The following is a 282,869-nucleotide window of genomic DNA, read 5'->3' on the forward strand; positions in this document are numbered from 1 at the left end:
TCCAGTCATTCTTCCGGTTTAACTCCCCTCCCCTCCCCTCGCCGCGCACATTCACTTCGGTAATTAGCATTAGCGCACTTTTCCAATTCTTCGCGAACTAAGTTCCATCACTTCAGACTTAAATAGGGTCTATAAACTATAGACTATTCACAGCCCTCTATTTTTTCGATCGATGAGCGCAGTTGGAAAGAACGGTGCGAGAACTGGACGCCGATTCTCTCGCCTTTTTACGATAAAAAAATATAGAGGCTGTGGACAGTCTAGTCTAACTACAATTAATCGGCCTTTGTATTTCGTCAAGGCTCCTTGAAAAGAACTCAAAATAGACTCTTTTTTTATTTCTTTCCCTTATTTAAAACTACCTAAAATATATTCTTTATTTACAAATGGGCGGTTGACCCAATTTTATCATTCATTTCGCAGAAACTACAAAATTCATTTACAATGTAATTTCTTTTCAATAATTGAATTCGTCTGATTACCCAGCCAATTATAAAGTGAAACGAACAGTATCAAAGATACTACTGAATATTACATAAATTCGAAGGCGAGCGCGGCGGCGGAGGGTGTTAGCTCTGATTGGCTAAAAAGTTTGGAAACCAATAAAATGATGCCAGTGATTGATCAAACGTTCGACCGAGTGGGAACGGTAGGACACCTTCCATTGTGTCGAGTGAATTCCACTGGAATTTTTTTAAAAGCAATTATTCTAAACCTCCGATGATGAAAACCACCGCCCTTCGCGCATTTGCTTTACCCATTGAAGTCTATTTCCGTGTAATTTAAACCTCGTCCACGCGAGGATCTGTATACACGCGCACGCGATTGGAACGTAAACAAGAACGTAAAAACAGCCCCAGCGTAACGTATTGTTCGTACTGTCATGAAAACTAGTTCTACTGTTGGATGACGACGCCCAAAGATCGTCCGAGTAAAAAAGCGAGTGGCCAGTCTGCTCGGCCAGAAGCCATGTTCCAATAAGAGGTGCTAATGTTTGACCAGGCTTGGAGAACAGAGCTGAAGTTCCAAATATCAAAGCTGATATAGCTTGTTTACGGTTATGAAGGACAAAATCCTCGTCTACAAGATCACTGATGATCAGATTGAGAAGTTTACATGTTCCTTCTGTGAAGACGCGATTGCTGAAAAACAACAGAAAAAGAAACATTAATTGCTGTACCTTTGACTATTTCCTAGTTCCTGTATGGACACTTCTGATGACCGAGTTCTCATCTTTAACAAAAGGAATTATATGTAGTAACTTTTGCAATTTCTCCTCGCACAACCGGCGCCGTCTCGTATAGCCCTAAATAGTTCAGTTCAGTGATTCTGTTTAGCCTCAAAGCACTAGTATTAGACAAGCTAGAAACTAAAGAACTTTGGGGAAATTTGGAGTACTAAAATAACCCATGAATTTCGTTACTCATAGCTCCGGGCGATCGTGTTTCACCCCTCCCCTTTGTGGGGTGAAGTGAAACACGATCGCCCCTAAAGACGACTGTATGGGAGACTACTCAGTCGGTAGACCAACGGTGATCTAATCCGGAGATCAGGATTCGATTCCCACCGAGATAAAATAATTTTTCTTTGTCTGGTGTGGTCCCTCATTTCCTTTCTTAGGGCTTACGCTCAGAAGGAAATTCACGGGTTATTTTCAGCACTAACTTTCCTCCTTTATTTTCTCATCTCCAGCCTGTATGAGTAGACCGTCAGGATGTTCTTTCGGAAATCTGCGAATCTGATTGGCTCTGATATCTTTGTCTATTCGCTGATTGAACACGATCGTACACACGTTGCTCTTGAAAAGAAAATATTCTTGATTTTCACTTAAGAATACCTGAAAATTGCAGGGGCTGTAATCCTTTAGAGTTTGTAATAATAAAACAATTCAACTGTACTCGCTCTAGGCTTCGCCTCGTTGGCTATTCGCTCGTAGAAATTAGGGCTCGTAGTCTAACTATTAAAAAGACCTGTGTTGAAATCCGCCATTCTACTAGTGAATCGAGGACGACGAGTTCGTCGCCGTACTCTAACTAGAATTCGCTTATATGAAAAGTAAATTTTGTAGTTGAAGCAGAAGGGGGATAACAGTTGGAGTAACACGTGAAATCTCACCTTGCTATGTAAAAACAAAGGAGAATAGGCCAGTTAGGACCAAACATCAACATAATCACACTCAGGCCGAGCTTAACATAGAATAACCACTTGATCACAGAGTACACTCCAAAGCGACGACACAGACCCAAGAAATAAAGGTTGTTGATGTGAGGGGCAACAAAGGACACGCCCAACAAGATGGCGCCTGTCTGGGGAGAAATAGAGTCCCCCAGTAACTTGTCCAGGAACAGTGGGAAGAAGTTGCTATTGAAATGACAGTGAAATACCTGCAAAGAAAAAAGTCAATGAGTTTTTGGATGGCTTCCAAGGGAAAACAACCTGTCCTGTTCTCAGTTTAGTAACTGTTAAAATGCTCCCAAGACAAAATGTCCCGGACAAAACGCCTCATCACAGCTTTTGGAAAATAACTAGTTCACGTAAGAAAACAACTTCCCTCAGGGCAAAAAAAATGGCTGTATTTTTCTCGTTCTTAAAAGTGCTGCGCCAAAGGTTTTACTATTTAAAAACTTTATAAAATTTCCAAGTAAACATCCCAGGGCCATTTTGTCTTGGGGGCGTTTTGACCTAAATCACTGAGTTGGGGCCTGGGGACAGCCAAACAAGTGAAAATTCTAACACATCTCTGTAGGGGCGTCTCAACATTTTTTTCATTCTATTCTTCAATAAAAATTAGCACAAGCACTCCGAAAGATTACGAATTAACGTGCACATACCTGTATTAGGTTCATCAGAGCAAACCAAATAAAGTTTGAATGTGTCATTAGCTGCTTGACAAATATCTTAAGTTCAAGTGTTTGATCAGCTTCTGGTGTGGTAGATTGTATTTCTATCCTGTAGGGAGTAAATTAATTAAAGGTGCTGTTGTCTCAGATGGCATAATTTTTACATACATTTTAATATATTTATAACATAATCTTTATTATATTTAATTTATGACAATAATGTAAATACAGTAGAACTCCGGTAACTCGAACTCTGAAGGGGGGGGGGGGGAAACGAAAAACAGTTGTTAGCGGGGCCCCAGTACGGGGCGAGAAAAAATTTACTATGTTAATTATTGATAGTTTATCGATTTTTCAGCACTTCAGTACACAGTACAGTGCAAATTCAACTTATCTCGTCAAAAACACAAACACTGCCATACATTCTTATGATGAGAGTGAAAAATGGCTGTTAAATATGTGATCTGTTCGTTGTTCTACATGTAGTTAAAACCAAATTGCTGTCAGTAGTGTCAGTTTTACGTGTTTAAATCAATGTTAAATCTGATTAGATGACAAGAGGAGCTAATGGGATTTTTCAATGGGCATCCGTGTCGATCTGCAAGAACCAGAATTCGAGTTGTCGGGGTAAATTTGACCCAAATTTTGATCAAGAGAAACGAAATGTAGTTCGAGTAAGCGAGGTTTTTAAGTAATCGGAGTTCGAGTTAACCGAGTAAAAATGACTGAAAAGTGGGATCAAATTCAAGGGAAATGGAAGTTTGTTCGAGTTAGCAGGGTTGTTTGAGTTATCCGAGTTCGAGTTACAGGGGTTCTACTGTAGGTCTAATCATTGTCATTACAATCAAACTTAACAATAATAATGCAGTAATTAATATGCAGTAACGAACTAAAACTTACCTTTTATCTCCATCAGGAGTATCCACTTTAACTTTCTTTGAGGCAAAATGCCGCCTTAGCAAAACAGAACTGAACAGAAATCCAATCAAAGAAAACAAAGCAAGTAATGTGCAAAATACATGAAATGAGCCCATGTTGTCTCTATCCCAGAATCTGTATGACAGAAACACAGAAAGTGAGCCACATCCACTGAATACGGAGCAGTACCAGTTAAGAGAAGTCCGATCTTCTGATGACAATGCCAGGTCGGCAAGTAATGCCAGGTGGTTCAAGTCAATCATTGTTAAGAAGCCGTCGTACAAACACAGGCACAGAACAAACTGGATTGACGGATGACACCAGCGGAACCAGATGCTTAAGAACGACAATGTGAACAGTGGTCCATATTTCATAAGTGCCCTGTGTAATAAGAACAACATAATTATGATTAATTTATTATTTATTTATTTTTTGAAGCAGGAGGGGAGGGGGTTGGAAAATAAGGGGGCTTATGCTTATAAAAATAATGAGCATTTTTAAGTGTTATATCATGCCTTCATTTAAACCTCATTTCTTTGGTTTTTGAGTACTTCCTACTTGCCACTTCAGAAATGAGAAAAAAAACTGAGAAGAGAAGCCATTTTGTCCACAGCAACAGTCCCACAAATGACTGCGAGACGAGACTCACCCGGTTTTCTTCTTGTTCCTAAGGTATTGAATTGGCAGCAAAAGAAACTTAATTAAAATTTTACTCACTATACATGCGTTTGGTTTACTTACCTGAAACGTTTTTGAACAATTTCTGGCTGGCTAAGACTTGACCTTCAAGAGAAATTATAATATTTTAAAAATAGCTCCATGCATGAATCATAAAATTAAAAATCAGGGTTTAGCTAATTGCACATGTCAGAAATTGTCATTGTTCCCCTGAGCAGCTGTGTAAATTTTATTAACAAGAGGTTTGTTAAACATTTGTTAACCTGAATTTATTCATGTTGCTTCATAAAAAATTATACCCTATATTTTCCCCATAACCTCTAGGAAAATATGGTGTAGGGTTTTTTTTGTAAGCAGGGAAATTATCAGGGGTAGTTCTAAGCAGGCTAAGATCAGCAAGCTTCGATATAAGAAAAATAAATTCTGCAAGCTGCAGGCTGCAATACCATTCATTATTATTCCACTATTGCACCATTTTACCATATTAGGGCAAAAGAATGCACAAAATATGCCACAATATTAAACAGAACAGGGCAAAAATACGGGCGGACAAACTAACGGAATACTGGCCCAAACAAAGTGGAAAAATTAGTGGAATAATAAATTCCTTATTTGATGGTTTAACATACAACGAGCGGGCATTTTGCTCATTGCTCGTATTTCTACGCAAAATATCCGCACGTATTATATGTTAAACCATCGAATAAGGTGTATATTCATTGATACTCCTGGAACATTTTATACATTTAACTTACTGGTTCTTTCCAAGTGCTCTGTGATCACTGAGCCAGCCAAACAGAGGATCATTAAAAGAGTTCCAAATTAGAAATACAGCCTGTGAACAAAATAACAAAAACAAATAATTTATAAATTTTACACGCAAAAGATCACCACTGTTATGTTAAAATTAAGCTTAAGTTTTCAAAACCATCAAGGTTTTTACGACATGCGTTGTTTTGTCTTGTTTGTCACTGCAGCTTGTCTACCTAATACCCTTTAGTCGGTGATTTTGTCATTGTTAGAGACAAAAGCAAGAACAGGGACAAAGTCTGGAAACTGGTAGCTGTCATTGACCACCCTATCAAGGGGGAGATTGAATTGTCAGAGCTGTAAAACTCAGAACAAGCAAAGCCAACCTTGAACAAGCAATTCAACACCTGTTCTTTTTGGGACAAGTGTGTGTCAAAGAGCCAAGTTTAAACCTGCCAACTTTTCCTAAGTCACATGTATGAGATTTTTTTATACATACCGTAATGATTTCGAAATTTACGCCCGGGCGCTTATTTCCTTTTGCCTCCTCCAGGGAGGGCGCTATTAGAGACAGTGCGCTTATTCGGGACAGGGCGCTTATCTAACTTTTTTAGAAACAACCAACATGTGCCCAAAACAAAACTTAACAAATATTAAAATTGGGGGGGGGAACTAACAATACGGACAGAAACTGTAACAGTAATCCCAAATTGTTGGAAAGTTCAGTTATTTTTAAAAGAATTGTTGATTTTATTATTTTTTTATTTTAGTTGTTTTGTGTTGCTTGGTTTCCCTTCCGGTCTTTGTTGTTCCCCCCCCGCAGTAATATATACCTGTACAGTGGAGTGAATGTTCATAAGTTTATCTACTTCACGTCAATGACTTCCGTAGAGACAGTTACCCACGATGACCTTTTCCCACCCACCCGCCCTAAGATTTTTAGTTTTTGCAGTATTTTTTGTTAGCTTTGCCATTGTGCAATTTTTCCCTGTGATACTGGATGTACATGTATGGTGTTTGTTGAGTTTGTAATAAAGGTCAGGTGGCGGTCGGCCTGGCATGGCTACCAGTGGTGTGGCGCCGGTGAGAAGCGACTTCAGTTTAAGGGCCTGATTACATGAGCCGGGCTGGCTCGGTTTGCCGAGATCTCGGCACGTCTTTTAAACGCAACAAAAATTAACTTCGCGATTACATGACAACTGGGCCAGCCCGGATAGCCGAGATCTCGGTATTGCGATGCCGAGATCTCGGCTAGCCGGGCTGAAAATTTTACAAGTACTGTATTTTCTCGATTAAACGCCAGGCCCCGAATAAACGCCGGGTCTCCGAGCTAGAGTGGTAAGTAAGCCTTCCAGGCATTTATTTGAGGTGTAATATGCTTTAGGTATGATGGTCAATTACATTCATGTCACAAATAATGATTTTAAACCCTTCTTTAATAAACATTTTGCTCCAATAAACTGCACCATTCAAATATTAAACGCCGGGTCCATGGAGCCAAGTTTGAAATAAACACCGGGGGCGTTTAATTGAGAAAATACGGTAATCGCGTTTACCGGGCCAGCCCGGCTAAGCGACCTAATACGAAAAAATCAATGCTACTAGACACCTTATAAATAGGATGTAGAGGTAACGTAACCCATCCTGCTGCATAAACGTGCAAAAAATTAACCACCAAATTGTCGGAAAAAGGTGATTAAGATCATTCGTGCTCTGATCATTCATGCTAAAACCGGGCTGAAAGTCTTCTGGCAAACCGGGCGCCCGGTCATGTAATACCGGGCTGAAAGTCATCTCGGCAAACCGAGCCAGCCCGGCTCATGTAATCAGGCCCTAAGAGGTCAAAATGACTTCAAGGTTAATTAGGTTATTTATACCTCTAGTCACAAATAACAACTTTTGAGAGGGCTTTTTATCCATAAGCTTCCATAAATAAAATCCAAACCTCGAAGGAATGAAATCGGATAGTAATGGTTCATTTAACAGGCCGATCGATGTAATTTTTATGAAGTAATCTATTCGAATTGATATTTGTCAAAAAGCTGCCACCAAAACGGTGATTTCTTTTAGCAATTAATCGAAATTAAGCTTAAATGTTTGTTATTGTTTCTGGTCTGACTTTCCAAAAACAAAACTGTGTGTTTATCTGGCAACAAAGCAAGTTACATATGATAAAGACACTCAATTACTTACCTCTCCTAACCAAAAAGAATTGCGATCAATCTTGTAGACAGAAACAAATATGTCCACGTAATACAAGAGGAATACATTGTGAAGAATCGCTATAAAAAGCGACATCGAGCCATACGCCAAACGAACAGCAACACTCTTGTGGTACATTATTTTTCTGTTAAATAACTAAAAATAAATAATAGTTCTTTCCTTCTAAACTGTAAACTACCGGTGCTGGTCGATGTCTTTGCATAAAATTTTCACAACGGGAAGTACGTAAAATCTCTGGAAAAATAAATACCATTCGGTCCGCCTGGTTGCCAGGCCTTCACTGTTCCACAGGTAGCCCAACAGCCGCTGACAGCTGATGGGCGAGGAGTGGGACACCAGAAAATGGCGGGGCGAGGGTTGTGGCGGGCGGGGGAGGGGGGGGGTGCGTTTATCACCCTTCACGATCGAGCTATGGAAATCTGCCTGAAGTGTGGACCGATGGCTCGAACGCAAGTAAGTTTTTTTGTGTTGGATTATTTTGTATCTTTATTTTCTGTATGTTTAACAGCTGGTGTGTTGCCCCATCGGCTTTAGTAGTTAAATACCTTATTAAAGGAAATTAACGCTTGTGTAAATTAAGGTATTTGAAACTAACGCGAATCGAAGGAAAAATTACTTCCCAATGAAGGAAATTAACGCGAAAGAGAGGGTAACATTTCAAAATGAAGGAAATTTACGCGACATACACAAAGAAAAGCACTTGTTGAGACAACAAGAACAAGTTTATTTCAACACTAGACGTACAATCCGAGACGGAAACAAAGTTCGTCATACTAAACCCAAACGTATGGGTTAAACGAAGGATTCTGACTGCTTCGAGCGTCCACCTTGATGAAAAAGAAGATGTAAAGAACGTCTGGACTGTATCGAGAAATTGGGGTCAAAATAATGGAAATTAAGGTCGCGGAAATTAACGCTCCACTTAATTAACGTGCGGAAATTAACGTTAACAAAAATTAACGCGACTTAAATTAACGTGAATTTCCTATAATAAGGTCAGGGGGGGCTGGCAGCTATCTTTGATCTTACCGCTTTTCCGCTTTCGATGATCGCCCCAGTTAGAAATCTGTCAATCATTCGAGAACCGTACGGAGCATGCGCAAAATGCCTTGGCAAAAAAAAAGGAAACATGGCGTCGCGTGTCGAGTTGACTGTAGAAAACGAATTCGCTGTTGGTTATTGCCGTTTACTTCCCGTTATAATTTTTTGTGGCAGTTCTGAGACAATCAAGACTAATGTAATGAAGGATCAGCTCTGTTTTAGGTTAGTAGAGCAGTTAAAAATTTAAATGAGCAAGGAGCGAGTGACATGTTTCGGGACAAGTTTCTGTGTACTGCATGGGCTGAGATTTTCCCAGTCGAGTGTTATCTCATCTTCACGCCTGCACAGCAAAAGAAATTATTTCGACCGCGATTCTCCTTCACTTAACAGAAAATTCAGTAACAGTGTCCTTTATTGGCGTCGAAGTGTTTCACGACTGCCCCTGTCAAGTAGGGTTGACCTGCTAAGCTTTATTAAAGTTTACATTTTATATACAGTACCTGTCTCAAGTTCTGTGTCTTTATTCAAGCTTACACATGTAGTTTGCGTATAAAACATAGAAGATATTTTTTTAGAAATTCATCTACTGATTGAACGTTTATAGTAGCATTTACTTCTAGAACCGAATATTGCATCTAAAGTGCCGAGTTACTTTCGGTTGAAAATCGAATTTCAAAGCATTTTCCATTATGTCCATGCGAATGGGCCCACAGGAGAATAAACGTTTTCTAAGGTAATCTTAAAGAGATATTAAATTTCGATTTTCCTTTTTTTTTCTTTGCCGGTACAAGATCAAGCTGAAGTCAACAAGGCAAAGAAATCCAAAAAGAATAAATTTCTTCACTTAAATTTAAATGTAAAAAATAATAATAATTGCAGAGGGTATGGCTTCAATTACCTAAACTGTGCAATCTGAAGTGCCTTGCTGACACATACAGAAACCATTAATTATGTTTTCACTTTTGGGTAAATATTTTGGTTGAACAGGGTCAGAGGGATCACAATTTAATTACAGCATTTAAAGGTGGTAAAGAAAATGCTTGTCTTATGTACGGGAAACACTTCAGCACTGGAAAAATGATAAATTTGCCCATCAACAATGGAATGTCTGTTGCAAACAAGTACATTGACCTATCATACTTACCGGGTAATTTTGTCTCCCAGGGTTTATTTCACATCTCCAAATGAGCTACTCATGGGGATACACCCGTTGCCGGTAATAAAAAAATTCTACAATATTATTATTGCAATACTGTTTTCCCCCACCCTAAAAATTCTCATCTATCATCTATCACTACTTTCAGGAGACAGTGTAGCCAAGTGGTTTTGGGTACTGGTGTTGTAATTCTAAGATCCCAGGTCAAAATCTTCTATCCAGCAACAAGCTGAATTTGTTCTTGGTTGTCCTGAGATCAAATCCTTGGTCATGCTTTGTAGATAGAGAAGTGGTCTGCCTCCTGCTAGTTGGAATTTGTAACTGTTATGTTCATTTAAAATTTTTGTTTCCCTTGAAGTTAAGGGCATGACCACTGTAAACAACTTTAATTTTACATATTTTTTTTTTACATTTACATCTGAAACTTTTTCCTGGTCAGCAGGAAGATTATTCAACTGGATGCGAGTAGAAATTGATTTTTTCTTTGGACAGGTAGGGCAGTTAAGAATCAACAGGTTAAGTAAGTCTCAATAGGATTTTTAAGTGTCAGATCCCATGCAGTGTCTCAATTATTTCTCTACCAGGGTACACACATGTACATTTGAGGAGAAGATCCTTTTTGTAAAAGCATTTCAAGATAATGCATTGCTAAAAACATTTTAAGCCCCCTCAGAACTCAAGTTTCATTTTTTTCCTCAAGGAAATATATACAGCAAACCGTGGTCACTAAGTTTTAGGTGACTGACCATGACTGGAGCATTGTACAACCAACCAGCCTCCTGCAAGTTTCAATTCTCACCCCACAGGTGTGATAGGCAAAGTCTAAATGCAAGGTTACCCTACCAGCTTTCTCAGTGAGCACCATTATCACGAAGACATGCTCAGTTCAAAAATTTAAATAAAGAAAACTGTTGCAAACATTACCACCTAATCTTACAACATTAATTGAACATGAAAAAATGTCATTGTAACTGGTGCAAAACATAAAATAAAAAATACTGGTAGGCCAATTAAATTTTGATATATTTTATTTCGATAAACTGTATTTCAGTTCCATGTTACTCTAGATATTATATTCTTATTATATTCAAATTCTAACTAGGTTTGAGACCTGATTGGGAAATAAAACAAAATGAGTCATTTCAAACCTTCTGCACTTTCTCAATAACAACTACGGTTTGATCTAAGTCTTACAGAAAAAAAAAATACTGTCCGAAAATGGCTACCCTTACCGTCATGGCGTCTAGTCCATAAATAAAGATCGTTCAGCTTATCCAGTGTATGAAACAATTACTAAAAATATTCTGCTGTGAGATTTCGTTGTCTTCACTGGGATGTAAAAACGCAGTGGTGGTCCCGTTCGCCGATTTGCGGCGTAAATTTCACTTGTGATACTTCTTAAAAATCGAAATTTAGATAAAAAGTGCTTAAACGAACCCCTGGATGTTCGAACGTGGAAACAGTTCTCGAAACGTTTATGAACCTTCGCAAACGACCGTCCGCCATAAACTTCCGCCATCTTTGTTTTCAATTAAACCGGTACTTAGTCCCACTCGGCCATATTTCTTAACTGGGGCGATCATCGAAACTCGTCCCAGACCTCGCTGCCAGCCCCCCCCTGAATAAGGTAAATACAGTAAAAACCCGCGTATAAGAACCTAGAAATTAAGAACCTCCTGGCAGAAATTTGCTTCCTTAATACCCCAAAAGGTTCTTATATGTGGGGTTAAACTATTTTATTTATAATACAATAACTGTATTTATCAAAAAGGATGTCTTTAGAGATCAAGAATTGAATTGCACAGGGAAGCTAAAAAATGCCAGTAAGTACCCAAAAATATAAGAACCTGTTTTGCCAAACTCTAAAAAAGCAGGTTCTTATACGCGGGTTTTTACTGTACCACGACGACGATGATGACGACAATGAAGTCTAGGGTAGGGGGCGGTACACACAAAAAGGGCCCCCTTCTTAGTTAAAATTATGGATCCCCTTAACAAAGAACACTGCAGTAAGTTTATGCAATAGGGAAAGTCACCATGCACCGCTATGGGCAATATTTATATCCAAATTCTTCCATATGTTAGGTAAATTAATGAAGCGATGAAAGAAACTTCATTATCAAGATACAAGTGAAATGCTTTACGTTAAAATTTCACGTAGTCTGTTTAGTCCTCCCTGTCGGTAAACACAAGGGTAAATACAGTATGTAAAGTTTCGTTTCAGTTTGCCACGCGAATAAAAAGAGTATCCAAGGTATAATCAATTGCATAATTGTCGAGACACTTCTCTGTATTACCGCCTTTGAAATCGCTTTTTGTAAAAGCAGAAAACACTATCCTCAAACTTTCATGTTGTTCCAAACAGTTTACCCCAGGACGAAACCAATACTGATTAGAGGTCATAAGAGGGATGGCGAATCGTAAGTAATATATTTCTGCCGCAAGACTCAAAATTGCGCAAAAACCGCGATAGTGTCTCAAGGCTTTTTGCAAGTGCTTGTAGGTTGTCGAGGTGCTCGCTATTCCTGGTGTGGTACATGTAAAATAGCTGCTAACACGAACATTAACGTAAATGATCGATTAAGCGCCGCTACTCGAATAAGCACCGCGCCGCTAATTTGGGCGTTTACAAAGAGACTGTGAAACTGTTCATAATACATCTTTTATTTGAATAGGAACACTTTCACAAAGAGACTGAAAACCTGTGTTGAAATAATTTTATATTAACTTGTGCATACCTAGTACGCGCCCTGCTCTCTATATTCCCCTAGGAGGTCATGATTCCCCTCAGTGTTTTCTAGCCTGCATTGCCGACGAACTAAACCCTGGTCTATCGATGATTTTTTGACACGTCCGGCTGCAACGCAGGCTAAGTGTTTTACCGTTAGTTAAATAATAAGCGCCAGTCTTTAACAGGGAAAAATAAATAAGAGCCGCGGCGCCAAATCGATCAATTACGGTAAACTTGAACCTTTCTCGTCTTAGTCAACGTTGCACTTCGTCAGTAAAAGGCGGGAAAGAGGAATGGTGGGGCATGATTCTTACACTGCCGACACGCTAAGGATATGTTCAGGGACACTTTGCAGCAACAGATAGCAGGGACAAAAACACATGTACACACACAAGAAAATGTAGCTGGATATGATGAGCGATACTACTCATAAGAAGTCACACGAGGGCACTTGTCGCTGCATCTTGTCCCTGCTTCATTTTTTTGTGTCTACGTGTTGCAATTTTGTCCGTGCTACATGTCGCTGCGATGTCCCTTCGTGTTCTGGCAACTCCTTCTTTACGAGTGCAACAGGCCCAGAACTCCACGCGCACCGCGATCCAACCAGTTAGGGACGCCTGGATTTTAGTCAGGCACCGTATCGAAACCGCATGCCGCTCCAAGGTTCCATTGTGCAAAAACTGGCCTGCGTCGAGGATTTTGTGGCACGTCCGGCTGCAACGCAGGCTAACAAAAACAGGCCGCCTTTAAAGTGTTTCGGACAGGTTTTACACCAAAAAAGGGAAACAACTTGCTTCCTACACCAAGACATATTCACAGATCATGCAAAGGGTCTGGAAAGATTAATAACCAGCATCATAAGTTTTTGTCATTTGTCTTCGTCAGAACTAGCCTCATACGACACCAGGGATGGTTTTCTGTCCGTTGTAGACCTGCTCCTTTGGTCCCATAACCCGAGGGATTTTGAGGTCTCTCTTTCACGGCCAGCTTCACTACGTCCAGCTTTAGAATTGCTTACAAAAGCTGCTGCAGAATTTTTATTCTTAAAAATAAAACTTTCCTTGAAATGCCTTGCTCCTTTCTGCTCAGTTTCGTGGCTACGTATCCTTTCCAAATTACTTCTGTTATCGCTAGTTGTATTAATTCTACCACCAAGGCTAACGTCTGTTTTACTTGCGCAGTAATCAGCGCTTGTTTCACTTTGTTTCGCTTGTTTCTGACGAAACTCGACATCTTTTCCACTGTTTTCTCTGATCCTCTTTAGCATGCCTTCAAGTGATTTTTCGTGAAAGGAGGACACGGCACAACTTCCTTTCGGTGAGGACTGCTTCCGTTTGGATACATCGTCACCTTCTCGTCTGTATAATTCGCATTCACTAGTCTTCCTTTTCTTTGGACTTAAATGTATATCATGGCCGACACGCTCTCTACTTTTTTTACGTCCAACCCTTTCTCGTTCTCTCTCCCTCTCAACGCTCGGACTTCGCGATGACGATGAACGACTAGAAGAGAACCTCTTCATTTTTCGCTTTACGCAGTTATCCTTCGCTCTTCCACGCGTTGGGCTACAATTCTCAGTTTTTTTCTCGTCATTTTCCTCCGAAGACTTGCTCTTTTTGCGACTTCGATGTAGTTTTGTCTCTTTCTGCAGCAAACCTGCACGAACAGGACTTTCTCGGCCACTGTTATTCTCATGATCTGGTTTGGAATTGCTGCCCTGTTTTTTAGTTTCGTTTTGACCAGTTGCAGTACTTTCCACCCATTCTTCGCTGTCAGTAGATCGTACCGAGGAATCACTTTCGCTTGAAGATTCGCTTGAACTACGAGATGAGCTGGACGAGCGTCTTGAACGGCGGCGAGATTTCGACGTGGGTTTCTTTTTCTTCTTCTTGAGATTTTTAACCTTCTTCTTTTTCTTCCTACAAATAAAAAAGAGACATTTAGTAAGAACTGAAATTAAAACGCCTGCCAAAAAAAGAAGTCGAGAGGGTGTTGAATTAGGAACGATCAAAATCACATGAACGTCCTCAGAACTAATCGATAGGTTTCAATTCCACATAAACAAATCTCGGTCTTACTGTAAATTGAATTATTTTGTATTTTCATCTCTACAACTAACACTCGTGCTAGTGCATCGGTCAAATCCAAAATTACCCATCACCCACCCCGCTGGGGGGCAAACCCCCGGGTATTTGACTTATTTGAAAAATTTTGGTCAAATTCCCCACTATGTTGGCCGTTGACACGGTCAAATGTACAACTGGTTTGGGAATCACAGAGCGTCAAATAACCCACTTTCTATTTTTTTTTTAGGGAAAATGTCAAATTCCCGACCAATCCGACCTAGTTCCACGTCAACTTCCCCAATCTACGGAGCTTACCTCGGATTATGCCTAGAGAAAGGATGGGTTCTTGGTTTTGACTGATACGTAAGTGCTGCAACCAATCCCATGCAAAACTACAAGCAATAAGGTGGATTTCCACTGACGCGTAATTTTTTAGGTGCGTTTATGTACGTGAAAAAAAAAATAGAGACAATGTATGAACGATTTGCGACCACGTTTATGCAAGTCGTTCATACATTGTCTCTAAATTTTTTCACGCACGCAAACGCACGTAAGAAATTACGCGTCAGTGGAAATCCTCCTAATAGATAGACATTTAGTTCACGTGACGTTTCCCGCGCTTGCAACACGTGGAATCTGATCGGTTAATTTCACGCATTGAACTTAAACTCGTCATACCTGTTTTTCTTCTTCTGTTTCTTCTTTGCCTGACTTTGTTCCTCCAGTATCAGTTCTCTCACGTGACTGAATCTGCTCTTGAGCCCCTTGTCAACCTTTGTAGCGGCCTGTGCTTTCCTCTGGCACCACAGAATAAACAAATGGAACAAGGGAGGGGTGGGACCATAGTTTTAATATCCAGGCCAATATCGATAAAGGAAAAATTCAAACAGGGGGAAAATACATGGTGTATAAACCACCGGTTTTGATTTATGTCAGAAAATGATTGGGAACGAAATGAAGATTTAATACAAGTAGCCAAGTGTTGCCACAAGAATTAAGATAAACATGAATGAGGATGATTAACGAGAATGTCAAAATGGGGCAAAAAGCAACAGAAAAGAAACAAAAGGGGGGGGACGAAAGGCATGTAAAATGTCGTGAAGAGAATTATTTGCAATATTTTGAATTAGTTCAAAATATGATAAAAATAATCCAAATTTAATGCATTGAAGGGCAAGGCAGACAGATTTAAGGAAAGAGCGAAAAAAGGCATTACAATGAAACATATGAACCAAGAAATATATAACCAGCAAATAAATATACAAACACGTAAGTAAATAATAATAAATAACAACGACAAGAAATAGTTTCATATGTGGTTTTATTCCAAATCAAAATAGACAGGAAAGCCAAAAAAGAAAACATTCAAACCACACATCAAAGTGACCACAAAATCCAACGATGAAATTCCATTCACATGTCCAAATGTTCAACAACACAGCAAATGACACATGTTATTTCATCCAACAGTTGAATGGTGGAGCAAGACAGCCAGGCATGAAAGAAAAAGAACAAAAAAGAACCGCATTAGCAAGAAAAGAAAAATATCATGATTGATGAATGTAAGATGTTAACGTAGAACTGACCTATTAAACTCCGAAGGGACTTACGTGGCGGGATCATGAAAGTCGTTAAGCCCCTATGTTAACAAACATATTCTCCCTAATGGTCTCCACACATTTCCTTCAGTAGTAGTTGGGAGAATTTGATGACATATTCACATTATCATTCGTCAGGTAGTCTTTAGGTACCAATTGTTTCGACTTGGTCATGTACTAACAAAACTTAACAAGTTGATGTTTGAACCAGAATACAAGAATCCTCCTGTGCGTATTGGGATTCAGGGGGGAGTGGGGTGGGGGATTTCCTTACGGTTCGTGCGTTTTGATTTCAGGGGGACTAGGTTCGGGTATGGGTGGTTGCATTGATTTGAAATCAAAGGCAAGACACTTCATTCTTACAGTGCCCCTCTCCACCAAGTTGATCCACAATGGGCTAGCAACCCATCCAGGGAGAGCAGAAATATTTTTAGCTAACCTATCCTACAGAAACCGGATTTCAATACCGGCAATGATCACTCATCTGGCGTCTTCGAACCTTAGGAAATGATAAGATTACTTAGTTTCCTTTCAGAATGAACATTGGTAACAAGTGACCCACCTGTTCATTAAGTTTCAGTTGTTGCTGAAGTTTATCCAGATGCTCTTTAGCAGTTTGCTGATTGTTATCAAGCCCCAATGCTTCTTTGAAACTCTGCACAGCTTCAGTTAAAAGGCTTTCTTTTTCTTGTCTGAAAATCAAATACACCAATGAGAATAAATTTGTTACAGCTGTTATAACGCCAGGCTTCTTCCCATTTACAAAACATCTTTCATGAAAAATCACTGAAAAGTCGAAAAAGAACAGAAACATCCAAGAAGTCAACATCTATATTTGTAAGCCGATTTCAGTAGGCCAACAAACGTTTTTAACAAACAACATGCAAAATAATGAGCTAACAACACAATGCCCCAGTCAGCACTCAAACCTGGGTCGCTTGATCTTGATTGCACCCCACTACTGCATCTTCAACTAGGGGTATGTTATGATGCATTTTCAAACTCACACCACAGCTAAGAGTCCAGTTTCACATTTAGAAAGAGTAAATCAATATCTACTGACTGTATTCCGTGTTCCACTAGCGTGGCCGTGAGATACTTCTTGGCATTTCTGTGGCTTGGACAAATTGCCAGAGCATCGTGAAAGTCTTTGATGGCAATGGAAAGCTGGTCTTGGTTAGCGCAGCTAGAAGGTAAAACGAAGAAAGTAAATAATGAAATGCATGACCCTCGGTGGGTCTTTGTTATAGTAATGGAACTAACCGATTGACCCAAAAGAAGTATTTCTTATGTAAGACTGTGAAACGTCCAACCAACACGGGTCTTATTTCTTTTCAAGGCCTTTTAAGAAGGGGGGGGGGGGTGGTTAATGGTGAGGAGGTTTTCTATGAATAGGGAAACGTCACGACTGCTTAATATTTATTGCAGTTTCTACTGTAAAAACGCATTTTTACTTCAAAATGATTGTTTTCTTGTCTAGAAATTGTCTTGCCTTACTACGTAGGTAAGGTGGGCACTAATCATTAAAGAGGGGGCCTAATTACAACATTGAAGGCATAATTATTTGAAGTTCTAACAGGGACAGGGGCCCTAAAATATATGGGGACATAATTGAACTTTGACGAAACTTAAAACTATTCTCTGGACTGACAATTAATTGAAAACTGCACTATACACTCATGGGTTCACTGATTAACAACTCACAGAGCTCCTCGTGCTACAAGCGCCTCAACATTTTCACCATCAATCTGCAGTGCATGCTTAAAGTACTTCATGGCTGGGTCATAATTTCCTGCTTTAAAATGTTCCACTCCTCTGGCAGTGCTGAAAAAAGAAAGTGCAGAACTTTAAACCAACTAGAACTTCTTAAAAAAATAACTTGTGAAATGCAGAATAACAAACTTCAGGGTGTTAATTGCTCCCCAGACTTGATCTGTGTCAAGAAACAACATTATCTAGATTTGAGCTTCTAGGAACAGATTATGCCCAGGGTCAAAATATTCCTGCATATTTTTGAAGTCTTGAAGTGGATAATGTAGTACATTCTGTTTAATTTATTGAGTTTGCTTTGATCTTGCAAAAGAGTTGCTTTGCACAGATTTTAAACATATTGTTTTCATAGTAGTTTTCATAACCTTTTTCCAATATTGTTTGATTGCTTTATTTGTATTTTAAATTGAAAATCAGCTAAATATTTACAAATGTAATAAAGTTTGTTCTTACGTTTCCATTGACCATTTAGCAGATTGTTGTTTCCTCAGTACATCTGCATATTCACCTTCAGGACATTCATACCTACATGCAAAAACATTGGTGTACAATAACTTGCACTCAAGACATAAAACACAAAAAACACATTTGTTAACTTGGTAATCTACATAACAGTACAGTACTTTGTAATCACAGAACTGAAGTGAAGTAGATAGGATGACAACAAGGCCTACGTCGCTAACACCTTAGCTAGGGACCAGGTGATCGGGGACAATGATGAAAATTTCTTACATCTTACACAACTGACACTAAAACAAGTGATCACGTTATCATGAGACAATCTGAAAATAACAAATATGTTTCTTTGAAAATTGACCCTACTAAACACTTAGACAAGTCATCAAATGATCATTTGACAGTCACTCAATCAACAACCTTCTTTGCCTTTTGTGTCACTATAACCTGCAGAGGTGGTCTAGCAAGATCTAATACAGGGCTCAAAATAATGGTCGGTCAACGGACAATGTCCGCTCAATATGGCAATTTGTCCGGACAAAGTTTGGGTTTGCCGGTCATTTTGACCGGTCACATACATGGCTTTTAAAATAATAATTGATGAACATTACTGATACCAATTTATATTTTAAGCATTTACTTAGTTCTAACGAAAACAACATCGGAGATGTTCAAATTTTGTCTCAGTTAATTAACTTTTTTTTTTCCAGTTAATTAACTTGTCGCTATCACATCTTACACATGTACATGGGTATTAAGAAGTTTATGAATAAATAGCAGGTCTAGCTAGGTCTTTTTTTTTACCATACGAACGAACAAAATTCAACAAACAGCAAAAACAAGTGCTAAATTAAAATTACTATAATTGTTATTATTTTGACCAGTTAGAAACGACACGTGACCGAGCTTAAAGATGAATTACAGTCCGTACTGCGCAATCTCGGCTGCAATGTTTATGTGAGCCTCACAAACAAAGCAAAACTAAAAATTACGTGACAAACTTACCTGTTTCTTCATTATTAACGCCAGATATCCTTGCAGAACAAATAATAACAAGTAGAAGAACCTTGACGCTATTTCAAACCGACGTTTCAGCTCATCGGAAGTTCTTGAACGAAGCGAACTGTAATGGCGGACTAAAAAACTTCATGTATGCTGTCACCGAAGTGTAACGTTTCAACGATTTCAAAACAAAAACGTAAACAAACCCCGAGTCTGCGCAGTACGGACTGGAAATCAGCTTTAAATCGGTTTGGCCGGTTATTTTGAGCCCTCTAATATCATTTGATAAGTACCCTGCAAGCATAGTATTGGCCTTTTAATGAACGTAGAATGTTCCAGAACCTAAAGAATTATCACTTGATTGTTGATAATAATTTATTATAAGTATCCAAAGCAAACACAAATATAATACCATATTAAAGAAATGACTGATAAATACCATATTTAAGAAATGACAGAGACAAAACGCCATGTCAATGACATGATGGTACCTTTGGAAGCTTCTCAATAATGAACAAGGAGCAGATGTGTCCACACCGAGCAAGTCTGTGAGTGTATCAATATTCCTTGGATTGTTAAATCCCTTGTGCTTACTTAGATGTTCTTCAAAACTCAGACCTTCTGGATTACTCTGTAACCTGGTGAAACAAAAAGCAAATTACATTTTTCACTTTTATTAAGCAATTATGAGATGAAATAAATATTTTGTCAGTGGGTTGCAAATAATCAATTATTTCCCAATGCTCAAGACAGGTCTAAGCAAATGAATGATCTGCAATACATTTAATAGCTCATGATATTTTGTGTTTAAAACTTTGTTGCACATAATGCAAGCCTTGATTGGCTGCGTAACCAGTTTAGATCAGCTTTTGTGAGCATAAGCTTGTGACTAGCTTCTTAATAAAGACTTCTACTACTACTACTACTTACTACTACTAATTATGATCCCTGGTAAAACTCTTTGCAAGATCTTCAAAAATCTTTAAAGATCTTTAGAGATTGTTGAAGACAAGATCTTAGGAGGTTCCTGTCAAAGTCCCTTTCGAAGTTCAGGGCTGTAACTAGCAAGAGGCAAGATGAGGCACTTGCCTTGTCTAGATTTTTACCCAAAATTAAAAACACAATATGTTTTGTTGGGAAAATAATCCTCAGTTGAACAAAATTGCTTTTTTCTCAAAAATATCTCACGAAAAATGTCTCTGAAAGAGTTTTAGAGCTTCTAGATTTAAATATTTTCTGGAGGGCATGCCCGCTGAGCCCCTTAGCAAGATTTTGCCTTGTCTATGGTATATGTCTGGTTACGGCCCTGAAGATCCTTTCAAGGATCCCTCCAACCCCTGGGAGAAGGGCTTCAAAAAGCTTCTACGGTATTTTACTAAAGCCCGGGAGGGGTATGGGAACAGCGGGGAAGGGAGATGAAACTTCTGACCCCCCTGTCCCTCCCTCCACCTCAAATTTTGAGAAATCAATTAATTGTGTTTGTATTTTTTTTTAAAAAAACTATTGTTTTTAATCTAGACAAACATGCAACAAACCTCTTGAAAACTGTATCTGGATCCTCAATAATACCCTAAATAAAAGTAAAAAATAAGGACGTCGAAAATTGTTTGAAACAAAATGTTTACTGCAATTATTATACCGGTAACTTACATGTTTACAAAACAAATTTCATTAGATAGACATAGGCACATTTTTATCAAAAAAATCACAGCAGTCAGTAAAGAGACCAAAATATTAAAAAATATATATATTTATTATAATCATGGGGATCTTACTAGTCTAGTGGTTTCACTGCAGGTGCCACAAGTCGCAACAACAAGAGCTTGCTTAGTTCTAATAATTAAGTTAAGTTTAACAATAGTCAATGTATTTACCAGATGCAAGTGTTTATGTTCTTCAGGCAGTCTTGATTGTTTTAATGAAATGGAAACTCTGTTCTCTTGTAAATTCACACCTACGATCACCCCTAAACAGGAAGATAAATACATGAATTATACATTGTATCCATTTATTATAATACCAAAACTGAGAAAATTCTTGCACACTAATTGGTCGAAAGTTATGGTTGACGAGAGTATAGACCATGAAGATGATGTAACCTGTAATGCAAGCAAGGCAAATTTCAGAAAACTTGAAATGCTAAAGACAGCCGCACACTAGTCTAGCTGAGCTATTCCCCACATGTGCCTGCTTGCTAAGCCATTTACTCACTGCACATTTCACCGCTAACAGTGAGGAAGCGCTTAGCAAGTTTGATTCGGAATCCGCCATGTTGAATCATGTGAGCATTCTGTGTGTGCTTATTGGTCAGTTGATATTTCTGGTGAGCAAGTAGCTCACGTCGCCCACACACGCTGAGGATTCTTCCTCTTGAGGCAAAAAATATCAAGCACAATAGATTTTTTCCTAAAGGCCTTGCGAGGTAAATTCTCACGAAAAATGTCCACACACAAGAGAAATCTGCTTCAGCAAATGGGCACGCAAGGCAGTTAGCTCTGTTAGCAATGTCACAGACAATGCATCTTGAATTAAATTCTTGGCAATTTTTTTCAAGTTTGGAGCTATGTGCATGTGACTTTGCACTGATATTCCAACTAATTCACCGGTAAATTGTCTGTGTTATGGAAATCTCTTGTGCCAAGACACAGCATGAGTGATTAAGTGAGTGATTAAGAGGTGAATCTATGTACAGCAACATTACAAGGAAGGCACATCAGTCCATTACCTCTTATAACATCACCAACCACATAAGTATCAGCTGGATCTTTGTATTCCTTGGATATTTCTGAACTGTCCAACTCAGATAACTTACACAGGGCCTACAGGAGAGAGAGAACGAGCAAGTACCATTTGGTACAACTCTTGCCGCATACAGTCCACACAAGAGAATAACATAAAGGACAATTTGCAATTGACCTGCTTTTAACTAGCTTTTAATACATTGAAAACACATTAAATAATTCCCAGTTTATAAGGTATTCTATCTAACAATAAGTACTTTGCTGCCTGATAGTTACTGTTAGACATTAATTCAGAACATCTTTTTTGACTCTTGACTTGGAGTAAACATGTTTCATCATTAGAGGGGGGGGGGTGATACAACTTCTTTCAACTCTGGCAACGTTTTGTTTTCTGAACAGTTTCTATACCAGGCATTTCCGAAGATTCACTGAATAGATTGTTGTTTGAAGGCCATTCAAATATTTTCGATCATTTTTTAGCTAGTAAATAATAAAGATGGTAAATTTCAAGCTCGGTGATAAATAGTGAATAATTTCTTCACTATTTATCATCGAGCTTGAAATTTACCATCTTTATTATTTACTACACATTTGATGATTTCGACATTGCTGATCCTAGCAGTATGCAGGACGCGTGTCACATAATTATCAACCTAGTAAATGGCCCAGCTCACAACAAGTCTCTCGTAGCTCAGTTGGTTAGAGCGCCCAACCGGTATTCTGGGAGGCCATGGGTTCGATTCCTGTCGGGGACTCAGATTTTTTCTTTGTCCCACGCTCGTGTCATGTTGAATAATTTCTTCACTATTTTATTTAGCTTTTCCGAAGATAAACAAAGTTTCCGAAGATTTCCAAAGAAGTTTCAAAGATTTTTTAACTCACTCATGAGACGCGGCACTCACGATATTTTCGGCAACAAAACATGAGGGGCAGGGTGGCTGAGCCCCTCCAAATTTTCGTTTGGAGGGGGGGTTGCAATCCCCCCCCTGCCCTTCTGCTCCGCCATTCACATAAATGCTATAACAAACCTTACACCAGTTTCCTTACCTGTATATCAAGATCAGTGAAGTCTCTATTGCATCCAAACTCCAGCATAGTCAGTGTCACAATGATACAATATGGTCTTTTGAAGGCCACTCTTCCAACTACAATATCTCCTTCCTTTAAACACTGCACAACAAAATACATGTAAAAATGTGGTCATCTAAAGATTTTTTTTTCGTTCAACTTGTCTTGTAATTTAGTTGCTTGTATTTACAACAAATCCTGATTAAATGAACATGTCTCACATCATCTTCATTGCAGTAGGTGTTGAACAAGGTAGAACCAATTTTTATATCAACTTTTATATCAACTTTTATTTTTATATCATCAAAGAGCAGTCCATGTTTGCGACAAAAACTCTAAGATCGCGCAACACGCGAACACGTTTGGCGATGATATGGATTTCAATCATGCAGCGGTGGTGGACAAGTCAGGCGATTACCACAAGAGGCTTTTCCTAGAAGCGTGGCATTCGCAGAGGGACCAGAATGCGGGAAATGAACACATAGACATCCCTGATGTATATAAGTCACTTAGTACACAATGTTCATAGTCTCGCGCAACGTTCGCGTGTATTTGTATTAGTCACTCGCGCGCGCGTACAATGTGAAACCGTTAAAAAGCCGTTTTATGCCATGATAACAACCGAAGAAGACCGAAGATTCTCGGTCAAAATGTCTTGAGCACATTATGAGCGTTGTTTACGCTCAAATAAGTCAGCGTCAGAATTTATAAAGAGTATTAATGTCAACTCCTGACTGTAATTTTGGTATTTTTCGTTTATATCAACTTATAGGGGTGTTACACTAAGCAACATTTTGTTGACTTGTCTCACAACAGCACAACAAAACTGCAAGGAAAGTTGCAAAAAACATTGAATTGACCAATGCTGCATGTAGATGACTCCATTATAATCAAGATTTATGGTACAGAATATTAACATACTGGGGAAAGTGAAAAAAAGTTCCCCCAAAAAACTTGTTGGTCATCTGTCGGCCAACTGTTGTTTGTTTGTTGGCGGCCTGTTGGTTGTTTGTCAGCTGACAGGTTTTGGTTAAAACAGAGGCCAACTGTCAACCAACAGATCAGGGCTGCAGGCAGGGGGTGGGATGGGTGGATGCACCCCCTCAAAGGCCACAAAGGTCCACCTAATTGAGGAGTGAAGGTTAAATTACTTTCAGAATGCGGGAAGTTTGGACTTTAACAACTTTCTTGGGAAAGAATACCCCCATAATCCTCTTAATGCTTTAGCACGCCTTTGCCGCTTGCACCAACCCATGCGAAAACCTGCCTACAGCCCTGCAAGTGGCCAACAAGTGGTAAGATGTTGGTAATATGATAACATTTACCTACATTTCTACTTTTCATCATTTTATTTTTACATTCTGTGTTGGGGTTTTTTGCTTTATTTCACAGAAAAATTTCTGTTTTGGGAAAAAGTCAGTGACCTTTTGGTAACCTATCGGTAACCTGTCACAATTATTACCACATATTGTTTTACGTTTATTTATTATTATCTCAATTGTCTACAGTAACTACCTTAAACAACTGTTTCCTTCGGACGTGTAAAGGCACCTCCATCAATGTTTCAAGTGGAGGTGTATCAGCATAAAGATCTAACACTAAAATACACAAACAATTTGTTAAAATGTGGTATGATGGATGCCATTGAGGGAGAATTCCTCTGGTACCATGGAAAACTTTACCTGTATATAAAACTTACATTACCACAAACATCCCAATAAAGAAATACATGTAATTATCTACAAAAAGTAGAGGTTTTGCAAGTCAATAACTAAAGCTGAGTTGATGATTCTTCATATTCTTGTCTCCTTTTTCCTTGAAAATACATTGATGTAGGAAGGAGAAATTAAATGTAATCACTCTTGGTCACTAAGCGGTTGTTGTTTGTTCATATGTACCTTCTTGGTTTGAATGCATTCCATAGTCTATTCCTCTTCTTAACTTCTTCTTTCCTTCCATTGAGAACAACAAGTCTGCTTTGGATGCAATAAACTTTCTGACTTTCTGGTGGAAATCATTGTCTTGTTCACTAGATCTGTGCAGAGCATAAACACAATTCATATAATTTTATAAAATTATGTTTACTATAATAAGTTATGGGTAAGAGAAATATTCTGAAGAGTTGTCAGAAAGTTTTGAAGTACATACACGAGGCAGCTTTACTTTTGAAGTATGTAGGTGACTGATTTGCCATCTTTTAGAATCCAGAGCATATTCCGGCAGAGTAGCTGGCCAAAAAACATGAAGTAGGTGGTGGTTTTTGCCAGCTACCCACTATTTTTGACAACCCTGACCTGGGCTCATGGTTAGTACCGGTATGTTGGACTCCAGATCAAAAGGACCATTTAAGTACAAATCCTTCTGGAATAATTAAGTTGTTTCCATGGACAAGACACTTTACTCTCACACTGTGTCTCTCCACGCAGGAGTATAAATGGGTACTCTGGTGAATTTTTTTAGCAACCTAGCAGAAATTAATGCTACAGGGATAACTTATTCATTCACAGCACGCATGTATTGTATATATCCCATTTTGCAATACACTAAGCAGTATTACCTACTTCCGGCACTCAATCACATAAAAATATGATTCGATTGTTTTGACCTTATTGCTAATTAAAAGTTCTGTACATTATTTTGTATGCAAGCAAAATAACTACAGTGCTGCTATAGTGTTTTATAGTCTGATTTACCGTTTTATTCCTTGCTGATTATGTGAGGAAACTATCTCTCTTTCCTTTTCAGATGTCTGATGTATTCCACTCATTGCCCCTAAAAATTGACTTGCTTCTTCTGTAGAACAGCTTGCCTGTAAGAAATTAATTTAATCAAACCATCTTTTTGCAAATGAACAAAAAAAAAAACATCCCTGGCACAAACCAAAGGAAAATGAAATTGTACATGTTGCCAAAACTTGGCAAGAGAATGTTGAATACTACCTGCCACTTAATGACAAAAATCAGAGACATCTCAAGGGGTATAACTTTTTATTGGTTTAACATTATTTCAAAAATGTTTTTGGTTCTGATATCCATGTATTGAGGTTCTTTCAGAAATGGTTGTTAAAAATATGATAATACAAAACAAAACGTTTTTGGCACAAAATGAATGATGACCAATGACATAATTTTTCTGCCAAAAATGAAAAAAAAAATTGAAGGAAGCAAACAGTAAATGTTTGGAGAATGTTGAGTTCGGTACTAATGCAAAACGTCAGTTTCTCTGCATCAAAACTGAAAAAATAGACTGACTGAGGCCCAAAACATACCAAAAAATCCCTAGTGTGCTAAGCTATAAGTACATGTAGATTCCTAAATATTTTATACTTACTTGAAGCCTATTTGTAAAGTAATTCATGGCCAAATGCCCCTCTGTACTGGGATGAAGGAAGTCTGTTGCTGAACCTTCTCCATCACCTTGTTCATCTTTAGTCAAAGTTATCAGCGATGGACCATGGTATGCTACTGACTGCACAAACCGATCAATAAATGTCCTTTTGTTTACGTCTGCAAGCAAGAAATATAAACACATGTGCCGGTAGCAAGTACTAAATCTACTTGAAAATAAAATACGATGATGTGGGACTGAGTATGGCGGAGTGAAGACGTGCATTTTACGAGCTCCTGGCTTCTCCGTCTTCTCTCGTGCGCTCTTTGCTTCTGTATGGAATTTTCGTCTCTCTTTAAAAGAAAAAGCCGAGGAAGCAGAAGTCCAACAAATATCGAGACTGTATCGCCTGAATCAAAGCGATTAAGAGAAGAAGAAGAATCAGTTTTACAAGACCTCGCGCCAGTCGTCATTTCTCCTTCAAGCAGCGATCCAGGCGACGAAGTCCTGTCTGCACTCAACATGGCAGACAAACTCGGGTCAAAAATGGACGAGATCCTCGTTAAGTTAAACCAACTAGACAGTATTGGTTGCCAAATAAAGTCGCTTCATGAATCGATGGATAGAATTAACCGAACTGTAAAAGGTTTAGAGAGCGAGTTTAACCGCTTAAAACAAGAGGTTACCGACGCGGCTCAGGAAACAAATAGCCTCAAAGACAGCGTCAAATTCCTTAATGACGAGGTTGAAGATGGGAAAATGAAACTCCAAGATTCTGACAAAAACACGCAGTTAGAATTGGAGAAATTACGCCTGCAACTACTAGATTACGAAATTTATGACCGTCGCGAAAACCTACGATTCTACGGCATTCCCGAGAGCGATGCGGACGAATCCACAGAAGATATCCTTATGGACTTCCTCGAGAGGAATCTAAACATGGAAAACGCTCGCTCCATCGAATTTCAACGCGTACATCGCATTGGGAAAAAGTCCATGTCCAACGAAAGCAAGCCGCGTGTCATAATAGCGCGTTTTCTACGCTTTAAAGATCGCGAAGCTGTCTTCGCTTGCCGACGCCACATTGATAAGGAGTCAGGTTATGGTATCGGTCCGGATTTCCCAAAAAAAAGTCTTCGATATGAGAAGGAAGCTAACCCCCCAAATGGAAGTAGCCCGATCACAGGGAAAGAGAGCCGCTTTCAGCAGATCTGAACCATACAAACTTGTTATAGACGGTAAAGAAATAATGTAGACTCTACATATATCTAAATTCCATTACCTATGCGCGGTATTTAGTTATATTTACTCATATGAAGCAGGATCATTACGAATGAACGCGACAGGGTTGGCTATGGAGTCAGGAAAAGGTTAGTGTAGCTTTTTCCCCTTTTCCTCAGGCTTTTGACTCGACACTTACAGTAGCTTTTTTTTTTCTGTTTATTTACCGTATTCGATACGCGCACTTTAAATGATTATTGTTGTTTCTCATAGAAGCGTTAGGAGCTCGCAAATTTGCATATTCTTTGCTTGTAACAATTAGGTGACACTTGGTCTCATTCACTCGTAGCATTCAACAGTCTTTTTCACACTGGCTACGTTTTTATTTTTTTCTTTTATGTTTCGTTTCGTGTGTGTTATTATGTCGACAAAACCACCGACCAATCAGAAACAAGGTATTAACGGGGTGACACAAGCATGTCTAACTGTAATTAACAACCAGTATCGTGATAAAGGAAAACAATGCAAATAACCTACAATTAAAAGCTCTCTCTCTCAATGTCCGTGGCATTCGCACTTTCGCAAAGAGAAAAGGAATTTTCAATTGGCTGACTAAACAAAATGCAGATATTTGCTTTCTTCAAGAGACATATAGTACCAAAGATATAGAAAATCAATGGAAATCGCAATGGCGCGGTGATTTCTTCTTCGCTCACGGCTCTCCTCATAGTCGTGGGGTCGCCATACTCATACGGAATACGTTTGATTTCGAACTTAAATCAGTTAAGTCGGACGAGGAAGGAAGATTTCTTCTTTTGGAGGTCATTATTCAAGACGTTCCTTTTTTGTTGTTAAATATATACGCACCAAATACGACAACTCAGCAATCTCAATTTTTTGAAAAACTATCCGATCTTATCGAAGAGGATCACTTCAAAGAATGCAAAATTTTACTCGGTGGAGATTTCAACGTGACTCTAAATCCCTCTCTCGACGGCTTAGGTGGGAATCCGACTCTTGAAGAGTCCGTTAAACGTTTAGATGACACGCTATTGGAGAATGAGTTGACTGATATTTGGCGAATTCGAAACCCCGCTCGTAGGAGTTTTACTTGGAGACAAAAATCTCCCTTTATCCAAAGACGACTAGACTACTGGTTCATCAGTGACCAATTGCAAGATGACGTAGCCACAGTCGACATTGTGCCTGCTATTAAAACCGACCACTCAGCGGTCGTTCTTGTAATAGATAGCATAGGCGAACAAAAACACGGCCCGTCCTTTTGGAAACTAAATAATAGCCTTCTAGAGGACAATAAATATGTCCTTATGATGCGTGAAAAGTTTCGAGAATGGAAGGCGGAAATTGAGTTCTGCAACGACCCGAGAATAGTGTGGGATTGGATTAAACACAAGGCTCGCCAAGAAACTATCTCTTTTAGTAAGCAAAGAGCTCGCCAGAGAAGAGACACCATAAAAATAATTGAGACCAAATTAAGGAAATGCGATGAAGCAGTAGCTGCGTCTCCAACAAGAGAAAATATTGAGAATTTAGAAAGGGTAAAATTGGAATACGAAAACGAATACAATTACATCATAACAGGCTCAATTATTCGTTCACGTGCCACATGGTACGAGAAAGGTGAAAGGAATACAAAGTATTTCTTGAACCTAGAAAACAATAAAAAGAAAAAGAGCTCTGTAAGAAAGCTGTTACGGAAAAATGGAAAAGAGACCACAGACCCCAACACAATTGCGGACGAAATTTTTTCTTTCTATTCTGACCTATATGCTGAAAAAGCTGACGATACTGTCGACCTGTCGACATGCCCTTTCCTAAACTCTGCGTACATTCCCAAATTATCACCGGAAATGCGCGACACGTGCGAGGGCGAACTAACGTATGCCAAGTGTTTTAATGTTCTCTCTTCTTTTAAAAACAACAAAACGCCAGGAAACGATGGTTTGTCTGTGGAATTTTATAAAGTGTTTTGGCCTGAAATCGGGCGGAACTTGGTGGATTCCCTAAACTTTTCCTACCGTCATGGTGAACTCTCTACAACTCAGAAAGAAGCTGTAATCACTCTTATTGAGAAGAAAAACCGAGATAGGAGGCTGATTAAGAACTGGAGGCCAATCTCCTTAGTGAACGTCGACGTCAAGATCGGCTCAAAGGCGATCTCTAAAAGACTGGAGAAAGTCCTCCCCCACATTATTCACTATGATCAAAACGCATTCGTCAAGGGTCGGACTATTTTCGATGCAGTCCGTACTATCAATGATGTTATTGATTTCACAAAACTAAAAAGCTACAGAGGTATTCTGACTGCTATAGACTTTGAAAAAGCTTTTGATTCGCTTAATTGGGACTTTCTTTTTAAAATCTTTAGAAACCTTTGGCTTCGGAAAATCTTTTATTGCCTGGATAAAAACATTTTATAATAACACATCGAGTTGTGTAATCAATAACGGTTTTGTCACTTCCTCCTTTCAACTCAAGCGGGGTGTTCGCCAGGGAGACCCACTTTCCCCATTTCTTTTTATTATCGCTCTTGAGACCTTGGCAGTCAACATCCGCAATAATAAACAGATAAAGGGTATATCCGTCGATGGAAACGAATTAAAACTAACAATTTTTGCGGACGATATGACATCGTTTGTTCGTGACAGAGCCTCTTTCTTTGTTCTCATGAACACTGTCAAGCTTTTCGGCAGATACGCTGGTTTAAAAATGAACCACGAAAAAACTGAAATCCTTCCACTAGGTAATATGGTGCTACACCCCCAGGATTTCGGTGTGGAAGAGATTAAAGACGTTGTTAAGATTCTCGGTGTCTGTTTTACTAACGACCACCTATTGTTTGATAAAAGAAACTTCGAGTCAATTGAAAAAAGTGTCAAAGAATTTCTGCAAGGTTGGAGTTGGAGAGGCCTCACAATTATCGGCAGAATACAAGTAATCAAATCGTTCGTTATTCCAAAAATCCTATACCGCGCAGCTTTGGTTTCTTGTAAAAAAGATTTTATTAAAAAACTAAATTCGCTCATCTACACGTTCGTATGGAAAGGTAAAGATAAAATAAAACGAACGGCGCTTATTAATCCAGTTGAGAAAGGAGGTCTAAACATGCCTGATATCGGGTCAATGATCTCTGCACAGAGAATAATATGTATAAAAAGATATTTAGATCCGTACACCGCAGGCTGGAAATTTTTTTTAGATACGTATCTTAAAAGGGTGGGAGGCAAATTCCTATTTCATTGCAATTTTGACTTTGAAAGGCTATCGGTAGTTACTCCGATCTTCTATAAGGAATGTCTAATCCTATGGTCCTCTATGAATAAAACAGATCCCTCTACACTGGAAGAAATTTCTAATGAAGTAATATGGAACAACAAGTACATCTGTATTGAAGGTAAATCTGTCTTCAGCGCCAAAATACGTGAACATGGTTTATATAAAGTTGGCGAGCTCTACGACTGTGCGGGGGAGCTTGTGTTTAAAAAAGAACCTTTGCGATCGGCTCTTTCACCCATAGACACTTTCTTACTGTTTAGTATATACAAGGCTCTTCCATTACATTGGCGAAATACTTTATACGCAAACAGAGGTCTTATACCTTTTCACACACATCCACTAAATCTCTCCACTTTTCATATCAAAATTAACAACGAAGAAAACGAAGTAGAAAAATTGCAATCAAAATCTTTGTATAGCAGCCTGATCTCTAAAATTGTACATGCGCCCACTGCCATAAAGAAATACGAAGATCTTTTTAATACCGAGTCTTTTCAATTAAACTGGAAAGACATATTCCTTTTACCATTCCAAGTAACCTTGAGTACAAAACTACGCGAATTTCAGTACAAAATATTAAATAGGATTCTCTACACAAACAAGTCGCTTCATAAATTCAAAATAGTCGACTCCCCATTATGTTACCTATGTAAAGCGGACATAGAAACTATAGAACACTTCTTTTTCTATTGTCCACGAGTTAGGATGTTCTGGAATGAAGTTGTGAACTTGTTTAGAGACCAATTAAAAGTCTCTAAGGACTTCGAGATCACAGATGTTTTATTTGGAATAAGTAATAAAGAAACTCACAGTTCTTTGATGAACTATATCATTCTTGAAGGCAAATATCTCCTGTATCTTTTCAAATTAAATGACAAATTTTTATCACCAAGACTTTTATTACAACGTATTAAGAATACTTACAAACTGGAACGTTTCATTGCGAGAGAGAACAATAATCTAAATTACCATTTTACGAAGCGGGAGCCTCTGCTCCCTCTATTATCACCTTAGGTTTAATGTCTAATTAAATCCTTTTTAATTGTCACCCTTTCTTTTTCTTTTTCTTATTCTTATTGTAGTAAATTAACCAAAAATTACCTGTATCTGTACCCGCTGTCGGAGGCAGTTTGTTTGTTTTTGTTTTTGTTTTTTTGTTTTTTATTTGGTCCTTTCAATTTGTACTAAGTTTAAGTCACGTTGTGCAAGGCTTGTTTAATATTGTAATTCGTTTGTGTCTGTAGCATTGTCATTAGGTTCTTGTATGTATTATTGTCATTGTAATTTCTAAAAAAAAAAATAAAATACAAAAAAAAAAAAAATAAAATAAAATACCGGTAATATTAAAGTGCCTATGAAGTAAAAATTAATTAATGCTTATTTGAAAGACTTTTACAAATAAAGAAGAATGGAATTTACCGTTTTGAAAAATCTTCTTTCATTCAGGAGATATTCACGTTTTTGTGTTACGCAAATGAGGAAAGTGATGACGTCATAAATTGTTCCACAGAAAGATAGATTACAAAACCAAGGATATCGCAGAAAATATAAAGGTTTTATTTCTGAGACTTGGCATCAGTAGTGATCTTCCTTAAGGATGCAAGATGGCTCATACTATGATGTAACCATGGCAACACTCTTGGTTCCAGGCTCTTTCTGTCATAAACCAAATATCTCACTTTGCAACCCTTTAAAGTGGGACAGAGGATCCAGCTTGGAACACACATAATGCCCTATTATCCTAACTCTCCTCATTAGCTTGTTGGGAGTGGATCATCCTTGATTAAGCAAAAACTGGGGATATCATTATTAATTAAAATAGGTATTTGCAGCAAAACTGTTGCCATGGCAACGGCACGACAGGTGTCATTTTGTGTTTTTTGTGGTGTACATTAATCGTGCCAAGTTTAAAGAACACAGCTCAAATATTCCAAGAGATATTCTTGATTCAATGCTTCATCGTTTTAAGGAACAATTAATGACGTCATCACTTTCCTCATTTGCATAATATAAAAATAGGTCACCAAGGGTGACATGAGTCTAATGCCGTATGGCATAGTGATACAGATTGCGCGGTTTTCGTAAGCCGGTTAAAATTGGTTACGGAGGTTTGTGTTCGGGAGTTTAATTTAAAATGCTTATAGCAAGCTAGGGGCATCGTGGATGATTATGGATGAAAACGAAACAGTCTTAAATGTTATATGCTTCACAAAATTTAAAGTATGAACAGGAGTTGATGTTACTTCTTCCGTATTGTCCGTAAGAGCAGAAACGATTAAACATTTGGACAAGATTGCGTGACGATTTACAAAAAGCATGTTCATTACAGCAAGGGTTGAAGAACTTCACATCGTTTTCTTTCAGATTTTTCACCATTTTGATGATGACTCTTGAAACAGATTTTGCAATAAAAGCACTTGAAATAGTGACTGTTACTCCATTGTACTGTAAGCACTTAGTGACAGATTTTCCTAAAAACGGGTGTAAATGCTCACGTCAATATAATGATGACCTTTTGAACGCTGGAAACTAGGCAATTATTATCGAGCTACCATACACAGGAGCGAAGACTGTTTATCATGATGTACACATTTCGAGAATCATCACTTCCATATCAATGTAACCATTTTATGATTTTTCTAGCTGTAAGAAGAACTTAAGATCTCTGAGAGTCGTTAAATCATGAAATTCGATTTCAGTGTATGGCAAAGGCCGGGACAGTGTAATACTGCAAAGCGGCCAAACAAACGCATTTTGATTTAGTCGCGTAACTTGATTTACATTTATCCATGTACATCTTTTATTTTTGAAGGTTTTTGTTTGCACTGTAAAGAAAAAAATTGGTCAAAATTCGAATGACTTAAATACAAAAACCGAGGTAAAGTTTTCTATTTTTTAAAACAAAATAAATATTTGGTCGCATTGTGTAAATAAACGCGAGTCGCCGTCGAAATATTTTTTTCTCAAAGACGTCTTGCTTTTTAAGCAAGACGAAAACACAAGTGCTTAACTGAACTGAAAACGAAGATTTATTTTCACAAAAAGCTTACAAATGTCTTAACTGGAAAATTATTTCGTCCTGTTCAAGTGTTGAATAATCGTGACTTGAGAAAGAACTTTTAATTATGCGTGGGAACACGTGTCGCTGATTGGCTGTTTTTAATTGAAACTAATCGTGCGTGTCCGTACGGAGTCCGTTCTTGCAGCTGATCATTGTTTTCTACATTACAGCGAACGATTATCGATCCCGAACCATTCCCTTGGGATTGCTAACAGCTTTTTTCATATAACAAAGAGTCTAATGCGCATGCGCAAAGCGCACGCAAGCATTAGACTCAAAAACGTAAATATCTCTAAAACGAAAAAAGGTATTGCAAAAAGGAAAACGCCATTCTTCTTTATTTTTAAAAGCCTTTAAAATAAACAGCAATTATTTTTTACTTCATAGGCACTTTAAATATGGAAGCATTGTAAAGGCAAGTTCATAAGGGCCATTTCCATTTTATATCCACTCCCACCGCCGCCCCATCCCCACCCCCCCCCATAAGTAAAGTAAAAAAATTCCCCACTTTAGAAAAGTGCTGACCTGATACCTCCCTTTGAAATAAGCCAATTTTTTTTAACCCCGTGGATAAGAAAAAAGCCAACTTTATCCCTAACCCTTTCAAAAAAATATTATAAAGATTAAAGAAAGCTGATGGAATGACTTCCAAAACCCCTTCAGAAAATCTCATCAACGGGAGGGGGGATATATATACTAGTTATGCAATGGTTTCCAGTGGCATACCGTGAAATATCCCATTTATGAGTGGGATATGAGTGGGATATTCTAGGTATGAATTCATATGTTTGTACATCGGATGATAATTTGAATGATTCCATAGCTATCACAATTTGGAAACACGAGGACCACACATAAGCTTACGTACAATTGCAACGCTTATTATAAGACAGTGTATAAGAGTACGAAAATTACTCTGAGCTTCCTTTTAGTATTGGGAAGATTAACAACCTAAAGCATTATTATAATAATGAACACCAAAGCAGAAAAGTAAACAATTTACGGACTTACCCATCTTCAGGCGATCTCTTCAAACTTTTCAGATTTCATATTGCTGCCTGCAATAATGTTGGCCAGCAGTCTAGTTTGCAACAAACACACGTCATGTAATTAAACCTGAATGTCTTGAATGTCTTCAGGGTATGACTTTCAAAACCAAAATGTTATTTTCCGAAAATAATCCAGCGTTTTTCGAGGATTGACCAAACGCATGGCAGTTCTAATGTATGTGTTGCAACACCTGAAGTTCGGACGAGTCCACAACTACCAACTAACAAAACAGAGGGAAATTCCGTTGAAGACTAAACGACGTACTCAGCTTACTAGTACTCGCCCCAAGCCCTCGCTCAAGATTGCTTTGCATCGGTCATCAACCAATATCAACTTTGTGGTCATGGAAGTTGGCGTCTGTTTTCCAATTATCTAAAGAGGGCATTACAGTGACCTTCAGTTTACAAACTGAGGATGGTTTTAACTTAGCTAGAAGTTATTATGTCTGCCAAGTTGTTGTCGTCCCTTGTTCAGACTAAATCAATCGAGTTGGTTTTGGCGCCCATCGCTGCACAGGTTTGTTGGCTTAGCTACCTAGTAGTTTGACAGAATTTGTTTGCTGCATGATATAGCTTTGATTTAAAAGTTTTGAATGGTTCTTAATGTCAGCTTGTACTCAAAATCAGAGCTTCCCTTGTATTAAGGGGAAAACCGTACTAGCCATAGAGCATATATACCTGCCGTATCCAATCGAACGTTCGGTAATCGAACCCAATCGAACACCAATCGTTCGATTGGGTTCAGTAATCGAATATAATCGAACTCACAATAAAAATTTGGTCAATCGAACAAAATCGAATGTGCGATTACCAGTCAGTGTAAAACGCAGACTGCAGACTGGGGGTAAAATGCAGACTGCAGATAAACTGATTGTAAACCAGGGGTAAAATGCAGACTGAGGGTAAAGTAACAAAAGACTAGTCACAAAGCCTTTTTCCCCGCCGGCTCCAAAGTTCAAAGGAATGTAGGTACGTCAGACAACGTTTTGCATGAGCTGATTAGTCCTGTGAGTTTTACTTATCAAGAGACAGATTCCAAACAAAAACAAATCAGATTGTGTTCAATTGTGTTTGATTGTTTTGAAAATCGAACTCACAGCAAAATAGATGTTCGATAACCGAACACATTCAAACAATTGGTGTTCGATTGGGTTCAATTGATTTTTGGTTTCATTTTGTTCGATTGGATATGCAGAGTATATAGTAGGTACGGTATATGTTTATATATCTAACACTGCCTCATCTTGACAATACTGAGTTTGAGCCCAAAGGCATGTCAACAGCTTCTCTAGGTAGATCATTGGGACCATTTCACTTTATATCCACACCACCTCCCTTAGATGAAGAAAGTCAAAATATCCCCCCGTCAAAGAAAAACATAGGCACGCTAAGCGTGCAGGAGTTATTTTTTCAATTTATGGGGTGGCTTGGGATGAGACTGGGTGATTGTCCTGTTGGGATGGTTTATATCATGGGTTGAGCTATTTGTGTATGGCAGCCCACGGAGTCACTTTTTTGCACAAAATTTGCTTGCAAACAAAATAATTTTTACGTGCACTTTGATACATCAGAACTGTTTTATTCAATATGTAAATTTCCATCATTTAATTGAAAAACAAGAACTAATTTAATAAGCAAAATGTCACGAAATGGCACGTTCTTATTCTGTTTAAAGTGGTTATTTTGTTTGCTAGCTTAGCAACCGTAACATGATACTTTTGTTTGTTACAGAATACTTTTGGCTTTTTGCCAAACACTGTAACATGATACTATTGTTTTTCTCACTTTTGTAACATGATACCTTTGTTTTTTTTAAACGAACGTTACACGATACTTTTGTTTTTCTCGAAAAAGCCATGTCTCCATTTAACACTCTCAATAGTCATTGAACGAAAAGTAATAAATGAAGTAATAAACGAATCAAATCAAAAACCGCTCTCTTTCGGGAAAGTACATTAAAGCGCAGTACACTTGGAGTATTTGTTTCCTGTCAGAACTGTTCATCAAAGATTTTGGTTCATTCACAATGTAAATTTTATTCAACAAACAAAAACTAATTGAGTTATCAAATTGTTGTGGAATGGCACGCTCTTATTCTGTTTTTGCTATCGAGCGTAGTTGCTTTTAACATCAAAGTTAATACTTATACCGGTTCATTAAATGTTTGAACGAGATATTTTAAAGGTATAAACACAAATGCCACTTCTGAATTGGTGAATTGAGCAAGACGCTCAAGAGACTAATTAAATTAATTGCGGTTTACAGTAATATTTAGGAATCTAAAGAAGATTCCTTTCCATTTCTTCGACTCTTTGTAAATATACCCACAGTATTAACATCATAATGACAACATTATTCTTTAAATCTGCTGTGTGCAAAAGCTTCATGTAATTTTTACCACGGCCAGGAAAGCTAGCCTCTTCAAATCAATTAATGCTCAAATAAGACGAATAACAATTTTATGTTGGGCCTTTTGCTGACGGCGTGTGCGTGGTAAGTAGACGAGCGTTACGAAAAACATGTTTTTAATCCAGGGTTAATTCACAACTCACCAATGATTCCGCCTCCTACAAGTCTAAAATCTTTGAACAAAATCACTCACTACAACTGTGTCAGATTGCTTCCCTTTTATAAACTACAATTTGATTGGTTCTGATAGTACCTGAAATCTGATTGGTGTGACAAAAAAACATACTTCACTGACTGAATGACTGACTGACTGACTGACTACAAGGCCCATCACGCCGACTAAGAGCTATTTTTGAAAAAATTAATCAAAAATCAAAGTGCTGACATGATACCACTCTGGAATAAACCAATTTTCCATATAGGTATTCTCAAAAGAAAAAAAAACTTGCTTCCAAACCCCCTCAGAAATATTCCAAAGGTCAAAGAAAGCCAACATGGCAGTCTTTCAGAAATGACCTTTGAAGCTTATTTATAGCGGGCAGGGGGAGGGGGTATATAAGTAGTCAGAGTGGTCCCTGGTCTGACCACTCTGGGAAACAATAATAGGTTGTCAAAGGATCATAGGATGTAAGCAGACATGGTAAGCTCCTCAGCTTTGGGCCCATAAATCATATAATCCTGATGGAAGGTCATAAGAAATTCAAAGGATAGAACTGAGTGTGTGATGACTGATGTCTGTTTTCCAAGGTTAATTGTTTTCTTAATTTAATTATTTCAAGGTATCACAACTGATTTTACTGAATGAGGCAGCACAGAGGGATGGTGTTCCATTGCCTGACTTGGTTTCCAGTGCCCAGCAGATCAGAGAGGCCATCAAGAGCCTGGTACTGGCTGGCCAGAAGTTGGTCTCTGAAACTCCAGATAATGTAATCAAAGTATTGCATTTCTAATTATACTGTAAAGATGCATTGTTTCATAAAAATTTTATGAAGAACAAACTGGCAAATTTAACCTTATGTTTTAGGACTTGAAGTCAGAAATGCCGCCAGCATGCGATATGCTAACAGATGCAGGGAATTGTCTGTTGATGGCAACTCATCAGCTAAAACAGCAGCCATTCTCAAACAAAGTGAGGTACAACCTGGTTGACTCAGCCAGAAATATTCTGGAAGGAACCATGAAGGTATTAAATTCAGTTATTTACTTCTAACATGTTTAAAAATACTATTTGTTTTGGAGGTTTTTTGAGGAATTGCATCTTGTATTCCAGACTTTGTATATCTGCCTGAAGATCATATTGCAAATCTTTGAGGATTTTTATCACAATTCCTCCCAGATCTTTACTGACTTGTACAAAGATTTTTTTGGGGGAGAGGGGCTTAATTAGACTTGTTTATAATAATTATTAGCAAAATTATCTGATTTTCATTTGATGAACTTTTAATTATTGCCTACATGTAGGTCTTGCTTGTTTATGATGAAGCAGAAGTTCGTAAGATTGTAAGGGCAGCTCGCTGGGTTATGGACAGACTTGGTTTAGTGGAAGCTGTTACATCTCCGAGGGGATTGGTTGTGAGTTTTAAGGTACTAATAAAAGTTATTTATAATAATTGGCTTTTTCTTGCAAATTGTAACCTGTGCTTGAAATTTCAAATAGACAATAGGCCATTAATAAGGAACATTCAAGTTATTAATAAATTCCATTGATGATCAAACCGGTTTCCTCTCACATTTTTTATATTGAAAACCCCTTTTTAAGCAACTTTTTTTTTTTTTTTTTTTTATTAATTTATTTATTGCAACACAAAGAACACTACTTACAACACAACATACACACTACTTACAATGCTACTTACAATGCATTACTTATTACATTGTTTCTTCACCTACTAAGGTTACAGTGTACTTACAAAATTCAGTTTTTACTAATACAACTGGATCTTAATACTAACTCTATATATTTTTAATTAAGCAACTTGCCCATGCAATTTCACTTCAGATATTTTGATTTTGCACCTTTTTTTCCAATTGAATGTTCTTTCAATTAAACTTACTATACATAGACAATTGTCTTTTGCTACTGTTCAACTGTAACATAGTTTTACATTGAATAAGATGTTACAGAAAACATGTATTTTTACTTCAGGGCTTCACAGAATCTTTGATGCTCTTAGCAAGCTTGTGCAACAAGAGGCAAAAAGTATGTGCATTTTTAAATTATTTTTTCAAAAACTAAGTGAATGTGTTTATCTTGCAAAATGATGTAAGATGTGTATTGCAAGCAACATTTACTGAATGTGTTGTTATATCCAAAACCCACACAGAAGGCTTCTTGGTTTGAATCCCCCCCCCTTTCTTTGAAAACTCCAGTTAAGCCACATACATTCCTTTGAAAATTTTGGCTTTTGAGACCCCACCACTCCAGAATATCCAATGACCTTCCATGGGGTGGATATGGATATTTTCTGGAACTGCACTATATAACTAAGGTAGTATTTGCAAGCTTCATAAATTTGTGAGTTCGACTCACCAGATACCTGAATCAAATCAACAGTAATTATGTTCACTACAGTATGTTACAACTCACTCATCTATACAAACATCATAAAATTTACTTCCCCAAGAAAAGGTTATTACACGTACATTGAGATTTTAGACTACTGTCCAGATCTACTCCGGCCTGTGATTTCCACTTCAATGCTTGTTACCAATATCCTGGAATGATGTCACTAGTCCCAGTCTCCACTTCACTCACTATCAGTCATGTGAAAAAATAATCCTGATTTTAAAAATTTATGGACAAATGTGGGTTTTAACCAAAAACAAAATTTGTTGTATTCTTTTGCTCAGTATTATAAAAAGATTTAATCACGCTAAAGAACATTTGGGTGGTTTTAGGCACTTTAATAAAAGGCTAGCAGCTCAACATTGTTGTCTTCACTTTGAGTTGTTAATTCTAATGTATATATACAGGAGCTTAGTAATCCTCGTCAGAGAGACAGGCTTTTGTCAGCAATGATGATTTTAAAGAAGTCTATAGGATTATTATCAACATCCATGCAGACATATCTAAATAACCCAGCCAATCTCCAGGCAAAGGTACGTAACACAGTTACCTAATCAATAATGGGAAAAACTGTACTGTTAAAACAATTGAACAGTCAAAAAATAAAAGAAACAGATCCATAATAGAGGGGGACAGGGGACATTGTGGTGTGTGAACACCCCATAACCATGACCGTAAAAAAATTGGCAAATACCCACAATACCTCGACAAAACTTTAGGTAATGTCATAGTAAACCAATATAGGTGGTGATTCTGTCGTTGCGAGGGCAAAAGGAGAGGCAAAAACAAGTGGCGGGATAATAAAAACAATGACACAACATTTAACTTGTTGTTAAAACGGTCAAATTGTAGATTAAATTGAACTAGTGACAATCATTCAAAAATTAAATAGAACCACTTACAATCATTAACTCATGTGACAGAATAACCCTATTTCAGCTTGTTTTCAAAAGGACCAGATACCCCAAAAGTGGTTGGAAAAACATATTTATTTAATAGTTTTATACTGACTTCTGTCAGCCAAAACACTCGGAAGATGCATCTCTCAAGTTTGGAGAATACCGCAATACTGCAATTCAAGTTAAAATTACAGAATACAGCATGAAAAATTGGCTAATAGCCCAAAACATAATTATACAGTAGTGTCCATAAGATCAAGGTGTCTTCATAAACTGAGTTAGAGTTTATTATGTATTTTGGTCTTGCTACCAGGAAAAAGTGAGTGAACTATCTTTGGTACAATAATGAGGCCTAGGTGTCAGGTGTTGATAAAATTAATAGATTTGACACAACACTATTGTCACAATCTATCTTTTGCTGAGAGTTATTTACTGTGAATCACATATCAACAGCCAAGGGTAATTTTGTTTTCATTGCAGGCAAGTCGTGACTATGTAGTTGGTCAAATCATGTTGGCTTGTACTGAAATTATCAAAATAGTAGAAGCCCGAGAAGATCTGGATCAGAGTGTTGATGAGCCTGGTTACATGGCTGCTACGTTGGAGAAGGTACAAGAAATTTAAAAGGATTGTGAAATGAAACTTGTGATAGTGGAACGCTTATATAATGAGCTCCTTTTGTTTATTAATAGTTTTTTTTTTCAGACAAGTCTGCTTGTTGCGTTTTCAAAGGTTGTACCCCCTCCCCCTCCCCCTTTCCTCCAAAGTACTCTGAAGCAGTCCCAAAGCAGTGCTTCCATTAGAAAAAAACCTGAGCAGCTAGGATTATGTTGTTCCAGAATTCATAATACCCATACTCCTCCCATGGAGGGTTCTTTGTTTTCAATCCAGTTAAACACCATGCTTCCTTAAAAAATTTGGCTTTTGAGACCCCACCTCCACCCCCTTGGATTTCCAATGACCTTCCGTGGGGTGGGTATGGATATTGTCTGGAACTGCACATTGACTTGCCAGCAGCTTCAATCTATGTGTTGTTTTCCAACAAAAATTAAAATTAATTATTGAAAATAAATAAACCTGGGTAATAAATTAGACAAAATGAGACAGTTCTCTGTCAAACTGTTCTCAAAAGAGTTTTTGATCTTTTGCTCTCCTCTGAATTCCCAGATTACTCTTCAGAGTAGGAAAGAAGACTGTAGCTCCTGAAATGAACTCTGTATCAAAGAAGGAACCAATCGTATTTACAAACAATAATAAAGAAATAATAATTATATAAAAATGTTTTTGATAGGCCCACAAGCAGTTGTCTCCTCGCAGTAGACTTGGAGCTGGTAATGAGCTTGACTGTTACCTGGATGCTATTGTGCGTAGCAGCATGGGCGTGGCCAACAGCTGTGAAGGAGGAAGAAGGGAACGTATCATACAGGCATGCCAGAGTGTGAGTGATTACCATATAATTGATATAGTAATACAGTGTACTTGTCAAATGATGTTTTTCAGTTTTTGGGTTAGCAGATTAGGAAGTACTCTGTATGAGGTAAGGGTATTTTTGGGAGAAAGGGTAATCTGTTATCCAGGACCCATTTGTTTTAAGGGTGGATAACGCTATCCAGTGGATAAGTGTTGACAAAACTAACTACGCTATCCTTTGGATAGTGATTTATCTAGTGATAGTGTTATCCAACCATTGAGCAACTGGGGCCAGTGGGATAGCAAATGCATGTTGCATTTTTTTAATACTATAAACTGATTGTTATTTTTGTTGTATTTGTTTGTTGTTTTTGTTAATTATATTGTATCATTGAAGGTTCTTCAAGTGAGAAATGAGCTTGCTGAGCTGCAGAAAAACTCTCTTGCAAACCCCTTGTCACAAAGAGCAAGGTGAGGTGGCTCTGTTGTTCTCTCTTTTTGTTTACATGCATGTTGTACAATTCTCCATGAAAGGAAAAGGAACAGGTCCTTTGTGCAACCCTGTCGTGTGACCATGTTGATCACAAAAAGGTGGTCGTGGCTGCTGCTGATGTTTAATAGTTAGCCTGCATAGCAGACTTGAAAAGATGGGGGAAGGGGGGAGGGGAGTCAGGAGCCCCCCTCCTCCATTTTCTCTCCATGAATTCTCTAATCCTCCCTCCGTCCCCTTTTACACCTGCTGTACAGGCTATTTAAAAGTGGATTTTGAGAAGTTAGGAAGATTTGTATGGAAACAAGTTTAAAAGATGTTATGCTAAATTTATATCTTTTGAACTCGCAGAATTTTTAATCTTTATACACTAACATGTACCTTGACAATGGCGTCAAGAAACATTGGTTTATATATTTTTACATAAAAACTTACAATCACTTAAAGTAATTCTCCCCCTTAATCATCAGTGGTCGTAATCGCTAACCTTATTATTAATGTTGCCGCACTCCATTTTTGGCACTTATTTCATACTACCTCCATTTTCATATATAGACACGGTCACTTAACAGCATTCTGCAAAGGACCAATTGGTATTCAGGTCATCAATGATATCAAAAATTGTTAAGCTGTGCTCATTCCAGTCTGTATATCAACAGACATGAACTTGACCTGGCATCAGAAAGGTTATCAGTCGAGCTCAAGAAACTTGATCGTCATGTGTCCACTGCTGTCATAGACCACATAACCACAGTGTTTGCTGATGCTGAGCTCCCAGTACATAACATGATACAAGCAGCCACAGCGTCGCTCTTGGTAAGACTTTAAAATTGCATTTGAACTAAAGAGGCTATTGTCATCTAGTCTACATATGTATGTAAATTTAAACAGCCATCAATAATATGAACATTTTATTTCTAACCAAAAATTCTTGGATTTGTTTTGCCTACAATGACATAGATTTTTTCTTATGGGAAGATACAGAAAACAATACTACCGGTATCTATTTTCTTTTAATTTAATAATTCTTGGTGTAAAAATGCCAATGGTATTGTTTGCTGTAGGATATGAGTGTACAAAGTCAAGAACATGCCATGATTAGGTTGAAGGGAAAAGCTGAGGAATTCCAGAAGCATGCTGCAAGGCTAGCAGAAGTGGCTAGACAGTCGGCTGCTATTTCAGCTGATGCCAGACGTAAGTGATAATTACTTACTTAATATGTGACACAAAAGATCCAAAGACCGTAGCCAAAGTCTCCAGATTGACAAAAGTGGAGATATACAAGCAGTTATTAACAAGATACCGGTATTTAACAATTATTCTGCGAAATCGCGCGGAATATCGCCTGATACTTAGCCGACGAGGCCGTAGGCCGAGTTGGCTAAAATCAGACGATATTCCGCAAGATTGAGCAGGATAATTGTTTTATTATTCAACAAATTGCCAACAAAACACTTTTTGCAGAAAGAAAAACTATAATTATGCAGCGCTTTACAAGATTTCGGACGAATCTTCACAACCTACATATATCGCAGGATATCTGTTATGTACGGATGACAGATATCGTTAACATTTTGACCATATATGGGCAGCGCGCGCATGTGTTGAATAATAAATACAAATATTAAGTTCTTAATCCTCTATTAACTGGTGTAATATTGAGCCCACTAAGAGAGCAGATAAGGAAGTATTATGTCTTGACAGTGTGCTCACCATCATCTACTTTCATCACAGAATGATTTGTTTTAAGTTCAAATATGCTTACATCTTCATGTAGTTAATCATAAAATAGTTGTTTTATTTTGTGGACACTGATGACCCAATTCTGCAGAAAACAGAACTTTCCACAAAGCTCTGCCCGCATTTCCGAGCTTATATCCTGCTTTCCGTAACATGAAGTGAGTCAGGGAGTATTATAGCCCCCTCGGATGGGATGCTAGTCAATGGTAGGTCATGTCCCAGTATTTGATTCACCTCAACCCATCTTTACACTTGGGTGGAGAGATGATTGTGAGAGTAAAGTGTCGTGCCCAAGAAAACAACACATTGACCCTGGTCGGAACCAGACCAATACATGTAATTGGTTAATCCATGGTCCATTTGCACCAACTAATAAGTCACCATGCAACCCGCCAATTTTTCTTGACATATTTTCCTTGGTCGTGGACAGGAGTACAAGCTATCAACAACACAGCTAGTGATGTAGAGAAGCTTGCTCCACAACTGGTGTCTGCAGCTGTAAGAGTGCGGCAATCTCCCAAGGATCCAGGCTGTACAGAGCATCTGGGACAGCTGAGAAGAGACTGGGCAGCAAAGATTCATGCTCTTACTGCAGTGGTTGATGACATCACAGACTTTAATGACTTTGTGCTGATGACTGGTATGTGTATACTGTTCATTTAATTACCAGCTTCATTAAATAAACATCAGTGAAATACCAGGAAATCTTTCGCGCGAAAAAAATCATATCTTCACACGTGAAAATAACATGTTATTTTCACATGTGAAGATATCGATTTCGAAACATTTTCTGACAAGTTTGCCCTGTTTCAATGCTGAATGAGCCAAAGTAAATCGATATTAAATCGAAACATCTTCGGATCTTCCTCAGCAATCTTCGGCAATCTTCGAATATCTTCGGAAATTTTCGGAAAAGTTTGGAAAATGTTCGGAATCATTCGTACGACCTTCGGGCAACATTTTGCAAATCTTCGGAAAACTTCGGAAAATGTCGGCAATCTTCGGAAAATCGTCAAAACCATCGTCATTAGTAGGTTTATATAATAAACAGAATATTACATGGTTGTTGGAGATATGAAATTTATCTTCTCGTGTTCAAATCGATATCCCACTCGTTCGCTGCGCTCACTCATGAGATATCGATTTGAACACTTGAAGATAAATTTCATATCTCCGCGCAACCATGTAATATCCTCTATGTATCCAACAGTGCTCGAGACTATCTTTTCAGCTGACTAGCCCAGTGACTAGTGACAGCTTTGATTTTACTGACTTTACAATGTACTAACCAAAACAAGTTTTTACTACCTTATTGTTACTTATTTTCGTGGGAACTTAATTTCGCGAAAATGGAACGGGAAAATTTCGCGAGACTTAATTTTCGCGATTTGGCCAAAAAATATGTAATTAACATAAAAAATACAATAGAAATCGTTTAAAACTAATTTTCGCGGGTCTTTAATTTCGCGATTTTTCAAAAAGTCGCGAAAATCGCGAAAAATGAGTCCCGCGAAAATAAGTAACAATAAGGTAGCCAGAATTGTCAAAGCTGTACATAACTTATAATTGACAGACAGCAGTTGCAGTCGTTCATTGCTTTCATGATGGAAAAGGTCTAAAAAAAGTCATTTGCTTGCTTTTTGGTGGTTTCAGCATGTTGCTTTTAGCTTGCTTTTCAAGGCAAAGATAGATTCTTTGTCAACAGTGTACATGGTTGTACATGTTCTCAAACTTGGTTTCCATTGGTAGTTTCCTTCTATATTGTACTAGGATGCCTGAAATTTTCACTTGCTAAAATGGCTAGTGAAAGCCCAAAACATACTAGCCAAGTTTGTGGCAAGTTGGCTATCATTAATCTTGAGCCCTGATTTCCAAGTAAGACTTGAGGCAGTTCCTGAAAATGATGGACCTGTCTTGCCTCTGTGACTTTTGGGTTAACTAAGCTGTCAAAAAGTTTAATGATGTGTGCACTGACTAAATAATGTTTCACCTTTTAGACTTTAACATCCAAGAAGATATTACTTGTTGCCGTGAAGCATTACAGCAGCAAGATATTCAGAAGGTTTCCCGCACCTCCCTCAGAATGATAGGCCGAGCAAGAAGAGTAGCCATGGTTACCAAGAAGGAGATGAATGCGACTGCTGACCCAATGTACAAAGGAAACTTACAATCAGCATGTGGCCAGCTGGAGTCAGGTGTGTTCAGTGAATTCCCCTTCCCCCACCCCCTCTCTCCCAAGGAAAAGCTACTTTTCCCACACAGCACTAATGTTCGAGCCCTGCTCTAAGATAGACACCTGAAGTTGGCCCACAGCTGTAAACCTGACAGTCAAGAGATATTGGAGAAGCACTTTTTTGTTTAAAACACTTTAGAGAGGTAAAAAAGCTAAAGTCTGCATACAAGCCTAGTGGCCCATCAGGTTATCCCGGTTTCTGTAGCATGAAGCAATGGATGGGATGCTAGTCCATCCCAGGGTTACCCCCCAGCATTAAATTTTCCTGACCCTTTTATACACCTGGATGAAGACACGCACTAAGAATGTAGTGCCCCGGCCAGGGCTCAAACGGGCGCCAGCACACTAACCATAAGGCCACCGTGCCCCTCCCCCCAAAAAAAAACTTTATAGAGGATATTATATTTATATTATTATATGAAGCACAGTGCCAGAGGGGCAATGACCAACTAACCTTATTAATTTTTCGTTGTTTTGACTATTTGCAGTTGGTTTTCAAAAATTAATAAGCCATTGTCTTTTCTGGATGCCCCCTTTGTACATGTAGCATACCTTGTAATAATTAGTTTAGTTTTAGTAATGGTTTAATTTCTTTTCTTCTTTATTTGTAGTCCTCCCAGCTCTAGTTCAGAGTGTAGAAGGAACCTTGGTAAATATGGCAGATGTTGAACAACATAGCAAGCTTTCTGAGAATTCTGAACTGCTTGGAGACAAAGTTAAGATGATAAAATTAGCATTAAAACGTCCTGCGGGAATCAACATAGGTTTGTTTTGATACATGTACTTTGTTTTTTCAAGCTCAGTCTGGGGTCGTTATGTCATGTTCAAAGTAACCAATAGCCAAGGATAACACCATCGTGGGTTAACTTCAATGGGATCCTGCTGCCTTTTCATTGGTTATACTTTCTCCATACTATGAGATAAATAACGGTATTTTTCAATGCAGATTTAACTGATTATGGCAGTGAGGATGCTGCTAACAAAGCCTTGGATACAAGTGGCAACATGCTGGATTTGTTTGAGATTTTAAGGGGACGTAACCCTGCTGCAGGTAACATGAAAAAGTTTTGTCTCATCTTGCTTTCACAAATAACGTTCATTATTTTATTTTCCACAGATACATATTCATAATGTCATCATCTCATCTCATCTTCTCGTGCCAGAAGGCGAATAAGGCTGTCATGTTTTCAATCCAACATTCTCTGTTCTGTACCGCCGCTTTGGCTACACTCCAACTCTTCCACCTCGCTTTATTTCTTTCTCAATAGTCCTCCAAATGATCTTTGGTCTCCCTGTGGCCCCTTTGACCTTCTGATAAGGTGCTTACCAAACAGATCTCAGCCTCTAGGACGGGAATGTCATTGGGGAATAACAACTGGAAATTTGTTTGGAACTTTACAAGGATCTACCATAGAATCACCCTTGTTTCCCAGACTGAAATAAAAATGTTGCATGCATGCACTTCACTTGTTTATTTATTATTTATTTTTTTTGCTGTTATTTTCTGCAGTTAGTGACACAGTGTCAGTTGGTGAATCAGTGGATTTAGCAGAGCTTGCTAGTGAACCTGTTAAAGTAACTGCTTTGGAACCCTATGAACTGTATGAAGAAGAAGTAAGTGGAACATCCAGTGTTAAAAATATCACCAGTTTGTCTCTTAAAGTCTTTCTCAAGACTATTCTCACCCGAATGATCCTAGAGAAACCAGTTTTTGGTCTCTTGTCGACAACATTCAGGCATCCTTTCATAATTGGGCTTTCAACTCTTTCTAAGCCAATCAAAGAGGTGGCAACTACAGATGAACAGTATGTTGCTGTTTCAAATTACAATATTGCAGTAATGAAAAACCAATGTAAAGATATCCAAAAAATGAAACAAAAATGAGTAACCAACTATAAATTAGTCATTTATTCTTAGCTCTATTTATTTCTGGAAATATCTTTTACTCAAACTGACAAAGAAATTCTTGTATTTTTTTAGTGTTATTTTTACGTTTCTTTTTATGTCATGCCCTCGCATAATTTGTTACTTTTTCTGTTCTAATAAGTATCTACTATATATTGATCGATTTCGTCATCCTTATGTATTAAAAAACCCTGTGTGTTTTATTGCAAAAATTAGATTTAAATTTTAATCAATGGTTAAAGCCCCTTCTTTTTAGATAGCTACAATCCCGGACAAAACGGTTGAGACACTTTGCTAATTTTCACCAATTTTGGTACTACAGCTCATGTTTGTCAATCCCCCCTTTTATGGAAACAAAGCCTGGTGAATTGCAAACCCCATAAAACAACATTGAGTGGGGGGAGAGGGAGATAACATGTTTTTAACAAGCTTGCCAGTCAAGACATTCGCGAAAAATCTGTGAAATGCGTTTGTCTCAACTGGTTTTGTCCGGGATTGTAGCATGTTATCTGTATTGAAACATCAATTTCAGATTGAACCAGAGCCAAAACCTGTCCGCAGCAAGTTGCCAAGAGATACAAAGACATGGGACACCTCACAGGAAAGATCTCAGCTGAGTCGCAGCACTGACTCTGAAGACCTGCTCTTCAACTTCTCAGAAGATGATGAAATGGATAGAATCAACAGAAAAGCTCTACTCGGTACAGTGTTTTAAAATTACCTATATTAGTATATACCACATAAGTGAATAGTGCTTTTTTCGCACGTTGATTGGTAGGGAAGGAATGTTGCGTGACGACACTAAAAACGGCTGCGAGGGAGACTAGTTGATTGGTTAACTCAGAGGTAATTAGCAAAGTACTATTCACCTCCACTTCGGTGAATAATTGTTAATTATTGATGACAGGAGAATCTTCAGTTTTACCATGCTTGAGAAAGGCAATTTAGAACGTTGAGAAACTTCTCTATACAGGCTCCAAAACCTTGACTTTGTATTTTCTGTTGATAATTGTGGTAAAGTTGTATCTTTTGCAAGACTTCATAACAGGTGTATCTTTTATTCTCATATCCTTCTTAGCTATTTTTTTCTCTAAGCGTAGAAAGAAGTTTGCCAAATTCTTTAATTTTAATTTTGTCAGTTTGCCTTTTCTAAAGTCACACATGGGAAATCACTGGGACATTGTCTAACGAATGAATGTTTTGAGTTTCGTAAGGTCGTCTTACTAACGCTTTAAATGTTGAACAATTCAAGTGTTTTCATTCAACTATTTCCAGGGATAACCGAGAGGCACAGGGACGAGGCTCCACTATCAGCAGGTATTGTCCGCCCCATCAAACCGTCACAGACCTCCCGTGTACCAGTTTCCAGACTCCTGAATGCAGTGAAGGCCAGGGACTTTGATTTGGCTGAGGTGGAACTAAGAAAAGTGCAAACAAGAGCCTCTGCATTGAGGACACTAGCTAGCTCGTCTGCGGATAAATCACGGAATTCGGAAGGAGTAAGGTACGTAACAAGATGTGTAGGTAACATAATAAGTTATATATCATACTAGCGTCTTACATTTTCAATACATTACCGCTATTGGAACGATATTTAAACTTATTCACCAAGCATAGCAGACTATACCCAATCAAAGAGTAGATTGGCAAATCAGTTGCAAAATCAAGAGATAAATTGATTGGTTTGTGTGATTTTTCTCGCGCTTTTCAACGGTTACTTTAAGTTTTGATAGATTGGCTTATCGTGCAATGTATGGCTGTGACTTGGTGATGATAAAGTAACAATTAGTTTTTTTAAAACTGTTGTGACGCGTGTTGGGACCGGGGGGGGGGGAGTAAACCACTTAGCTGCAATGTAATTATCAACTTTAATAAAGTCGGCATATCTCCTTCCATAGAGAAGATGAAATGCTGACCTTTTTCGGGGCAAAATAGTTGATTCTGGATCGCGTGTCTCTTCATATAGTGGAGCAGTGAGATATGCTAATAGTAGAAATATGTCAAAGAAAAAAATGAAAAAAAATAATTTCTTTCAATTTTTTATCTATAACATGATTCATAGAAAAGTCACTGTGTTTTTATTCTAGGCTTGTTCGAGTGTCTGCAGGTGAAATTGAAAAACTCACACCACTTATCATACAAGCCACACGTGACTTCAGGTCTAACCCACGTGATTTGGTTGCTGTTGAACGCCTGCAGACCATTGGTCGAGAATGGGCCTCTAAAGTACACGTGCTGTCTGGAGCTGTTGATACAATAGTGATGCCCTGGTCAGCGGCTGCGTCTAAACTGGCTCTTGCTGCTACTTCAGGGGACGCAGAGGAGTTGAGAAAACAGGTAGGATGGTTTGTGATGGATGGAATCCCTTTTATAGCTGCTGTATCGAAGATTACAAAAGAAACGCTACAATCCAGCCCGTAATTCCTTGGGACACTCATTTTAACAATAGTAACGTGACATTTCGTTACGAATTCTCAGAAATGGAGGACCCCCTGCCTCCAAACCAATGTTGCAAAATAGACGACAACGGAAGGGATTTTTCAAGGTACACAACATTGTAACGGGGCAGGGGGGTTTCCAGTTTCAAGTGTAAAAATCGGCAAGTGTCCGAAGATTTGCGCCTTGGATTGTAGGCTTAGCTTTTTCTGAGCCCGCAGCTCTCAGCAAGAATAGTGCTAAGTAACATAAAAAAAAAACAGAAACTTCTCCAGGTGCTTAACAAGGCTTTTCCAAGTACAGCGATCGTTGCTCTGTTTTCCTGCAGGTCAGCAGGTCGCCCTTAATCATTGTCAGAGTTTTCAGTAAATAATCATAATCATCATCATCATTATCATAAACTTAATTTAAGTGGCAAAATCTTCTGAAATGATAAAGCACGTGTCGTAATGTCCAGATCAGCCATGATGGACGAGCTAGAGCTTTACTTACTCAATGCAAAACCAGCACAAACATAATGTTTTTCTCTTTAGGTGGACAATATAAACAAGCATGTCCTACGCCTCAGGCAGCTGGCTGTAGCAGCAAAAGCCGCGGGAGATGCTGAAGACTACGCTATGGATGCTGGGAATGAAGGTGAAGCGCCTGCACGTGACCCTGCCTCACTTCAGCGTGTTGAACAAGTTCATATGACGTCAGTGGATATTGACAGAATGACACCTCAACTGATTACAGCTGCTCAGGTAAAAAGCTCTGATTCAAGCCAGGAGCTAGATCGAGTTTGTTGTTGGCTCTCTTTCGCGCGCGCCTTGCACAGACAGTTTTTTCGTGGTATTCCAGTTTTCCTCCCTCCTAAGAAATCAACTTTCCTAAATTCCGAGTTGCAAAAAAGATGGCTATTATAGGATATATACGACCCTAGTAATCCAATGCGGAACTATCGTTTCTAGAAAAAAAATCACTACTTGCATTAAAAAAGTAATGTAGTTCAACAAAATAGCTTTTGATCTTATATTATAAACTATTCTTGTTGCACAGGAATTAAGATAATGAAAGAAATTAAAGATTTCGCTTCATGCGTACATATTAAAACAGCATTACCAAAAAACGTGTTTTTTACGGCATTCAAATAAAAATATCTCAATGTAGAATTTTAAACTTTTTTAATCGTGATATTTTGTACACAACCGTATGATATTTAAATTAAAGCATTAAAAAAGGGGTTACCGTGCTCTTTTAGAAGAAAACGACCATTTATTTCCCTGCCGAAATTGGCAAAAAGGAAATCCCGTACTGTTCTTGCGCGCGCTAAAGGACCCGAAAACTTATGCGCAGCAAGGATGAGCAATGCAATTCAGAGGAACCACCGTAAATGCGGTAATTTACTTATTTGTTTCTTTGTTATTTACTTATTTATTTGCCCCTGCAGGCTTTATCAAGAGATCCTTCAGACATTGCTAATGTTGAACGGCTAGAACTCCGCAGAAGGGACTGGGCCTCAAAGGTTCACAGTCTGGTATTTGCAGTCGATGACGTCACTGTAGGCACATCTGCGCCTGTCGAACAACTGGCATCTGTTGCCTTGGCAGGAGAACAGCATGCTTTGCAAGAAAACTCCCGGATGTTAACGTCATATGCGAGAACTCTGAAAGGAATGGTTGATGCGGCAATAGCGGGGTGAGTAGCTGAGAAATGATAACAGATAAAGTATTACCAGAAATGGATTATGTACTTCTGGTATTACTCAATACAGCGATACTCAGTGCCAAATATAATGTTTTTATAACCGATTTTCGCCGTAAAAATAATTCCTTTATGGCGAATTTCTATCATAAGCAAAATGTTACTACGAGAGTCCCTGCCGTCGTGGAGAATGTGTCATTTCTAAGGATTGCGTGACGTAGAAATGATGTGGTCAGAAATTACTATTTTTACCGCACAATAGAGAGGCTCTTGTATTCCCATAGATTTCCTTGGGGCTATTTTAGTTTTTAGCGAGAAATATTAGTCATTGATGTCTTCTGTTCACTCCACAATTTTGAAGGGAGTGTCAGTCTACTGTTCGTATTTATCTTGCGTCTGCTACCCGAAGTCTATTAGACAAGGAACACGCTTGCATACATTTTTCGGTCACATCTCAAGTAGAGTAGTTTTAATGTTTTGTTTTTTTTTCTTATCTGGCTTGTAAAATATTTACACTGCCATTCTTAGTCTAGTTCAGATCCGACGAGTACTTACACTGTTATTCATGAAGCGTATGTATTAAGATGTGTCAGGATTTTTTGCAATCAGTTATGGCGGCCTTAACAGATGAATGACTTACTAGCTCATCCTAAAAAGCTATTTCACACTGAATGGTTTATGGTAGTGTAGCATTAAGTAGTAAACTTCAACGACATCATGCCTCGCCCTGCTGGAAGCTAAGATTTGTTTTCCTGAGACCCTTACTGTTGAATGTTTAGGGAAAAGAACTTTAAACAGTATCTTATGTAGAGAGAATCACTAGCTTTCTGTACCCTCCGCCACCGGCATGCCTTATCACCAAAATACTGTGGTCTCTTTTTTTAATTACAATTGTTTTCGTTTCATATATTTATTAACGTCTCTCTTTTGTTTTAGTTGTAATGATCCAAAGAAAGTCAGCCTTGCCAAGGCAACTGTAAACTCTGTTGAGAAAGTAACCGCTGACCTTCAAGACACGGCTCGCTCGGTATCCGAGATGGCATTACGAGAAAACAAAACCCTAGAGCAGAGCTTGTCATACATGGGGGTGGTGGAGAGGATGAATTTGCTTCAGAGGGAATGGGCCACTAAGGTAATGCCGGAAAACAGAAGTGTTACGAGCTGCAAATAAGCGGTGAAAATAGACTTTTCTTAAAAGCATTTGCTCAGATCTATCAAAGGTCAGAAAATCTCTCTTGTTCGGCTTTAATCGGCTCAAAATCAGATTTTCTCCAAACTTCAGGTCCATTTGCTGACTGCTCTCATAGACGACCTTACCGCTGAAGCATCAGCTCCAGTGGATCGCCTCGCGGGCGCAGCGCTTGCTGTAAGTAAAGCAGATCTTGGCGAGAGAATACAACAACAGAGCAACTTTGAGATGCAAGCGGACGAACTGAAGGCACGTGTGGCACGCGTCAGGACGCACGCCAGTAAGGCTGTGGAGAATTCACGGCACGCGAGTAAAGTCAGGACTGTGCGCGTGACTGGTGACTTCATTGATAGGCTGACACCGCAAGTTATTGCCGCGGCACGTGCACTGGCAGGTGAGATAAGTTCATGTCTGTCGTGTAGTTAACAGAGTAACGCGGTAATGCTGTTAACAGTCATGCACTAGAACATGTTGATAGACAGAAAGAAAGTGGCGTTCTAACCATGCTCCTGACTTTGCCTATTGACACATTATGCCATAAATTGATCCACATTCGATGAATTTATTTGAGTTTTTGGCACCAAATTGCTTATTGAAGGCATAAATTTTTCTTCAACCCTTAATGTGATTTGATTGACCACCCCTAGCACTTTTCGAGTTTTTCTTTTCACCAAGACAGAATTGCCTAGCGCTACAAGAAATCTGATGTAGAAACAAATAATGAGAATTTGTTACCAACAGGGCTTGAAGAGTTAAATATCGCTCTCTCCCTCTCTCTCTCTCCCTCTCTCTCTCTCTCTGCAAAATGTAATTTCTGACGTTTGAATGAATGAATTAGTCAGAAATTAATATTCATACGGCACGATTGAGAGGTTCGTGGGTTGTTATGGGATGTCTAGCTATATATAGGAATTTTAGGCGGGAGATATAGGTCATTCTACGTCGTCAGTCCTCGTCTTCGCTTGTTTATTTTTTTCTTGTTACCTTCGTCTTAAGTTCATCATAGCATACATTTTGCATCAGATGACTGACTGACGCTTGTCCTCAATAAACTCTTCACATTGAATGTCTCGTGTTAGTGTATGGACTGTCAGAATTATTAATTTTTCGCATCTGTGACCATGTAGTGGACGGTTTATCGTTTGCAAAACTTTGGTGGCGATTTATCCTTAGCCAGAACTCATGTTTCTTGTGGATGATCTTTCAGACAATCCAGATCAGCCAACTGTGGAACATTTTCAGATGTTAAGGCGTCAGTGGGCATCCAAGGCACAACTGTCTGATGGCTACACTTGATGAACTGCCTGATGCTGACCCCGCAGCTGTACAAGGTAAAGTAGTAGGGAGCTTTAGCAATGACGACGGCGACGCCGGGGACAACGCTGGTGCAAAATGAATTTATATTTTACTCGAGAATTTTGCAATTTCCAGAGGCATTCAGTGTATCTTTGTTTAGGAACTAGCCCAAGCTGAATTGTAAAAAAAGGGGTCCTCCCCAAATAGAAATATGGAAATTTAGCTGCCTTTGTTCACGTTCTCCAAAATACGCAGAACTCGGTCATTTCACTTTGTTGTTTCACAGAGAACGGCCAAGAAATGTACCAGGATTTAAACCGCACGTGCAGAGTTATTATTTTGCTCGTTAAATCTTTTGTTTGGTGGCGTTCTCGTCCACGTTGCCTTCGTGGTTTGCTAAAGCTTCCTTGTATCGTGTATGACGCGCGCGAATAAACACGCGCACGCTCCTCGCGCGGGAGATGCCGACTGGAAAGTTGTATTACATGTTTAACCCAAATTGGTGAAAGACTAGAGATGTTTTGTATTGGGTCGAAGCTAGCGTTGCTCTTAAACTGTGGACCACAAATGGACGCCAAAATGTTTTGTCCTGGTTTGTCCGTTCACTAGTCTAAAACTGGACATTGGCGCTTCTGTTGAAATAAGCTTGTTCATCCATCTCTAAATTACTATGTTTAGAGAGGAAGCCACATCAGCTCTAGTAGCTGATAAACTTTCTCAAACGTTTTGGAGCCGTTTGAGGCTAAATAAAGGATTTACCGTGAGCAAGAAATTAGACAACATTATTCTCTATTTTTTCAGATGTGTTTCAGGATTTATTAGGCATACCACATCTAGACGCCTCGCAGAGCTTTGAGTCCCTAAACGAAGAAGAAAAAGAAGCTATCGCGGGCTCAACCCGTGGGCCGCCGTCAGTACAACCCCCTCCCCTCTCAGGATGACAGTATACAACGATCCTCCTCCCCCTCGAGAACTTTTCCATCAGCAGTGGGTCGGTCGTCAGAGATAAGTTCGTACTTTGATGACATGGCATTAACTAATGTATGTAAAATTTTTAATGCTCTTTAAGGCAATGTAGTGGTTTTATTGATCAAGCTTTCTACTCTCCTTGTTGTTAGTTTCCAATACTTTTAAATATGCTCTTGATACTGTTGGGTTTATAGATAGTGATCCTTTTTACCGGTTAAACTTTTTAAATCGCAAATTACACTCTTCGTTATGCCTTTTGATTTTGTGTCGTTTTTTTCCCACGGAAAACATTATGATATTAGTACTTTTGCTTGTGTTGTAAAAAGCGTAATATGTAAAATTAAAAATACGGTTAGCTGAAAAGTGTAAACCTTTCTATGCCCTCTGGTATAAAACTGTCTTTGCGAAAAGCACTAGGAAAAATACAATAGGGGAAATCGAGAATTGTGTACGGGGAGAAGGTAACTCTGCTTTCACGAAATTGGCTCGAGCCCCGGACGCCCACGTCCCGGATGCGCAACCAGAGAAGGCATAAAAGGTTTATTCGCAAGTAATTAAGTCATCAAAACGTCAGTTTGTTCCTTAGTTTTTTTAAATAATGATTGTGGAAAAGCTAGCCTTTGAAAACCCTTGCTAGTTAAACTACGGCTTAGTACAACAACAGTACTGAAAGACTGACTTTTTTTCTTCCGAAATAGAGAACGGATTCCCTGGAGAGATCATTTTCATTTTCCGACACCGAAAGTGCTCCAGAGGCTCGTCGTCTGCGAGGGCCTTGGGGATCAGCTAGTGAATCGGACCTCATGAGAAAGGCCCTGGTTGATGAGCTCCATCAACGCTTTTCCTCGGCCGAGTCCCTCGACAGGGCTAGAATTGCGGCTCGTTCTCCCCATCACCGACAAAAAGCTGCGAGTATCTCGGGGCTTACTCGCGGTGAGCCCGAGTGGAAATCAACATCAATTGAGGAACTGAGGGCGAGAAAAAGCTCCAAGTCCATTGAGGTAAACTGAATTTCCTGAAGCTTTGATGACGTATTAAGTATAGTGAAAGAGTAAAACAATATATCCTAGCATTGCTGGGGTTTATTGTAAGGTTGTAATATCTGAAGTAGGAAAACAAACCTGTTCCACTTCTGAAGATTGGAGGAGCCAGTCTCAAGGACTAGAACCAGTTGAAGCCCTTAGGACTGAAACGGCTAAGAGTGTTGCTACTCCCCCCTGGATGGGATGTTAGTCCATCGCAGGGTTACCCTCTGGCATCTATCAAGTTAGTCTTTGTTGCCCATTCATGCACCTGGTTGGAGAAAGACGCTATGAGATTTCAGTGTCTTGCCCCCGGCCAGGGCTCGAACCAGGACCTCTCGATCCGGAGTGCACTAACTATTAGGTCATCACGCCTCCTACAGTTCTGAAATATTATATCACAGTTACTAAGAGAGCTTATGAACCATCTTTTGATTCAGCTCGCCGCTCAACTACTGCAAGAAGAAACAGACAAATGGGAAGAAGAGAACAATTCAATCGTCATGGTGGCTAAGGAAATGGCTCAACAAATGCTTCAGATCGCCAAGTTAGCTCGAGGACGAAACCGACTTCAGGTAATATGGGTGGGGTGGATCATTCATGCAACCAAACAGGGGGCGATGGGTCATTGTCAGTTCTTGGGACGCGATGGCGCAAGCTAAAATGGTTACCAAGGCATGTATTATGTGCCCATAGGTGTTATGTTTTGCTGTATAATAATCCTTGTCATTGGCACCTATCCTGATTTCTTTAGAGTTTCTGTCATTTTCCCAGCTCTGTTCGCAAAATCATTCATTATTTATAAATTTGAGTGTATTCTCGATTTTTTTTTAGGAGCGAATAGTCAACGACTTGTAGCCGAGTTGACTATCTCTCGTGAAAGAAAAACATTGTAATTGTGTAGTGCTCTCTATTAAAGTATTGTTCTCGTCTTTGACAGAATAAAATGGAAATGATAAACACAGCAAAAGCTATCGCCTCCAACGCCAAATTTATCCTCAAGTTTGCTCACGTCATTGCTGAACAGAGTGTTGACGAAAGGTAAGGCAGTAAAATGAGCGACCTCAACTTTTCGTTTCTCTTTTATATTCAGTTGAATGCATTTTACAGTAGGTTATCTTTCTGTTGTTTCTTTTGTTCAGAAGTAAAAGTGACTTGCTGTACTACGCGGAATACCTGCCAACCATCAGTACACAGCTGAAAATCATATCGTCTGTTAAAGCAGCGACTCCCTCGGACATTTCGGTAAGTTGAACATGGTTGAAATGTCTTCTTCTACTTTTCATAAAACTGTCATGCGCAGACCCTAGAAAAGTGAAAATTCTCACACAACAGTAGAGCAAAGAACAACCTCGTCCCCAGGGCTATCCGGGGACGAGGTTGAGAACAAAGAATGTACCGCAATAACAGCGCATGCGTGCGTATCTAAATACTGCCCCCCAACCTCGTACCCCAGAGCTCCTGTCTTGCACGTGACTGACGGCGACAACCAGCGCAAAGAGAAGAGCCGGGCGAAAGCGTCTCCCAATCTTGTACCCAGATAAGAGTCTTCGTTCCTCTTGTCCGGTGGCTGTGAAACAAGCGAACCTTAGAAAATCCTGTTTGGAAATCCGAAAATACCGGACTTCCGGCTGAATTGCTCATGTCTAGCTTTCAAAGACATGGCTCAACAAGATCCTTCGATGTTTTTTACTTCCGGGTATTTTTATTGTTTTTGAAACCAATTCAATATTAATCCAGCAACGGGACTCTCGAGAGTCGCTTGTTTAGTCATAGCTTATCATCTTAGAATTTAAGTATTTATGTAAATTAGGATTTTTGTTTTTTTTAATTTTATATATTTTTCTTTTTTTTAGCTTGTGCAGTAAGTAGCGAAGACTCGGTGTATTAGATTGATTGTCCTATCTGTAGTTCTAGGGAAGATATGTTAAAACTGATCTGTTTCTTTGCTGTCCATTGCAGGCGGACGCAATGCTCGTGAAAAATGCACAAAATCTTATGCAAGCTGTTGTGAAAACTCTAAAAGCAGCCGAGGCCGCGTGTGTGAAGGTAACCTGACGTTTTGACTAAAACGTTATTATTTTTGTTTCACTGAGAAAAGAATCCTAATAAATCCAATGTTTCTTGCATCCTTTAAGGGTCTCCGTCCACCCGAGCAAGATGCCTCGTCCGATCACACGGAAGCCGCTGACCTCGCCTTTCAGTGGAAAAAGAAACTCAGAAGGCAGCGTGCAATCGAGGCTCTAACAGCATCACGTGATCAGCTGGGCCTGCGCAGACGAGAGAAAACCAGTTCCACCCCTTCTTTGGTGGATATTGTGCACGTGTAATACAAAATCCTGTTTTTCTATGTAAAGTGTCGGCTATCGAACCCGCGCTGTTTGTTATATCTGATAGTTATGGCCAGATTAACACCAGCGACGAGTTAATCCATCTGGTGGAAAAATTTGCCCCCCAATATTCTAGTATGTCGTATTGAGCCACTAGGGGGGGGGGGGGTTTCTTGTAAATTAAACATGTAAATAGGTTTGCTAAGAGTAAGTTTACAATAAAATCAGTCCCTTCCACAGCTGTATTCCTCTTCATTGTTTTGGTGAGTCAAAAAGACTGTCCATTAAACATTTGTTCTGTGCCAACGTCGAGCGTCTTTAATGCGGACATCAAAAGGACAGCAAAGTGTGTCGGTTTTATGGAGGTGCCCGTATTACAGAGGTAGAGTTTATATGAATTTTGGTCTCTTTTGAACCGAGTCAACTACGCGTATTAGGGAGGTGTTCCTAGGGGATTTTACTGCCATGTAAGTAACGATACTGTCACGTGCTGCAAAATATAAATGCAAAGCTATTGAGTCAAACAAATCAAGAATACTACAGGTTGTAGAAAGTTACAAGATAGTCTACGCCTCAGGCGGCCATTCTGATGTCGTGTGGCGCAAAACTCCGAAATTCAAAATGTTATTTCTTAAAGACGGCGGATGCTACCGAGCTGAAAACCTTCAAGAAGATGTATATTTTGGACATCTGATAACCAGTGAAGGATTAAAAATCATAGGTCTCGCAATTCTGGGTTTTTTTTATGACGTCACGTGAAAACCAAGAATAATCCCCCTCATATCCCCACTCCGAAACGTTTGCATTCTTCCGAGCCGATCTGCATCTATTGAATATAATATGTTTGCCTAGTTTAATGTTTCAAAACTCTTGAATATTGAGTAATGAATGTTTCAAAAAAAAATTTCGAGGTTTCTTTTTTTCGCGCAACCTAAGACAAAAGAAACAGCGTGAGTGTAAAGACATGTCACGCGATCACGTGACGTTATCTCGTGACATACGCGGGCGCTATAAACATGGCTACCGCTCAAGCTGACGGTGAAGAAACTTCTGCTCTTTTTCAGCGGCTGAGAAAGGAAGCCAAATGCCCTCTGTGTTCCAAAACAATTGAAGAACCAAAAGTTCTACGTTGTCAGCATTCTTTTTGTCTAAACTGTCTTAACAAAAGGACGATGGAGGCGGAAAAAGACAACAAATCGCATATCAACTGCGTAGTTTGCAACTCGTCTGTCAAGATTCCCAGTGAAGGAACATTTGAGGATCTTCCTACTTCTATTTATCTTAATAGACTGGGGGAAATCGTGTCGCTGGGAGTTGCCAAATCTGGCACACAGATCTGTTGGAACTGCAACCAGAGCAAAACTTTACTGAGTTACTGCTTTCAGTGCGAGCACTTCTTGTGTGAAATCTGTCAAGCTGAGCACAAACGTCACAGATCCACTCGAGCTCATCGCATTGTACTGATCCATGACTTAAAAGAACAGGATTTTGATGATATTATCAACAGTACCGTTATGTGTCGACAGAAAGATCACGACAAGCAACCAGTGAAGTATTTTTGCCACGACTGTAATGTTTGTATATGTAATCTGTGTGTTGATGAACTTCACAACACACACAACATCGAAGGAGTCGATCGTGCCTCTGAGCAAAGCAAATTGAACATAATGGGTACTGTACAGCAGCTTAAAACACGATTAGCTGAATGCGAAGCAGAGGTGAAAAGACGAGAAAAGGGTGCTGCTACAGTAAAATTGGATATCTCGGAAATTCAAAAAGAACTTCACAAGAATGTAGAAGAAGCAATTCTAGAATTGAAGTTATATGAACAGGAAGCCCTGGCCAAGTTAGATAACCTTGGAAATGAACAGCAAATTGCATTTGCAGCACAGCAAGAAAAGCAGGCATCACGTTTAGCCGTGTTAACAGATTTTGTTACATATGGGGAAAAGGTACTACAAAGTAATTTGCCTCTTCCGGTTCTGCAAGAACACATTACCTTTGCAGAGCAGTATCAGCAAGCTATAACAGATGTTAAAGATGATGACAGTTTTAAACCACCTGAAATTAACTTTGTTCCAAATGAGGATTTTGCTGAAATAATTAAGAAATTTGGCTTGGGTGAAATTGTAGTTCGTTCCACCGACCCTTCAAAATCTTTCCTTGATGACGATTTCTTAACAGAAGCCAAGGTTGGTAATGAGATTTGCTTTACAATCGTCACAAGAGATCAGAAGGGAGAAGGATTTTACTGTGCAGATAATAAAGTTATAGTCAGTGTTTACAGTCCTACAGGGAAGCAGTTACAAAGAGAGATTGAAGACAGTAAGGATGGGAGATACAAAGTGACCTATACACCACAAATTTGTGGCCAACACATTATAGTAGTTGGAATCAATGGTGAACCATTAGCTGGCAGTCCTTGGACAGTAGAAGTTACTTCATCTAAGTAACTCCTTGAGTCATCTTAGTCTTTGAAATTCAAAATGACACGTGAATATGAAGCCCTGGATTTCTAAGGTAAAAAGAAATAACATTTGTTTATCCTCGGTAACTGATTTAGTACAAGTGCTAATGGGGCTGAGCATTCAAACTTTAGAAACAAATATTTCAAATTAAATATAACAAGTTTAAAAACCCCAACTGGCAGGAGGCAAACCAGTTGGCTATTTACAAGTATGGCCAAGGAGTTGAACTCATGTCCAGGGACCACAAAGCATTTTTCCATTTTTGGGGGGGGGTTTTTTGTTTTGTTTTTGGGGGTTTTAGACTTTTTTTTTTGGGGTCTACCGTGAAACAACTCCTGGTAGTGGTCAGAATGGGACTTGAACCTAGGACCTCTGGAATTTCAAGTCCAGCACCCTAACCACTCGGCCACGCTGCCTCCTCAGCATGAATAAGAATAAGTCAGAGTCATCTAGACTTGAGAGATAAGAGCTGCATGAGGTTTTTCCTCAACTCTCAGCTAACATACCATAATGATTCAATTTTTTAGTGTCTTCCAGTCCAAAAGCATCCCCTTTCTAATAAGCACCGGCCCCTCCCTATGGGATTTTTTTTTTTTAATGAGCTATAATCCTTGGGGGGAAGGGGGCGAAAAATTAACAGTGAGGTTTAACACAAGGAGTTTGTCACTGAGCACTATTCCTTTAAGTGTCCCAGGGACTTTTGCCTAGGAAGCTCCTCTACACCAGTAAGCGCCCCTTTTACATAATAGCCACTATTCCCATATGTGCACGCTTTTCTGTTTAAATACATACAGCCACATCCTTGAGATAATCCATGGTATTTCTTCCTTCTGAACTGCTCTAATATCACTGCATTATGAAAGAACTGGGCTTCTAAATGTCTAAACCCACTTATATTTTACACCGTTCAGATCTTTTTGTGTTAAAAAGAAGTACATGCTCAGTCCCTTGAGCTCCAAAAATAAGATTAGCACTCTGGCTGTTAAAATTATTGAATTTTTATGATAAGACATTGACTTGGGAGACAGTTATTAAGAACAGTCCAAGCAGGTTCAAACTCAACAAGAGTGTACAAAAACAATTATTTTTTTTAATGGCAGCATCTACAATAGTGCATATCCATAGGTGTTACTGAGGTTCTGAATAATTCAAATTTTTACTGGTATAATTTGGACTATTCCTCAGGAACCTGTAATTTATTATGTAGCCAACAGCAAACCGAAATAAATCATAGTTTGGGATGCTAGTCCATCGCAGGGTTATCCCCCGGCGTTGTATTTCGCCTGTACCCGTTTATACACCTGGGTGAAGAGAGGCAAATCAAGAGAAAAGTGCCCAAGAACACAAGTGCCCAGGCCAGGGCTCGAACCTGAATCATTCAATCCTGAGTCTGGTGCACTACCCATTAGGCACCAGGCTTCCCACTTGTTATGCATATTTTACCATGTGATAAATGGAGGCAACACTTCTTTGTAAAAAATTATACAATTTTGAGATTCTAAAATAGGAAGGGATTGGGTAGGCCTGTGCCCCTCCACTTTTTGTTTGAACAAGTTAATAGATTTTCCAAATTTTTTGACTGCAACCAATCGCTTTCTTGCCCTAAAATCCATGAGATTAATGTAGAAATAGGTATTGCAAAATTCAAGTGGCAAAGCTGTGAGCTGTGTGGGCGTCAGTACCAGTGCTTGTACTGGCACCCATGCAAGTCATGGCTGAGTGGAGAGGGGCACTGTGTCTTGTCCAAGAAAACAACACAGTTACCCTGCCTAGGGCTCTTACACGGACCTCTTGATCTGGAGTCCAGCACACTTACCACTTGGCTACCCCCCGTCCCTCATATTACAGGGACAATCCATAAAGTTCATCATTAGTTACCTTAAAAAAGGGCATCATGAAAACTCCAAAACATTGGATTTTTATCTCCATCTTTGCTTGTATATATTCGAGCTTTAAATGTAGGTATGTAGATGATCAAAAATTGTTTTGCTTAAATTAACAGAATGGTATTGCTTACCGGTAGTTTTTAACAGCATTTAACAATAAAAAATAATTAAAATTATTATTGTCCTTATTTGGCATTTATGATTCTTTTATAAAGAATATGAAACCTGGTCTATGAGACAGCATTCCAGTTCTGTAATCCAGTTGAATGGTCCACTCCTTCAAGCTTAAAATAGCATTTCTGAGGTTCTGAAAATTAAAATTTTCCCGGGGGAGCATGCCCCCCGACCCCTCTAATTTGCCATGTACGGAGAGAACAGCATCAGCTCAATCCTATCAACTATTTGGTTGCAAACACACCTGACCCACACTAACAATCGCGTCCCATCAGTAAAAAGTTAATCAAAAGCACAAACAGTATTATTATTTTCACTTTAAACTGCAATTTTGTCTGATATTCTAAAGTTTAGCTGTGATAAGTTTTAGCTGTCATCTTTTTTGTTGACATTTTTAGTCCTTGGATCCCTTGAGCGATTGTTTATGTGTGATGAGATTATAAAAACATTATTAAACACGAGTTGCAATTTGGTTGTTGATGATGACCTTCAAACTATCGAGAGAGTAAAAGAAACTATGAAACAGAAAACAGGCCTTTCAATTTTCACAACACTTCGCTTTTTTCTCGTGTCATAGGAAAAAGTCGAAGAAGCAAGAAAGATCTACAAAGGTATACAGATCTACAAAGAATTACCTTTTAAAATAATTTTATTTTAAAAAATAGGTTGTTTCCAACTTTCCAAAAAATCTGTCCAGAACTAAGCCACGCAGAAAACATGTCTTTAGACAGAGCTATTTTATAAAAGGTTAATAAAAACAAATTGGAAAGCAATAGTTAAGTAACACAAAGAAGCAAAAAAATTTACAGTTCTGTGACGGGCTTCCTCATCCGTAGTTAACATGATTAAAACTGCTGACTCCCTACAATGACAAATCTACCCCAATTTTAAAGGCCAAAGTGGTTTTAACTACTCATTCAAAAACTAAAAAACAATAAAAAAAAATAGAGAGAGTAGAGGTTAAGCCGTTCTCAAAGATTCCCTTTCACAGATGCGAAATGACAGCAACACCTGTGAACAAAAGTCTACAAAACCACTAAACGTGTCAGGGCAACTCGATAAAAAAAAAACCTTTGGTTGTCAAAAGTCGTTTACTTTTATTTCGCATTTCTGTAGTTGGCAAATTACATATTTGAACACCTTATCCTACAGTGTATGGTAAACATGCCAGAAAAAAGTAAATAAAACTAAGCCTTTGTTGACAGTACATGTAGTCGTTTACTTGTATGTCACACATCTGTAGAACGCATATGGCATGTTTAAATACCTCCTGACACAGTCTATGATAAACATGCCAGGGAACTCAATGAAAAAACCTCTAGTCGACAATAGTCGTCTACCTGTGTTTCCCGGGGAGTTTACACGTCTGTCCAGCACCACTGAGCACTAGTGTTTGACAAACAGGTGAAACCCTGACTCACACCTGTAACAAAATACGAACACTACAGCAGACAGTGCATTGATTCAGGAGAAAAAATACACCACCTTTAAAACTGCTTTTAATAGCTAAACCATTCGTCAGTATTGTAGACAAATATATCTAAGAATAATCGACTATTTACAATACTAATCGTTAAAAACGCACAATGAAGCAAACTGGCGACAAGCATAGGCGTACGAGGCGGGGGGGCGAGGGGGGCTGCAGCCCCCCCAGTGCCAAAATTTTTCGGGCAAAATGCATAGAATTCGGGCAATAAGTCTAGAGAAAAAAATAGAAAATAAGCCAAAAAGTCGAGTCAATATTACGTTCAAAACGAATTTCATCAACAGGAAAAGTATTGGAAATATACCGAACTTTGTGATTCAAAAGTCCAAATTTCTCATTCATCTGCTTTCGTTTCCTCTCGCAAATTGCTATAATCATGTTCGATTTTTCTCGCAAATTCTGCGTGACCCCCTAGTTAGATTCAGTTGCAATAAGCTTTTCCATAGCTTGAGCATTTGCACACGGTGGATTTAGTGCAAGACCTTGAAACAAAGCTGTTATAAATGTGATGAAGCTAATGCTTTCGACTCAGATGTTTAGTTCTCAAGGCTAGCTTAAAACTTTGAACGAAATTATTTAAAACCAATCATCCCTGAATGTTTTACACGATTTTCTATTACTTTCAAATGATGGGGAGGGGAACAATGTAAATTGGCTCCCTAAAATTAATTTAATTTCTGCTGAACTAAAATGAATAAATAAAATATTTCCGAAAAAGGATTCAGTGTATTGACACCTTCGGACGACGCCACGGAATTAATAAAAGAACTTAAAGCAAGCAGGCGAAGTTTGTACACAACTATTTCAATGCACGTTTTATTTTCTATTTTATAAGCCTCTTTTTCGGCTTTCAACCCATGCCATTTTTTTCGGGCAAAAAGGTCTCCGCCCCCCCAAGACCGAAGGTGCCCGTACGCCTATGGCGACAAGCGTGAACTACGAATAGTCCCTTATTTTTTAAGGGTTCAAAACGATGTCGAGTGGGGGCACACGACTGTGCGCGAAAATCGCCTCGCACAAGGAGACGCTCGCTAGGGTGCCCCGCCCACCCAACTAACCTGAAAAAAAGGAAGAACTGCTCTTACTCCAACAAAATTGCAAAATAGCACATTTTTGACAAAAATGTCACCTATCAAACCAGTAGCACAAGTGTAAGGTGCACCTGACATCTTCGAACAACTGAGCCTATTTTTTGACAGGAGGACATCAACCACATGTCGCGCCTTGGACATCACGTGTCATATGACGATTGACTGACTACACACGGTTTTAGCTATAAAGATCACTTGTTAAGTGCTTTATATAGTTTGCTGCAAAGGCGTGAGAATGAAATCCATACTGTTTCTTCTGTTCCTTGGCTGTGTGTTGTATTTGCAGCCAGTGGCTTCAGAGTATGTCCGTGGATGTTACTACACCAACTGGTCCCAGTATCGACCCAAAGGAGGAACGTTCTGGCCTGAAGATATCGATCCCTTCCTCTGCACCCATATACTGTTCTCCTTTGCGAAAGTCAGCCGAACGACTCACACATTGGAGATCTACGAAGACAACGACCACGACTTGTATAACAGAATCAACGCACTAAAGAAAGTCAACCCAAAGCTTAAAACCCAGATTGCTGTTGGTGGATGGGCCCATGAAGAAAAGGACAGCCCGTTCTCCAAGATGGTGGCGACGAAAGAGAAACGTGCGATCTTCATCAAGTCAACCATTGACACCTTGAGGAAGTTTGGATTCGATGGTTTGGATCTTGACTGGGAGTACCCTGGAACGCGTGGTGGCTCTCCAAAAAGTGACAAAGGACGGTTCACTCTCCTCTGCAATGAACTGAGAGATGCATATGAGGCCGAAGCCAAGGCTTCTGGAAAGGAACGCTTGCTGTTAACGGCAGCAGTTGCAGCTGGACTTTGGACTATCAAGGACGCCTACGACATTGCCGCCATTGCCAAACCCCTGGACTGGATCAACTTGATGACATATGACCTTCACGGTACGTGGGAATACAAGACCGGACATCACACTGCTATGGGACCAGAAGGCGACAAGCTCACGCTTCCATTCGCTGTCTGGTACTGGATGAACAACAGAGACACCTGGGAGAAGCCGGGCATCAGGGAAGGAATGCCAGCCAATAAGATCGTCCTCGGCCTGGGCACATACGGTCGCTCGTTTGGTTTAGCAAGCCCAGCGACGAATGGTCTTGACGCAGCACGTGATTACCAATACACTCCCAAAGGAAAGTACACAGGCGCTGAGGGCTTTCTGGCGTATTATGAGATCTGCAAGAGGGGTCTGACGGTTGTGGAAAAGAACAAAGCCATGGCTCCATACGGTTACAAGGACAAAGATTGGGTAGGATTCGACAACCCAAAGAGTTTAATTTACAAGATCGATAACGTAGTCAAGAAGAATTCCCTCCGTGGTGTCATGTTCTGGGCCATTGACTTGGACGACTTCTCTGGACAGCACTGCGGACAAGGCAAGTACCCGCTAATGAATGCCGTAAAGGACTACCTCACAACAGGAGTGCAGCCAACATTCACCCCAGGGACCCAGCCCCCGGTTACAGACGGCCCAGTTACTACTACTGCTAAGCCAGTTGTGACTACTGCTAAGCCGGTGGTGACGACCACGGCTCCTCCAAATCCGACGACCGGCGGTGGAGGTGGTGGATCTGGGGGCTGCAAAGCGACAGGTGCGTGGACAGGGAATGCCAACATGGATGCATGGTGCGTTAGTAATTGTGCGCTTGGCAACTGCCCTGCTGACATATGCGTCTGTTAGGGGATTCAATGTGCCTGACTATGTCAAGTTTAATGTCTGGTGTTTTACAGCTGTAGAGAAGTGAAATACTCAGTCATAATAAAATGAAAGTGTTAAGGCAATAAAGCGTTGTTTAAACTCTTTTAGGGCGCTTTGCATTTGTAAGAACTGGCCGGCCAGACCGTTAAATTCGAGAATTGAATTCCGTTGATAGTCAGATATGTACCATCAAGCCAGTCAACATATAAATATTATACATTGTTATGGTGGATTTGTGGATAATCTCGCGAAAAGGCCCATTTCACATTTAAAACCACTAGACTGACCGGCCAGTTCTGACAAATTGAAAGCGCCCTTAATTTCTCTTCTGTTCTTCCTGCCTATTCATCACTTACTGAAAGAAATTCCAAAGCCGTTTACCTACCCAGCATTCCATAAATACATATTTGCTGTGAAGAATTATATTTTAAAAATATGTTTAACCTCCTGTTGGTCTTTCTTTGTCATACCTGCAATGGTCCACATTTTGCCGCATTTTGAGAAGAACTCCGCAGATCACAGTTAAATCAATAGAAGCCCAAAAGATGTATTGTCCAACCGAGAACTTGAGTCATAAGTGTTAAAACTTCTTACAGTACACTCGCTTTGATCGACCCTGCACCTTTTTTAAGGATCCAACATTTCACCTACAATAGGTCTCCGGAGTTTCTCGTAGCAAAACATTTCAACTCCGCCTCCCACTCAGTGAACGACATCACGAACAGTAGCCTCAAAAAATAGCATGACGATGAAAAAATTAAAAAAATTCATGAAAGTGAGCGTGAAGCTGAGCACGTTAGACGCTTAGACCTTGCGAAAAGAGCGAAGAGTTTTTCAATTTTTTTTTTCTTATTTTTATTTTAAGTACCAGGCTTCACACGAGCGTAGTTTCACATAATTAATGTTTTCTCCCTCCGGGGCAGACTTGGTAATAAAAGCTGATGGTAGTTGTGAAAACGAGCATGCACTAAAACCTACTCAGTGGAAAAAATAAATAGCATAATCTTATTTGGCTTTTCATGATCATCTTACTTATCAAACACTACTATTAACAGTTCTGTCCCTCAAAGAGACTGGAATGTTGTCAAAATTTCTAGAGTAGTTAAAATGAGAATTATAAAAAGCTGATTTCAGGACTTAGAAAGCACTAGAATCATATTCATTTAACATTATGTGCTCGATTTTCTTCTTTTTGCAATATTTAGTTTGCTTTGGAGTAACTGATTTAGTAATATTTTGCTGTTACTTAGGAAACTGTAACGAAATCATCGTTCTGTGGAAGGCTTGCTTGATAAATTAGAACTGCTCAGTGAGCTCAGATATTTCCAAATAGGATCTATGGATCTATTGTATTATATACTGTACAAATAGGATAAACAAATCTACGCCAATTTGAAAGCCTTCACTGGTTTCAAAAACTATTAGAAGAACTGAAAACTGTTTCAAATAGGTAGTAAAATGTACACTTACTCGCGATATCATGACAGCAACACCTGTAGACAAAAATCAACAAAATGACCAAAGATGTCAGGAAAACTCAATAAAAAAACTTGAGTTGACAGGAGCAGTTTACACTTGTAGTATACAAATGGCATGTTTTTGAGCGTCTTATCCTACAATGTATGACAGTCATGCCAGGAGAACTGAATAAACAAGACTTTTTGACAGAAGCCCTCTTTCTACATTGCGCAAATCTGTAGCACAATTTTGACATGTTAAAAAACAAAACCAATGGTTTTTGACAAGCATGCCTGGAAATCTCAATGAAAAACGTTTGTTGACAGTAGGTGGCCGTTTTCTTGCATTTCCCTCATCTGTAGTGCACATATGACAAATGCATGACAAGTATCCCAGTCGTGTTTGGTAAACATGCCATGAAAACTCAATACAAAAGCTTTTGTTGACAGTTATCCGTAGTACGTTTATGGCATGTTTAAACACCTTGTTCTTCTGTGTTTTGCAAACAGGTGACACTCTCGCTTACACCTGTAACAAAATACACAGTGCATAGTGCATCGGATCAAGGACGAAACTACATCACTGTTAAACAGTTAAACGATTTCTCAATAAAGTAGAAAACAATCAAATTCAGTCAAGATGCTACACTTGCGCGAAAGAAAGTAGCACAGTAATATTTGACCTAACTGTCGCGTATCAAACCAGTATTTCACAGACGTGAAATGTGGACACGGCATGCTTGAACAACTGAGCCTACTTTTTGACAGAAGAACAACAACCACGTCTCACGCCTTAGATAACATAGAAACATCACGAGTCATGTGACAACAGTTGACTACACGCGCGGTTTTAGCAATAAAGATCACCACAGTTGAAGTGCCTGTTTTAGTTTGCAGTGAGGACATAGCGGCGCAACTATGAAATCCATACTGCTTCTTGTCTTCCTTGGCTGTGTGCTGTATTTGCAGCCAGTGGCTTCAGAGTATGTCCGTGGATGTTACTACACCAACTGGTCCCAGTATCGACCCAAAGGAGGAACGTTCTGGCCTGAAGACATCGATCCTTTCCTCTGCACGCATATACTGTTCTCCTTTGCAAAAGTCAGCCGAACGACTCACACATTGGAGATCTACGAAGACAACGACCACGAGTTGTATACAAGAATCAATGCGCTAAAGAAAGTCAACCCAAAGCTCAAAACTCAGATTGCTGTTGGTGGATGGACCCATGAAGAAAAGGACAGCCCGTTCTCCAAGATGGTAGCGACGAAAGAGAAACGTGCGATCTTCATCAAGTCAACCATTGACATCCTGAGAAAATTTGGTTTCGATGGTTTGGATCTTGACTGGGAGTACCCAGGCATGCGTGGTGGCTCTCCAAAAAGTGACAAAGGACGGTTCACTCTTCTCTGCCAGGAACTGAGAGCTGCATATGAGGCCGAAGCAAAGGCTTCTGGAAAGGAGCGTTTGCTGTTAACTGCAGCAGTCGCAGCTGGACTTTGGACTATCAAAGGGGCCTACGACATTGCCGCCATTGCCAAACCCCTTGACTGGATTAACTTGATGACATATGATCTTCACGGTACGTGGGAATACAAGACCGGACATCACACTGCTATGGGACCGGAAGGCGACAAGCTCACCCTTCCCTTCGCTGTCTGGTACTGGATGAACAACAGAGACACCTGGGAGAAGCCAGGCATCAGGGAAGGAATGCCAGCCAATAAGATCGTCCTCGGCCTGGGCACATACGGTCGCGCGTTTGGTTTAGCAAGCCCAGCGACGAATGGTCTTGACGCAGCACGTGATTACCAATACACTCCCAAAGGAAAGTACACAGGCGCTGAGGGCTTTCTGGCGTATTATGAGATCTGCAATAGGGGTCTGACGGTTGTAGAAAAGAACAAAGCCATGGCTCCATACGGTTACAAGGATAAAGATTGGGTAGGATTCGACAACCCAAAGAGTTTAATATACAAGATCGATAACGTTGTGAAGAAGAATTCCCTCCGTGGTGTCATGTTTTGGGCCATTGACTTGGACGACTTCTCCGGACAGCATTGTGGACAAGGCAAGTACCCGCTGATGAACGCCGTAAAGAAGTACCTCACATCTGGAGTGCAGCCCCCTCCGCCTCCGGTGAGCACTCCACCGCCTCCAGTGACCACACAAGCTCCACCACCTCCTGTGACCACACAAGCTCCACCGCCTCCTGTGACCACACAAGCCCCTCCACCTCCCCCCGTTACTACACAACCACCACCTCCACCTGTCACTACTCAAGCTCCACCAGTTCCTCCGACCACAGGGGGAGGCACGGGAGGAAACTGCGTTGCTACTGGCGCTTGGACCGGCAATGCTGGGATGGATGCCTGGTGTGTGTCGAATTGCGCCCTTGGTAATTGCCCGGCAACACATTGCAAGTGCACCTAGCTAGAGACACAGCAGATTGTGCTTACATTTCAAGCTAAAAGTGTATTTCATTCTATTAATTGACCAATAAATGTGATTATCATCACAAAAGAGTTTGATATTCTTGACAAACAGGGCTTTGTTTCTTTGGTAGCGTGGGGAGCGAGCAAATATTAAACCTATAATCTAATAAAGTATTTGGCACATTGAATTTTATTTCTCAGCTAAAAAACGATTATTGGAGACTCTATATATATTCCCTGGGCCATCACACTTGTCTATGATATCATTGCTAAAATGGGACTCCCCAGGCGGATTCTACCATAACATATGTATGAAGACTATGGATTTCTGTATTTTTGTCCAAACTTTACTCCCATAAAGTTTATGCTCATAAGACAAGGTACTTTTAACTATCAATTCTTTGGGAATGTTGGCTACCTCTCAGTATGCCGTATTGGTGTCAATTTGTTGTTTTAAGCATAAGTAATCGACTGCCATTGCAAATGACACATCGCAGTTGCCATAAATTCGCGCCATTTTTGTATATGCCCTCTTCTAGTAACCATCCAAAAACTATCAGCCAATCAAAATACCGGAAACTTTGTGTTATTTTCGTTATTTATACACGAGTCCCTTGTTAAGCAACTATTAAAACAATATATATTTTTTACAATTTCTGAAATGTCCAACCTGCACCCAATCATTCTCTTGAAAAGCGGTACTTCTAAAATAAGTCCTTTTAGCACTGCAAATTGGTTTTCTAATATGGTCCAGGGCTATTAAAGGTTGCTTTTTATCAGCCTCCATAGAAACGATACATTTCTGACATCATGCAAAAGCGAACTAAAGAAAAAACTCGACGTTTCGGTGTCTTCTTAACGCCATTGCCAATATAACTTCTATATAAAATAATTTCGAGACTTCAAAATAGCGTCCTCAAAATTTTTATAATATGGCCGAATGCGATATCACAAAAATACTTTGAGACTGAATAAACGTTTAGGCTAACAGAACATGAAAGAACTGCTTTTCAACGGTCTACCAAATTATTAGTGGGATAAAGAATGAAGCAAAAGCAAACCCTCCTGTATTTCATATGCTCAATTGCACCTTTTCTGCAAACTGTCACTTCCATATCTAGAAGCGCATTTTTGTAAAACATCTTTGTTTTATTTACGTAGCCAACTGACATTAGACGGCGAAACGTCAACCATTATTTCAAACTATTACACGAGTTTTTTCAGCTGTTTTACAGGTGAACCAAGGCAGCCAGCAGATCCAACATGCATCTAGACATTTGACAACCTTATCACTCTTGTTGTCGACATATGTAAACATCCCTTATCTTTAAAAAATAGGTTGTGGCTTTGACTGAATCACAGACCCGTCTACCTTAGCCGAGTCAAAATGAATCGTGTTTTACTCCTTCTGTTCCTTGGCTGTGTGCTGTATTTCCAGTCGGCGACTTCTGAGTATGTCAGAGTGTGCTATTACACCAACTGGTCCCAGTATCGACCCAAAGGAGCAACGTTCTGGCCTGAAGACATCGATCCTTTCCTCTGTACTCATGTGATTCACTCATTTGCCAAAGTCAGCCGCACCACACATAAAATGGAAAAATATGAAGAAAACGATCATGACCTTTACAATAGAATCAACGCGCTAAAGAAAGTCAACCCAAAACTCAAAACCCAGATTGCTGTTGGTGGTTGGACCCATGAAGAAAAGGACAGCCCGTTCTCCAAGATGGTGGCGACGAAAGAGAAACGTGCCATCTTCATAAAGTCGGCCATTGACACTTTGAGGCAGTTTGGATTCGATGGTTTGGATCTAGACTGGGAGTACCCAGGCATGCGTGGTGGATCTCCAAAAAGTGACAAAGGACGGTTCACTCTTCTCTGCAATGAACTGAGAGAGGCATTTGAGGCCGAAGCCAAGGCTTCTGGGAAGGAACGCTTGCTGTTAACCGCAGCAGTGGCAGCTGGACTTTGGACTATCAAAGGAGCGTACGACATCGAGGGGATCTCCAAGCCACTGGACTGGATCAATGTCATGACGTACGACCTTCACGGTACGTGGGAATCAAAAACCGGTCACCACACCGCTATGGGACCTGAAGGTGACAAGCTCACGCTTCCATTTGCAATCTGGTACTGGATGAACAACAGAGACACCTGGGAGAAGCCGGGTATCAGGAATGGAATGCCAGCCAACAAGATCGTCCTCGGCTTAGGGACATACGGACGGGCATTTGGCCTTGCAAACCCAGGAAACAATGGCCTAGGAGTTGGCCGAGACTACACGTACACACCCAAGGGAAAGTACACTGGTGCTGAAGGGTTCCTGGCGTACTTTGAGATTTGCAAAATGGGTCTTACTGTGGTGGAAAACAACGCAGCCAAGGCGCCATATGGCTATAAAGGAAAGGACTGGGTAGGATATGATAATCCCAAGAGTCTGATTTACAAGATCGATAACGTAGTGAAGAAGAATTCCCTCCGTGGTGTCATGTACTGGGCCATTGACCTGGACGACTTCTCCGGAGAGCACTGCGGACAAGGCAAGTACCCACTGATGAACGCCGTTAAGGACTACCTCACAACAGGAGTGCAGCCAACATTTTCCCCAGGGACCCAACCCCCGGTGACAGACGGCCCAGTCACTAACCCCCCTAAGCCGGTGACGACCACGGCTCCTCCAAATCCGACTACCGGCGGTGGAGGTGGTGGATCCGGAGGCTGCAAGGCGACAGGCGCGTGGACAGGGAATGCCAACATGGATGCATGGTGCGTTAGTAATTGTGCGGTTGGCAACTGCCCTGCCAGCATGTGTGTCTGTTAGAGGACTACACATGCCTGACTGTATGTAGTTTAGTATTCTATGCTTCGAAATTGCAGAGAAGTGATGTATACAGTCATAATAAAACAAAAGCGTGAAGGAAAATTAAGCGTTGTTACTCTCTCTTCTGTCTTCCCGATATACCATTAAATTCCGCTAATAAGTGCCAGGCTTAATTTTGTTCAGTCTAAAGGCTCTTTGGACTTGCAGACAAATGTATGAAAAAGTTATCATGGAAAAGTATAGAAAAGTAACTTCTCATGCAGTCTTCATCCCTCAAATTTTAAAGATAAAAATCATTACTTAATATCTTATATAAGTTTAAGATTCCTAAATAATCGGGGGTGGAATAGCAATTATCGGAACTGTCTTATTCATTATTCCTTCACATTTTTCACGACTTTTACATTATTCATTTTTAGACTTTTCTTGTTATTCATTATTCCCTATTGCCTAAATTAAGTGTCCCTTCATTTTGTATGGGATGGGGGTGAAATTTGATTGACAGTGCCTGAACTACATTTGTCCTACTTCGTTATCAGATATTTTTACCCTGCTACTTTCGAATTTCTACTTTTTATATGTCCGCTCCCCCCCTCCCCCCCAAAAAAATGACAACGTATCAAGCTTTATTTCGAATATCAGACAAAATTGCAGTTTAAAGTGATAACAAAAATACTGTTGTGTATTGATGGGACGTGATTGTTCCTATATGCCGCCCCTGGGTGTACTGAAAACAATTTTATAAATTATGGACCTGCAGAAGTCTATATTAAAGCGCATTTGAATCGAAGATAAACTGTGCAGTTGTGTAGTCCTGCTTCTCACAGCTCAGAATCATTTGAAAAGCAACTGAGAAATTACATGAAAAATACGACGAGGGCCTTTAAGTTTTAAATTCTCTCACACTACACTCGCTTTAAACGACAATCTCTCTTACATCAAAACTCATAAATAAGGCTTTTTCTAATTCCCTAAATGAATCTGTAGCTCTATAAACATATCTCGTATACTTTTTCGTACATCACGGCCGATGGTTAAATTAAAGGTTGAGCTGGGGATGGGCGAGGTTGGATTTCTTTTTCGTTCATAGTTACGGTTTTGCGCGACCATTTTTTCTTCTCGCTTTTCTCCTTCTCCGGAAGGTATTAATAACGTGTGGAAGGAGAATAGAGTTAAGACAAAGTTTCAATCACAAAGGGAAAGCGCTCGTATAAATTAATAAGAGAAACGAAAAGGGCTATGGGGACGAGAATGTACCCCTCCTTGTAACCCTTCCCTACCCGACCGTGAAGATTTTCAGAGCCCCGAGACTGGGACAGCTCTTGCAACACAATAGGATCCAGTCCTCTTTCAATAATTTCCAATATGGCGGCCAGTGCGGCTCAAACACGTGTGAAAGAAGAAGTGGAAAGATCGATAGAAAAACTTGAAAGAGAACAACTTAGAGGACTTCAGGTTAGTTATTAGTCAACTACTGCATGTGGCCGGTAAAAAGTAGTGAAGAAACGAGCTCTTGTTTGCTATATGCAGCATTAACAACATTCTGTGCCCACACGAATATCGTTCCTGGCTTTTATGCTGTTTATGGCAAAGAAATTTGATTGCTGCGTTGACTTGAGTGGGAGCAACTAAAAATGGCAACTATAATAATGATTTAAGTAAAGGACAGAGGAGGCTCTCTAATATCAAATTTGTTGGACCCAATTGAAATAGCATGTTAATGCACAGGGTCCCCAAGTTCATTATATTGGGTATAAGCGTTGCCATTGGACATCTATGCCAACTCTCCCGGATTATCCGGGAGTCTCCCGAATACAGGCCAAATCTCCCGGTCTCCCGTTCTCCCGTCGTCAAATCTCCCGGATACGAAGGAAAGTTCTTAAAAATGCATATTTTGGCCAAATCTGGGAGAAATTTCTAAAATATTTGACGCATTTTTGTGGATGACTCAGTGAAGCTCTATTTTTTGTGCCATTTTGGAGGTTGAGAAGAGGTATTTTCTCGCAAAATTGGTGGTCTCCCGGATCACGATTTTTTTAGGTTGGCATCTCTGAGAGGATCACAACTATCTAAAGTTTTTTAAAGTACGTTTACAAGTGGTATGCGTGTTACTATTTTGTTCATTAATAATGTGAGAACCCAATCAGGCATTGCATGGAGTTCAGTCAATAAAATGAAAGAAAAATATATACTACTCACCTTCTCTGTTCTCTGTTGTGCTTTTGAAGCATTCAATGTATTAGTTGGATTTTGTTACCTTCATAAGATGAAGTCACTTTGAAAAATAGGACAGGTAATCCCTTATTATCCTGGAGGGGTTCTCGACATGATGTGGCTAAGTTTTTGTAAATTTGGGCATATGAGCCTATCCTGTTTAAGACAGAAAGGGGTGAAATTTTTACCCTGTTCAAGACAAAAAAGCCTGAAAACCATCCCCTGTCAGGCCGCAAGTCCCCATTAAGCCCTTATAAGGGAGTTCCCCACTCCCAGGCTTATTATCTGGCCAAAAACAGGAATGCATTGCTGGACAGGGTGCGATTTTAGGGTCTTTCATCTTGATGTTCAATGTTTATTATATGGCTATAGCTTGTAATATAACACACTGCAATATTGACTTGTAGTTGAGGCAAGATTTTTTCATAATGCCCATGGTGTTAATGCCAGACTGGCAGGCAACAGCGTTTCAATAAGACCCTGATAATAAACCTTGTATTAACTGTCTCTAGTTTGTAGGATAATGAATTTCTTTTTTGAGATAACAGAGCCGGCTTTGTGGAGTCGCATTTAAATTATAACACTTGCGTAAATCATTCTCGTGTGGTGAAATTGGGATGCCTGTGGTGGGTGCAAGCAGAAGGGATGACATGTGAACTTTGCATCAAAACACTACTCCAGAATATTTAGTTGCAAAAATAAATTTTATTGATACGAAACAGTAAAAAAGCCAGTGTTAATATGAAAGTAACGATTTATTCACAAGAAACAAGAATGTGACAGTGTCACTGTATTTGCAAGCATTTTTGATTGAATAATTAGGATAAAAACTCTTGGATTGCTTCAGCAAGTATTTGCCAAAACTACATTTGCTTCCTAGCCCAACCGATTTTCCACTGTGCTGGGGGCCTGGGGTGGCTTTAGCCCCCCAATATTTACGAAAAAATAAAGACTTACTAAGGGAAGAGTTCCTTAAGCCCCCTACTTCAAGTCACTAGTCGGCCTCCCATCCTCCCCCCCCCCCCCAATTGGAAAAATACTTCGCAGTCCCTGGCAAAGTGATCTCTGGTTTTGGATCTCCTTTTAAAACTCAAACCAGTTTTCATACTTAACTATTCTTTCATTTCTTTTCAACAGGCCAAATCTCACTTGTGCGCTGCCAAATGTTGTGAGAATTTAAATGCCAGTAAAGAAGAAGTTCAACAGTGCATGAACAAGTGTTTTGTACCAATTCAGCAAATTCAAGAGTATCTTGGTAAAGAACTAACTGGATTTCAGGTAATATTTTCACTTCTCTTGAAGTAGAAGAATTAGAGAATGGGATTGCATAATGTTAGGAAGGGCCTAAAGGGGTAAAATGGGAACTGGGGTTTGCCTATTTTTTCACTGGGGAAATGGGATTTTGGAAATGGGATTTATACCCCCCTCCCTCTCCCTCCTGCCATCTGTGGTGGCCTAATGGTTGTGCCCGCAGAATGAGCAGTTCAGGTTCTAGCACTGGCCTGGCACTGCATTGTGTCCTTAGGCAAAACACTTTACTCTCATAGTGCCTTTCTCCACCAAGGTGTATGAGTGGGTACCGGCAAGTTTACTGCAGGGGTTGGGGAGTGGGGTTACCCTGAAATGGACTAGCATCCCATCCAGGGGGCGTAGAAATACTCCTAGCCACTTAATGCTACAGAAACTGGGGATAAGCTCCGGCTGATGAGCCACTTGGCTTGACAGCAGGCTTTACCTTACCCCTCTCCCCCCCCCCCCATCATGATTTTTTTTTTTTTTTTTTTTTCCCTTAGTTAATACACCAAGGGAAGTAAAAAAACTGTTGCAGATACCCCATTCCAGACCATTTTACCATCAAACTGTGTTTCATTTGGTAATATTTTAGGGTTCTTTTACTGCTTAGAGATAGGCAAAATCTTCATCAACTGAAGTTAGTCTTTCTCATCTTGCAACATACTTTTTTTGGTAATGTCAGCCTATGACCAACTGGTCCACAAATGCATAACAAAAACCTATATGCCCAGGGGGGTACTCCGACTTGTAAATGACGAGGATGATCGAATGGAGGCAAAACTCAGGACTCAAAAAAATCCCTAAGTCTTTTGACAATACCAAAAAAATCCCTGGACCAAAAATAACCTCCCAAAAAATCCCTTGTCAAATTACCCCTAAATTGCCAGGAGGGGCAATAATATAACACAAAGAACGCTCGTTTTGTTTAAATACACCATAAATACGCCAAGGCCGCGCCAAGGCACTTTAGTTCGTCTTTAATACCCAAAAAAATCCCCTATCTAAATCAAGTCACCCCAAAAAATACTTGCCAAATTTTCCAACCCAAAAAAATCCCGGAATCGGAATTTCAAACCCAAAAAAATCCTTCGATCATTCCCGTCACTTAAAATCCCGAGTACCCCCCTGGGCCTATATGGGACCAACAAAAGAACTGAAATTGTTTGTTTGTGTTTAGGACCGACTTGGTCGCTGTGCTCAACAATGCCAAGACAAGATTCAAGACAATGTCGACCCAAATACAACTCAGTCAGAGCTCACAAAGTATCAAGGCCAACTGGACTCGTGTGTTGATCAGTGCTGTAAAACACATTTGGAACTTGTTCCTAAAATGTTTGAGAGGATGAGGAAAGTATTGTCACAAGTACAGGAACCAAGCCCAAGATAGCCTTGCAATGATAGTTAGGACAAATGTAATTTTATTAATACTTAATACGCGAACACTGATTTTGACGCTATTTATAAATACTTCATCAACTTTAACAAGGTCTCAAGAATGAACAAGCAGATAACCTGATCATCCCATAAGAACCACCATTAATTAAAAGCTAATTTCTTCCCAAGAAAGCTTTTACAAATTGTTAGCAAAAGAGCAAAGAGTATTCGGCTGATGCTGAACATGGGATAATTTTAAAGGGTTGGAAAAGACTTCAGAACAATATTGAGCTAATATTGATGACAAAAGACTTGCTGTGGTGATGTGTTATTTATATCAACTCTCTTGTTATGGTCAATAAAATTGTTTTTTACAAAAGAAAGTAAATTTGTTTGGCTACTTTTCATTTGATGAGTTTTTGTGGCCAGTCAGTGAAAATTTTTTCTGTTCAGTGAAAAGTCAGGGAATTTTTTTATTGCTCAGTACCATGTGATTGTCAGTTTGTCTGTACATTAACAGTAAACAGTAGTATTCCTGAACCTTTGCACCCTGAGCTAAATGGTTACCTTGCCAACTAGGAAACCTTTGCAGAAACAAAACAAAAATACATAATTTTAAGATACATTGTTTTAGAGTGCAGGCCTCGGTTGTTCAAAGGGTGAATAAGGCTATCCACCAGATACGTGTTGACAAAACATTCTACCCTATCTACTGGATAGCATTTATCTGGTGGAAGCATAATCCACCCTTTGAACAACTGGGGACAGGTGTGTATCTAACTTACATTTCATCATTAAAACAAAGAAAATTGCCAATTCTTCTACCAGTTAGTTTACTAGCCACCCTCCCTATTGTACTTCTTATTGTACGTCTTGACAAAAGCTAGTGATAGTAACAGCTGATTTTGTGATACGTATAACTGGAGTACAATGTAGGTACAAAAACTTGTGTTGCTACAATTTGAAGATCGTTTAAAAAAATGATTATAAGACATTCTGTGTTGAGAGTGAGTTTTTTTGTTCCTCGCATCCGCATATTTTAATGTGGTTATAACTCCCCACAAACTACATATCCTTACATGTGTTTAAACTAGAGAGTGTAATATGAATGAGGTTGACGATGTTTCTTCTCCCAGAGGATTAAACAGAAGCTCTGGGATTTGGCCGTTCTCTTCTTCATCGCCTGATTCCTCAAGGAACTCGAAATCAACGCCCTCACAGGTGATCTCACTTATCGGCCCCTCTCCATAACGCTCCAGGACCTCTTCTGACGTTGCAGTGACAGAATACGTGACGTCACTCTGCAGTGTGATCCCGCTAGGAAACAAAATGTCGTGAATATCGCTATCGTTGTGGTGTTTAACAAGATCTGCATGATGCGTTATCAAGACCGAGCCATTGTTGTCACGCAATTCAACTTTAACAAGTTGTGTTGTTGATTGCGTGACGGCTGTGAAGAGCGCCACTCCTGTGATGCTGATTGGCTGTTTAACCTTGAATTTTACCATGGATTGTTGTGGCGTGACAGCTTTCCACTTTGGGCGCAGCGCGGTGGACTCAAAACGAGGGCAGCGGAAGGGTGCATCTTGCGCAGGCTCGGCGCGTGGCTCAGTTGGAAATCTTATGTTACATGACCGGAAGTTAGAATTGTAGCCGATATACATGTTAGCAACTTCTTCATGACTCAGAAAAGACGATTGGGCCACGTCTTCAGTGAATTCCTTCATACTCATCAACGCGAAAACGAATAGAGTAGAATACATCCCCCAAAACACTGCGCTTGTTCTCAACTGTCAGTGGAATTGACAAACGCTGACATTCTCGCCCCGCCCACTTCACAGCCGCACGAAAAAGTACCGTCTCCTTGGCAACAAGCGTGTCACGTTTTAAAAAGGCGGTAAGCGTGCCGTGATCGATTTCAACGAATTGGTCATCCTCGGCTATTTGCGAGGCGTATTGGTCTATGATTGTCCAACATTGTTTTTCCAAGCCTTTGCTAACCCCAAGCAGACAACAGTGATTTAACACAGGCAGAGTGTTATCTGCATTCAAGTTGTTCAGGATGAACTCAGTGCAGATCTCCGCCAGACTTGGAATGAGGTATTTCCGGGCCAAGAACAAGACCTCTGGAGCGTTATCTGTGGTCAGCTGCACTTCATCATAATACATGAACCGGAGCATCTCCAGAAATGACTCAGGCTCGCACTCGGACATTTCAATCTAGAAAAGAAAAGAAAACTGAGAAATGACAGCCAGTTGAGAGATGTGCCTGACAAACTTTAAGAACGCCAGTTGACCGGTACCCTGGGTAGTTGACCGGGAAATGAATAGCTTCACTCAGAAACTGAACTGTGAATTTTTCAGAGATAGATTCATCTTTATTCAAATAAAAATTGGCATTGGTTTAGGACCTTGTAAAAATTCGTAATTAGCCATCTATCTAAATTTTGATTAGTTCGTTGAAGCGGACGTCAGACAAAAACCAGGACCGGGTTGTTCAAAAGCTGATAACCACTAACCCAGGACTAAAAGTTAATCAATGGTTCACTTTCTCTTGTTTAGTTATTTTATTGCTTATGTTTTGTGTATGTTTGAGATAAGCCACGTGAAAACTGGAGGACAGAAAATATAAACAAAAAACCTCAATAAAACGTAAAAAAAAACACTGAAATCAAAAGTCACGCAAATCCTGGATTTACTTAATAGCGCTTTGAACAACCCTAGCCTACTCGGGTTCCCAGGCTGTTTCCCGCCTTTAGACCGGCGAACTATAAGACGGAGCAGCATTAGCAGACGACGACTACTGCTTTTTACGTCGTGAACCGAATCACATGACGAAAAGAAGTTCATAACATTATGTGTCGCACATACCCGCCACGTGATGCATGTGTCACGTCGCGGTGTACTGGGGAGAGTAGTATTGAGGGGATTTTTAAACCTGTTTTACCTGTTCTTTACCGGTCAGCTCAGTCTGAAGTGCACCAAATGCGTAGAAAAGCGACGAAAAGACAGGACTACTAATTGCCAATATATAGCGGTGTGCAGGGATAGATGTCTTCTCTTTTCTGCCCACAAGGAAGCGCACATCGCTAAATAGCTCACGATTAAACATGTACTTGTTTCTATCACGAAGCGAGTTGCAGTTAGTCTGCCACTGGTCATCCTCTCCCGTGTAGCGCAGGCTCGCGCGGAGAGCCAGCTTGCTTCCGTATGAGTCCGTCCTGGAATTCAGGCGCGATTCGACTGGACAGTCCAGTTTTGCATCCTGCCTGAAATCCAGTTTGTTGTGTGGATGCACGTCCATGCCAATGTCACCCATCTGTGATAAGCGTTACAAAAAGAAAATTACATTTTTATCTTCAGAATAAGATCCTGAGCATAGAAGTCACCTAACTCCTGTGTCATATATGAATCTTGTAAATGACCTAGTTCGCCACGAGTCTCCTGAAGATCAGTTGTTAAATCGCCCGCTTGGTGAATTTTATGTTCTATTTTTTTTTCATTTTTCCATGCTGATGACAAGTTACTTACAACAACTAAGTTACCAATTAACGGGAAAAAGGTAGGCACGGCAGGGTATATCCCAAACTCAGGAGAACTCATTTTTTATTTAAGTGTTTTATCACAGCGTGTAATCTTTCACTCATACAAGGAATTGAATTATTTACCCTTTATTTATAAATTTTTATTTCTCAAGGAACAAGCCATACGAAAAAAAAACACAACAAAAACAAAAAAAAAAATTCAGGAAATTCAGTCTTAGACCTAGTTAATGCCCGTTCAGCCGTTGGGAAGTTTTTTAGGACATGAAAGTGTAAAAAAGGAAAAAAAAACTTGACTCAACAGGAAAACCAGCGTATTTATCAATAGTGAGTCGTACAAAGTTACTCTGTTTCGATAATGAACGTAACAGGTTCTTTATTTTCAACTACACGAGGGCTTTGTTCAAATGTATCTACTTATTGATCGAAAACTGAAAACAGCGTTGTTACCTGTAGTACCTACCACGGATAAATGAAGGGAAAAGTCAAAGAAAAGTTTCTATCTAAACTTGGCCTTTTTTACAGGTTAGCGGAGATTTTCCCTGGATTTGGTATTTTCGGTAGACGTTTATTTCCATTCAAGCAGTAGAGATTTTAAATTTTTCTAACATGCAGGGTATGAAAGTAGGGTTTATTTTGTTTTATCTAATTAGCACCTGTTTGCTGGCTTCTGAAAAGATCTCGAAATTTAATTGGAAAGAAAATCATCTAAGGAAAACAATTTCAAGCATACGACCTTTATACAGATCTTTTTTAGTTTAGCCTGCGAATACAGCCGCCTCTTATTACGTAGCGGGAGCGAATGAGAGGCGGCTGTATTCGCAGGCTATTTGGTCCTATTTTGAGTCAAACCTTTGCGTATTTCAAGTTTGAAAGCATTGACAAAAGATTTCCCCAAATTAATTGCTAATTCATTTTAAATGTGCTAAAGAAGACAATAAGTCTGCGAGATTGAATTTCGCGAAGTAAGGAGAGAAGTTTCTGTAGTTTCTTTAAGATAAGGATCCAAATCTGACACGGACTTGTGGAGAAATTTGTGTTATTAAAGGAATAAAAAACTAGCCACACCCTACTAAAATAGAGACGAAAAGCCAAAGAAATGGTCCTGCAGAGAGCCACTACAAATTTGCTTAACTGTTTTTATTCAAGTATCTTTAAGTACAACACGATTTTCTTTGTACTTGATTATTTCGCGAATGTTTCGCGACATCTATTTTCGATTTTTTCGCGATTTCTGGTACAATGTAATTGTAAAAATTTATGTGTTGCGAATAAAGGTAGCTTATTAAATGAAAGAAATATTGAACAAACCCTCCAAAGTCGTGAAAATTAAGTGTCGCTTAATTTCATTCTTCCAAAATAACGAAATTTAGTTGTCGCGAATATTTGGTAGATAACTTGACAGTAAATAACGTGAAATAAGGACTTCTAACTTACCTTAGCTTGGTTCAATTGATAAGCAAGCCAAAATCATCTCCCCTGTAGTATATGTAGGTGTGATTTCATTGATGTTGAGTACCTTAATTACAGATATGATGTTTACAAAACTACTGATATCATATCTGCTAATTCATTTATAACAAGTTAGCAAGGAAAAACCAATAAAATTTTATCAGCGACAAAGTAGCGTCCTTGATTTACCACAATTAAACAAAATCTCCAAAACATGGTACTAGGTTATTCAAAGTATTCTATTTGCCAAAGAAAAACAAACAAAAAATAATAAAACACGATACACTGTAACTAACTATGCTAAAACGTGAAAACAGCGCGCTTTTTTCTCGTGGCAATTCTTAATATGAAATAGAAAAAAAACTAAAAGGTTGTTGAATTGAAAGCAACACATTGACACTTACAATGCATTTGCTTTCTGATTAAAAATAAAAAACTCCAAATGAATTTGTGGACAAAAAAGTCGGTGCAAATTTGGTAAGCAAAATGCTTGGTTGTAAGTTCTCCCTCGCCTAGTACCTGTACGGCTTTCTCTCTATCATCGGAGACCCGGGGACAGTTAGTGGGGGCAGGGGAAAGCCTATACGGGCGAAAAAATCGGCGTTGACTTTACGGTCAATTAATTTCAGACCATATGACCCGAAATGGTTTGTCCGCGGCGAAATGTAAAGGCCCGTGAGAACAACGCAAAGTTCCTACAACATGCGATAAATATGCAATATTGAACAGAACAATTGAACAAAAAAAAAGTTACAACGCTTATAAATTACGTTTACAATTTCACTTTATCATGACGGATTTAAAGCATAGATTATTAAAGTACATACAGTCAGGCACAAACGCATCAGCAAGAGTGAAAGGCAGTTGCCAAGTCTTTAGTATGCAGCACACCACGCATGTATGTAAGCATTCCCAGCCCATGTACCTATGCCCTTGCAGGGCACGGATCTTTTAGAAAGTGAGTTAGTGACTGGTTGTGTCTGTCACCAGGGTTGGGTCTCTGGGGGAAATGTTGGCTGCGTTCCGTTAATGAGATGCTTCTTTACGGCGTTCATCAGCGGGTACTTGCCTTGCCCACAATACTGTCCAGAGAAGTCGTCCAGGTCAAAGGACCAAAACATGACACCAAGGAGAGAATTCTTCTTCACCACGTGATCGATCTTGTAAATCAAACTCTTTGGGTTGTCGAATCCTACCCAATCTTTATCCTTGTAACCGTATGGAGCCATGGCTTTGTTCTTGTCCACTACCGTCAGTTCCCTTTTGCAGATCTCATAGTACGCTAGCAAGCCCACAGCACCTAAGATTTTCCCTGTGGGTGTATAGTGGAAATCACGTGGCGCGCCAAGACCATGCTTAGATGGGTCTGCTAAACCAAACGCGCGTCCGTATGTGGCCAGGCCGAGGACGATCTTATTGGCTGGCATTCCTTCCCTGATGCCTGGCTTCTCCCAGGTGTCTCGGTTGTTCATCCAGTACCAGACAGCGTAGGGAACGGTTCGCATGTCGCCTTCAGGTCCCATAGCCGTGTGATGTCCGGTCTTGTTTTCAAATAGACCGTGAAGATCATATGTCATCAAGTTGATCCAGTCCAGGGGTTTGGCAAGGGCAGCAATGTCGTAGGCATCCTTGATAGTCTTGCTTACAGCTGCCACTGCTGCAGTTAACAACAAGCGTTCCTTCCCAGAAGCCTTGGCTTCAGCCTCAAATGCAGCCCTCAGTTCATTGCAGAGATCGGCGAACCGATATTTGTCGCTCTTGGGTGAACCACCGCGCGTGCCTGGGTACTCCCAGTCTAGATCCAAACCATCGAATCCAAACTTCCTCAAAGTGTCAATGGCTGACTTGATGAAGATCGCACGAGTTTCTTTCGTCGCCACCATCTTGGAGAACGGGCTATCTTTGTCCTCTTCGGCCCATCCACCAACAGTAATCTGGGTTTTGAGCTTTGGGTTGATTTTCTTTAGCGCGTTGATTCTTCTATACAAGTCGTAATCGTTTTTTTCTTTGATATCCATTTTGTGAGTCGTACGATTGACCAGCGCAAAGGAGAACAACACATGAGTACAGAGGAAAGGATCGATGTCTTCAGGCAAGAATGTAGCTCCTTTGGCTCGATGTTGAGACCAATCGGTGTAGTAACATCCACGGACATACTCTGAAGCCGCCGGCTGAAAATACAGCAAACAGCCAAGAAAAAGAAGAAACAATATTAATCGCATAGTTTCCCTACGTCTACCTTCGCAAGAAGCACGAAACTGAAGTTCGAAACAAGTTAAACATTAAACGTGCGTAGTCATTTTTCACGTGACTCGTTATGTCTGTTTACATAAAGTTTCCGTACTGAGCTCTATAAATTTTTGTGTAACATTTTAATGGATAACTCAAATACGGAGTACCACACATACCTGAGGCTCGGAAAAGTAGCTTATATCTTAATCTTTTATAACACATCAAACTCTTAACTTTTTTAATCAATGGTATTTGGCTTAACGTTTCCTTGGCGTGACAGTGACAGTGAAAAAAGCTACACCTCTTCGTGATGACTGATGGAGCGGGTCATGTATGTTATGTCACGCCAAGAGAGGATGCTTCAACGATCAGTCTGCACGTGTGATTTGAGGATCTTCATCCCTATCCCTATTATAAACCGATCGTGTTTACACTGACGTCTCAGTTCATTGAAAATTTCCCCCGTGTGGGGCGAGCAATGGCCGAGTAAGACGTCTTTTTGATCGGTCCGCCTTTCTGGCACTTAACTTCAAATTTGAACCTGGAGTCTATGGCCGCATATCTTAAAAAGACTTTAGACAAAAGAAGAAATAGAATCTCTTCGTCTGATGAATCGAGCACTTCACCAGAGGCGAAAAAGTCGAGGAGCGGAAACACAGATTTGAGCGAGCAGAGCGAGGAAGACGACCATGATGAAATCTTCGCGGCCCTAAGCATGGCAGAGGGACTGCAAGAAACACTTAAGGAAATCAACCAAAAGCTCAAAAAGCTAGACGACTTAGATAAAATACAAGAGGCTGTCAATGGCGTTCAGAAGTCCTTGCAAAATTTGGAGCTGAGAATAACGAGTCTCGAAAACTCTCAAGCGACTGCAAGCCGAGACATCGAAAACTTAAAGACGAGCACGAACGCCGCCGCTAAGAAGCATCTTGAGTTTACAGAGAGCCTTAAAAACCAGCAGAAAGAAACCAAACAGGCCTTTGCAAATCTACAGAAGGAGAATGAAGTTTTTCAAGCCAAGCTTACCGAGCTGGAGGATAAAAATTTGTATTTAGAGGCTTATTCAAGACGCGAAAATCTGAAATTTGAGAATATTGTAGAAGAATATGACGGCCGCGAGGAAACAGAATCAGTCCTTCGCGATTTCCTCGAAACAGAACTTGGCTTGGAAGATGCAAGCACTGTTGAGATACAGAGAGTGCACCGCCTGGGAAAGAAGAACGACGACAAGCCCAGACCGATCATAGCACGGTTTTTGAGATACAAGGACTGTGAGCGAATACTCTCTCGAGGCAATCGCTTAAGAGGAAGCGACTTCAAGATGTACCAAGACCTTCCTTACGAGATAGTCGCCAGAAGGAGGAAGCAAATGGATACTTTTAAGAAGGCAAGAAAGAACAACATCCCGGCTTCTTTCAGCAAGGCGCAACCAGATAAACTGTTTATCCGAGGAAAATTCTGGCCATCTGGTAAGATTCTGGAACTTTAAAACTGAAATGCTAATGACTATTTGTTGATGCTTTTTTGTCTTGCATTGAGCAACTCTACTAAATCGCAGACAGTAACAGCTAAATTTATTTCTACTTGCAATCGCCATCCCCGCCATCTAGGATCTGTTCTTTAATATTTTCTTTTTCTTACTTATTTAAAAACAGAAGGCGACCGTCTTTTTGCCATCCCTTAGTAGTTTTCATAACACCAATCGGACTATTCTATTTGCATGTTCCCAACCAAAAAATTGTTTTACTCGTTTGTAAGTGTTTGTTTGCCTATTCTTTTGGTCCTTTGTTTATTTAAATTCTATACATTTTATCTTGCCAAACATGTAACACCAACGTACAGTCATCTCATTGTGGGGGTAGCAAGGCGTGAAGGAATTTCTATGAAAAACATCCTAAATGAATCAATATGGCTTTGACAATAGCCTCTTTGAATGTCAGGGGGCTTAGAGATAATGTGAAACGAAGGGAGGTGTTTAATTGGCTACGAACAAAAAACTTTTCAATTTATATGCTACAAGAAGTTCATTGTACCGAAAACACTAATTCTATGTGGTCTGCTGAATGGGGGTACCAAACCATTTTTAGCACTTATGAGAGCAATAAAGCAGGAGTATGCATCCTTTTTAATAATAACTTTAATTTACAAATTCAAAAACAATACATCGACCCTTTAGGGCGCTTCATTGTTTGCGATATAAAAGCAAATGAAAAACTTTTAACGTTGGCTAACATCTACGCCCCGAACGACGATAACCCAGCGTTCTTTTCTGATTTTTTCGACCATCTTGCTGACTTCAAAAGCGAGGAAATTGTTATAGGAGGAGACTTTAACCTCGTCCTAGATCTAGAAAAGGACAAAAGCGGTGGTCTTCCAAAAACGCACCAAAACAGTGTAAAAATTATCCACGAATTTTCTGAGAATCTTGATTTAGTGGACGCATGGCGGTTATTGCACCCCGAAACCAATAGATACACTTGGAGACAACGGCACCCTAAAGTTCAATGCAGGTTGGACTTTTTCTTGGTAAGCCAAAGTATTGCTAACTCGACAACTCACGCCGAAATATCTCCCGGATATAAATCAGATCACTCTATGATTACTTTAAAGATATCAATACATTCAAACCCTAGGGGACCGGGCTTCTGGAAGCTTAATACATCCTTTTTGACTGAAACGACTTATGTAAATCAAATAAAAGCAACTATTAAAGAAACACTTGACGAATATAGTGAAGATAACTCGGTCAGCCCTACACTTCTCTGGGAAATGGTTAAATTAAAAGTGCGTGAAAAATCTCTTTTATATGCCAAGACTAAAAAGAAACAAACAAAGGAACGGGAAATTGACCTAGAACAATCAATCGCCAAATTAGAGGAGGAAGCCGACAAAAGAAATTTAGATGACGCTCAAACTTCACACATCGAGGAAGAAATTGATAAACAAAAGCGTGAACTTGAGAAAATAATTGAAGAGCGCACTAAAGGTGCAATATTGAGATCAAAAACGAAGTGGTATAACGAAGGAGAGAAGAATACTAAATACTTTTTAAATCTAGAAAAACGACACTATAAACAAAGTGCAATAAGCCAAATCAAAATAAGCGAAAACCAATTCGTTACTTCAAACGAAGAAATTGGAAATGAGTGTGTATCTTTCTTTAAGAGTCTTTATGAATCCAGATGTATGGCAGATGAATTGCTTGATACATCTGTCTTCTTTGACGGTGAAAACGATACAATCCTTACAGATCATGAAAGGGAAGCGTGCGAAGGTCCAGTTACCAAAAAAGAGTGCCTAGATGCTCTTAAAACCATGGAATCAGAGAAAACCCCCGGTACGGATGGCTTGCCAGCCGAGTTTTACAAAATGTTTTGGAATGACATATCCACCACTCTTATCAATGCATTAAACTTTGCCTACGATACAGGTCAACTCTCAATCACCCAGAGAAGGGGAATTATTAAACTTATCCCAAAGAAGGACGCAGAGCCTTATCTAATCAAGAACTGGAGACCACTAACTCTACTAAATTGCGACTATAAACTAGCGGCTAAGGCAATTGCTAATCGCATAAAAAAGTACCTCCCGAACGTAATTAACAACGATCAGACAGGCTTTATCAAAGGCAGATTCATTGGTGAAAACATCCGACTAATCGACAGTATCATTCGCTATGCAAAAGAAAAAAATATACCAGGATTATTACTGTTTCTTGACTTTGAAAAAGCTTTTGATACAGTTGAATGGCCTTTCATCAGGAAAACTCTAGAATATTTCGGTTTCGGCACTGGTATGATAAAATGGTTAAACCTCTTCTACCAATCTTCTGAAAGCTGTGTTTTAAACAATGGCTGGGCGAGTGATTTTTTTCAAATTCAAAGAGGCGTTCGGCAGGGGTGTCCCCTTTCGCCTTATCTGTTCGTTTTATCAGCTGAAGTGTTAGCCAAAGCAATTCGCAAAAATATAAATATTAAAGGAATCCTAGTAAAAAATAAAGAAATTAAGTTAAGTCAATACGCGGACGACACAACTTTAGTCCTAAATGGGTCAAGAGAATCTTTACTAAATTGTCTTCAAACTCTGGATGATTTCTACAAAGTCTCCGGTTTGAAACTAAACGACAAAAAAACGGAAGCTCTATGGATCGGATCAAAATGTGGTAGCTCTGAAATATCACTTCCTGGAAGAAACTTTAAGTGGCCAAAAAACAAAGTAAAAGCTCTTGGTGTTTGGCTTTCAATTGACGCGAAAGAAACCGCGGCTTTGAACTACAATGAAAAATTAGAAAAGGTAAGGACTGTCTTAAGCTGCTGGAAATATCGCAGACTCACATTAATGGGCAAAATAACAGTCCTGAAGAGTCTTGTTGCCTCTCAACTCGTTTATGTATTATCGCCTTTACCTTCAAATGAGAAAGTCATCAAAGAAGTAAACAAACTTTTCTTCTCATTCCTTTGGAATGGAAAACCAGATAGAATCAAACGAAATGTTATCATTAATGACTACCCAAGCGGAGGCCTCAGAATGATCGATATTGAAAGTTTTAGCAAATCCCTGAAAGCCTCGTGGGTTAAAAAATATTTAGATGAAGAAAATCATGGTAAATGGAAACTTTTTTTTGATGTGGAGCTAGACAAAAGTGGAGGTCCAATAGTCCTTAAGGGCAATCTCAACACGAAAGACATAAAGAAATTTCAAATTAAGGATACTTTTATCAAAGAAGTACTGACAATCTGGTCGGATGTTAATTTTGAAGATGAAATTAAATCTGAGAATCAGTTCCTTAACCAAAACTTATGGCACAATTCAGTGATCAGAATTGATGACCGTCCTGTCTTTTACCCTGAATGTTATCATAAAGGTATCACAAAGGTGAAACATTTGAAAGATGGCTCAAATAATTTCTTATCCTATTTTGAACTACAGACAAAATTCAGTCTTAAAATTTGTCCTCTCAGATACTATGGACTCATATCGGCCCTTAAACTGCTCTGGGACGCACACAAAAACAACCTTATTATGACAGTCTCCGAATACGAAACCTTTTCGGAAACGTTAATAAAATCGCAACGAACAAGCCCACCAGTGTATCAGAAACTGATATCCAAAAAATCTACGCTTTCTTCCCAATCTCAACGGAAATGGTTTGAAGACTGTAATACAGAAGAAACAAAATGCATTAAATGGAGCGATGCCTATCAATTAGCCTTTAAATGCACCAAAAGCACAAAACTTATTGAGTTCCAATTCAAACTTTTACATAGGCGAATATCAACTAATGAATTCTTAACAAAAATTGGAGTACAAGATGACCCAAACTGCTCTTTCTGCAAAGAAGAACCAGAAAAATTAAAGCATCTCTTCTGGTCGTGCTCCAAGGTGACCTCCTTTTGGAACTCCTTAACCGAACTGCTAAAATTATCTAAAATATTTCCAGAACACTACACAGTAAACATCTCTGTCGCCTTAGGATTGATACCGGACTGCTCAAAAAATCATCGCCAAATTAATTTCTGCTTTCTACTTGCCAGACACTTTATTTGGATTTGTAAAAATAAAACAAGACCTCCTAAAATAGAAAGTTTTCTACTTTATCTTAAATCGATTTATGCCGTTGAACAAAGAACAGATGACACAACCAACAAAAAGTGGGATTTGCTGGAAAGCCTTTTAAAGAAGAAATAAAATAAATGAATAAAAACTAATCTCTTTATCTTCACCCTCCCTAGTCGAATATACACAATATATTAGGCTCTAAGATCCTCTGAACAGGTAATTCCTTCAACGCCCTTCAAGCCCCTCTCAATGACTGACAGAAACAGTTAAAATTTTTTGAAAAAAATGTCGGTAAGATAAAAATGGCGCAATTTGATTTAGTTTTTATAAGTTACCATTTTTATTTTCATTATCTTTAATAAGCCAAAAGTAGTTGTAGTTTCTTTGCAAATGTATTAAAAGAGATAAATTGTATTGCGCTGTTATAAGTATAAATATTAAATTTTAAGAAATTGAGTATTGTATTGTAAGTAGTGTGTTGTAAACAATTTAATTGTCATGTAGGTAGTGTAAGCAGTGTATTGTACTGTAAGTAGAGTAAGCTTTGTATAGTAAGTAATGCGTAAAGCCTTGTATAGTAAGTAATTAGTAGCGAACATGTCACCTTGTAAGAACGTTCTGTGTGTGTTTTGCAATTAAAAAAAAAAAAAAAAAAAAAAAAAAAAAAACATCCACGGACATACTCTGAAGCCGCCGGCTGAAAATACAGCAAACAGCCAAGAAAAAGAAGAAACAATATTAATCGCATAGTTTCCCTACGTCTACCTTCGCAAGAAGCACGAAACTGAAGTTCGAAACAAGTTAAACATTAAACGTGCGTAGTCATTTTTCACGTGACTCGTTATGTCTGTTTACATAAAGTTTCCGTACTGAGCTCTATAAATTTTTGTGTAACATTTTAATGGATAACTCAAATACGGAGTACCACACATACCTGAGGCTCGGAAAAGTAGCTTATATCTTAATCTTTTATAACACATCAAACTCTTAACTTTTTTAATCAATGGTATTTGGCTTAACGTTTCCTTGGCGTGACAGTGACAGTGAAAAAAGCTACACCTCTTCGTGATGACTGATGGAGCGGGTCATGTATGTTATGTCACGCCAAGAGAGGATGCTTCAACGATCAGTCTGCACGTGTGATTTGAGGATCTTCATCCCTATCCCTATTATAAACCGATCGTGTTTACACTGACGTCTCAGTTCATTGAAAATTTCCCCCTGGAAAAAATGTAAGGTGCTTTTCAGACTCTTCTCTTGATCGCGCTTCGCGCTCTCTCCTCGCACCTCGCGCTTCGCGCTCGAACTCCCCTTCTCCTTTCCCTTTGAACGCCGGCCACGCAGGCTAGTAATACTACCCAGCGATGTATGGGATAAACGAGGGTCGTATAACTTGTCCTTTTACTTGCCGCAACAAATCACATTTCGCGTAGTGACAAACGCATGTCAAACTATTTATTTTGGAAGAAACACGATCGCCGTTACCGGAACATTGTGCGCCATATATCAACAAGTATCGTGCTAAAACCAAAAACGCCATTTTGTCCATTATTGAAATTGGGCGCGCGCGGCAAGGGGTGGGGTAGGGGGGGGGGGGGATTTGAAGTCGGTCGCGGGCTCTGTGTGGATGTCCAGTTTTTTGCTGCTCTTTGTAATTTCTGCATGGAAAATTTCGTTATTTTATTTTATTTTTTTATAAATTTGGAACAAAGTAGAAATGAATTCAGTGGATTCAGTGGCTACGGTAGAAAAAGGGAGTGGGTCTTCAGCTTTGGTCTGAAAATGGGTCATAGATTTTGTCATGTTAGTAAACAAAAACATCTCTTCTTATCGGTTTGTTTCATCTTCAAACAAAAAAGAGAGAAACAAAAGTAACAAAGAAATATTATGCCATATGAGATCAAAGCGATTTGAGAAGCAAAGTCTGGATTTGAAAAGCAGGGCAATACACGTACACCCGTACCAAAACATTCAAGGGAGTACCCCGGCCCCCCTGACTGACCCGAGAGTTTTGCTAGTTTTCGCTGAGTGTTTGCCTATCCCGGTGTTTTTAAATTACTTATTTTCTAGAAAGTTCTCGCAATGCCAGAGATCAACAACTTCAACATGTACAACTGCTGCTCTCAGCAAAACATTTTTTCTCCTCTGCAAAACCGCCACGTTTGCTTACAGTTGCGCAGTGGAAAATGGAAAGTGCTTGTTGCTGTGTCATCGTGGAAACAATTACGTCACCTATATTTCTAAACCAATCAGAGAAAAGATTAGAACGGTGGACAACAAATATGGCGGACGTTTTTTTAGTCAAACACGCGTTGAAGTTCAAAGGCAATTTAGTTTAGGTTTGCAAATAGGAAGGGAGCCTCGGTCTCTTTTCCTAATGTACCAAAAACCTAATCATGCTCCTGTAGAAGAATGAACAGACTTGGTGCTTCGGCAGCTTTGAAATTTGCGGCGTTTATGGCAGCGTTGGTTTCGCTTGAAGGGAATGAAAAATCGGACAGAAATACTAGTGGTTTGTCCGCTCGGAGTAGCTCCTGGTAAATAGAAAAAGCTTTTAAAACGAGTCAGAAACTTTTATTATTGTTATTAAATCGTCTATACACGGGCTTTTGTAGTTCCCTTGTGCTTGTAAGTACGTTGGATGGTCAATTGAGCGCGTTGGATACACAAGAAAATGGAAAGTTATTATGGAGTTTACCAGCGTTTCACGGACCTCTTCTGTCGTCCAGTCTCAGTTCTGTTCAGGTAAGCTTACTTTAAATAGAACTTTTTTATAACAGCTCTCTAAGAATAATTGTTAATGTGGGTGAATGGCATTTTTGACGTAGGCGTTTGTCGATAAAGGTAAGCTTAGGGCCTGATTACATGAGCCGGGCTGGCCCGGTTAGCCGGGCTGGCTCGGTTTGCCGAGATCTCGGCACGTCTGTTAAACGCAACAAAAATCAACTTCGCGATTACATGACAACCGGGCCAGCCCGGTTAGCCGAGATCCCGGTATCGCGATGCCGGGATCTCGGCTAGCCGGGCTGAAAATTTTCCATGTAATCGCGTTCACCGGGCCAGCCCGGCTAAGCGGGCCAGCATTAAATTTCTCTTCTGAGCACAATATCCGACGAAAAAATCAATGCTGCTCCTTCTAAATAGAATGTAGAGGTAAAGTAACCCATCCAGCTGCAAAAGTGCAAAACATTTAACCACCAAATTGCCGGAAAAAGGTGATTAAGATCGATCATTCGTGCTCTGATCATTCAGTTTCTTGCTGAAACCGGGCTGAAAGTCATCTCGGCAAACCGGGCCAGCCCGGCTAACCGGGCTCATGTAATACCGGGCTGAAAGTCATCTCGGCAAACCGAGCCAGCCCGGCTAACCGGGCCAGCCCGGCTCATGTAATCAGGCCCTTAAAGTTACTGTATGAATTGAAAATAACATGTGGGAATCCCCGATCGAAGTGTTCGCGGGGAGTATTTTCTTTATATTATTTTTTTTATAAAAACAATATATTTATTACGTATACTAAAAAGCAAACGAAAACACAAACAAATTATGCCGAGCTTTTTTTGTTGTGATTAGTGACAAAACGTGCTAGAATGCATATATGATGGTATATGGTACATGTATACCCTGGGGTGGTCAATCGATCAAAGTGACAGGAAAACAATCAATTTATCAAAATGGTAATAATTGCTGCTGCAGTGAGTGAGCCTGAAGTGAACGAAAGAGGCCACCCTCTAATCGGCAAAGGATTACTTAATAGGGCCTGCAATCGCTTTTCTTACGAAACACAAGGAATTGTGGTTGGCGGTAAGATCAAAGGTGCAAGGAATTGTGGTTATGTGTGAATGGAAGAATCAGCATGTGCAATGTAGTTTAATGTGATCCTCAGGCTAATGCAATTGGAATAATGGCGGAAGATGCGGACAAAGCTCTCATGTGCATGCTGCTTCTTTTCATTTCTGCGTTTATGCTTTAAGTTCTTGTTACGCTGATTGTAAAATCCACACTTCAAATTATACGTGTGCAACAATGGCAAAATGATCCTTTATCACAAGAGGAATAATGAATGGAGACCTGAGGAAATGATTTCTAACGTTAGCTGAATGCTTTGCATTTTAATGTAGTGCACATTGATTTTAAAGACCAGGAAGTTTTGGCAATAAAATAATGTGCAAAGGAATTCTTATTTTGGGCAAGTTGGAGTCGTTATCTGCTACCCTAAAGGCCTTTTTCAATAACCCCCTTCATCTGCCAAAAATAAAGTCCAAAACACGTTGAGTGAGAGATAAAATACACAAGCCGGACAGGGAAATCCACTAGCCTAAGTCTGTCAGACAGGACTCTCCTTGAATGCTGAATTAATAAGTACTTTCATTTCCATTTGTGTTGATTTTAGATTAACCACTGTGCATTAAATAGCAGAAACAATAGTAATGGGGTCATTCTAACAGAGAAAATGTAAGATATTACATATTCTTTTATGTTTTTTTCTCTGACCATGGGAAAACATTGTGTTTGTACAGATGGCAAAGCATGTGGGTTTGATCCCATCATTAGACGGTGGATTGTACCAAGTCAATGGAGACAAAGTTGAGGTATAATGAAATAAAGGTTTAATGAGTATGGGCTTAAATTTTACAGTCAATGGACATGTTATGTTACATAAAACAAAATTTAAATTTGTTTTATTAGTGTATGTTAGCAGTAGATGAGGAGATCAGTTTATTAGAATATATGTTTAATGTTATATCAGCCAAAAAATAATAATTATCTTTAGCAGTTGAAATCACACACCTCCGAGGCCTTTTTGAGGGGAAGGTCAGGTCAATTTAACATGCGCATTTTTAGTTGTTTTTTTTGTTGTTGAGCTCTTTGCCATATTTGACCCTCCCAGCTATTTTAAAGTTTTGATTTTTGTTTGTACAGTCAGCTTGTACTGTAAACGTAGCTTGTTGATATTAACCTTGTACATGTACATGTAGCTTCTGGTGGCGTGTACGGCGTACGGGCACCTTCAGACCTAGGGGGGCGGAGACCTTACTGCCCGAAAAAAAAAATGACATGCGTTTAAAGCCGAATTAAGAGGCATATAAAACGGACAACAAAATGTTCATTGAAATAATTGTGTACAAACTTTGCCTACTTGCTTAAGGGAAACGATAGTTTTTTAATTAATTTCGTGGCATTGCCCGAATATGTCAATGCACTGAATCATTTTTCTTCGGAAATATTTTATTTATTCACTCTAGTTAAAAAAATTTAAGGTATTTTTGGGGAGCCAATTTACATTGTTTTTCCTCCACTTGAAAGATATACAAAAGCGTGTGAGACATTCAGGAGTAAATGAGTTAAAACATTTCGTCAAAAGTTTTGAGCTAGTCCTTAGAACGTTAACTTTACATTTGAGTCAAAAGCATTAGCTTCATCGCATTTGTAACAACTTTGATTCAAGGTCTTACACTGGATCCACCGTGCGCAAACACTCAGGCTGTTGAAAATCCTAACTTCTGGTCGCCCTCGCCAATTTCCTACTCACTTCAAAATGATTGTAACTAAAACAAACTTAAGGGGTCAGGCAGAATTTGCGAATTTGCGAGAAAAATCGAGAGGAAACAAAAGTAGATGACTTTTGAACCACAAAGTTCCGTATATTTCCAATACTTTTTCGTTGATGTAACTCGTTTTGAACATACTGTTGAGATTTGTCGGCTTATTTTCTATTTTTTTTTCCCTAGGCTTGTTGCCCGAATTCTAAGCATTTTGCCCGAAAAATTTTGGCACTGGGGGGGCTGCAGCCCCCCTCGCCCCCCCACCTCGTACGCCTATGGGCGTGTAGAAGGACAATTACATTTATTTTAGGACAAGTATTTTTTCTGTCTGCTATAATTTAATACCTTAGCCAAAAATAAAATTAACCATGTTAGACAGAATTCCTGCAGCCTGAGTTCTTGTATGTAACGTTTTTTTTTTTATTGTTTGTTCCCTTAGCCTATTCCTTTCTCTGCTGACACACTCCTTGGCTCATTCTTCAAGCTCCCTGATGGTTCAATTTTAGTTGGTGGCAAAGAAGCCACCACCTGTGGTCTTAATCCATATTCTGGAAAGGTCAGTAATTTTTTTGTATGCAATTTATGAATTACATGTACATCACTCAATCGTATTGACCATTTACTTGCTGTAACTGAGTAAAAAGAGCTGTTTGACAAAATTGTAGTCCTGTGGTCATGGTGTGAGTAATATACATGTGGAAAAATTGGGTACTTAAAAAATAATATTTTTATTTCAAGCCCTTTTCATTATTCAACAGACAGCAGTAGGGGAATTTAAACATAATCAACTGGCAAGTTGGGCCTGAGGCTTTCATGTTATTTTATATCGTACTGTCATAAAAGAACAAGAACTGACAACAATGGGGAGGATAGGCTATTGAAGTCTGCCATTGTTAATACCCCAGTCACGTTTGTTTTTTACAGTTACGGTACATCTGTTCTGCTGACGGCTGTCAATTAACAGAGCCTGATGAACATCATGTCCAAGACAGTGATGTTCTTGTGCTCAAAAGAACACAACAGACGATCCGTGCTGTAGATCAGAGAACAGGAGTTGAAAGGTACATGCTTGGTCAACTTGAGGTGCCTTACACAATGTAATTCAATGAAAAATATAGTCCTCCCTTTTTTTCCACGGTTACTAATGGCACAGTTACTTTCAATTTATAATATCTACTTGTAAGTTTAACAAACAAAAGTTAATTTTCCATTTTTTGAATTTGTAATGATGAGGAAGTCAAAGTTTACTGAATCAGACGTAATTAAGGATCTTCTGTGTCTGTACATTAATTCATGAATACCTCTTCCCTCAGGTGGAATTTCTCTGTTGGGCAACATGACCTGAGTTTCTTAGAAGCCGTCTTGGAAGAGAATGGCAATGGCCGCTGCACTATTGAAGAAGACATGGTATTTACAGAATGGAGTCTGCGTGTGTCCATTCCTAATGGTGTTGTAGCAGCAGTCAACACTCATGGTGCATCTGAAACAGAAGTTGTGTTATGGAGTCACCAGTTTGATTCACCAATAGCTGCAGTTTGGAGGTTAAATGAAGGTCTTGTTCAGCCAGTATCACTACTTACTAAGGATGTGATGCCGGAATTAACTCACTCTTCCACCCAAGAAGCATTTCCTCAGGGGCCAGTTATGTACATAGGTTAGAAACTATTTTATGATACATTTAAGTCAATTTAATTGTGGGTGTTACATTATGGTGTAGAGTATTCTTGGACTGGATTTAACTTGCAATGGACGTTAATGCAAAGAACATCATAAAAATGCTTCAGGCTCAATCATCAATCACGACATTTGGATTGGAAAAGATTTCCTGCATTAGCGTTCATTTAAAGCTACAATCTTTGACAAAAGTAGTTGACACATTGACTTCGCCCTGCTGTTTTTATATGGCAAATTTACCACTAGTTTTTAAATTTCATGACTGTCTGCTAAAATACCCCCCTCTCCCCATCCAATGCCGGAAAATTGTAGCAAAGGGCTCCTAGAAACAAATTACAGCATTGATAGGGGGAAGGGGGGGGGTTGAAAAGTGGGGCAACAGGATGAAATAAGTCCAATTAACAATAAAATAGGGCCTAAATTGATTATATGTCAACACTTTTGTCAATGATTGTAGTTGCAGTCCAATACAGAGAATATGAATGTGAAATTTTGGTCTTTTTGATGTTTTCTTCTTTATTGTAGTCTAGAACAGCTGTAAAAGTGTTTTTCTTGATTTAGAAAAGTGTAATGGTCTGAGATACCTCAGAGCAGTCTTGACTCAGGGATGCAACTGATGGCATTAATTAACAAATCAATAAATTAATTAACCTGCACCACTGAGTAGGATTAAAACATCAACATTGTTTCAGTGTGAAAGCTTCCACAGTAATAAAGTTATTACAGCTAACTGGTATGAAATTGTATTTCTCTGATGTTCCAGGAAAACATAAAGGTCAAGTTTACATTCAAACCTCAGAACCATTAAACCCTGCTCAGGAAAATGTGGCAGCTAGAATTAGTGATATAAGTGGTAATGCTGTGGCACAGAGACCAAGGCAGGTAACATGGAGACCATACTTAACGAGCTCACCATCACGGACACCCACTGTAGTCACAAAAGACTTGGCTGTATGGAATCCTATGGACTATCCATTTGGTAAGCTTCATGATGTGTTGCAGTACATGTACATTGTGTATTCCAAGTGAAATATTTTGTCAATGAGTAAGTAGCAGACTTACTATTTTGGAAATTTCATTTCCAACACATCATCTTGTTGATATTTTATGCCCAGGCCAAACAAGGATAGTAGATTAGAATTGACTCTCATGAGAGTTTTGCTTATTTTTAATCATCGATAATTGTTATTCACTTAGCCCAAACAAGAATAAAAGTCGTCGATAGTTGAGAGTCCAGCAAGAGTGACACATAATTTCATTGCACGACAAGCCAGCAATGTAACTTGTGTGTAAACAAACATGATGTACATGTATAGTTAGCCAATAAAAAATTAAAATGCATCCCATGCATGGCAAGTCCATACCTTGAATAAGTTGATGAGACAGAAAACCTCATCATGGGTCCATGTTTTATTCATGCTGTGAGTCATTCATGATGATGACAAGTCGTTTGAGTATATTTGAGGACGTTTACGGCAACTCTCTCAAAATGTGGGCCAAACAAGAGAAAACTCTCTTCCACCATCATGAAAAATTTGAGCACATTCAAAGTTGATGAGAGTACTTGAGAGTTTCATACCAAAGGAAAGCAAGAGTCTAAACTCTCATTAACTCTCATCCTTTATTGCAAATTACCCATACTGTTGGCCTAGGAAGTCTCCCATGTAAAAATAACAGGGGTGCTTGTTGGAAAAGTTTGAAAACATTAATTCAAGTACCAGAATCTTATTTGATGTGCATGCTGACTGAAAAATACATGTAGTTCCTGTGGTACCTTTAGTTAATAATATCCCAGAAGGTACCAGCATGATGGTTATTTAATTCTTACAGAGATCATTTAATTTTGAAATTTTTGTTTCTTAAGTTGTGCCAATCTGCAAATTTCCCCCCTAAAAGGTATGACAAGCATGCCTGTTACAGCTTTTAAATGTGAGTCCCTCTGGGACTGTAGGCAATAAATAATTATAATTGTGATTTGTTAATTTGTAGACAATGGTTATTACTTGTATGGTGAGGTGATGCCAGTGATTCCGCCACATAACAAAGATAAACAAGTGCTTCCAGTGGATTCTGAAGATGTTTTGATCGGAGATAAGAACAATGCTTCACGTACAATTGTGGACAAGGCTGAGTCCCCAATATGGTGGTAAGAATCATCAGTAAACTAATTGGTTTACATGTTGTTGAATAGTAAAAAAAGTCAAGTCAAGTCAAGTAGCAACATAAGAGACAAATTCAAATTTTCTTGGGAAAAGGTTGATAAAATTGTATCATAACTGGAACTTTCAACTCTTGGTCTCCATTTTTAATCCAATTCCTTTTCTTTTTTCAGTAAACATATCAAATTTAGGGTGGGCCATATAAAGGGTGGGAAAAGCTGTGCTCTTAGAATAATTGCAGGGTGCCCAATTGCAAAGGGTCTTATGAAACAAATCTTGGGTTCCCAGCTCTTAAAAGCTTCTGTGGTAGCAAAGTTATACAAGTCACCCAAAGACAAAAGTAACTCGCCTATGGCACCCGGGCATTGTTAGAGCACAGCTCCAGTTGTTCAAAGAGTGCATAACACTATCCACCAGTCCCCGGTTGTTCGCTATCCAGCGGATAAGTGTTAGTAACACATACTACGCTATCCACCAGATAGCAATTTATCCAGTGGATAGCGTTATCCAGCTTTCGAACAACCAGGGCCAGATAAATTGCTATCCAGTGAATAAGTGTTAACAAAACACACTATGCTATCGACTGGATAGTGATTTATCTTGTGGATAGTGTTTTCCATCTTTGAACAACTGGTGCCTGGTGGGTGGTGGCCTAGCCCGGGTTTTGTTTATACCCACTGATATGCCTTTTGTCCCTGCAGGCATGGTGTTGTATTGGTGACAGTTGCTGTAGCTGTTGTGGTACAGTTCATGATTCATTTCTTCCGTAAACAAGACAAAAGAAATGTAAGTATGCTTTGTGTTTGGATTGGGATTTTTCTGAAGAGTTTGCCATGTACATGTTCAGGACTAAGTGTTTGATTAAGAAATTATTGTACCTGAATTTTTTGCTGCTTTCATTTCAGCCTGAAGCAATAATGCAATACCAGAGAATTCCTTCAAATACATTAACGGCAACTGCCTCTACAGCATCATTAGAGACAATTAAGGTAAAGTGGGTTGAATGTCTGTACATGCATGTGTATAGGGCATTTCCACAGTTACGGACGTTACATTCAGAGTCATTTTTGAAACTTTAATCTAGCACAGGCAAAGAATAGAAAGAGGTTGTCCAATGTTACATTGATTATCATGTTTGTGCCTACTAACGCATTAATTGAGTTATAAAAGTTTTCCACTTGACTGGCCTATATGTTAAAATAGAGCAAAATACACACCGTTACGGACGTTACATAAAAAACAACCACATGAGCAAGAGCACTGGTATTAATGGAAAATTCCTGTGAAGTGTCAGGGTTTATTGCATGAACTGCTCCAAATATTTGAAGTATAGTAGTTGTGTAAACCAAAAAGCTTCATTTCATTTAAACTCACTTTCGCAGTTATACAATGCTATGTGAACTTTAACGTTACGGATGTTACAGCCAATGTTACGGACGTTACACTGTGTGATTTATTATATTATTTTGTATTGTTGGCCACATTTTTTTTGGACATAAAAGTTCAAATTGGCTCGTATTTAACATTTTATAAATCAAACTGGTTGGTACTTTATGTTAAAGCTGTGAAATGTCCCAACACAGTATGAAGGACACTACATGCATTTTACATAAAGTACTCAGCCTTAAACATGAGCATGCTCAAACTATCATAGGCCCACAGACATATACTGGACTCCAGTGAGTATAATCCATTCCTTCTCTAAAACACTGCTTTCTTTGAGAATTCACATAACCAAAATTGCCTTTAACTGTGGCAGAAACAGTCCAAAATCACAAGCTTCAAAAATTGTAACGTCCGTAACGTAACGTCCGTAACAAAGTTTTGTTACCATTTTTTGGAAAATGTTGCAGTTTTTCAGGGACCACTTTTTACCAAAGTGTTTCTAAAGAATATTTAGCTTTGTGGCAGAAATATCTTTGAAATCTTTTAAATGGTTGTTTCAAGAATGGAAAAAGATTGTGTAAACGTTACGGACGTTACGTAACGTCCGTAACAAAATTTACTTTGTTAATAACTTTTTTTAAAAAAAGTTCAGGGTGAAATTTATATTTTTTATGTATTAACTCCTTCGAGGTATTTCTTCTGATATAACTGTTTGCAGACACGAATCATTTCCAAATTTTATAAAGCAAGCTAAAAAATTTGTCTCTCACCTATTGTTTATTATTAAAAAATAAACACTTACTTTGGAGACCCCCCATGAATGCGTTGCTATCACAAGCGAACTGAAACTTATTTTTCTATGTACTATAACTTGTCAACAATATAGTGCAGGGTATGATTTTATGTCCAATCACTTTTTAAAAATCTGGATTTTTCACATTCTCACATGGAATTGCCCATAATACAAGTGTGCAGTTTCTCTTCTTATAAGTTGACATCACTATTATTGCAAGGATGCAATACAAAGTTTTAAGTTCTTTATTCTGCTTGATGGATTAGGGAATTGCTGCAAAAATAGTAACAGACTGTAATTATTGACTGTATGAATGGAGTCAGTCTGATCTGTATATTAAAATTCCTTTGTTAGCAAGTCAAATACATACATGTAGTCTGACTCCACTCATGTAAAACTCATTAGGCATAACATAGTCTTTTATTAATTACTTACATTTGTACTGTTTGGATTAATTATAACTTAGCTCACACTTGTTCTTTATAATGATATTCACCCAACATCAAAACACTATCTGACAGTTTTTATAGGCTTGAAATACATTACAACAGTCTTTTGTCCTAGAGTTTTTACAGCTAACTGTCTAAAAAAGTTGTTTCTTATTTAAAATAATTGATTTTGCTAAATAATGGCATTTGTTCTGTCTGACCGTGTTGTTTTGTCTTTTCAGGAACCCTCCACACCGACCACACCTGATTCTCTATCACTATCAAACTCTTTTGTCTCGAGGTAAATAACTAAACCTCACAACTATTGTAACATTTTGCAATCCTTTTATGTGCATTTCTACAGAAATGAGTTGTAAACATGTTGAACTATAATGGAATGTTCACTGAAACTTTTTTTAGACAACATTGAAATGGGGGAGGGGGCAAACAAAGAATTATAATCTTTTATGGTACAATATTGAATAAAGGGGGAAGAACTCTAAGTAGCCTATTTATTTCAAGAGTTTCAACAATTTTGCAAAGCATTGTACCTACTTTACATGTCTACTGGATCAAATACATACTGGTAAATTAAAGTTAAAAATGATGCTTCATTTGACAGATATTTAACAGACTTTGAACATGAACTGTGCCTTGGAAAAGGTGGCTTTGGTCTGGTGTTTCAAGCTAAGAACAAAGTGGATGACTGTAAATATGCCATCAAAAGAATCCGCTTACCAAACTGGTAGGAGTAGTTTATATATACCGCTACATGTACTGCTATTTAACTGATCTTGGGGTCCCTTTAATTAAAAGACTTTTTCACAGATGCAGAATTACAATTTGTATGTGTATTAATACCTGTAACTGAATGAAATGTTGCTCTAAATTTATTTTACCTTAACTTAAGGTACACTTAATTGTAATAACGTTGTCGTTATAGAAAAAGAAAAAAAGGTAAATAGGAATTAATTAGCATAGTTTCATAACTGGTAGCATTTAAAATTTTAGTTTTTATGCGCACATTTGAGTCCACTTTTTTATGCTGTTACAAGATAAATTGATTCATTCATATGAGGCCATTTGTACAAATAAATTTCATGTATGCACTTAATTTATTCCTTTTTGACTTTCTCACGTTTTTCTGTGACAACCTTATTGCAATGAGGTGTATGTTTGGGATATCTGATGCCTCAAAAGAATGAAGATTTAATAGTGAAAAAATTATTAAATTTATTAAAGGACTGCAGTAGCAAATGATGATACAGTAATTGTATTAAAACAAAACATTTTGGATACAAAAAAATGTTGACCAGTGTCTGCATAATAATATCATTATGCTCACTGAAGGAATTGTTTTTGGTATCTTTGTTCTAAGTGATGAAGCTTTAGAAAAAGTGAAGCGTGAAGTTAAGGCATTAGCAAAGCTTGAACATCCTGGCATAGTACGGTATTACAACTCATGGTTTGAAGCACCGCCTGTTGGCTGGCAAGATGAACTTGATGCAAAAATGTATGAGCAAGGGTAAGAAAGATTCCTCTTTATAAAGTTAACTTTTATTTGGTGAATAAAATAATTATTATAATTGCATTTTGACAGGACCTTTTCTGTTGTTACAGTTGAATGTATGTATTTTCTGGCAAGTATAATAATATTTATGGTGCAGTTAGGTTGTTTTATTTCAACTAACTGGAGATTTTTTCTAACTACGTAATTTTTCGACTATAAAGGGCAGCCTTGAGCCAAGTGGCGCATACTGCCGAAGCTTATCCCGGTTTCGATGGCATTAAGCGGCTAGGAATAATTATACTTCCCCTTGGATGGGATGCTAATCCATCACAGGGTACCCCCCAGCATTATTTCTCTGGTACCCATTTATACACCTGGGTGAAGAGAGGCAAGTGCTTTGAGAGTAAAGTGTCTTGCCCAAGAACACAACACAGTGACCCCAGCCAGGGCTCGAACCCGGAACGTCTGCTCTGGAGTCTTGCACACTAACCATTAGGCCACTGTGCCTGCCAATTTTTCAACTACAATCTTTGACAAAAGTAGTTGACACATTGACTTCGCTCTGCGGTTTTTATGACAAATTTAACACTAGTTTTTAAATTTCATGACTGTCTGCTAAAATACCCCCCTCCCCCAATCCAATGTTGTAAAATGGTAGCAAAGGACTCCTAGAAACAAACTACAACATTGATTGGGGGGAGAGGGGTTGGAATGGTGGGGCAAAAGGATGAAATTGGTCCATATAACAATAAAAAAGGGCGTAAATTGACAATGGGTCAACACTTTTGTCAATGATTGTAGGTGATTCTTATTTCAACTAGTAACAAGACATTGATTTAATAAGTTATTTTTGGTAATTTGTTATTGTTTGTATTTATGTTTAAGGTCATTTTGTGGGTTGCCATCAGAAGTACCATCATTTGGTTCAGGGATTGTAATGAATGCACCGCCTACTGACAGACTGAACAAGTTAAACGGTGAGACTTTCAATGACAGTAATTTATGTGAATGCTTCATTATGTTCATAGAAATGTGATGATCACAAGAGACGGGCGGACTGATGTCATTAGACAAGTTGCTGAATGTCTCCTATCTGACTTTTAAATCTCAAATCAATTTGCTTAATTGGTTTCTTCCAGTAGATGCCAACACACTAACTGCCATGAAATGTTTCTAATTTACAGGTTTAGAACAGGAGAAGTTTGGCAAAAGAAGGAAAAAATCAAGTAGCAGCCGATCCAGACATTCCTCTCGTAACTCTAATCTGGGTGAAGACTGTGAAAGAATAAATGGAGAGATAATTGATATACATCAGTTAGAGAATGAAGCATTTTTAGATGGACATGAAATCAGTGACTCTTTTAGCATAGAATTTGCTTCATCAAGCAATAAAGGGTTGAAATTACCCAAAAATGGATTTTACGTCAATAATGTGGAAGACAGTGCATCTAACAGCGTCATCTTTAGACATTCAGACTCAAGTGAAAGCAAGGTTGGTGTGAGATTTGTATGCAATGATATCTAAAGGGCCCATTAAGCGGTTTTAGTTAACCACATTTGAAGGGTTTGTTGCAACAAGGGCAGGAGTGATTTTGGACTATAAAGAACATTGACAAAACAACTCCAAATTTCACATGTGGGTTTATTTACCTATGTGAAACATTCAGTTGTATTGTATTTATTTTCCCTGTTTAAATTTAACATGTGCAGAAAGCTCAGCTTTTCAAGTCGGCATTTTTTGAAGATTCTTTGTTCTATTTTTAACAAAGAAACTACTAAAGATGCCGACTGGAAAAACTTAGTTTTTTGCATATGTTATTTCTCTGAAAGAGAGCAAAAGCCAGCGAAAATAAATTCATTACAATGTTTCACTTATGTCAACAAACCCACACACAAATTTTGGAGTTGTTTTGGCAATGTTCATTTCAAGCCCAAATCACTTTCACCCTTTCTGCACCAAGCCCTTAAATTTATTTCAGTTACAGATGTCGCGTTTAGTGATACACAGACTGTTGCCCATTTTTTGGGAGGATAAATGGGGTGCACAAGCATATCTTCTAGTTACTTGACAGTGTGACTTAGTTTGGTTAAAGAAGTAAAATCGTTTAGCCGTATATAAAATATGGTGTATTGTTTGTCTCTAGGATGTCAGTATCAGCAACATTGGATCATTGTCATTATCTACGAACACAGACAAGTCTAGGTCCAGAGAAAGTGGTTCATCAGATGAACTGTGCCTCACATCTTCACATCACTCTTTATTATCAAGTATGTTTAACATTCATTGCTCTTTAATGCAAACAAACTTACCACATTTTCTTGAACGAGGCAATATTATTGTAAGTTATTTTTCCTCCAATTGAAGTAAAACACTGATGGTTATTTACATATGGAATTGGGGTTTATTATTTTGACTGTTTCCCATTTTTTCTTGTCATGAAGTTTAAATAAGTTTTATAGCAGAAGAAAATAATTTAAAAGATCTAGAATTTTGTTGTTGTTGCTGTATGCTTCTATTTAAAGGAATTGTTTGTTGATTTGTTTTAGGAGAAAAACACAAATGCCAGAATAAGAATTGTAATGCTGATAAGCTGTCAGCTCCACTGTACCTGTTTATTCAGATGCAGCTATGTCAGCGAGAGAGCTTGAAGGACTGGTTGAAAACGAATCATGAAAGAAACCATGTCCTTTGCCTAACAGTCTTTGAAGAGGTAATTACCGCTGACGGTGTACTGTTAAATATTCAGTCTTGTTCTAATCACAATGTCTTATATTTCCATTATTTTATGTGCAAGTTTGACCAGTGGTGGTTTAATCTATGACAAAAGTTAATTATTTTGTTGAATATTTATAATTACAGATTCTTTGTGCAGTTGAGTACTTTCATGGCAGAGGGCTTATGCACAGAGATTTAAAGGTAAATGCAGTTACTGTTATTCAGTAAAATTTCAGGTCTGTGTCTTAATAGTACATCACCATGGATGTAAACACTAAGTGCAGTAGTGTTACCATATACGGTATAGTAGAACTCTGTTATTTATTAATCCTTCTGACAACAGGGATGTAGCTAAGAAAACGCTAAATCGACTCATCAACAAGCCCAGCTGGCTTTTCTGGCCTTGGCAGGTCTAAAAGTTTACTTAAGACTTTTTTTCATGTGAAATTTAAGCCATCGGTTGAATTAGATGTCAGCCAGCCCTTAGTGACATCCCTGCGACAATGGACACAAAATCTGTTCATTGGTAACATAGGATGCGCCATATTAAAGAGGTTCTAAAATAAAGAAAATGGTGACTGAGATTTTATTCTGGCCAAAACAAAGTGGCTTTAATAACATGGTGGCCATACTAACAAAGTCAATAAGGTCAACAAGGTCAATAATTCAACTGTAGCGTTAAGCTCTAGCATTAATATTTTTTACACACCGATTGTGCAGTTAACAGTAATTCAGTGACTGACTGAAATATTTCTTTCTTCTGTCTCATGATGCAGCCATCCAACATTTTCTTTTCTTTGGATGGATCAGTAAAAGTTGGTGATTTTGGACTGGTGACAGCTCACACATCGGAAAATAACATAGACACACCCATCAAAGGTATAACTCAGTGGTTTTCCACAGCCCTTTAACCCAAATATTGACATAAAAAATTAACTCTCCTTGTCCGCGTAGATTTCTCAGAGTATCAGATTTTTGCCTTTTAAATTATTTAAATTGGATCCAAATTGCTTAACTAATATTATTGTAATCGGTTTTAATTGCAGCCTTCCTTGATTTGTTTTTGTGTACAGTATAAATTATGTAAAATTTTGTGGTTATTCACTTACAGTGTATTGCTTGATAGTGGTGATAACGATAAGCAGCAGCACTTTTTGATATTACTTTGATTTTATTGTGGCTAGGTTCTCTAACAGATGACAAAACTCACACCAGTCAAGTTGGAACACAGTTGTACATGAGTCCAGAACAGGTGATTATTGTACATGTACAGGTTAGGTTAAACTTTAACCCGTCTATACTTGCTTCAGATTGTTGGTTGAATCTTGCGTAATTGTCTATTTTGATCCGCTATCTTCCATAGTAATAACTCAAGTGCCTTCCTGAATTACCCACCCTCTCCTCCAGGGATCAGCTTAAAAACCTAGTTAATAATCTCTTTTTCTCTTGACAAATCTTTCAGATGGAGGGAAAAGCATACTCACACAAAGTAGATATCTTTTCACTTGGATTGATCTTTTTTGAAATGTTTTGTCCATTTGGTACACAAATGGAGAGGATAAAGGTGAGAAAAGCAAAGTAAATAGAGAATTCTGATAATAATATTGGTGCTCTGTTGTAATGGTTTCTTTGGTCAATATTAGTGGAGCTCCACAGTGACACGAACGGCTGCAGAGCGGAGCCCCATAACCAAACAAAAACCACAGAAATAGAAAAACCATGAACTTGAGTTTTCATGGTCATCATGGGTAGCGACATGGCTCACAAGCACATCCGTCTTTACGTATGTTGCGCACTCCATAAATAGGTTAACCCTAAACTCTTTGATACTGGGCATCCACATTATGGTCAATTGACAGCAGTCAGTCAATACAAGGTGTCTGCTGACCAGTGTCAGTGAACATGTCGTGGGCTCAGGTGCATAACTCATTGAGGTCAAGTGTTTTTTTTTAAGTTGACCACTGACCAGAAATGTTTTTCTATTGGATCATGGGCGCAAGTCCTAATTTGGTTTCCTCTCTATGGTCAGTGAATTCAGATATTTAAATAAAGGGCAAAGAATACATGTACCGGGGAGCTCCATTTTTAGGCTTGGCTAAATTTATTTAATAATAGTAAGATGAGTAGTTCAGGCTTGTGTTTGCTACTTTTAAGGTCATGTGTGATGTCAAGCAGAGGATAATTCCAAGTTACTTTGAAGCAAAGATGCCACTGCAGGTATGTGCTGTATAAACTTGCCAAAAACCTTGTTTTGATTTGTTTGTTATTATTGGTACTGCTGGCCTGTTAGGCAACCCTGACAAAAAGCTGGTGGCTAACCTGCAATGGTCTAGTATCCAATGCAAACCTGGAGTAACATGCAATACTCCTAGTTGCGTCATGTTACGGAAACAATCTGGCAGTGTGCACTAGTTTCCCTGTATCTTACTAGCATTGCATCTAGCTGATTGTAGAAATAAAATTGTAAAATTAATTAATATTGTGAATTTTCTGGCAATACAATCAAGTTGAATCAAGAAGCCATGCAATCATTGAACTAGTTTTGTATTGTACAAGCTCTCTGTTTTGTAGTAGTGACACTCACACAAAATAATTCTCTCCTTATGTGTCCTTGTCATTCTAATAAAACAGTTTAACTAGTAATACGTGACTCGCAGGGCCTCGCGAAGCTCTGGGTTATTGTTGCCTAGTAACGGACAAAATACAGCAGACAGAATACAAACAGAAACTGAAGAACAACGAACTGCACGATTACAGAGACTTCGACAAAATACCGCGGACAGAATACAAACAGCAACTGAACAACAACGAACTGCACGATTACAGAGACTTCGACAAAATACCGCGGACAGAATACAAACCGAAACTGAACAACGAACTGCACGATTACAGAGACTTCGACAAAATGCCGCGGATAGAATACAAACAGAAGCTGAAGACACAAGAATACAGAGATTACAATTACTGAGACAAAATTATACAGACAGACTTTTAGTAGAATCAACTGAACAGCTACAGGATAGATTACAATTAAGAAGGGAAAGTGATGCAGCGCGCTTACAATTAGAATCGGAGGAGGAGAGAAATATTCGATTACAGTCTGCTCGAGAAAATAGTGCCACGCGTAGACAACAACAACAATTACAGCAACAGGAACTAAACAGAGATGATTATCTTTCCAATGGATGGAGAAATCGCGATCAGCCTTAACATCAGCAACAATGGGTTCAGAACGAAATGGCAAATTTTCATACAACAATGAACAGTTTTCAACATCAGCAGTTTATAGCTTAAATAGGCGTTGAGGGAGTATTATGTGGAAATCAGTGTTATTTTAATCCGAAAAGAAAAACGATAAAAATGAAAGGCTCAGGATTCGCCCCACAAAAAAAAAAATAAGAAAAAAAAAAAAAAAAACCCTAGCCGGATTCGAACCCCCGCCCTCAGTCCCGAAGATCTGATTTGAAGTTCGACGCCTTACACCATTAGGCCAGCAGCACGCGGCCGTGTGACGTCATTTCCGCCAGACACCAAGCTCACAAATATATATATATATATATATGACCGTAAACTCCACACGAGATTTCATCCCGCCTGAGCTCTTTGAGGGACAAAATTATACACCCCGCTACGCTCGGCCTTCGGCCTCGCTTCGCGAGGAAATTAAAGTCAATTGCTATTGCAAAATGCGCAAATCTCATGCAACATTCAGGCTTTTGGGCCACCTTTAAGTAACTACTATTTTAGCCTGCATTGTCGATAACTTGTCTTTGAATATTTATCTTTCAGTCAGAACTGGTACGATGGCTTTTGTCAGCCACTCCCAAGGCAAGACCAAATGCCACAGAACTAAAGAACAGTGGCCTCCTTAAAAACATCAAGGAAAAGGTTTCTGAAAACTTCACTCACAAAAGATAACAGAAAGAATGAACTTTTAAATTTTCAAAAAACTGTCAAGGAAAAGAGGGGACAAGGATGTATTACAGGAGATGTCAACCAAAATTCATTTTACAAGCAGGGTTTACAGGGGTTGTTTCTGTCTGTGAGTGTCACAATAATGACTGTATTGTTAGAGATACATAGGAATGCAGGACTGTTATGTTGGAGCATTCATCATTTACAGCTTGCTAGCTGCTATGTTCTGCCAGGGGTAAATTTTTGATATGAAATCTAGATGTAACAGTATTTTATTAGCAAAAAAAAATAACTTTTATTGGATCTGAATTAATCTTGAGGGAGGGTGATAGAGTGGTTTAGTATCTACTGTAAAAGCTCTATTAGTACCCCCTCTCCCAATAAGCCCTCCTCTGGCAGTTCAACATTCTAACAACCCCCCCCCCCCTCTTTTCAAGATGGTCAGTCATGACAATTTGGACAAATTTTAATAGTGTTACTATTATTTTTATGAAAGTGTGTTTCTGATCAGCGCCAGAATATTAAAAAAAGTCCTTTTTTATTTTTTTGTTTAGTTTGAAATAAGCCCTGCCCCCCCCCCCCCCCCTCTCTCTCTAATAAGCTCCCTCTATCCCTTTCTCTTAAGGCTCCCTTCAGAGGTCTTGAAATTAACCCCCCCCCCCCCAGGGGTTTAATAGAGCTTTTACAGTATTTGTGTTATATCAGGAGGTATAATTATTTTGAAATGAGATTCTTTTTACTTGGCAGTGGTTACTTATTCGGGTAATATTATTCTGGACTTTACAAGTCAGAAATTTTTCTCTTTTGTAATACTTGTTGCTCACTACAGATGTGGTGTATGTAAACCATATTTTTCTATTCTAAAACAAAGGAATGTAGATAGAATTGTATATAAAACATGTATTTATTACAAATGGAATAAAGGTGTACAAAATCTGAAATATTCATTTCATGTGTGCATAACTCTAGAGACAGCTGTTGTACAACTTTTGTAATACCCTCAGTATAAAATTAGATTGCTCAATAATACAACATGTACTCAAGCATGCATAAGATGTGATCCAGCCACACTAAATATGTCACTGTCAGCAATCCTCAGGAGTTAAACTCTCCATTGTTTTAATACACTTTTTACATTGTTCCACTGTTTCATTTAGAGTGTCCACCATTTCTGGACTGAACATGGTGACTACGTCAACATTTAGCAGATGGCAACATACTGTTAAGAAAAAATTCCAAAAAAAAAAAAAAAGATTATGAACCAACCATGCTATCACCACTTAATCATCTTTTATACTGCTTTGTACTAACCACTTGCTGATGTAACTGTGTCCTTGATGGATGCCAGGGTCTTTTCAATCTCTCCCATCCTAGTTATCATGTTTTCATAAGTGTCTGGACACCCTGAAAAAAAGATGCACACTTTAATTTTGTTTTTTCTTTGGCATTACGGTAGAATGAACATTAAGACATAAGAACATTGGGATCAGAGGTATATTTCAAGAGAAATAAGTGTATCATAATATTAAAGCCTAATTTGCAAGTTCACAGAGAGATCATGTTAATATGGTCACCCTGGAGCAAAGCCATTATTTTAAAAATATCAACTTCAATGGCCAAACCTGTAGTAGCCAGGTGAATTCCTGAAACCTGGCAGCCCCACATTAATCTGAGCAAAAAGTTGCTTTTAAAAATGCTGGTCAAAATAAATAAATAAATAAATAATAAAATGGGGTCACCAAGCTGTTTTTTCAGCAATAAGGATTTAAAACTAAAATAAAGTGTATTTCAACAGGTTAGACTGTTGCTATGGTTATCTGGTAAAACAAGATGTCAACAGCTTGTTTACCAATGATTTGCCATTTCTGTAATAGCAAAATACTGATAGAGTGGCAGTACAAATCCATCAAAGTATAACTGCTGGAAATTGTTGGAGTACAGCAGTCATTTGCATTACTTACCACTCTTATCACCCGTTTCACTTTGCTCATCATTGTTCATGGTGATGTTCTATAATATGCAAATTCAGAATAAGTTAATGGAGTGTTTTATTTCATGCTTTGTGTTTCTAAGGTTATGAGACCCGGGGGGGGGGCCCCCACTGAGATTGATATTCGTTATATAGTGGATGTTGGCAAGCCATAAATTAATTGTCAAACGTATTGCAGAAATCCACACCAAAAACAGTATGTGTATTCTCTCTTCTACTTCACTGTTGCAATGGACCATTAAGAATTTGGTTCTGTGCTTGTGTACAAGCAAAATGATTGCTTTATCAAAATAACTAAAAAAATTAAAAACGCACTTTTCTACACTTTGATGTAAAATAGTTCTCTCGAAACTTGCTATTTCCTCTTGCTTACACCCAAATGTTAGCCGTCCTTTGTTCTCAGCGCAAACCTTGTGTGCAATGGTGGTGGTGGTGGGGGGGGGGGGGGGAGACTGACATTCAGGCTTTTCTTCCGTAGCATCTTCCTAAGAGCTCTGTCTCATTTCACACGTACCAACAGAAACATATTTAAAGTGCTTACATGCCACAGTGCTGGTGGTGATCCGCTTGTATTACTGAAGGCTTGTGTTGTGCTACTGAGGAAATCGAGACATTCTTTCAGATTTTACCAAATTTAAAAAACTAAACCTAATCTTATTGAATGAGTCGACACATGATCTGCACAAGAAGTATAAAGACCAGCGACCATGTAAAATGAAGTTGAATTTTTTTGAAAAAGTGTTAAGGATCTAAAGAATATTCATGAATATTACTTTAATAAACTTTTTCCGTTTTCACGAATTTAATGGCAGATGTTTTGTTGGAGACATAAAAGCTTACTCTAGTCAAAATAAAATCTCGTAAAATATAATTTGGCCTGTTACATTAGTACGAATATTAACATGGTTACAAAAAAACTCGACAAAATATTCTTTTATCTTCTTTAAAACAGAATAACGTTCAATGAGCATTTTTATTTTGAATGGTTCATTAAAGTCCACAACATTTAGTGTCTATTAGAATATTACCACGAATCTTGGACCTCGCCAAACATCTGGTCGCGGAGAAAATCCGTGTCGCTTCGTACTACTTGACTAGAAAACTGAAAAGAAAAACAAAAGCGACAGATTACGATTTCCCTTGCTGAAAAAAAAGAAAGATAAATTAGTGACATCTGTTATTCAGAGGAAAATTTAATCTGCTAACACACGGCATTAAAATATTCCGAAACAACCTGCTCTAGATTGTGAATATTTAATGAGAAGGTTTGAAAACTTGCCAAAATTATCGCTTTTTATTTTGAAGTGCTTGTCAATTTATGCATTTTTTGAAGAAACGGATATTGATTACTTATACTAAAAATTCTAAATTAACTTTCTTACAAAATTTGTACTTTTTCCTGCTTTTCAGCAATACAGAATAAAAGTACTAAAAACGTACAGGAAAAATTTCTAGGACGCTATGTTTGAGATCTTCAAGATATTTTACACAAAAATTCACAAAATACAAGCTTATCGCCACTGGATAATAAAATCGAAGCGTTAATAAGCATTTTCCTTTCTCTACAGTTATAAGTTAAGCTAACGTATATTTTAATATTCCGAATGTTTGACTGAAATGTACTTTTCTGTTAAGAACGTACTAAGGAATACTATCGGATAACTAAGCTTATAACTTGAGTTAAAAAGCGCTTGTGTACCTGTGAACAGACACCTGTACCATGTCCGTAGTTCTCGCCGATGTCATTCGTTTGCATATTTAGCGTATATAAAATAAACTATCGTCCCTAAGACGAGTATTACTAGAAGAATTGTTGATGCCAACAGAAGCTTTAAACGTTTTGGAAGCGGAGGTGTAAGCTGGTGAACAATTATTTGTCTTTCTATCCTTTCTCTTGAACATTCGGCCTCCTCTATCAATGTTTCGGCCATCGTAGACACTTCGCTTGTCACACGCGTTGTAAGCGCGGGAAAAATGCTGACATAAATTATAACAAAGACGTTCATTGGTCAATCCCCTGTCCGACAAGTTTATTCAAATACGCTATTTTTTCATTGGTACATGAAAAAAAAAAAACAAAATTGGCGAGTCAAAACATATTGTTCTTTATTCTTTAAAACCATATTTTGACGACTTCTGTGATTTAAAACTGAACAGATCCACAGCAAATAGAATCTATTTGTTTTGTTTATGCAATAACGGTCATAAAGAAGACAAAGCAAGGGCTCTACCGGTGAAAATCGACAAACACCGCCTTCAAAAAATCGTCTGAATATTTTCTTTAGAATCAGTACTAACGATATTTGGCGGTATGTTTCCCATACATTTTCTTACTGTGGGCCCGAGTTTTGAAAAACTTTTCTGATCCCGCGCAATCCCGCGCGGGAGTCACACAACGCAGTGACGTCATCTGTCTGTCTGATAGATGACAAGCTCAAGCTCAACCACTCACAACGTGCACAATAGCTCAGTTATGCAGAGTCACAAGTTAGCTCCGTTTTACGCACTTTTCATCCCCAATGTGTGTGATGCCGACAGCATTTTCTTACAGTGATCTACAGTTTGTCAACATTGTGTATTACCACTCAAACGCACGACAGCAGATTTAGCAAAAAATTTGCTTTGCACACGGTTTTGCGAGTTGACACAATCACAGATGAAAAGGTAGTTTAGTAGTTTTAAACTCTAAAAACATTCTTAAAGTTCTTTTTTTCCCGCTCTCCTCGAAAAAAATAAATAGAGAATGTGGATGTTGGGCGTTGTTCTACACGGGTATTATTTTTGTCCTAAAAACAGGACGAGAGTAAAACACCCCTATACCCAAACATGGGCCAAGTATCCCCCCCGGAATAAATCACCCTGAATTAAAGACCAAAAACCATGAAAAAGACATGATTTTAATACACTAAGCAAATGATAACGACTATTTCTTTCTCAGTGTAGACCGCTAACAGTCCACTTTTCACCCAAACCTTACGAAACGGGAAGCGAAAATTAGCAAATTAAAATATTTTGTAAAGGTCGCCCATAACATGCGCTTACCACAATACCGGTAAGATAATGAACAAATTTTATTTTATGATTTCCGGTAGACAAGGAGAATAATAATTTTATTTCTCCGTCGTGACAAGGAAGTCAACAGTGTTTTAAACGAACCTACCACAAGCGTCAAACAATGTGAATATAATTTTGTCTCACGGTGTACAGTTTTTGGACGCTCTTTCCGGTCCGGTTCCCGACCGGCTGGTGATATTTTCGGAAAATACAGTGGGATACCCTTATTCCCCTTATACCCCCCTCCCCAACCGTCACTACCTAAACCACCCGACCCCAACCCGACCCCCGACGATGACGGGCTGTGCCCAGTCTCCGCTCTGAAATAAATTTCCATCGAACACGCAAGATGGCGGCTTCTCAGGGGCGAGATCTGAAAAGGTTTATGGAATTTGGACGAAAAATAATCGGAGTGGGTAGAAACTTTAGGTTAGGTTTGTCTAGGTGCTTTGCAGATCAGACAGTGCTTGTTGTAAACATTGTTTCATGTAAATTTCTTTTGTATCACAGTGTTCCTTTTCTTGGCTAATTTAGGCCCCATGGATCGCCCCAACAGCCCCCTCCAGCTCAAGACCCTTTGATTTTCCTCAAGCCTTCATCAACATATCTTAGCCCAGGAGGAAAAATAAAGGTAACTTGGTAACTTTATAGATGAGTTTGCGCTTAACTCCGCTATTAATAGAAAGATATGCAAATACGGCAAAAATTATTGCCCACTGCACGGTCAGTTTAGATTGTTCTTTGCAACAGTCAGTGAAAATTGTTGTCTGGCCCAAATAAAAACTAAAAGTGAGAGTATTTTGTGGTTTTCATAGGTGGTAACCATGGTATTCAGACTGTGCATGACCATTACAAAAGCTTGCTATTCCTCCCCCCCCCCCCCCAGTGCCGTAGCAAGGGGAGGGGCTGGGGGGCCCGTGCCCCCTAGCGGCTCGCACCTCCAGCGCTCGCGTACCCCCCCCCCCCCACTTATTTTACCTTTGCTACGGCACTGCCCCCAACTTATTTTTTGGAGTTGCCCTTAACAATTTCCATGTATCAGAAATTCAGAATCCATCAGATACACCTGAGTAGTGAGAGGTCCCAGGGGGGGAGTCCCACATCAGACAGGCTGGGATGCTCATCGGAAAATTTGAATTAAACCCCTAAAGGAGACCAATCTGGTCCCCCCCCCCCCCGGGTGAAAGGTACTGTATGATCAAAGTGCCTTGTCAAAGAACTCAACACAAGGACCTCAGCAGGCTTTAACCCAGACTTTTGGATATCAATTGCGATTAATTAATATACACATTTTTGCTGTTATGTTTGGAAGCTGCGTAATATGATGACATTACTTCAAAACATTTTATCAACAGATTCCTGTAGGCCGTGAACAGATTTATCATGAAGTAGAACTTGGTGTTGTGATTGGTAAAACAGGGATGTCCATTTCAGAGTCGCAGGCCATGGATTATGTTGGTGGATACACTTTGGCTTTAGACATGACTGATCTTGATCTTATCCTTGAAAAAGTAAGTGTAGAGATACCAGTCTAAAAAAATGAAAATGCAAGTAAATGAATCCAATTTTGTGTTAAGGAATCTCTTCTGGATAAAAAAATGGAGTAAAAAATAAAGCTCTGCCAATTAAGCCACAAATGTGTAAAATATCTAAAAACTTACCCCAAAGTTGGCTAAAATAAATGTGAAAACACACAAGCACTTACAGGTGAAGTGCTTTAGTAAAGTAAACCCTTTTGAAGCCTAGTGGTTTAACAAGCCAGCATGGAGCATAAATAGGCTGTAGCATTACAGATTACAGTTATCCACTGGCATGCATTTCATTTTTGTTACAAAAAGGAATCCAGCATTCCTGTTTACAGTTTTAAAGGTAGCAATGAAGAAACAAAATTTACCTATTTTAATTTTTTGGATGTATAATTTTAGTTAGTTTCTGCTAACTAGGGCTACGGCTATTTATTTTCAGGATAAAGAAAAGAAACTGCCTTATCCCTGGGCACTTGCCAAAGGTTTTGACACAGCAACACCTGTCGGTGATTTCATACCCAAATCAGAGATTTCAGACCCTAACAATGTGCGTCTATGGTCCAAAATTGATGGTGAAATGAAGCAAGATGGAAACACGCAGGATATGATTTACAAGATTCCTCATTTAATAAGTTTTGTTAGTCAGTACATGACGCTAGAGGAAGGTGATTTGATCTTAACAGGAACTCCTGAGGGGAACTGCGCAGTTCAAAAAGGCCAGACAATAGTTTGTGGTCTGGGTGATAAAATGGAGATGACATTCCCTGTCTTGTAGGTACCCCCTAAACTGATACTTGTTTTAAGATTCACGGGGACATCAGCATAATGGGGTGGGGAATGGTGGGGACAGATGTCTCCCTTTACAAAGTTTTACTTTCCTTTTTCTTTAGTTTCATTTCAGCTCGTTAGCTGTTGCTGGACAAGACAGTTAGATTAAGAGTTTTTCAAGTATGAGGATCTTGGGGAGGGGTGGTTGAGGGCTGCTATTTTGGTAAAAAAAACCTACCCCCCCCCCCCCACTCTCTCTGGAACTTTCAACTTTGCATCTTGGCAAACGGTTACTTAGAATTATCAAGAATAAAATGTTTGGAAAATGCTTTTGTCTCTCAGTGTTTTATTTCTTATTACTTCATGGTTTCTCAGAGTGTCCCAAGTCTCCAAACATTGTGACTTAAATATAATTTAACAACAAAATATGAGCCTATCTCAAGTTATAATTTATATAGAAACTGAAAACAATAAAGTAAATTATCACATTGGAGTCAGGCAATTCAAGCCATCACTGAACAGTTTGAAATCTGATAGAGAGCTGTGCATTCCCCTTGAATGTCTCTTATTTGAATAAATCAGGCAGAAAAATAATCCAGCTCCATAATTATAGTCTTGTATCTTATTTGCTTGTATAATATGTTACAGGCAAAAACAAAACAGAAAAACAAGGTAAGGATGTGTTGCTGGAACCAGAGCAAGAATTGAACAGCATTTCCTTTTTTGCAATTATGGTTGTTTCAGGACTAAAATTATGTGCCAAAAAGTCACTGCAGTATATTGAAGGCTAAATTCAGTAAAAATCCCAGGGGGGGTACTCCGGGATCCAAGTGACGGGGATGTGCGAAGGATTTTTTTGAGATCGAAATTTTCGATTCCGGGATTTTTTTGGGTAGGAGAATTTGGCAGGTATTTTTTGGGGGGACTTGATTTAAATAGGGGATTTTTTGGGTTTTAAAATCAAACTTGGAAAGTGCCTTGGCGCGGCCTTAGCAATTTAGGGGTAATTTGACTAGGGATTTTTTTGGGCTTTTTTTTTGGTCCAGGGATTTTTTTGGGTAATGTCGGGGGACTTAGGGATTTTTGCCTCCTTTCGATCATCCCCGTCACTTTGATCCCGGAGTACCCCCCCCCCCTGGGGTAAAAATACAGCCTTGTCAGACAGTTCCCCATTAATTTTGCATTTTATTTGATAAGAATTTGAATCTTAAACATTTGCTTAATGTACTAAGTGGTAAGGAAGTCTATGTACCAAGTTAAGTTTTCTAGCTTTAATATGCAGAATATGCCAAAAACTGTTCTCTCTCAATAAAATTAATATTCCAGATCAAAAACTATGGACCCATGACTTGCATATGGCTTTCTGGACCACTAGAGAGAGATTGATAAAACTCAACTTCATGTCAAAAACCAATACATAACCAGCGGAACGTATATGAACACCTGTGTGGCACCTATAACCAAGCAAAACCTTTGAAGAATCTGTTCGGCAGTTTCGTCAAGAGAATATTCATATTCTCCTGGTTGGGTCTGTATAATTTTAAATTTTACCAGGAATTAAATTTATTTATTGTTTCTCTATGCAATTTTTTCTTTTAATATTCTCGTCATTTTTTTCAGAATTTTCTTTCATTCCTACTAAAAATTTCTCCTCTGCGGCCCCCCCCCCCCCCCCCGAATCCGACCGGTCTGCAATCTAAGACGAATTCTGATTGGTCAATCAAATCTCTCGAAAACAAAATGGCGGCCATGGCTGCTCCTTCGCGCGAACTCCGAAGATTTGTGGAGTTTGGGCGGAAAATAGTTGCAGTTGGAAGAAATTACAGGTATGGAAGCACATATTTAGAATTTTAAAACAAAGAATTCCAAGGCGCAGGGAAGTGAAGTGTTGATTTATTATTTAATTATTTGTCAGAGATCACGCTGCAGAGCTTGGAAATCCTGTCCCGAAAAGTCCATTGATCTTCTTTAAACCGCCATCTAGTTACCTTCAGCAAGGAGGAAAAATCAAGGTATCTTAAATTAATAAAATACAGCTGAATCCCTTTAAGGGGAATCGAAAGGGCTCGAATTATCGTGGGTATCGGGATTCAAGTGCCAGCGCCCTTCGATCTAGCTTGTGTACGAGTTGAGAAATGTGGATTACAGACTTTTATTATATAGAATGCAGTGCTTTAGCGAGTGGTAGCAAATCGAGAAAAATGGTATCCACACATGCGTGGATATCAATGGTATCCACACATGTGTGGATATCATTTTTGACCAATCATCTCACAGTTTGCCACGTTTCATAGCTCAATGAGCCAAAGTTAATCGATATTAAGTCGAAACATCTTTGGATCTTCCTCGGCAATCTTCGGTTAGCTTCGTAAATCTTCGGAAATTTTCGGAAAATATTGGGAAACATTCGTACGACCTTCAGACAACATTTTGAAAATCTTCGGAAAATCGCCAAAAACATCGTAATTAGTTGGTCTATATAATAAACAGAATATTACATGGTTGCTTGGAGATATGAAATTTATCTTCTCGTGTTCAAAACTGATATCTCACGAGTGAGCTGCGCTCACTCGTGAGATATAGATTTGAACACTCGAAGATAAATTTCATATCTCCGCGCAACCATGTAATATCCTCTATATCTTAAACCCCTAGGTTAGCTTTAAAGCTTACTGTCCTTCGTTCTCGAAGAAAAGAGACAGGTGCATTTGATAGTGTCTTCCTAAATACAATTTACTCTCAGTTCCTCTCACCATTTTACAGAATCGATACAGCCGAAACTAAAAGTAACTTTTACCAGTGTTAAATAGTTAGTAATTTAATGAAACAGAACCACCAGGATAAAATATGACACGCTTCGAGACTACTTTGTGAAGACATTTCGCTTTGAATTGTTTTATTTCTTTCACAGTGCGAGTTACACAGTGTGAGCGGCAAAGTCTGTAAATATGACACGAAACTTGACCTTTGTATTTTTGCGGTCAGATCAATTATCCCATCCTCTAAAATTAATTTTTATATGAATACAAAACAGTAAATAATACATAAGATAGGTAGATTTTTTCGAGCATAAACTGTAGCCAAAGTGAGCAAAACTAAAACACATTGAATAAATCAGATCGAAATACGCGCTATCTACGATATTCCTTTTAAAGTAACAAAAGACACTCGACTTGCTATCTTCCAATTCAAAATTATTCACCATATTTTACCAACCAATTCAACCCTTTACAGAGATAAAATCAAGGACCATGATAAATGCCACCTATGCACGCAAACGCAAACCCTGAGACATCTTTTTGTCTCTTGTCCGAATGTACAGACTTTCTGGAATACGTTTGCTACGTGGTGGAACGTCAAAAATGACGATTCCATTGAGCTACACGAGAAAAACATTATCTATGGTTTTACAACTAACTTTCCTTTACGACTTGGCTTAAACCTCTGTGTACTCATTGCTAAATATTATATCTACACTGCCTCGAGAGATGAACAACACTACCACTTCGAAACCTTTCCAGCCCTTCTAAAAGATAAAATATCTATCGAAAAAAGCAGCTCAAAGTCTCTAAGGCTTTTTTTTAGGTGAAATTTTGTAAGGCACTTTATTTTATCTATTTATTTTATTTTATTATTATCTTTCTGCTTCCTTTTGTCCGTAATTAGTCTTTGTACTCGTCACGAAGTTTTTTTGTTTACCTCGCTTTTTCTGTTTTGTCTACTTATTCTCCTTAAATGTATAGCTTTTGCATCTGTTAATAATGTAATGTTTGAAAGGACAGGAATTTTAGCTGATAAAGAATTAACATAAGCAAGCACTGTAAATAAGTACCGTATTGTTTTTAAAGCTCAGACACATTGTACATGTATGTAGCTGTTTTTTTTTTTCTTTTTTTGTTTGCAATAAACTATTAAAAAAAAAAAAAAAAAAAAAAAAAAGAAAGAAATTTTTGTAGTCAATACATGAAATATTCACTATGCGTTTACTTCTCTCAACGGGTGGTTTTTCAATTGCCCAGGCTGGATTTTTTATATGTTACAGTACCATAATAGTACTTGACGCCGATCTATTTTTTATTCCAAATTTCGATGTACCAGGACATGATTTTTGCCACCAAAGTTACCCTTGTTTCAAGTGTTTACCAAAGTGCTCAAAATACCAATTTTCGGGCTTTCAAAAAGATCTGTTTAATTGCATCGTTTAGGTTTCTGTGTAGTATATTGGATGCCCTACATACCTGCCAAAGATAAATTTCATACGTTCAACCTTCTTTCCGTACGAGTGTTTTGAATACCCACAAAAATTCGACAAAATTTTATGGCGACAGGGACGCGAAAACGGCTTTTCACCTTTTGCCTATTTTCTCAAATATAAAAACCCTTCGAAAATTTTAAATGTCATTTTTGTAAATAGTTCACCAAAGGGTTTCTTTTGACTGAATATGAAGAAATGCGAATGAGCAGTTTTGAAATTTTTTTCTCGAAAATTACAGTCGGTAGCACTTTACCTTGTGAAATAAAAATTTTAATAAATGCAGAGATTACACCTAATATATTTAATTAATTTACCTGTCTTACTCAAGCCTGATTGTATAAGTAATTAATTATTGTTAAGAACATGTTATTCTCCTTTCTCTAGCTTCCTTGTGGCTGTGACCAGCTTCATCATGAAGTGGAACTTGGTGTCGTGATTGGTAAAACAGGAGTGTCCATTGCTGAATCGAATGCAATGGATCATGTTGGTGGATATGCTCTTGCACTTGACATGACTGCTAGAGATATTCAAAGTAAAGCCAAGCAACTCGGCTACCCATGGACTTTTGCTAAAGGTTTTGACACTGCACTGCCCATCAGCAAATTTATCCCAAAGGCTGAGATTCCAGATCCTAACAATGTTTGTCTTTGGCTGAAGGTTGACGGCAAATTGAAACAAGATGGAAATACTCGCGATCTGATCTTCAAGATTCCTTATCTTATAAGTTATATTAGTCAGAGTATGACGCTTGAGGAAGGGGATTTAATCTTGACAGGGACCCCAGAGGGGGTCTCGTCAGTGAAGCCAGGGCAAACTATAGTTTGTGGTCTTGATGATAAAATTGAGATGACATTTCCTGTTGTACTATAGAAAGACAGGGCATCAAAGTATATCTCAGTAAGTAAACATGCTGTTTTTTGAAATTTTTGTAGAAATAAAGTTAGAACATACTAGTCTACATTAAGGTATCAGTTTACCCCAAAATTGACCATTTTAAAGAAAAATATATTTTGGTATTTACGGGTAGATCTCATTAAGACCTTTCATTAAAAAAAAAGAGCATGGAAAAAGATTGACTCTAGACAAAGTTATGAACGAAAAACTTTTCTTGCCATTAATTATTTGATATTGATAGCTGTCAACAGGTTGTCTAAAGAAGCGCGGTGATCTACCGTTGCGTGATTATCACAGTTCTTGGTTTTCGACAGGTGCTTTGGCTGTTTTTCGCTGGCAAAATGCATAGTTTGTCAGACGTGAAAGAAGAAACATTTTCCCATTCCTTTCTCATGTTCAAACAGAATGCTGCAACAACGGGAAAAGACTAAAGATTTGGCTGTTGCACTAGTAGATAGCGAGTCAGCGAATTATTTTTCGCCACTTGAAGCGGTAACGCCACAACCCGGCATCATGACCAGTTCCTCGGCGTACTTTAGGACCTTAAGGATGCTTGCGACTCCATGTGCTTGTTGTTTTAGATTTAACATTTCTAAAACTGTTACACTGGGACGAAAATTGTTATAAAGCGAGCGGTAGAAATAAAATTATGCAACAGACTGTTTCTGACCAGGAGTAACATTTTGACATTCATTCTATCGCTCAACGCGTGATCATTTTCACACGTCTTGTGTAATTAATCTCATTAAAGCAGAAGTACGCCCCAAAATACATTTTCTTTTGTATCTTGTAAACAAATTTTCGAAGAGAGAGGTGCACATTTTAAGTTCGTTTTCAATGGGGTTTCAACAAATTTGGCAAGAATGTTGCACGATAATTGAGCAACAAAACTGTGTCGGCAAATTTTAACTTTTTTCCTCTTTCAAAAGTTATGGCTGTTTTAACGCAGAGAATACCTAGTTGTTGCTTACACTCTGAAAGTTTAACTACGTGTCAAAATCAAACCAGACAAGTAAAATCAATATTCCCCACTTTTCCCACTCAAATTTATCCGGAATATTTTTACTAAAAATAAATATATCTCCGTAATCTACAATTCCTAAGCTTTCAGAAAATATATACTTTGCTGGGGTTTGCATTAATTACCAGACGGTAAGTCAGCTCCAACGCATGATGGTCATTTGGGGTACACTGATACCTTAAGTTGCAATATAGCAATTTTAAAACTTAATTTAAATTCATAGTTTAACTTATTTTTAATATTGTTATAAGATATGCTGGTTCTACATAACAGAATTAAAACAGGATTTTGATGGAAATGACCCTTCATATGTTACTACACTGAGTCAAACGTCTGTTAGTGGACATATCTCTTAATATTTTGAGCACATTTAAATCTAACAAACACTGTATCTATCTATTTACACTGTAGTTATCAACCATTATACAATGACACCTTTCTTGAATAAGATCTCAAGAATTCCTTTTTGACTGATTGATTGATTCTGTTAACAAATTTATGATCTCAGAATCAATCAATCAGTCAATCCATCAATAGAATTTACAGTTGAAGCACTTTTGAGTAATCAACTTGGGAATTAAAAAAAATGGTTGAAAAAAGAGCATAATATTATAACAGTTAGTTTCTACTACTAAGTAAAAAAACGACAGGTCAAATACCTGTCAATAGGTATAATATCTACTACGCACACCACTAAACTGTGGAATAGGCCCAAATTTTGATGTCGCTGCCCTGCCCACTTTCTTCTACTTCCCTGCCTACTTTTGTCTGTGAATTCCAACCATCGCCTTGTTGCATATAATTAGTAGCTTGCTGTTACATCACGATGGTTGTTAAGCAAAGAGTCGAATAAACGGTGGGTTGAAGAGAAACTCAATAAAAGCTCAGTTAAACCAAGTGCTTGTCTTTTTCTTTAAGTGGTCGTGTCAAGTTTTGGCGCTAATTTTATGTTTTGGTGTGGAAAAAAGATGAATTTAACCAAGATTATTTTTCAAGGCAGTTCAAACAAACGGGCATAAACAATAGTGTCGGCAAGGAGGTGCAGCACGTGAGCCACAGTAATGTCTGGAATTTGTCAACAAAAGTGTGGGGCAGCAAGGCAAAAATTTAGTCCCATTCCACACATCGGTGGCGCACAAAGTATGAACTTAATGCCCTAGTGGCCCATATACTGCTTTTAACACGGGTAGGTACAAAACATGGGGTAGGCCATGTGGCCTAGGCCAAGGCCCGACTCCCGGCTTATGTAACTACTAATGGCTGCATGATTGACCAGACTATTTCCACCGCGACAATTTTTTCGGTGGCAGTGCGTTAAAAATGTCCAATTAGGATTACATTAATAATATTTTGTCACATCGTGACGAACCATCCGCACTTGTAGAATGTTGTTGATAATAAAAAAATTATCTAAATAAAAAACGTTCCCAGTGCGGATTTACATTTTATAAACAATGTTAAGAATCATCTTATGGCATGATAAACAAACAAAGATCGAAACCCACCAGTGACAAAGTTCAGAAGGTCATGCTAGCAGGCTAATTGATTGGTGGATTTTGATCCTTGTTTGTTTAGTGTGTTGAAGACGACGGCATAAAATTTATTTAGCCAGTTAAAACTTGCGTGATCTCTCATGCAAAACGTTGTCTTAAACCAATTTCACTACAAACCATGCATGCAACGCTTGGCATTCAGATGGAACATGTTTTCCATGACATGATCACGTTTATGAAGAGCCGAAGCCGTACAGTTAGCAGTGCAATCAAGGATCTCTGCTAAATAATATTCTGTTGTTATATAGTAATGCAGTCTCATTATTGTAGTTTGCAGAACACACAAATTATAAATGAACCTTTTACAAATCCAGGTCAGTTCACGTCTGAACAACAAACAAACACCACTTTGTCACTGGTGGGTTTCGATCCTTGTTTGTTATTGTGTCATAAGACGATTCCTAACATTGTTTATAAAATGTAAATCCGTACTGAAAACACGGTTTTTATTTAGATAAATTTTCTATTATCACCAACACTCTACAAGTGCGGATGGTTTGTCGTGACATGACAAATTTAGTCCAAATTGGACATTTTAAACACACTGCCGAAAAAATTTGTCCAGATGGAAATAGTCAACAAAATAAACATAAATGCATTTTTCTAATACAGTGGAACCCCGCTTTACGGACACCCTGGTATTACGGACAGTTTCGTTGGTCCCGACGAAAACCTCATACATTTTCTCTTAAATTAACCCGCTTAATACGGACACCCGTTAATACGGACAACGGACACTTCTCCGTGTCCCCAATGACAAACTCTTATACATTGTTAACCCCGCTATACAGACACTGGTTATCTCTGCACTGTCAATTTTCATTGTCGCGATTATTTGCTAACTTTACCCTGGTCAAATAATGACAGAATTCGACGAGTTAAAACGATTTTATTACAAAGAGTAGCTTAAAAGCGTGACTTGCAAAGGTTTTGTCGGTCCACCTGGTTGTGTCGCAAGCTAACAGCGTCCGTGCAAAGTTAAATTACCGACTCTTTCAGAAAATACTTTTTAAGAACGGTTACGGTTAGTTTCAGTTACAAAGGAAACTTTATAGAACACGTTCGGTTGCTGTTGAAAATTATGCGTTTTATTTCTTGTATATCGATAAAACGTGTGTCCGTGACTTTTTTCTGAGACCCCCGCTTAATACGGACACCCCGTTAATACGGACAATTTGGCATGTCCCCTTGGTGTCCGTATTAACGGGGTTCCACTGTAAGTCATGCAGCCATTACACTAGTAGTGACATAAGCAGGAAGTCGGGAAACTAAATTTTCTTTTAAATGGTAAATTTAAAAATCTATATGTTTGTGAAATTATTATTTTTGTTCATTTTAGAAAATTAACCACCTCTAGGCCATGGGATAGGCCATGTGGCCCCAGGGGGGGGGGGGTACTCAGGATTTCAAGTGACGGGTATGATAGAAGGATTTTTTGGGGTTAGAAATTTTCAATTTCAGGATTTTTTTGGGTAGGAAAATGTAATATGTATTTTTTTGGGTTGGCTTGATTTAAGTAGAAAAATGGGATATGAGAAACAATTTTAAGATTAATGAAAGTGCCTTGGCTGCGAAATAAGTCAAACAAACATGTTTTTCTAATGTTTTTCTTTGTGTTATATCATTTCCCCTTTCTGGAAATGTAAGGGTCGAAAATTGATTATTTTGGGGGTTAATTTTTGGTCCAGGGATTTTTTTGGGTTTTGTTGGAAGCCCTAGGGATTTTTTTGGGTCTTGATTTTTGCCCCCATTCGATCATCCCCGTCACTTGAAATCCTAAGTACCCCTCCTGGGAAATATGTGACCAAGGCCATGGCCTACCCCACATTTTATACCTACCCCTATCTGAAGCAGCTATACTGCTCTCAAGTTATCAATGCTCTCAGAAAATTATGTTCCTTTCCACAAAGACAGGACAAATACGCATTATTTATTTAGGGGTGCCACTAACAGCTACTAACACAATGTCAGGCATTATGACCAAAACAGTACTTAAGGACCATTCACTTTTTATGGGGTGAGGGGGGGGGGGGGGCTGGGCTGGTGGGATTTGATAGTCACTGTTATATAAAATGGCCCCCCTTCTTCATCCGAAATTTTTACCTGGCCCCCCTTGAAATCCATTTTTTTGTTTTCGATGACCCCCCTCCCTCCCCAAAAAATAATCAACTGAAATTAAAATTTATCAAGCCTTTTGATTAAAGAGTGTATCAGTTGACCAGTTATAATAATAGGCAAACTTCATGCCCAAAGATAGAAGTAGGGGGGTCCAGGGGCATGCTCTACTGGGAAAATTTGAATTTTTAGAACTTCAGGCATTCTGGCAAGATTTTTAACTATTACAGATGGCCATATTACAACACTTTTATTTAAAGTATAATTAATCTTGACTCCCCCTTACAGACCATACATTTTTGGCTAGCCCCTCCTTTGAAGCCATATTTTTTTCATGCCCCACCCCCCCCCCCTCAAATCCCACCAGCCCCCCTACCTCATGAAATATGAATGGTCCCTTAAAGCTTTGTTGCTATTTTTTAAGTCATGTCACTATAGCTTTATGCAAATTGTTTTAACAATAGATCACAAAGTTAACACAGATGTCCAGTCCAGAGTGTCTTGCCTTGGTGTAATCGGAACAGTGCTGTTCTCATTTAGCTTCAACTCCCTCACCAAGCTCGATGTTTGCTGCTTTATTCATCTCCACTAAAACATCTGCTATATTTTTGCCATTTTCACGATCTCCTGAAATGGTCACTAACTCATACTTCCCTTTAAACTCTAGGCTACGATCCATAATCTCTTTGAGTTTGCGGGTAAACAGCACCACCTTAAAATTCAGTAAAAAAAAACTGTTCCAGTATTGAAGCATTTGGTCACGAATCACTCACGCGGCTCAGTCACAAATGTATTGCTCAAGTTGCATAGGTTATGTAAATTTGTGTTAAACGAAATGCAAATGATGTTTTCCTAAACAAGATGATGTTGAGTAATACTTTCTTGTCTAAGTTCAAAAAGCAAATTTTGAAAAGTTTAGAACAGGGGTGCAATATTTCTACTGTAGGTATGTGATGGAGATACCATTTTCAATAGAACTGGTATTTGGAAGGGTTACTTTTCTGTCAAAAATTGTATATAATGGGGTATCAGGGTTTGGACTTTGGGGCAGAGCCTAAAATTTTATTGAGTGTCTGAAATAGGGTTACTGGTACTAGGGAAAATCCTATATTTTGGTCTGAATAGGGTAAGGGTCAGAAAGTGTGCCGCATACACCCCTATACCTGCCAACTTTTTCTGGGTCAAAGGCGTGAGATTTTTATCCTGAGAATACGACCATGTCCGAAGTTTTCCGAAGATGTCAGAAATATCCCGAAGACGTTCCCAACATATCCCGATCCCAGTGCGTGGACATGTTTTGCTAAACAGGACCTCGTTCACAATGCTTTTCTTGTCAAAACTCTGAGACTGTGGGGAAAGTATCCTCATTCACTCATTTTGCATAGAGTTTTTGTTTCTCGCATTGGTTTGAGTTCACATATTTTTGGAAAGTGTGCCAGTTATGGTTGTAATAACTCACATTTTATAACAGCCGTGACAAAATTGGTGTGTAAGCGTGAGTTAGCATGAGATCGAAGTTTTCAACTCGCATGTGTGAGACTCACGCCTAAGGCGTGAGAGTTGGCAGGTATACACCCCACCTAAAGTTTTGGAGAGTACCCTTCAAGAAACCCACTTGAAGAAACTAACTTGTAAAAATATATACCCAGTTCACTGCTCAAGCTAGCAGACCCTGAGATCACACACTGTCTTGCAAGGGAGGGAGGGACCATTCAAGCATTCAGTTTCTTGAATTGAAAGAATTAGGGTAAATGTCTGGTTAAAGGAATAACAGAACGTACGTATTACCTGATGATCCCGCTCTTGACGAGACAAACAAGCATCTTTATGCATAGACATGTCATACAGGGACATTAGAGGAGTAGCATACTCCAACACAAAATGGTATTCATCTATCCCTCCATCTGGGCGGGGCATCTCGACCCGATGTACTGCGTGTTTGTAAGGTCGCGCCTTTATCCCACCCCTACTAATTTTACACTCTGGGAGATGGCCAGCGAATTTCACCCTGAACTACCCTGCTATCCGCGTCCTCGATGTCATTATACGTGTAGCAGGTTTTTGGCAGCAGGATGAAAAGCTTGTGCTTTGTAATTTTAAAACGGAATTTTTCCGACTTTGCGATCTGTTCTTCAAGCCATGGGAGCACCAACTTCAGGTAGTCAAAATAGAAGTTCCAAGCCAGTCCGTCAGCAACATTCTTGTTTTCTCTTTCGTTTATCTCCGATATTTCTACAGGAGAAACTCCGCGAAGACCGACAAGAAACAGCAACTGTGGAACCAAGAAACAGTTCAGAGAGAACAGGATAGCGTAGTTTTGGTGAGAGAAAGCTTCGTAATGTTCATACAAAGCGTAACACACGATCAGGGTAAAACCAACGGCGACATGACGGCCATACCCGAAAGCGAATGTAGTATTGAAAACGTGCTTCCAGTTTCCTTGATAAACACGACCACATCAGCTATGCTGCAAAACATTTATCGTGTATAAATAAAAGCTTTTATTATTATTATTATTATTATATCTCGTCTCCTTGTGCCGAATCTCTTCAGCTACCAGACACGTTCTCCGCACTAGCTCCCCTAGCTCTCCAATGACTACATTTAGTGTAAGGAGGGCCCCTGCATGGACCAGATCAAAGGCTCTTCGAGCAACCTCATGGTAATTTGGTAATTCGATGAAGTGCCGACCTTCGCATTTTTTTCTAAATAAGTGTCCAATAAAGTAATTCAATCTCATTTTATTTGCGTTTGAATGTTTTATTTTTCCACATGAGTTGCGTCATTGATGGCTCGTGCTCTCAGGTTTCGTAGCGCTATTCAGTTTTCACCACAAAAATATTTACCGGTTATTGTATTACCTTTGATCCTTTTTAGCGTTAAGTAAATTTGTTTTGTGAATATCTATACTTTTCTGTCAGCACGTATAGCGTTATTTTTGAGCAGCGGATAAAATTCGAGAGAAAGATACGCCCAAGCACTTCGTGTTTCTGCTCGACTCAAAAAGATGAAAAACAGATGACGTGACACGGGGTGACGTCACGCGAAACAGAAACGTGCTGTGGATTCAAGCTGTGGATGTGGTGCAACACGTCACATGGCGAGCGTAATAATTTTTTACCGTAACTACGTGTAACTCACAGCTGCTATCAGTAATGTCACAATTTCACTTAATTTGCCTTTCAATGTTTTCTTGCGTGAATGGGTCATTGATAGTTTTTTTTCTTCAAATAAGCGTTCAATAATGTGCCTTTGAATGTTTTATTTTTCCATGGGAATTGTGTCATTGATGGTTCGTGCTCTCAGGTTTCGTAGCGCGAATTCTATTTCATCACAAAAGTGTAACCTTTTATCCATTTAGCATTAGGTAAATTTGTTTTGTGGATATGTTTACTTTTCTGTCAGCACGTATAGCGTTATTTTGAGCAGCGAATAAAACTTGAGAAAGATGCGCGTTTCTGCACGACTCAAAAAGATGAAAAACGGATGACGTGACACGAAGATAATGTGACGCGAAACAAAATCGTGCAGCATGAATGTTGTGTTTACAATAAAGACGCGGTAACTGCATGTAGCTTATAGCTGCTATCAGTTATGTCACAATCTCACTTCATTTGCGTTTGAATGTTTTCTTAGGTGAATGGGTCATTGATAGAGTATGCTCTACGGCTTCGTAGAGCGAATTCTATTCTCTTTTATCACCAGAGGATAAGTGTAATTGATCCTCTTTCGATTTGTTTTGTAAAAAATTCAACCTTGTTCCCTGAAAGAGAGAGACCCTGGGAATGAGGTTATAGGATAATTTGTTTTTGATGGACATGTGCTGAATGGCGTTTTAAACAACCTTTCTGTCAGCACGTTAATGCATGAATTAATTGCGGTTTAATATCAGAATGGAGTGACGGAAACACGTCACTTCAAGTTCGCGAATCATCACTACACCTCATTACCATTCGGTAAAAATGAACTCCTTCTTTCTCCCTCACCGAGAACACAAATACAAGCCCAGAAATAATGACCACAAATACGGAAGCGTACGTTGCAGCTCTTCCGCGAGGCTTGGAAAGTGGCCCAAATCCATTGTTTTCGTGTTGAGCTACGGTAGTAGTTTCAGAGAGCTGACCAGCCATTGTAGATAACAAAATAACTTTTGAAAAGTAAAGCCGCCTAATCGCTTAATGCTGCGGGGAATACGGAGCTTGAAATTGGCGAATCTGCGCCAACCAAAACGCATCTATTCTTTGAATATGCGAAGCTATTAGGGGAATCCCCTAGCTCATTGGTGTTTTGTGATTGGTCACAAGCTACGTAATTTACATCCCGGGATTTGTTCCACACACGCACGCTTCGCGATATGCTTTAACAGCAATTTTCACTTTACCTCTTGGTAAATTAAAAATCCGCTAGCAAGAACCTTACATATATAAAGAACCTGTTAGGCTAAAATTTGCCAGTTAAACCCCCTCTTTATAATAATTTAGCCTTAATATTTTCTAAAATTGATTTAGGGAAATTCACGTGGTCCGTTATGCAACTATCAAATTATGTTAAGCCCAAGGGGGGGGGGGGGGGGTGTCGGGCTAACCACGGGAATTTGATCGTTAGGTCGGTCCCCAGGGTGGGGATTTTGATTGTATGTGATGTCCCCAGGGTAGGGATTTTGGTGGTATGTGATCCCCTGCAACAAGGTTTGAAGGACATCTGACCACATTCCCTTGCTCCTGGGTGGGGATTTTCCCAATTGTTTTGTCTCGGGGGTGGGGAATTTGGCTTTTTTTAAAGAAAATGTCAAAATCCCCACCCCATGCCCGCCGCCCCACCCTCCCCCCGGGCTAGACATTGATAAGTGCATTTTAGTCATATTTTTTACATAAACACTTATTTGGTATGCAAATTTCATATATGAGGACAAGGCTGAATTATACCACTAAAAGTTCTATTAGCAACAATTTTAATTTTCTCAGAAAATAACAAATTATTCCTATTATTGAACCTAACTCTCTAGGCTAAATTTGTGCTAATTTCCATTTAGGTAAGAACCTGTATAGGCCCACTTGAAAATATGCAGGTTCTCATTTGCAGGTTTTTACAGCAGCCACGTTATCCTTCAATACCTCTGCCTCAAGGTTTTGGGGCCTTTTTAGACCCCTGCAAGACAGGTCACAACTTGACGAGGGGGATCAGACTCAAGAGTGTGTAGTTCCATAAATTATCCATACCTATTGTTCTGATCCATCTCGCTTAAGATGACCCCGAAAGCGTCCCGAGCTTTGAAGAAGGTCCGAAGCGATTCACCAGCAGTGTAACCGTTAAACTAGATTTATTATTTGGTGAAAAAGAAAGCTTTTACAACACTAGCGAGTGAAAATTCCGACTACCTCGTGTAGCTAGTACAGACCATAATATATGCTAAGAGCACTGTCCAATAGAAAAGCGAGAAAAAGTCACGTGCGTAAACAAGGCACAAAGAGTAACGCAATAAGTCACGTAACAAGGGTAAACTGAAAAATACTGAAATAATGTAGTAAAAATGGGACAGCACACTCCTCGCCTGATATTATTTAAGGAAATATCACTAGAGTTGTAGGTAACAACAGTTCTGAATCAACAGTTTAAAGTGCTGAAATCAATGTCATGTCCAATATGTGAAGCACTAACTGCTTGAAGATCAAAGTCATATCCAAAATGTGAAGCACTAACTGCTTGAAGATCAATGTCATATCCAAAATGTGAAGCACTGTTCAAAGTTCATCCAATGGTGGTTCTCATCTTCTTGAAATCGTCCTCACTCCTCAGTAATATGACCTCAGTCACTGGTCTTGTGCAGCTCTTCCTTGATCCATCCTTGGCTGTCAGCAATTCAATCTTTCGCACCTTTCCATCCGCACTGGTGAAGGTTTTGGTGATCCGAGCAATTGGCCAGCTGTTCCTTGGAAGATCTTTGCAGCGGAGGAGTACAAGGTCACCCTCTTCAAGGTTCTTTGTCTCATGTTCCCACTTCCTTCTTGGCTGGAGTGTAGGGAGGAACTCTTTTCGCCATCGGTGCCAGAACACATTGGCCAGATGCTGTACTTGTCGCCACTGCTTACTGTGTAGGTCTGCACAGCTGAAGTTTCCTGGTGTAGCCTTCAAGCTTTGGGTCTTCTGTGTCAGCAGGATGGCAGGCGTTAGGACCTCTGGCATTTCGGGATCAGTTGGGACTGGAACAAGAGGTCTTGCATTTACAATGGCAGTAACTTCCGCCATAAGCGTTGAGAGGACTTCGTGAGAGAGACGCTTGGGTTCAATTTCAGCAAGCATTGCATCCAGGATTCGACGAGTCACTCGTATCATCCGTTCCCAGACTCCACCAACATGAGATGAGTGGGGAGCATTGAAGATCCAATCACAGCCCTCCGAAGGTAAGTAGGACTGAATAGCGTCATCCATTTCATTGAGTGAAGCTTGGAGTTCGTTGTATGCTCCAACGAAGTTGGTACCGCAGTCAGAACGGAGCTGTACCACTGGTCCTCGCAAAGCTAAGAATCGTCGCAGTGCATTGATAAAGCTTGAAGAGTCCATGGACTCTAAGCTCAATGTGGATGGCTCTTGTTGTCAGGCAGGTAAAGAGTACGGCCCAACGCTTGCTGTAAGCGACTCCACCTCTTGTGCGTCTGGCACTCACTAGCCAAGGACCAAAGACGTCAAGGCCGACAAAGCTAAATGGAGGGGCAGGAGTTAGTCGGTCAACAGTTAGATTGGCCATTTTCTGAATTTGCTGTCTTCCCCGCAATTTCTTGCATTTAATGCAACTGTTGATGACGCTGTTGATGAGGCGTTTTCCACCGAGGATCCATAGGCCATGACTCCTAATAGCGCCAAGGGTGAAGTGACGACCTTGATGCTGAACTCTAGCATGATAGTAGCGGACTATGAGAGTTGTTGCATGATGCGAGCTCGGCAGGATTAAAGGGTGACGTTCTTCGAACTTCAGGTCTGCATGTTCAAGGCGACCGCCAACTCTTAAGAGCCCCTCTGCATCAATGATTGGGCTGAGTTTCTTGAGCGTACTAGTGGAAGGTAACTTTTCAGAATTCTGAAGGAGCTTTAACTCTTCGCCATAAGCCTCTAATTGCACGTTCTTGATAATGATTGATTGGGCTTGTTTGAAGGTCTGTACTGTAAGCAATGTTCTCGGTGCCGCATGGTCACCTTCTTCTGCGGGTGCCTGCCTTTTCCGTGAACGGGCAAGTATAATGAGCCTTGCGATTGCTTTCAAGAGTGTGAACCACTGTGAAAACCTGGAGAATCTTGCTGATCCGAGACATTTGCTTGGCTCTAATCGAGTAGTCAGCACCTTTACTTCGGGGCGAACCTCGGGGTCGTCCTGTTTAGCTTCTGAGGCTAAGCTGCTAACTGGCATGTCGGCGGCCACGTGCTTGTTATGGAGAAAGGCGGGACCAGTATGCCAGATGCTTTCAGAGAGGTTTTGCGTATCCACAGGGTAGCGAGATCGGCAGGGTTCAGCTGCGACGGTACGTAGTGCCACTGGTTTGGAAGGGTGGATCTTATTATTCTCTGTACCCGATTGCTGACGTAGACGTAGAATCGCCTGGTTTCGTTGCTGATATACCCAAGAACAACCCGGCTATCTGAATAGTAGATGATGGCCTGTGGTTCCAAGTCAAGCTCTTCAATAACCAGCTCCGCGACCTCAACTCCCAATACCGCAGCACACAGCTCCAGGCGAGGCGTAGTTGTGGCATGAGTTGGAGCTAACTTCGCTTTCCCCAAGACGAATGAGACCTGGACGTGTCCGTCATCATGAATAGATTTTAGGTAAGAAACTGCTCCGATGGCTTCGTTCGAAGCATCACAGAAGGTGTGGAGCTCCACACGGTTAGCTGCATAAAGTGGCTTTGACGAGTAAGCACGAGGAACTCTGATCTGATCTAGGGCAAGGAGGCTCTGGCGCCAAAGTTCCCAGGCCGGCCTCCGTTCTTCAGGAAGAGGTGCATCCCAATCTCCCAGTTGTGCATTGCGGAGGTCAGCTGACATAGACCGAAGAAGAAATTTTCCCCTGATGGTCACCGGCGCTGCTAAACCCAGAGGATCATACAGACTGTTAATGGTCGACAAGACGCCACGTCTTGAAAATGGCTTGTTCTCTGAAGAGACTTTCAGGGTGAAAGCATCTAATGTTAAGTCCCAGAATACACCGAGAGAGCGCTGGACAGGGACGTTGTCCTTGGAGAAATCCAGATTGCGGATGTCGGTGGCTTGGTCTTCGTCTGGAAAGGCCTGTGTTACCTCTGGGTGACTTGAAGCGATCTTGTGCAAGCACAAGTTGGCTGTAGCTAGCATGGCTCGTGTTCGCTTTAGCAGGTCTATGGCTTTGGCTGGAGTGGCAACAGATTTTAGGGCATCATCCACATAGAAGTTCTTGTCTACAAGTTCCTTGGCATCTGATCCGAACTTGGACTCCCCTACCTCAGCCGTTTTTCGAAGACCATAAGTGGCGACCGCAGGGGACGATGTGTTTCCAAAAACGTGCACCCTCATTCTGTATTCCGTCAGGGACTTGGCTGGGTCATTGTCTTGATACCAGAAGAACCTGAGAAGATCTCTGTGTCTCTCGTCGACGAGAAAAGAGTGGAACATCTGTTCGATGTCTGCCATGAAGGCGACTGGGTCCTGGCGAAACCGTATAAGGACACCTAATAAACCATTGTTAAGATCGGGTCCCGAAAGCAGCAGCTTGTTTAGGGACACCTTTCCTGACTCGGCCGCGGAATCGAAGACCACCCTGATCTTCCCTGGCTTCTGCGGGTGGTACACACCAAAATGCGGGAGATACCACTGCGTAGTAGGCTGCTTTGGGCCGGTTACTGGTGCAATCTCAGCATGGCCGCTGTCGAGAAGCCTTTGCATGAACGTGAAGTAGTGTTCCTTCATAGTTGGTTTCTTATCCAAGAGGCGACGTGTCGATTTCATTCGTTTCAACGCATTCTCTCTGCTGTCTGGGAGGTGCTGTGTTTCCTCACGGAGCGGAAGGGGCGCTGTCCAGCTGCCTGATTCACGATCCTTGACCATGCCTTCATCCATAATCTTCAGGAATTTGCGATCCTCTATAGAGGTGCCCGGCTTGTTGTCATCTCTTGTGCGCGCAAACACATTGGTTCCTAAACTGTCCTCGAACCGTTCGCCAATAAATTGTCCCTTTTTCTGATTGGTGGCTGAAGGTGTGTCATCCAGAGCTGTTTCACATTTAACATACAAAAGGCTGGGGCATGGTTCCATAAATGAGGGCCGGCCATTACCAAGAACATGGGTCTTGAAGGTGGCAATCTCGCTTGGTCTGTGTGCGCCATTCAAACATGCATTCCCGATCACAACCCAACCCAGGTCCAGCCGTTGTGCCCATGGAGCATCCCTTGGTCCATTGCGGACCTTGTGCAGAGGGGTTGCATCCCTACCGATGAGGAGCAGGATGTCAGCTTCCATGTCTATGTTGGGAATCTTGTGGGCAATCCCCCTGAGATGGGGATGATATCTTGCAGCTTCGGGGGTAGGGATTTCATCCCTGTTGTTTGGAATGGCATCACACTCAATGATAGGTGGTAGATTATGGTGTTTGCTACCATCCACAGATTCTACGACCAGGTCCATGGCTCTTCTGCCCTTGGCTTGTGTCGTCCCTGAGCAAGTCCTAAGTGTGTACTGAGTAGCATCACCTCCCAAGTTGAGCAGTTCAAAGAATCTTGATGTACCAAGAGAGCAGTTACTTTGGTCATCGATGATCACATACGCCTTGATCTTGTTGCCAGGGTGATCTCTTGAGTAAACGTTTGCGAGGCACATCTTAGAGCAGGATTTGCTTCCGCTTGTGCTGCCACACACCTCGGTACATGTGGTCGTGAAGTTGCTGGCCTCCTCGCCATGAAGCTGGATGTCTCCTTGCTCTCTAGTCTGAGTTACTGGGTTGTTCGGAGAGTCTGGATGGAGTGCTGATGTGTGTCTGTCACTCTGGCATTCACTGCATTTTATAACAGCTGTACAGTCTTTGGCACGATGGTTAGAAGAAGCTACACAGCGGAAACAGACACCATGTTGACTCAACAGGTTTTTTCTCTCATCCAAAGTCTTTGATCTGAAGACTCGACACTTGCTGAGGGCATGATGTGACCGATGAATGAAGCACCATTTCCGAGTATCGGGAGCAGAGGAAGGTTGACCGCTTGAGTTATTAGCATCTTCAGAAAGTTCAGTCTTTTGCACTGTGAAGCCTTCACCTGGGTTTGGAGGTTTAGGTGGCTTGAAGGGAATTCTTGAGGAGCGAAGGTTTCTTGTATCCAGGTTCTCTATCGCTAAGTAAGGGTCGTTTCTTTCCTGCGATATCTCTTGGATGAACTTAGCGAATTCACTGAATGGCGGATAGTCTGCAGCTTTCTGAACTTTGTATCGATAAGCGTGACGTTGCCATCTTCCTTGAAGGTCACCTGGAAGCTTAACGAGTAAAGGTTTTAGGAACGCCGGTTCATCAAGGACTTTCAGACCACTAAGTCCTCCATCATTCTTTGCACATTCCAGTTCAAGCAGCAAATCTCCAAGCTCCTGTAGTCCTTTATTATCCCTGGAATTGATTTTCGGAAACATTGTCAGTTTGTTAAGGTGCATTTGAGTTACGACCGCATTTGAACCAAATCGCTCACTTGATTTCTTCCAAGCTTCCTTTAGGCCCTCTTCAGGATTCTCAACATAGGCGTTTCGCAGGCGTTGAACTAGTCTCTTTGACTGGTTGGTGGTATTTTCGATCAACAGAATTAATGTTTCGCTCGCGGTAATTTCTACGTCTCTGACCATATTTTCGAACGACGCCTTCCAGGTTCGAAAGTTCTCAGGTTTGTTGTCGAACTTTTCGATCTTATTAGCCACGAGTTCTTGCCTTGCCATAAATTGGATATAGGATTCCACGTGCTTAATAGCCTTAGGTGGATCGGCGTTTCCAATATGAAGTGGACTGAACTCTCTAACTTTACGATTTGACTTCTCATCATTGGTTTGTTCCTCCTTGGGATCCGCGTTGGGAGCTTTCTTCATCCATGTGTGCCTTGATGAAATCCCGTACACGCTGGGATGGGTCCATGAGTGGCAAATCTGGTTTCTGAGATTGATCGGCAAAGGTGGGAACGAGTTCCTCGTTCATCGCGTTCGCTTTTGCCAGTGCCACGGCTGCCTCTTGTTCCAGGCGCAAACACGCGATCCGCGCTTCTTCCTCGCGTTTCTTTCGGGCGAAGGCCATTTCTTCCTCTCCATTTCTTCCTCTCTTTTCTTTTTCTCTTCTTGCTCTACCAGGAGGGCCGACTGGGCCTCGATTTCGGCCATTTTCCTTTCCATTTCTGCCTTTTTTTGGGCTGCCACAGCTTCGGCTCTGGCTTGCGCTCGTATCGCAGTGGATGACACAGAGGAGACGCGACTAACACGTGATGACCCAGAGCGAGCCGATTGCACTTCTTGTAGAATGTCATTCTTACGATCTATGCCTTCATTTATTGCACCTTGAACGAGTTCGCGGCGAGTTTTCATCATCTCTTCGACGGTTTTACGTTCCCTTTGACACTCGGGAGCGTTGGAGTGGCTTGTAAAATCCATCAGAGATACCCACACAAGTTGATATTCGCCGAAAATGCATGGAACGCAACTCGCTTATTGCTGAGCGAATCCTGTCCACCGAATCCGGAGTTTGACGGAGTTTAGAGATCGCTGCCGCCGTATCAACCCACATTTTCTCCAGCTTTTCCTTATCGGAGTTATATCTGCTTTCTGACAGCTTCAGAGTAGGCTTAATAGTACGTTTTGGTCGAGTATCACCATCCGTAGTTACTTCGTGAGGCGGGCAAGTCGAGCCCGGGGTAGTCAATCGATAATATCGATAATCGATAGCATTCGATAACAATCGATAAAAATCGATTAATTTTTTCAAAAATCGATAAAAAATTGATAAAAGATTTCGTTGTGAGTAATCGATAATTATCGATTTTTCAATTAGGGCTATCGATTTTATCGAAACTAAATTATCGTACCAAAGAAAAGGAAAAAGAGAAAATTTAGATGACATCCTCGAAGCCGAGAAGTCGGACAAGGAAAAATAATTTACGTTTGCGTTTGTAATCCCCGATCAAACAATAAAATCAGTAATAAAATCATGATGCAGTTTCTTTTGTCTCTCGTACAGTGCTTGTCAACAGATTATTTCATTGCCGCTTAACATTCAAGGAGTTACAATCAAACGCTCCAACAACGGAAACAGGATGATTTTTATCGATTCAATAGCGATCGAAGAATCCGATAAAATCGATAAAATTAACACTTTGTCGGCGTGTGAGTATCGATTTTTATCGATTGACCGATACAATCGATATCGTTTAAAATCAATTAATCGATAGATATCGATTTATCGATTGATTTTCCGATATCAATTTTTATCGATTGACTACCCCGGGAGTCGAGGGATTCTCTGGGTCCGTAGGGAGAAATTCCCCGTCTTCCACGAGAGCCAATGCGTAATTATCTTTTTCACTGTTCTGATCCATCTCGCTTGAGATGACCCCGAAAGCGTCCCGAGCTTTGAAGAAGGTCCGAAGCGATTCACCAGCAGTGTAACCGTTAAACTAGACTTATTATTTGGTGAAAAAGAAAGCTTTTACAACACTAGCGAGTGAAGTTCCGACTACCTCGTGTAGCTAGTACAGACCATAATATATGCTAAGAGCACTGTCCAATAGAAAAGCGAGAAAAAGTCACGTGCGTAAACAAGGCACAAAGAGTAACGCAATAAGTCACGTAACAAGGGTAAACTGAAAAATACTGAAATTATCTTAGTTTTTTAATTAGTGTCACCAATTAGTTTGTAAAACGCTAGAACGATTGACACTTAAATAAAGTTTACTACTACGTAACTACTACTACTACTGCTGCTGCTGCTGCTAGTACTTAACTATATAGCTACATCAGAGTATAAGCACAACTACTGTTCAAATGATTCAAAACTTCAACGTTTACTAAAAAAAAATTAATGTACTCTGGTGTCAAATTATCGACCACGTGTGTGATGTGAATAAATAAGGGTAATCCCGGATGTAGGTTGTGGCCTGATTTAGTTGTCACGTTTGGTCTTTCAACATCTTACAAGTAAACATAAAACAGCCATTCAGACTGAAAGGTGAACTCATTTGACTTATTCTCAAGCGAAATTACCCGGGAAAATTATTATCATGCTGTTCTGCACTATCCTTTGAGTCTCTGAGTTATCCTTCTTGTTTATGTTTTTTCCAATTAATACAAACTTTACAGTAGTTTGTTCTGGCCTCAGTGTTGTCTAATGTCACCCCTTCTGTCTGGTTCCAGAAAGTGTCCATACTGCCCCCACAGAAGGGATATTTGCAAATTTATGGGGGTGGGATATGACTTTGCCTTCTGGCTCGTCACACAATCTTCATTGGGAAGGAAAGATTGTCTGAGTAGGAGGCTAGAGGGCTCTCAAAGGCCAAAAACTATAAGGAAATGTATGAAGCTTATTGGAATTTCCAGAGGGGTGGGGGATCTTAGGAAAAATCCCTGCTGTGGGGTATAGGTGTGCTGTCCCATTTTTACTACATTAAAATTAAAATTATGTGCCAATTGATACCCTTAATTATTCTAAATAAAACTCTAGTTAAAAACATGTCAACTTTCGTTAATTTGAATTTCAATTTAAAGACTTATATAAATTTCAGGTCACGCAATACTTTTGTTGGTTTGAATTTCAGTTAGACATTGAAACAGCAAACGTGATACTTTCCCTTCTGTGCAAAGGAATGTAACATGACACTGTTGTTTTTGTCGAAAACGAATGTAACTTAATTGATACATTTTTGGCAAACAGGGCGACATCAATGAACTATAAAAAGGTCCGACAGGAACTATATAAAAAGTGCTGAAATGTCTCATAATTTTTGAGAAACGTTTTGGGAAAAACACCACATTAGCACTTAGAAATGACTGTTAATTTTCCGTCAGGCATCACACATTATTGCATCATGCGATTCTGGGTAAACAAAGGAAGCATGCGGTCTCACTATGTTTATCCTGGGTATATCTGCTTTGTTTTGCAAATTACTGATTCACAAATTACCATTTTGCAATTTAATACCATTTCGAAAAATTACCGTTTAGTAAATTACCATTTCGCAAATTACTGTTTGGCAATTAAATTACCATTCGTTTCGTTTCCTTTCGCAAATTACCAGAAAATAAAATCTTCATACCTAATAACCCATTCATTGCCTTAATTGCTATACACACTTGTTTCTTACTCAACATTAAAACATTAAGTAAAATGAAATTGTTTGGTATAGATCAGTTTATTGATGGTCAGCATACCTAATTGGCATCTAACCTATTAATAATTAAAGATGAAAACCAAGATGTTACAGATATTAATATTTTATTTTAAGATTTTCATTTGACATCTGGTTGTCACTCAGTTGTCACTCAGTCAAGTAAGACCAAGCCTCATAATATCAACAAGAAACTTCAAGCAGTTTATAACCGTGCAGTTAATGTTGACATGATCTCTTTTAGTTCTTTGGCTAGAAAGGCACGGCACCGCACAGTAAAAACTCTTTAGAAAAGCAGTCACTTGAGAAACACACAAGTGTTTGTGTGAGTCACGGAGTTTGCGTGACATTGAATTTCTTCGCCGCGTCATCTCTTGCTTTTAATTAACCACATGCCTGGCGGAATATACTAAAACCCGAAACAACGAAACGAAACCACCGAAACGAAACGACCGAAACCACCGAAACGAGCGAAACGAAACCGCCGAAACAACCGAAACGAAACAAAATCACCGAAACAAGCAAAACTTCAAGATTTTCGCCACTTACCGTACTATACACCCCGTTTAGCCTACTATACACTCTGATTAGCCTACTATAAATCCCGGTTAGCCTACTATACACTCCTGTTAGCCTACTACACACTCCGGTTAGCCTACGTTTCACTTAGGTTAGCCTACTATGCACTCCGGTTAGCCTGTTTACGGTTAGCTCTCAATAATTGTAATGGGTTTTGCTTGTTTCGGTGATTTCGTCTCGTTTCGCTCGTTTCGGCCGTTTCGGTTGTTTCGGCGGTTTCGTTTCGGTCGTTTCGGTGGTTTCGCTCGTTTCGGTCATTTCGTTTCGGTGGTTTCGTTTCGTTGTTTCGGGTTTTAGTACATGCCATGCCTGGCCAGATAAATTCCTGCTTACGCATGCAAATCAATTTATTTTGTTCCGAATGTTCAATAAAATAAACCCAAACAAGTCAATGAATAGCATTAAAAAGAAGTCCATTTCACGCCAAAATAAAGAGTAGACTAAGGTCATGATGCGTTGTATTTCTCCGTTTAGCATCCTCCGACGAGCTTTTACAAGTATAAAGCAGAGCATATATACCTGACTGCGTGATTCAGCAGGTAATTCCCCTGGCGCGATGACGTGTATCCCGTGCCTTGACCCATTCTTGCTGAGCTTGCAATTTTCGTTTCATTTCCCAAAATAAACTGGAATATCCAGAAAACAAGTCGTTGTTTTGCAATATTCAACATATTCTCGGTAAATTGCACAACTTAATTGTACTCGCTCCGAGCCAAACGCTTGAATAACACAAAAATAAATATTTCACACAAAGTAGCGCAGAGTATTCGTAAACAGAGAGCATAGTATTCATGTTAAACAATTGATTGCAAGTATTAACATCAAATCTTGCTTGACCGTGATCAAGTAGCCGGCTTGGCCGCGTGGGTCTGGAACGATTTAGCGACAAAACAAGAAAATAAAACGACAAAACGCCGGCCAGATTATGAACCGGCTGCGCGCGATTAATAATTGTGTGGTTCCAGAAAATATCCCCCCACGGAAGGGATTTGCCCTATGACCCCCCCACCCCTCTGGAAATTCCAATTTAGCTTCATACATTGCTTTAAAGTTTTGGGTCTTTGTGACCCCCCTTCTCCCCGGAATTTCCAATCCCTGCTTCTGTGGGGGGAGTATCAATATATTTTCTGGAACCACACATTATTATCCGAGTATATCTATAGGAGAAATGCATTCAGTTAAATATATTCACCTGATTGCTGAACCATGCTGATCTCAGAATAAAATCATACCAATTAATTTCTACTATATTTCCCGACGGGATCACCACCTTGTAGTGGTGGGGTGGCTTGAGTGCCTCTATGACCCCTAGAGCTATGCCGGCGGGAGTTCTAAACTCCTGGTAGGGCCACCCATGCCGGACAGGTCGAAGGGTAGAGGCCTGACAAAGAGTGATCCCCTGGCCTTCCTGGTTGGAGGTTGGGCGTAGGGCTAGCAACCCTACCCCGCAAAAAAGTCATATATTGCTACAGAAACCGAAACCAGTTTAGTAGATGTGGATCGAAGTGGGGCAGAACGTCCCTCGAGGACAAGAATGAAGCCTTTGGGTCAAACCTAACTGGGCACCCAAAAGCCGATCAACCTGCTCCAACTGAAGTCCAAAACAAGGATTGGCTGTTGGGATGTGAGGACTCTTTTCCAGGCAAGCAAACTCGCCCAGCTGGCAAGCGAACTAAGGAGATACAGAATAGCTGTGCTTGGTGTAGCAGAGGTGAGGTGGAATACCTTTGGAGAAATTGGCTCTCAAGGCAGCTCTCTCTAAACACCAAGCTCAGGATATTTTCCACCAATGTCAAGTCTGTTCTTCTTTATGGTTGTGAGACCTGGCGTTCAACTAAGGCCCTTCACCCACAGGGAAAGAGGAAAGTTGGACGACCAAGGAACAATTGAAAGCGATCCATGCTGCAGGAGTTGGAAGGAGTAGGCTACTCCTGGGAAAGAGCCAAAGCACTAGCAAAGAACCGTGTACGCTGGAGGAAACTGGTGGGCGCCCTATGCTCCCAAGGGGGTGAAAAGAAACAATGATGATGATTTATTAATAAAGGAAGACCAGCCAAATACCGAGATAGGATAATATGCGAGCCAGTGAGGCATGCGAGCCAGAAATCCCAAATCCCAATAAAAGGCTAACCGCAAGCTATACCTAAACTAACTGTAGGCTAACCAGAGTGCTATGTAGGCTAACCAATGTGTTATTTAGGCTAACCTGAATGGCTCGCATGACTCCCATGACTCGCGAGCCATGCAAGCCAGAAATCCCTAATCCCAATAAAAGGCGAACCACAAGCTACCTAAGCCAACTGTAGGCTAACCCGAGCGCTCTGTAGGCTATCCGAAGTGCTATTTAGGCTAACCGGAATGGCTCGCATGGCTTGCTGACTCGCAGATTATCCGGACCCCCAAATATACCTATCTAAAGGCCTAACCAGTTAACATGGAGGAAGGGTTGCGCCGGCTAACCGAGTTACCCAGGGAAGGGGGGGGGTGTGCTCCTATAAATTTCGGATAGGGGTGTGCCGCCAAGGTTCTTAAACCCTTACCCTATTTAAGGATAAAGAAAGTGAAAATTGATACCCTTTGTAAGGCCCCAAACCGAAAAATGACACCATATTCAAGGGAAGGAGAAGCGTTCCGTTACGACCCAAATAGCGGCTAACCGCGCACGGCCAAACAAAAATCTGTATAAAAATCGCTTTACTAATACTTGAATGGGTAGTTCAGTTTTAAGATACCTTTTTTTCGTTTATCTGGGCGTTTATTAAAGCTGATGGAATATAGGTACCCTATCTAAGGATCACACCATGAATAAAATGCTAAAAGGACCAAACATAATACCCTATTTATGGACCGAGAACCTCAAAAACCATACCCTATCGGTCTGCACATACCTATATAGGCCATATATGGGAGTACCCCCCCCCCCCCCCCGGCCGCGTTACCAGGCTAGAAGGGATGAAACGTAGCCCGCGTTTACATGCCGAATTAACAGCCCTAATCTTCCCGAGTTAAGACAGCGTCATTGAAGCGTGTCACAGTGTGGGAAAACCATGAAGCTCGCCAGAATGATTGAAAAAATTTTACTTTTTACTGAATAATCAAGGCTAGCCTGGTGACAGTACAAGCACCTTCGGACCTGGGGGACGAAGACCTTAATTATTGCCTGAATAAGAAAATGATCTGCGCTGAAAACCAAATAAAGAGGCATATGGACAAATAGTTGTGTACAAACATTGCTTGCTTGCGGTTAAAGGAAATGATAGATCTTTAGTTTATTTTGAGGTGTTGTCCAAAGATGACAGTGCACTGTATCCTTTCTCTTTCTAAATCATGTCACTGTTAAGGTTAAACAAACAATTTTTTGGTCTAGCTAGATCAAGTGGTGTGGAACAGTGCTGTTTTGTTAATTCTCTCAGTTGGCATCAACTCATTCGTTCAGCTCCATTGTAGCAGCATTGTGCATCCCAACCAAAACATCTGCTATTTTGTTACTCTCATTTCCTGAAATAGGCACTAACTCATACTTTCCTTTACAATCAGGGCAACCATCCAGAATTTCTCTCAGTTTTCTGATAAACAGAACCACCTTTTAAGAACAATGGAAAAAGTTTCAGTTAGTTCACCATGAATTAATATCATTTGATGGCAAGTTTATTATTTGATGGCAATTTTTTCCTTCTCTGCATCTTTGCAAAGCTGCGAGGTTACATTACAACTGCCCATGTTTATAATTACTCAGCATGCACACCAAAAGTTGATGATTAAAAGTGCACGAGTGTGAAATGGCATTGTCAATGTCTGCTTAGGTTAAATCCAAATCATCCATGGTTCAATCCGCTAATCCACTACAGTTACTACCTTGTCAGTAATTTTGTCACTGCTATTTTTTATTAAAATAACCAGATATATATGGAATGAATTGCTTATATCAATAATTATTATGTTAAAGAAGAGTGTAGCGGTAATAGTATAAAACACAATGTGCAGTTCCAGAAAATATTCAAACCCATCCCAAGGAAGGTCATTGGAAATTTTGAGGGGGTGGTGGTCTCAAAAGCCAAAATTTTTAAAGGAAAGTATAGATCTTGACTGGAATTTCCAGAGGGGGTTGGGAAGCAAAAAACCTTCTGTGGGAGGGATATGGATATTTTTTGGAACAACACAATCTTGTTCTATTGCTTGACTGGGGAAAAACCATAGGTTGCATTTTTTTGTTAGTGTGTTTCTTAAAAAAACACATTGGCAAAATGTTGCATATTTTTTATTAATTTCTTCCCATTCCTATGTGCACCACCTTGGGAATCCTGCTTCCCACACCCCTCCTGCCCCTATTTCTCTCAGGCTTCCTGTCCCCCTCCAATTTCTTTGAAGTACAGGGCAGTGATCAGTTGAGATACCAAACAATTTACCTGATGATCCCGTTCCTGACGACTCAAAGAAGCTTCTTTATGCTCAGACATATCGTACAAGGACATCAGAGGGGTAGCATACTCCAGCACAAAATGGTATTCATCTATCCCTCCATCTGGGCGGGGCATTTCCACCCGGTGTACCGCGTGCTTGTAAGATCTTGCCTTTATCCCACCCCTGTTAATTTTACACTCTGGGAGGTTGCCGGCCCATTTCACCCTGCTATCCGCTTTCACTATGTCATCATACGTGTAGCAGGTTTTTGGAAGCAAGATGAAAAGCTTGTGCTTTGTAATTTTATAACGGAATTCCTTCGATTCTCCGATCTGACCTTCAAGTCTTGGCAGCACCAGCTTCAAGTAGCCAAAGTAGTAGCTCCAAGCCAGTCCGTCAGCAACATTTTTGTTTTCTCTTTCGTTTATCTCCGATGTTTCTACAGGAGAAAGTTCGCGAAGACCGACAAGGAACAGCAACTGCGGAACCATGAAACAGTTCAGTGAAAACAGGATAGCGTAGTTTCGGTGAGAGAAAGCTTCGTTATGTTCGTACAAAGCGTAGCACACGATCAAAGCGGAACCAATAGCGACAACTGAGATACAACCGCCATATCCGAAAGCGAAAGCGGAATTGAAAACGTGCTTCCAGTTTCCTTGATATCTCGTCTTCTTGTGTTGAATCTCTTCAGCCACTAGGCACAATCTCCGCACTAGCTCCCCAAAGAGTACACTTAGGGTTAGCAGGGCCGCTGAAAAGACCAGAAAATGAATTCCTTCGTTGCTTTCTTTATCCTTCACTGAGGACAAAAGTAGAAGCCCAGAAATAACGACCACAACTATCGAAGCGTAAGTTGCCCATTTTCCGCGAGGCTTAGAAAATGGACCAAATCCATTGTTTTCTTGTTGAGCTACGATAGTTTCACCGAGCTGATCAGCCATTGTAGACAAACAAATATCTTTTGAAAGGTAAAGCTGCCCGACCGAGAGCTGTGGAGCTTGAAATGAGCGAATCTTTGTCAACCAGAACGCGTTAATTAATATTCTTGGAATAGGCGAGGCTGTTAGGGGAATCCCCTGCTTCGTGAACTGTGATTGGCCACAAGTTTGTATTACGTCATTTATTGATACTGGGATTTATCCCACACGCTTCGCAAAGTGCTTGAACAGCAATTTTCACTTTCCCCTCCAGGAAAATCGCCACGTGATCCGTGTAATGGTTTCTAAACAGGTAGTACATCAAAAAGTGTAGCATGCCCGGGGGGGACTCCCTATAATGGCCCGCCCGAAAGGGGTATCTAAAGGGTAGAGATTTCACAAGTTGAGGTATATGAAAGGGTAGGAAATTCTGTCATTAAGATATTAAAACTCCTTTAAATTAAATATTTCGAACAGACGCAACTTATGGCTGCATCGTCTTAATTTACTAACCGCTACATAAATTAAAAAATGTCAAGAAAACGTCCTGTTTTAAGTATATGTTGTGTCGTGGAGGTATATGAAAAGGGTACCTTTTTCAATAAAAGGTGTACGAAAGGGGTGCCTTTGCTGTCAAAATGGTATACTAAAGGGGTAAGGGGAGCGGAGCCTCCCCGTATAAAACTATTTTGAGTGCCCCCCAGGGGGGGGAGTAGCATGTCCACTGCGCAATTGAGAGGCGGCTGAAATTCAGGCTAGTCCAGATCGGCATTGCAGTCCTTGGGGATTTGGCTGCCCATTCCTCCCCCGTCCCCGCTTATCCCCAACTCATACCTCACCTCGAGGACCCCTGCAAGACAGGTCAAAATTATCAGACTCAAGGGGGTGGGATGGGTGGGTGACAGCACTGAGGCCAGGGCAAACTACAGGGTTTACCTTAAGGTGTAAAAACTTGTGAAATTTGTCCTTTTTTCAAGCTACTGTCTTCCTGCTTCATATTGTTTCAAAGTTCTTTGTTGTCTTGGTCGTTCTTTGTTTTATGTCACTTGTGAGTTTCACAGGTTTTTACACCGAGTTGGGGATAGTAGAAAGAGTGACATTTTCTGTTGCACTATAGAAATGAACAAGAAGGAAAGAAGACTGCATCTCCGAGAGCTTTAAGTTTAATTTCACAACAGGAAGTAACTTGGTAAATATATTTTCTAATAGTAATGTTCTAAACTTATATTGGTAAAATTTTATATCTATATAGATCAACTTATTTGTGACATACTTTATTTTGGTCTCTTTTAAAACAGATCATATTTCCACCAAAACCTATTTTCCCTTTCTGTATAAATTAAAGGCTATCTTTCAATCTGTCTCAAGCTAATAGGTTTGTATTGTATTCTATTGTGTTGATTTATAAATGTGAAAATTATGTCTCATATCAGAAAGCCATGCCCCTTGTCGTCACTCGTGTGATCAAATAACATGTCTAATCAATAAAACAAACTACCGGTAATTTCCATTCTCACTGAGTTTATGTGTTGTTACAGAAAAAATCAAATGATTTTTGAGCCTCCCACCCCAGGCCCCCTGGAGACTCCAGTTCAACCTCTGATCATGAGGCTGTCTCTTCTTTTCCTCTCTTCCTGCAGAATCAAGGTTATAGCTAAGCTTCATTTTTGGGATTGGACTACCCTTTAGAATTTCACTATTAACTCATTTTTCTGTAGCATATATAAAGTGACTTATTGCTTACTGGCTTCTTCTAGTGGTGCCACTAATAGCTACCAACACAATGTCAGGCATTATGGCCAAAACACTACTTACAGCCCGGGGAGGGGGGGGGGGGCACCTTGTATATTTTTGGGTGGGGGTGTGCTGCTGGGACTCTGAAACCCTTAACCTATACCAGACCATCTTCAGCTGGTTTTGCAACCCTATACTAGACTAGACACCGAAAATCCCTACCCTATTCCAGACTTGCTTCTTTTAAAAACTGCATCACTATAAGTGTTGTTAATGGAAAACCATCTGTTAACAAACGTTGTCACAATGATTTTATTCACGTCTACGGAAGCCTCTTTCTCTTCCAAGTTCCTATTCCTATTCTTCATACCACTGATCAGTTTCTCAGCAAATGATACCCTATTCTAGACCAAAACTCTCTGATTTCTATACCCTATCCCAGACTAAACTTCTTGAAAACCAATACCCTTCCCAGTGACACATACCTACAGATAGATAGATAAAACTTTATTTTAACACGATAATATAAAAGCTAAAAGCTTGTGGGGTCGTGTATTTAAATTTAATTATGCTAAGATTAAATTACAATTAAAATATCTAAAATTACAATTCTTATATTTACAGTAAAATTAATTATTTAATTATATTAATTACAAACTAGAACTGTTACTATACTAGATGCATGATTACAATAAACTAACTAAAAACTAATTATATATAAAATCACTGTGTCTGTGGCGGGTTGTTGAAGCCGACAGGGCGTTAAAATTAAAATCTTTAAAATATACTCTATTTACAACATGCTTTTAAGTCCCCCAGGCTTACAGCTTTGTTGCTATTTTCTAAATCATGTCACTATATAGCTTATGCAAATTGTTTTAACAACAGATTACAAAGTTAACATTGATGTCCAGTCCAGAGTGTCTTGCCTTGGTGTAATCAGAACAGTGCTGTTCTCATTCAGCTTCAACCCCCTCACCAAGCTCTATGTTTGCTGCTTTATTCATCTCCACTAAAACATCTGCTATATTTTTGCCATTTTCACGATCTCCTGAAATAGTCACTAACTCATACTTCCCTTTACACTCTGGGCTATGATCCAAAATCTCTTTGAGTTTGCGGGTAAACAGCACCACCTTAAAATTCAGTAAAAAAAGTTCCAGTATTGAAGCATTTGGTAACAAATATTACTCGCGCGGCTGAGTCACAAATGTATTGCTCATGCAAGTTGCATAGGTTATGTAAATTTGTGTTAAACGAAATTCAAATGAGGTTTTCGTAAACAAGATGATGTCAAGTAATACTTTCTTCAAAAAGCAAATTTTTACAGAGAAATTGTTAATTGTGTTGTTCCAGAAAATATCTATACCCCCTATACAGAAGGGTTTTTCGTTTGAACCCTCCCTCCTTTAAAAATTTTCGGTTTTGTGACTAAACACCTGATCCTTGGGATGGGTTTGCAGTAGAAATGTATGGGAGGCTTCACATGAAACGGAAGCCTTTTCAGGTTGCAGGTGTATAACGTAGTAATTTTATGAGTTAAATGTAGGAAAGGGTACAAGAAAAATGTCAATCAAATAGATATTTAAAAGGGTCTCTCAGAATATTTTGAACGGATGCACCTAAAACCTGATAATCAAGTGAAAAGTTTAGAATAGGTTAAGTTAGACTTGCCCCAAGTCGCTCGTTTTTTCTTTGCATCTATAGTTACTTAAATAAAAAATAAATAAAAATAAAAATAAATAAAATCGCTTTGAAATCAAGCGCGAAAGACCGCTGGAGTTAAATTGCGCGCGTGAGATCGCACGGAATTCATTTCTGTGAACGCGTGCGCAAAGGAAAACAAATGACACTTGCCGAGGAATGGCTCGGAACGAGCGACTTGTGTCACTTGCAGGAAATCGATTCTAGCTGATGTTTTCCCCGCGGAAATATTGCATCATTTTGTGTGCATTGAGTTGGTTTCTTTTATTGTGTTGACGTCAGTTTCGTGCGCCGCGTGCAGTCGACGCGCGCTGTGCGCTCGTCACGCAATCTTAACCCCACATTGAGAAGTAAATTTTCGTTTGGATATTACCAAAAGCCGCTTCTCCTCACGTTATTCTTTACCTTACGGCTACACGTGCCATTTCTAACGACTAAATTTCCAGTAAAACAGTTGCTGTTTTTTTTTTTCTAATGGCGATGCATTAACTTCTGAACAGAAGCAAAAACTTTTAGTGTTTACTGCTTCCACCGGAAAAAAATTTCACAACAGGCTACAAAAACACTTGTAAATATCACTTCACACCTGTATTGAATGTTGCAATTCTAAATTGTGCAACTCAGCAGAAATAATCAATTGTCACGAAATGAGTTCCCTTTGGTTAACTATTAGCAACGTTTTAGTGTGTGAAAGACTTGTACCAGCTAGTACAAATTTGCGTTGTTAATCGTTTTAGGTTAAATTAGTATTAGCGCCTAAAGACTTGTACCAGTACAAATTGCGTTCTTAATCGTTTTAAACATTGCTGCCTTCGAGCGCTGAACCCCTCACATTCTTAATTGGTGATGTCACGTAAGATGTGGGCTACTCACGTTTTTAATTGTTATATAACGTTTGTAAATTCGACAAGCCACGTTTTTTCTACAAGAACGGAAGTGCTGAAGCACAACTATAGAGTGACACTCTCCTCCTTTTGCTTGTAAACAAGCAAAAAAGTCGAAAAAATCCGTTACTAAGAATCTAACATTTACCCTCTTTATAAGAACCTTTTAAGCCTGAAATTTGGAAGCGGGTTCTTATTTAATGGTATTTCTTATTTTCGGCCTGAGAACCGAGATAACAACAGATATAACAACAAGACATCGAGGGAAGTTGATTTTATTGTCAAAATATCATTCTATTTAGCTATAAATTCAAAAGCGTTTTCTCCCATACAAACTTTTATGTAACACAACACCTCCATATGCCACCAGGCGAGAGTCACCTTTTGTGGCTGCGAAGGAGACTAGAGCTTGGGCCGCCTGTGGTAGAAGCCCAGAAATAATGACCACGACTTTCGCAGCGTAAGTTGCAGCTTTTCCGCGAGGCTTAGAAAATGGTCCAAATCCATTGTTTTCTTGTTGAATCACAGTAGTTTCACCGAGCTAATCAGCCATTGTAGACAAACAAATATCTTTTGAAAGGTAAAGCTGCCCGACCGAGTGCTACGGAGCTTGAAATGAGCGAATCTGCGCCAACCAGGACGTGTTATTCTTAGAGTAGGCGAGGCTTGTTAGGGGAATTCCCCAACTAAGTGAACTGTGATTGGCCACAAGTTTGTATGTACGTGACGTCATTTATATATGCTGGGATTCATCCCACACGTTTCGTAAAGTGCTTGAACAGCAATTTTCACTTTCCCCTCCTAGGCAAATCGCCACGTTACCCTAGCTTTACGTGTAATAATGGTTTCTTAACAGGAAGTACATCAAAAAGTGTAACATGTCCACTGCGCTATTGAGAGGCGGCTGAAATTCAAGCATTGCAGTCCTTGGAGATTTGGCCGCTCATTCCTCCTCGCCACCCCCCGCTTCTCCCCAACTCGTACCTCCGCCTTCAGGACCCCTGCAAGGCAGGTCAAATCAGACTTAAGGGTGTGGGGTGGGTGGGTGACAGCACTGAGTCAAGGCTAAGGCATACTACAGGGCTTATACCTAGGTGTAAAAACTCATGAAATCTTTCTTTATTTGAAGCTACTGTTTTCCTACCCTATATTGTTTTGAAGTTCTTTGTTGCAATTGTCTTGGTCGTTCTTTGTTTTGCGTCACTTGTGAGTTTCACAGGTTTTTACACCGAGGATGAGTCCTATAGAACTAGAAATAAACAAGAAGGAAAGAAGACTGCATCTCTGAGAGAGCTTTAAGTTTAATTTCACAACAGTAATAACTTGGTAAATATATTTTCTAATAATTTGTAATGTTCTAACTTAAATTACTATATATTACTACTATGTTTCATAGATCAACTTATTTGTGACATAATTTACTTGTATCCCCTTAAAAAACTTGTAGTCTCTAAAACAAATCAGATATCCACCAAAACCTATTTTTTTCTCTGATGTCTCAAACTAACAGCATCATAAATGTGAAAATTATGTCTTTCATACCAGACAGCCATACAAAACCGACTAAATTTCAGTCTCACTGAGATCCTATTATGTGTTGTTCCAGAATAATTATCAATTCACTTTATAATTTGGATCCTCCCCCCCCCCATGGAAACTCTCTGGGATCAAGGTTATTGTCAAGTTTCATTGTTTTGGATTGAACTCCCCCCCCCCCCCCCCCATGGCTCATATTTAAGTTTCTTGCCATATATGCTCTTGTTTCCTTTCTCAACAAATTGAAATGAAATTGGTTGGAAAAATAAGGGCTGCCGGAGGGTTCCTGTTTTCCAGTTTTATTTCTCTTTGTTCCCATGTTCCCAAGAAGGTGTGGCCAAGTTCCCTTGTTCAGTTAAGTGATGATCAACATTGCCATCTAACCTTAATAATTAAAGATGAAAATTTAAGAGTTCCAAGATGTTGGAAAACTTGAAAGGGCAAAATAGTCTAAAAAATGATTCTGAAATTTCCTGAGCAAATCACTCAAAAGCCAAAAAATGTAGTACACTCAAACATTTTCCATTTTTCATCTCAGTTGTTGCTCAGTCAACCTTGTGAGCGATCATCTCGGGAATTCGAAAAAATCATTAAAAAGAGTATAACATTATACCAATAAGTTTCTACTACTAATTAAGTAAAGAAAAGACAGGTCATATACCTGTCAATAGGTAAAAATTTTTATGAGCTTTAATGCCCTAGTCAAAGACTGACATAGGACTCCTGGACTCCAACCTGACTAAAAGCCTGTTCCTTGCCCAAGCTAACTATCTTAGCAACTATATCTCTCCAGTTATCAACGCTCTCACTGAAATGATGCCCCTTTCCACAATGATAGGACAAATACCCATTATTTATTTAGGAGTGCCACTAATGGCTTAACTAACACAATGTCTAGCATTATGCATATGGCCAAAACAGTACTTATACAGCTTTGTTGCCATTTTCTAAAATAATCATGTCACTATAGCTTATGCAAATTGTTTTAACAATAACACAGATGTCCAGTCCAGAGTGTCTTGCCTTGGTGTAATCAGCCAGTGCTGCTCTCATTCAGCTTCAATTTCCTCACCAAGCTCTATGTTAGCTGCTTTATCCATCTCCACTAAAACATCTGCTATATTTTTGCCATTTTCACAATCTCCTGAAATAGTCACTAACTCATACTTCCCTTTACACTCTGGGCTACGATCCAGAATCTCATTGAGTTTGCGGATAAACAGCACCACCTAATAATTCAGTAAAAAAAAAACTATTTCAGCATTGACACATTTGGTCACACATTTGTACACAGGTGTATAGTTTTATTGTGTTTTTTTTTTTTTTTTTTTTTCGAATTTTTCTAGAAATATAGGGGGGGGGGGCTCCACATGAAATTGAAACCTTTTTCAGGTTGCAGGTGTATAAAAGAGTAGTGATTTTAAAAGGTAGGTGAAAAATGTCAATCATATGTAGATATTTGAAAGGAGAGCCCGGCCAGCGCCCCCCCTTTCCCCCCCCCCCGGCTCTCAGAATATCTTGAACAGATGCTCCTAACTATTCCCTGATACTCAAGTGAAAAGTGTAGAATAGGTTAAATGGATGGGATGCTAGTCCGTCGCAAGTTTACCCCCAGCAGTAAATCTACCGGAACACATTTATACGCCTGGGTGGAGAGAGGCACTATGAGAGTCACAACGCAGTGCCCCGGCCAGGGCTTGAATCCAGACCGCTTAAACCAGGAGTCCAGTGCACTAACCATTAGGCGACCACACCTCCTGAAAAGTTTAGAATAGGGATGCACTATTTCTACTGTAGGTATGTGATAGGAATGCCATTTTTCATAGAAGGTACCATATATATTTGAAAGGGTTACTTTTCTAAAAAAATTGTATAATAGGGTTTGGACCTTGAGGCAGAGCCTCCATCTAAAATTTTGGTGAGTGTCTGAAATAGGGTTACTAGGGAAAATCCCATATTTTGGTCTGAATAGGGTACTGGGGTCCTGGTGAGGGTCAGAAAGCGTGCCACATACACCCCTCCTAAAGTTTTGGAAAGTACCCATCATGGAACCCACTTCAAGAAACTAGCTAGTAAAAATATATACCCAGTTCACTGCTCAAGCTAGCAGACCCTGAGACCACACACTGTTTTGCATCACATCCCTGTTGCCATACCCCTATCAGGAGTCAGGGGGTGGGGCATACTTCAGTTGAAATTAAGAGTGGACCGAAATGGACCCAAGCATTTCTTGAAAGGTAGGTAAATGTCTCGTTCAAGGAATTACAGAACGTATTCAGGTACCTGATGATCCAGCTCTTGACGGCTTAAACATGCATCATTATGTACAGACATGTCATACAAGGACATTAGAGGGGTGGCATACTCCAGCACGAAGTGGTATTCATCTATCTTTCCGTCAGGGCGGGGCATCTCCACCCGGTGTACTGCGTGCTTGTAAGGTCGTTCTTTTATCCCACCTCTGCTTTTTTTATATTCGGGGAGATGACCGGCAAATTTCACCCTGCTATCCGCGTCCACGATGTCATCATACGTGTAGCAGGTTTTTGGAAGCAGGATGAAAAGCTTGTGCCTTGTAATCTTAAAACGGAATTGCTCCGACTTTCCGATCTGTTCTTCGAGTTTTGGAAGCACCAGCTTCAAGTAGCCAAAATAGTAGCTCCAAGCCAGTCCGTCGGCAACATTCTTGTTTTCTCTTTCGTTTATCTCCGATGCTTCTACAGGAGAGAGTTCGCGAAGACCGACAAGAAACAGCAACTGCGGAACCAAGAAACAGTTTATTGAAAGCAAGACGGCCAAATCCGTGCGAGAATAAAATTCGTACTGTTCGTACAAAGCGTAGCACACGATCACAATGAAGACAACGGCAACGGCGAAAACTAAGATACAAGGGCCAGACCGTCCGAAAGTGAAAGCGGACTTGAAAGCGTACTTCCAGTTTCCTCGATACCGCTTTTCCTTGTGTCGAATCTCTTCAGCCACAAGGCACAATCTTCGTATTAGCTCCCCAAGGACTAAACTTAGTGTAAGGAGGGCTGCTGCAAAGACCAGAAAACCAAAACCAGAGCAGAACATAATTATAAGCCCGGAAATAATGACCACAAACCCCGAAGCAAAAGATGCAGCTTTTCCACGAGGGTCAAAAATTGGACCGAATCCGTTGTTTTCTTGTTGAGCCACGTTGAATTCACGATGCTGTTCAGCCATTGTAAACAAAATTTATCAGTTGGAAGTATTAAAAGCTGCTTGTCTGAACGATACTTTGCTAGAAATGAGCAAATCTGCGGCCAACCAGAACTCGTCTTGCATAAAATAGGCAAGGCTGTTGGGGGAATCCCCTAATTACTATACCAAAGTTCATTGGTCAGAGGCTACATAATCGATTTATCCCTTTCTTTGCAAAATGCTTGAGCAGCAATTTTCACTTTCGACTAGCTTTCCCCAAAACAAACCCTTCTTTCGCTTTCAATTTTAAATGGTTCCAAACAGGAAGGACAGCAGTTGGATGAGCATGCCCAAGGTGCGTTTTATGATTGGTGTCAGATGAGGTAACTCATCCGGGTACCTTCAGAAAATGCACCTTTAATTTGGCGCTAAAAATGTTTTTCGCATGTGCATTGTACGCGCCATGTTGACGGTTCCGGCAGATGGAAAATTATGGAAAATAGCGAGCATGAAACTGCCGTTGACGTTATAGTTATAAGCGACGACGAAGATTCTCAAGACAGCCATCCTTTTAATGGCTACAGAGTCGAGGAAAACAATTTTAAAAACCCTGTGATTGTCATTGAAGAAGATGACAATGTAAACGAACTTGATGGACAGCTGCCGGTTCGGCTTGCAGATGCTAACAAACCTGTAGAAAATTGTGAGGTTTCGAGCTCAGCTAAACGGGTATCCAGTCCACTGGATAAGTTTAAAATATCTAAACATGGTATTAAGGAACTAAAAGCTATGGTGAGGCTGAAAAAGTTGGATTTGAAGCCGCTCAACAAGCAAACAAAGACGGTCAAAGCTATGGTGGAGAATGAGAAATGTGACAAACTACATGCGACTAGTTTAACGGAAGACAGTGTTTTACATGTAAAGGTAAGAAAAATAAATAAACTTGAGTAATGCGTTCAAGAATATGAACACCCTTTGACAGTTAAGAGTGCTTAAAAATAGTGATCGCTATTTTTATGCATAAATGGCCTGCAGATTTTGCAGTTTAGCCTGCCATACTGTCATGGAAGCGGTTCATGATTTAAAAACAGAAGCATACATTACAGCTCACTCAGCTAACATTAAATGGGTACTTGCATAACTGGGCCCCTGTTTAAAGGGTGGATAACGCTATCCACCGGACAAATCGCAATCCAGTGGATAAGTGTTAACAAAACATACTGCGCTATCCACTAGCCTCCTACACAGACGTTGTTAGGCACTTACCCGGGGGCACTTAGGCCCGGTTCAGAGGCCGAACTTTTCATGAGCCAAACCTAATGCTGTAAATTAATTACATGAAAAGTTCAGCATTTGTGTGCAAGATTGGAGATTGTTTTCCATCAGACGTATCAGGATCGCCCATTGAAAGGCTTATTTATAGGTTTGACATCTGAATCAACAAGTGTACTTTTGTTAATTGGGTTGGTCCAAATTCGAATTAAGTTTGGCGTCTGAACTGGGCCTTAGGGCTCCTTATGCACTTCTCCCCGTGACAAGCCCTGAAAACATCTACATAGCGAGGCTAGCATTATCCATCTTTTGAACAACTGGGGCCGGGCTGATAGGTACAAAAAAGGTGGCCTTTGTATTGGACAAAAGTGGTAGGGTGTTTACGCAACCATTATATTGTAACCTGGACCACTTTAATAGACAGCTGGAACATTCACAATTGAAAACAATGCTTTCAGCTTTAGTTTTGTAGATGAAAATAATTTATTGTTCAAAGTACAAAACAAGCTAAGAACATCTCAGCTTAATACCACATTGGGCGTTTCCAGGAAATATCTATACCCTCCCCAAGGAAGCTAAACTGGACATGCCTGGGTTTGTGCCATTGTCCTCTCAGAGTTCCTACCCCATTTGGTCTATTTTGCTGTTATACATTTTGAAAATATGACTCCAATTTAGCAACAGTGTTAAAATATGACCCTAATGGTGCCTGTCCAGTTGCTTAATTGCAACCCAATCCAATGGCACATCCCATTAGGCTATGAAATTTCTTGGAAGTAGCACGGCTCCCTAGGTAAAAGCCAATTGAAAGTGTAACTTGAGGACATACACGCTAATTGTTTATATGTATTCTTACTGCGCATGATTTTAATGCCACAAGGTCACCCCTTGTTGTATATCAAGCTCATGTACTTGGAAGAAACTGGGTACAGTCAACTCCCACTATTACTGACACCTTCGAAACCAGGATTTGGTGTCCACAATTGAGAAAGTCTGTAGTAGCGGGAGTTATTTTAGGTAATTCTTATATTCGCTGAGACTTTTAACTCCTGTCCCTTATAACAGGGTGTCTGCAATAGCAAGGTGTCTGCAAGGCGGGAGTTGACTGTTATTACTATCCTGGTGCCTGCTCCAATAACTTTGCATGAATTGACTTCAGTTTTTCCTATGATAGATCACTATCTCGGCCCATTTTCTACATTTTTAAAGCAACAGACCTGTTAAAAAAAGATTTGACCAAGACAGTTAGTCTCTAGTGATTTATCTTTAATATTTTAAACTTAAAACCTCCAAGACCATACTGGGTCATGAGTGCCAATTTTCAAAATTGGGGTATTTTGTACATGCTTTAGCTCTGAAATGAAGCCGGTGACGGCCATTGTTTCGCATCTATGAGTTGTTACTCGTTATATGGCGATAGAAAAAAAAGTAGTATGAGAAAAATGTATGAAGTAGAGCGTTTTTGTGTGAATGTCCTTAAGGAAAGTGTAATGTTGGACTGAAACTTCCAGAGGGGTTCAAACCAAAACTTTGTGTGGGAGGGCTGTGGATGTTTTTTTTGGAATAACACAAAAAATTTTGTTAGCCATTTTCTGAAATGTTGGGGGCTGTTATTGTCTAAGTAGCTTCCGTTATAATAGTGGCAGTGTAAAATAGGGCCTCCCTTGCTTTTACTCATCATTAGCTAGATAATATCTGATTGATATTATCACTTTTTAGGTCAAGACCGAAAAAGATGACGAGTCCAAGGAGTTCAGTGGACAATCCCAGACTCCAGGAATGGGGATTTTTGAGCTGGTTGAAAAAAAGTACAACCCTGAACAACTGAACACAAAAGCTGTGTTAGCCAATAAGACATTGAATGATTCAAATAATCGTCAAAAGAACCTCTCTCAAGAATCGACTTCCAGCAAGAAACGGTCGAAACATAAACCACCATCATCGCCGTCACTGAAACAGAGTAAACTTAGTATAGATAGTTTCTCACCCAAGAAAAGGCCCATGTTACATTCAAGCCTGAGGCAAGAACAGGCTCTACATTATACTGCTCCCCTTTACTGTAAAGTTCCTTTGCGAAAATCAGAACTTGTTGCAAAAGGCACACAGGAAGAGAGTATTAGCAAAACTTTCACTGAAAGCCAAGTTAATACAGTTCAAGCCTTAAAGGAGGAGAATTTCCATAAATCAGTCTTGGCTGCTCTTACCAGTTTTATGACCCATCGTCGCAAGCCTCCCCCAAATCTTTTGTTCTATTTGCTCAATAGTATTCTTCTGACAAAGCAGAGTAGCTGTGGTACAGAGTGTTTTAGAATTATGCGACAAATTCAAGTGTTGCATCCTGTTGTGGCGATGCAGATGATGGGACAGACAATCACGTGGGAATTTGTCTCAATGGTGGCAAAACTGTCAGGATGTACACAGGATAGTATGGGATGTGGTAGCCTTCAACAAAATGCAGCAATGGCCTTGTCTTTCCTTGTCAGTGTTATGGAGGAGGAAGCACAGAAAAAGAAGTTTAGCCTTGTGAAAACAAGTGCACACAGGCTTCTATCTGCAGACAGGCGGTCTAATCACATTCATGATGTCATTCAGTGGATTGGTGTGTCTTTAAAACAACACAGAGAAGAGAAATTAGTACAAAGCTGTGGACACAATGTCTGCCCTTTGTATCTGCTACAGAGAATGCTTGTGTTGTCACTGCTGGTCAGTGAGCGACCGGAGGACAGTGCATCTAGAATAGCAAATGAGCTGGTTATGGTCTATGTGGAATTGCAATCCATTAAGCACAAATCTCTTCTCCTTCAGTCTGTTCAGTCACATCTGTTGAAGACAAAGCTGATTGAAGTCATTGTGAGTAACTGTTGTCCTTCTGATGACAAGCTGGAGGTCGAGGGAATATCTAGAGTAGGGTTGAGAGACATTGTCTTCACAGACTTCAAGCGTTACCCACCTGGACATTCTTTATCTGACCCTGACAACAGCCTGTCTTGTGACAGTGTTGATATCACCACAAATTGTGAAGAGTTTATTACGCTATTGGCATATTTGTTGCAAAGCTTCATCTTCTGCGGCAAAAGTTCTCTCATGAAAAACCTTTCAAATCGAATGTTGTCACTGGATGATGTTGAAGTTTTAAATGAGATTGATGATGAATTATTGTTGCTGAGGGCACGACTTGAGTCGTTGTGTGGTGCTTCACCCCTCTCCCGAAGAAGCTACGAGTTGTTGGACTTAATGTCTTCACTAAAAAGCTAAAAAGGGTCCTGAAAGGGGTGAAGGGGGGGGGGGGGGGATAAATCTAATTTCCCAGCACAAATTTTTCTCAAATCACATTTTCCAGCCTTTGTTTTCCGATTATTTGTTTGTGATTTGCATTCCCAGTAACCCAAATCTCATTTTCCCAGTTAAAAAAATTGGCAATTCCCAGTTCCCATTATACCCCTTCAAACCCCTCGCTGAAAGGAGAAGAGCATCAAAACATGTAGCCTGCATAGCTGGCAGGATTCACGCCTGAGCGCTTTGTTTATGGTGAATGGCAGAGAGAGGGAGCCACCGAGCCACAAGAGAATTGGGGAGGAGTCGAGTTCCACTCACGGCTACACTGCTTGCGGATCATCGCTCACAAATGTGGCTTCCCCAAATGTGGCTTTTTTTTTCTCACCCCGCGCCAATCCAGCCAGCTACGCAGGCTACACAACATGAAGCCCTGTAGTTTGGTTAGAAAATTAGAATCCAACAGTTTTCAGGTTCCCTGTACTTGTGGTCCAGTTGGTGTATCAAATATCGGTTAAGCGTTAAATAATATAAATCAAATAGAAGTTTAATATATATCAATGAATTGTTTAGATTATTTACATATCAGATGGTATTTTTATAGCAGTTTACATCCCAAGGGGGACTCTCAAATAATAGTGTGCAGGGGTGCTTGTACTTTTCAGGGGTTAAAATCCATGGATTGGCACCAACTGTAATGTACAATTTACAGTCATGCAATTTGCCCATGCATTTTCCACTAAACTGTCACTTATAAATGTTTCAAATAATCAAAATCCTGCACAATCAAGCTAAAAGTTAAGACTAACTGAAAAGTTAAGCTTTGTATGTCATGAATGTGTAGAAATTTTATAATAGATATCCACCTAGTTTACTGCCTCATAATTTGGTTTAACACTGCTGTTTTATAATGTTTCCTTGCAAAACTCTTGCATATTTATACTTCAAACTCCTTTAAGGCAGCAAAAAATGGAATTTGAGCCATACCCACAAAACAAGAGTTTGAAGAAAAGAACACGCCTGCAGAAAAATGTCTTGCTGTGGATGTTGAATTAAATATTCAATAAGTAACTTGTATAGTTTATTGTTTAGGTCAGTATTGACATGTTGTGTTTGTGACCTTCAGAACAAGGTCTTATAATTTGATAAAAAATGTCAGCTGCTAAGCTTGTGATCATGTTCTTCAGTATAGAACATGATCATGGACAAAATATATTTTATATTGGAGTTGATGTTAATAGAAACTGAATGAAATCTTCATGTAAAGAATCATACTATTTTTTTGAAAGTTTATTTAAGAGATTTGTACATAACAGAATGTGTACAGTTTTTGCAAAAAAAAATTAAAAGAAACATTGCTGTAGCTGTCTGAATTTCTTTGTTGTTAAAATGTCAGCCAACCAGCTGTTGGGTCACTTGCAACATGTGGGATCTTAGAATTATTTTTAGATTTGCCTTGACTTGCATAATCATTGCACATGGAACCAAACACATTGATTGTCGTATAGCTCACCATAAGTGCTAGGGCTAAACCCATTGGCAAGGTATGCCAAAGGACTACAGCCCTGGTACCACCTGTGACATCGCTTTTTGTTGTTCCAATGACTTAAGTTAGTTTTTTGGCACTTTTCATCAAAATGAAAGTCAGTTAATTTAACTATGGCATTTAATCAAAGTGAACCTAAAAATAATACTTTGATTACTTCTCACATTATTTTTTTTGTTTGCTGCCCAATCAGGAGGCAGCATTCAGGGTGCTGTTTGGAAATGGTGTGGTTAAGACTCTTTTCCCAAGGGCTCTTCGCGTTTACTCCATTTTTTCTTTCCCGACTTTTTCCCTGTAGTTTTACCTTTCCCTAGACTTGCACCAAGTCGCTTGTTTAATGTTAATAGAGTTACTTGTGTAAGTTTGCTTTGAAATCGCGAGCCAGTGACGCCCACTGTGCATAGGCACGAAGCATACTGAATTACACACACTGAACATCGAGGAATGGCTGGTTCTGTCACGATTCTCTGCCATTTTGTTTTTCATGCCTGAATGCACCCTCCGTTTTCATAATCAGCGGTCTCCTGCGAAATTAGCAAGCGACTGAGAGAAGTCTAACCTTTCCCTTGCCCCCACTAACTACCCCTGGGTCTCTGAGGATGGGATGATAGTAAACAAGAGTTGAACTCTCTTTAGTAAAATTTAATCATACAGTCGAAGCTCTCGTAAGCGGACACCCTCGGGACGCGAAAAAAGTGTCCGTAACTGGAGCTGGCCGCACGAGAATGGTTCTCATAAGCGGCCACTAGAGGGTAAGGGATAAATGGCCGCGTACAGGAGCTTGCCGTAAGTGTAAGTGGTGTTTCGAAATGTAACCGGACGTGGATGACGACAAACAAACATGAAATATGTTACTGTAAGATCATTGTGACTCATTGTGACGAACGGCGATGTAAAGTTGATTGGTAAGAACAAGATACAGAGGTTGTTTATAGGATTTTCTTTGGGGTGTCCGCTTACGGGAGCTCAAAAACAAAGAAAAAGTCTAACTCGTTATCTCTGAAAGTGTCCGCGGCCGCTTACGGGAATGTCCGCTTACGAGAATGTAAAAATACAGAGTTTGTATGGGAGTTAAAAACGGGGTTTCAAACCAGGTGGCCGTAAGTAGAGCTGTCCGCTTACGAGAGTGTCCGTTAAGAGAGCTTCGACTGTAATTTAAAATGTTTAACATTTGTATTGATTTCTTTCGGGAATCTTCATACTCGAAGTACAAAAAACAGCTTAAAGACAAAATGGCATTTGACCAGTTTTACATTTAATTTAATTTATTAACTATTTAAATTACATGCATTATATTCAATGTCAAATACTTTTTCATTGGAAATGTTGAAAGTTCCAAATATCACATTTACATGCATTTAAAAATAGCAGATATTTCAAAGGAAACTGAACTCAAGCCTCTTAAAAGTTAAAAATCTTATAACTTTCTGTAGTCATATTTTCAATGTGAAATACATTTACAACATAAGATGCTAGTACTAGACAATAACATGACTTTGTCAGATGTATTGCTTTTTTTCAGCCTGCAAGCATGATTGTTGCTGAAAAATTTAGAGCATATACATCCTGACAAACTCATTTTATAAGTACAATTTTATTATTATTAATATGCATTTAGGCTGCAAACAACAGTCGGTCATCAGACATTGGCCGACCAAAATTGTCCAACTAAATCCCAAGTTTGGTCGGACAAGATGTCTGGACAATTTTTTGATCGTAAATCATTTTACGGCAATGATGAATAAAAATCTGTCCGACCAGAATTTTGTTTTGTCCAACCAAGATGGTGTCTTAGTAGGACACATGTCCTTTCAAGTTAAAAAAATTATTTGCAGCCCTGTGCATTACCTAACATCAGGATAAAAAGAATTTACTTGAGAAATCTAAACCAAAATATATCAAAAAATATCCTGAAATGAAAACTACAAGGGTTTGCAAAGGAGCAAATTGTTATTTTGTTAAAACATAGGAGAGCTTTTATTAATTATTTGACCATTTTTTACAATATATTTTTTTTGTCCTTTCCTGTTGCAACTTAAATACCGTAATGATTCGATTTAGCGCCCTCCTTCCAATAAGCGCCCCCTTCCGAATAAGCGCCCCCCTTCGAATGTGTTTTTGTCAATAAGCGCCCCTATTCCAATAAGCGCCCCCATTCTAATAAGCGTCCCCATTCTTACAAGCGCCCCTATTCTTATAAGCGCCCCTATTGTGGATAAATGCCCCTACTGAAGTCATTGGCGTCGAATAGATAAACTCATGAACATTCACCGTACTGTACAGGTATATATTTACTGCTAAAATGAACAATTCTTTTAAAAGTAACTGAACTTTCAACAATTTGCTACTGTTACAGGTTCTGTTATTGTTACTTATTTTAATATTTATTTAAGTTTTGTTTTGAACATTTGGTTGTTTCTCAAAAAATGAAATAAGCGCCCTGTCCCGAATAAGCGCCCTGTCTCGAATAGGCGCCCTCTCTTGAGGTACCAAAAGTAAATAAGCGCCCCGGGCGCTAAATCGAATCATTACGGTAAAGGTAAATTATTCTATCTGTGAAAAATACACTCTTGAGGCATGTACGTTGACTCTGGCTAGAATTTTTTTAAGTTATTTGTAAATTATTGAATCATATTATCTTGAGTACACAATGAGTGAATGACACATGTTATATCTGGGTCAGACAGACGTCTGTGGACCAATTATTGAATACACACCTTGAACAAGTCAAGGATGGCTGCAAACCATGCAGGATGAAAGTGTCTCCATGAAACTAATTTGAAAATTAAGAAGAATTACTTTTATTAGAGTCACTATTTAGATAGGAATCTACAGCTTTCCATAGTGCAGTGATGTTGCCAGCTCCAAATCCTGTCGCTCCACACCGCTGTATCACCTCAAGAAAGAACGTATCTTTATCAAACAAGGGTCTTGTAAACACCTGCATTAGATACCTAACGAAAGACAAAGCAAAAATTAATGTGTTACAAATCAATCAATCAATAAGTAAAAAAAAATCCTTATTTCAGTTCTGATTATAGTGTAACAATAATTTGCAATGCTTGTTTGCTTGTTTCTCCGAAATAAGCAAAAATAAATATGTTTTTGTAAAAAGGTGTCGACCATATGTCTTGAGCTTACTAAGAAACAAAATACTGTATTGCAGTTAACAATTTTTGGGAAAGTATACTCTGTTTGACATTTGGACCGCTCAAACAAAACAATTACAAATTCATAGGTGTGGAGGATTCAACATGGGGGAGGGGGGGTCCCATATGAAAGGGAAGGGGGTGCTTGTCATCTCATGTAGGGTTGTAATTTGAGGATTTTGGTCTTATTTATGGTGTACAGGACAGAACACCAACATTTTAGTCATCAAGGTCTTGTTTAGGATTGCAAATAAAGAAACAGAAAAACATTGTCATGCTGTGCTTGTGGCCTTGACTGATCAAGCATGAAAACAGTCCTTTCTTAGGGACAAAAAAAAGCTCAAGCCACATCATAGATTTTCCATCAAGTATCCCTGTCCTTTTCATATGACAGCCCCCACTCCCCTGGACCATATATTACAATAGATAATCCATTACATGCATTATCTATTTTTTAAGCAGAGGGTTCCAGGATACATTTCTTCAAAGACCTAATGCTAAGAATGGTTATGACCAAAAGGAAATTTGAACTCACTTTGTGTTGTCTTGTTTTGACATATTATCTTGATTCTGCACAGAACACTCAGTCTTTTCTGAACTGAAGCTCTCAGCATCTAACAGAATGCCATTTTCCTTGAGAGACTCCACACACTCGCCAACATCTTTTATTTCCTGTAGTTTGCTTTTCTATAAGAAGAGAACTTTTCATTAAGCATGTGTTATTTTTAACATATTACTGGTAATCTAATTTTCTTAATAATAATTATCAACTTAATAAAGCTTCGAAAACCAGGCGAGGATGGAAAAACCAATGCAATGTGAGAGTGAGTAGTCTTGTCCAAGATCACAACACAGGGAGCCCAGCCAGGCTAAAACCTGGGCCACCAGATCCAAAGTACAGCACAGTAAGGCCACTTTGCCTCCCACCCATCAAGATTAAAAGTTAAATTTAATGATCTGAACTACTTACAACTTACCTCTGAATAATAAGTAGAAGGAGGATTGATAAATGTGACACCATTGTCCTTTAATGTAGCTACAGCTTCAGTTATGTTCGACGTATGTAACCCTATGTGTTGTATACCTGGTCCCCCATGCTCTGTTAAGAATGTCTGTACCTGGTTAGGGCCTGAAAAAAAAGATTTAATATAGCAATAAGCATTTAACATAAAAAAGGGGAAGCTACAAGCCATGTGGCCCACACTTCTGGAGCTTATCCCCGTTTCCGTACTAGCATTAAGCAGCTAGGAATATTTCTACTCCCTCCTGAATGGGATGCTAGTCCATCGCAGGGTTCCCCCAGCATTATGTCACTAATACCCATTTATACACCTGGGTGGAGACAGGCACTATGGGAGTAAAGTGTCTTGCCCAAGAACACAGTGACCCTGGCCAGTGCCCGAACTGTAACTCGAACCATAATATAAATTAGTTTATAACCAATTCAGAAAGTGATAATCACCAATTCCCTCCTCTTCTTTCGTGTACACCAAGGGAATTTTTTTGGTACAAACTTCGCACTGAATCGAGTCTTGTACAAACCACTGGGCAGAAGTCATTGACATTTTTCTGGTTAAAGAGTTTCAATCATTAAGGGAGAGGAGGCATGGGGCCAGCACAACTTTTAAAAATTACCAAGTAACTGATTTCAACAACAAGTCAATTGAGTGGTGAATCTAAGGAATGTTCCCTTCCCACTTTATCCCTGAAAAATAAGTTCCAAAGCCCTATCCTTACCTTTACTGGAGCATGAAAACCACACCCCATGCCTTTCTTTGAGTACCTCTTATCCTTGATCTGGTGGTCTGGAATGTCAGATCACCAGAATACCCCCAAACAGTGAGGTTTAGGGTCAGCATTTTTTGCAGGTTAGCTTAGAGGGTGTTCTCAACTGCTGTATTGTGTTCTGAATATTGTCTCTTAGTACAAGCGATCTTATAATGGCAATTTGCCTACACACCCACATACCGTAGAATTCCGGTTATAAGCCCCCCCGCTTAGAAGCCCCCCCCGGTTATAGGCCCATCTACCTGGAAACAAAAAAAAACATCCGATTATAAGCCCCCCCGGATATAAGCCCCCTCTGCCGGATGACAGTACTGAACAAGGCTAAATTTTGCTTTATTATGCGTTTTCAACTTAAAAACGTATTTCGATCAACACTCCCGAGACTCGTTTCGAAACGTTTTTTTCATTCCGCTTATAAGCCCTCCCGGATATAAGCCCCTCCACTTATAAGCCCACCCAAAATCCCTTACGAAGTTGTATAAGCCCAGGGCTTATAACCGGAATTCTACGATATACATATACTATCATAAGACAGACAATTGGCCATTCCGAGGTTGCGCAGGGAACTGGGACGAGTTTTAAATTTCAAGCAATCAATAATCTGACACCATCACAAGAAAGAACCCGCAAGATTGGTTATTTGACCAAGTTTGATGCTTTTAGGATGAACAGAGACAAAGTTTTGGGCCTTGAAAAAAAATTAATGCCCACGCAGCAAAAACCGGTTTAATCCGGATTGACCAGCCCAAACTTTGGGGCTGCGACGACTTCAAAGAACTTACACGATTTATGCAGAGCCTCTTTCTACTTCCCAAATCTCAACCACAGGGAAGTTAAAAGAGGCTCTGCTCGCAGGGTGCCTTGAGTGACCAACTGTTGGCTACTAACCTTGCCCTGGGAGGGGTTCAGCAAAAACAAACTTAACCCCACCACCTGGCTCATCAGTGTTCATTGTCAGCTCTGACTCAGAGCAGAACCAGTACTGCATTGCTGTTAGCTTCATTCCAATGCTAGCACCTTGTATAGAGCTCTGCACAATAAAACCGTCCGCGCTTTCATCAGAGCTTATATTGAATCTTGTGAACCCAAAACACTGTTCATACCACTTCATAATGGCCTGGGAAGTTCCTAGAGGACATGCGAACGTGATGTGATCAAAATGTGTCAAAATACGATCACTGAGAACTGTTTTGTGACCAAGTGAGTTCGTTGAGGTTACATAACCTGACTCATGTAACGCCATCTTGTTGTCACTTGCATGAAATCCAGGCAAAAACACTCCTTTATAACCAGATGCATTTAACAATGTATGGACAACGTTTCCGATAGGAGTTCCGATAACCGCAGACTCCACTTCTCCATTGCTATCAGCAAATGTTTCTGGCTCTCTGATTATTTTTCCATTATTTCTTTTCACGATGTCGACCGCTTTTCCGACATCTTTGACTTCGAGCGCGACATTGAACACCGTATCCCTCTCCGCAGCGCCTTCGGACAGCACAAATTTTATGGCATCCCGGTTCAGAGTGACTCGATCTGGAAGAGAAGAACGAGCAAGCAATCTGAATCCAAACTTTCCACAGAACTGGTTCAGAGTTTGCTGTAGATTCTGACAAAGTACTTCAACATGATGCAAACGAACCACCATCTTTCCCCTCACATGGCAAACTAGATCCAGGTTCTGCTCTCTTCTCTCTCTGTGATCAAAGTCCGAGCTACTGGACGGCCCCCGGGGGGGGGGGGGCTCACTAATGCTACCGACGGGCGGGTTGACGGGGATGCTCGTCGTGCCTTGTAGAGGTTGAATATCATGTTTCTATCGCTGACAGTGTTCTGTTTTAAAATTTCACTCTTTTCTGACTGGTGTCTCCGTTACATTTATACATGAATCGTCCAGCACCGTCGAGAGCGAAGGCGAAGGCTTGCCGATCAGGGGGGATATCGCCGGGGTAGCCGCCCCCGAGCACACCCGCTTATGGTTTGCGGTGTATGCTGGGAAAGGAACACTCGCCAAGAAGATTCCCCGGTCTTTTCTGACGCCGGTTGCGTTGCAAGTTGTGAAATCAGTGAAACAGTTCCACGTGTAATTACCAGGTAAGAACGAAAAGATTTACAGTATCTTATCGACGTATTTTTACCCTGATATATATGTTTTTAAATAAAGGAAGTTGATTTCAAGAGCAATACAACACCGAATCAAAGAACTTTGAGAGCTCTGTACCGCCACGCAGAACCGAAAATTCAATTCGTACAAGCTAATTTCAGGTTCGTTTGAGAGTGTGTTACGCTTATATTTCTTGGCCCGAAGAAACGTTTTGAACTGACAAAGAGGTAATTGAATGCTTTCGTTTAAAAGACTGGTAGCGATCTGTGATATTACCAAGTACCAAGTACTGTAGAATCAAAAGTTAATACTGTACGTGTAGACTTGTAATCGAGTCCTTTTCTCAAGTAAAATTTCAACACATAGGCGTGTGTGTTGCAATATAAGATTCTTATTTATGTAGTATAGAACGACGCCACAGTGTAACCCCGATCGACACAACAAACAAATAATTATTCAAACACTGAATTGAAATCCTTAATTTATGGAATCGGTAAATTACTAGCAAAGAGATGATTGGCAATATTGCCAACAATATGGGTATTGAAGTGAGGCAACGTATTGTATTGTAATTAAAAGCATGCATAATAATCAGTTACAATCTCTGCTAGTTGTAAGCCCATCTAAAACCCATTACAAAGTTGTTTGTGCTCAGGGGCTTGCAATCAGCATTTCGTGTTTTTTACAAAGAAACTCTAAGAGCATGTCAACTTTTGTTTCAAGAAAATGCAAAATCAGGTAAAACCTGAATAATTGAGAGAAAGACTGGTTTCTCTCACATGATTTCCTTGCACAATTCTTTAAATTACATATTTTGCATAACAGAATGGGTAATAGCTAGAACATAACAAAGTTAAAAAATTTCTAAAGTTCAAGATTGTTTGTTTTACATTTAACAATAGTCACAAATATTTTTTTTCTTTCAACCAGAAACATGGAAACTCCCAGATTGGAAGGTGGAAGGATTAATTTGGACGCTCCCCGTTTTGTCCAGACAACATTTCTTGGACGTGCCAAGCACTTTTTCACCGTCACTGACCCAAGGAATATTTTACGCACAGCAAAAGAACTAGATGATGCAAAAGATCTTCTAATAAAGTACAGGTATGATAGGGTTCCTACGGGTCCTGGAAAGTCCTGGAATTTAATTGTGGCACTTTCCAGGACGGCGCAGTGGCCTAATGGTTAGCGTGCTTGACTCCGAGTCGAACAGCCTGGGTTCGAGGCCTGGCCTGGCCGTTTCCTTGTGTCTTTGGGCAAGACACTTAACTCTCACAGTGCCTCTCTCCACCCAGGTGTATAAATGGGTACCGACGAATTTACTGCTGGGGGTTACCCTGCGACGGACTAGCATCCCATCCGGGGGGGAGAAGCAATTCTCCCAGTCGCTTAATGCTACGGAAACCGGGATAAGCTCCGGCTGTATGGGCCACTTGGCTCGGACACAGACTTTATTTTACCTTCCAGGACTGGAAAGTCCTGGAAAAAGACTACCGGTCCAGGAAAGTTCTGGAAATCCATTAAACTCAAGTAACAACTGAATTCTTAGAACTTACATTATAAGAAAGGTATAGCAGACAGTAAGGAGAAATAATATTGAGATCTTGGGAGTGCCAGAAAGGCTAGGGTTAATGTGAATTTTGGAGTCCTGGAAAAATCAAACTGAGTCCTTGAAAAGTACTGGAAAAATTAATTGTTTGTGAAAAAGGGTATGAACAAGCATATTGTTACATATATTGGCTTTCTTTACTTAATAGAACTGCAAACTGTTAACTGTTCAGCTACTAAACTAGAAACCTGGAATTAATTGAGCAGCTACAGTGGAATCCCAGTATCTTGAACTCTCCATTTCTTAAAGCTCTCGATTTCTCGAACCAATTTTTGTTTCCCTTTGAGCCTCAAGAAATCAGAATTCCACTGTTAGTCATGTCATTATTTTTTGTAAACAGAAAGAAGCAAGAACCCTCAGGAATCACTGATGAACAAGTATGGAAAGCCAAAAAGGTGTATGAATCAGCATTCCATCCTGACACAGGGGAAAAAATGTTCCTTATTGGCCGCATGTCTGCACAAGTACCGATGAACATGTCGATATGTGGCTGTATGTTGACATTTTACAAGTTAGTATCTGATATTCAATATTCCCATGTTATTTTATATTCTCAACTGTGGTTTATACAATGTACAGTATGGTGCCTTCGATAATTAACTCCAGAGATATAAACTACGGTAGTTGCTCAAGCAGATTCTAGTACAGCCCGTGTAAAAAACCAACCGGGATCTTGGCGGGATCTTGCCGGGATCCCGGCGGGGATCCCGGCGGGACGGGACCGGGAATCTTGGCGGGATTATGGCCGCCGGGATCCCGCCTCCCGGCAGGAATCCCGCCAGGATTCCTGCCGGGAATAAAAATCCCGGCGGCCATAATCCCGGCAGGATCCCGGCGGGATGCCGGCCGGGATTCCTGGCGGGAAACGAATTCCCGGCGGCCATAATCCCGCCAAGATTCCCGGCGAATTATCTTGCCGAGAATCTCGCCAAGATCTTGGCCTGAAGAGAAATTCCCCGCTGCCAAAATCTTGACAAGATTCATGGCAAGGATCCCGGCAAGAATTTTGGTTACCGACAATTTCTTTTCTCGAAGAGATTCATGGCAGGAATTCTGGCATTTATCTACAGCGTAGATCAGATACTGACAAACTAATTAAAACCATAGTAAACATATCTTGGCGTTTCGCATACCGGCAAAACAAACACACTGGTTCTGTATCAAAACAACATCATTTATTTACAGAAGCTTACAGAAAAAGATGGCCACAGTTTTGCTACCAAGCACATATATTTCTCAATGGTTGCACAAGTCGGAGAGAGCGAGCTTTAGTTCACAAGCAAATAAGCGAATATTCTTCTGTAAAATGTTTTGAACGAGACAACAAATACATAAAGGCAACTAACCTTTACCTTGTGCTCAAGCGAAGGAAGGTGCAATGATGTGAACTACCAAACGAGCGAACTATCTTTCGATCATCTGCGAACAAACCGCCGAAGACGAAGGAGCATTCTTTCCCGAAGCTTTTTAAATAACAATACAATATTTAAGCATAAGTTTACGTCTCAAGCATCAACAGGTACAACTTCGCATTAAATGGCCCGTACTCAAAATGTCTATCTCCTTCCACTGTTCGAAGTTCAACAAGTCCATTGACGAATCCCACAAGATGGCAACCTGTCGCTCGAATTAACAGCAAATTCCAGCAGTTTCCACAGAAGAGCTCTTCCCTGAAGTAAGGTCTATTCTAAACTCAAGTTCATAACAAAAGCAGCCAAAAAACACATTTTTCCAGCCCTGGTTGTAAAGAGCAAACACAGAAACACTCCATCCTGCAACTGAAAATAAAATTTTTCTCTTCCCGAGGGTGGCGTGTACAATGTCCCACGTGACCTAAGGCAGCCAATCGAAACGCTCAGTTCACGACACCTTGCGGGAAAAGGCGGGAATATTCTTCGCTATCTGGGTGGTCTTCGGGAAGGTAAATAAATCTCTTTCATATCCTCTTCGGAGCCACAATTAAAATAGCATCTAGATGTTTTTTCAAGGCAAAAAGCGCAATTACAGCGGATTCCCGAGTGTATTTGCAATTGGAAGAAAAAGGCCGACAGAAATTTGCCACTGGCTTTTGTCATTGGATTACTCAAAGGTATTAATTAAGGTTCCTCAAAGGTAAGAAAAGAAAGAAAGAGTTAAAAAAACTTGAAAAACAGACCGCGGATCAATAAAAATTCTTATCTTTTAATTTATCTTCACTTATTATCACGCGCCTCTTTGTCGCGCCAGTTCGTCTAGACTGATAAACTGTTAATCCTCCTGGGAATTACCTCCGCGGCTCACCGTCACGTATTATATTTTTTTCGACATTTTAAAAATCAAACTGGTTTAATTACTACCGTCATTAGTACTTTAAGTTTATTTCATCAATACACGCCATGACTTGCATTCCGACCACAGCATAATACTATTTGTGAGAATTTAAGAGAATTTCAAAGCGTCGACTTTTCCCGGTGAGAACTGAGAAGTGAGTTGAATCTCGCCGGGAACGCTACCGAGATTTATTCACGCTGTGAAAAATTTGCCGTGTTTTTTTTTTTTCTTGCCGGGATCTTGGCGAGAATATAATTCCCGGTAAGATTCTTGCCGGGATCCGTGGCGGGAAATTCTACCCAGGCGGGATCCTGGCGGGAAGTCTGTTTTCTTGGCGGGATCCCGGTCTCGGCAAGATTCTTGGCGGGATCCCGACGTGCCGGGAATTTTTTCCCGGTCGGGATCCCGGCGGGATATCGTCATCTTGGCGGGATCTCGGCGGGATCTTGACGGGATCCCGGTTCGTGGCGGGATCCCCGCCGGGATCCCGCCGGGATCCCGGTGTCTTTTTTACACGGGTAGGGAGCCTGGTTATACTTTTATTTAATAAATGATTTGTCATAGGCCAGGTAAATCTTTGGTTTCATAGCTCCTGCTCATGAAATGAATTTATAAATATTAATAATAAGCATTAAATGACTAAGGGCCTGTTTACACGGAGGGAGGGTAACCCTCCTAGAAGCAGGGTTACCCTGCTTCTAGAATCCCTGGAGGCACATTCAAGTTGTTTTGAGAAATCAAAAAATAAAACAAGACAAAGAACAAAAAAATGCCACACTACAAATAATTATATTAGAGAAGTGTCAGTAACCTGCAAATAGGCTGGAACAAATAGATAACCCCAGTGGAACAAATAGGGCAACAAAAAATCATCAAGCTTCGCTCGCTGTTCTTGGCTTGCTTGATTCTCCTTTTGCTCGCTTTGCTCTTTGTCCCACTGGGGAGGGGGGACGGTTTGCAGGCTAAAGTGTCTGGAATTTTCATGACTTTTCTTTACATACAGTACACTACCACTCTAAGATAAGTAGAACCTAATCATGGTCAGTACAAAGAAGAAGATCTTGATCCAAGTAACGTTTTTTATTTTTTTTTTATTTTTTTATATTTCATTTGTTCAGGAGTACATCAGCTGTGCTATTCTGGCAGTGGATTAATCAGTCATTTAATGCTGTAGTTAACTACACAAACAGAAGTGGAGACTCTCTTATTACAAATAAGTAGGTGTTACGTTTTGCTTGACTGTCATGAAACCCTATATTTAAAATGAGAACCCTTTTATAAAGAATTATTTATCTGTAAAATGATTATTAATTTTAGTGTAGATAAAGGTAATAAAATTATTACTACATACCTCATTCAATTTGTCATTTCTAGAAAAAGCAACATGTTGGTTTCTAACTAGGTGGGCACATCAGAACCTTACTAGTAATTACGGCATATTTCTCCCAGACTATAGTCCCATTTTCATTGCTGAAGCAGACTTGGTGTTTACATCCAAGTAAATAACCCGTTCAGTAGGCCATTTATGAGTTGTCTTTTGCCTCTATTTCATAACAAGCTCTGTGCATAACCTTTCACATTAATACAACGTTAACTTTTACTGAAAGGTTCATTTTCACACAAACCAATTTTTACCACGCTTTAGGACTTGTTTTTTTAAACTGAGCAAAAAGGCAACTTGAAAATGGACCATTTAAAACAAATTGCCAAAAACATGGTTTGGATCAATCAATCAATTAGTCAATTAATCAAACAATAAAATAATTAATTAATTATTAATCAATCAATCAATCTACATTTCTTTTGTATGAATCAATAAACACGGTTAGCATCAATCAATCTGTCAGCCAGTCATTTAAAAGTAGAGCTGATAAAAACTGATAGCATTGATAACTTTAACTTGAAGAGGTAAAGTAGAACCACTGGCTGTGACTGGTGCAGGTGACTTAAAGATGATTTCCAGTCCGTACTGCGCAGACTCAGGGTTTGTTTTCATTTTTGTTTTGAATTCGTTGAAACGTTACACTTCAGTGATAGCGTACATGAAGTTTTTTAGTTCGCCATTACGGATCGTTTCGTTTAAGAATTCACGATGAGCTAAAACGTCCGTTTGAAATACCGTTGAGCTTCTTTTACTCGTTATTATTGTTTTGCAAGGATATCTGGCGATAATAATGAAGAAAAAGGTAAGTTTTGTCCCGGAATTTTTATTTTTGCTAGTAAGCATTCTTCTGTTTGTGAGACTCACAAACATTGCAGGCGGAGATTGCGCAGTACGGACTGGAAATCATCTTTAAGGACATCAACATGTGTGCCCTCCTGATCAATACATAACATTCATCAAGTAACAATGCATTACAATTAACTAGGAGATACTGTAGAATGCTGATTTCTCAAATCCTCGGTTTCTCAAAAGTCCTGATTTCTCGAACCCATTTTCATCTCCCTGGAAAGTACTTCTCTGTAATTTTACCCCCAATTTTTCGAACCTCCTAATTTTTTGAAGCAAATTTCGTTTCCCTTAGAGGTTCAAGAAATCGGGCTTCTACTGTATTATCTTGGAATTCTCAGAAAATGCATGATAATCAGTAAGGTGAATGAATACTTAAATCTCCTCTTGTAACAGACAACTGTGGACAGGCTATGCATTTGCCACAACAGGAGCTGTTGCTGTTGCTTTGGGATTAAACCACTTAACAAAGGTAATGTTCTGATCCATCTCGCTTAGAGATGACCCTGAAAGCATCCTGAGCTTTGAAGCTCTTCACCAGCAGTATAACTGATAAATTTGGATTTATTTTTTTCTGAAAAAGAAAGCTTTCAACACTTGCCAGGGAAAATTCCGACAGCCTTGTGCAGCTTGTACAGACTGTAATATAAGCTGAGAGCACTGTCCAAACGAAAAGCGAAGAAAAGTCACCTGGGGAAACAAGGCACAACGAGTAATGCAATAGGTCACGTTACAAGGGTAAACTGAAAAAAATACTGAAGTGATGCTATCAATAAATATAAATATGGGACAGCACAGTTAAAGGGTGCTTGTGCGTGCTCAGTAAAAAGGTTTGCTGCTGTAGTTGCTGTGCACAGCTAACATAGTATTTTTCCAGATTGTTGAAATCAACTAGACTAAACTTAACAGACATTAGGTGACTGTCAAGTTAATTAATAAGGTATATTTTTGTAACTATTAATATTGTGATTGTTTAATTTTCACAGTCAGCACCACCCCTGATTGGAAGATATGTTCCATTTGCTGCTGTTGCTGCAGCTAACTGTGTCAACATCCCTCTCATGCGACAAACGTATGTGATTACTCAGCATCTTTTTTTTATATTTATATTATCCTTTGAAATGGATAAGTGTCCATCATAAATCAATTTAGGAAGAGAAAACTTGGCATCCAAAATCCTTGCCTTACCTCAGAGGCAATACCTTGAACAAATCTGATATCCTGCCTTTGTTGCTGATAATTCAGTCTAAGTTCTTGACTATGCTCCTAGAGGATTTCACTGAACATTTACTTGACAATTAATTTAAAGATCGAAACCTGGATGAGTTGTGTTCTGACTGTTTGGTTAGAGATATCATAATATTATTGTTAATGTTATGTTTAACTGATTAAAACAGAGAGTTGATGAGGGGAATTCCAGTAACAGATGAAGATGGAAATAGAATTGGGGAATCAAAGGTTTGGATCATTTTAAACTGTCTTTTGGCTTTCATAAACTATTTAATATATTCAGGCACTTGTAGATGTGTGTTGAACAAGATACGTCGATACACTGAATTGCTGTTTACGTTCTTATTTGCTATGCTCAAACGAACGTAAATTTTCTTCTTAAATACTACAAAAAATACACACCAAAGGAATGATGGTTGGATGCTCAGGCAATCCAACCTACGCAAGACATCACGAAGTAAAAAAATATAAGATCTTACCACGAAAAGGCTAAATTGCTAGTTGGTTAGTTCTTGTGTTCTTCTTTTCGACCGACAATTAATTCTCTTTTCATACTTCTGACAAGCAAGCTCTTCCGACTCGTATACCTGTAGAGCCAACCACTCGTCTCGTCCACTCCATCGGACTTCTGACGGTTTACCCAGGCTGATCTCTATCTGAGCGAACGTTTTAACTCGAGCAGCTTATAATTTCTATGAATTTAAACTACAAGGCTTCATTGTCGATTTTCGACTTTCCTCCAAATTCTAACTTGTCTATCCGAACTGGGACGACAGGTAATTCTTGAACAGGGAGAACACTTGATTGACTAACTCTGGATTTGAAGACTCTTGCTGCAACCGTAAGATTACTCAAAACTTCGGGTTTACAACTTCAATGTCAGCATGGAATGTGAGAGCGAGAGAACTAAACAACTCTGGACAGTCTATAAATACCTAATCAAACCAAATCAGGGATACCCAAGGGACACGCCCAAGCAGCGTGTCATACACAGCAAAATTAATAACCAAAAACCTGTTAATGAACTGTATTGACCACATAATCAGTAGAAAAGACATATATTGTACATATCCATGTCACCCACTGGCACAAGTAAATATCTTTTTATTAGTTCATTACAAAATCAGGGTCGTAACCAGGTATATTGTTTCATCGCTGATCCCAAATTTTTGCTCTACATTTTGATTCCTGGTCCCCAAAATGTACCAACATTTGATCCCTGATTCCATTCTGATCCCATCTGATTGGCTGATCCGGATCCCATGATCCCATATACCTGGTTACGACCCTGACAAAATGGCTGTTTTGTAATGGAGATTACCGTACATTGTTAACTGTGTTAGAATACATTACTTGGTAAATCAACTTGTACTTGAATGTTAATTAGAGAGTGGGGCTGTGTTGAGCAGGGACATCAATCATAAAATTTGAGGGATTTCAATCACAGTGGAAAAAAGAAACTGAAACATTCTAGTACTACACTCCAATTAAAAGCAGTCAGTGTTTCTTTGATAGCTGAACACCTTACCTTGTTGTGATTCAGTTAAATGTAGTTCTCAAATATATTGACCAATTCAGGCATGGCAAATCTCTTAGTCTGTTCTTGACCTCATCACAGTACTGACTCTTAATTAATTCACACTTGGTAATGTTTCAGGCGGCAGCCAGGAAAGCCATTGCAAGTGTTGTTTTTTCCAGAATAGTCATGGCCGCTCCAGGAATGTGTGAGTATATTTACATGTATTACATTTTAATTACTGCACAACCCATTTTCTTAATTGTTTCTTGTAAGTAGTGACTATAACAGTTTGCTAACATGCAGTTAACCAGTAGTCAGTCATCAAAAACTTGACAATCGTCCAAAAAATAATGTCAGTTCACATACAGCTGATTATAACTTGGTATTGAAATTGCAGAATGTTAACCTTGTGTTTGTTTTTGCCAATCTCTTCCATCCAGCCATCCCACCAATATTAATGAACTATCTGGATAAAAAGCCCTTCATGAAGGTAAGCTTTATTTTTTTTTTTGTTTTTTTGTTTTGTTTCAAGCACTATTTAAAATAACCTTATTATAGTAATAACAACACCTAAATGTACAATTGAAGGTGCGTACGTAAAAATGGCCGCTTGAATTTCTGGCTAAATCGAACATCATCAAAACAGCTCCAAATTTTACATGCAGGTTTGTTTATGTGTGCTTAACACTGTCCTGTGTTTCATTTCGCTGGTATTTTCGTCGTTTCTCAGAAATAATGTATGCAAAAAAGGCATTTTGCAAGCTTATGTTCTCCCAGTCAGCTAGCAGTCTGAGTTTTCAATGCATCGCGTGTACATCTTTCCCTGCAGGGTTTTCTAAGCGTCTACGGAAGGCAAGAAACCATTTTACAAGCATGTCCTTGACTTGCTGCCGCCATGTTTTTTTGTTGATTTGAGTAGAGTAGGACTGGATACTGCATTGTGACGTAAGGTCACAAGTTAGAGACGGAAGAGTTTGAATTGAGCAAAATGGCGCCTTTGAAAATAAAACGTAGAAGTTTATAGTTTTAGCTCAAGTGCGGCTGCCAGGTGGTTGAAGGACATCATTAAGTCTGAATACCTGTAAGTTTACAGCATCGCTCGAAGAACTGAGGGATGTTCCTGCCTTTGTTTTGTACAACAGCACTCTTTAGCGCTTCAGAAGAACGTTGCACAAACCAAGGTAGTTTTGAGCCTTGAGCCTGGTAGCATAAAAGCCTAAAACAAAAGTTTCTTGCCGGGAATAAAAAAAAACGTTTCGAAACGAGCCATGCGAGTGTTGATCAAAATATGTTTTTAAGAGTGACTTTTACGAACGGCCGAGCAAGAATTTGATTTCGTGGCAGAAATTGGAAAATCGATTTTTCTTTGTGTTTTGCTCATTATTAGCTTTAAGGTAGATAAAAAACCTGAGGTACATAGTTTGTTTTCCCTAGAGGTCTTCTAATTTTAAGAAAACAAAGAAATCGATTTCGGTGGTCGAAGTCACAAATTTCCTAAATTTTAAACCTGAAATTAGCTATTATGAACACTCCTCGCGTTCGCTTACAAAACCACGCAGAGAAATTTGCTCACTTCCTATCAACATAAAAACTCTTTTTCTTTCGCTAGAATATAATTTCAGGGCTTTAGCGCAACTCTTCCAACTGAAAAAAATGAACTGACGAGGAATGCTTTTTACGATAACAAAAATTTGAATGAACTAGTAATTTTCAACGGCAGTATTTAGCATGTGGTATAACTTCAAATTTTTTCAATTCTCGCTCAAACATGCATACAGATATTCTTATTAAACATACCTGAGAATTGGCTTGGGTTATTGGGAAGATTCTCACTTAGAGGGCATCAAACTTCGGCAAATTTTCACAGCATGGCTGAAAACTGTGCAAATACTTCTAATTGCCAAAGGCCACGATAATGAATGTTTTTATCCCAAATGCTCGTGTTTCAGTTTCAGTTCGAAGAGTTTTGCTTAAGCCCTGAAATTATATTCTAGCGAATGAAAAAGAGTTTGTCTGTTAATAGAAAGCATCCAAAAGTCTCAATGTGGCTTTGTTTGTGAACGCGACAAGAGTTTACGGTAGCGAATTTCGGGTTGAAAATTGTGTCATTTTGAGGCTCCGATCACAAAACTGACTTTCTTTTTTTCTCAAAATTAAAGGACTTCTGGGGGAAACAAAATACAACAGGTTTCTTATCTACCTAAAAGCTATTAACAAGCAAAAAATGAAGGAATTTGATTTTCAAAATTTCTGCCGCTGCAAGCGCGGTTTTTATTTAAAGTTCTTCTTAAACCGCATAATAAAGCAACATGAAGCCCTGCTCAGTATTGTCATCTGGCAGAGGGGCCTTATATCCGGGAGGGCTTAACCAGAATTTACTCATTATTTTTTGTTATATTTATAGCGGTGGCCAATTTTAGCTTCTCCAATCCAAGTTGCCTTAGTAGGACTGTGGTAAGTATACATGTAATTATATTTTACACGAACAAGCAGTGCAGCATGCCTGGCAAAAGTGACAAGTTTAAATCTCTGGAAAAGCTTAGTCAGGATTTTTTTTCTCAAGCTGTAGTCAGCTTGCTGAATTCCCATTCTAGGAGTATGATTTTACTATGGTGCTGAGTCTAGGGAAAGAAAAAAAACTGCTTGTAGAAAGTGTTTTGCATTGTGCTTCTATTTAGTGTACAAAACATTTGCACTAACCTTGTCAGTGACTTACATAACTTATGAAACTTTTGTACTGTTCAGTTTATAACCACAGGATAGTTTCTTGTAGGAGATTTCAGGATAATTATATGATCAAGATAAATAATACCTTATTATAGGAAAATTTTCTGATGCCACTTTATTAAGAGAGTAATAAAGCATCTGAAAGAAATGGAGTCACTGTTAGGAATTTGAGTTTTCTACTTAACATGTATTGGAAATATGTTAACCTCGGCACAAATCTTAATTTTGCATTATATTTTTACCTGAACACAAAAGTTTAGTGTTGTAAAATTTCTATATGACAAACTACATGGTTAACTTACAATTATAATTTACAATGTGAAAACCATTATGATGGCAGCTGTCAATGCTCTCCTATTGAACTGTTACTAACAAATTGTTTTTGTTTTTGTGTTTTGTTTTTAAGCTTGGTGTTTGCGACCCCTTTATGTTGTGCAATCTTTCCACAAAAAAGGTTGGTGTCATAGACAAAATGTGAATTTAAAAAAAGATAATAGATCAAAGGAAGAGTAATGACACTTAATGTTTAGTGTTAGTGAAGGAAACAGAATAAAATTAATGTCATTCATGAATGATAAAAGCAAGATTGATAAACATTTTCTTCTCTTCATTTCATTTATAAAATATGCTTCAGAAAGTTCTTTCGTCGAAGCAATAAAAGAATTAGATAAACTTCGGTAATCTTTTCTTGACATTCTGCTGTCTTTGTTATTCTTTGAACGCACGATTTTGGAGTTAACTCTGCTATCAAGGCTTACAGAGCAAGGCAGGAGGCCGAACTGAAAGGAGAGAGACCAATACATCGACCAAAAGGATGGAGGAGAAATGAGAGAGAAACAGAGAAATCTAAAAAGAGAGAGGACTGGTACAAGAAAGGTGGAAACGAAGCGGTTATATTCGTGCCTGCGACACCTGGATCGCAGCTGCAGAAGGAGTACCAGAGAGAAATCAGAGACCAGGGTTATAGGATAAAGGTGGTAGAAAAGACAGGTACTACACTGAAGGAAGTGCTACAGAGGTCCGATCCGTTCAAACGGCAAAGGTGTGGGAGAGAAGACTGCCTGGTTTGCAAACAAGCTGGGAAAGGCCCATGTAATGCACACGGCGTAACATACAAGATTGAATGTCAGGGATGCAAAGATAAGTACATTGGTTCAAGACAGCCAGAAATGCCTATACGAGAGGCACAGAGCACGCAGGGGGTTTAGAGAACCAAGACGAGAAATCAGCATTATGGAGACATTGCGTAGAAAAACATGAAAAGGAACGGCAAGAATTCAAAATGTCCGTGACTGGGTTGTATGGTAATGATGCCATGTTAAGACAAATCGCAGAGAGCGTGAAAATCAACCGAGTGACAAAGGGATCCCTCATCAACACGAAGAAGGAGTGGAATTATGTAAAACTCCCCAGAGTAGTGCTTGACGAAGGAGAATTGTGATGTGGCACTCTGTGTGAGGTCTTACATGAAGTCGGTGGACTGTCCAAGACACTTGGTGTATCATACACTGAGTACCAAAAACATCTAGAATCCAAGATGGCGGAACATGCCTGACAAGGCTGAGATTTCAGCGAAATTTATAGCAGTAAACAAAGATATTTTTAATATTTTAACTCCAAAATCGTGCGTTCAAAGAATAACAAAGACAGAGAATGTCAAGAAAAGATTACCGAAATTTATAAAATACAAATTAAAGAATTAAAAGAACAAAATTCTTCCTTGCAAAAAATTTATAATTGTATCTCGGACATTGCTGTTGGAAATGGGGTAAACAGTAATTATTCTTTTAATTATAATACTTATTATCAAGATGCTTTCTAATTCGTTAAAACATGAGATTCTGTATAATAAAGGCGTTGTTGTTTTCTCTTTCCCTATTGTAGCTCCATAGCGGTCTCAAAACTTGAACCTGAACTTCAAGAACTCATCAAGCAGAGAGGTGGAGCTCCAATGAAATATGTGTACTTCAACAAGGGACTTTGAAGCCTCATTTTTTAGAATGATATTTATTAATAATGAATGAAGAATTTGTATGATGCGCATGTCAGGTTCAGCACCGCCTGACAGAACTAATGAATGTATTTTGCATGCACTATATTGCAATTGCAAAGCAGTTTTCTTCTCTGTGATCTATAGTTATTGTTTTATCCCAACTTCAAATTTAAAGGGGCTATGTCACTCTGAATTGAGTCATTTTTTATAATGTATGAAAACATTTATTCAAATTGAAGGAAACTTAAAAGAAAGAGAAACACTTAATACCGAGGGAGATTCAATAACACCAATAAGTGGAAACAGTTAACTTAGAAGACAGAAAACTAAAAAGAACGGATAGCTACAAAAAGGGAAGGTTGAGATGAATTGTAGTTGACAAACTTGAAAAATTTAGGCTAAACTTTTCAAAATGTGCACCCGTGACATAGCTCCTTTTATGTCTTTATTAAAATGTCACTGGCATTAATTTATCATGTCATACAAGGTGGTACTGCCTAGTGTGTGACCCTCTGCATGAAAGCTATTGAGAAGTACTCTAATTTGGTGACGAGATCTTACAAATTTTACCACTGAAGCTCCAAAGAACAATTCAAAACAAAATTTGTTTTCATTCAGATTAAATGGCTCTCACAGGAAGGTACGTACTTCAAAATAATAATTATATCATTAAAAAATCAGCACCAGCACAGGTTTTAAATATACCTCTGTGAATGGTAGAATTGTTTTTATTGTCTTATTATGCATGTAACTGACTTTTAACACACACTGGCCATTAAGATCACATTGATGAATTCAATTAATTAATTGATTGATTGATTGATTTTACATAATTTGTATTTAACATTTTTAACTTATTGACTGAAATAAGATATTTTTCCATGTATCAGTGTTGAGCACTGAGAATTTAAAATAATTTTCTTAGTATTGTACGAGTGTACCGATTTCTAAAAATTTCAATGTAAAGTGTAGGAAGTGAAATCACCCAGGGGCTGGGAGGGTTAGGAATATATATTTTCTTCAAAGTTAATTGTTAGCATATCATTTGGGTGGTGGGTGACAGTTTTTATATCGTTAGATCCTGTGTTAGGTTGAAATAATCTACAATCAGGGTTTCTTCTTCCAGGAATGTGGGAGGAGTTGTGCAAAGTACAAACCTGATGTAGCAAACAGAACATTGTTCAACTGGATACATCAAATTTTCCACAAAGATTTCATTTTATCAAAGTTATTCCCTTACAGTGACTGCAGTGAGATAGTGTCACAAATTAGCACGGAAAAGTATTACGTTACCTTGCATTATAGTATGCCTTAATTTATAGACATAGTTGAATTAAGTGCTTCAGTCAATGTTTTTGTAGCATCTGCGAAGTAAATTTGCAGCAAACATTTTCAATGATACTGACTAGTGGGTTAGTTATAGCCGATCGTTTGTGTTATTAAATACAGCTGAGGGTTCACCATATGTGTTCGTTTATTCAGTCAGTCTATAGAAACAAAGACTGTCTGTAGATAAGGCTTAGTTCTTCAAGGTTTGTCTGTTATATCCAAGTTTGTTGTGTCAGGGTTGCACTGTGTAAAGCTCTTCCTCTGGGTGAATGCTAAGGTCTATACGAACATGATGAGTTCCTTGCAACTGAGTGTCTTTTAATAAAGGAGCTAAAAAACCTTACTGTATTGTTTACTGGACATGGTTAAGGCTTTTTTAACACTTAATTAATTATTTTTATTAATTAGCCCCTTAACCAGTCATTGCTTGCAAGCCTTGAAACTGTGTTTAAGTCCAGAATTTGAATGATTGAGCCTTGCACACCAAATATGAGAGCTGAAGACTATTTCTAGTGGAAATTTATCAGAAATAAGCCCCCAGGGAGAGGGTCCAGGGAGGATAATAAAAGCTTTCACCGTAGTTCTCGTCGTCATACAGTCATAAGAACCTCGTTATAGCGAAGTCCTCGATATAACGAACGATATTCTCCGCCCCGTTGATAGTAAAACATATGGAAAAGAACCTCGATATAACGAAACCTCGTTATAGCGAACATATTTTGCCAGTCTCTTGGCCCTCCGTTATATCGACGTTCCACTGTATAACCCCAGGGGTGGTACTCGGGATTTCAAGTGAGGGGGATGATCGAAGGATATTTTGGGGTTCGAAATTTTCTACTCTGGGATTTTTTTGGGTAGGAAAATTTGGCAAGTATTCTGTTGATTGAAGTAGGGATTTTTGGGGGTATTACAAACAATCTAAACATTCGTAGTAGTGCCTTGGCTGCGTAGTTCTGGGAATAAAGTACAAACAAAAGTGTTTTGCTGTTGATTTTTGGAGGGTTAATTTTTGGTCTAGGCATTTTTTTAGACTTTGTTGGAAACCCTAGGGATTTTTTTGGGTCTTGATTTTTGCCCCCATTCGATCATCCCCGTCACTTGAAATCCGAAGTACCCCCTGGGCATATAACCAGAAAACCCAAACGTAATCTTGTTTTTCCTTCTTACAGAAAAACAGCACTTTAGTGTTTAAATTTATTTGAGACTATATACCCCGCGAGACGTATAATATGCTTGTTTACTTGGCAAAGTAGTCTCAAAAATAATAAATAACGCCTCCGAGTAACAAGAAACGAACATTTGTGTTTGTCCGCGTTGACAAAATATATTCAAACCGTAATGAAGACTCAAAATTTCAGTTTGTTTGGAAAATGAAAACTCTCGGATACCTACAAGGCACGAAACTTTGTATTTGCTCATCTTGACAAATAGATTCAAACTGTTATAGAAAATTAAGAAAACAAGTCTCAAAATTTCATTTTTTTGGAAAATGAAAACTCTCGGTGCCTTTTACTTTTTAAAGCAAACAGTATAAAATAAACTTGGCAATAGAGATCACTTTTTGCAGGGAATACAAGCTGGACTGCAATATTTTATTTCAACGTTGGCGTGGTGAGTACAGATTAAAAATTGTATGCTAGTTCAGTAAATACTGAACTTTACCAGTTTAACTAAATAGGCTCGTGTCATAGCATTTTTGACCATTGTTCAACTAAAAGCAGGATCCTGCTTAAGGTCGCGCGGGACCCTTGCTCATCAATAAATTCATTAGCCAAATTTCTTGACGGAGTGCTATCTTGTAAAGCTTTAATTCACTACATTTTGAACATTGATTCCTCTAAAATTTAACAAGGATATTCGGGGATGATGGAATTATATCATGATTGTCCTTATACTGAGAGGTGATCGTTGTCTGTGATGTTACAAGCCCTTAAAAGTTTAACTGCAGATAATGCGATTTTGTGTCCAAGTTTTCAGCTAGCACAGCGCACCGAATTAAATGATTATATAGCCTAGTGATAAATCATAACCCCTTTTGTGCTATGGCTAGAACGAAATTTTCGATTTCAAAAACTGCTACAAGTTAATGGCTTCTAAGAGAGCAAAAATGTGAAATCTAAACTTTGAAACGTGCTATCTTCATTTTGAGAAGGAAATTTAAAAATTCGCTCTAGTCATAGCACAATAGAGTACATCAAGTTAATGTTCCTCGCGAATCAACTCTTGAAATTCTATATCGGCGGAGAAAACTTGGACACAAAATTGCAGGTTTAGAGGCTTCCGAAGACCTTCCGAATCAATGTTTACAACAACGTGTGATATAATTATTCAAAGCTGTGAATCTAATTATGATAATTCCCTATGTTCCAGCGCACGTGGCACAAAGCTGAGAACAATTACTAGTAATTACTTGTACAAAAGAGTTTAAAAACAAACATTCTCATGAATATTTCGTTTGTTGTCGGCTTCAGTCGTCCGGCAGTTCGTGCATACTCTTTAAATAAATACATACTAATGACTGCAAGGGTCCTGCGCGACCTTAATGATATCATGCCATGAAGTTAGCTGTTGTAAGTGACAAGTGAAATGCTGCTCTGTAGTTTAGAAAGAAGCTTACGATAACTTATTCACCTATGCGACATGAATGGTCACTATCGTCCCTTACTCCAACGTTTAACAAAGTTCTAACCCTGGTTCCAACTTACTCATGAATTTATCGAAGTAAATTGGTCGACTGCAATGAACACTGCTACTGCATGTTACCTGGTTTTCGCTCATTTGACTAGCAACAAACTCTAACCGATGGGTTATCAACAAATCACTCCCCGTCAGGTATAGCCCGCGTAGCTGGCGTGATGCGCGACCGAGTGCGAGTGCTTTGTTTACGGCGGACGGCGGAGTTAAGGAGGAGTCGACTTGAAAGCTGGCGTGATGCGCGACCGAATGCGAGTGCTTTGTTTAAATCGCGGCTGCGCCACTCGCCAATCGCGACTTTGCTGCTCACGTACGCGGGCTTCCCCCGCGATTTTTCTCGCGCCGCGCTAATCCCGCCAGCTACGCAGGCTACGTCAGGTATTAAATAGTCACGTTTAAAAAGACCGCCAAGGTATTCACTCTCTCACTGGAATAAGATATTTATATTGAAAAAGAGGATCACATCAACTGAATTTGTCGAACTCCACGCCGAGCCCCACGAAAGCGAAATGAATGTTCATTACTTTCTGCTCTGATTTGTCATAGTTACTAGAATGCACGTGAGTATCATCCATATGCAGAAATTTATGGAAATTTTTGCGACTCAGACGCGCACGTGTGAGTCATTTTCTAATTGTAAATTCAGTTTAGAAAACGTTATACAGATTGTAGATAATCTGAAGAAATCTAAATAATAATCTTAACACAACCTTGTCAGTACCAAAAGAATATGAAGTTTTGCCAGTACATACATAGTGCTGCATTATTTTATTTTAAATTTTGGTTACTCCTGTAAATCAAAACATTACCCAACAAAACTCGAAAGAACCCTGTAATTAACCTTCAAACACGTTTTTTGTAGTCTTTCTTCGTTTTTACAATCTCTTGTTTTAAATCACAAGATGGAAAGAAGGTAATGGGCAGATTTGAAATTCTGATTTTCGATAATTTGCCCAACCTCGCCTTTCCTGAGTCTGAGTGTTTCTTCGTAATTTATTTATTTATTATTAATGCTATAAAAGCATAACGTAATGCTGCATAACTCTACAACATTACTCTGTTTATTTTTTAGTTACAAGTCTTACAGAGAAAGGAGTCATGAACAGCAAAGAAGAAATTATACAAGCCATAGCTATAGGCTTAGTTGTTGCCACTTTCCTTCTCAACACCGGTCATGCTTCAAAAGCCATCGACTTATGCAAGGAATGCTTGGTTTTGATAAATATTAGGGCAGTGACTAAAGAAAAACAGTTTGGGAACTTAATTTACGGAGGAATCTATAGAACAATGTTCATTGCGTACCGTCGTATCCGCGATAACAAAAATTCGATGACATATGGCATGAAGCTTCTTGCCTTTTACCGCCAGTGTGGTATAACATACCATGAAGGGAAGCTGAGCATAGCTCTGGCACAGATATATTGGATACAAAATAAGTATGTTGAGGCTAGAGAACTTTGCGAGAAAGCAATCACTATTCTGAGAGAAACTGACGACAGAGAAGGAGAAGCAAACGCTTATGGGAACCTAGGAACTGTGTTTCAATCTCTTGGTGAATATGCCAAAGCTAAAGAACATTATGAGAGAGCACTCGCGATCAGAATGGAAATTGGTGACAGAAAAGGAGAAGCAGCGGTTTACGGAAACCTTGGGACTGTGTTTCAATCCCTCGGTGAATATGTCAAAGCTAAAGAATATCATGAGAAAGCCCTAGCGATCAGAATGGAAATTGGTGACAGAGAAGGAGAAGCAGCGGTTTACGGAAACCTTGGGACTGTGTTTCAATCCCTCGGTGAATACGTCAAAGCTAAAGAATATCTTGAGAAAGCCCTGGCGATCAGAAGGGAAATTGGTGACAGAAGAGGAGAAGCAGCAGATTACCAAAACCTGGGAACTGTGTTTCGAACTCTCGGTGAATATGTCAAAGCTAAAGAATATCTAGAGAAAGCTCTCACAATCAGAATGGAAATTGGTGACAGAGCAGGAGAGGCAGCAGTTTACGGAAACCTAGGGACTGTATTTCACTCTCTCAGTGAATATGTCAAAGCTAAAGAATGTTGCGAGAAAGCACTCGTGATGTTTATTAAAACTGGTGACAGAGAAGGAGAAGCAGCAGCTTACGGAAACCTAGGGACTGTGTCTCAGTCTCTTGGTGAATATGTCAAAGCTAAAGAATGTTATGAGAAAGCGCTTGCGATTAAAATTAAAACTGGTGAAAAGGCAGGCGAAGCAGCATTCTACGGAAAGCTAGGAACTGTGTTTAAATTTATAGGAAAATATAGAAAGAGTAAAGAATATCTTGATAAAGCACTCGCGATCAGTATTGAAATTGGCGACAGAAAGGGGGAAGCAACATGTTACCGTAACCTGGGAACTGTGTTTCAATCGCTTGGTGATAATGTTAAGGCTAAAGAATATTATGAGAAAGCACTAGTGATCGCAGTCAAAATTGGTGACAGAGGAGGAGAAGCAGCAAATTGCGAAAGATTAGGAGCCGTGTTTCAATCTCTTGGTGAATATGTCATGGCTGAAGAATATCTTGAGAAGGCACTGTTAATAAGTAAAGAAATTAGAAATGGCGAAATTGAGTTTTTATGCTATTGTTTTCTTACATTGACAAATTTATCACAAGGAAAGTTTGACGAAGCTTTTTTCTGTCTGTTTCGAAGTATTGAAAGATGCGAAGAATTGCGAGGGTTTAATGCAGACAATGATCACATTAAGATATCATTTGCAGACATGCATGTTTTTCCCTATCAGAGGCTCAGTAGATTGCTTTGTGACACTGGAAATCCTAACAATGCTCTTTATGTCGTGGAACTGGGACGGGCTAGAGCTCTAGCAGACTTGATGACAACTCCGTACTCTGCAGAAAAACTCATATCAGCTAACCCACAATCGTGGACTGGCATTGAAAATGTTATGAAGAAAAAAGGTAACTGCACTTGTCTATACATTTCTTATCATGCTCATAAAGTGTTCCTGTGGGTTCTCAAGACAAGCGGAGTCATTCATTTCCGACCAATAACAGTGGATGAGCACACTCTTCACACCAGATTAGCACAGCCCGCTACAAATGTGGATGAGTTTTTTGCTATCATGGCTAAAAGCTTCCGCACCTTTGGAATTTTGCCTGAGGAGGTATTCGATGATCGATCTTTGATTGAAATTGAGCCAGAACCTGATTCTCCTCAGGAAGAGAACCTCGCAGCTTTGCGACAAGGAAAGAATAAGGATGATCCCATACCGAGTCTAACTTTGTTCCACAAAATGCTCATCGCTCCTGTGTCCGATTTACTTGAGGATCCTGAAATCATCATTGTTCCTGATCGCAACTTGTACCGTGTTCCATTTCCAGCTTTACTCGATGAAAGTGGGAAGTATTTATCAGAGACTTTCAGGATCCGCATCGTCCCTTCTTTGACGACTCTTAAGCTCATTCAGGACAGTCCTACAGACTATCACAGTCAGACTGGTGCACTGATAGTGGGTGATCCTGAAGTTGGTAAAGTGTTTTACAAGGGACGTCTCAAGAACTTCATACCACTGCCTGGTGCAAGAAAGGAAGCAGAGATGATTGGACGGCTGCTGGATGTTCAACCTTTGTTAGGACAGCACGCAACGAAGCAGGCGGTAATTCAAAGGATAAACTCAGTGAGTCTGATACATTTTGCTGCACATGGTGATGCTGAAAGAGGAGAAATTGCCCTTGCCCCTTTAGATTCTTCTACAGGGATTCCACAGGAAGACGACTGCCTTTTGAAAATGTCTGATATTTCACAAATTCAACTGCGGGCTAAACTCGTGGTACTAAGCTGTTGCCACAGTGGCCGTGGACAGATTAGAGCGGAGGGAGTTGTTGGAATTGCTCGAGCATTCTTAGGATCCGGTGCGCGCTCAGTGTTGGTGGCACTGTGGGCCCTAGAAGACAGTGCGACAGAGCAGTTCATGAGTCGTTTCTACGAGCACCTTATTCGTGAGAAAACTGCCAGTGAGTCTGTTCATGAAGCCATGAAATGGATGCGATGTAACGGCTATTCTGATGTGAGGCAGTGGGCACCCTTCATGCTGATTGGAGATAACGTGAACTTTATGTTTGGAAAATAAAATAAAAATATTTTTAAAATAGCGAAGAAACATTTTTGGACCATTTTCCAATCCCAATAACAAGTAACAAAGTCAGAATTAAGATTTTACTGTGTCCTGCCATCTAACCCTACAAATCTGTCGGTTTTGAATTTCTATTGTTCGGAGGATTTTCTTTTACCAAAATACTTTTTGGTAGTTTGGGTGAAACTTGCACTATGTAGGGCCTAAAATATACTCTTTGTGAGGTAAGCAGCTCGCCTTTTTTATAATCTGCTTTAATACTTAAAATTTTGCTATTTTGGCTTAAAAAATTGAAGTGGTTTATTTCAAAAGATTTTTTCTATTTGAAAATAACTGCAACAAACAAAGATAGCCTTTTCAAGCTGAGTAGATAACTTATCTTTTTTCTGAGCCTTCTGATATTGAATTATGTTTGTGCTGGAATTCAAGTCTGAAAATGAAGAACTGTGGAATAACAGGCTTGACCTTACTGGTTTTTTATTATTTTATTAAAATGTAAGAATGCCCTAAAGGAAGTTTGTTGGAAAGTGTTTTTAAAACAGTTTTTAATCATTTCCTTAGTTTCCAATTTGCCTTGATGTAAACAGGTGAGAACTCTATACAGCACAGTGTAAAATAGCTAAGACATTCTTGATTTCCATTTACGTACATTAAAGAAATTGTAAACGCCAAAGCGTGCACCATTGAGTAATGGATGCACACGAAAGGTTGCACGAAGGAAACGGTTAGAGTCGCTCGAGACCAGCCTAGTCCCTTGGCGTTCTCGGCTCGGTCAAACCTGGACCCTATTGTGAGCCATGTCGTCACCGAGAAAACGCCCGCTGCCGTCCCAGACTTCGCGCGGACTACAGGACAAGAGAGAACGCCTAGGGACTAGGCTGGCTCGAGATGGTACTCTAGCTTCTTAGCTTCTTAGTAGAAAGTGAATAAAGTAGAAGAAACTCGTGCAGTGGCCTTAATTCATTTATAGTGATCAAATGTTACAGTATAATTAAAGAAAGTTAATGAAATGAAAATGATGTATTTTTTTTGTTGTTGTTTGTAAACGATTTTTGAGTTTTCCCTCGCGAGAATATAAATATAAACTTAAACACAGGGTTAGACGCTCATACGAAAGGGACGGGAAGGTTCGTCGTCGTTATCAGGGGTGTGAAATGCGGATTTTGGAATCACGTAGGATCTTCAGGCCGGAAGACCAATGTTTTTACCCATCAATTAAGGTATGGTTGGACAGGGAGAAATAAAAAAGGCATCATACCGAGTTGGTGGTTAAGATGGATAGACAGGAAGTCTTTAGATTTTCTTGCAGAGCAGGAACTCGGACCGGATCAACTTGAATTGCTTATTTCCATCCCACTGAACAAGAATAGCAACTACTGTTGAACCTCCATGCGAGACCACCTCCCGGGAGCCTCCACGGTTACTATTGGTAACTCCAAAAGGTGATCGAAAGTCGCATTAATGAGATTGTTGTAGTTCATACGAGAAATTGGCTGAGCTTTTGTTTCGGTTGTAAAAAAGCAGCAGTAGTCGTTATTGGGCGGACATAAGGAGGGGCTTACAGCAGTAATTCAAGGGGCGTTAAAATTATTTATTTTCCATTAGCCCAGTGAGTAACATTTTATTAACTACAAGCTAAACTACAGTAGCCTGAAAACACTTTTTTAAAAATTTATTGTAGGCAAGGAAACCAAGGTGCAGAGGCTGTACTTTGAGAATTGGGAATTGCACCAAATGTAATATGCTGAACTTTGGAGCTGTGAAAACACGGGATACCCACTCTCGTACTTTACAATCACTGTGCTTGGGTAGGTCTGGGTAGCAGTCTGCAGTGCAATGGCACCTTGAGAATGAAATGTCAGGTTCTATTATTAGTTAACATTATTACATTATTAGTTCATCTGAAGATTCCTTTCTGTCGTTTCCATTTTTCAACGTCGTAAAAGTAAATAAAATTGATATCACCATAAAATCTACAAAGCTGGCAAAAGCAGACGGTATCTTCATTTGTAGTTTCATGCAACCTACGGTAACAAAAAGAGTTGAAACTTTTATACTGACGACATACCCCTACAACAGAGATCCCTGTTACAGTCGTGTAAAAATCAATTAAAAAAACAGAGCAAAAACAAATCCAAAATCCATTTTTTGGTTTTTGTGTTCTTTTGGGAAAGCCGGAATCCGGATTACAATGCATTTTTTTCAGTGTGCCGTGCCGATAGAGCAAAGACTTGTCTCGCAACATTGTTGCATTGCAAGTTGAAATGCTTTGTTGCCCGTATTACTACTATACCTCGCGTTCAACTTGTCTCGCAACAAATTTCGGTGATGCAAGTTGAAAAAAATTGTTGCAAAAAGTAAAACTCGGTTTTAGTTTGTGCAACATGTTGCTGCAACTTGCAACACCGAAATTTCTTGCCAGACAAGTTGCACAAAAATGTCAGTTGCCCGTATTACCGGGCCTTTAGTCTAGAATTGAGTGCGTGCGAGAAGAGAGCAAAATGACATTTTTTAAGGGAAGCGTAAATGTCAGAATGTCTACGTGGTCATTTCCTGGGTATCTTTGGGAATAACACGCTTACAAAGAGTGTTTTAAGTTAATTTCTCGCTCTGTTTTCAAAATCCATGTGTTATCGTGTTGATATACATGTTGCGCGATCTTCGAATGAGAATCAAAAGTGCCCTAACGTGCCCCCGCGCGCGCTGACAATGCGCGCGGCTGTTTAAATAAAGATACGCGCGTACAGGCAAGCTGTCGCCAGCCAACACATAAAAACGGTCAAATGAGGTTATTGCGCGCTTGGCTAATGATCTTTCCTTGGTAAGTTTGTTGTTATGCTTTATAGAGACTGGTTTATTTAAGAATAGTACATCATATATATCATATCAATTAGAGATGCTTTATAAACGAGGATGGTGTTAATAATTGATGTATTTTGACTCGTGGTCACTGACGGTCACGTGCGTACCAGTTAAGATACAATCGGCATTTTCGGTTGGAAATCTTTCTTATCCACAGAAAACCGATGTGCTTAATGCAAGTTTGACTTTCCTTGCGTAACGTTAGTATGCAGTTGTTAAAAATGAAAAATCTTGGAAATACTGAACAATGGGCTAATAACTTTACAGGATAATTATACAATCTCGCATCTTTTGTGACACTTGCACTAAACTAAAGAAGGCAGAGGTACAGTAAAAACCTGCGAGTCAGAAGTTAAGATTTAAGAACCTGTTAGGCTAAAATTTGCCAATTAGATATCCGTGATTTTTATAAGAACCTATTTAAAATTGATTTAAAATGTTTACTTTTGGGAAATAAGTTTGGACAAAGCATTACTGTGTCTGTATGTTATGTCATATTCTAAATGATTAGTGCTTCATTTTAACATAAGCACTTATGTGATATGCAAATGTTATACAAGAAATGGGCCGAATACACCATTAAACGTTCCATTAGCATCAATGTAAATTTTCTTTAGAAGATAAGAACCTATTAAGGACCTGAATAGCCTAAATTTGTGTTAACTACCATTTATACAAGAACCTGTTTAGGCTAACCTGAAAAAAAGTAGGTTCTTACTCGCGGGTTTTTACGGTATCTGTGGAAACACTATTACATGTAAGCATATAATAATACACAAAATAAAATAACAAGAATAGAAAGTTCTTTCAACAGATATTTATTCAAATTTTGGAAAACTTTGGAAAACTCACTGCGCTCTCTCGTTTGCTTACCAAAGTTTTGCACTCATGAATAAAAATGCCTACAAAGCACTTTTTATTAAGTAATCTATATTTACGTTTCTTTTATTCCACAATTCTTCTTTTTCTTCCACATTTCGTCTTGTTTTATCAGGATTAGCAAGATGCGCCTGGCCCTTTTGGCACTTTGCTTGATATCCCGGATGTATTTATGTTTGGCCGCCAGCCTGAAATGCAAGCCTTATGAAATGCCGGTGAACGGCCATGCTCTCAAAGATCACACATTTCAAACATCAGTGGTGCAAGACCAGACTGAGTGTCAAGTGCTCTGTGATAACGTACTTACATGCCAGAGCTATAACTACTTCATACCGGGAAACATCTGTGAATTAAATAACAGAACTAAAGAAGCAAGGCCTGACAGTTTTGTCCCAGATGACGATAGATTCTATGTGAAAAACTGGCCCAACAGAGGTGAGGGTAACAATACTACCTAAGGTGACCCTTGATTTCATTCACGATTATAACAGTCTAAAATTCGACAACTATTTCATTATTACATTCACGGATGTGGAAAGAATACTTAAGGTGGCTCTTCACTTCCATGCCTTTTTTTTGTATTTTCTCTCTACAGTCTCGTGACATACTTAAGCCTGGTTTACACGAGCAATTTTTATGTGACAACTTTTATTTGCTCGTGTAGGCGAGAAAAATTGGTCAATTTTTATGTGACAAATAAAAGTTGTCACATACGGAAATTGCTCGTGTACACGACTCGTGGCATAAAATGTGGCAAATATTGCGTCAGCATATGTGGTCCCCAATCTCCCAAACTACCACCAGGGTGCTCCCACTGAGCACTGTGCGTGCGTATCTCTGTGCGTATCTCTGCTGTCCAAGGTCATTACTGGCGCACTAAACTTTGGATTGCTGACAAATAATTGTTGTTTCATCTACATGATCGAATACATTTATCACATAAAAATTGTCACATAAAAATTGCCCGTGTAAACCGGGCTTTAAGTATCACACGTGTGCAAAAAATATTGAAAGTGGTTGTTTAAACGTTGTGTAAAAAAAACGTTGCGATAGACTAGCGTCGGTCTGTGAAAATAAAACGCCCAGTGCTTTTTCAACTTATGATATTTTCTGTATATTTTTTGCTATCGGACAGTACCTCTTGGCTCCATTCACCAGATGCCTGCCGACTCGTGTTTGGAGATCGACGCCAGCGAAAATGGCAGAGCGGCGGTCAGCGGCAAGTACTGGCTGAAAATCAATCAATCGGAACCCTTTCAGGTAAAGATATTTGAACTAAAAATTCCATAAGTTACAATAAACAACAATAGGCATTCTATCCTGTGAGAAACTCTGCTTCAAGATTATCAAGCCCTGAGAAATTCCAATTTACCTGATAATTCTAGAGCTAAAATCCAATCAAATGTACTCAGGCAACAAAAGACGTAAAGTTGATTTTATCAACTAGTATATACCTAAATGGTAGAAGGGCTGCCAAAGGGGAAGAACGATTTAGTTGTATGCTTGCAGTAACTGATTTAGTTAAGGCCCCTAGCAAAAATATGGTATTATGCCGAGATAAAACAAAAGAGACAAAAACAAAAACAAATAAAACGAAAATACAAAAAGTTAAGAAACTATTTACAATTTTACATCAAATAACGCTAGCGGACTTAAACGCAAAACCTTCAGCGTTCTCGAGTTCAGATATCGCCATGACTTTCAGTTTTGATTCTCCTCAACTAGCTAAATTGCAAAATTCAGTCGGGTCGAAGTTGTGAACTTTGTATCGAAATTGACAATTTGATTCGCTAACTCGCAACGTAATTGGAAACTCGTAACAAACTTCAAATTCCCCCCAATAATTACATATTTCGATGTATTTATCTTAAAAAGGGGTTTTAGGACAACCCCGGTCAAAAATGATAATGAGAGTAATGGCGCCAAGATGACACCGAAAAGTTGTTCCGTTTTTAGTTAACTGTATTTCTAAGTTTAATGCTATATATTAATTGTGCCTTTAAAAAGTTCCATAGAAACAAGTAGTGGGAATATCGTCACATGTTTCAAAGGGGAATGTTCTGATGAGAAAGATGACGATTATGAAGTCATTGCGTTACGCAATGAATGAATGAATGAATAACTTTATTATCGTGTCTAAAAAATGTTTAGCTGAGGGGAAAAGTCCCCTCTACTAATTGTGGACACCTGACTAAGAAAAAACTTTAAAAAAAATTAAACCTATCATTGTACAACTAGCAGACGTGAGCGAAAGCAGACGTTTCAGGTGGTTGTTTCTCTCGTGAAAACAGTTGCTTTTCCCACTCGCTTACATCTGCAATGACCCAAGAGAAGGCGAATTTCCTTCCTTTAAAAATTGAAATGCAAAGCATTCATCTAACGTTAGAAATCATTTCCTTTGGTCTCCATTCGTGATTCGTTATTCCTGGGTGACGAAGGTTCATTTTGCCGATGTCGCACGCGCGGCAGGTGGACCGTTTAGTTTCCTGTATTGCAGAATGAGCTGTGGCTTCTTCAATCAGCACAACAAGGACTTAACGCATAAACGCAGTTATGAAAAGAAGAAGGACGCACATCCGAGCTTCGTCTGCATCTTCCGCCATTATTCACAAAGCATTAGCACAAAGATCACATTGAACTCCACTGCGCATCCTGAATCTTCCATTCGCGCATAACCTCAATTCCTTGCGCCTTTGATGTGCATCCTAAATCTTCCGTTGGCGCATAACCACAATTCCTTGCGTCTTTGATCTTTCCGCCGACCACAATATTGCGTTTTGAAGAAAAAACGCGATTGCAAGCCCCATAAAGTAATCCTTTTACCGATCAGAGAGCTGCCTCGCTCGTTCGCTTCAGGCTCACTTCGCTGCGGCAGCAATAAAACAACCGTAGCGAGCTTCGAAAAGCTGATGTTTGTTTCTTGTCTCCAACGAAAAAATAAGGCTTGAAACGTCTGCTATTCCAATTTTTCCCCTGTGTCAATTACCAGTTGTTAAAGGTCAAATGAACAGAAATTTCGATTTTTGTTATTTTTGCCCATGTGTTTATTAAGAGGCAAATAAACATATCCCAAAGTTTCAAAGTAATCGGACATTGGATCGCAGAGATATTGCAAGTTGAAAAATGCTCTTTTTAGGCCTTCATAATCGTAGAGTGCTCGGGAAAATTGTCAGAAAATTCTCGGAAATAAAAGCTTGTGACGTCACAATTGGTGTTTTTGAAGACAGACGACCGCAGACCGCACCTTAAAATTTAAATAAATGTGTTTAGTGACATTTCAAGCAGTTATTTCGTTCTGTTCGGCCGTTTTTCAGTCTGTATCAAAACAAGGTCACCTCCAGCCTCACTTCCATTCAAAGGCCAGGTCACTAAGCAGACAACTGTAAAATTGTCTATTCTGCGCTTTTTCGACAACGTGGTTTTTTTACCTGGGGTTGACGCTTTCTTTAAATATTGAGCGGGAGCTAGTTTTTAAAGCGATAAATAAGCAGAATACGTCCGGAAAGTTGCGAGATTCTCAAGAAAAATATAAATTCATTTTCCACCAGACGTTGGTGCGGTCTGCGGAATCGTCTGCGGTCGTCTTCAAAAACACCAATTATGACGTCATAAACTCGTTCCATTCCTTCCATTTCAGTGCGCAGTCATTCAAAAACGTTTTTGTGAAGCCTTCGGAAATCTTCGTATTTTTTGCTGTAATTAACGCTTTAAGGCTAAGAAAGCAAATTTTTTTTCTTAATTTTACTCAATAATGGATAGTTTTAGCGTTTGGTTGGTTAAAGTAGCATTTTGAAATTTCTGTTCATTTGACCTTTTATCACTAAGTGCAGGATCATAGTCTCTTTAGAACCTAATAACTTTTTTTCAACTAAAGGCAGGGTTTGTAAAAAAACTCTCACATTTTAAATTTAGGTCACCTGACTCTTGCTAACCCCCGGAGGTGCGGGGGGGGGGGGGGGGGAATGGGAAGGAGGTGGATGCCTAACTTTTTGCGCAATTTTGAAAAGAGGATTAACTGTATGCTGGATCTTTCAGTAGCTGTTAGTTTATTTCTCGCAAAAATTTGATATGTCAACTATGTGTCCATGATTTTGACGCTGCCATAGCAACCTTATTATCACATGCTGGTTTGGCACGCAAATGTTGTTTGAGCAAAGTTCGCGTGTTATCACGTGCTAACAAAGTAAACAAATTAAAATCGCAAAGGATATTCGGAGTTTGAATAGCCAATCAGTGCGCGCCCAAAACGCTATGCACTGTTTTAGTAAATACTAAATGAAACTATTTTGCACATCAGGTATATTGTGACATGACAACAGCTGACAGTAAAGGATGGATTCTTATCGCCGGGTTTTCAAACAGCGATACTGAAAACTGGATGAATGACTCTGGCTACTGGTGGTATGACAAGACTGAAGCTGCTGGAAAAACAACTGATCCATTGAACAACGCTGATATGATATCGCCAGCGTTTTGGCTGGCCAGCGGCAACGAGTTGAAGATTACGCGCAGTGACGACTCCCAGCACACGCCTTTGCTGCAGACCACAAGTGACTGTCTGGGTGGACAGACATTCCGCTCCAAGATGACAAGCTATGGTGACTTCAGGCTTGGTGCAGTTGGAGCCGAAAGCGATTGTATGGGGAATTGCATAGTACAGTATGCCGGGCAGTACAATGAAACTACAGGTTTCCAACGGGCGACATGTAATGGGGCAATGCAAAGCTTCAATTACATCGGGTTTTGGTGTAGGTTTTTATGGAGTGGCTCTGTGATGATGATTGGTGGAGGTGGGAATGAGTGTGAACAGGCTGGTCACGGAATTGGTGTAACGACCTCTAGAACCAATTATTTTGTGACAACAGATGGAAGACCCGAGAGTGACTTCAATAACTATCATTGGAATCGCGATCCTTCTAAAGACTACGCTTTGAACCTATGGATTCGTGGACAGCATAAATAGTTTAACTCTCTTCGGACATCGAGTGTATTAATGTTGCTATGACCTAAAGTTTTTTCAGTAGAATTCTGTAAAAGCGCAACGTAGCTAGTTCTTCATGTCGAAAATCCCGATGTTGCTTATTTTAACATTCAAGAAGCCTTGTTTCCTTAGATTAGTCTTCTGATTTTTAGGGTAGATTAAGACGGATTTTGTCTATTAAGTTAGACCGGCTTAAGGGTCTAAAAGACCCATTCCAAGTGTACCTTTTCGACACTATAATAAAGTTTATTATTATTATTTTTTAGTGTACAATCGTCGGCAACGTTAATTAAGCAAGCAATCATGAATATAATCTGATGATATTATTATTTATTGTTTTTGAAGTAACATACGGTTACTTCAAAAACTTTTATTTTTGAACAAGGAAGTTGATCTAGTAGAAACTGTATCTGCAACGAATTAACAAGTAGACTACAAGCCCGAGTTTTCTATGAGCGAACAGTCAACGAGGTGCAGCGGAGTTAACTATCGCTCATGGAAAACGAGGGCGTGTAGTCTAATTGTTTTAGTAGATACCCAGTCTAAAACCTACAGTTTTATGCACTTTTTAGCCAAAAAAAAACAAGAATTATTGTGCTTTTAAAGAGCAACGCGCACACGATCGTGTTCTATTAACAATTTGAACACAAAGTTGAGTATTTGATTATGAGCTCGAGAAATGGCGCGCGCAGTCTTAATTGTGAATTTAACATTTCAGTTGTGTACTCACGCTTATCAGTTCATTTAGTGACTTTGACGTTTTAACGGTGAATTTGATTTCTTGAACCACCCAATAACAGCCTGCTACCTCCTCTCTGGCGCCAATTTCAATATTGATCGCGAGTGCTTTATCAAGATATTCTTTACTTTTTCTATATTCTGCAAGACATCCAAATACAATTCCTAAGAAAATTGTATTAGATCGTGCGGAATTTGGAAGAAACACCTCTCTTTGAACAACAACAGAATAAATTCATTCGAAATGCGAGGTTTACAAAGCGATTAGAAGTTGGAAAGCAAATGTTCCTGACTTTGCGACCAAATTTCTTCTAACCTTATGAACGAAACACGCTGAAACTCGGCACAAACTTTTGCAATATCCTGTTCTAGCTGCAGCTTTAAAAAAATGCGAAACAATTCGACAAATTTTTTGCAATTTGTAATAACGTTATTTTCTTTGATATTTTCAAAAATTCGGCTGAAAACCATCCATCTTTGGCTGAAACGGTTCCCAGGTTCCGAGTTCCCAGCGAAAAGAACTTACAATCAAAAGAATTAGTATTCTTGCACTGAAAACATGATTTCAACCAAAAATGACATGTCCACAGATGGATGTAGATATCCACGGCACAAAGGTGGTTAAATGACTTTTGGGGAAATTTTTATTTATTTATTTTTTGCTTTTTTATTAAGTGCTGCGGAGTAGCGTATCGTTGTTGTACATTTTTCTTTAATTTGAACTTCGTCTAGCATAAAAGACGGAGTTGAAAAGTGCCACGTTGCTGATGGTTCTTTTAGAGAGTTTACTGTGTATTCGTGGAAAGCCAGGCGAAGTAACATGGCTTTAGGCTCGTTGGTAAAAAAGAAACTAAAGTTATTTGAAGTTTACGAGTAGTGATTCCAAAAAATTGGAAATACTGTTTGTTAATATTTCGTGAAACGTGAACTGCAGTCATTTTTGAAGAAAGAAATGGCCGCGGTCTGAACGATCCGCTTCACTGCTTCGGGCGAAGCTGTGCAAAAATCTGTATTATTTTTTTAATATTTAGTTTAATATTTATATATTTTTCATTTTATTTTAATTTTTTATCACATTTTTTTTATTTTATTTTTATTTTATTTTATTTTTTTTTTTTTTACAGACTCCGCATTTTCGGACTCCGCACTCCGCACTCCGCACTCCGCGTTTTCGGAACCATCCATCTTTATTGACTGTTAACATTTGATGTATATACACGATCTTTTCAACTTTTACACACAAGATTAAGGTGACATCAGCCTCAAAACTGGCTGGTACTGGGTTATTACAAGTATCACATTTATGCGGCGGTCAAGACAAACGCATAACACAACAGTTTTTAAAGGCAAAATAAAGATGTCGCTCGTTCAGGAAATCTACGGAGTGGATTTTCCTGTAAGTTGTTGTGAGTAAAAACTTCAACTGTTTGGCAACGTTTTGGGGTATAATTAAATTCACCGTGGCATTTTAAAAATAATTGCATTTTATTAAAAACGAAGGCTTCCGAAAATCGCTCAGAACTTAAACAAATCGCGTTTGATCGCCATAGAAATTTATCATTTTATATAATTTAAGGATTTTTCTTTTAGATTCTCAAAAATCTAAGCAATTGCTTCACGTTTTCCCGTTTTAAAACGTGCTTAAAAAAGGGAACTGTCAGCCTCATAAATACCCGCGGGCCACCTTAATGTATATATATTTCAGTTCAAAATGCATAACTATACTTAATTAAACTGGGCTCCTGTAAGGATTCAGTATAAAAGGCATACAATACAAGGATAGTTGTACTCACCACGCCAACGTTGAAACGTACGCCAACGTATTCCCTCATATTCCCTGCAAAGGCAAAAATGCCAAGATGAGTGTCACAGTAGTGAAGGAAGGGAGTGTGAAGATTTGGAAGAAGAGGAGAAAAAGTGGGCAAAAAAATGATGTGAGCCCCAACGGTAAGGAAATTTGGGCGGGGGGGGGGGGGAAGGGGGGTTCTTTCTCCAGCTATACATCCACGATCTGGTGGCTATATAGTGTAAGCTTAGACATGTAAGTCAAACCACTAACGAACTATGCCATCCCCTGACTACAATTACACTTCTGAAACATTTTTATAGTGGTATTTGTGAAAACAAGATCGTGGATTCAACGACTTGTGCCGACGAAGATATTCGGACATCTCGCTCGCGGAGAGGACTGGCCCAAGTATTTGGTCCACTCCAAATATGGTATGTCTCGGAATGTATTTTAACCCCTCGCCGTTCCTTCGATCTTTCCTTTCTTGAACGGTCGTCGAGGTTGGAGTGGAAAACGAACATTGTTTTCCTCGCTAAACGTCATGCGATTATAATTAGCTGAAAATTGATTTATAATTTGAAAGATTTAGTTACCTTATTCGCTTGTCGCTTTTTAGTTCGTTGATTTCGCTTTTATCGCAAACAATGCTTCGTTTCTGCGCTCGTCCTCTGAACAGAAACCTGTTCCGTGCGACGAGGCTGTATTCTGCTCCAGCCGCTTCGACCGGCCACAAACTCACACCCGAAGACATTTTCAAGCGAGAAGACACTTATGGAGCTCACAACTATCACCCATTGCCTGCAGCTTTGGCAAAAGGCAAAGGAACTTTCGTTTGGGATGTGACGGGCAAACGATATTTCGACTTTCTCGCAGCCTACTCGGCCGTAAACCAAGGACATTGTCATCCGAGAATTGTGAAAACACTCCAAGAACAAGCAGAAATCTTGACGCTGACTTCCCGAGCGTTTTACAACGATGTTTTGGGCGAGTATGAGGAATTCGCTACAAAGCTGTTTGGCTATGACAAACTTTTGCCAATGAACACAGGAGTGGAAGGTGGTGAAACTGCATGCAAATTGGCGCGAAAATGGGGATATCAAGTCAAGGGCATTCCAGACAACAGAGCCAAAATTGTCTTCGCTGAGGATAATTTTTGGGGAAGGACTCTAGCTGCTGTTTCGTCTTCGTCTGACCCTGATTGTTATGGGGAATATGGTCCTTACATGCCAGGGTTTGAGCTTATTCCATACAATGACCTTGCTGCGTTGGAGGTGAGTGTTTATTGTTATTGAGGATCCACAGACAATGGCTTCACGCCACGTGTTTTTTACCACCGTGCAATGCCAATAATTATATAAATATCAAAGCTTGTAGGACCAGTTTTCTTTTCCACTGAATATACTGACCGACCTCTTCCAGTTCTATCTTCATATCAGAGTTAATTTAGATTATTTTTGTTCAAAAGGCTATCAGTATCAATGGCTTTCCCTGGGGACTCCTTGGTCGACCAGGGGGATTAAAACGATGATGAAATCTGTGTTTTTCCCCAGGGGTAGGGGACTCCAGTGATACAATCCCTAAATCTCCAATAATAATATAAATGAATTCCCTTTCCCCTCTTTTTCAAACTTATTTTTGGTTTTATATTTTCATCACTTTTCCAGGTTTGTTTTAGCCTGCGTGGCAGGCGTAAAAAGGGGAGGGAAAGGGAGAGGGGAAAAGGAGGGAAAGAGGGAACGCCTGCCGTAAGAACCCGGTATTTTGCATAACGCCCACCAATTTCCCGTAATCCAATTTAGTAACTGTCAGTTAACTGTTAGTACGTTAACCAATCAGAACGCATCGCGCGCTTCTTAGACACGCAGGAATTTCTGTTTCCCGGGACTCCGGAAGCGCGAGTATTTTTGTGCAAAGTAGAAAATCTCACCTCGGGACAGCCATGATTGAGGGTAAAAATGTCCGTAACTCCGAAGAAGAAAAGGAAAACGAATTCAATGATCGCTGTCGATTCTGTGCTGTGGTATTTGAAAGTCCATCAGGTTCGAGAGTGTCGTTACGAAATCTACAAGGCAAGAGAGTCCAGGAACAGTTCTGGCAGATTGCAGTCTTCAATTGGATTTCCGTTACTTAAATGCCAAAGTTTGTCCAAAACAAAGGACTGTAATTGATGTGATAAACTCTTGGGGTGTCAATTAAATTTTAGGGTTCCTGGGGGGGGGGGAGGGGGTGTTAAATAGATATAAGGCATTTATATTAGAGAAAGGCATTTCTTTCACTTTAACTGTAACAATGTCGACAAAACTTAGGCACATAGTTTGCTTGTGGAGTAAGATAGAAAACAGAGTGTTGGGTAGGAGTCTTATCTATTCTGTGCTAATGCAAAGCCCGGAGATTGCATTCATAAGCTACAAAGAGTTATGTATTTGAGTTCAAATGTAGAGTTTCAAGCTTGCCTTCTCCCCCTTGCTTTTGTTATCCATCCTCGTGCTAACTGAGTGGCATTGTTACTGTGTTATTGTAGAAAGCCATCAGTGATCCAAACGCATGTGCATTCATGGTTGAACCAATTCAAGGAGAAGCTGGAGTGATGATTCCTGATGATGGATACTTAAGAGGTGTCAGGGAACTCTGTTCCAAATACAATGTGAGTGCCGTGCTGCAGTTTAATTTACTCAAGTTGATCAGAGGATAGGGTCAGTTGATTATGAGTTTTGAAATATAATGTTGATATGAGTAAAGCTATAAAGCTGTGTCATAAAGATATGTGTCGTAAAAATATGAAGCTAAGTGCATGACCACTATAAACACCTTTAATTTTTTTTTTTAATTCACATAATATTTTGAAAAACCAGCGCAAGAACTTTGACCCTGCACTGGTCACCAGTGTTGTTCTAAAAAAGTCTAGTACAGTACCGCTCAATTTTAAGTTACCACCGTCTCGCGAGAAACGAGACTCGTCTTGCGAGACGTGTCTCGTTTCTCTCGAGACGAGTCTTGTTTCTCGCGAGTGCACTGCAAGTACCAAAGTTTCGCCTTCTGTTGCATTTGTTTCACTTTCAAGTGAGACTTCACCGACATTCCCTTTTTGTGTGGATAAAGCAGGATAAAATTTTGCACGTGAATCGGTGGCAGCACGCTTGTCTTTACATGTTTAGAGTTTTTACTTCTTCGTGGCTATAACTTCGTTGTGTACTTAACTAGAAGGTATTTTTCTTTAACCTAAATGATCTATACATGTAATTACAGCAAAACATCTTGACTGGGTGCAACCAAAAACGTATTTCCAAGCGAAAGTGAATCAAGCTAGCCATGATAGTTTCACTTCGCCGATCGATCGATCCGGGGCACTCGCTCCGAGCGCTTGCTTAACATTTGTCTGAATTGTTGACGGCACGCACGTCTTGAAATGTTTTACAGATCTATCAAATGACTCATTCGTGTGTTCAACAAAAAAATATTTGTTTTGTTTTTTTCACCTAAACAAGTCATAGTTTACAGCAAAACGTTTTGTCTGGGTACATGAAACAACTTATCGTTCATAAAACTTGCAATGTTTACTTTTACACAAAATATGTATGAACTCGTTGCTACAAACGACAAACGATAGGATTTAACCCTCGCAGCTTCAAGATACACAGGTTTGTATGCCGAATAAAAGGGATATCTCAATGAAACTGTTTCCTATTTGTTTTTTTAAATGTTCAAGTGAAACTAATAGGCCAAAATAATTACATGTAAAGCATTATAAGTTTACTGTTATTCGTATGTTGTTGTGAAAGAGTGAAACTGCCCGGTAGTTGGGCTTGGAAAATATAACACATATTTATATGCAAATGTACTGAGTTTACTGAAGCAAAACGTAAAGAAAATCAAAACCCGCTTTCATAACATACGTTTTATTTAAGACTTAAGTTATATTCCACGAGTTACTAGAAAAATGTTTTGATGCTTGACAGTATGCAAAGGTCGAGCGCTTTTAATTTGAGGTCGAAGATAAATTACCTGTTGGAATCCGCTGTCGACTTGTTCCTGCAAACTAGCTCTCTCACTGGAAAAATAGCGAACATCTTTTCTCTTTCAGTTTGTAAACTCTCTTCATTCAACATTTTTCTCTTTCCAAGAAAAAACTTTTGATTCATAAGCTTCAAATCAATAGCTCCCTGCGTCTTGTTTGCCGTGCAGCATATCAAAGTTTCATGGTTTCACGACATCTCGGGCTTCAAGTTACAGGAGAAATAATCCCATGCGCCAAGCGATAGTTTTGAGTCAATTCGAGTGAACTTTTTAAAGGCAGAGCATTTTACTGTTTCAATAAACTTTCTACACCTTGTAAAACCCAAGATATTACTTGTTTTGAAATTGTGCCGAGACGCTTGATCAAAATGCAAATCAACACGGCCGACAAATTGTCGCACATGAGCTCTCCTCTACTAACTATAGTGAGCCGAATTTGCAGACGGTCACGTAACTATTTCTTTAAACAGTCACGGTTCTTTTTCCGCTTTTTAGCCATCTTTGCTTTTATAACATTCAATTATCGATACGCGTTTTATCCAGAAATGTTTTTTAGCTTGATAGTACGTAAATATCAAGCGGTTTTGATTTGAGTTTGAAGACATTTCCCATGGGGAATACACTGTCGGATGTGAGATTGTGAGAAAACATTTTCCCTACCTTCCGACATTTCAAACGTTTGATCTGTTGAATCGGAAATTTTGCAAGGTTTACAGTTTCGATTGAATATGTTACAGATAACTTTCGCTTCGACGGCACGGCGGCGGCCAGCAACATTCTGTCGGAAGATAATATTTACACAAGAATGTTTGTTGTTCTTAAAGAAATCTTATCTGCAAATGTGAAAGAAACCTTGCGGACCGTATACACAAACTTTATAGTTGTTCAACGATTTACATCATAGTTACATGAACGAAAACTTGTTGTTGAAAAAAAAACATGTTTCGAGCCCAAGCAAAGTCAATGCCGGAGAAGACTCTCACGAGAAACGAGACGCGTCTCGTGAGAAACGAGACGAGAGGTGGAAACTTGCATTTGAGCGGTACTGTACTTTGGTTACTTACAGTAATGGCTTGACAGGATTGTTTTTCCACCCTTGTGGGCTATTACAAATTGCCTTATCTGAATTTGTTGTAAGCTTTTTTTACACATTGTAGACCAAAAGTTAGTTGGTTGCAATCAGTATTTGTTATATAGAATTCTTGCACATTTCTCAAGTGGAACCTTTGCTTGTGTAACATTTTGTTACTTGGTTATAAGAATCTTGACTTAAATGCAGTGTTAAAAACCATCAGTAGCTAAGGAATTGAAGCTTACCTAGGTTGCATTTTATTTTTTTGCTTGACAGGTTCTTTTCATAGCTGATGAAGTACAAACTGGTCTTGGAAGAACCGGGAGGTAAGTTACCTTATTGTTACTTTTTTTCGCGGGCACTTAATTTCGCGAAAATGGAACAGGAATATTTCGCGGGACTTAAATTTCGCGATTTGGCCAAAAAATATGTTTAAAGGAACTTAATTTCACGAAAATTGTCAAAATACTGGTCTGCATTAACGAACAGTTAGTCTCAAATTTGGCACAACTGATTTGCATTTTTCACAGCAACAGTTTCCAATGACACTGAACAAAACCATATCAATACGAAACAGTTTGACATGTTCCTTTGTAACAAAAGTAGAGCTAGTTTGAAGATAATTATGTAGTAAACTGATGGCAGTGTTGATTAATCATAACAAATTATATTGAAGGGTATAAAAATTTGCGTTGTTATTTTTCGCGAGAACCTTTTTTCGCGGGTCTTTAATTTCGCGATTTTTTGAAAATCGCGAAAATAAAGTCCCGCGAAAATAAGTAACAATAAGGTATTTACTGTACACCCTACCCTGCGTACCCTATTCATAGACTGGACAGTGTTTTGTGAGTGCCTAGGGTCTGACACAACTGGCAGGCTCAAACCATCAGCCTCTGTTATTTCACAGTTGTCAAAGCAGTCATTTGGTCCCTTGAATTAAGGGGGAGGGGATAATTTCTAAATATAATTTTATATACCTTGCATAACTTACAAAGAAATACAGATCCATCCATTTTAGCTATTCAGCAAGAGCTAGACAGCTCACTTAATCTGCCTGTTGTTTTTTAGGCGTTTGTGTGTCGACCATGAAAATGTCAGACCAGACTTGGTCATTCTTGGAAAAGCCCTATCTGGTGGTGTATACCCGGTAAGTTGCACGCTTTTGAATTTTGCTATCTGTTTACTCAAGACCTTTGAAGTTCATTTTCTTCTCCCCCTGTTTTGATTTGTGTTATTGTCAGTGATATAGAGAGGAATCGTATCCTGAACTTCTTCAATTTGCTTTCAGGTTTCAGCAGTTCTCTGTGATGATGAAGTTATGCTTACTATCAAACCAGGGCAGGTAATGGAATATATGTTTGGAAGATTTTACCCAAGGTTTTGTTGCATTTTTTTTTGAATACCTTGGAAGCATTAGCTGAAGGCATTGTTTTGTTTCTTTTCAGCATGGCTCAACATATGGTGGAAATCCACTTGGATGCAAAGTCGCTATAACTGCTTTGAAAGTAAGACACTACAATAGGCTAGTTTTGAATTGTGCTGCACTGATCACAAACAAAAGAATTAGGTCATGGTTCAGGGGTATTATTTGAATTTTCTTTTGTTTTATTCCCCTTAACCTCGACTTTGATCCTTTATTTGGGATCAGTACAGCGTAAGGCTTTAAAGATGATTGTTTCTTAAAAATATTGATTGTGTTTCTCTTGTGGTTGTCTTTTGATACTGTAATTGGCTGCACCTTTTGCTCTGCCTATGCCTGGTTTTGTGGAGATGCTGGGAAGCTGATGACTGCCTGCTTGGGCTGGTTCAACTTAGATGCAGAAATAAGAGCTTTTTATCAACAGTTTTTGCTTGCACTCAGTTTAAGATTATTTTCAGTGTGAAAGGTATATTGAATGCTTCATCGTGAGTGCGCGCATATGTTATTTACGCACAAGTTGGTGAAGTAACAGAAAGTTTCAAGGTAAACGTTGGAATTATAATATTGTAAAAAAAAGCGTTAATTTAGTTACGCCAAGATATGGCTTGTGTGCGAAACGCCACCAATCAGCCTTGAATGAAAACTTCGACTTGATACGTCTCACACGTCAAAAAACATGATACGCGGCTTCTGATTGGATGTATCATTTTTCTTCCCTAGTAAAAAAAGACCCGGAATTCCGGTGGAATCCCGCCGGAATTCCAGCCCGGACTTGCCTGGAATTCCAGGCGGAATCCGGGCGGATTCCAGGTGGAATCCAGCGGAATTATTGCCGGCATTCCGCTGGTATTCCGGCGGAATTCCGGACTATTCCAGCTGGAATTCCGTGATAATTCCGGCCGGAATTCCACCGGAATTATTGCCGGCATTCCACCGGAATACCGGACAATTCCAGCTGGAATTCCCATGATAATTCCGGCCGGAATTATTGCCGGCATTCCGCCGGAATTCCAGACTTTTCCAGCTGGAATTCCAGTTAAAATTCAGCCCGGTATTCCGCCGGAATTCTGGACTATAGTCCGGACGGAATTACAGGTGAATTTTGGGCCAAAGCTTTTCCGACTGGAGTTTTGCCGGAATACCGCCGGAATTAGCAAGTAGCACTACTGATTTTCTTTTTTGAACTGGAGCAGTGAAAACATGGATTTTTTGAATAGAAAAACAGCCTTACAATGTTTACTCTATACTCTCAATGTACTTATAAATGCAAATAATATTTTGCACACGGTGAAATGAATGCAACAAAATAAAAACATTTTTAATCAAAAACAAACATGCACAACAAGTAACTTTCGACCTTTTTTATTTACTAACAACTATTCTTATGTCTCTACAGTTACATGTACAAATTAAGTGAATCTGACTTGAGATAGAAAGTTGAAAGATAGATACACTTATTCTTGGTTGTGGTTAACATGCGAATAAAACAAGATCAAATAATAAAACGATGCGATATTCAATGTCTTCGATCGCATGACCAACTGTTTTCGCTCGCGATTGTAATCGACGTGTTCATTTAATTTGTATACATGTACACAAACTGTTTAAGATTGCTTACCTCTCAGTTAATCGATCGTAGGTTGTTTCATTTCTTGTGGTAATAAAATTATTGCTGAACACAGTATAGTTACTGATGAGACCACTTCATTTCACGCAGAATTGAACGCAGACAACTGTTTCAAACATCGAAACATTTCAGCACAAAGAGACGGCGTCGCTTCGCATTTTCCAAGTCGATGCAAAGATCGGTCGTTGGCTTGTTTCAAATTCATTTCTTGAGGTAATGAAATAGTTATTAGCTGAACACAATTGCTGACGGGACCACTTCATTCACGCGAACAACTGTTTCAAACATCGAAACATTTCAGGACAGAGACGGCGTCGCTTCGCATTCCACTCCGATGTAAAGACGTCAGGTAATTACATTGTTTACAACGCTGTAGAGAATCTTTTTTTCCGGCAGCAGAAAGGAAGGAGTTTATCTATATAAACTACACATTAGTGATTACATGAAGAAACAGGAGAGACGATTCCCGCTTAAAGAAACGGTCAAGTATAAAACGTTCAGGTCTCATTACAGGCGGAAAACTAAACACGTTTTTCAAAGTTGACCAATTAGATTAAAACGTCTCATATGTCAGAGATCACGTTTCAGTTTGTGTTGTCACGAAAATCCAACCGGGGAGATGCAGAATTTTCATGGCTTGTTTGGAAATATGTCTTTGAAAACAAACATTTTCTTTATATCAAGGATTTCTACTATCCAGGATTATACTGACACTAACAAACTGATTTAATTTCTGGAGTGGATTAATTTACTAAGATCACACTTTCAAGGAGCAAATGCAAGAAACTGCAGACAGCGGCAGACTTCGCCCACAAAATATGGACGTAAATGGAATATTACTAAATTTTAAAAAGCTGCTGATATTTATAAATGAAGCAAGAAACTTAAGAATGAGTGACATAACCTGTTTACAAGGGCAATGAGCGGTAAGTGTGTGCTGTAGTCTCAACCCAACTCTTGATTTAGATTTGGCGCGCGCAGAAAGAACGGCGAGCTGTCACTGAATATTATTTAAGATTATGAAGATCTTACAAAAGGATTTCTTGGATTTACTATTTCTCCATCGCAGAAGAACTTATAAACTACTGAAAACAGGACATAACTTTGTGGCTCGGTGGTTTGATTCGGTGAAAAGTCGAGTCTATACACCGAATGCAAATATGGCGGACGACTCGGTCGTCACCTGGATCGAGCTGCATGAAAGCGAGGCTAGTGAGGCTTCGGTGTTTTGTTTTGACAATGTTTTGCACCTACGAGTTGCTGTGGTTCTGAATGCCACGATAAGTGATAGAAGTGTTCACCGTTTCCTCTAAGGGAAAAAGTGGATCAATGCAATTCATTGAGACAAAAGAAAGAAGTTCACGATCGCCGCGGGAACTATTGAGGTTTTGTTCGCTACATTTCAGGTTAGAAGATCTTAGAAAAATCGTTTAAAGGCCAAGCTTATGTGGTGTCTGGTGGTGTTCAAGCACGAGTTGCATGGCCAGTACCTTCCCCAAAGTAAAGAAAAGCTCTACTTCCAATACAAACTTTGTTCAAAAGAGGTTGTTTATGTCCGGCTTTGTTCGCGTCCGATATACTCGCACGGAATCGTACGAAACAAATACTAATCAAGTGAATGAAATTCAACTGCCCCGTAGTTAAAGCTAGTGAAAGTATTGAGCCAAATAAGAATGACTTGGAGCTAAATGTGATCGCTTACACATTTTCTAAGATCTTCTAACCTGAAATGTAATGAACTTTATAAAGTTCCTTCGGCGATCGTGAAAGTCGTGAACTCCTTTCCTTCGCGATCGCCTGATTTCCCCTTAGAGGTGAAAGGGGAAACTCACAAAAGACTTTCTTTTCTGTGGAAGATTCTTTTCCCTCTATGTAGCATTAACGAACCCAAAAAATCGTAGGAAGGCCGAGATCGACCACGAAGCAAGGCTTTTCTGGGGAAGCTTGTCAAAACAAAACATCAAGGCCTAACTAGCCTCGCTCTCATGCGACTCGTGCCAGGCACCGACCGAGTGGTCCGCCATATTTGCATTCGGTGTATTGTTTACTGTGTTTGCATGACCGCTGTGAGTGACGTGCATTTTTAGTCGATCAAGATTGGAGTACAATTGAATTCTTGTTCGATTGGAATAGACTGAGCTTCTTTAATCTGAAGTTTCTTTTAAGGAAAGGTTATCCACTGTTAACCACCTTTGAGCCGTGGAGCTACCACACACTCGTTCAATAAACTAGCCTGCTTCAATTGACTGATAAGCTGCCAAGCCACAAGAATATGTTTTTATCTCTTTTTATTTACATTTTATAAACGTTGAACTCAAGTGGCCACTGTACTGAGACAAATATAAATAAATGTGTTTTATTCTTTGTACCTGTTTGTACTGCTGACTGTATTTTAGCAAAGACATTAAGTCTTCAATTTTTTTTCGAGACTTATGCAATAATTGTACAGACGAAAAAAATTGTGTAGATTCTGATTGTCAGAAGCTCTATTATTTGGCCTATCGTTTTGATTGAACTCTCACTCGTAATGATTTTTGGGAAAATCATGGCATTGGGTGCAGCCATGAAATACAAAATCTCCATATAAATCCAGCGGACTCAGAATTCCAGATTCCACTTGCCCGGTATTCCACTGGACTCCGGAATCCCTTACCTGGAATTCCACTGGACCCCGCACTCCGGACCTGGCATTCCACCGGACTTTGGAATTCCGGGTTCCACTTACCCGGAATTCCACTGGACTCCGCACTCCGGACCTGGCATTCCACCGGACTCCGGAATTCCGGGTTCCACTTACCCGGAATTCCACCGGATTCCACCTGGAATCCTCTCCGGACCTGGAATTCCGCTGGAATTCCACCGGAATTCCAGGCTCTTTTTTACTAGGGTTACACCTGAAAAAAGCGATACCCGTCATTTGATTGGTTTACATCGGTTTGCGAACAAAAATTTACTTAGCGGCTTTTCAGTGAGTAAATCTCAGTAAGTTTTTATAATGGTGATTATTTGTTTGATATATTTAGCAGATGTTATGTTCTTATAGGTTTTAGAAGAAGAGAAGCTGGCTGAACATGCTGCAAGACTTGGAGAAATCATGGTTCCTGAATTAAAGAAGTTAAACCCAGCTGTTGTCAAGACTGCTCGAGGAAAAGGACTGATGAATGCTATAGAGATTAAACCCACAGATGGTAAGAATCAAAACATTTAATGTTTACTTTTGGAAATGTTTTGGAATGTGCTGTCCACTTCTAGGCTAACTCACAACTTATCCAGTCAAAACAGCTTAAATGTAAGGGCAGTTTCAATAGGCCATATTTGTATTCTTGGGAATGGACTGAAACTAACTACCTTGCATTCATATAATGTAGTTACAATCTGCACCCTTTGCATTTTTCTGTTTCTCAACAATGTTTAAATTTGCATTACAGTTCTTCCGGTCACAAATGAAAGAAGCAATTTATAAAGTTTAATAAATGAAGGCCTAAGCGCAAGAAACGCACTTTGTGTTTTGGCCAAATTAAAAAAATGTCACAAACGACTCCAAATTTCGCATGCAAGTTCGTTTACGTGTGCTTAACATTGATCTGTATTCAAATTCGCTGAATCTAGCTTCGTTTTTTAGAAATTACGTATGCAAAGAACAAAGGCGTTTTGCAAAGCTTACGTTCTCCACAGTCAGCCAGCAGCATGAGTTTTTCGACACATCGCGTGTAAATCTTTCCTTCTAGCGTTATTTAACTGTCCGGGGAGGTTGAAAAACGTGTCAGAGCCATGCTTTTTAGTTCCTTAGCCACCATTTTGAGGATTCGCTTTACGAAAAGGACTGGATAACACATTGTGACGCGATGTCACCTGATAGGTGTCACGTGAGAGGAAAGAGAGAAAAAAAAATGGCCGTTTGTTCCTGAAAATCATTTGAAGCCTTTGGTTAGTTTTAGCGTAAGTGCGGCTGCCAGGTGGTTGAAGGACATCATTAAGTCTGAATACCCGTAAGTTTACAGCATCGCTCGAAGAACTGAGTGATGTTTCTGCCTTTGTTTTGTACAACAGCGCTGTTTAGCGCTTCGGAAAAAACGTTGCAAACAAGGTAGTTTTGAGCCTGGCCGCACAGAGAGTCTAAAACAAGAGGTTTCTTGCCGGGAACTTCGTCAACGCGAGTTTTACAGGGTCCGCTTGGGTTCTGCCGCGACAAAGTTGCCGAGAAGTGACCTGGTTTTAGACTTTAAAAAATTCTTTATATGTTCCCCAGGGGACGTTCCCTCGCAAAATTATTTTCTGTGTCTCATTAAATATTCATCAATCAATAAATCAATCAATCGATTCGTGCCTTAGTTTATCTTGTTTTCGCGGGATTTTGTAGATGTGTGATGATGTAAGGAGTGGAGATAGAAGTGAGAGCAAGCCGGCGGCACTCAACTGAAAGCAAAACTAGTATAATGTGACAACACGAGCAAGCGTATTCAATCAACAATCAGTCTTTATTTCACTTTCACCTCGGCAAATTACAGCTAACGGTAACACTAAACAGAGTAAAATAGTCTTGCCCGAAACAACAAAAACTAGCTAACCGCAAGCAGACTGCAGAAAAGCTAGCTGCAAGCAAACTGGCGTGAAAGCTTAGTTGCATTAAAAGCGCGATCTATAAAAGGTTGAGGCTGACTCTGATCCTAAACTTAACTTGAAACGGCTTAACTCCCTAATCCCTTGGGGTTAGTGTTAAACTTTATTTTATTTTATTTATTTTTTTTTTTTTTTGCGTTAGGGCTAGGCTTTTGCGTTAGGGCTAAGTCTGTAACCCTAAAAATTTAGCTGACTTCATCGTCTTGAGAAACAAAAGGTTTCCTTTGTTTATCGTTTGTAAAAGAAAAGTCAAAAGACGCCGCACAAGCAAAAACCTTGTCTTTTTGCATGTGTTATTTTTCGAAAACGAAGGAAAGACCAGCAAAACTAAATACAGGGCAGTGTTGAGCACACGTAAACGAACTTGCGTGCGAAATTTGGAGTTGTTTGTGAGAATTTTCAATTTGGCCAAAACACAAAGTGCGTTTCTTGCGCTTACGCCTTCAAATGATATTTAAATTGAAAAAACGAATAGCAGTTGAGATATTTATGAAGGATTGCATCAATCTTTGATGTTTATATGAGCGCTACAGTTCAGTGAATTAGATTATGATTCAGTTAATAAACTCTCAAAATTGAAATAAAAGAAATAAAAGTGCTCTTGATAAATGGAATCAGCCATCTTTTAAAAGCAACGCACTTTGAGCCATTGTGACTGTTACAAAGTAAACTTAGAAACAAAATCTAGTAATTTAAAACTAGATCTGCTCTGTGATTATGCTTAACTTTTGTTCATTTGTTTTAGAATTTGATGCTTGGAAAGTGTGTTTGAAACTGAAGGAAAATGGTCTGTTAGCCAAGCCCACCCACGATCATATCATCCGCTTTACACCACCCCTAGTTATCACAGAAGAGCAGCTCCATGAATCCCTGGGAATAATCAAGGACACCATTGAGTCATTTGTTTGAGCCTGATGTCTGTTGTGTAACTTAAAGAAGGGGTGCTAAAATCACAGTGACCTTTTTAAATGTAGAGGATTTCTTTTTTTTAACATAACTGTGCAACAGTGAGAATAAGGGTATTTTCTCAGTGATGCCATCACCAGTGACATTAAACACAAGGTTCGAAAGTCAGCAGTACCAGCGTGATAATTAAACAGTGATTCTCACGACACCATGTAATACTCTAAATTAGTGAATTGTTTTAAGCCTGCTTTTTCCTATCAAAACTTCAATGAAAAAAAACCCTGGATTGTTTAGTTTTTCTTTCTGTACATATCCTGTACAGAATTTCTCATGCTAAGAACTTAAACTTTCTATGACATTGTGGTTATCAGTCTGTGAGGTCCCAGTTGTTCAGTAAGTGTTAGTGAAACCAACAACACTGTCCAGTGAATAGTGATTTATTCAATGGATAGCGTTATTCATCTTTTGAACAAGTGGGGCCAGGCGGTAACAGGCCAACTCGAAAGAAATTAAGCAGGATATAAACAATCGATCTTTTAATTTGTGTTTTTTTTTGTGTGTGTGTGTGTGTGTACTTAAGGCTTTAAGCCCTAAGAGTCATCGATCCTTTTCGCGCCATTGGACGCATAAGGCCTCTTTAAGCCCTAAGAGTGATAGCATCAAATTTCTCCTCATACATGTAACAACAACACCACCTTTAGGTAGATTCTGTCTGTATAAGATACTAAACTGTATATGAGCCAAGACTAGTATCTGCTTTAAAAATGTGCTTATCCTCGTGGCTGATACTTTACACTGATAAAGGATATTTCACCTCTACCATTCTACACAGTCAGCATATAGGAGGTAATTTGGATGCTTTTTTTGATTTGAGGTAAATGCCAATGAATTACTACTTGCAGTTGATGTGACAGACGTAACTAAAGAAGGGAATACACAATCACAACACTCATTTCATATCGTGTACTAACAACTAACGACTCACATTCACATAAATAATGATCATAGTCACTATAGTAACTATCATTAAACACAAAAGCAACACTTGCACATTTCACTACAGCCTTCATGTATGGTCGACTCTCAACTTGTGTTGATAGACGTGGGCTTTACAGAGAAAGGTCAAAAAGGAAGAAGACAAAGAAGAAGAAACAACTCTCTGTGGTTGATAACCTTGAGCTAGGTTTCCCCAGGGAGCCATTTTACAGGGTAGGGGCACAATCATTCATGCGACATTGAACACGACATAGAAAGTATAACAGAAACTTGGACGATGTCTTACATTTAGATGACATTTTTATATTTGTCTTGCCAACTTAACCAGACAGGAATGTTTAGACTTGCCAGATGTTAGGAAACCAAACTATTTGCTGCTTTTCTCTGCAAGCACTACCATGTCGGAACGTGCATTTAACCATAAAAAGCTCTCAGTACTAACAAATTAATGTAACAGTAGTTAATGACAGACTGAGTCACTTGACAGTGATACTGTGTAAACTTCCAACGAAGCTGTGTTTTGGTGCAGACCCCACAATGCCCACCAGCTTCAAAGTGGAATTTAATAATGATGATGATGACGAAGAAGATGATGATGATGAAAATGGAGTTTTTAGTGGTTGATAGCTGCTTATCCCATTGGAACTTCATGCTTCTTGTTCCAAAGATGCGCGCCATGATTTGGACCACAAGGAGTGCTTAGACGGACAGATGACAAGATACACAAACAAGACAGTTGGGTCCATCATGTGTGTTTAAATGTGGTATTGGTGCATTGGATGTATTTTGTTAGAAACTTGATTGTTGCCTCTGAGAGGTCAAATGAAAACGAGAATACAAATTTATCTCATTGAACAACAGCTTTCAAAAAGCATTTGATCATTGGATTGTGTTGAGTTACGTGTTTCATATGTTTGTTTGTAAGTGGATGGACCTATTGACTGAAGTGAAGTACGAAAGTACATAAACCAGAACAAAACTGTGTACTGTCAGTCGTGGAAAAACTTGTGCTATCCAGTGCTATGGAAACAAGAGGCTTCCTTTGGAAAGATGATTTACAACAGGATGGAAAACCCACAGGTTACAAGAGTTAGCAGCAGTGTAACTTGCAGTTTAAAAGGAACATGGGCAAGGCTGCTCGGGCAAGGCTGTTAGATGAACATACTTAGGACTTAAAACATGAACAAGGACAGAAACCAGATCAGCAATCAAAACCAGGAGATTGTCTTCCCAACATATTCATACATGTACATCTGTAGAAAGTGTGATCTATCCCAAAAATGGATTCTAAAGTGGAGTTGTGAAAATACCTCCTTTCATTTGTGTTCTTGGACTGTAACATTCAGTTTGACAGAAATAGATGTTTAAATCAGAAAAAAAGAAAAAAAAGTCGCCTCCAAAAACGACAGTGACTGAGAAAACAGTATACAGTAAAAATAAAGACGATGACCGTTTTGCTATCAACGAGAAGTAGTCAACAAGATGACAGAAAGATGCAACTAAAGAAAAAATACATTAAACGACAGGGATGGGGGGAGGAGGCATAAACGGAAACCACAGCTCTCTTGATAGGAGTGGCAGTGGCATCAGCAACAGCAGCAGCAGCAAGCAACAGCAACAACCCAATTATAATAATAATAATATACAAGGTGTAAAGTTGGAAGCCAAAACAGGATTTCCTCTACACCTGCCGACAGACAGACAGAAATGACAAAACATTGACATTCTAACCTTGATGTGGAATGGAATAAAGCAAACGTGAACAGCCAAAAATGTAACATGCAGAAGGAAGCCTTACAAAGCAAGAATCACAAGTGCATGTAAGAAACAGCACAAACACAACACCGGGAACAGTACAATACAGTTAAGAAATACGACGACGCACTGTTTGTTGTGGACAATAACAAAATAACCTACTAACAACACGACTTGACGGCAGTGGATGTGGTATGTACACAGAAAAGCAGCAAACAGTCAATTGAGACTTGCACCTAGTGCAACTGATGGTATTACGAAAAAAGTAGATTAGTGCAATAACAGTTAAGTGCGCTCTTTAGAAGTGGCAAGAAAAAAGTTAAAAATGCATCAAAGTGTAGAGACATCTTCCTGGACAGACGAGACTCGACAGAAAACATTAATTGACCAGTGACTTAGTATGTCAACTTCAAGTAGTTTAATAGACTTCAATGGGTAGTTATTTACTCAACAATGGTGTGGCGAAATATCCTTTGGCTTGTAAACTCGTCCAAGTAAGTTTAGGATCTGTACAATAACAACACTAAATGGGATTTTTATCTGATAGAATAGGAGTTGTGCTAAAACTAAGCCCCACATTTCTGTTTAATTTATGATAACCTTGTGTAGCTATGTAGTATATTTGCATTCAGTATCTAATGCACACGAGAAGACTGTATTTCAAAAGCTCACTGTCACACCCACCCTGGTGAGAACATTGTTGTAATGATGTCTGGGGAAAGCACACAAGGCTGATTATCGTTTTAAATTTTTATTTATAGCTTTTGTTTGTTTACATTATTTTTTGTTGTGTAGAACGCCAGTAAGGGAAATAATATTAAAAGGACTGTCTGAAACCGAGGAATATGTTCTCCTTTCTTTATCTCTTTCACTATTAGAATAATTTTGTTCCTTGAGTCTGCTCCTTGACGAAACAAGAAAACTCTTGAATGTTCTGTTGCTGGATCGATTTTATTAGTTGGTTCCATAACTAAGCAAAAAAAGTTTTTGGAGGTAAAATACCAGGCACGTGCACAACCGAAAATAGGTCGCTTGTAGACTGCTTATAAAGGGGAATGATGACTCTGGGAACGAGATTGCTGTTTGCCTGAAATGTAAGTCGTGTTCGGCTTGTCAGAATCGATGTTTTGTTGTGAACTTGTTATGAGTACTTTTTATCATGTCTCTGAAAGCAAGGTCGCGTGATACCCTTTCTTTCTGCTATGTTGGCTTGTGGGGCTTGTTTTTGCCGCTGGCTTACATTGACCTTTATTTTTTGTAGGGGGGTGTTGGGGGATGGGAGATGGCAATCATTAAAATACAATTCTTTTCAGTGTTGTTGTCTGTGCAAACAATGTTTCAGACAGCATCTTGCTGCAGACAATGTTTTTTGAAGTCTGCAAACAATTTATTTGGGCTTTTTTTTGCTTCTGCAAACAGTTTCTGCAGGATTTTTGAACCCCCCCCCCCCCCCCCCCCTCTCCAAAAAATGATGGATTACTTGTCACTGATTTTATACGTCATCACAAACGGGAAACAATGTGACTTCATTTGCATGTTGTACCCACAAAAAGACCCAAAGTGAATGGGCTCCTTCTTTAGGTACGCCACACAGATGACCTAAACAAAAGAAAGATAAGATAAGAAACAAAACTGTTCCAAAATAAAGTTGAATCCCGATAGCTCGAACCTTCAAGGGAAATCAAAGACGGTTCCAATTATCTGTACAATAAGTCAGAAAATGACCTGAAGGGGAATCGAAGAAGGCTCAAATGGGCGGGAGGATCGCGTTATTGAGGGTACGAGTTATCGGGATTCAACTGTACAAAGAATCACAAACAAAGGTAAAACAATGTGACTTCATTTGCATGTTGTACCAAAAGAAAGACCCTGAATGATCCGAAAGTTGAAGCATCTTCTGAACTTCCACGGAAATCTTCGGCAAATTTCGTTCCTCTTCGGAAATGTTCGAAATGGTTAATGGTTAATTAATGGTTTTAATATTTTTAACACTTTTTAGGTGCCTATTATCATATTATACTAGTATACATATTTATTGTATTATACATATTTACATTTTTACATAGATAATTATATAAATTTTTTTCCTTTTAGACAATTTCGCGTTCCCGCACACATTTTAACGAGCGCTTGCGCTCCTAGGTGTCGCGTGGGTATATTAAGTATTGTATTGTATTGTCGTATGGCCTTCGAATATATAACACCTTGACAATCTTTGGAAATCTTCGGTCTAGAAATTGCAAAAAGTTGTTCGAAAGGAAAAAAATGCTCAAAAGTTGCTGAGCACGATCGGGAAAGACCTAGAGATGGGGGGTTGGGGGGGGGGGGGGGGGGAGGACTGGTTGTTCTCCTGTTTGAAAAAGAATTGTGTAGGAATTTTTGTGGGGTAATTGTCCAACCAACACCCCGATCCCCCCCTTTGTGCACCAAACTCGGCTCAAAACAAGGAGTAGTAACAAAGCCCTTCCCTCGTCAATATTGTTAGCTATAAACTGAAAGCGGAATTTTTAATGGTTACTTTTAGGAAATAATCCAAAATCGCAAGTGTTTTGACAATAAATGAGATGCGCAAATGTTACTCATGGAGTGCCCTCGGTCAGTTGCCCGGTGTTACCACCACGAGGGCTAAGTGAATTTTGTAACAATGCCGCTTGTTTATTCTGACGACAGAGGTGTGCAAATTATGCAAAGAACTGCATAAATTACGTCGGCAATGTACTGAAAGAGCGCGTCCGTCATATGTTTGGTAGCCATGTCTATCTTTTGTTGTGGAAGTTGTTTAGGATTTCGCCGAATACTCGACATACGGTGACGATAAAAGGTTGAAGGTGAGATTCAATCGAAGAAGTGTGAAGTTAGATTGTTTAAAATGACGCAAACTGGGGACTCACAACGGAAAGAACAACTGAAGGAATTTCAACGAAATGCGCATCGTTTACTATCGGACGATGACCGCACTTATTTACATTATACGCTTAAAGAATACCAGACTTATAAGTCAGTGGAAAAGTTGATGCTTGCATTAAAATCGTGCTTGGATGATCCACGAAAGAAAGACCTCCTTGCTGACATTCGGAACCTCATTCCGTCAGCGCATTTGAGCAAGTTTGATAGTTTAGCTCCGTACAACGAAATGGCACATCCGTTCAAACCACCAAATCAAGTGTCCACGAATCGGAAGACTCAGAGTTTACCTCACAGTTACAAGAACAGTGAGCTACGAGCTCTTTCAAGAGGCTCTTCACCGGACCATGATGCTTCGTTTAGAGTTATAAGTCTAACCAGAACTTCTCCGGAGGAATCTTTGGGTTTCAAAATAAAAGGCGGTCGGGAGAGTGATAGTGCGGTTTGCATCTCTGAAGTGGACGAGAATTCATCCGCTGCAAAACAGGGTCTCAAAGTGGGAGATCAGTTAATTGAGGTTAATGGAATAGATTTCGAGAAAATAACCCAAAGCTCAGCGGAAAACCTACTTGGGACGCTGAATAAAATGAAACTGGTTGTCAAGTCGGATAACGCCGTGCCAGAATTGGATGACTCCTGGTAGGTTTCAAAAATCAAAAACTTAATTTAACTGATTGATTGAAATTGTCACAGTTATCTAACCTTGTGTTAATTTATCCTACTTCATTAGTTTCTTCACATTTTTAAACAGATTTTGTAGGGTATATTTACGCTAAAAACAATTTCAATGGCCCAAAAGGAACTATATGCACGCGTGCTTGTGTTTTGTTGTTTATCCGCTCGTGACATCTACTTAAAGTTTCAATTGTTAATGCAGTCCACGGGAGTTAAATTTTCATGTCGAAAAAGTTGGATACGTTTAATGTTGGAAACCGCAAATACAAACATGGTTTTATACGGCTTAAAACATGGTTTTATGGGATAAACATCGGCAGGTTTCGGCAATTTGCCGCGCTGTTTGCTTGCACTTGTAGCACTTTAAAATATTGGGATATTTGTTGTTGCAAACTTTCACTGGGAATATGTACTTTGTTCTTATATTTAGGCTCATAAATGTTTAGGCGTTTAGAAGTCCAAAATGAATTCAATTCGCACTGAATACCAATTCACAGTCTTGGGCTGTAATGGCAGCATTTGCCATGGATTAAATGATGGCTCCGTGACAGTATTTTAACCGTGTTTCCCTTTCCTTTGTGTACACGATGGCGTTCTCGTCGAATGACTTCATTTCGACCTGACGCCAGCGTTCACGACCTTTGGTATCAACAACTATGGAAAGGAAAAAAAAATTCATTCTGTTCAAATACGTTGAAGATTAGTTTTCTTCTGTAAAACACCTCCAGTGATCTGTTTATGCCTCATAAAACAATGTCTATATTGTAGTTGAGTATTACCTGCAGCTATTTATTTGAACATGTTGCGTGCTTCTTGATTCTACACTTGAATGCTTGTCGGAGTTTTATAACGTGTACAAAGTCATGCTTTTCGTGTGTGTAACAAGTCCGTTTTAGACCGAAATAATTATTTAATCCTGCCAAAATTCTCGGTTGCTTCTCTCTGGCCTTCATCCACAATTCTTTTATGTAGGATTTGAGAATCGACCAAAAGTTGAAGAATATTTAATTTTTTTTAGATTGTACAGATGTTGCTGGCAGTTTTATGAATTGTGTATTGATTGCCATTTCCTTTGAAAGAGCAAAGATTATTTCTTCTCTCTAACTTGACTTCAGGGGAAAACAGTTATACACCTGTGGCGACCCTGAAAAACAAATTAACAAAACGTAATTAAGATAATGATAGTTGTGGTGACAAGGATAAATTATGTTCACTTGTAATAAATTAATGATCCGGAGAAGACACAACAGCACTTGATAAGAACAGGTGGCGCTCATGTAAACTGATATGTTGCCATGGTTACACTATGATCACCACCTTAATTTTGGACATTAGATTACTATAAATATAGCGAGACAGCTGGTTAGGATGCATTATTTTGAAAGCACCATGTGTGAATTAAAATAGATGGAAGCAATTCTTCCCCACCCCCCTGAAATATTTGTGATATGTTTACGAGTCTTCTATTCAGCCAAGTACAGTGTAGATGTGTGATAGTCATACTGTACATTTTTTATGTAGACATGGTCTTTTCAAATTAGTACGCTGAGGAATATTCCGATTAAGACAGAATTGCTGAATTAATGACTTATTCATAAATAAATTTTGTAGAAGCCTCTGTAAAATGTCATGAGCATTCAAATATTCTTTTTATAGCATCTTAGATAAACTCAACTCATTTATATGCCACTCAACTTCGCATCAAGGTTATAATGCTTAGTAACTAAGAACAGGCAGACACATAATTGTTGTCCTATATTAGGGTCTCATTGAAGAGTATTTTGTTCTTGAATCTCTGCCCTGAAGAAAACAAAGATGTTTAGGAGACTTGATACAGTGTCACATTCTATTATGTATGAATCTGTACTGAACAGTAAGATTTAGTACAGCTGTGAGGTTAATGGAAATTGATATTGATTTTTTCCCTTTTAGGGGTCATAGGAATGGTAAAGTTGTTCTGAATGGAATTGCTGAAAATGACAGTCTGCAAGTAGGTGTTAAAAACTGTATGAATCTTTTATTCTATTTTCTTGAATGAAGTAAAACATGCCTGAGGGCCATGGTGAGAGACTATAGCAGAATAAAAGAAACTATGTTCTCCTGTGGCCAGCCATGCAGCCTTCATTGGTTCTGAAGTACAGTAGCAACACTCACATTTCATTCTTCACTGCCATGCCCCTAAAATCAATTCTTCACTCAAAATTGCTTTTGTGTGTTATTCATATCACAAGGTTATATATAAAATTAGTAGTTGATGCATATGTCAAATGAATGCACATTTTCCAATGTTTTCTTTACCTTTCTTTATCAGGCAAGCAGCGGCAGTGGCAGTGGTAGTATCGCTCTCCAACATAATTCTCATTTGCTGAACAGTGTCGATACGAGGAAAGTTAACCTTCAAGTGCAGTCAACAGCAAATGGTTTTATTGGGTTTAACCTTCGTGGTGGAAGTGAATATGGCTTGGGCCTATATGTATCTGGGTAAGAACAACAAATATAGCATTTAATCTAAAGATTTATTCACCTTGGATACCAGTTAATTTATTTCTTGGTAGTCTACACTGTCTATCATTCTGTGTGTTATAATTTCTCAGTCATACTCTGATGCCGGATATTTCAGTGAGAATTAAATATTTTTAGGCAATATTTTCTCAACTCATTTATTTATCACCTCAACAGAGGACATAGGAGACGAGGCTATTACCCTGCTACATTAAAGTAATCTCTGTGTTGTTGTCTTTGTTTAGCGTTGATGCTGGATCATTGGCAGAAGAAGCAGGGTTTAAAATTGGTGATCAAATCATGGAAGTCAATGGGAAGAACTTTGAAAACATCAAACACAAGGAAGCTGTTGAATTTATCAAATCACAAAATCATATTATGGTTACACTGAAGGTAACTATATTCTTCATTGAACCTTTTTATGTAAGCCGTAAGCTAAAAAATTACTTCTGATGCCTGCGCGAGGAACTCTGAAGAAAATTCCTATAATAATTTGACTGTTTTAGAAGTACAGGAATAACAACAAGAGAGAAGAATGAAAGTAGTATTATTTCAAGCAAAACTGAAAGTGTTTAAAAAGAAATTAGTGTTTTGACTTGAATGTCCATATATACTGGTATATCTATTGGTTATTATAAGTATTGAAGACGAATGACAGCCCATGATTTCTGTAGTGATGTCAGAAGAGAATTGCCCCCCTTCCCGATATGACATGCACATGTATGCTAGCCCATCTCAGGTTACATCCCAGCCTTCTTCTGGCATTTCATTACATTCCCCTAACAATTTTGCACTTTCTTATCATTACAGTCACAGTATAAGGAAAAAGAACTATAATAGTGAAGAGTTTTGTTTAGTAACATAATAAAAGGGGGGGGGGGAGCTTTGGCAATGACGATGGCAACGCCGAGGACAACGCCTGGTGCAAAATGAATTTATATTTTACTATAGAATCTCGCGATTATCCAGAGGTTTTCAGTGTATCTATTGGTTTAGGAACTAGCTCCAGCTGAATATATAAAGAAAGCGTTCATTCCCAGATAGAAATACGGAAATTTAGCTGTCACTGTTTACATTCTCCAATATACACAAAGCTTGGTCATTTCACGTTGTTGTTGCGCAGAGAATGGCCAAGAAATGTACCAGGATTTGAAACGCACGTGCAGAGCTATTATTCAGGTCATTAAACCTTTTGTTTGGCGACATTCTACTTCATGTTGCCGTCGAGGTTTGATAAAGCTCGATGATAACAACACCGGGAAAGTGACTGGGCTTTTTAACCCATAAATTCAGTGCACTCACCATTAGACCTCTGTGCATACACATATAGTTATGTATGTCACAATCACTGAAATATGCTTTGTTGTATATAGGCTGTAGGTAGACTTCCTGAGGCGAAACATTATCATTCCCAAATCAGTTGGGTTTATCCTGATGGAACTATGGTGATAGGTAAGTGATGAACACCATACAATCTACTGGGCTATCACCCTTCACAGCAATCATATCTACCACATCTCTCAGTAAATTCCAGTTGTATGAAGCCCCTCTGATTAGCTGCTATGACCACAATTCACAACACTTACAAAGTGCTCTATGCATATGGGTATTTCCGACAAATGCAAAGTCAGTTATAGGTGTTTTTAATAAAATGATAGAGACTGCAGTGAGGGTTTGCAAAGAACATGCCAACACTATTGATATATGACAACAAATTTAAAGAAATGTCTGACAAAAAAAAAGATAGATGGTGCTGCATTTTGCAAAATGGGAAATTTGTGGAAAATAGTGGCATTTAAATCAATAAGATGATATTTGTAGTACCAATAGAGAGCATGGCTGCAAACATGAAATGTTTGGTCAAAACCCAATTGCATATCAGCGAGAACAGCTGCAATAATTTATTATTTTGCCTTAGGTACCTCTTGTCAACCCCCCAAAATGGATGATCCAAAGGTTCTCTGTTTGAACCATTAAAAGCTGGAAAAATCTAAATTCCCCCAAATTACCCTGGCAATAGGCTAAAATAGGTGAAAAGGTACATACATTTCTAAGCATGTTCCTCCACATCTGGGAGATTTGTCATCCCACCTTGAAGTCCAGAAACTTGGGTCTTTATCCAAAAGAATTGCAGATTATCCTGAATTTCTCAGGATGAAACAATAAGCTTTTATATTGTAAGATGTGTCTTACATGTAGTCAACCTGCTTTCTAAAATGTTTTTTTTTTCTTGGCTTTCAGAGGGTAAAGAAAGTTTCAGTCGATCTCTCTCAGCCCCAGTTTCCCCAGTGTCTTCTCTAGAGCTCAGCAACTCTAGTACCCAGTTTCCTGACTTTGGAGATGAGAATCCCACAAGAGACACACCAAGTCCTAGACTTACTAGACCCCTATCACGCGAAGCTGCAGTCCAGACCCCTGAGCCCTCTCCTGAACCTGCTCCAGAAGTGAAAGATGAGATTGTAGTCGTACAAGTGAAACAGGACTTTGCAGAATTAGAGAGAACACAGAGCTCAAAGAGTCTGGCGACATCGTCAACCAGTAGTGGCTGTGACAATGAAAAGCAGAACTCAATTCATTCAGCACATTCTTTTGAGAATGTTAATGGTAGCAGAGAGGAAGTTTCAAAGAGATACTCAGTGTCCAGCATGAGCAAAGAGGAAGCCATTCTGAGTGGCAGTGATGGTGAGCTGAATGACAAGAGGAAAGTGAAGAAATCCAAGTCTTTCCTGCAGAAACATGGTGACAAAATTAAGTCCAAGTTGAGCTTCAGGAAAAAGGGAAAACCAAAAGTTGAACAAAGAGGTAGGACACCAACAAAAAAATAATGAACTGAGACTTAAGCTGTACTTGTCTCTCTAGGGCTGCTACACACTAATGTACAACTCCCCACTTACTTATACATTGGCTTTCTTCCTGCTTTTCATGTATCCATCATCTTGGGGAGGGAGAAATTGTAGCAGGTTTTTCAAAAATGGCATAAAAGAATTACTGGACCAGGACGATATATGGCAGTGATTTCATGTTATGAAGTTATCAGAGTACATACGTTTATACCATGCCATAGAAAATACAGCCAATCAGAATACAGGAAAGCCGTTGTATATTCGACGGTATTCAACCCAACCTTCCCATAGTGCGCTGCGACTGTATTCTCGACGATATTTAGTTAACGTATTTTCTATGACATATGGTATAAAATAGTTACACAACACTTTCTCGTGGTATACTATGGAATATCCCACTTGTCACTTGTATTTTCTTGGCATACACACTCGCCTAAAGGCTCGTGTGTATACCGAGAAAATACAAGTGACTCGTGGGATATTCCATAGTATACCACTCGAAAGCGTTGCATAACTAGTATGTATTGTACCACTCCCTGTTTCTCTCTGAGATTTTTAAGTGTCGATGCCTTGAACCTGATCTCCCTGATGTCACCTCTTCTTGTTTGCTTATCTTGCCAGGGATTAAAACATGAAAGATTAAATAACAGGGTAATAAGCCCAAGGTGGAGACTAAAGGATATCAGAACTGTAGAACAAGCAATTGTCGTGATAAGATGTTTGATAGACATGAGTTGGTTATATGATTTAAATCCCGGATAGTTAGAATTGTTAGAACAATTGATCATTTGTGCCATGCATCATGCCGTTGGGCTGCAGTATGTACAGGTTGTTACATCGTAAGTGCCATATGTGTTTATGTCTTGTGTTGTCCCTTCCAATTTCACCTTTCATTTTTTTTGTCTGTTGGCCTGCCAGATTAGAAGAAAAGTTTTTAAAGTTAATCTGTAACATAAAAGTTGAAAATAGTAAATTCTTAAAACAGTGTCCAAGACATTACAATTATTAAAATCCTAATATTAGAGAACGCAATTCCTTAATCTATAATTTACTATTGTTTTGATTGTAATAAATCTTTAAATGCTTCAATTCAATGCACTTAATAAATTTTGAAGCTACATGGTTTATTTTGTAATTTAGTACTTACACATTGAATTACTATGTTAAGGGTCTATAACTACTTTTTAAATCTATTTTAAGAAATGGCATTTTTTTAAATAATTAAAATATTGGTTTACAAGTTTTTTATTAATTTTTTTTCCTGACAGTGATAAAGTTCTTCAATTAACCTCAGAAGTCTTAAACTTTATTTAAAGTGGCATAACTGCAAAGAGTGGATTAGATTAAAACTAATACTTACCAAATAAACTTTCGAATAGATTTTTGAATAAAAACATACATTTTATTTTTTGTTTAAATTCTTAAATACAGATGCAAATTGTAAAACCTCTATGAATAAAAACATAAAGTTAACATAACTTTTATAACTCACTAGTTAATGTCGTTGTGTTGTGTGTGTTTTTGTTTCTCCGTTACTACTGCCTAGCTTATCGTGAGATGCAACTTCCTGTGCATGCTACCCCCATTTTTGAGAAGGGTTTTGGTACTCAATTAATGCTAGGTGGCTCCACAAGACAGCAAATGTTACTGTACATTGAAGAAAAGGCAAAGAAGATTCTGGTAGTTGATGAATACAATGCTGTCATCAGGCATATCAAACAGGTAAACTGTCTTTTTTGTTTCTTTTGTTAGAATGCAAAAGTGATGTTACACTTGTACCTTATTTTAATGACATATCTGAACTTTTAATTTGCCAAATTTTTGAGAGATATGACTATGTACATTCATCTTGACCTTGGTGGGAAATAAATGAAAAACAATTTTTGTCACAAGGTCTGAAAAATTTGTCAGCAAAGCTTTTGACTGTATTGCACAGTCTTCATCAGCGATTAAAGTGAGCTCACATTGAATGCAAATTGTTTAATCACGTGACAACAGGTGGTCAAAAATGGTGGGAAGATCATAGCCCCCGTCTTTGTTCAGCATTGGGTGTAGACAACTGGTATGGATGGCCTCCTTGATTTTTTTCTTTTGACATCTACGGACTCTTTATCGAGAATCTTGACTCCTTCCCAGTCAATCTTGTGATTGGCTTAACAAATTTTTCAGACCTTGTGACAAGAATTTATTTATTTTTTGTTTTGAGAGAGAACTTAAAATTTTTGTAATCACACAAAGGAGATTGAAGAATGTCATACCTCAAAGAATTCTTACTAGCTAAGCAAGTTACATGTATAGAGGTGTGTTAAATCCTTCTAATTAAAGATATTCTGTATTTACACAGACTTTTCTTCTGTGTAATGTTAAAATATCAAAAATGTTTGAGAGTTAAAAATTAGTTGGCTGTATTTATTATTATAAGCACTTTTCCATAGTCACTGGTAGTTTTAACTATTAAAATAGTCCTTTTTCACAATTTTTATGCTCATTCCACAGTTATCCACTGTATATCGATTTATCTGGTGGATAGCGTTGTCCACTCTTTAAACAAATGGGCCCAGATAAATCACAGTCCAATGGGTAGCCTAGTATGTTTTGCCAACTCATTTCCACTGGAATGCAATTTATCTGGTGGACGTCCACCCTTTGAACAACAGTGATCTGTGGTGCTTGAGATAATAACTTTTAGAGTTGCTTTTAACCCTTTGCGAATGAGACAAGCAAGTTATGGTGTACTGTTTCATTGCAGTATCAAGAAGATTCAGATGTTGAAGCTCTTGTAAATAAGCTGCTAGCAATACTGGACAAACCTGAAAAGGCTCTTCTGTTGAGAGATGTTAGGTAAGGTCACTCATATCATTCTACACTAATTCAAAGTTCTAAGGACGTTTTGATAGAAAATGTTTTCACCAGTATCAAATGAGGAACATAAGCATTCATCACTTTACCAGTACATTTTGTAACAAATCGTTTGGTAGTGAGTTCTGTTTGATTTATAAAACATATTTTGATATGAGATAGTTCAAAGAGCTTAAAATTCTGACCTTGGTGTAGGAGTGTTTCTCTTTTCTCCTGTTGAGTTGAAGACAACATGCTTTCAATCTGGCTTTGGTTCCTTTCCCAAGTGGTTTTTTGTTTTTGTTTTTTTGGGGGGGGGGAGAGAAAAAGTCTTTTGTATCCAATCCACAATATTTTTTTAGGACTTCAACTTTGGTTCGAACTTTGGTTTGAAGTGAAACCAAAGTGTAGCCGCGTTGCATTGGCGCCAAACTAACGCGTGCAAATAGTGATAGCTGATTGGCTTAGACGCAAATTTTCGCAAAAAATATGATAATTTATTATGTGACAAAATATATGCAATTTGTTTTACATTGTACTACACTGTACTCGGCCTTTAATTATATTTAATATTGTGAAATGGATTTAAAATCGAAGAAAGATCTTTTATTATCCTTCTAATATAAATTGTTTTTACTGAATTTGTCGACAGGACGTTAGTTTTACCATATGACCTCGGAAGGTTTGATGCGATGGTATCGGCCCACGAGAAGGAGGCATTAGAATACCTGAGTGGATTTGTGCCTGGTATGTATTATCAAATACCTATAAGATATTTAAACTTTTTTGAGTTTTATTCAATTGATGTGAAAATTTTAGAATTTTCCGCAAGCTAATGGTTGTTGCACTTTTTTCTTGGCAAAGGTTCACCAACAATAATACCCACTGTAGCTGAGAAACCAAAACGACAACTTGTAGCTGCTATTCAAGGTATGTAAATGATGCTACGTTTAGTTAAAGATAGTGTGTTTACAGACCCTCCATTTTCTCTAAGATCGTCGAAAATGCGCCGTAAGCAAAATATGAGCCTGGGGAATTTGAACGAACGCGAACACAAGGGGATTGGGTATTAGCCCGCTCCGCGGTCGCCCCTGCTTTACGTCTGAGAAACAATGGAACGTCTGTGGACAGACTAAGTAAGAGTTTTACAATTGCAGCAAGACCGGAAAAAAGCTATGCTATCTTGTTAGTTGGAAACATCTCTTGCAAGACACACATCTCATTTTGCAAACTTTTCATCTTTTTTATTTCGAGGAGAACTGACAACATCTAAAAAAATGTTCGTCACATTGATACAATATTGATGTAGTTCAATCATAAATTAATAATCAACCAAGAAAGTATTGTACCTGTATATTATTGATGAAATGTTTTGTTTTCTTATCGTACTCATAAAGGTTTATCATTAGATAATGAGAATTTCCTGCTAGGGAAATGTACCCACCCCCTAGGGTGGGTACATCCCACGGCTTTTACTGATAATCGGTTCCTGATGAAGGAAAATATTTGCAGTTATATTTTTGGCGTGTAGACGTCGCACGAAAACTTTTTGTCTAGCTGGTGGTACTTGTCTCTGACAGATCTTGCTTAAAGGCGCTAGAGCACGGTATTTTAGGTAATTCTATTTATTTCCGTTAATTAAGAGCTCTAAACTTCAAATTGGATGAGCCGGTGAAAGTCTATTGTTGGCAAAATCACGGTTACATAACAAACAAGGATAATTTTCGAGCATTGTTAATAACACTTTAATACATTGAGATAAACTTGAAAGATGTCGGGCTGACGTTTTTCAAGTTTACCCGAACACAATCCGTTTTAATCCTTTCAAATTTTGCCCATCTATGCCCTTTTTTTGGTATTTCTGTGTTTCTTTTGAGTTCTTCTACAGTTTTAAGCCGTTATTGTGATATTTTAAATATTCTATGACCAGTTGGTCAGTGCCGAAGTTGGTTAAAATTGCGTGACATAGCCCCTTTAACTTCGCATTTACAGACAGCAGAGGGAGTTTTCAGTTACGAACGAAAGAAGAAGTGGAAAAAATCAAACAGGAAAAAGAAGAAATGGCGCGAAAACGAGAACAAACGGCGTGGTTGGGAGGCAGCATTCTAGATCGCCAAAACAGTCCAAGAGCCCAACACAATCCTAACGCCATGATAATACTACCGGCTAACTACACATTAGATACAGCTCCGGTAAGAGATACAACAAGCAGCGCTCCAGCTTCATTTGAAGTTCCAGTTATTCAAGTAAATAATGGAGAGGTATCTGGAGCGCCGAAACACGATGAAAATGATAATGAAAGACACATGAAGTCGAACTCCCTCCTGGTGCCAGATCGAGTGTCTATGGAATACAAAGACGATGATGATGAAACTCAAGCTCCCGCGGCGTCCACTTCTTCAGCTCCGGCAATATCGATTTCAGTTCCTGTGATAGCTGTTTCTAACGAGTCGTCATCAGTCACAATACTTCTTTCCAAGAAGAGGACCAGTTTAGGTAAGTTATCGCTTGTATTGTGCCATCATTGTTACATTATTGTTTTATCATTGCTCATCACTTTTCCATCATTGCCCATTATTGCCTCACCACCCCTTACCTATTCCCGCCTGGAGAAGACATAAACACAGCCCAAAATTGATAGAGGACTCTTGTTGTGGTTAAATGTCAACCGAATTGTTTTTTTTAGCCTTGTGTTATAATGGTGAAGTTGAAGTTGAACTTGAATTTTATTTGTTCTCATGAATATGGTTACAAAATTTTTTGCCCCTGCTACTAGTAAAGGCAACTAATCGTGGTGGGGGCAAGGGTTGATAATAGTAATAGAAAAACGAAAAACGTGTGAGATTGCCAGCTAAAACATGTTTTCGATTCTTGTTATTCAATCAAATGCATAATTCATGTCTCTTAGCAACAAAAACCAATAGAATTCTCAAAGACACGATTTGAACCTACAACAGTGCTTTTTTCTTCATTGCCGAAATTTGTCGTTTTCTCCATGTCTCCACACGTACGATCCGGTTTAAGTACTTTACAGAGTGAGACGTTACTGCAAATATTATAACTGTCAGGCCATCTTCTCATTTTTGTGTCCAGGTATAAGTATTTCTGGAGGGAAGGGCTCCAAAACGCAACCCGAGGTTAGAGTGGAGAAAATTTTTCCAGGTGGCGCAGCAGCTGATGACGGGAGACTTAAGGTGAGAGGTTTAGTTTAACAAAGTTATCTGTGCAACTAGGCTTAAGCTTGGCTCAAAGGATGGAAACGCTATTTATCAGATAAACTGCTATCCAGTGAAAAGTGTTAATAAAACAAACCACGCTACCCATTGGACATTGATATATCGCGTGTTGTCTATTCTTGGAACAAGTGGGCCCAGGTTTATAAGGTTTACAAGGCCTTTGCCTTATCTCATCGAAACTTAAGAAGTAAAAAAAGTGCTCAGGATCTCATTTTCTGGTACTGTAAATGCATAAATGAGGGAAGGTGTATAGGCTTTCCTAACTAGTTTTGCAATGTACACATAGAAGCTAGAAAGGAGAATTTTATATTGACATTAAGGTTTAAGAGAAAATTTCGACTCAGACCGAGCGGAAGGTGGCACAAAAATTCAAAATCAGAATTCTTGATATGCCGCCCACAGAAAGCCTATGGTAGGCCTATAAACGTGGTGGGATTTTTTTCTTCAAATATTTCTTCGACCGGTCAAAAACTTACAAAACCGTTATGAACCCCAGTGTCTTCTAAAGCACACAAAATAAACATGACTTATACCGTGTCGTAAACTTCGCACTGGCTCGTTCGCATTAAATGAAACCCCGTTTTTGAGCCTAGAAATGTACTATTGAAGTGTTTATAAGTCATTTGAGTCCAATCTTTTCTCTCTAAGTTAATTTTGAAGGTCACGGCGAGCCGTTGAAAATCCCTAAAATTCGGTTGCTCGAAATTCTTAATTTGGCGCTCTTTTTCGAGAGAGAATTTCTCTACCCGGTAAAACTCGAAATTACTTGAATTTCAGATATTTTGAAAGGGGAAATGCCGTTCTAAAACCTAGTGTAAAAATTTATTTCGGGCTCTCTATACGCGCTGTGTGCGAACGCTCTCAAAATACTTATAATTACAAAATTAACTGTCACTGAAACGTAAACAATACCCACATTCTTCCGACCAGACAGTCCAAAACGTCTTCTTCTGAGTCTTTCCTCCGTTTTCTACTGGTATTTAGATGTAATCTACAGCAGAAGTTCCCTGTTAAGATCATCCTGAACGCCATATCTGCCAAATATCGAGTGTAAAGCGAATTTCGAATCCTATTGCCATCTTTCGTGATTAGTCTTCAAGGCATTCAAGCGTGCCGAATCGACAACTTCAGTACAGCTCCGTGTTGACATTCAACATTCGACCACTCTCAGGCCTAGGTCTGCCATGCTATTCCCATCTCTTGTTAAACAGCCGTCGAATAAATATACCCTTCTTGTATCAACCCTTTGATTTCTCGACCGAAATGCCGGTCCGTTCAATTCTTCATGGCCAGGAACAAAGCACTGGAACCAGGCAAACTGTTGTTCTCCGATTACATGTTGACTAAACTTGGGTGTCACGCAATCCCCTTCGTAATAGTCACTCGGTAGGACTTTTTGTTACATGATTTCCATAAATAATAATAATAAAAAAACAGCCGATAATTCGAAAGATCGGGACGTCTAAACTAAATATCCTGGTTAACGCTGTGCCAACATCCCTTTGTGACCCTTAGGATTGTAAACTGACTTATGTAAAGATTTAATGCAGCGCTCATTGTTTCACTATACTCAAACAACCAAAGGTTGAAACAACATATGGTAAACCATTATTTGCAAGAAGCATAATCTTGGCCAAAATGATATTTTCATCAGATGGCTGGACCTACGCCATTACCACTAATCCCTAGTGCAAACCCACTAACCCCTGCCTACACGACGCCGAGCGGTACTCGCCTGAGGTCCAGATCATATGTCCTTTTGTCAGAACAGGTAAAACAGCAAACAAAGACCTTACCCTGTTAACTATTGTATTGAGATATCCACAACGACACCTCTGAACTAGACCTTATTCTGTTACAAAAATACAGAAAAAATAGGGATCTTCGCTCAGGGGCGGAGCCTCCCGTGTTTGGGTAAGTGGTGATTGGTCAAAGACATGGCGAAAAAAATATAGATCATTTCGGTCAATACAATTTGAAAGGCACTGCCTATTTTATTCCGGATCTGATAAAAAAAACACACACACACACATACGTAACAGGAATTTTTAGCAAATTTTTATTTCAAGTCAAACTGCAATCTCTTACACATTACGACCACCCTTAGTACCTCCCCGGGGGTATCACATGAATGTGGCACAACCATGGGCTCCTGGCACAACTGTCTCACGGCATATAGTCCTACATATCTTCCAGTTAAAATAACTGCCGTATTATTTTAGTCGAATAAGCGCCGTCCCCAATAACGCCGCATTTGGGACAAAATGTTGATAAGCGCCTCCTCGGAATAGTATAGTCCCGATGCGGTGCTTATTCGAAGAATTCCCTTTGACTACAATGGAACTCTAAAACAGCATTGCAAGTTTCCTTCTATCAAATTAACAGACAATATTTCTCACTTAAAGTGAATATATAGAGGATAATACATGGTTGTGCGGAGATATGAAATTTATCTTCGAGTGTTCAAATCGATAGCTCACGAGTGAGCGCAGCGAACGAGTGAGATATCGGATTTGAACACGAGAAGATAAATTTCCTATCTCCAAGCAACCATGTATTATTCTGTTTATTATATAAACCTACTAATTACGATGTTTTTGACGGTTTTCCGAAGATTTCCGACCATTTTCCGAAGATTTCTAAAAATTTTCAAAATGTTGTCCGAAGGTTGGACGAATGATTCCGAAAATTTTCCGAAAATTTCCGAAGATTGCCGAAGACTGCCGATGAAGATCCGAAGATGTTTTGACTTAATATCGATTTACTTTGGCTCATTGAGCATTTAACCATAGCAAACTCTGCGAGCTGGTTGGTCAAAAATGATATCACATGTGTGGATATCATTTTTATCCACACATGTGTGATACCACTTTTCTCGATTTGCTACCACTCGCTAAACCACTGCAGTTTATATAATAAATTACACCATTATTCGATCATCAAGTTCCCTGTCCAGTATTATTGCAGAACGTAGTTTTGTTGTGAAGGCCGTCCATGAACTTTACCGTCCCACCAAGCCCAATTTCTACTCTCTTTCTTTTTTCAGGTACCTGTGAAAGCAGTCTGTTTTTGGCTTTTGCTTTGTTTAATAAGTGGTGTCCTTAAATAAGCTGCCCCCCCCCCCCCCCCACCCCCTTCCGCGAATAAGCGCCGCATTTGAAACCTGAATAGGATATACATTCGCTGTAACCAGCGCTGTAACTAGACTTTACACTCATCACATGGAAACGTCATCCACAGTCCAGTTGACAACTAGCCAACATCTCCAAAGTGCGCTAGACTCTTGGTCGACCGGTCCGTATTCAAGCCCTGGCCGGGATCATTTGGGCAAGCCAATTTATATTGAGTTGTCTAGAACGCAGGCGCGGGCGGGCGAGGAGGAAATTCCTAAGCAGACTGAAGGAATCACATTTCTATGCCGCGGGTAAAATAATAAGTTGGTATTTCACCAGCTGAAATGTCGAAAGGGGTAAGGAATTATCCCTCATATTACTTTTCTTTTAATCCACCGAACACTGGGCAGTCTATCTATCTAAATATTCTAAATTGTTTCAGTTTTATTTGAAGCCGAATGGACCCCTGTCGAAAGGCGCAACATCCTCGATTTTTTTGAAGGTTTATGCACGTTTTTATTTCGTCAGGTAGCGAAAAGGAAGTTTTCTTTTGTCTTCAAAAGAGTATATAAAAGAGCAAGGATAGTAAGGATCTGGACCTTGGGTGGAGTGCCGTCGGTGAGGTGTAGCGGAGAGGGGGAGGGGTGATAGTGTGGGTTCAGCACTTGCGATAAAAATATTATTTTGGACAAGACGTTGCCGCTCAGAAATGATTTGCCATTAATTTGGTTGTTTGCATATTGTAAAACAACTGCTGTAGACGGTTCTACGGATAGTAAATAAACCAAGCGCTGTATAGGCTAGAAAAACAGCCGCCTCTCATCGCTTCCGCTGCGACGTGCAAAACGAGTAGTCCGTAATCACGAGAGCGATTAGGATGCGAGGCGGCTGTATTCGCAGGCTAAGCGCTGTAGCCTAAAAGTAAGTTTACGATCGTAAGTCTCCTTTGAGACTTAAACGATTTTTGCGTGAATTCATTTTGGCACAGAGTTAAAAGGGAAGTATTTTGATTGTTTTTCGTCGAAACCGTGCTATAATCCCCTTACTTGTTGAAGTAGATGGAAAGGGTCGAAAAGAATTTCAACTTGAAATAGTCCGCCGGAATTTTTCAAGTTCTCACTTAAGTTCTCACATTTTTGTTTCCGACAAGTATCATGATTGTTCTTTTTTCAACAGCTCGGTTGGGTTGTTTTTTAAAAGAACAATCATGATCGTTTTCGGAAACAAAAATGCGAGAACTTTAGTGAGAACTAGGAGCCGTGAGAACTTGAAAAAATCATTCATTTCGACCCTTTCCATCCACTTCCCCTTAAACACAGTAAAATTAATTTAGACGTCCTGATCTTTCAAATTATCGGGTGTTTTTTTTAATTTATGGAAATCGTGAACAAATACCTACCGAGTGACTAGTACGGAAGCGATTGCGTGACACGCAAGTTTCAAATTGGTCAACATGTCATCGGAGAACAACATTTTGGCTCGTTTGTTTCCGACCATGAAGAATTGAACGGTCCGGCATTTCGGTAGAGAAATCAAAGGGTTGATACAAGAAGGGTACATTTATTCGACGGCTGTTTAACAAGAGATGGGAATATCACTGACAGACCTGAGAGTGGTCGAATGTTGAATGTCAACACGGAGATGTACTGAAGTTGTCGATTCGACGGCACGCTCGAAGGCCTTGAAGACTAATCAAAGATGGCGATAGGATTCGAAATTCGCTTTACACTTGATATTTGGCAGATATAGCGTTCAGGATGATCTTAACAGGGAGCTTCTGCTGTAGATTACATCTAAATACCAGTAGAAAACGGAGGAAAGACTCAGAAGAAGACGTTTTGGACTGTCTGGTCGGAAGAATGTGGGTATTGTTTACGTTTCAGTGACAGTTAATTTTGTAATTATAAGTATTTTGAGAGCGTTCGCACACAGCGCGTATAGAGAGCCCGAAATAAATTTTTGCACTAGGTTTTAGAACGGCATTTCCCCTTTCAAAATATCTGAAATTCAAGTAATTTCGAGTTTTACCGGGTAGAGAAATTCTCTCTCGAAAAAGAGCGCCAAATTAAGAATTTCGAGCAACCGAATTTTAGGGATTTTCAACGGCTCGCCGTGACCTTCAAAATTAACTTAGAGAGAAAAGATTGGACTCAAATGACTTATAAACACTTCAATAGTACGTTTCTAGGCTCAAAAACGGGGTTTCATTTAATGCGAATGAGCCAGTGCGAAGTTTACGACACGGTATGAGTCATGTTTATTTTGTGTGTTTTAGAAGACACTGGGGTTTATAACGGTTTTGTAAGTTTTGACCGATCGAAGAAATATTTGAAGAAAAAAATCCCACCACGTTTATAGGCCTACCATAGGGTTTTTGTGGGCGGCATATCTAGAATTCTGATGTTGAATTTTTGTGCCACTTATTTTTGTTTTGGCTCGGTCTCAGTGGATCTTTGCTCTTAAAGGCTTGGATTCCATCCGATCACAATGGACTCTGGAGCTGGCATAACATTTGTTCTCTACTGTCTTATTTTACTTTAGAGCGGTGACCAGATCCTGTCTGTGGACGGAGAAAGCCTTCAGGACGTGACACACGCTGAAGCAGTCGACATTATAAGAAGATCTTACAATAATAAGTCCAAAGATGTGATGGAAATTGTGGTGATACCCAAACAATAATAGAGTTTTGTGCAATATTTATCGAATTATATCGTTACATTGTTAGAACGGTTCATAAATAACTGGTTTAATAGCGAAATCGCAGTAAATGCAAGTGACCAATCACAGCAGACGCCGAAAACGGTATAGACCAATCAGAACGCGAGACGAAAACACGTGAACAGTGCTGAACCATGCTCCTGATTGGTTGAAATTTATGTCTGCTCTGATTGGTTCAAGCACATCGCAACAGTCAACACTTCCTCAACAGTCAGTGGAAAACCTTCCTTAGTATAAACGCAGATTGCAATAACATTCCTTGACTGCATATTCCTAGCAACTTGTCAGTCCTCGACATCGTACGTGTTTTTGACGATTATTTGATCTCTGCGAGATAGAATAGAGAGGTAGTTCAAGAACTTTTTGTTAAACACGAAAATATTGTTTTTCGTCTCCAGATGTTATCGTTATTATCGATAGATATTAACATGCTAGAGAATCCAGCCTGTATAATTTATTATGGAAGCCCATTTTGTATTCGTGGTTAAAGGGCTCTCTTTTTCGTACGAGCTGGTAGCCTCTGCGGAGGAGAGAGGTTAAAGGGCGAATCATGTGGCGTAGGTTGGGGATAGCTGACGAAAAGTGAGAATGCTCGGCCTTTCACATGACGAGCTTTTTTAAAACTGCGAGGATTTTTGGTTACAATTGTAAATATATCCATAGTCGAACGATCGTACTGCATTTTACCATTCCCAAGGTTTGCATAACTCTTCATAGATTGGTGGAAAATACATTCACATATGTACCCGATACATCACTGATTTATGTCTGGCAATGCGGGTGAAGGTAGGAAAGACATACAGTATTTACAAACAGGCGCAGGCCGTCGTTTTTATAAAAACAGTTAGAATAGCAATGAATTCATACCGTGGATGTAAGAATTTTGATTTAGTAATCTCGTACATTAAGTTCACTTGAAATTCATACACATAGCCATATTAAATCACATAAAATTGGCACCTCTAAAGAGTTGAATTTGATTGACAGTTGAAAAAGGGTTAGTTGTTGGTGACCGCCTTTGCTGCATGTCAACGTTTGGAAAAGAAATGCGGATTGTTTACAAATGCGTGAACGTGGAAGAGCATTTTACTCAGGGCTTGCTGCTTTAAAATGAAAAGAAATACAATTTCTAATGAAAAATTAGTTCGCATGACTCTTGTGAAAGTGTAACGAGGTTTTACTTAGTGTTCATTTTTTATCGTTTTTAAAATGCCCGTTGGAGTGTTTTATTTACCATTCTTTTGTATTATTTAATCATTTTTATTTTCTGTACAGTGCATCATACGAAATCTGCTTTGTTTTTGATTTTTTGTCAGTTTTATTTTTTATGCCGGATGTAACAACGCCATTTTTACCCTGTGTGTCAGAGGTTTACTCGTGCTTGCTTGAGTGAGCGGATAGAGCATAACATACCCCTCCCTCCCTAAAAAGTGTATATTTTAAAACGTTTTACTACCTTATCCTGAAATTCTTCTGCTTCATCAGGACGCTAACTCAAAGAAGAAGCGGCTTCAATTCAGGTTCTCTAATATTCACTATGATCATTTGTAATATCTGCATCAAAAGCTAAATTTTAGAAGCTTTATATTCACACGGAATACGATAGTACAATAAGCACTTACTAAATTACATGCCCACCTTGCAGTACAATAGCTAGTTAATTTTTATCTGGTTCGAGGTCTTGCCGAGGTTTAAAATTGAGTAGCAACAGTATTTTTGTAAAATAAAGTGGATATAATTTTTCAACGGCATATGATGTACATTTAACAGTAATCCATAATTTGCAATAAAAGCCGATATTTACTGTACTTGAAGTGTTGTCAAATTATTGTAGATGCATTTGAAGTCAGTTATGAGGTTGCATGGTTTTGCCTCAGTTCGCAGTCAGTGAACTTACAGTGGTTCAGATTTCATTGACTGTCAGTAGTAGTATTATTGCTAACTTTCTCAAAGTCGTTGGCTTCTCGTTTCCGGTTTGGTGGTAGAAGACCCCGGTGCAAGGAGCGAAAGTGAGCGCGAAACGCGAGCAACGCGTGCGATGCGCGAGAGCTCTCGCGCTTCGCGCTTGTTACACTACCCCCACCTTATTTGGTTTCCCGTTCCTCGCCACGTACCCTCACCGTTAGGCATGAATACATTGCGCTAGTAAATTCAGGAAAAGTTGCTTCACAATACACCCAAAAGTTGCTCTAAAGTTGCTCGAATAGCAAAAAGTTGCCACCAAAATTTAGAAAAGTTGCTTGCTCTCTTGACGTGAATTTTGCGTTTTCTAGAAATTGAAGCGCTTGCAGGTTTACTAGGAGATGCCCTAGCGTCTATGGCAACCTCAATGGGGTCAATATCTGAATTATTTCCATTTTCCTCGTCTGAAATTTCATCTGATTGCGATGCCATAAGTGACTCGCACTTCAGCAAATACCAAGATGGGGCCGCAGGCTCTATGTTACAGCGAGTAACCGCTGAATTTAAGCGCAGATAGACAGCCGCTGTCCAGATTTCGTGGGCGTAAAGCAAGTGTTATTTTATTGTCATTAGTTTTTATAAAATCAGTTTTGATAAAACCAGTTTTAATAAAATCCTTCGAAATGAGACGGCCTTTTATGGTTTGGATCGGTTCTATATCAATTTGTTGCTCAAAAGTTGTCAAGGAAGGCAAAAGTTGCCCAAGGTTGCTGGTACTACAAAAAGTTGCTCAAAACGCTAAAAGTTGCTCAAAGAGGGGGGTGGGAACTGGGATTTACACATGTTTTCACTGGGAAAATGGGATTAAGGTAACTGGGACTGGGATACAGAAACAAAAAATGGGAATGGGAAGCATGTCAATACATGACTAAACCTGCATATTTTACGTTCTATCATGATATTCTTAAAGTCCGGCATAGAATAGTTAAAACACTGAAAATTAACTCTGAAACAAAACCACTACACTGCACGAGTGTCCATCAAGTGTCGATCAATTTTCGTGTAAGTGATTAAGTTACTCAGCGGAACTGCTATGACTGAGCATGGGCACTGGGCACAAATGGAATATTTAAGAGAATTGATAGTACGTTTTGCAGGGTAGTGGTAAGTAAGGGATAAAAACTTGATAGCTTTAGTTTAAATTGTTCTCAACAGCATTGGTGATAATATAACTAGCAGAACATGATTTTGGATAGTCCATTCCCTGAACTATTCCTTCTGCGACCCAGGTGCGAGAAGGGACAGTCTAGGATAACTCGCATGTGCATGCTCAAAACAAACCAATAAAAAACCACAGAGACGTGTGGCGTTTCTTACATGCAACGTGTGCGCTAGGGTAAAAATAGTTCGCTAAAATGAAAAATTCAACTACGCAATAAATTAGCGCGACATCTGCAAGAAAAATTGTCGTAACCTTTGAGGGGTGGGGCTGACAGATTTCTGAGAATGCGCATGCAGGTCAATATTTCTGGACTCGCTCAACAACGTCTGTGCCTGGGTTCACCGAAGGGAGAGTTCAGAGAGTGGACTACATTTAGGACAATCAAAACAACAAATATATTACGCTTAAGCCCGGTTTTCCATACACTGGGAATTTTACTACTGGGAATGGGATTTAGACAAAAAATAGGCTGGGAAATGGGATTTTGTACCACCCCCTTCAGAACCCTCCTCAAAAGTTGCCGAGCACAATCTATTTATGCCTACTCACCGTCTAGGGCTTTCCACAAGTTGCTCGAGATTTCCCAAAAAGTTGCTCAAAATTTCTTTAAAAGTTGCTCGAAAGTTGCTTCAAAATCTGAAAAGTTGCTCAAAATTTGTTTAAAAGTTGCTCGAAAGTTGCTTCAAAATCTGAAAAGTTGCTCAAAATTTCTTTAAAAGTTGCTCGAAAGTTGCTCCAAAAAAAAATCCAAAACGTTGCCTTTATAAGAAAATTCTCCAAATATATGCTAATTTCCCTTTGAAAGTAAGATTGCTAAGCATTTTCATGCAATTTTATTACAACAGAAACATCTCAACTCGTTGAATTGAATTACAAGGATTTCTTTCGTGAAAGTACGTCATGTTTGCTGACGAGTTTTAAATGCATCCTCTGAACTTCCTCGTATATCTTTGGAAAAGTTCGAAGAATGCTCGAAACGTTCGTATGGTAACACTCTGACAGTCTAAAGAGTTGGACGGCTGAAAAGTTGCCAAAAAGTTGCCAAGCCGCCCTATTGGGCCACGCCCTGTTTAGACTTGCGTTTTGACGGTAGCCTGGTGCCTAGTAGAAAGCAAGATGGCGGACAGTTCTGGAGACGAAGATTGTTGTGAGACAGATTTCGTGTTTTATCGCGATCGGGATGAATGGAAAGATATCGCTCCTGTTGAGCAAGATGATGGACCTTATCCAGTTGTAAGAATAGGCTACTCTGAGAAATGTGAGTAGTATGAATAGTTTATAACATGAGATGCTAGAACTGAGGTTTGTGTGTTATCTTACGGAACGTTACGATTAGCTGAGGTTGGTTCTGTCTTCATGACCCGGCGGTCATAATAACGGATAAAAAAACCCGATCCTTTCAGCCAAACAATGACTTCTAAACGAAGGAAATTCAATGGCTATTTCCTTGCATTGTTTATCTGTAAATCTAGCCAAAGCCCACAAGTTCATTTACATATAAGCGTATTAAACTGGGATAAGCTTATTATGGGCACAACTCATGACAAGTATAATCCTGCCACAATTTCAATATTTGCAGTCAAAGACGTGTTTGACTACTTCAGAGCAGTTCTTTTGGCTGATGAGAGAAGTGAACGTGCTCTTGAGCTCACTGAGGATGCGATCAGTCTGAATGCAGCTAACTATACTGTGTGGTGAGTGTTACTGGCAGAAGCACCAGCCTTCACTGTTTTATTTTACAAAGAACTTACCAGTACAATGCAGGGTCAACAGGGGAGGAAGGGGATAGCATGGGGCAAAGTGAAAATGGACCCTTTCATGGTAAAAAATGGGACCCCTGGAATGAAAGTGCCTTTTAGTCACAAGTTAATTCAAATGTAAATCAAACTGATTTTTATGAGAAAGTGTCACTGAATGTCTAAAGACCCTGCAGTCAGTTGTCAATCAGATTAATGAGGACTGTATAAATCCAATATCCACTTCCAGGTTTTATTCACAGTGTTCACTGTAAACGGACTAGGGTTGACAATATATTTGAGGTTCTAAAGGATTTGACGTTCTTAATAAATTATTGGACAATCTAACAATTCGAAAATCTAATGTTCAACAATCTTATAGTTTGACAGTCTAACAATTCTGAACTTACACAATACTCTACTACAGCTTTGATAGTTTATCTTGTATTACTAGTAATTTCCCCATGATCATGAAATATAGTGTAAAATACCAACCCTAAGTATTATTACCAGTGTACCTTACAATTATTTAATATTTCCAATTTTACAAAAACTTGTTTTCTTCCCTAATTTAGCTAGATATATATGTGCATGAGCTTTGGGAAGAATTCTTGATGTTGTGGAGCCATGCCCTATTCTAGTAAATGTGAAGGTATCCATGGCAACCCTAAGAGTGGCCTAACCTGGCACCTAAATTCCATTTAGCCACATACAATAATATTTTATTAAACTTAGTATATACCACACAAGTGAATAGTGCTTTTTGCGCATGCTGATTGGTTAACTTGGATGTGATAAGCAAAGTACTATTCACCTCCGAGCAGCTAAAGGGAAATTAACAGGCTTTCTTCACGCGTCGCTTTGTTTACCAAAAGTGATGTTTTAGTCTGCTAGTTATCGCAGCTTGGTAAATATCCTCCACTATTCACCTCCACTTAGGTGAATAATTGATTGTTAATTAAACAGCTGATATGTACACTAACTAATAAACTAATCAACTGGCAATTATGCTGATTGTACCTGGGTTTTGTTTCTTTGAAGGCATTTTCGTAGAGTTTTATTGAAATCCCTCAACAAGGACTTACAGGAAGAATTAGAATATGTTACTCAGGTTATTAAAGATCAACCAAAGAACTACCAAGTTTGGTAAGTTTAAACACTATACATGTTGTGGTACAATCTTTCCCTTGGTATGATCTGGTATTTTTTCTTTGTTTTATATTCATGTTATTATACACCAGAACAAAAGAAAACACCAGGGTAAAATTGAACTGCAACATGAACAAGTGGTGAGAATCTTGTTATAAAACTTCAACTAGAGGATGGTTCCTTGATTTTCCATCACATCACAGGGCTGCAAATAATGTTTTTCATTTGAAAGGACATATGTCCTACTGAGACACCATCTTGTTAAAAAAAAATTGTGATCAGACATCACCAAAAAACAAAGGTTGAATTTTATTTCCTTAAAATTACCAAGCTATTCATCATTGCCGTAAAATGATTTACGATCAAAAAATTGTCCGGACATCATGTCCGACCAAACTTGGGATTTTGTTGAACATGAGCAAATTTTGGTCGGCCAATGTCCAATGACCAACTGTTCTTTGCAGCCCTGAAATCAGGGTTGTCATTAGAAAGCAGGACCTGGCACCAGTACCAGGATACTCAAATTGCTTTCAAATTGCTTCAAGTAGTAGGTTCAAAATGTAACTGCATGTGCATTTGTTTCTTCTCATTGTGTAAACAGGTATCACAGGAAGGTTGTAGTTGAATGGCTCAAAGAGCCAAGCAATGAATTGCCGTTCACTGAAGAAATTCTACAACTAGATGCAAAAAATTATCATGCATGGCAATATCGACAGTGGGTCATCAAACAATTTGGTTTATGGGAAAGGGAGCTTGATTATGTTGATAAACTTTTAACAGAAGACCTTAGAAACAACTCTGCATGGAATCAAAGATATTTTGTCATCTCTGAAACAACTGGCTTCACTGAGGATACTGTGAATAGAGAAGTAAAGTGAGTAATAATTGATAGGAGCTTATGAAGGGTAACGTGGGAGCCGCGGTGGCCTAATGGTTAGCGCGCCGGACTCTGGAGCGAGGGTTCCGGGTTCAAGCCCTGGCTGGGGTCACTGTGTTGTGTTCTTTGACAAGACACTTAACTCTCATAGTGCCTCTCTCCATTGTGGTGTATCAATGGGTACTGGCAAATAATGCTGGGGGGGGGGGGGGTACCCTGCGATGGACTAGCATCCCATCCAGGGGGAAGTAGAAATACTCCAAGTTATGTGATTGTCGACAAGCATACCACACTATTAAATACCAACTTAACTATGCTGTGTAGGTCAAGAGATCATTGGTTATGAGAATACTGCTCTGTAAGCTTGTTTGCAATCTCTAGGTAGTGTTGTCATTTGACCATTTGATTGACGAACAACCACATATTTGTGCAACTGTTCGCTTACAAGAGCTTACTCTCATAAATCACCATCTTTAGTTACCACCATTTTTTCAAATTCCCAATGTGGTAGCTTATGAGATCTTTGACTGTATTTAAAAATGGGATTTGTAATGTAATGGACAGGTTTATGTTTGCTGGATCCAAAAACATCTCAGTTCATCCATCGTAGGTTAACTGTGGATCTCATCAAGAAAGTGCCTAATAATGAAAGTGCTTGGAATTACTTAAAAGGGTAAGCTGAAGCTTTTATCTCGACTAATCTATTATGACCATCATATCTGTACTGTATGTGGCATGCTAGTATCTCTTTCGTGTTTTATTTTGTTTTAAACCATTTTTATTCAGAGGTTGTATTAAATTGACCAAACCAGTTTGTCAAGGCTGTCATCGAGCTTTGAAGAAGGACATCATAATTTTCAATTGACCTCCCCTGGCTATTGTCTTTTAGGTCATTTTCTTACTTAAATATAAGTTGCTTATCATCTGACATCTTCTAGGTTTAAAAAACGTTTAATATACCTCAACACCATTAGTCATCTCTGCCAGTTATGAGCTTGTATTTTTATTATCTCAGATTTCTGTATTTTTGGTCCTGTCACTGCTCTCTTGGCACATAATAATAATTATTTTTCAACAAAATAAAATTAACTCTGAGGAACTAAGGGCCAACGTTGAAACGCTACCGGTACCTTTATTTTTTATTTACCTTAAAGGGGGGTTGACCCTTAACTACAAAATGGTTGTTATGGATGGCTTCTAACCGTCATATCTTGGGCTGCCTTAGTATCCTGGGTTTTGTTTTTGGTCATGTTGTTCTATTGGGGATTTCCTTTATTTCCGGTAGTCACATGACCAGAACACAAAAACCCTAAAAACTCACACGGCTTACCGGTATATTTTTTCCGTCGAAATCAACACCACGGATAGAGTGCATTAAGAAGCAAAATCCTTAGCATGGAATGGTTGAAATTTGCGACAGCATTACTGAAAAAGCTATGACATCATAAAGTTTTTGTGATATCATGACTTCAAAAAATAAATTAATTTCAGCAAATCGATGCTACAGATTTTGCTTCTTGATGCACTCTACCCGTGGTGTTTATTTCAACAGAGAAAAATGTACCGTATTTTCCGATTAAACGCCGGACCCCGATTAAATGCCGGCCTCGTATAAACGCTGGGTCTAGCTGGTGCTAGTTTTTAAATAAACGCCGGGGGCGTTTGTTCGAGGTCCCGGCGTTTATTTGAGGCCAAGCTAACAAGTAAATATATTCTGTTTGTCACAAATCTCGATTGCAACATAAACTATCCAATCCGTAATAGTGCACCTTTGGAAAATAATCACCTTTGGATACCCAGGGACACTTTTTCGGGGTAGAACGAAAAGAAAAATCGTCCCGCTTTGACAAACTGCCTCTTGGTGTCGAAGATCGGTAACAATAAATCAATCTGAAAAATTGGTAGAAAATTGCAGTCCGTTAATAAACGCCGGGCCCCGATTAAACGCCGGCTTCAAATAAATGCCGGGTTCGCGAAGCCAAGTTTGAAATAAACGCCGGGGGCGTTTATTTGAGAAAATACGGAAAGCTGTGTAAGTTTTAAGGGTTTTTGTGTTCTGGTCACGTGACTTACCAAATTTGGGCATGGCTACTGAAAATGAAGGCAACCTCCAATAGAACAAACATGGCCAAAAACTAAACCCAGGATACTAAGGGAGCCCAAGATATGACGGTTAGAAGTAATCCATAACAACTATTTTGTAGTTAAGGGTCACCCCCCTTTAATAATTTATCAACTTCCAGTTGATAATCAACAAAGTGTTTCACTTGCCAGCAGTTTCTTTAGAAAAAACTTTGTTCATTTAACATAAAAATGAATGACTTGTTGTATAATAAAAAATGTGATCCCATAGTTAAAACACACATGACTTTGTATGTTTCTGATGGGTGTTTTTGTATTGCAGTGTTCTTGCCCAGACTGGTCTTAGTAAATATCCAGGTTTGAAGGACACCTTATTAGAAATGTACGGTAACGGAATTGATTCACCACATGTAATGTCCACATTGATCGACATCTATGAAGAGGAGCTTGAGAGTGGTGTTGCTGAATCAAACTGCCTAGAAGAGGCGTTAGAGGTACCGTAAACACCCGCGGATAAGCCGCACCCGCGGATAAGCCGCACCCGCAGATAAGCCGCACCCTAGGTTTAACAACTCAAATGTTGGAAAAAAAAGTTTTTTGAAAGTAAATCAAAGAAAATCCAAAGTCGAGTCAAAAATCCAAAGTCGAGTCTTAAGGAAGTCTCCTTCATCGAACGTAAACTCAATGAACATTGAAACAGAAAATACTTCAGTCTTACCCACAATTTGAGCTCTTTAATATAATGATCTTTTTCTGGCATTTGTTGACAGGTATTTCTTCACTCAACGCAGTTTTCTTTAGATTTTTGTGTCACAACAACAAGAACTTGCGTTTGCCGAACGTTCGTAGCTTAGTAACCAGGCATTTGATCGGACGCGAAATATGGGACTAGGGCGAGAACGTAAAAAACAAGATGGCGATGGAGACGTTTGGGTTTCGTGGCTATCATATCGACAAATAAAAGAGATTTAGGAGCCATATATTGGAGATAAACTCGTTGCATGAAGAGAGTTTTCGTAATCAGTTTGACAAATTTTCCATCAAAGTGCAAAATGAGACAGAAACAATTGGCCATCTTACTCGTGAATACTCGTGGTATTTTCTCGCTCGTAAAGTATCAATATTACTGTTAAAGTTATAGGCCATTGTCGACACTGCAAACAGTATAGGAGCTGTCAAACTTGTAAAAGCAATGACCGGTACTCTCTTGTAGTTTTATGTTATATTAATTTACATAATTTTCCATAAATTAGCATCAGGTCACGAAAATTTACGGCACTTTTTCCAAATGTTCCCGCAGATAAGCCGCACCCCCACTATCGAGCGAAAATTTTTGGAAAAAAGGTGCGGCTTATCTGCGGGTTTTTACGGCATGTTGGATGTTATAAAATTAATGTGGTGTGTTAATGTTTTACTAACAATTGATTACACAGCCCTATCAAACTTCTTTGCAAGTGTATTGGACCTCTGTAATCTGTTATTTTGACAAAATGAAAAAATATTGTTTATTCTCAGTGGCTAGCAGATCAATATTGTTTGCTTAAGGCTGAAGTAAACTGCAAAACATTGACAAATCACAAGTATTCTGAAATAACTGAGTAAAAATATTGCCTTATCATTCAATTGTGTAGTTTGTTTTTGGTGTAGTAAGAAATTTCTAATTTCTCTTTGACAACTCTAACAAAAGAGCTGCCATTTTCACAGAAATGGACATATGAGCAGTATGTGTAGTTCCAGGAAACATCCATATCTACCCGTAGAAGGTCATTTAAGCTTATTACAACCCTCCAAGTTTATTTTTTTCCTTAGTGGCCTTTCTGCCACCGACTGCTCAAGCTTGGTCGCCAGTGAAAAATTTTAGTCGCTATATTAAGCTCATGCTTTCAATCTTTCTTCTCAATTTAAATCGCTATGCTGGCAACTTCAGTTCCAATTAAGTCGCCAGCTCCAAATTTCAGTCGCCATGGCGACTAAAATGGTCTTAACTTGGAGGGTTGTCATTGGAAATTTCAAAGGGGTGATAGTCTCGAAAGCCAAAATTTTTAAAGGAAAGTATGGGGCTTAACTGGAATTTCCAGAGGTGGGGGGATTCAAACCGAAAAACCTCTGTGAGAGTGGTATGGATATTTTCTGGAACAACACAATATTATTTTTAGCAAAAGCATTGCCGGTCAGATGATAATGCACATGCTTCAATGCACAGCAAGACTGGTAAAAATATTTTTGTGACACTACATATGAAGCTGTAAAATGCTGTGTATGTATAATTTATCACAAAAGGTAGTCACTCCTTTCTTATGGTCTGCATTATTTTGGCCATCAGTCAGTTCTAATGGTGTTACATTTTTTTCTCTTCTAGCTGTGCCATAAACTTGCCACAGATGTTGACTATATCAGAAGAGAGTACTGGAATTACATTTCACGAAGTTTGAAGAGCAAATTTGGGCAGCCACAATGACATTGAAATAATCATAATAAATGTAACAAAGTGTTTAAAACATTGCTAAATAACATTATTTACTAGTCACTAAATGAACAAAGTTGACCAGTGCCAGCTACAAAGTTCCTTCAGGCAATCTTTTTTGTGTAGCTAAATTTGCAGTAAGTACTGTAGCTGCTGCAACAGTGAGGAGTCAGGGAAATTCCCTGCCTAGCAAGCACCTCTGCTTACAGTTGGTTTGCGCAATTAAGAAGACTGCTCTTAAACAGGACATTGCATGGTATTTGCTACAGATAGGTTTAGGAGCCTATTTGGGGGGGGAGCCCAAAATGTGTGACCACTTTTAATTAATTCACATTGTTCCTTGCAGATTTAATCCAATCAGATGGCAGCTTTAAGCTGTCCTTGGCTCCTGATTGGATAATGACTGCACAAAAGAATATGAATTCATAAAATTAATGTGGTTACATTTGGGCTCCCTGCTGTAGTAACGACGATGCAGAGAACAAAGTATTTCCTTAAATAATTTTATTGTTAAATTGCTCAAAAATGTTGTGAACCAGGTTAATAGTATTGCTAGATAATCTTAGGAAAAGTGAACACAGTTTCTCATGTAGTTTTTTAATCCTTTTTAGTAAAAATGTTACAGAATAAAATAGTGATATTCTCTTGTTTTCATAATGATATATTTTTGTTGTTCCAATTTGAACTCCCATATTCTTATATCAGTAAATAATAAAACTGAGTTTTTTTTGTTCTAAATTATCTTCCTCCAGTCTTGTAAGATGGAAAATTTGTTGGAAGATTTCATCGACCATAAATTATTAATGCATCACTGCTCCACTGAAACTAACTTTGTACTGAAGGCAAAGCATCACCCAATGCAAAAGAACTTTAAAATTGCGTTATTTTGCAAAACATCTCTTGGCATTGTCCTTAGTAACTGGAAAAAGTTTCATAGCCACAGCATTGAATAAATCCTTCTACTCCTGACTGCAGTTTAGAGTTGTGCTCCATAACAGAAACATGCCCTCTTAGTAACATGCAACTGACTCATGCTGTAATCAGATGGGTGTAACTGCTTGTTATTTTTTCAGTGTTAATCCTGGTGCCAAACTGTTTAATTGTACTTGAGGATCAGATCCACAGCCTGTGCCAGGTTATCCACATATCCATCAGGTCTTACAGTGGGGTGATGTTCATCTTCAGGCCTACAATAATAATTATTAACAATGTCAACTGGTATGTTTATCATATATTTAAGATGGCTTGTTTCCCTTCTAGCCTTAGAAGTTCACAGTCCTGTTGGTTTGTGGAATTAAGTTACTTCAAATCAGAAGAACTGTTTCAACAGTATCTTCATCAAACAGGCTGTTTGAATAGAATGAGAAAACTTGATTTGGCGTAATTTGTATAGTTGCATGCCTATACATACCATACAACTCTGTTAAGCCCTTTCTTTTTTAAGCTTCCTCTCTAATAACCCCCCTTTGGAACTTCACACTTTTAAAAAGGTTCCCTAAAGCCTTCCCTTCAAAAAAGGATTTTTCACTTGGTGCACTATGTTTCCTTCGCTGAGGCAAAGAGTGTTACTTTGTTAGTTGTTGGTAATCTTGGAGTGTTTCTGAATCTTACATGTAATATGAACACCGCAAACTTTGTCGTGCCAGCTTTTGTCATTGTGGGAATATGTTACACTGCTTGACAACCTCACTGAGAAGTAAGGGCTCCTTCAACCATTTAAAACAAAGATGTTTATTAAAAGCTCTTTATGTACAATAATACCTGAACTTCCCAGTTCTGACTTGCACTCCGCGAATCCCACAGGCTTGGGCCCCACCCACATCTGACACAATGTCATCTCCAATCATAACTGTCTAGAAAGAAACAAAAGAAGTTTTAAAACAATATATCAAAAAAATATTTGAGAAGTAATAATATGAAACACGAGAGACAGTTTCATCAGGATATCCACACACCGAGAAGACAGTTGAAAAATTAATAAGAAGCGCAGCAGAGTATTTTTGACAAAATTTGAGGTGTTTGGATTGCCGATGAAACCCTCTCTAGAGTGTTATCAATCGAAACAAAAACTAAGGAGTAAATGGAGAAATAAAATTGTATGCTAAAAAAATCTATGCTAATTAACACCAGAAATCCAAACCTTCATCACCGTTATGGTTTCTATTACTTTGATTAATTATTAATGAGTTTGAGAACGAATGATGATTTGGAAATTAACATTTTAGCTTTGTTGTGAGACTGAGGGGAATAAAACAACAGAGATAACTTGAGGTCGAGGGATCAATTTAAACTGACAACATTTTGTTTTCAAATTGTTTTGTTCACTTAAGACTTCAAGTCCTGTTATGTTTACAAATTAAAACAGTCTTATCATTTGCCACTTACATCTTTAGGTAATACATTAATGTCTTCCAATGCAGCAAGGAAAAATGTTGCAGCTGGTTTGCCAACAACCTCAGCTTTCACATCACATGCAAACTGCAGAATATCAAATAATAGTTAACAATAAAATTATTATTTGATTTCCTAGTAGAAAAAGAAAATTATGGAAAATATGCTAGGACAGGAAAAGTGGAAATTAACAAATATTAAATATGAAAAGGAAATGCAAAAAAGAATTGCAGAAAAAATTGGCAAAAGTTGCATGGTAATTACTAACTTCTAAGGCCTTTGTATATGGACCTGCATCTAGCACTAAATTTGAACCACGTCTGTAATAGCGGCTGAAACAAATTAAATGTAATTTTAGATGTAGTGTCTTCCCATGTGGCCAGAGGATTACTCTTTAGTCTTACTCCCTTGGATGAGAAAACCCTCCTGGTTGTGGTAAATTTACACTCTTTTTACTTTATAGTAAGCTGTACAGATAGTCATTTTAAAGCAGAACTTCTCTCTGGTGCTAATTTTATTATGAAGTGTTCCCTATTCTCCCCTCCCCTCCCCTGTAAGAGATCCCTCTGGGAGGTAGGTAACGAGGAAATTCAAACACATTTTGATTGGGCTTGCAAGTGCCATCTTGGATTCGTACTTGGGAGAGGATTGGGGATAGGAGAAAATGCATCCCTGGGAGTAGGAGTGAGGCTGAATGTACAGTGAGGGCACTTTTCCTCGCTTTCAAATCTCTCTCCGCCCTCATCCATATATATTTTTGGACATGGGGGCAGATCTACTCCATCCCGAGCTTATATTGTCGTGCCTCCACGGAAAATGTCTGCACTGCAAGCTATCTGGGATGGACATTTTTTGAGTGCCTTCCACAAGAGGGTCTAAGAACACAACAAACCCTGGCCAATTAAAGTAGCTTACCCATATCCCATTGCCAAAAGTACAGGACTATCAGAATTTAACAGAAGTCTAAAAGCCTCATTCATATGTTCATAAGTAAACTGCTCTTCAGCTCCACCAATAATTACACAGTTTGGGTTGTGGCAATCCACTCCTTCAAACTCTGCAAGTCCTCCAGGGTGCATCAGAAGCAGAGGACGTAGATTACGTTCTTGAAGAATCTTTCTTGCAACAGGACATGGTGCATGAAGTTCAGTAGCTGACAGTCTGTATCCAAATCGCTCAAGTTTGTGGACAAGCTGTTCCCTTGTACAAGTATCTTCATTTGTGCAAAACTTTACTTTATATCCGGCTGCTTTGAGCCTAAAGTTAAGATCAAACAATACTTTTTCTTTAAAAAAATGATTCAACAAAGTCGTTCAAAGACTTTTAATTTGCCTTTTCTTACCTACTTGTTAAGGATTTGCATGTTGATGGACCCCCCCCCCCTCCCCCTGAAATCCCAATTCCTGGGAAGGATACCAAGGTATAAAAAGTGTTGGATATTGAAGCATTTATGTGGGAATAATTTTTTTTTTTTTTTTTTGGGGGGGGGGGGGATCATAAATATTCCTTAGAATTTTATTTCAGTGACCCAGCCTGCAGTCATGCTTGAACAGTGATTCATCTTTTTTTTTTTATATTTACGGGGGATGGAGGTGGGGGAATTGAAAATTTAATATTATTTGTTTTGGTTTATATTCTTCGCTTGGGTATCATTGCTCCTCCCACCCCATTTTTCCCCCCTCCCCCCCCACACCTCCAACCGATACAAAAAAATGCATAATAAAATAAGGGGCAATAACAAGGTGTATGGCAACAGTCTATAAATTCCCAACTGGCAACCGGTAATTGCACCACCCGATCCGAAAACGCAACATTTACCGCCTTCCATTTTCCGTCCAGTACCCTCCCCCCTCCCCGCGGGAGCTTCCCCGACAGGAAATGATAATTGCTTGAAAATGATAATTAGATTAGCCCAACTTCTATAAAAATCTAATACGGAGTTCAGTATTTATATATCATTTTAGGTTCAATGTTTTACTGACAACTTCAAATGTTTAAAACCAATAAAAAACAAAGGTCATTGAAATATGGACGGAACCGAGGGCATATAAAGCTTTTACATCTTACTTTTCAATGGCTTCAACAGATCCAGGAATAACCTCTCCACCGCCTTCGTCACTGTTGTAAAGGACGCCAGTTATATCAACCAAAATTCCCTGAATTTTCCTAACAAGCCAGCGAGGCCGTCCATCCGTTTCCTCTTCGCTCGCCATCTTTGATTCCCCTGGCACCGAGACATGATCGACTGATACCTCGTTGACGTCCGACCACTTCCGACCCAAGCGTCTGACAGGCGAATGTTCCCGAAGAAAACCGAAACTTCGCCTCGGAAAATTTTTTTTCTTGCTGAGGTGCTGCCCAAATATCGAGGTATTTCAGTTCGCAGGGGTGAGCAGTTTCGCTCTGCAGATAAATCACCCAATTCACTTTGTTTGGGTTCACAGAGGTGATTATTTCCAGTGTTGATTGTTTCGTTTAACAGCTATAAAGTGTAAAGTTTCTAGCGCTGTTTCCCGCGCTTGCTGTCACGCAGGCAGGCATCATGCCTCTTCGAGATTCACAAGGAAGATTTTGTGGAACGCTTCATCGCAAGGAAGTAGACGGACACTGGGATCGTTGCTACTTTGTTCTGGATGAGGACAAATGTTTACTACGATATTTTTCCCACATCAACGCTCAGGTAAGCAAGGAATGTTTTGATTTGCCTTTAGGCAGCTTTTGTTGTGCAAAGCTAAAAAATCACGGCAACCTAATTATCACATTTTAAAATTCATGCTACTTCCGTCTTCTTGGTAGAAACTGTTTTTTCTTTTGTAATAGCTAAAGCTTTTTTTGCATAGAAGGTATCTGAGGCCAAAGAACTTGCTAGAATGTTTATGTTTTATGGCGACCGTTGACATGTACAAACCCAACAGGGTGTTTGGCAACAGGAAATAACTTGACTGGGCCGCCTAAATGATCAAAATTTATAACCTAATCGACACATAATTATGCTAACTTCTACATTCACTATTAGTCTTATATGCTATCTTTTCGAAAACGATTAAAACAATTTGCGGCATTGAGAAAAAAGATGCTTATTTGGACTATTTTTAGAACCCTTTCTATAAAGAAATTGCATTCAGAATTCCCTTTTAATTACTTTGACATATTGATCTGTACAGGAAATTTTGCCCCCGCTGTTATGAAATCACAGGTTATTTTAACTGTGAGCTTCATTCATTAAAATCTTTTAGCAATGATTACCTTGTGCTGTGACTTGAGATTTGTTTTGCATGGTAGAAGTTTTGTGAATACATTAATCATGGCTGCCCATTATTAAATTAGCTTATTAAGGTGATTCCACTGAAATAGAAGGAGTATTAAAAATTTTCTGAAACTTGGTCCAGGTTACAATTATGTTATGAGGATTAAAAACATGAAATAAAAAATAGGGGGTTACCGCGCTAGTTTTTGTGTAAAATGGATGGCATTATAGTACATATACGACCCGCGATGTATATATTAGGAACCCTAGTAATCCATATGGGGATTGCTATTGTTTCGAGAAAAATCATTTTTGCATTAAAAAATTAGTCTAGTTCAACAAAATAGACTTGGATCTTATATTAAAAACTATTCTTATTGTACAGGAATAAAGATAATGAAGAAATTAAAGGTTTTGCTCTGTGCGCACGTTAACGGCACTACCTAAAAACGTGCTTTTTACGGCACTAAAATTAAAATATCTCAATGTAGAATTTTAAACTTTTCTTTAAATTGCAATATATTGTAGACAACCGTATGACATTTAAATTATTGCATTAAAAAATGGGGGTCACCGTGCTCGTTTAAGAGAAAATGACCATTTATTTCCCTACCGAGCTTAGCCTAAAGGGAATCTTGTAGTGTTCTGTGCGCGCGCGCGCTCGTGCGCGCGCTAAATGACGCGAAAACTTATGCGCAGCTAGAATGCGCAATGCAATACCGTGGAATCACCTTAAGTTGTTAAAATAAAGGTCAGAACTTCATGCTAGCTCACATATAGAGCACTTTCCTTATATGGTAAAAGTTTATTATTGAGCTATTGTTTGCTGACATTTTTATGAACACAGTCATTAAAATCTTGATGCATGCATTTGTTTCAAGAGTGACCTTCTAACCGCTTGCTAAATCAACATCTTTCAAAGTTGCTTTTGCTATAAGAGGGGGACTTTGGGGTTTTCGGTTTCTCGGTTTTGGCCATTTTCTAGATCGGTTTTTCGGTTTTTGCAACAAAAAAACACGATTTTTCGGTTTTTTGTGTTCTTCGGTTTTCGGGTTTTCCTTCTATTAGCATATGGTTTTCGGTTTCTGGCAAAAATACAAGCGGTTTTTCGGATTTCCTATTTGCTGTGGTTTTCGGTTTTTCTAATTTGGCGTACAGTTTCTCCGAGATCATGCTCGTAGAAAGAAAACCTGTTTTTATGTTTAAAATGCAAATTAGAGCAGTGTAATTTAGGATGTTAATGGACAAAAATGCCAAGGCTCTTTAAAAAATGTCTTTCTTTTTTCTTTCTTCCTTCTTTCAAAATCTCGAAGTGCCAACTAAGGTTAGAGCTTCAGAATTTTGAATGTTATTTTCGGTTTTCGGTTTTGATCGAAATTCACTTCGGTTTTTCGGTTTTGCATGATTTTTTGTGCGGTTTTTCGGTTTCTTACAGGCCCCAATGCCCCCCTCCTATAAGATTCATGCATGTTCTTAGCACTCAAAATTTTCAGCATCTTGCCTCAAAAATACCGTTGAGTCCTGATAACTCGAACCTTCAAGGGAAATAGGAAAAGGTTCGAGATATTAGGACAACCTGAAGGGGAATCGGAAAAGGTTTGAGTTAGTGGGAGATTTGAGTTATTGAAGGTTCGAGTTATCGAGATTCAACTATATTCATGATAAGTCGACCCAAAAGAAAGTACATTTTGACGTTGTGTCTAGAATATATTTAAAACATTACCTTATGAGACAGATTCCTAGTTCCCCAGGGGTAGACAAGAAGAGAAATCGAAAGAGAATTCTCTACATATAGATAGCCATCCATGACCACTGGCGATTCTTTTATCGTCCAATCATGGTTGAAGTAACGTTGATGCATCCACAGGGTCCGAAATTGCGCCTTCCTGGTCGCCAATGCGACTAAATATTGAGAGCTGGCGACCAGAATTTCACAACTGATCGCCCACTGGCGACTAAGTTGCTTTGTAAGAGTATTCAGAGAAATTGATTAAAAATAAAATTCGGAGCCGTTTTTTAACAATTTATTGACTCACTTTTTATCTTAGTGATGTCCTTGAGATAACACTGAAGTAAATTTCTCGCTACATAATGTATAAACTCCCCAACAGCTCAGCCAACAGCTGCGATCAACACGATTCGAACATTGCAAGCCGCCATGTTGTTTTCCTCAGCGGTTTTCCCCATGACACTATTGCGGGCGCGCCCAGACATGTGCTTTCTTTCGCATGCAATGGTCCATGCAATGAATATTCATTCTGGCGATGTCATGTCCGCGGACACGCTGAAATATTTCCGTCATTTACTTGAAACTGGTAAGGCTACAGATGCAAAAAACTTTGTGGAAGATTTAGATATTTCCAATTACATGCCAGGCTACTAAGCTACGACGTTCCACGAACGCAACACGTTCTTGTTGTCACTGTGTTGAATGAAAAACTACCTGTCGAAATATGTCAGAAAGTTGGTGGAAATGATGTTTTTTATATTATTAAAGAGCGGAATGTTTGGGTAAGACTGTAAAGTATTTTCCGTTTAAATGTTAGAGAGTTAACATTCGATAAAGAAGACTTTTTAAGACTCTACTTACAGGCGGGTACAGCATTTCTTTGAGTGATTGTCATCGTTGTTTTGTGGTATAAGTGTGCTGTTTTTGAGCATATGAATGGCCAAAAATACACAAGAAGAACAAGTGTTTCGTCTTTTAAGTGTAAAAGGAAAGTCAATCGAAAAACATTGGCGACCAGAAGTTGCCATCTGGCGACTAAAACTTTCGGTCCGGTCGCCAGGTGGCGCAGATGTAAAAAATTTAATTTCGGACCCTGATCCAGCATATACAATTCAAACTCTGGCTGAATTTGTAAACAAATCTACTGCCAAGTAGACAGTGGCCTGCTGTTTATTGGGCATACACAGTACACTGCTTATCTCGTGGAGGCGGTCAGGGGGGTCTAACCTCCTGCCTTCCATGCCTTTTAATTCCGCTTCCTGTATTTTTTACTCCGGCCTTGGGTCCCTCACCTTTTCATAGTGGTTCCTCCTCTTTGTCACATATCTATTGCAAAAAATACTGTAACAAAATGTTGCAAAATTTTACTTGTTTCCTCCTGTTTCCTGCCACCTTAGGAATCCCGCTTCTCACCCCTGTTCTCTCGGGTTCCCGCCCCCCTGTCCCCCTCCACTATCTCTTTTCCTTATGGCTATTTTGTTCATGGACCAACTCATGCACTGACCACTGGACTGACCACGTCACAGACTAGTTTGTTCACTCAGATTGTGGACCATCTATCTCATGCAACTGGTTTATAAGCAACATGCAATTTACTAACAGCATCTGGCATCTGAGTCATGGACCATCTCATGTGCCTAGTTCAATCACTACCTTTAATGTGCTTTAAGATCATGGACCACCTCATGCACTGGCATGGCAGTGGACCGCTGGACCATCTTTGTGTATCTGGCCCACTGACCATGTCATAAACTAGTTCGTACACTCAGGTTGTGGACCATCTATCTCATGCAACTGGTTTATAAGCAACATGCAATTTACTAACAGCATCTGGCATCTGAGTCATGGACCATCTCACGTGCCTAGTTCAATCACTACCTTATGTGCTTTAAGATCATGGAGCACCTCATGGAACTGGTTCATGGAGCACCTTATGTATCTGGATCATGGACCTGGGTCATAGACCACCTCATGTTTGTAGATCATGGTCCACCTGAAGCCCCCAGGTCATGGCCCGCCTAATGCACATGGGTTATTGGTCACTGCATGCATCCAGGTTATGGACCACCTCATGCAGCCAGTTCATGGCCCATTACACACAACCAGTAGATTGAATAGCTCATGCATCCTGTTAATGGACCACCTCATCTTTCACCTGTTCACCTTATGTGAGAGGTTCATGCATTTAAACACCTCATGCAACCATATTATCGACCATCTCATGCATCTAGTTTATCAAGACCACCTCAAGCCCTTAGTTTCATCATGAGCCTCCTTGTACAATAGGTTTAAATAGACCATATTCATATTCTCGGTATTGGACTGGAACTAGCTTGCAATGGATGCTTATTATGTGGGTAATCTTTTCAAATTCAAAGCTCTTTTTAATGATATTCCCCTCGTCAGCCTCCATTGCAAGCTAGTTCCAGTCCAATACCGAGAATACAAATATGGTCTATTCAAAGACCACAGGCTCATGCCCCCATAGACCATGGACCACATTATAATGCAACCAGTGTGTTGGCCATGTGATGTACCCCAGGCATGGAACACCTTATGTGACTGGGTCTTGGACCAACTGACTAATGGGCCACTTCATGCATTCCTTCGTGCATGTAGCCTTATAGACCCTGGTCCTAAAACACTTTATGCAAGTGATTCATGGAGCTCTTTGTGCACCTGAAACATGGACCACTACTGTATGCACCTGAAGAAGTGGTGGGATAGTCAGTGTAGTGGTCCTCTCCCTGCTGTTGTAATATTCATTGAAATAACATAACTATTTAAAAATCGTGAAATATGTGACCATGGCTTGTTGCAATTAGCATTTGCTGAAAGAAGTTTCAAGGATTGGTCAAACCAGGTAGATTTTATTGTTATTCAATTAGCCAGAGCTGGTTATGATTTCTTAATGAGGTTGTTCTCTTTGTTCATCACAGGAAGAATATTTGGATTGGGATGATTATGACGGTGAAATTAACATCAGGCTTATAACCAAGGTTTGATATGTTTGTGAATTATATGTTGTGTATTTCAAATGCAATAAATTTTGCTGATTGTTTTATCTATTATTTAACCATTATAGGTGCACATGTTCAAATGTGTTATGTGTGATGTCAACATTCAACCTAAAACCTTTTTTTTATTATTCAAATAATTTATGCTAGATTGAAGACAAATCAAAATCGGAGGACAAATCAAAGTATGACGGATATATTGGTTAGTTTTATTTTTTTTTAATTTTCCCATAATATAAAATATTTATACCTTACTTACCCCCAACTAATTTCCGTACGTATTTAATATGAAATATTCCAGGACAAAATAAGCAAAAGCATTTATTTTTTTTATAACTTAATTCATTTCCTGTTGAGAAGTATAAGTGATGCCTTTTTTGGTCAAAAGGTGATGACACCAGAAGTGAAACAAAGGGCAACGTTTGTTATGGCTGGTTTTGGCCGGCATGGGTGCCAATGGATTGAACTATTTTCCTTATTTTAACAGAGATTCAAACGTGTAATGATAGAGTTTATGTACGAGCAGACACCAAAGAAGGAACACAAGAATGGATAAGAACACTACGCAAAGCTGCTGTGAGTATTATCTGAAACTTCTATGACATTTATTATTTATAAGTTAAATTAATGCAGATGACCTTTATAAATAGAGGATATTACACGATGGCGAGAAGATATGAATTTTATGTTCGAGTGGCAACCACAATATCTCACGAGTGAGCGCAGCGAACGAGTGAGATATTGTGTTTGCCACGAGAACAAAAAATTCATATCTTCGAGCCAACGTGTAATGTTCTTTTTATTATATGGAGACAAAATATCTGAAATTGCCCATTTTATTCTTTCCAAATTAAGGTTTACACAAATACGGGTGGGCTTCATTAAAATAGAAAATACACTGAAGTGAAAAATACAAAATACCGGTGCCAAGGATATAACATACAGCTGTACTCTAAACTAATTTTACAAACTAAAATTAATGTCATGATCATTGACTCTGACTTGAGTCATCTGAAACAGTAATTTTTAGCCTTTTTTCAGAACGAATCTTTGAACACTTTTCGGTACGACCGGGCTGATACACTTGCACATTTACCGTTCCGATTTGGCAGTTTTGAAATAAACTTCTGGAAGCTGCACCCGCTAAATAGCTATCCGACTTAGTTTTCTCCTCAATGGAGACAGCTGACAAGGTTTGGCTGGTATTGGCATCGTTAGACAATACAGCGGAAATCTGCTTCTGTTTCTTATCGGACAGAGATGAGTAGTTGTTTAAAGAGTTCACGTTTTTATGTCCAGTAATCTGAATGATTTCGTTGGGTGGTATCTCGTTATCCACCAGCTTCTGGACCAAATGCTTTCTTGTGCTGTGATTTACGAGCTTTTTGTCTGAATCCAGGCCTGAATCTTGTACCATGTTCTTCAGCATACTTCTCAAGGAATTGATTCCAAGCGGAGAGCATTTGAACCACATTTGACCGGGTTTCGGCCTTTCGATGTTAACAGCAAGATAGAAAGGCGATTCATCGCTCATCATGACAGCGGGCCAATGATCTTTGTAGGCCAAGTAGGCATTGACAGGGCAGCGATCTGCATTGCTCTTGTTTTCGTACATTTGAGGTTTCTTCTCTCTGATATTTCTAGGGTTTTCACCGTACGCGTTTTTGTTTGTCTTTCTTTGTTGAATTCGATGAAGCGGTTTCCCTCCGAATCTGTTTTTAACTGCAAATCGCCCCAGCAAAGGTCCCTCTGCTCTTTACCTGGCCTCATACCAAAGAATGTACAGTTGTTCATCCAAAGGGTATTTAATAGAGCTCTAGGAGAGTGAATTCCTAGAACTCCACCGCTGTAAAAAGTGGCGATGTCTTCATCCGACAACGGATCCGCTGCGTTTGGCCGGTTTCCTTTGCCCACGGATTTTAACTGTTTTTGTTTCTTCTTCAGTTTAAAATATCTTGAACCTCATGAAACTCTTTGTCGTTGAGGACGGAAAATCCATAATTGTTTTTTCGAAGATGCCGGTCGATGCTTTGTATGAACGCCCTGATTGACGAGGGTTCGTACTCTTCACCATTTTTCTTTTGCACAGCCAGAACAAATTTTTTGATGATTTCTTGCAGCTCCACAGGCGCAATATTCTCAATCTCTCTCTTCTCGTCGCAATTGTCGAGAAATTTTTGAAAACCTTTAAATCGTACAAGGTCTTCTTTTTCGTGTTTTCGTTGTCGAAGCTTTCGGAAAACTCTTTCACTTGTTCATCATTTAGCAAAACAAACCTGCTTGCCACCGCCATAATTCTAAACACTGAGGCAACAACGCATTCAGTTCATTCAACAAAGTAGAAAAGGCGGGAATCGTGACGTCATTGAACGATATGACACTCGAAAGCGTGACATACGGAAAATACGCCACTCGGGTCCCGGATGGAGTGGCGTATGAAAACTACGAGTGGTTTAGTTCCCAGTAAAACACTCTCCTCCATATAATAATAACTATTACTACCAAGCTCAGATGTTGGCTTTGAAAAAACCCTAATTAAACTTACAGGCCTGACGCAACCAGTATGCATTACCCATGGAGCAGCTAGTTCCCTCCTTATTGAGTCAAATGAATGAATGTAAAACATTCATAATACAATTTGCATTTTATTGTTTCTCAGGTGGATCCTTCTAAGAGAAAGGATGACCCCATGGTAAGAGAAGATAAAATAGCAAATCACAGTACAGAGGCTGACAAAGACAGTACAGCAGATAAACCAGAGCGTGTCTGCTATGAAACAAAAATTGTTGGTGGAGTAGTGGTCAGGACACCTGTCAGAAAGGTGAGAGCCCTTAATACATGTTATACATAATTTCCAAAGGGTGTTGAGATATAACATGCCTTGTTATTGGCTTATAGCAAGTCAATGCCAGATTTTCCAGTAATCCCCTCAGGCATTATGAGTGATGTTAACGTCAAGCTGACTAGCTTGCAAGATGCAGGTATTAGTGCTGTAAAAGGAACCATACATAAACTTCTTGTTAACTCTCAGTGCTTGCTCATTTTACTGGAAGAGTAATTTATTAGTGCCCTAGTCTTTCTTGTGCTAACCTCACTTTCTTTGGTCTGGATCTTTACCTGAAAGACCTTGGGTAATATTCTCCCAGTGCAGCCCTTGCACTCAGTTAATAAGAAGGAACTCACTAGACAAAAGTGTGTTTCAAATAAATGTGACTGTATAGTTTTCAGTTGAAAAATGTGATTTGCAGAGTGCTTTTCATGAACCTAATTGACGCTCTTGTGTGAAAAGTTAAAACTTACAAATTATATTTGTTCGATTTTCCAAGAACCTGGCGCCCAAGGTCCAAAACAGCCCGGGGCTAGTAAAATTCCCCAGGCCTCCCCCCAGGCTAGAAGGTTGTCACCCCAGGAGCCCAGCTGGCAACTGCAACACCGGCTGGGTGCCTTCTACACAGGGAAGCCTGCACCGGTGTCATTCAAAATATTCACAGACTACACAGGTGCATTCCAAGTTCACACAAAATTTCTCAAAGGGGCCTGAACCAAGCTAGGCCCAGCGGTCAAAAGTGACACCCTCCCCTCCCCCCAGCTTTTGACGGCTACCCCCCAGCTGGGCAAGGTCCCCATGCCACGGTTGACGTCAAGCCCCCTCAAGTTAAGGTTGCTGGCTAGGCTTGAACTCGGGCGCAAGTTCAAGCGAAAACCTGGCAGCCAGGTTTCTGCGAATTCTCTGAGATATATATAAATATTTTTTTTTTCAGGGAGATTTAATTGGCATAGATGTATTCATGCTTAACATTGTAACCATGAAGTTGCAATGCTTTTGATTTTCCTTGCCTTTTCTTGCTTAAGTCTCAGCCTGTGTTGTTTATTTTCTGACAGCTAACAGACTCAGACAGTGAAGGTGGAAGTTATTCCAGTGATTCACTGGTACGATCAGGTTCTGCTGGTATGACCAGTACATTAAAACCAATAAAGGAAGGATACTTGACAAAAAAGGGTGCAGTGGTAGGTTAAATAAATATACAACTTATAATAATTATTATTAATTAAAAATATAATAATAATATTATTATTATTTGATTATTTTTTGGTGCTTGATTTGTTTACAAAATTTATATGAGATTATTTTGATTTTTTTGTTCCTACTACCCATTTGATACCTGTTTATAGTACAGATAGTTTAAAAAATTATACAGTCGAATCCCGATAACTCGAACCTTCAAGGGAAATCGAAAAAGGTTCGAGATATCGGGAGTTCGAGTTATCGAGGGTAAAATTAGTAAGAAAATGATCTGAAGGGGAATTGAAAAAGGTTCGAGTTAGCGGGAGTTCGAGTTACTGAGGGTTCGAGTTATCGGGATTCAACTGTAATTATAAATTTAAGAAAATTTGCATTATTATTATATGGACTTTCTTCAGTAGTGTTCCTTTCCTACATGTAAATGGTAATTCCATACGAAGGATTATGAAGGAAGATATGTTATCTCTAAATCTTTGAAAAAAATTGAACTTTACTTTTCTCTCAAATTTTTAGGGATTTCAAATTCTAGCGCACGGTTTGGGACTGGCACTAGTTAAGTGCGTGCAATATCAATTTTTTCAATTCAGTTGTCCTCCCCGCCAAAAATTCACCGTTAAAGTGTCTATATAGCCTACAGGTTTTTTGTGGTTTTCGTATCTCTATAATGCATAAACAAGTATTCTAAAAGAAAATTTTGGATTCCGCCACTTTTTCGCTGCAAAATCGAGCTTTAAAGTTCCCGCTTCGGCCACGCCCAAAGAAGTTGACCGGGAGTCAAGACAAGAAAGAGTCTGGGTTCCAGACCGGCTGTGACATCAAGTCAGGAACCGCGAAATCTTGCCGCCAGTTGAAGTCAGCATTTCTTCTGTTATCGCGAGGAGATACTGACGGTAGAAATATACCAGATAGATGCGTTGTTGCGGTATGCTCGAATACTCCAAACGCAAAAAGGGTATTGTGTTGCATTTTGGGGTGATGTGAAAACAGAAGCAAAGGCTAGAAGGAAAAAGTAGATGGACTTCGTCAAGTTAAAACCTACAAAGTGGAATCCGAGTGCTTTGTCCGCCGTCTGCGCTTGCCACTTCGCTTCCAGGGATTTTACAAGAAGACATTCCTTTGAAAATCTCAAATGCCAACGGTCGCTGATCTAAGATGATATTGGCGTTGTTTCTGTGCCAAGATTTCACCGGAATACTTTCGAAGAAGAAGAGTTGTCCAATCGAAGTCGTCATCGGGTATTCATTACTCATTATTCATTTGATTGAGTTTATCTTCTCGAGAGACAAGACATTCGTCTCGCTAGACGCCTAAAAAACTACCAGTAAACGTCTCCAACTTCTACGAGATTTTTATTACCTATTGTCAACCATACATGTAGAAATAATAAGCGAGCAAGCGACGCCAAGCCGAAGATAACATGTAGCTGAAGCGACGTTTGATTTGTCGACCAGGCAAGGTGAAGCAAATTATTTCTCCCTCGAATATCGCTTGTATTTCTATTTCTATTACTTGTAAGTCTTGTTCAAAAAGTCTTATTAAAATGTGATCTTTATAAACAAAGTCTCTGCGTTCGTACGTAGCTTTTCAGGGTTTCAACTCCCATACATGTAAAGTTATAATTTTATCGATCGGTCTCCGCAAGCGCTATTGTTTGTTTAAAGTGCGTACAATGAAAAGTAAGCATTGTTACAACAAAAAGAAAAGGTTTTTCTAAGTTATAAAAGTAAAAAATCGATAGGTTGACTTTGTTTGTTAATCGTTTTTGAGACAATCAGTCGCACGTATCATAGGCGTGTGTTGTCGGCATTTCCAAACGCGTGAAAAGTCGCTCGTATTTTGATTAGGCTGTAACAAGAAGGACTAAAGTAGCTCGTATTTTTATTAATCTGTTATAAGAAGGACTAATAAAAGTTATAAACATGTTTATTAACATTAATCTTTGAGTCGAGTTCCACTTGTTCACGTGCGTATCAACTTAGGGCACATTTATTTGCAACATACGCAAATAGCCGTCGCATTTGCCCGTTGGATTTTTTTATTGTTTTCAAGCTAAAAAGCAATAGAAAATTCAACAGGCAAATGCGACGACTATAATTCTTTGTCGTATACAAAGGTCGCCTAAAGAAACAGCCCACGCGCCAAATTGAAGTCTACCGACGCGACAAGTTTCGATTCAAAACAAATAAAAGCTTGCAAGAATACAACATTCAAATTCAATGTGCTGTGTGAGTTTCAAGGACAATTTTTCGGGAATAATAGTGCTTACCGTCTACTCGTAATATTGTTTTCATTTTCGTTTCACATCTGTAATGAAAATTAAAAGTTTTACAGCCTGAGAATGTAGATCGATTTCCGTCCATCGTTGTAAGTTTTGCGACACGTCAAGTTTCCATTCAAAGCTTTCTGGAATAAATTTGCGTTGAAAATGCAAATTAAACGCGCGGAGTGAGTGTTAGGAAAAAGTATCTATATACCGGTATGTGTCCAATTCAACGACTCTGTTTAGCCAGTTTTGTAATTCTCCTTCCCTCTCTTCAATAATTTGCCTCTCTCGATTATATTCTTCTATCCATGCATTGTCCGCCAGAGGTTCTTGAGAGTAAGCGCCTTGGCTTCTTTGTCACTCTTATCTTCTACTGCAGTGCAAGCGATCGATTTGAGTTCCCCGGACTCGATCTCTTCGTTCGAATCAGATGAACTACTAGTCTCGTCTTCTTCAGATAATAAATCGCTGTCAGGCGAGTATTTCATCCAAACTCGAAGAATTCTTGGGAAAAACAAACCTTATGTAGTGGCTGTCAAGCAAATAAACAAATGCAAACACTTCGAGCGGTTCCTGACATGACGTCACTCATCACCAATCCTCGATTACGCGGTCAACTTCTTTGGGCGTGGCTGAAGCGGGAACTTTAAAGCTCGATTTTGCACCGAAAAAGTGGCGGAATCCAAAAAAATCTTTTTGAATACCTGTTAATGCATTATAGAGATACGAAAACCACAAAAAACCTGTAGGCTATATAGACACTTTAAGCATTGCCAAACTCTTCAAAATAGCTTGCCACCAAAAACCATCTGGAGAAATTCCTTAGCAACTGCTCTAGATCTGTAGTTAAGAAGGACCCCCCTTAACAGGGGAAATCAAATGACATATTTTCCAAAAAATACTAACCTTGCAATTATTTTATTACCTTTCAGGTCAAGAATTGGAAAAAGAGATATTTCAAGCTGGACAGCTTAAAACTGGCATATTATGAAAAAAATTCTGTAAGATTTATTCTTTTACAGTTGTACTATTGCACACTAATTCCCTTGTCAGTGATTAAAATTACTATCAATAATATCAAGATAAAGGACCTGGTGGCTTAGGTCATATCATAGGACATAAAAATTATGTCTTATTAGTTTGAAATGAAATATTTTTTCGCAACTTGATAGTATTTATAGAAAGTTATACTGAATTGATGCTGTTAATGGCACAATATTAATTTAAGGGCTAATATCATAGGTGACAAATTACTCCTTAATTTTGGCGCGAAATTTTAACGTTAATTTATAATTTCACATGTGAAATTATAAAATTGCCATGGCAACGTAGTTAGCGGCAAGATGGCGTCCGTAATAAAAGATGTTTTAAAGCTTAAACTTTGTACATTTTCACTTGAATTTCATCATAGCCAGCTCGCCTTGGCCATGTAATAAAACTTTTGACGATATTTTATATTTCAAAACGTCAAAACCACTTTTGGACTTAAGCCAATATACATAAATGGCATCGAGCGGATTTTTGAGCGTTTTACACGGCCACCGTTTTTAGTTCATTCAAGACGAACACCAGTCATAATGTGAGATATAATTGATAGTTGATTCATCTTTGAAACTTTTTGTCAAGAGCAAAAAGGAATCTCTAAAGGGTTTTCTTCAAAGACTAAAAAGCCTTGCGAACTTGAGCAAAATGTATGCTTTCAACTTTTCAAAGCTCGGAGTTTGCGATGCAATATACCAGTCATAAACCGACGATTGCAAGCGTAATTTGTCACCTATGATATTAAAATGTAATCAAATGGTATACTCGTGAAATTAGAAACTTGCATTTTGTCAAAATGCTAATAATTTCCCTCACCTAAAGGCTCGGGAAATTATAAGCGTTTTAACAAAACGCGCGTGAAATTATTTCCTAATTTCAGTCGTCACCATTTGATTACCAATACATATTTTTTCTAACAGGATAAGGATCCAATCAGAGTGATTTTTGCATCAGAAATTGTAGCCGTGAGACAAAATATTGGGTAAGATTAAACAGAATCCCTTCAGATTAGAGGTCTTTCTTATGTTTTGCATAAGCATCATTATGATAATTTTTGTTAGTTTGAAGTTCAAATTTGGAGACAGGAGACAGTGCAATCCCGTTTTTTGGAAGCTTTAACAAAAACGAAAAAAAATTGGTTGAAAAAATCAGGGACAAAAACATGGCACAGTGTTTGAATGCGGGAGGGAAACTAGCTTTTGGTTTTCAAGAGTTATCAGGAGTTTTGAAAAATTGAGTGTACAAGAAATCAGGATTCCACTATATTAAAGTTTATGTAAGTTAGGACACAGAGCTAACAAGGTCTGGGTTACTAATAAAAGTGTGTTTATCTAGTAATCGTAATCTGGAATTAAGCAGCAACTATAAATGTGCTTTACTGGTAATTATGTGTTTTAATAAAACTGGACTTGTGGGAAAAAAAATTAATAGTAAAATGAGATATTGTTAACATTTATATTTTTGTATTAAATTTACAGAGCAGATAACACTAGGAAACATCTGTTTGAGGTGGTAACACCATCAAGAAGATTCTTAATTCAGGTAACTGCATGGTGTTTTGTTGCTTTCTGAATTAATAGTTTTTGACAACTTTTTGACAACTTTCTGATAAATTCTGTTTGAAGGAGATGTGGGAGGAGGTCAATCTATTGACGGAGAGTGAACGTGGAACTTAATAACTCTATCACAGTTCTTGCACTTTGATTGGCCAGTTCAAATGAAAGCCATCAGAAAAATGTCAAAAAGTGGTCAAAAGTTATATACCCGGTAACATTAAACTTGTTTGGTGTGCAAGAATGTAGTACCCTCTTCAAAAAGTTTGCTACTATGAATACGAACGGTTAATTTTCAGTGTTTCTGACATATAAGTGTTGCTTTTCATTTTTCTCTGTTACTATGTGGAAACAGAATAACAAGAAAGGTTCTGATTGCTGTCTACTTTAAGAAAACAATATAGTGTTACCAGCCTGGGCATAGCCAGCTATTTTAACAAATGTTGGTCGAACATTTTTCATACCCTCCAAAAGACCCTGAAGACCCTCAAGAAAATGCTTTCTTCTTCACTTTGTGTTGATTTTATGTGTATTTCGACACCATCTGAATTCAAATGAACTAGCAATTGCACTTATTATCCAGGGGGAAACAGAAGAAGAAATGAAATCGTGGGTTGATGCTATCACCAGTGTATCTCCTAGAGGAAGATCTTCAAGTGAACCGGTTTGTTTTCAGAGACTTTTGATGTTCACTTAGAAACTGTTAAAACCTTGTCTTTTGTTTCATAGTGGTGCTCCCCAGTGGCCCAAAAGGCCCCAGAGTGGAGCCCCATAACCATACAAATAGAAGAATATCATGCATACATGGAAATAAGAGAACCATGCTTTGAATTTTCATTATGGTCATCAGGGCGCACATGCCACTAGCCATGATGACCATCCATACATACATACATCCCTACGTATGACATCTCGCCGAATATGGTGGCCACACTCCAGAAATAGGTTAATGTTAGGGTTAACGTCAGCTTACAGCTTTGATATTGGACATCCATGCTATGGTCAATTGGCAGCTGTCACAACAAAGTATCCACTGACCAGTATCACATGACCATATCATAGTATAGAATAATTAACTATATATTGTCAGTCCAAAAAAACATCCCATACAAGCATGTGTATTTTTATCAGTTGAAGTAGTCTGCATTTGGGCCTGGTTTGGTGGCCCATCAGCCTGAAACTCATCCCAGTATCCATAAAATTAAGTAACTAGGAGTATTTAAAATTCCCCTTGGATGGGATGCTAGTCCATCACAGCTTTACCCCCAGTATTAAATTTGATTTATACACCTGAGTTTTAGAGAGAGGCACTGTCGAAGTAAAGTGTCCTTTCCAAGACCTCAGCCAGGGCTTGAACCTGGAACTGAGTCCAGCATGTTAACCATTAGGTCAGTGCACCTCTCCATCCCGGCAAAATCAAGAGGATCTATTCTTGGATGTGAAATTTTTAATTGGCAACCTTGATCAAGTTATTCGCCTTATCTTTTATTCATTTGCCTCCTGTAGGATTCAAAAACAAGTCAAGAGTTACTGAAGGCAAAATTCCAGTATGCAGAAACCACCGCTCTTTAATAGCAGATTAACTGAACCTTAATCTCATCAATGGAGCCAGGCCACACTATGTTAGCTAGGCGATTGTGTTCTTCTTAATCAAGATATCCATGCCAAACCCTCCAGAAATTACAGATTAGGTTCTCAATACTTTCGTTTTAAAATGTCGGCTTTTGAGACCCCTAACCCCTTGGTATTTCCAGTGATTTTCCATTGGCTAGATATGGATTTCTTTTGGAATCACACATTCTTTCATATAGAGAGGGGCATTGTGGGGTGCTGAATGCCGTGATACTGCAAAAACAATTCTGCAAATACGAATGTCATACTAAGCCTTTGCATAGTTGGGCAGTTTGTGAGGGAAAATTTAAAAACAACCAAATTTTGGTTGACCAGAACTATGATACCTACAGTCATTCAAATCATGTTATATAACTTCGTGTGACAGATTAAGGCTGTTTCAGCTTATTTCTAAAATTAATAGAATGTTTGAGAAAACATGAAGGATAAGTTTTTTTAGTGACTATTGTTGACTAAAACGCTAAGAAAAGGCATTTCGCAGGTTTGGAGAATACAGGCCACAATTCAAGATCAAAATCACCGCCAATGCCACAATACTGCAAACGCCAGTGTCCCCCCTTCATGTACAATTCTTTATAAAAAAAAGTATTGGTTTCAAAATATCGAACACATAAGAAAATACTAATATTAGCCATAGGAGTGTGGGTTTCATTACAACTGTACAAGATTGAAAAGAGTAGAAAATGATTCGAAACGTGATTTCACATGAAGTTTTAGTCAAAATAACAAATTATTTTTTTCAAAAGATAGGAAAAGGGGTTCTGTTATAATGTAGTAGATGTAAATGTGTAGGAAAAAGTTTGTAAGATGCTACTTTTTGGTAATTGTTCTATTTTGCAGAGATTAACAATTTTAGGAAAATGTGGGGAAAATACTTCTGTCACATATTTCAACTGCAAAAAGCTGCATTTTTTTACTTACATGCAACTAATCTGCAACAACTTAAATTATTTCTGTTGCCATTTTTAACCTGTTGTATCGAGAAGGGAATAAAATAGTTGTTTAAATGTCCAGCATATTGGAGGCTTATAGGATGTTTCACAAAGAAATTGAAAAATTGGTAAGCTCTTTCTATTAAAAGCAACAAAATTGTATTCCAGGGAATGGTGGAGTTTAAACATTATTTATAGACTGGATTAAAATACTGAGCTATCACAGGCAGAAAAATCCATCCATTCTCTTTAAAGGTTCAAATAGGAGCACAATTAGGCAAATAATTACCAAATTCTAGTATGTGCACATCTCCACGTAGAAGTGAGAGGGAAAATCTTGCTTATTTACATACATGTTAAGGGTTATTACAAGTAAGATCAGATTAGATAACTGTAACAGCTGTAAGCAATTTGTAAACTAGTTATTTTTTCGGAAACCGGCATTGTAAGTCAAAAAGTGGACTCATGTGGACCTGTGAAACATTTGCGGAGGCCAAAAAGTTAATGTTTTGAAAGGTGAAACATTTTTGCATGAAACATTTTGCTAGTGCTGTAAATTATTAGGCATATTTTTAGTACAGAAGTGTCAGTACTGCACAGGTATAACTTATCAAAGATTTTTGTGGGAATGCCGAGTTGTGTTTGTCAAGCAATCTGTTGTTCATAGCCATGTAATTTTATACATATAAATTTTAAAAAACTGTTTTTTAATGTAATAGATTAACAAGATTGCAATAAATATCTTGTAAACACAACATTACTGCGAAGTGTGGAGTGCTTCGTCTGATAAATTGTTAAACGAAGACAAAGGGCCTCTTCATATGAGTCCGGTCAACTGGGCCCAGTTTCGGAGATCTCGCCTTTCCACTATTTCATGGCTATTTCCTTTGTAAAAATTTCAATGTTACTCCGATGTCGGTTTTTACGGCCGAGATCCCAGTAACTAGGCTAGAAATGTACCCATATGAACATTTCATCGCCGTTACCGGGATGACATTCCCCTAAATAAAATACACAAGCTTTTTCGTGAAATGACGTCCGGTATAATATTATTATGGCATGTTTCGACGGTTTTCTAGACCAGGATGATTTCTATTAGTGAAGTCGTTTATGAGTTTTCAGACTTACAGCATCAAGAAATACTAGGGACACTTCAGTAGGTGTTGGTTAAATTGTACGCCTGGATATTCTTGTCACAACTTTTCATCTTGGTAAGTGGGCTGAAATTTCCCATGTGAACAGAAGACAAAATTAGTCCCGGAAATCGGGCCAGCCCGAGTTAATCACAAAAGTAATAATTAGCTAATTTATTGGGCTCTGCAGGACCACTTGTGTGAGACCTGCAGGAAAGCCCTGGTGGCGCCGTCAGCAAGGCCCAAACCCATTCTCGTCCCCATAGCCCTTTCGTTTCTCTTAGCCGGCTGGGCCTTGGCACGAGGAAACAAAGGGCTCTGGGGACACAGAATTTCCAGTCCTAGATTCTAGGACTTCCGGTCTTCATGTATGCAGTCACGACGTTTCAAAAGAATGTATGAGAGAGTCGTTACGTTTTTGACTTCCGTTAAGGAATTCTTTGTTCCAAACAGCCAATCAAAACAATTCGAATTAATTCAAAAATCCTATGTCCCCAGAGCCCTCCGTTTTCTCGTGCCAAGTCGGCTAAGAGAAACGAAAGGGCTATGGGGACGAGAATGGGCCCAAACCGTGGTCTTAAGCTTTTCTTAAAAAACTAGCAATGGTATATTGCAATTCCTGCGTTTTGATTGGTTAACAGACAATGGTATATGAGCTCATAACCATTGACCTACGCGTCAACGAAAACAGCTTGGGAGCTAAACTATTGTAATTCTTTGGGCGTTTTTAATAAAACAATTATTCCACTCGCGACTGTTGAATATGAGATCGTTATAGCCAACGAGGCGCGTAGCGCGGAGTTGGATGTCTACCATCTGGTATCCAACGCGCGCTCGTGGAATAATTGTTAATAATTCTGTTGAATTTGATGATATCTAATGCAGTAATATGGGTGTCTTATTCTTGGAAGTTTACTGTATCAAAGTTTAAAAAGAATCCAGGCCCTTATTGTTCAATATAGGTCCACAGACGAAATTGCTCTAAATGTCGAATCAAAGGAGAATCGTTAACAACCTTTAACAGGCTGAACAGCCCAAGCCTAACATCGCGAAGGAAATGCAAGAAGCACTACAGAACTTGAAACAAGACGACTATTATGATTCTACCAGCGGACAAACGTCGCGCCAGTGTAGTCATGAACACCGACATCTTCCATTATAAAATGAAGACGCTGCTCAAAACGTATCAGTAGTATGGGTATGATGATTTAGACCCACTTTTGCGGTGGAATCTCGTTAGCGCGTGGGCGGAATAAATTAACGTTGATGACGTCTTAGACCCATGATTAAAATACGATGGATTTACTTAAACTGTGGGTGATGCCATGTTCTATTTTTAGCGGAGCTCCTTAGCGGCCCGCAGGGCCGCAGAGCGGAGCCCCATACCCATAAAAAAGCACAATAAAATAAGAAAAAAAAGCACAAATGCAGGAAAACCTTGCCTCTCAGTTTTCATGGTCAACATGGATAGCGGCATGGTTCGCGGGCGCGTACGAACGTCGTACGGAGTTGCGCATCATGGCCGCCATAGTTTGATGGTAGAAATAGTGAAGCAAGAAGGCCGTATAAAGGCGGCCGTATAAAGGCGGCCTTTAAAATTTAAAGAGGTTTGAAAAGAAAAACAAGAAGCAATGAAACAAAATGTGGCTGAAAATTACGTGTAGAAAGTAATCGACCGCCAAAAAAGTGGACATTGAGAGCCATAATCGATCGATGACTTTCGTGTCTATCTGTAAAGCCAGCATCGTACATGAAGGAGCATTCGAAAGCTAAATCGGGTTGATAGAATAAACAAACCATTTTATTGCTACGGGGTAAAAAAAAAAAAAAAAAAAAGAAAAAAAAAACTTTACCCTCTGGGATTTGAACTCACGACCTCCGGATCCGCACCTTACCGATTGAGCTAATCCAACAGACTCTGCGTTACTCGTTGAATATATCCTATATCAATGTAACAGATATTGTGGAGTCTACTAAACTGCTGCGAAACTATGACAGGATCGCGAAACTATTTTCTATTGCTAGAAAGCAGATAATTTACTGTACTCTAAAGTAATTTTTCGTGCCATGAGTAATGATTTTGCACCGCTTTAAGATTATTATTTTTGTCGTACTGCTGACATTCAGTTGTTTAACCGTGAGCTATTTAAATTTGTCTTGAACCTATAAACCGCCATAAACATTAGTACTTTGGCCGCTTATTCACTAGAATCAAAACATTGTAAGCTCCAGTGAAAATTAAATAAATGGGGAGCTCCGCTTTTAGGCTTGCCTAAATCTATATTATTTTTCTTGGTCTATCCAGTTAGACAGGTTTGTCAGTGACTATTCTTAGCTTGAGCGCACCAAAGCACAGCTCATACCAAACCCCTCTGCAAGCAGGAAACGTCCACGCGAATATGAAACAGATAAGATAAGATAAAACCGATAAAAGCAGTGAAGCGGAACTTCGCTTTGACAGCGTTACTGACCGGTCCACTGTATTTTAAACTAAACGTCTCTTTTGGGTTTATACCACGCAACAACGAGACCAGCGAACTGCGATATTATTTCGCCTGCCGAAACAACGAGCAAGTCTTTGAAGAGCCCTTTCAGTTCACTACAGCAACCGATCTTCAGCAAATCTGTGAAGCATTGCAAAATCTCGATGTCTTGGACTGGGTCCGCCAGCGGCGCCCCAATTCTAAATGGGTCATGGATAAGGCCACCAATATTACCTTCATCATAGCCAAGCTTTAAAGTTATCCCATTGCACGAGGTACCAATTTACCTGCTTACCTAGCCAAGAACCGTGGTTTGGTTTCCTTGGATCGAAACCGTGAGACCGGTAAAAGTCTAAAGTGACAATTTGTGCTTCTTTCGGGCCCTGGCTTAACACAATGGTTGTCACCCCAAAAAACCTGGAGCACGATGCCAAACATTATACGAAAGATGTCGCGAAGCGCATCGAGAGAAAGAGACGCTCTGTGGTGTCAAGCTCGAAAAACTGTCCGATCTCTAACGCCTCTCTGGAGTGAACATTTTTGTCTATTCGCTAGAATGGCCGAAAACGGATGGAGGCGATGAAGATATATAATAATAATAATAAAGATATTTTAGCAGGGAGCCCACGTCACAAAAAGGTGGTTTTCAGTGGGGCCCTGCATAAAATAAATGACAAATATGATAAAAATGGTTAAAAAGTGAAAGTTAAAAATAGAAGATGTAAAAAGTTAAATTTTAAAAAATGAATATAAGAAGTTAAACTTAACAAATACTTCTAATATGTCTTTTAAAAGTTAAAATGTCAAATGCGCTTTTTGCTTTGTCGGGTAAAATGTTCCATTCGTGAGCAGCTTGATTAATAAAACGGTTCTGGCCCCAGGAGCAACATGACTTGGGCCTACAAATGTCATTTCGGCCACGAGTATTATAATTATGAATGTCTTTAAAGCTATAAAAACTAAAATCCCAGTCAATCAAGCCATTTAAAGCCTTAAAAAACAAAATTAATCTATGAAGTCTTCTTCTTTCCATTAAATTATCCCAGCCAAGCTGTTGGAGCGCCTCGGTAGCAGATGAATGCCTTGGCATATCGAGCACAATTTTGGCAGCTAAATTTTGCAGAACTTGGACTTTCTTCATAAGAGTCAAATTGGCTTTGTCTCCCCATGTGACATCCGCATAGTCTAACAGAGGTATTATAGTTGATTTAATGAAAAGTTCTCTGATATCTCTTGGTAGAAAACACTTAATTCTTCGTAGTAAGCCCAACCTTTGCAATACCTTACTACGGAGGTTTTCTATATGATCTGTCTAAGTCAAGTTCAATTCTCGTTGATGATCACACCCAGATACTTAAAAGAATTTACTCGATCCAGCCTTCTGTAATTGATTGACAAGGCCACTTCGCTGAAATAAGTAAGCTTCTTCGGACCACCGATGAGCCTAAATTTAGACTTCGAAACATTTAATGTTAGTTTGTGTTCGTGAAGCCACTGTGCTAGTATGACAAGGTCTTCATTTAGCATGGTCTGCAAACCAAAAGCTGATTCTGAGGAGCAGTGAAGGGCCGTATCATCAGCGAATAATGTAACAGTACTGTTTCGAAGGACGGTAGGTAGATCATTGATGTAGATGGTAAACAATAGCGGCCCTAAAATTGACCCTTGAGGAACACCAACAGACACCTTTTTAGTAGAAGACGAGGCCTGACCAATAACTGTTTTCTGACATCGAGAAGAAAGGTAAGAGTCGAACCAGGCCAGATGAGTGCTGGTTGCTCCTATGTTCTTGAGCTTTACTAACATAATGTCATGATCAACAGTGTCAAAAGCTTTCTTTAGATCAATAAATACTACGCCATTTACTAATCCATTATCCATGTCCCCTAGTACCTCGTCCGTAAACTGAGTTAGAGCTAGACTGGTAGATCTCCCACGCCTAAAACCAAATTGATTAACGGCGAGCAGGTTATTTAGAGCAAAGCAGTCATAAAGGTGGGAATGCACAGCTCTTTCAATTACTTTGCTAACGGTGGGGAGGATGGAAATCGGACGATAGTTATCTTTATCAGTTCTGTCACCTTGCTTAAAGAGAGAAGTTACTTTGGTGCACTTCCACGAAGATGGAAATCTACCACTTTCCAGAGATAAGTTTAAAATGACGAACACGGTGATGCCAAGCCGGAGATTGCCGCTCAATTGATTCACCGATAACTTTGCCTCTAACCAAGTACACTTTACCTAAACTTTCACCAGCACTACGTTTCCTACATTAAAGATATGAAGAAGTATGCCAAATCCTACTGCTGCTTTCGATGTGGAACGTATTGGAAAGACGGCTTCAAAGGTCAATACACGTTTCCTGTGTGCTCTTACAAGACACCACCCACCATCTTTCCGCTGCTAGAGGACAAAGGCTTCACCATTCCTGAGCATCTCAAGTACTTTCCTTATTTAGCCACCTTCGACTTGGAATGTTTGTTCAATCCCCACAGTGGTCTAAAAGATATAGATAAACTGGCTTGGGACGCCAACCATATACCACTCAGCGTCGGCGTCTGTTCTCTGATTGTCCCAGGGTACGATCTGCCCAAGTGCTTTGTGTCACATGGTGATTAGGAGCAGCTTGTCAAAGAGCTCGGTGGACTACTAAATTAGTTAAAATCAGTTGAGAAAGTTTTGGCCTCATCAGACAAGATTTTTTCAGCGTTTTTGACGCCACTGACAGAATCAATTAGAAGAAATAAAACAAAAGTCAGACCAACCGACCAGAGAGAGTAACATCAATGTCAGCGTCAAAGATGAGGGATGAGGGAAAAATTCTCATGGCGACCGATGATGATGATGATGATGACTTGGTCATGCAACGATCTGAACAATCATCTTGTTTGAGCAAGGTAGAGCTTTGTGCACAGGATATCATATCTTGGATGGCTGATAACAAATTATTATGCAATTCATCAAAAACTGAAATTTTGCATTTTTCATCTCGCTATCTTCAGCGTCAACCTATAGCCGCGGTGAATATTGCTGGCTCTGAGATCAAGACAAGCGTGAATGCCCGAGATCTTGGGGTCACTCTTGACCAGTGCTTAAGGATGTCCACGCATGTAAGCAATCTTTGCAAATCTGCTTCATTTGCTCTAAAGCGTATTGGGAATATTCGTCAGTATCTTGACCAACCGAGCACAGAAAAACTGGTTCACGCCTTTGTGTCCTCTATACTGGACTACTGTAACAGTCTCTTGTATGGTCTCCCTGATAAAGAAATCTCGAAAA

General features: G+C 39.2%; 22 protein-coding genes, 1 long non-coding RNA gene and 5 pseudogenes across 33 annotated transcripts in view; 17 read left to right on the forward strand and 11 right to left on the reverse strand.

Moving 5' to 3' along the window:
• Window positions 1-567: 567 nt before the first annotated feature.
• LOC144643004 (transmembrane protein 180-like) lies at window positions 568-7,666 on the reverse strand. The gene is made up of 7 exons (XM_078502121.1): window positions 7,380-7,666; window positions 5,192-5,271; window positions 4,500-4,541; window positions 3,741-4,139; window positions 2,832-2,949; window positions 2,116-2,384; window positions 568-1,142 (listed from the first exon to the last, which is right to left on the reverse strand). Exons 1-7 carry the CDS (start codon window positions 7,524-7,526, stop codon window positions 710-712), a joined length of 1,488 nt encoding a protein of 495 aa, XP_078358247.1. The 5' UTR covers window positions 7,527-7,666; the 3' UTR covers window positions 568-709.
• Window positions 7,667-7,892: 226 nt separating this feature from the next.
• Window positions 7,893-34,993, reverse strand: LOC144643005 (uncharacterized). Its single transcript, XM_078502123.1, has 17 exons — window positions 34,956-34,993; window positions 26,369-26,544; window positions 25,732-25,847; window positions 24,937-25,073; window positions 24,554-24,636; window positions 23,018-23,140; window positions 21,955-22,048; window positions 21,104-21,195; window positions 20,765-20,799; window positions 19,721-19,867; window positions 18,225-18,296; window positions 17,706-17,825; window positions 17,065-17,187; window positions 16,564-16,693; window positions 15,082-15,200; window positions 11,511-14,256; window positions 7,893-8,415 (listed from the first exon to the last, which is right to left on the reverse strand). Exons 1-16 carry the CDS (start codon window positions 34,957-34,959, stop codon window positions 13,206-13,208), a joined length of 2,622 nt encoding a protein of 873 aa, XP_078358249.1. The 5' UTR covers window positions 34,960-34,993; the 3' UTR covers window positions 7,893-8,415; window positions 11,511-13,205.
• A 317-nt stretch (window positions 34,994-35,310) lies between these two features.
• LOC144643013 (uncharacterized) lies at window positions 35,311-59,807 on the forward strand (annotated as a pseudogene). The gene is made up of 31 exons (XR_013568832.1): window positions 35,311-35,510; window positions 38,182-38,328; window positions 38,427-38,585; window positions 38,864-38,986; window positions 39,549-39,602; window positions 40,376-40,501; window positions 41,348-41,476; window positions 42,159-42,305; window positions 42,675-42,748; window positions 43,427-43,583; window positions 43,832-43,961; window positions 44,938-45,147; window positions 46,505-46,702; window positions 47,352-47,504; window positions 47,687-47,791; window positions 48,251-48,354; window positions 49,178-49,346; window positions 49,921-50,149; window positions 50,733-50,982; window positions 51,615-51,824; window positions 52,511-52,758; window positions 53,701-53,896; window positions 54,047-54,347; window positions 55,161-55,284; window positions 56,051-56,290; window positions 56,917-57,219; window positions 57,681-57,815; window positions 58,181-58,281; window positions 58,383-58,485; window positions 59,203-59,289; window positions 59,379-59,807. The product of XR_013568832.1 is annotated as an uncharacterized LOC144643013 (transcript).
• Window positions 59,808-60,586: 779 nt separating this feature from the next.
• Window positions 60,587-62,327, forward strand: LOC144643006 (E3 ubiquitin-protein ligase TRIM71-like). The gene has a single exon (XM_078502124.1). It carries the CDS (start codon window positions 60,587-60,589, stop codon window positions 62,021-62,023), a length of 1,437 nt encoding a protein of 478 aa, XP_078358250.1. The 3' UTR covers window positions 62,024-62,327.
• A 4,545-nt stretch (window positions 62,328-66,872) lies between these two features.
• On the forward strand, window positions 66,873-68,473 carry LOC144643007 (chitinase-3-like protein 1 pseudogene; annotated as a pseudogene).
• A 2,239-nt stretch (window positions 68,474-70,712) lies between these two features.
• Window positions 70,713-75,201, forward strand: LOC144642149 (putative chitinase 10). The gene is made up of 2 exons (XM_078501140.1): window positions 70,713-72,275; window positions 73,635-75,201. Exons 1-2 carry the CDS (start codon window positions 70,762-70,764, stop codon window positions 75,097-75,099), a joined length of 2,979 nt encoding a protein of 992 aa, XP_078357266.1. The 5' UTR covers window positions 70,713-70,761; the 3' UTR covers window positions 75,100-75,201.
• A 1,262-nt stretch (window positions 75,202-76,463) lies between these two features.
• On the forward strand, window positions 76,464-80,368 carry LOC144643010 (protein FAM136A-like). The gene is made up of 3 exons (XM_078502125.1): window positions 76,464-76,554; window positions 78,451-78,591; window positions 79,784-80,368. Exons 1-3 carry the CDS (start codon window positions 76,465-76,467, stop codon window positions 79,991-79,993), a joined length of 441 nt encoding a protein of 146 aa, XP_078358251.1. The 5' UTR covers window position 76,464; the 3' UTR covers window positions 79,994-80,368.
• A 40-nt stretch (window positions 80,369-80,408) lies between these two features.
• Window positions 80,409-85,071, reverse strand: LOC144643008 (BTB/POZ domain-containing protein 6-B-like; annotated as a pseudogene). The gene is made up of 3 exons (XR_013568829.1): window positions 84,960-85,071; window positions 82,928-83,299; window positions 80,409-82,200 (listed from the first exon to the last, which is right to left on the reverse strand). The product of XR_013568829.1 is annotated as a BTB/POZ domain-containing protein 6-B-like (transcript).
• A 229-nt stretch (window positions 85,072-85,300) lies between these two features.
• Window positions 85,301-87,259, reverse strand: LOC144643011 (chitotriosidase-1 pseudogene; annotated as a pseudogene). Its single transcript, XR_013568830.1, has 3 exons — window positions 85,938-87,259; window positions 85,614-85,895; window positions 85,301-85,581 (listed from the first exon to the last, which is right to left on the reverse strand). The product of XR_013568830.1 is annotated as a chitotriosidase-1 pseudogene (transcript).
• A 7,758-nt stretch (window positions 87,260-95,017) lies between these two features.
• LOC144643014 (eukaryotic translation initiation factor 2-alpha kinase 3-like) lies at window positions 95,018-113,408 on the forward strand. Its single transcript, XM_078502127.1, has 23 exons — window positions 95,018-95,302; window positions 95,381-95,510; window positions 97,283-97,354; window positions 98,748-98,864; window positions 99,233-99,369; window positions 99,622-99,962; window positions 100,746-100,961; window positions 101,972-102,128; window positions 102,843-102,927; window positions 103,047-103,130; window positions 104,991-105,049; window positions 105,371-105,493; window positions 106,127-106,273; window positions 107,144-107,235; window positions 107,443-107,750; window positions 108,403-108,526; window positions 108,806-108,969; window positions 109,119-109,175; window positions 109,751-109,853; window positions 110,159-110,226; window positions 110,437-110,538; window positions 111,129-111,191; window positions 112,764-113,408. Exons 1-23 carry the CDS (start codon window positions 95,178-95,180, stop codon window positions 112,890-112,892), a joined length of 3,003 nt encoding a protein of 1,000 aa, XP_078358253.1. The 5' UTR covers window positions 95,018-95,177; the 3' UTR covers window positions 112,893-113,408.
• A 381-nt stretch (window positions 113,409-113,789) lies between these two features.
• Window positions 113,790-116,829, reverse strand: LOC144643018 (uncharacterized). Of its 2 annotated transcripts, none has more exons than XM_078502133.1 (6): window positions 116,579-116,829; window positions 115,908-115,981; window positions 115,421-115,472; window positions 114,851-114,899; window positions 114,201-114,293; window positions 113,790-114,108 (listed from the first exon to the last, which is right to left on the reverse strand). In XM_078502133.1, exons 1-6 carry the CDS (start codon window positions 116,633-116,635, stop codon window positions 113,975-113,977), a joined length of 459 nt encoding a protein of 152 aa, XP_078358259.1. In that variant the 5' UTR covers window positions 116,636-116,829; the 3' UTR covers window positions 113,790-113,974. The 2 variants fall into 2 exon arrangements, with proteins under 2 accessions (XP_078358259.1, XP_078358258.1); XM_078502132.1 differs by having other exon boundaries at window positions 115,421-115,475; window positions 116,579-116,824.
• Window positions 116,830-118,239: 1,410 nt separating this feature from the next.
• On the forward strand, window positions 118,240-120,546 carry LOC144641784 (oxaloacetate decarboxylase, mitochondrial-like). Its single transcript, XM_078500809.1, has 4 exons — window positions 118,240-118,362; window positions 118,468-118,564; window positions 119,289-119,444; window positions 119,899-120,546. The coding sequence occupies exons 1-4, from the start codon at window positions 118,283-118,285 to the stop codon at window positions 120,232-120,234; spliced, it is 669 nt and encodes a 222-aa protein (XP_078356935.1). The 5' UTR covers window positions 118,240-118,282; the 3' UTR covers window positions 120,235-120,546.
• A 1,417-nt stretch (window positions 120,547-121,963) lies between these two features.
• Window positions 121,964-127,294, forward strand: LOC144643017 (uncharacterized). The gene is made up of 3 exons (XM_078502131.1): window positions 121,964-122,053; window positions 122,143-122,239; window positions 124,867-127,294. The coding sequence occupies exons 1-3, from the start codon at window positions 121,968-121,970 to the stop codon at window positions 125,350-125,352; spliced, it is 669 nt and encodes a 222-aa protein (XP_078358257.1). The 5' UTR covers window positions 121,964-121,967; the 3' UTR covers window positions 125,353-127,294.
• Window positions 127,295-130,480: 3,186 nt separating this feature from the next.
• Window positions 130,481-134,195, reverse strand: LOC144643020 (stimulator of interferon genes protein 7-like; annotated as a pseudogene). Its single transcript, XR_013568834.1, has 4 exons — window positions 134,003-134,195; window positions 132,590-132,687; window positions 131,854-132,511; window positions 130,481-130,777 (listed from the first exon to the last, which is right to left on the reverse strand). The product of XR_013568834.1 is annotated as a stimulator of interferon genes protein 7-like (transcript).
• An 11,836-nt stretch (window positions 134,196-146,031) lies between these two features.
• On the reverse strand, window positions 146,032-150,708 carry LOC144643016 (stimulator of interferon genes protein 7-like). The gene is made up of 2 exons (XM_078502130.1): window positions 149,408-150,708; window positions 146,032-148,584 (listed from the first exon to the last, which is right to left on the reverse strand). The coding sequence occupies exons 1-2, from the start codon at window positions 150,341-150,343 to the stop codon at window positions 148,426-148,428; spliced, it is 1,095 nt and encodes a 364-aa protein (XP_078358256.1). The 5' UTR covers window positions 150,344-150,708; the 3' UTR covers window positions 146,032-148,425.
• Window positions 150,709-152,809: 2,101 nt separating this feature from the next.
• Window positions 152,810-159,630, reverse strand: LOC144643031 (stimulator of interferon genes protein 7-like). 2 transcript variants are annotated; one of them, XM_078502148.1, is made up of 2 exons: window positions 158,461-159,630; window positions 152,810-153,189 (listed from the first exon to the last, which is right to left on the reverse strand). In XM_078502148.1, exons 1-2 carry the CDS (start codon window positions 159,382-159,384, stop codon window positions 153,010-153,012), a joined length of 1,104 nt encoding a protein of 367 aa, XP_078358274.1. In that variant the 5' UTR covers window positions 159,385-159,630; the 3' UTR covers window positions 152,810-153,009. The 2 variants fall into 2 exon arrangements, with proteins under 2 accessions (XP_078358274.1, XP_078358273.1); XM_078502147.1 differs by lacking the exon at window positions 152,810-153,189 and adding an exon at window positions 157,170-157,406 and having other exon boundaries at window positions 158,461-159,626.
• Window positions 159,631-159,655: 25 nt separating this feature from the next.
• Window positions 159,656-165,244, forward strand: LOC144643026 (uncharacterized). 2 transcript variants are annotated; one of them, XM_078502140.1, is made up of 2 exons: window positions 159,656-160,266; window positions 162,334-165,244. In XM_078502140.1, exons 1-2 carry the CDS (start codon window positions 159,835-159,837, stop codon window positions 163,867-163,869), a joined length of 1,968 nt encoding a protein of 655 aa, XP_078358266.1. In that variant the 5' UTR covers window positions 159,656-159,834; the 3' UTR covers window positions 163,870-165,244. The 2 variants fall into 2 exon arrangements, with proteins under 2 accessions (XP_078358266.1, XP_078358267.1); XM_078502141.1 differs by having other exon boundaries at window positions 159,656-160,260.
• Window positions 165,245-167,237: 1,993 nt separating this feature from the next.
• On the reverse strand, window positions 167,238-172,035 carry LOC144643029 (4-hydroxyphenylpyruvate dioxygenase-like protein). The gene is made up of 4 exons (XM_078502143.1): window positions 171,259-172,035; window positions 169,560-169,711; window positions 169,118-169,269; window positions 167,238-168,387 (listed from the first exon to the last, which is right to left on the reverse strand). Exons 1-4 carry the CDS (start codon window positions 172,016-172,018, stop codon window positions 168,219-168,221), a joined length of 1,233 nt encoding a protein of 410 aa, XP_078358269.1. The 5' UTR covers window positions 172,019-172,035; the 3' UTR covers window positions 167,238-168,218.
• A 342-nt stretch (window positions 172,036-172,377) lies between these two features.
• Window positions 172,378-186,348, forward strand: LOC144643032 (sideroflexin-1-like). Its single transcript, XM_078502149.1, has 12 exons — window positions 172,378-172,464; window positions 173,405-173,578; window positions 174,424-174,594; window positions 177,512-177,610; window positions 179,020-179,095; window positions 179,610-179,695; window positions 180,021-180,081; window positions 181,511-181,577; window positions 181,813-181,862; window positions 183,777-183,826; window positions 184,506-184,553; window positions 185,984-186,348. The coding sequence occupies exons 2-12, from the start codon at window positions 173,409-173,411 to the stop codon at window positions 186,081-186,083; spliced, it is 978 nt and encodes a 325-aa protein (XP_078358275.1). The 5' UTR covers window positions 172,378-172,464; window positions 173,405-173,408; the 3' UTR covers window positions 186,084-186,348.
• Window positions 186,349-189,019: 2,671 nt separating this feature from the next.
• LOC144643021 (uncharacterized) lies at window positions 189,020-195,205 on the forward strand. 2 transcript variants are annotated; one of them, XM_078502134.1, is made up of 2 exons: window positions 189,020-189,032; window positions 191,188-195,205. In XM_078502134.1, exon 2 carries the CDS (start codon window positions 191,214-191,216, stop codon window positions 194,220-194,222), a length of 3,009 nt encoding a protein of 1,002 aa, XP_078358260.1. In that variant the 5' UTR covers window positions 189,020-189,032; window positions 191,188-191,213; the 3' UTR covers window positions 194,223-195,205. The 2 variants fall into 2 exon arrangements, with proteins under 2 accessions (XP_078358260.1, XP_078358261.1); XM_078502135.1 differs by having other exon boundaries at window positions 191,203-195,205.
• A 1,774-nt stretch (window positions 195,206-196,979) lies between these two features.
• On the forward strand, window positions 196,980-203,207 carry LOC144641785 (uncharacterized). Its single transcript, XM_078500810.1, has 4 exons — window positions 196,980-197,046; window positions 198,082-198,401; window positions 199,102-199,226; window positions 202,264-203,207. The coding sequence occupies exons 1-4, from the start codon at window positions 197,009-197,011 to the stop codon at window positions 202,927-202,929; spliced, it is 1,149 nt and encodes a 382-aa protein (XP_078356936.1). The 5' UTR covers window positions 196,980-197,008; the 3' UTR covers window positions 202,930-203,207.
• A 2,743-nt stretch (window positions 203,208-205,950) lies between these two features.
• Window positions 205,951-222,724, forward strand: LOC144643022 (ornithine aminotransferase, mitochondrial-like). Its single transcript, XM_078502137.1, has 9 exons — window positions 205,951-206,745; window positions 207,996-208,118; window positions 210,837-210,886; window positions 211,629-211,707; window positions 211,849-211,902; window positions 212,006-212,065; window positions 216,651-216,795; window positions 218,973-219,704; window positions 219,765-222,724. The coding sequence occupies exons 1-8, from the start codon at window positions 206,119-206,121 to the stop codon at window positions 219,134-219,136; spliced, it is 1,302 nt and encodes a 433-aa protein (XP_078358263.1). The 5' UTR covers window positions 205,951-206,118; the 3' UTR covers window positions 219,137-219,704; window positions 219,765-222,724.
• Window positions 222,725-224,502: 1,778 nt separating this feature from the next.
• On the forward strand, window positions 224,503-244,521 carry LOC144643023 (PDZ domain-containing protein 7-like). The gene is made up of 13 exons (XM_078502138.1): window positions 224,503-225,427; window positions 227,396-227,453; window positions 227,775-227,944; window positions 228,211-228,358; window positions 229,339-229,417; window positions 230,207-230,767; window positions 232,430-232,530; window positions 233,558-233,649; window positions 234,299-234,393; window positions 234,511-234,576; window positions 235,639-236,142; window positions 236,740-236,840; window positions 242,537-244,521. Exons 1-13 carry the CDS (start codon window positions 224,754-224,756, stop codon window positions 242,672-242,674), a joined length of 2,787 nt encoding a protein of 928 aa, XP_078358264.1. The 5' UTR covers window positions 224,503-224,753; the 3' UTR covers window positions 242,675-244,521.
• On the reverse strand, window positions 225,618-233,933 carry LOC144643024 (uncharacterized). Of its 3 annotated transcripts, XR_013568837.1 has the most exons (4): window positions 233,853-233,933; window positions 227,762-227,940; window positions 227,139-227,263; window positions 225,618-226,607 (listed from the first exon to the last, which is right to left on the reverse strand). It is a non-coding gene; the product is annotated as an uncharacterized LOC144643024 (long non-coding RNA). The 3 variants fall into 3 exon arrangements; XR_013568836.1 differs by lacking the exon at window positions 227,139-227,263; XR_013568835.1 differs by having other exon boundaries at window positions 225,618-227,263.
• A 2,398-nt stretch (window positions 244,522-246,919) lies between the features above and the next one.
• Window positions 246,920-254,582, forward strand: LOC144643034 (protein farnesyltransferase/geranylgeranyltransferase type-1 subunit alpha-like). The gene is made up of 7 exons (XM_078502151.1): window positions 246,920-247,095; window positions 247,417-247,531; window positions 248,615-248,719; window positions 249,324-249,596; window positions 250,210-250,272; window positions 252,004-252,175; window positions 254,041-254,582. Exons 1-7 carry the CDS (start codon window positions 246,954-246,956, stop codon window positions 254,137-254,139), a joined length of 969 nt encoding a protein of 322 aa, XP_078358277.1. The 5' UTR covers window positions 246,920-246,953; the 3' UTR covers window positions 254,140-254,582.
• A 611-nt stretch (window positions 254,583-255,193) lies between these two features.
• Window positions 255,194-258,764, reverse strand: LOC144643035 (phospholysine phosphohistidine inorganic pyrophosphate phosphatase-like). The gene is made up of 6 exons (XM_078502152.1): window positions 258,604-258,764; window positions 257,452-257,793; window positions 256,805-256,868; window positions 256,531-256,623; window positions 255,907-255,998; window positions 255,194-255,332 (listed from the first exon to the last, which is right to left on the reverse strand). Exons 1-6 carry the CDS (start codon window positions 258,747-258,749, stop codon window positions 255,242-255,244), a joined length of 828 nt encoding a protein of 275 aa, XP_078358278.1. The 5' UTR covers window positions 258,750-258,764; the 3' UTR covers window positions 255,194-255,241.
• A 121-nt stretch (window positions 258,765-258,885) lies between these two features.
• On the forward strand, window positions 258,886-276,729 carry LOC144643033 (pleckstrin homology domain-containing family A member 1-like). Its single transcript, XM_078502150.1, has 11 exons — window positions 258,886-259,216; window positions 264,452-264,511; window positions 264,680-264,731; window positions 265,017-265,105; window positions 267,189-267,350; window positions 268,412-268,537; window positions 271,749-271,817; window positions 272,778-272,839; window positions 273,336-273,399; window positions 273,994-274,074; window positions 274,917-276,729. The coding sequence occupies exons 1-11, from the start codon at window positions 259,079-259,081 to the stop codon at window positions 274,980-274,982; spliced, it is 969 nt and encodes a 322-aa protein (XP_078358276.1). The 5' UTR covers window positions 258,886-259,078; the 3' UTR covers window positions 274,983-276,729.
• A 5,662-nt stretch (window positions 276,730-282,391) lies between these two features.
• The window catches only part of LOC144642150 (uncharacterized), a 585-nt gene continuing 107 nt past the window's right edge, over window positions 282,392-282,869 (forward strand). The window contains exon 1 of the mRNA XM_078501141.1: window positions 282,392-282,869. This exon is cut by the window's right edge and continues 107 nt beyond it. Within this exon, the coding sequence (XP_078357267.1) occupies window positions 282,392-282,869 (478 nt within the window).

The sequence above is a fragment of the Oculina patagonica genome, chromosome 2, assembly GCF_052425735.1.
Source record: "Oculina patagonica isolate OP01 chromosome 2, crgOcupat, whole genome shotgun sequence".
In the NCBI taxonomy this organism is placed as follows: domain Eukaryota; kingdom Metazoa; phylum Cnidaria; class Anthozoa; order Scleractinia; family Oculinidae; genus Oculina; species Oculina patagonica.

What these genes read in the sequence shown, in the direction of transcription:
- LOC144642149 (XM_078501140.1), top strand. Translation starts at nt 70,762, where the DNA reads ATGAAATCCATACTGCTTCTTGTCTTCCTTGGCTGTGTGCTGTATTTG. An exon ending in ACACATTGCAAGTGCACCTA is followed by an intron (nt 72,276 to 73,634) that starts GCTAGAGACACA and finishes GCTTTGACTGAA; the next exon opens with TCACAGACCCGTCTACCTTA.
- LOC144643004 (XM_078502121.1), bottom strand. Translation starts at nt 7,526, where the DNA reads ATGTACCACAAGAGTGTTGCTGTTCGTTTGGCGTATGGCTCGATGTCG. An exon ending in ATTGTTCAAAAACGTTTCAG is followed by an intron (nt 4,140 to 4,499) that starts GTAAGTAAACCA and finishes CTTATTACACAG; the next exon opens with GGCACTTATGAAATATGGAC. An exon ending in ACTCCTGATGGAGATAAAAG is followed by an intron (nt 2,950 to 3,740) that starts GTAAGTTTTAGT and finishes TACTCCCTACAG; the next exon opens with GATAGAAATACAATCTACCA.
- LOC144643018 (XM_078502132.1), bottom strand. Translation starts at nt 116,635, where the DNA reads ATGCAAACGAATGACATCGGCGAGAACTACGGACATGGTACAGGTGTC. An exon ending in TGAAACGGGTGATAAGAGTG is followed by an intron (nt 114,294 to 114,850) that starts GTAAGTAATGCA and finishes TCTTTTTTTCAG; the next exon opens with GGTGTCCAGACACTTATGAA. An exon ending in CACAGTTACATCAGCAAGTG is followed by an intron (nt 114,109 to 114,200) that starts GTTAGTACAAAG and finishes TTTTCTTAACAG; the next exon opens with TATGTTGCCATCTGCTAAAT.
- LOC144643032 (XM_078502149.1), top strand. Translation starts at nt 173,409, where the DNA reads ATGGAAACTCCCAGATTGGAAGGTGGAAGGATTAATTTGGACGCTCCC. An exon ending in CATGGCCGCTCCAGGAATGT is followed by an intron (nt 181,578 to 181,812) that starts GTGAGTATATTT and finishes TCTTCCATCCAG; the next exon opens with CCATCCCACCAATATTAATG. An exon ending in GCAATCTTTCCACAAAAAAG is followed by an intron (nt 184,554 to 185,983) that starts GTTGGTGTCATA and finishes TCCCTATTGTAG; the next exon opens with CTCCATAGCGGTCTCAAAAC.
- LOC144643006 (XM_078502124.1), top strand. Translation starts at nt 60,587, where the DNA reads ATGGCTACCGCTCAAGCTGACGGTGAAGAAACTTCTGCTCTTTTTCAG.
- LOC144643023 (XM_078502138.1), top strand. Translation starts at nt 224,754, where the DNA reads ATGACGCAAACTGGGGACTCACAACGGAAAGAACAACTGAAGGAATTT. An exon ending in CCAGAATTGGATGACTCCTG is followed by an intron (nt 225,428 to 227,395) that starts GTAGGTTTCAAA and finishes TTTCCCTTTTAG; the next exon opens with GGGTCATAGGAATGGTAAAG. An exon ending in CAAGAAGAGGACCAGTTTAG is followed by an intron (nt 236,143 to 236,739) that starts GTAAGTTATCGC and finishes TTTTGTGTCCAG; the next exon opens with GTATAAGTATTTCTGGAGGG.
- LOC144643016 (XM_078502130.1), bottom strand. Translation starts at nt 150,343, where the DNA reads ATGGCTGATCAGCTCGGTGAAACTATCGTAGCTCAACAAGAAAACAAT. An exon ending in GTCAGGAACGGGATCATCAG is followed by an intron (nt 148,585 to 149,407) that starts GTAAATTGTTTG and finishes TGTTCTTAAAAG; the next exon opens with GTGGTTCTGTTTATCAGAAA.
- LOC144643026 (XM_078502140.1), top strand. Translation starts at nt 159,835, where the DNA reads ATGGAAAATAGCGAGCATGAAACTGCCGTTGACGTTATAGTTATAAGC. An exon ending in ACAGTGTTTTACATGTAAAG is followed by an intron (nt 160,267 to 162,333) that starts GTAAGAAAAATA and finishes ATCACTTTTTAG; the next exon opens with GTCAAGACCGAAAAAGATGA.
- LOC144643021 (XM_078502134.1), top strand. Translation starts at nt 191,214, where the DNA reads ATGAACAGCAAAGAAGAAATTATACAAGCCATAGCTATAGGCTTAGTT.
- LOC144643022 (XM_078502137.1), top strand. Translation starts at nt 206,119, where the DNA reads ATGCTTCGTTTCTGCGCTCGTCCTCTGAACAGAAACCTGTTCCGTGCG. An exon ending in TATCTGGTGGTGTATACCCG is followed by an intron (nt 211,708 to 211,848) that starts GTAAGTTGCACG and finishes ATTTGCTTTCAG; the next exon opens with GTTTCAGCAGTTCTCTGTGA. An exon ending in TCGCTATAACTGCTTTGAAA is followed by an intron (nt 212,066 to 216,650) that starts GTAAGACACTAC and finishes ATGTTCTTATAG; the next exon opens with GTTTTAGAAGAAGAGAAGCT.
- LOC144643033 (XM_078502150.1), top strand. Translation starts at nt 259,079, where the DNA reads ATGCCTCTTCGAGATTCACAAGGAAGATTTTGTGGAACGCTTCATCGC. An exon ending in CATATTATGAAAAAAATTCT is followed by an intron (nt 271,818 to 272,777) that starts GTAAGATTTATT and finishes TTTTTCTAACAG; the next exon opens with GATAAGGATCCAATCAGAGT. An exon ending in CAAGAAGATTCTTAATTCAG is followed by an intron (nt 273,400 to 273,993) that starts GTAACTGCATGG and finishes CTTATTATCCAG; the next exon opens with GGGGAAACAGAAGAAGAAAT.
- LOC144643029 (XM_078502143.1), bottom strand. Translation starts at nt 172,018, where the DNA reads ATGGTGGTTCGTTTGCATCATGTTGAAGTACTTTGTCAGAATCTACAG. An exon ending in TGAACCCCTCCCAGGGCAAG is followed by an intron (nt 169,712 to 171,258) that starts GTTAGTAGCCAA and finishes CTTTTTTTTCAG; the next exon opens with GCCCTAACCAGGTACAGACA. An exon ending in CTTCTACTTATTATTCAGAG is followed by an intron (nt 169,270 to 169,559) that starts GTAAGTTGTAAG and finishes CTCTTCTTATAG; the next exon opens with AAAAGCAAACTACAGGAAAT.
- LOC144643014 (XM_078502127.1), top strand. Translation starts at nt 95,178, where the DNA reads ATGAACAGACTTGGTGCTTCGGCAGCTTTGAAATTTGCGGCGTTTATG. An exon ending in GTAAACAAGACAAAAGAAAT is followed by an intron (nt 102,928 to 103,046) that starts GTAAGTATGCTT and finishes CTTTCATTTCAG; the next exon opens with CCTGAAGCAATAATGCAATA. An exon ending in AAGCAAAGATGCCACTGCAG is followed by an intron (nt 111,192 to 112,763) that starts GTATGTGCTGTA and finishes TTTATCTTTCAG; the next exon opens with TCAGAACTGGTACGATGGCT.
- LOC144643034 (XM_078502151.1), top strand. Translation starts at nt 246,954, where the DNA reads ATGGCGGACAGTTCTGGAGACGAAGATTGTTGTGAGACAGATTTCGTG. An exon ending in CCAAAGAACTACCAAGTTTG is followed by an intron (nt 248,720 to 249,323) that starts GTAAGTTTAAAC and finishes TTGTGTAAACAG; the next exon opens with GTATCACAGGAAGGTTGTAG. An exon ending in ACTGTGAATAGAGAAGTAAA is followed by an intron (nt 249,597 to 250,209) that starts GTGAGTAATAAT and finishes CATCCATCGTAG; the next exon opens with GTTAACTGTGGATCTCATCA.
- LOC144643017 (XM_078502131.1), top strand. Translation starts at nt 121,968, where the DNA reads ATGGCGGCCATGGCTGCTCCTTCGCGCGAACTCCGAAGATTTGTGGAG. An exon ending in GCAGTTGGAAGAAATTACAG is followed by an intron (nt 122,054 to 122,142) that starts GTATGGAAGCAC and finishes ATTATTTGTCAG; the next exon opens with AGATCACGCTGCAGAGCTTG. An exon ending in AGCAAGGAGGAAAAATCAAG is followed by an intron (nt 122,240 to 124,866) that starts GTATCTTAAATT and finishes TCCTTTCTCTAG; the next exon opens with CTTCCTTGTGGCTGTGACCA.
- LOC144641785 (XM_078500810.1), top strand. Translation starts at nt 197,009, where the DNA reads ATGAGGTTATTGCGCGCTTGGCTAATGATCTTTCCTTG. An exon ending in TGGCTAATGATCTTTCCTTG is followed by an intron (nt 197,047 to 198,081) that starts GTAAGTTTGTTG and finishes TTGTTTTATCAG; the next exon opens with GATTAGCAAGATGCGCCTGG. An exon ending in GAAAAACTGGCCCAACAGAG is followed by an intron (nt 198,402 to 199,101) that starts GTGAGGGTAACA and finishes GCTATCGGACAG; the next exon opens with TACCTCTTGGCTCCATTCAC.
- LOC144643035 (XM_078502152.1), bottom strand. Translation starts at nt 258,749, where the DNA reads ATGGCGAGCGAAGAGGAAACGGATGGACGGCCTCGCTGGCTTGTTAGG. An exon ending in CTTTTGGCAATGGGATATGG is followed by an intron (nt 256,869 to 257,451) that starts GTAAGCTACTTT and finishes AATTTGTTTCAG; the next exon opens with CCGCTATTACAGACGTGGTT. An exon ending in TTAATGTATTACCTAAAGAT is followed by an intron (nt 255,999 to 256,530) that starts GTAAGTGGCAAA and finishes GTTTCTTTCTAG; the next exon opens with ACAGTTATGATTGGAGATGA.
- LOC144643005 (XM_078502123.1), bottom strand. An exon ending in AATCAGCAAGGAATAAAACG is followed by an intron (nt 25,074 to 25,731) that starts GTAAATCAGACT and finishes TGCTCTGCACAG; the next exon opens with ATCTAGTGAACAAGACAATG. An exon ending in CTAGTGGAACACGGAATACA is followed by an intron (nt 16,694 to 17,064) that starts GTCAGTAGATAT and finishes TTTGATTTTCAG; the next exon opens with ACAAGAAAAAGAAAGCCTTT.
- LOC144643031 (XM_078502148.1), bottom strand. Translation starts at nt 159,384, where the DNA reads ATGGCTGAACAGCATCGTGAATTCAACGTGGCTCAACAAGAAAACAAC. An exon ending in GTCAAGAGCTGGATCATCAG is followed by an intron (nt 153,190 to 158,460) that starts GTACCTGAATAC and finishes CTGAATTTTAAG; the next exon opens with GTGGTGCTGTTTACCCGCAA.
- LOC144641784 (XM_078500809.1), top strand. Translation starts at nt 118,283, where the DNA reads ATGGCGGCTTCTCAGGGGCGAGATCTGAAAAGGTTTATGGAATTTGGA. An exon ending in GCCCAGGAGGAAAAATAAAG is followed by an intron (nt 118,565 to 119,288) that starts GTAACTTGGTAA and finishes TTTTATCAACAG; the next exon opens with ATTCCTGTAGGCCGTGAACA. An exon ending in TTGATCTTATCCTTGAAAAA is followed by an intron (nt 119,445 to 119,898) that starts GTAAGTGTAGAG and finishes ATTTATTTTCAG; the next exon opens with GATAAAGAAAAGAAACTGCC.
- LOC144643010 (XM_078502125.1), top strand. Translation starts at nt 76,465, where the DNA reads ATGGCGGCCAGTGCGGCTCAAACACGTGTGAAAGAAGAAGTGGAAAGA. An exon ending in AACAACTTAGAGGACTTCAG is followed by an intron (nt 76,555 to 78,450) that starts GTTAGTTATTAG and finishes TCTTTTCAACAG; the next exon opens with GCCAAATCTCACTTGTGCGC. An exon ending in AAGAACTAACTGGATTTCAG is followed by an intron (nt 78,592 to 79,783) that starts GTAATATTTTCA and finishes GTTTGTGTTTAG; the next exon opens with GACCGACTTGGTCGCTGTGC.